At 43.0% G+C, this 286234-nt stretch overlaps 15 protein-coding genes and 1 long non-coding RNA gene across 37 annotated transcripts; 10 read left to right on the top strand and 6 right to left on the bottom strand.

Annotated features, from left to right (window-relative positions):
• The first annotated feature begins 48019 nt into the window (after positions 1–48019).
• On the top strand, positions 48020–102239 carry LOC117749354 (RNA-binding Raly-like protein). 2 transcript variants are annotated; one of them, XM_034559765.1, is made up of 8 exons: positions 48020–48275; positions 90528–90603; positions 91360–91407; positions 92486–92664; positions 96338–96454; positions 97896–98065; positions 99412–99450; positions 100595–102239. In XM_034559765.1, the coding sequence occupies exons 1-7, from the start codon at positions 48020–48022 to the stop codon at positions 99442–99444; spliced, it is 879 nt and encodes a 292-aa protein (XP_034415656.1). In that variant the 3' UTR covers positions 99445–99450; positions 100595–102239. The 2 variants fall into 2 exon arrangements, with proteins under 2 accessions (XP_034415656.1, XP_034415657.1); XM_034559766.1 differs by lacking the exon at positions 48020–48275 and adding an exon at positions 78852–79053 and having other exon boundaries at positions 100595–102236.
• Positions 102240–124009: 21770 nt separating this feature from the next.
• rbis (ribosomal biogenesis factor) lies at positions 124010–126407 on the bottom strand. Its single transcript, XM_034560612.1, has 4 exons — positions 125996–126407; positions 124979–125085; positions 124746–124862; positions 124010–124649 (listed from the first exon to the last, which is right to left on the bottom strand). Exons 2-4 carry the CDS (start codon positions 125078–125080, stop codon positions 124581–124583), a joined length of 288 nt encoding a protein of 95 aa, XP_034416503.1. The 5' UTR covers positions 125081–125085; positions 125996–126407; the 3' UTR covers positions 124010–124580.
• rad51b (RAD51 paralog B) lies at positions 126075–127321 on the top strand. The gene has a single exon (XM_034560611.1). It carries the CDS (start codon positions 126197–126199, stop codon positions 127238–127240), a length of 1044 nt encoding a protein of 347 aa, XP_034416502.1. The 5' UTR covers positions 126075–126196; the 3' UTR covers positions 127241–127321.
• Positions 127322–129918: 2597 nt separating this feature from the next.
• On the top strand, positions 129919–136919 carry LOC117749383 (carbonic anhydrase 1). Of its 2 annotated transcripts, none has more exons than XM_034559856.1 (7): positions 129919–130195; positions 131187–131384; positions 132947–133065; positions 133567–133659; positions 133788–133850; positions 133956–134111; positions 135391–136919. In XM_034559856.1, exons 1-7 carry the CDS (start codon positions 130162–130164, stop codon positions 135508–135510), a joined length of 783 nt encoding a protein of 260 aa, XP_034415747.1. In that variant the 5' UTR covers positions 129919–130161; the 3' UTR covers positions 135511–136919. The 2 variants fall into 2 exon arrangements, with proteins under 2 accessions (XP_034415747.1, XP_034415746.1); XM_034559855.1 differs by lacking the exon at positions 129919–130195 and adding an exon at positions 130733–130929.
• An 8782-nt stretch (positions 136920–145701) lies between these two features.
• Positions 145702–146514, top strand: LOC117749694. Its single transcript, XR_004611730.1, has 2 exons — positions 145702–145960; positions 146117–146514. It is a non-coding gene; the product is annotated as an uncharacterized LOC117749694 (long non-coding RNA).
• Positions 146515–160758: 14244 nt separating this feature from the next.
• Positions 160759–166679, top strand: rdh12l (retinol dehydrogenase 12, like). Of its 7 annotated transcripts, none has more exons than XM_034559690.1 (9): positions 160759–160952; positions 161199–161314; positions 161973–162128; positions 162222–162326; positions 164101–164310; positions 164427–164619; positions 165293–165396; positions 165441–165484; positions 165563–166679. In XM_034559690.1, the coding sequence occupies exons 1-7, from the start codon at positions 160939–160941 to the stop codon at positions 165393–165395; spliced, it is 897 nt and encodes a 298-aa protein (XP_034415581.1). In that variant the 5' UTR covers positions 160759–160938; the 3' UTR covers position 165396; positions 165441–165484; positions 165563–166679. The 7 variants fall into 7 exon arrangements, with proteins under 7 accessions (XP_034415581.1, XP_034415579.1, XP_034415580.1 ...); XM_034559688.1 differs by having other exon boundaries at positions 165533–166679; XM_034559689.1 differs by lacking the exon at positions 165441–165484 and having other exon boundaries at positions 165549–166679.
• Positions 166680–168103: 1424 nt separating this feature from the next.
• On the top strand, positions 168104–175630 carry LOC117749894 (phthiocerol synthesis polyketide synthase type I PpsD-like). The gene is made up of 6 exons (XM_034560713.1): positions 168104–168161; positions 168482–168635; positions 169057–169217; positions 169342–169548; positions 169674–169855; positions 170087–175630. The coding sequence occupies exons 1-6, from the start codon at positions 168104–168106 to the stop codon at positions 175628–175630; spliced, it is 6306 nt and encodes a 2101-aa protein (XP_034416604.1).
• A 1303-nt stretch (positions 175631–176933) lies between these two features.
• On the bottom strand, positions 176934–184817 carry pks1 (polyketide synthase 1). 2 transcript variants are annotated; one of them, XM_034560780.1, is made up of 6 exons: positions 184028–184817; positions 183775–183928; positions 183523–183683; positions 182910–183113; positions 182629–182810; positions 176934–182539 (listed from the first exon to the last, which is right to left on the bottom strand). In XM_034560780.1, the coding sequence occupies exons 1-6, from the start codon at positions 184083–184085 to the stop codon at positions 177050–177052; spliced, it is 6249 nt and encodes a 2082-aa protein (XP_034416671.1). In that variant the 5' UTR covers positions 184086–184817; the 3' UTR covers positions 176934–177049. The 2 variants fall into 2 exon arrangements, with proteins under 2 accessions (XP_034416671.1, XP_034416672.1); XM_034560781.1 differs by lacking the exons at positions 183775–183928; positions 184028–184817 and having other exon boundaries at positions 183407–183611.
• A 1191-nt stretch (positions 184818–186008) lies between these two features.
• Positions 186009–192615, bottom strand: LOC117749391 (ATP-dependent zinc metalloprotease YME1L1-like). Of its 2 annotated transcripts, none has more exons than XM_034559885.1 (18): positions 192374–192615; positions 191604–191723; positions 190889–191057; positions 190639–190740; positions 190429–190538; positions 190160–190310; positions 189854–189961; positions 189316–189489; positions 189023–189175; positions 188793–188925; positions 188640–188702; positions 188035–188147; positions 187697–187852; positions 187408–187559; positions 187166–187292; positions 186943–187016; positions 186526–186612; positions 186009–186426 (listed from the first exon to the last, which is right to left on the bottom strand). In XM_034559885.1, the coding sequence occupies exons 1-18, from the start codon at positions 192407–192409 to the stop codon at positions 186274–186276; spliced, it is 2181 nt and encodes a 726-aa protein (XP_034415776.1). In that variant the 5' UTR covers positions 192410–192615; the 3' UTR covers positions 186009–186273. The 2 variants fall into 2 exon arrangements, with proteins under 2 accessions (XP_034415776.1, XP_034415777.1); XM_034559886.1 differs by having other exon boundaries at positions 189878–189961.
• Positions 192616–193165: 550 nt separating this feature from the next.
• mastl (microtubule associated serine/threonine kinase-like) lies at positions 193166–199278 on the top strand. Of its 2 annotated transcripts, XM_034559883.1 has the most exons (13): positions 193166–193480; positions 193555–193692; positions 193795–193934; positions 194019–194107; positions 194208–194314; positions 194420–194573; positions 194771–194919; positions 195145–196086; positions 196608–196749; positions 196880–196894; positions 197733–197846; positions 198005–198106; positions 198783–199278. In XM_034559883.1, the coding sequence occupies exons 1-13, from the start codon at positions 193313–193315 to the stop codon at positions 198938–198940; spliced, it is 2418 nt and encodes an 805-aa protein (XP_034415774.1). In that variant the 5' UTR covers positions 193166–193312; the 3' UTR covers positions 198941–199278. The 2 variants fall into 2 exon arrangements, with proteins under 2 accessions (XP_034415774.1, XP_034415775.1); XM_034559884.1 differs by lacking the exon at positions 196880–196894.
• Positions 199279–200896: 1618 nt separating this feature from the next.
• Positions 200897–206162, bottom strand: acbd5a (acyl-CoA binding domain containing 5a). The gene is made up of 13 exons (XM_034559790.1): positions 205782–206162; positions 205368–205495; positions 205065–205185; positions 204319–204391; positions 204108–204225; positions 203356–203583; positions 203065–203256; positions 202685–202779; positions 202393–202600; positions 202102–202298; positions 201581–201640; positions 201346–201455; positions 200897–201259 (listed from the first exon to the last, which is right to left on the bottom strand). Exons 2-13 carry the CDS (start codon positions 205462–205464, stop codon positions 201247–201249), a joined length of 1512 nt encoding a protein of 503 aa, XP_034415681.1. The 5' UTR covers positions 205465–205495; positions 205782–206162; the 3' UTR covers positions 200897–201246.
• Positions 206163–207241: 1079 nt separating this feature from the next.
• Positions 207242–243062, top strand: abi1a (abl-interactor 1a). 10 transcript variants are annotated; one of them, XM_034559785.1, is made up of 12 exons: positions 207242–207533; positions 216653–216820; positions 228525–228701; positions 232081–232095; positions 232590–232693; positions 233264–233416; positions 236472–236572; positions 237377–237484; positions 239740–240024; positions 241664–241747; positions 242440–242625; positions 242726–243062. In XM_034559785.1, the coding sequence occupies exons 1-12, from the start codon at positions 207417–207419 to the stop codon at positions 242899–242901; spliced, it is 1674 nt and encodes a 557-aa protein (XP_034415676.1). In that variant the 5' UTR covers positions 207242–207416; the 3' UTR covers positions 242902–243062. The 10 variants fall into 10 exon arrangements, with proteins under 10 accessions (XP_034415676.1, XP_034415680.1, XP_034415679.1 ...); XM_034559789.1 differs by lacking the exons at positions 232081–232095; positions 237377–237484 and having other exon boundaries at positions 207243–207533; positions 232593–232693; positions 239740–239896; positions 239975–240024; XM_034559788.1 differs by lacking the exons at positions 232081–232095; positions 237377–237484 and having other exon boundaries at positions 207243–207533; positions 239740–239896; positions 239972–240012.
• A 1374-nt stretch (positions 243063–244436) lies between these two features.
• On the bottom strand, positions 244437–249420 carry pdss1 (prenyl (decaprenyl) diphosphate synthase, subunit 1). Its single transcript, XM_034560308.1, has 11 exons — positions 249215–249420; positions 248385–248449; positions 248105–248240; positions 247802–247932; positions 247551–247692; positions 247331–247442; positions 246740–246849; positions 246548–246628; positions 246305–246418; positions 245490–245570; positions 244437–245175 (listed from the first exon to the last, which is right to left on the bottom strand). Exons 1-11 carry the CDS (start codon positions 249374–249376, stop codon positions 245035–245037), a joined length of 1275 nt encoding a protein of 424 aa, XP_034416199.1. The 5' UTR covers positions 249377–249420; the 3' UTR covers positions 244437–245034.
• On the top strand, positions 249344–254838 carry LOC117749635 (protein adenylyltransferase SelO-like). The gene is made up of 20 exons (XM_034560307.1): positions 249344–249475; positions 249812–250071; positions 250147–250265; positions 250348–250476; positions 250626–250690; positions 250782–250838; positions 251077–251175; positions 251440–251507; positions 251576–251663; positions 251741–251810; positions 251949–252021; positions 252633–252716; positions 252800–252929; positions 253158–253202; positions 253291–253372; positions 253476–253568; positions 253687–253763; positions 253883–253923; positions 254033–254112; positions 254288–254838. Exons 2-20 carry the CDS (start codon positions 249870–249872, stop codon positions 254408–254410), a joined length of 1725 nt encoding a protein of 574 aa, XP_034416198.1. The 5' UTR covers positions 249344–249475; positions 249812–249869; the 3' UTR covers positions 254411–254838.
• A 16-nt stretch (positions 254839–254854) lies between these two features.
• Positions 254855–277536, bottom strand: apbb1ip (amyloid beta (A4) precursor protein-binding, family B, member 1 interacting protein). Of its 2 annotated transcripts, XM_034560304.1 has the most exons (14): positions 276963–277536; positions 271841–271900; positions 270799–270886; positions 268572–268855; positions 267078–267155; positions 263896–264055; positions 260096–260217; positions 258913–258987; positions 258653–258796; positions 258188–258298; positions 256796–256894; positions 256586–256709; positions 256443–256504; positions 254855–255817 (listed from the first exon to the last, which is right to left on the bottom strand). In XM_034560304.1, exons 2-14 carry the CDS (start codon positions 271898–271900, stop codon positions 255200–255202), a joined length of 2025 nt encoding a protein of 674 aa, XP_034416195.1. In that variant the 5' UTR covers positions 276963–277536; the 3' UTR covers positions 254855–255199. The 2 variants fall into 2 exon arrangements, with proteins under 2 accessions (XP_034416195.1, XP_034416196.1); XM_034560305.1 differs by lacking the exons at positions 267078–267155; positions 268572–268855; positions 270799–270886; positions 271841–271900; positions 276963–277536 and adding an exon at positions 264248–266157.
• A 3212-nt stretch (positions 277537–280748) lies between these two features.
• On the top strand, positions 280749–285086 carry si:ch211-37e10.2. The gene is made up of 5 exons (XM_034560712.1): positions 280749–280755; positions 281455–282039; positions 282557–283116; positions 283365–283431; positions 283555–285086. Exons 1-5 carry the CDS (start codon positions 280749–280751, stop codon positions 285084–285086), a joined length of 2751 nt encoding a protein of 916 aa, XP_034416603.1.
• Positions 285087–286234: the final 1148 nt, after the last annotated feature.

Below are 286234 nucleotides of genomic sequence, written 5' to 3'. Positions count from 1 at the left end.
TTATTATTCCAGTTCATCAACAGCACATGCTACCGTGACATAATAATCATATTTTAGCGTGTAATTCAGTCTGTACTGATACGCACAGTGATGTAGTATAACAAGACAACATGGAGGGAAGGAGTGGAAGTTGATGGGTCAAACAAACACAGGACTTTCAACCAGGTGGCCAGAGTTCATGTCCCAAAGTGTTATTTGGAAGATTTCCCCATCATCAACAATAGTAAATGCATTTAGAAAGAGTCTGTGTAAATCATACACCACCTTTATGTTGAACACAAATTGAAGCTTTCAAAACAGACTCAGCCATATTAGATGTGTTGTCAGTCAATAAAATATACAATAACGTGTACAGTATACTTAGTGAGCCATGGGCCCTGTGGCTAAAGCAGCCGGTGTAGTTTCACATTGAAATGGGGGACAGGCATTTATATTTACTTTTAACTCTCACTACCCGGGAACAATTCATAACTCCCTGTTTTTGTTAGCCGAGTTCATTTTTCATTTCCAGCAACACAGAGGCAGCAAATCAGAGGTGACGAAGACTTATGCAGCGGTCTTTAATATATAAAAATCAAAAGACACAACGGGTTTTTTCTTCTTTTTTTTCCCCCACTTGCAGACAGACATAGAAATGAGAAAGACGCAGGTCTTGAATACCAAATCATTCTGCGTACATTTCATAAATGGCCTTGGAAAATCCCGAGGACAAATTGACAATTTCAGGTGATTTTTTCTTTTTCTCCCACATCCACTGCTGACAAATAATGACACTCGGAGTTACATAATCTCCCTCTGTGTGTTCAGTCGAAGCTCGCAGCTTCTTTGCTGTTATGGGCACTCAGCAAAAAAGAAGAGGAGGCATCATGGCCATCCATATAGATGGATTTATAGATGGACATGATATACATATACATATACATACATATACATATATATATATGTATATATATACATATATACACATATATATATACATATATACATATATAGACATATATACATATATATATATACATATATACATATATATATGTATATACATATATATATATATATATATATATATACATATATATATGTATATATATATATATATATATGTATATATATACAAATTTAAATGAGTATATATAAATAAACGTGTATGTATAAACACATTATACATGTTAACATTTATTTATTTGTTATATATGTATACTTTTATTTCTATATATATATTTATTTCTATATATGTATATTTATATGTACACATTATTTCTATATATATTTATTTCTATATATGTATATTTATATGTACAATATCAACATATTATCTATATCAATTATTTACATTTTTCATCTAAATACTGTGGTTGTCATATTTATTTAGGTGCAGATATCTTGTGAAATATTTATGTCTCTATATCGTAAAATATTCATGACATAACTTAGTTCTCTTGTGAAATAAAAACTGATGTAACATTGTCAAAAAAAAAATCTTCTATATTCATGCAGGACCTCGTTTCTCATAATGTCGCGCCGGCCTTTAAGAACGTCAGCGAGTATCGGTTCTGTGGAACCGTGAGAAGCCGCGCACAAAGACACACGCTACACCTAAAGAGTTACACATTAAAAAACAGTTAACCGATCTCGTCTTTGGCCGCACGCAATTTAGTTGCAGTTGGACCAATTTCATGCTCCCGTGATCGAACAAAGTACTTAAATGGTTCAGCGTCTGTGGAAAAAGGTCCAACAGATGCGTCCGACACCCGGAATCCAAAGCGATGCCGCGACTCCTTCCACACACGCGTGCTCCCGATGTGCGTTTGCAGAGGAGAATGGCGCACAAGAACAGGAACGCTGCACGCCAACAAATGAACTGTCGTGTTCTCATGTTAGTTCATTAATCCAGAGGGCTCAGTGCAGCGCGCAGCGGCACCATCATCAGCCTCCGTCCCACAATGCACCTCGGTGGCGCGGTGGTCCAGGAGAGTCCCGCTGCTCGGTGGCGCAAAAGGTCATCGTGGGCCTCAGCTTGCAGGCGAGAAATGGAAATGTCCCCCCATGTGACGTGACAATTAATCTGACTGCCGTTAACAAGGTAAGTACATCAGGTGTGTGTGTGTGTGTGTGTGTGTGTGTGTGTGTGTGTGGAGAAGGCGCCTTTCTTCTCCTGCTTCCTCCCATCTATGTTTCAGGTTGAAATGGATCTATTACACTGTTTACCTCCTTTTTTCAAAGCCAATTATTTAGTTCATCAGAACGCGACGATGTGAGCGGTTTCTTTTTTTCTTTTCTTCCTTTCTTTTCTTTTTGTCCAGCTCCTTGTCAACGACTGAAAACAATTAATTCAAAGCAGAGGCGAACGCGCTGCTCGGGACTCTTCTCGCTCTCTCTCACTCTCTCTGAACTTAATTGGAAGCGTAAACGCTTTGCGAGATGAGACTGCGGCGAGCAGGAAGTGTGTGCGTCTGCTGGCCGTCTGTCTGACTTGCCTCGGGGTGTCTCGGCCTTTGACCCCGTCGATTCACACTTTTTGTTTACCTCTTGACATCAGAATGAGCGTTACTGGGATGGTAAGGGAAACAGTGAGATTGAATACAGAACGCCTTGTAATTGGATCTTATTCGCCTCGGCCTGCATGAGAAACGACTGTCGACTGTTGTTGTTTTGATGAGGAGGACTTTGACTATTCAACTCCGGTACATAAATAGCCAGCGAGCAAATGAGCAAACAAACAACCGCATGAAGTCCACAGGGGCATAGGTACAAAAGCAATCTGGGCCTCTGGAAATGAATATTAATTTGGGATGTCTGTGGCATCTCGCCAGCCACTGGTGGTAAAACTGTGACAATTCATTAAATGCTAAGATAAATAAATGGAGGCGTCCTTATAATTGTCATAATTGTGCGTGATCTGACTAATAGGGAATGGTAATGTTGCACTTTCCAACCCCCCTGATCGTACAGATTAGAGAGACGGGTGAGAAGACGTGAGCGGGCGATGGAGAAACCACCTTACCCTTCTCATTGAAACAGAATCAGAATCACAATACACAGTTTTTAAAAAAAAGAGGCGCAAAATCAATGCCGTCTTTATTACCACACATCCTTCTCCCTCGTCAACACCTGGCGCCTACGTTTCCCACGATGCATCTCGTCCAGAAGGAGATGCGAGGGTGTTTTTTTTTCGCTAGCAGCGGTTAATGTCGCCTCAAAACTGAGATGAGAAAAGTCTGGTGAACTCACGTCTTTTAACTCAACACCTCACAGATTTCTAACTCATTTCAGAACTCGTCCCCTTGAGCCTCCGAATGACATCACCTGAGGCAAGTTATCCGAGCTCCCTCTGGAGCCCCCCAAGAGGCTCCTCACAACCTCTGTCAGATATGCAGTCGTACTTACAAACGCAGTAAACAGGCTTTTGCTGTGTAAACACTTGAAAACGGTGCCGTTTGAAGGTTTCTTTGTCATTACAAATATGTCCACGTTTGAACTCAGAATTCCCTCTCAAAAAGATATCAGGCCGAAGATTTCTCAACTGAGCAAAGTCGGCATAATCAACCTCAAACGATATCCGACCGAGACAAAAGTGTGACTTTCTGAATGTCAGGTTTGTACTCTCGTATAATACAAATCTTGAATATATCCCCCCCTGAGATTTTACTAATCGGCACGATATCACATTACCGCCGCCGAGTCGCACATAAAAGGCTTCACTCTATTTACCTGACTTGTGGAAAAGATTTTTGCATTAGCGGAGTTAAGAGCTCACGTTTCCTATCTGATACACCCGTCTCAGTTCGTGACTTTGGTGACACCGTCTCTCCGACTTTCATTCGTACATAATTTATCTCATTTTACTCTCACGTCTACTTCTGATCCCGTTTTTCGACGTATAGATAAAAACGTACAGTAACACCCTGCAGCACAACCACAAGGTTAGACGGAGATATTGGATAAGTTGGCTCTCAAATTGCACTTTGCTTCTCTCTTTCTGTCCCAGACAACAATCCAATTGTGCGTTCGCTCTGAAAGTGATGGGATCGACACACCGCTTCACAAATAAAAAAGCTTCACCGGCCGAACGCTTCGATTGTGAAGCGCTGGGAAATGTTGGGTTTGCTTTGGCGGCAATTAAAAACGTCTCTGAAAGAGAGAAAAGAGAGTGAACAGTAACGAGCGAGGCTGACGACAATGAGATGAATTAAAGACTGATGGATGGATGGATGAACGGATGGATGGATGGATGGATGGATGGACGGATGGACGCCGCAAGGTAATATATTGACTGGCAGAAAATATGGACACCAAAAATAATATTGAAAACTTGTACTTTTGTTAGATTTCTTTGTACTGAGTTTAGCTTGACTTACCAACACAAGCTCCCGTGGTTTAGCGTGTAGCAGAACTACGGCTAACGAAGAAACACAAATGACTCCAGAACAAGTGTTTGGTTTGTCCGTTCTGGGCTACCGTAGAAGGTGGCAGACTACGTGAAGAGGAACCGCTCTGCATCTAAATATATCTAGGCTTATTCTAAGGTAAGAAAAACACAACAATTCTTATTTTTAGATTACACACTAAATAAATTATACTTATTGATATTTGTATTAAATTGCCACCAATAGATCCCTCTAAAAGCTCCACACTTAAGATGCATTCAAAGAAACTAACCAGTTATCTCCAAATGAACCAAAGTAAATATTCTAGCCGCACGGCTTCAAACCTCAAAGTGATGGATGCTACCAGAGGCTGGTGTTTCTTTTGTTTTTGTTTTTTGGACCTCTCGGGGTCAACCATGAGGGGTTTTCTGCAGGATGAGTGGTGTCCGTGTCAGTCCGCCTGCCTTCCGTCCCAACGGGCGGCTGTGAGGACAAAGAGAAGAATGAAAATGAGGATGCCACAGAAAAACACGTGTGAGATCCATTCATTTGAGCCTGGTAGCTGAAATGCATCGCTCGACATGTTCCTGTAAAATATGCACGGTGGTGGAAAAGAAGACGTCCGCGCAATGATTTTACTAAACCTGTATTTTCACTGCAGATATTAGCAAACACGGGCATTGCAAAAAAAAAAAAAAAAGTATATTTTCTGTTTAACTTATTTGATATAATCCTTCCACCTCAAGCTTTAGATTTGTAAATGTAACCCATTTATTGTAATGAGCATTAAATCCCCTCACAGTTATGTGTGCAGTGCACACTCCATTTAATTTTGATTAAAATATCCCACACGATTTCTGCAGGCTCCTTGACAAAATGGTAATTAAAGAATACAAATCCGCTCATTGCGTTAATAAAGGAAATTAATTCACTCCATAGTTTTTTTTTTTTTTTTATTGTCGCCGGATCGTGTGCACTACCGCCACACACTGAAGTGGGCTTTCAATCCGAGGACTATACATTATAGAACGTTCATACAATTCAACCAAAAAAACTACACAAAAAGCATAAAAAGGTGGATATGCTGCTATGTATTCTTTTTTAAATGATGATATCCCCTTCACGGTGGGATATTTGCTCCTTCGTATAACAACCTGAGCTGAATTGCCATGAAAATCCTTGATTTCTAAAGTTTCTTTTCTGCATTGCTGCATGTTGCATTTGATGTCAGTGGATTAATAATGTAAGAACGCATATTGATTAATGCACCTCGAGAGGAACCATTTGATGAGTGGAAAGTCTCGACGGCCCACATGTCGTGAGCTCTGCCTCGGATTGGCTCTTTATGGCCAACGGCAATGAGTGGTCCATGCTCAGTGCAAGACTCTCGCACTAGGCAATGAATTATGATTCTGCGAAGCTACCATATTTAATTTTTGTAACTACCAATATCAAGATTTGGGTTAGTACAGAAATTTATAAAGTGTGTCTTTGTTGTTTGTTTGTCTGTGCCGGGGCTGCTGATGTATACAAGCAGCCCCACCATATCAGGAGGTTGATATGATTGATATTTCTTATTTCAGATATTCATAAAGGGCATTCCTTTAACCTTGCCACTCTCTTTCTGATGCACCAGCGTTGGCTGATAAAACCTGAAACCCGAGTGTGAGCTGCTTTATTCACCTTTTGTATCCCCCACGGCAACCGTTAAAATTCATGCAGCGTTGAACTGGGAGGAAGGTTGATTTTTAAGTCAAGTGACTGTTTGTCAATAATGATGTCATGCATTAGTCATAGTTTATTATAGAGTGTGGAATTGGATTACAGGGAATTAAGATGGCTGTGGTCTAATTGCCTTTGTGTTGTCACCTCTGCTCTGACGATGAGTCGGCGCCCGTCTCCATCTATCCACGTCCTACGTTAGACCTCCTTTCAATCATTTTATTTAAAGTTTTTACAATATACACATTACCTCACAATACTAGACAACAAAAAACAACAAACAAATAAATAAAAGTGACATAACAACCAACTATATGAACGATCAAACAAGGACAAAGAAACACAAACATAAATCATCATGAACCATCATCCTCCATATTGAACCTACTATAACAATTGTTATCATTCTTACCACCATTTTATTTTTAATTCATCCAGGCTACTTGTCCCCCCCCCCCCCCCCCCCAAGGAAGATTATGTACAACATGTTCGCTACACAGGAAGCCAGACACATCGACAACCAATGCTACAAAAAAAAGGGTACAACAAAAACCAATCATTATGTCCCTATTATGTCCGTCAAAACCATTAAATCATAATAAATAAACTATTGTGGACCCGTTCCTTCACAGAGTCACTTGGGTCTCAAGGCCTCTTCGTATGGTTTCATCATCGTCCTCGCCAATAAAATTCATGACAGGGTTCCTCTGCAGCTTTCTGAATCACCTCACCGGCCGTCTGTTAGGTCGTGAACACCCACAGGCTTCAATAATCACGGCCTGACACGTCGTGCCCGGCAACACGCTGACCGTCAAGTACAGTTTATGGGCGCGGAGACCGATGTGCCGTGACACGGCCGACTTATAACCCTGGGTTGAACAAACAGCGGTGTACATGTTGCCAAGGCGACTGAATGAAAAGAAGAGGTTGCACACACTCGACTTTGCTTCGAGTGAAGTTTGATCACCGTTCTCGGACACCCGACGCATTCCTCCGAGAGTCTGGGGAAACATTTTTGCGATGTGCCTCCCGAAAGGCTTGGATGTGATCTGAAAAGTAAATTAAATTAGACAGTGCTTAAGGTGGAAACGGGAAACGGCGCACCGACGCGCGGTTATGATGAATGCATGGTGACAGTTGTCTCCGGCACCGTGCGTTATGTGAACTTATACCAAATTCTGTGTGACAACCGCAGTCAGACGTTAATGCATCAATAACACATTATTACTTTACTGTCGGGCACAATCAGCGATAACCTACATTTCCAAGGTATATTTATCCATAAATGAGAGAGAGAGAGAGAGAGTTGTTTTCTGGGTTTATTTTTTCGTAGGAAATGATGTTGGTGCTAAGAATCAAATGCCATGAAAACCCATGAGAGTCACCTCTTTGGGTTCTGGGCCATAACTACACACATAAATGCTCCTTCTCTATGTTTAATGCTTCAGTTTCAGCCCCATGGACAGCGCTGAGGGGATTATACTGTCGTCCTTTAGTTATATATCATGCTACGCATTCTTTACGATTCAGCACCACGGAGAGGTCTAATGCTGTTGCTTGTCCTAAATGTGTTTAAATTATTTTAATCTCAGCGACATGGACATCGCAGGGTGATTTTAAGCCATTGTGATACTGGTGGGCGTTTGCCCTAAATGTAATACACACCCTTAGTTTCAGAGCCGGTTGATGTTAAGAAGACGATGCTATTGTTTGTTTGTTTGTTTGTTTGTTTCTAGACAACCTCTATGTTTGAACCACGGACAAGGGCTGCGGGAAATTAGCAGTACATCAAGTCCACAAAGTGTTCCCCGTTTGATGTATAGTCCACTCTACACTGTGTTCTAATTTTATGTTTTCCGAATGGCTAATAAAATGTATGGCGTATGGCACACAGTATATATCATAATGCAGCGTATAAAAGTAATGCACAACCGGTGTTCACAGACCATGAAACAGCGATAGCATTGTGCGTTGTGCAGAAACAAAAGCCACATTTAATCAACTGCCAGATGATACAAATGACCTGAGAAGCTTCCAAACTCATTTTGTTTTACTTTGCCATTCAACACATTATGAAGTCCTCTGCATAAAATTCCCCATGCAGTCAATAGTGAATACATTTCACACACTGCCAAGTTTATTTGTGTTCATTTCAGCAGCGTGGAGACGACCAGGTGGCGTTGAGAATACGTCTGTGTCTGAAATCAGTCACTATTCAACAATACGTGTATATTTATAGGCTCACCGCTTTGCAGAAGTGAGGACGAGCATATACGCGATGTCACGGACATCGTGGCGAACGCACGGTTTGACTTCCACGTTCTTCACCTCCTCATTTTCAGCACCGTGAACCGGACCGCGTGATATTACAGTGCAGCTGGTATATTCAGCTTCACGAAGAGAGCGCAAAGGGATTTTCCAAATATTTCATATGGTAATTTGGGTGATTTCAGGATTAAGGAGCCAGTCCTCCATTCTCTTTATGCATCAAGGGAAGATAGTGTCCACCAACAGGCCTTTTAAAAAAAAAATCAAACATTTTTATAATGCATTTAGACTTGTTCAGTATAATTGATTTTACATTTACGACAATCTAAGAACCTGATTGTAATATGTTATAAGTATGTAATTGAGACTTCTAAATTGAAGTACATTCCCAACGCTTCAGCACCATGGACAGAACTCATTGATATTACTGTGTTGATACTTCTGTTGTGCGTGTACTCAAAGTGTCGCATCCTGTTTCAGAACCATGGACAGAGCTCATTTATTTTACTATGTGGATACTACTGTTTGCGTGTACTCAAAGTATCACCTTTTCAGCAAAATGGACAGAGCTCATATTACTACGTTGATACTTCTGTTTTACGTGTACTCAAAGTATCCCCTATTCAGCACCATGGACAGAGCTCATATTACTACGTTGATACTTCTGTTTTGCGTGTACTCAAAGTATAGCATCACCGTTTCAGCACCATGGACAGAACTCATTGATATTACTGTGTGGATACTTCTGTTACATTACATTACATTACATGTCAATTAGCTGACGCTTTTATCCAAAGCGACTTACAATAAGTGCATTAAATCATGAGTCCAAACTCAGAACAACAAGAATCAAGCAAGTACAATTTCTTCAATAACGTTGTTTTGCGTGTACTCAAAGTATCGCATTCTGTTTCAGCTCCATGGACAGAGCTCATTTATATTACTATGTGGATACTTCTGTTTTGCGTGTACTCAAAGTATCGCATCCTGTTTTTAGCACCATGGACAGAGCTCATATCACTATGTTGATACTTCTGTTTTGCGTGTACTCAAAGTATAGCATCACCGTTTCAGCACCATGGACAGAACTTATTGATATTACTATGTGGATACTTCTGTTTTGCGTGTACTCAAAGTATCGCATCCTGTTTTTAGCACCATGGACAGAACTCATTGATATTACTATGTGGATGCTACTGTTTGCGTGTACTCAAATTATCGCCGTTTCAGCACCATGGACAGAGCTCATATTACTATGTTGATACTTCTGTTTTGCGTGTACTCAAAATATCGCAGTTTCAGCACCATGGACAGAGCTCATTGATATTACTATGTGGATACTTCTGTTTTGTGTGTACTCAAAATATCGCCGTTTCAGCACCATGGACAGCGCTCATTGATATTACTATGTGGATACTTCTGTTTCTGTTTGGACAGCGCTCATTGATATTACTATGTGGTCAAAGTATCGCCGTTTCAGCACCATGGACAGTGCTTATTGATATTACTATGTGGATACTTCTGTTTTGTGTGTACTCAAAGTATCGCCGTTTCAGCACCATGGACAGCGCTCATTGATATTACTATGTGGATACTACTGTTTTGTGTGTACTCAAAGTATCGCCGTTTCAGCACCATGGACAGAGCTCATTGATATTACTATGTGGATACTTCTGTTTTGTGTGTACTCAAAGTATCGCCGTTTCAGCACCATGGACAGAGCTCATTGATATTACTATGTGGATACTTCTGTTTTGCGTGTACTCAAAGTATCGCCGTTTCAGCACCATGGACAGCGCTCATTGATATTACTATGTGGATACTACTGTTTTGTGTGTACTCAAAGTATCGCCGTTTCAGCACCATGGACAGAGCTCATTGATATTACTATGTGGATACTTCTGTTTTGTGTGTACTCAAAGTATCGCCGTTTCAGCACCATGGACAGAGCTCATTGATATTACTATGTGGATACTTCTGTTTTGCGTGTACTCAAAGTATCGCCGTTTCAGCACCATGGACAGCGCTGTGCGGATCACAACGCTGTTGCTCACTCGTCATATTCTCCCTGTAATCACTGGCATCGGAAGTATTGATGCGATGCCGGTGTGCGTGCGTGTGTGTGTGTGTGTGCGAGTGTGTGTGTTTGTCCTGAACGCGATGCACGCGGTGACCTCGCACCCACTGTAATACCCCGCGACGCCCGTCCCTCCATTCCTCCCACGAAGGACAGAAAACACGCGGCGCATTCCAGCTCGTGCTTCCATTCCGACCGGAGTGTGAACGCATCGTCGGGATCTCACCGCGGGTGAGGAGCTCTGCATCTTTAAAACGGGAGGAAAAAAACAAAAAAAAGCCAAAGAGAGAAACACACAACCAGCTCAGTCATAACTGAGGGATGATAAGGACTACCTCTTTTTTTACTTTTGGAGAGAGCCAAGCCGCTAGGAGAGCATTCAGCATCAGCTGTTCAACACTGGTCCTCTCATTGCTGGAAGTCGGGGCTGAATGAGTCACGTGACCGAACTGGAGGCAGAGATCTAGAGAAAAAGGCACAGCATTACGGCTTGCACCGCCATACTGTATTTTTGAGCCATATCACATTTTTATTGCAACATTTTACTCCCGCTCGGTGAGTACATTTTCAATGGCTTTTTTGTAAGCATTTTTTTTGTCTTTTTAATTGCCCTCCATTTTTTTTAATTTTTTTCTTCCTTTTGCTGGTGTTTGAATTGAGCATTTGACATGGTGGTTTTGAGCGTTTTTCACATGCAGGCTTCAAGTTTTTAGCATGCAGTTATTCCAACAGGGTCCTCGGTGTCGGTGTCGGTCTCGAGGAAGCCTTTACTGGCTTTGCAGTTTTGTTTTCGAGGGGTCGAAACCAAGCAGCTTTTGTCGGTATTGAGATTTTTCAAACAATCTATTTGGTGGTCTTGAAACATTTTTTTCCCATTTTTTTTTGTTTCTGTCGACTTTTGCTGTTGCTGTGCTTTGGTTTGCATTTTGCAGTGTTGTTTGTTGCCTTCGAGTTTTGTGATTTTCATGTGTCGGTGAATCTCACCGATCAAAACCGCTTTGCTTTTACTTTTCTTTATACAAAAAAACCAAAACGGAGTCATTTTTAAAGCCCGATGACGTTTTAACGTGATACTTTTCTTGCAGCTGAGCTCTCAGGTTTGTTTGTTTTTGTGTTTCTCTCTTTTTCTTTTCTTTTTTTACACCCGATTTCATTATACTTTCGCTGGTGGGCAGTGTCAAGTATTTTTGGATGTTATCGCTTTTTGACTATAGATGATGCTGGGTGGACGAGGGCAGTTTTGATTCTTGGGGGGGGAGTTCAATGCGTTTTTGTTTTCTGTACCAACGAGGATGAACAGACATTTCCCCCTCTGCAGGTATATATATAACACGAGTGGATAAGTGACACGTTTCTGTATTTACAATAAAGAATAAGGTGACAGACATATGCACCTGTGGCTGACGTGTTATTTCGTAAGGTTGGCCAAATAGCTCATTAGAGAAGGCATTCCTTATCAATGTTATCTGAAGGTTACCTGATTTTGTCCGTTATGCCTCTTAAAAAAAAAAAAAAAAAAAGGAAAACATGTGATGAGATCAACAATTCAAGAACAGGGATTGGAAATCACACACAATCAGGTCGATTGATCACAATGTGTCCTTTTGTTTTGAGTTCAACAATCTTCAAGGCGTCGCAGCTGAGGAGTAAATGTAAGTAGCTACATGCAGGTCCCTTGGGAAGGATGCACTGTAACCACTGTAATGACCTCCCGCAGATAAAGTATCTCAACTACATCCACGTGTCGACTCGGAGGAGCAGAAATAACTATTTCCTTCGCTGGAGGGGGCATTAGACTGCTATTGGCGACCACGACGAGGAAGAAAAACATTATCAAAACCACAGTGTGCATTACACTGTGTCAAGTATCAACGCCACACTTAAGTGCCCTCCTTATTGCTGCACAAACTCAAATCGGCTTTGGTAGGCCTAGATTCATAAATACTCCATGGATTTGTCAAAATCTGATTTTGTCAGGAAATGAATAGAGCCACTGACGGGACTAAAAGAGGATTTAGGGTGAATTAATCCTCCGAGAGGCAGGGTTAACTTCAGATTAATGGCGTGCTGCGGGAAACACAAACATGAGTAAACAGTTGTCGTATGCAGTCTTAGGAGAAGGCCATGGGTTGCGTTGTGTTTCTGTGTATTGAGGGCTGCTGGGTATTTATTGTTATGAGAGCAATCTGAACCTTCTCTTGAGTTTAGTCTTTGCAGGAGATCATAATCATAAAATAGTGCTCCACAAACCTTATCTTCTTCTGGACTATTCCAGGACTAATCTAACGCTGTTATTTTAAGTGCTGGCTTCAGTGCTCTCTGTTGTAAGAAATAAGTTAAGCTTTTGCATAACATCTCGTGGATTCGCTTCATTTTGATCCATACGTGTTCACTTTGGCAGAACACAGCTTTCATCAGAGCAATATCGTAGGTCTATAACATATATGAGCGTGGGCCATTAAGTCTGAGTAAAGACCGTTAAGTCATTAAACAAGCTGACATCTTAGATCAGAATCAGTTCAGTTTAATGTGGTGAAATGATGAATATTGAAGGAAGAACCAGGTGGGTAAACCTTTAAAAAAAAGAATACATTTCATCGTGCATTGAAAAGCTGTCATCACGTATTGATTTTCTTTTTCCCCGTCACGTGACAAGGAGGTAAGATAAAGAGCCCGTGGGAGGTTGTGATGGTTTTGAAAGTTGCGAGACAATTTAGAAAACAGTATGCATTGTCCTGGTCGCTGGTTGCATCATCAGAGCTGTCATTAAACAGGCTCAAAGTGTGAGTGGGTCAGCGTTAGTGAGTGAGGGGGTAAAACTAAACAATCCAACAGTTGGATTCTGCTGGAGTGACTCAATGCAGTCATTAATTTGCCTCCTAAAAAAAGCTCTGCGCATTTTTAAAAAGAGTCAGTCGTCAATAATTAAGCACGTTCAAGTCTACAGTAAGTCACTAAGTGAAATAATGACAATCATTTTCAAGGCCTTTATTCTTATCCTCAAATCTCATTGTGTCTCCATCGTACTTTCAACACGCGCGTCCCCTTGTTAATCTCTGCAGAAGGAAGCGCGAACATCTGCTTTCGTAGCACATTTATCCGTCTCAATAGTAGAGCGTTTTCTTCCCAATCGATGAGAACATTTTCAGGCGTCGCCTTTTTTTTTTTTTTCGAGGCTCGAAATCGTTTGCATCACGACGCATTGACATTTCTTCCCCGCCCCCTCGCTGAGAGGTCGTTTCTGCCACACGTCTCCTGCAAAGCATTACGGTGGCTTCTGTTGCGTCCTGCGGTGTTGTGTCTCCCCTCCAGGCAGGTTTTCCTGTTATCTAGGCCAAGCCAGACCTGCACAGGAGACTTACAGAGAAATATGATAGCTTTCGAATTGGATATATTTCTCTGGCCCCCGATGGATAAAACTTCACGCGAGAGCAAAGTGCGAACGCCAAGCGTGTCCTTAAACCATCGGATCGTACGAGCGGCTGCATGTCGGTCTGAAACAACACTTTAAGTTGACAGAAATGGACGAATGGAGACATCATTTATATGCTGTGCGATGCATCATGCGGGGTAACTATTATGGGATGTTGGATTCAGAACACGAGAATCCACGTGTAGACGAACGTCGTGAGCCTCGACGCATCTTCTGTTACATTTGTAACTCGGCCAGTGCGGCGCACACAGAGCGATCAACACGTCGACGATGAAGGAAATGAGGAAAAGTAATGAACTTCAAAAAGGGTCCATTCCCCCCCCCAACGCCCAATCAGCGCTGATGGTTAATGTACTCCACTTGAGGAATGAAATCCCCCAGTGGGCGCTTGAATGCTGGCGTGTGCCAGTATGCATCCGGCTACGTCTTACAGTTAAAGTTTCTCTCTTTCACCGAACTAGAAGAAGCTCGACTGCCTTGTTGACTTCTTTCAAACTGGACAGAAACTAAATGAAACTCAACATCTCCATTCGTCTTTTCGCTGTTCCAACAATCAGCAGCTTTAGTTTGAGGAGAACAAAAAAGAGCTTAATTCCCAGATAAAGATGTGACGATATGATCTACACGCCGGTCCTTCCCTCCGCTTCATTTCTCCGCCGCGTCAGCTTCCCCGCTGAGCCGAGAACGAGCGACTGAGAACGAGCGACTGAGAACAAGGACGCTTTTTTTTAAAGGGGTGTGGCGCCCCGCGGCTACCGATGCTGAAGCTCTGTAGTTCTTCCTGTCCGCCATCGGCGTCACAGGAGGACATTGGGAACATTGGCAGGATGTTCAGGCATTCCCACCGTCTCCCTGACTCAGATACACAGAGATGAGGTTCAAATTCAGCACATTTTCTTTATTTTTTAAGATTTTTTTTTTTTTACAGATAATCTCTGAGATATTGGAGTCTGAAAAGAAGTTACGTAAGAAGCAGCAGTGGTGCTTCAGTGGGTTTATTGGCCTTCTTGTATTATATTTACACAAAGGCATAGTTCAAATGTTCATTATAAATGCTCTTTTATGACCAACATCAATCGAATGTCTGGTAGCTGCAAAGTCAATCATACTTCTTTTTTTTCCCTCCAGACTTAACAGCGAAGGTCTCATTCAGTTTCAGTGAACCTGCTGATTTCTCAATCCATTTCTCATTCATAACTCATAACTAGGAGAGTAGTTTTGGTTTCTGAAGAGAGGAGGAAAAGGTTCTTCAATCAAAACCCCCCCAAAAAATGACAACAAACAAAAGAAGAAAACAATGATATTTTTGGGGGCATACATTTAAGTCAATCTAGAATATCATTTTCTTCCACTAATAATGGTACAAGAAAAGTGAACAAATAATTAAATAGTTGCATTATTAATGCACTTTATCTACATAACTCACGTTAAGCCTCCTTGGTGCCGAGGCCTGCTGGTAAATGTTTTTTCAATTTTTACGAGAAAGTCATATTAAATCACATATATTCATGGAGCACATTTTAAAAACAACAAACGTCGACCAAAGTGCTCTTCAAGAAGCAACAAAATGAATAAAACAGGGATGATCTAATAAAAACAAAGACATAAATAAGAGAAGTTAGGTAAATTAATAAAAGCAAAAGCATTACTAAAAGCTTCTTGAAGAAGAGAGAGATGGTTTAAAAGTATCAAAGGAGGGGTAAGATGTAATCTTTATAGAAGACTATTAATTACAAAGATTCAACGTCATAATTCTCTGTTTTTGTTTTTCTAAAAACATTCAGAAGAGAAAAAGACAAATAAAAGGTCAAAATCTGTGGCAAAAAAACAAACAACTGAGTCTTTCCTTCAATTCCTCAAATTAGCATATACAACATTTGTATCAACTTTGGACTTCTTTCATCTTACAAATATACAACATGGCCGAGAGTTTCAAACCACAGCTGGCATGTACTTCCTGTTTCACTCTCTCTTCCTGCCGCGTACCTCTGGCACGACTCATTCATACGGAAACAAGTGCAAAGTACTTTACTGTCCTTTTCTGAGCTGTTAATTTGATAAGTGGGGGCATCTACACTCATATTGTGGGTAATTAAACCCACATCTGAAGAAAAAAGGGTCAGGCTGAATGACTTTCCAGTGTCTATTATGGGAACCATTTGAGTTACGGCGCCTCTCCTAAATGAACCTTCTGCACCGACGCGACGAGACCTGATTGTAAAGTTTCGTTTCAGTTTCATTTCGAGTGCGTCGAAGACGTGAAAGAAGACATTTGGGGGAAGTGAGAAGACAGACTAACTACTCCGACTGTTGATTAGAATTTAGAAAACAAGAGTGAGAGTTGATGTGGGTGCATTCGTTCGTGTAAAATTAGTAATTTGCACTTTAACTGCGGTTTAAAAATGGCCGATTAAAGCTGCGATCACATCCCTCTTTTCCTCATCAAGAGCTCACAGAGGAATTACTGTTTTTTAATAATTTCAGAGGGACTTTCAGAGGGTTTATGACCTAAACTTACAAAGATAAATGAATTACTTTAAAGTGAAATTCTTCAGTAAAAGGAAGAGTTAATTGTGTTTTACTATTCGCCGAGCAGATATCGATCCGACCAACCCGTTTCAGGTTTCCTTATCATATTCAATACGGTTTCCTAATCACACTGTTCATCATTCAGCAGCGGCATCAAATGGGATCAAAACATCCAGAATTAGTTCCCAGATTACATATAGATTCAGCGTTGCTGCCCCCCGATAGATATTTAGTTTTCTTCTCAGACAGGAAGAAATAAAAATTCACATCATGACTTTTTTCCCGCAGCAGCATCTTCTCTCTCTTATTAAACCACATCCTTTTTTTTTTTCCTGAAAAAATTGCGAATCTCCCTGTTTGTACACAAGTTTGTTTCATCGCGCTTTACTTTTTCCGGCATATTAATGCGTGTTTTTCACATCCATCAGTGGAGCGGCGTCATTAAAGTTTAACCCTCAGGCAGGAAGACACTAAAGATGACTCGCCAATTTTCTGCTCGTGTCTGTCTTTTCTGAAAATAATAGAAAGTCTCAGCTCGGGTAAATATAGAATTATGGAGATGTGGCTGAAATGTTCTGGCAGATTGCAACAATGTTGCTCCATGAAACATTATGAATATAAAACGTACACAAACTCACACATATATGCATACAAATTGTCAGATGGAAACAAACGGAGGCGACTCAACCTTCAAAAGCACATTGAATATCGTACTCTTTCTTCTCTTTTTGAGTCAGCGCGTGTTTTATTTAAATCGCTGCGAAAAGAAAACATCACCGTAGTTGCCCGATGCCTGTTAGAATCAGATTGGTTTGTGAAAATGCGTTTAATGTCTCCAGGACATAACGAGAACGAGAACAATATCTTCTTCAAAACTTCTAATAACGCGTTCGCTCCTTTATAATTTCTCCCCACGGGGTAAAAAAAATAAACTCACTGAAACGAAAGAAAGCACCAAACATAGAAGATAGCAGAGCAAATAATAGTAAAAGAGCGCCATCAGACAAAAGGAAACTATAGCATGATAAAAGCAGCATTCACAAGACAATTCAAACAAAAGATAAAAAGGTCTTTCAGGTCAATTTAGAGAATTATAAACTTTTAATGCCCTTGGAATAAGGCACACTTAATTAATTTAACATTGAGATGCAGAGGCGAGTAGCACTGGCAATTTAGAAAGGACCCGGGCATGAATATAATAAGTGTAAGAACATTATGCATGGAGAACATTTAATTAGGGGCATCCTTTTTGTTTGCTACAAGATAAGTAGTAGAGCGTAGCATATTCGTGTGAATCATTAAATGGTAACATATTCTCTGAGGACACAGTGGCTTCAGTGAGGAGCAGGCGGTAAACCTCCAGGTCTGAAATGTGAAAAACAACGAGGAAATGTCTCAAACAGAATTAAACATGCATTCTTTCTAATGTCCAGCGGGGGGCGACTCCTTCGGTTTGAAAGAAGAAAACTCAATTGATTTATTACCTCAGTGAACGTTGTAAACATGAGTTTATGATCTAAATCGCAAGTTTCAAGTCTTCTTCAATACAGCATGATGTTCATTTTGTAAATTACGGTCCAATTTAGAGTCAAACAGACCATAAAGCGGAATATGCTTTTGCGCGGGGCTACCTTGTGATTGACAGGTAGCTGGCAGGTCTGAGAGCCGTCCGTGTTTTTTTTTTATTTTTTAGAACTTCTAGAAGTTCATGAAAATAATTGAAATATTTTGGTCGCCTAAAAATGTTGTATTCGGCGTTTTGTTGTATTTAGCGCCGCCCTCTCGTGTCACTTTCGGGTTGCAAAAAAAAACAAGATGGCGACGGCCAGAATGCAGAGCTCGAGGCCTCAAAACATCAGTCCACAAACCAAGGGGTGACATCACTGTGTTTATATCCACTCCTTATATGCAGTCGATGCTGAGGAGACACAGACGCCAATGAGATGGAGGCTCCTCAGGAGCATATCTGACATGTCTAAGTGGCTGTGAGGTGTTTGCTGAGTCATGGAGAGAAGAGTAAACAGAAAAACCTGGATTAACAAGAGGCAGAGGAGAGGCGTGAGGCCTTCCAGAGCAGGTGGCAGATCCCTCCAGATGCTGCAGAGAAGCAGCGAAGCAGATAATGTCCTTCCTAGATTACCTCCGGGACCCCGATTACAGTGGAGCGTCCTCATCTGGGTCAGCTCCAGGCTGGTTCTGCAGGGATCAGCTGTTCTCGCTGTCTTCCTGCTGGTCTCAGCTGTCTCTCACCTGCTTGTGACCGGTTGTGTCACAACAACAACAACAACAACCACAGTCTCAACAGGCGTGATGTCTACTGTGCTGTGTGCCTCGCGCGTATTGACGGCCACGGTTGCAAGCCTTTTGACAGTGTGGATGTCATTTTGTATTAAGACACTTTTCATAAGAGAGGATGGATTACTGTACAGAACCACAGCCCCTCCCCCCCCCCCCCCGACCCCTGGACCAGAGCCCTGTTTGAAGTTACTGTTAAATTATCACAAAGACTCACAGACTAACTCCAAAAAGGAGTAAAACAACCACAAATAAACACAAATTAATAGCACAAGAACACTGTACAAAAACAAAATACAAACCGACTACAAAGAGATGCAAAACAACCACAGAGAGACACTAAATGATCACAAAGTGACACCTGGCGACTGTTCAAAAACACAAACTGACTTAAAAGAGACGCAGAAACAACCACAAGGAGCAACAAAACAACTACAAAGTGATGGTTTTAAGACACAAACTGAAAACAGCAAAATTAACATAAAGAGATGCAAAACGACGACAAAACGTGTACAACGACAAACAGAATTGCCATAAAGAGAGACAAAATAACCGAAAGGACGCACAGATCGACACAAAATAACCACATTAACACGCAAATCCAAACATAATGCATTTTCCTCTTAATCAGTTGCGGCTGCATTGTTTGAAGATTCGCTCCTCTGAACGAGTGGCGGAGGTCTTCTTCACGTCCGTGCCCGGAGGCTCACTCCTCATTATCTGTCCGTGTTAAGGAGTTCAAAACAGTCAGAGGTTTAGAAAACTTTGAGGTTTATATATGTAAATAGAGTCTCATCACGTCCGCACACAAATTAATGTCCAGCAGCCCGGACAGGCTGTGGTCACTTTACAAAAGGGTTGAAAAAATGTAATTATGTAATGTTGATTTTCTGTGTCTGCACACAGAGAGTGCTCGCTTGTTACCAGCGATGTTAAAGAGACAGCGGGGGATTTCAATGCTAAGTTTCAATTAGTCTTTTTCCGTATAGGAATGGCCCTTAATCCAAACATTGACATATTTACAGAAGCTAGAGTCTCTTCTCTTGCAGTAGAGTGTTTTTAAGGTGATTTAAACTGATAGTGTTCTTACATTAAAATAAAAGGAAATCACAGAGCCTTTGGAAAGGATTCAGACCCTCTCACCCTTCACACAATGTATTGTGTTATATATTTAATTTAAAATGCATTAAATATATATGTTCTGGCAAACAATTCCACACAGAATAATCAATAATGACAAAAACGGTGTTATACTTTCTAATAAATGCAATATTATGACTTTTTTGTTATAACATCATCATTGTACAATTATCTAAATATATAATACAGATATATATTTTTCTGATAGCTGCAGTATTGAATATACATCATACAGAAGATGCTGACAAAGAATCAGACGCATACAACAACTGAATTGTCCGCAAATTCACAAAAATACAAATAAATGTCTTGTATGTTGTGTATTCAGTAACGTGGAGAAAGTCTATGTATTTAGGAATATCCACAGTAGATATTTCAAGCAGACGTTCCCAGAAATAGAGAGAAAAAAAAATGAAAGAAGAAAGATATTTCAACACAGAGGCATCTTGACTCACATACTCACGAGGATCATGACCTCAATTTTCCGTGCCTGCCACTGGGAAAGCACAGGTGCACTCGAGGGGAGCCGGTTCGCTAGCTCGCTAGCTATTGAGTTTGTGTATCCCTGAGGGCACAAAGAAAAAAAAAAATCATGTCCACCTAGCAAACCTTTTATGTTTCTCTCTCGACAAGCGGATCACTCAGGGGCGGCGAGGGACTGTTGATGATGGCGAGAAATGTATTCGACCCCACATTCGAACTCTGATTGGGCCCGACGGGGAATCCTCGACCGACCACAGCGTCCGGACGGACCCGGGGCTTAAACGTCATGCCTCTGCAGTTCTGCCGTCTCCTAGTTCTACCGACTAGGAGACAGTACGGCTTTGTCCTGCAAAGTTTCTACCAACTAGGAGACAGTACGGCTTTGTCCTGCAGAGGTTCTACTGACTAGGAGACGGTACGGCTTTGTCCTGCAGAAGTTCTACCGACTAGGAGACAGTACGGCTTCGTCCTGTAGAAGTTCTACCGACTAGGAGGCGGTATGGCTTTGTCCTCTAGAAGTTCTACCGACTAGGAGACGGTACGGCTTAGTCCTGCAGAGGTGTTACCAACTAGGAGACAGTACGGCTTAGTCCTCTAGAAGTGTTACCGACTAGGAGACGGTACGGCTTCGTCCTGCAGAGGTGTTACCGACTAGGAGACGGTACGGCTTTGTCCTGCAGAGGTTCTACCGACTAGGAGGCGGTATGGCTTTGTCCTGCAGAGGTGTTACCGACTAGGAGGCGGTACGGCTTTGTCCTGCAGAGTGTTACCGACTAGGAGGCGGTACGGCTTTGTCCTGCAGAGGTGTTACCGACTAGGAGGCGGTACGGCTTTGTCCTGCAGAGGTGTTACCGACTAGGAGACGGTACGGCTTAGTCCTACAGAGGTGTTACCGACTAGGAGACGGTACGGCTTCATCCTGCAGAGGTTCTACCGACTAGGAGACGGTACGGCTTAGTCCTGCAGAGGTGTTACCGACTAGGAGACGGTACGGCTTCGTCCTGCAGAGGTTCTACCGACTAGGAGACGGTACGGCTTCGTCCTGCAGAGGTGTTACCGACTAGGAGACAGTACGGCTTAGTCCTTTAGAAGTGTTACCGACTAGGAGACGGTACAGCTTAGTCCTGCAGAGGTGTTACTGAGTAGGAGACAGTACGGCTTAGTCCTTTAGAAGTGTTACCGACTAGGAGACGGTACGGCTTTGTCCTGCAGAAGTTTTACGGACTAGGAGACGGTACGGCTTCATGACAGTCTTATCCGCTCCCGGTGGACACAAGAGTGAACCCAACCCTTGTGCGATAATCCCGATTGTGTGTTTTTGTGTGCCGGCAAATTAGGCGTCCCAAACAGGATTGCACGCTCGCCAGATTGAGACAAAAAAAGATGGCAAATGTCGGTCTGATTACACTCTACGGGGCCACAGAAGGCCCTCTGAGCTAAATCCGAGCTTAATAATTTAAAAAAAACACAAAACATCGCCCGACTCACTGCATTTGTGTGTAAAAATAGAACTCCCATCATTTAATTCCCCACTTAGCCTCAAAAGGCAATCTTCTCCTGAAACATTAATAGCCTGTTGACATCTTGCAGTGAGCCACAGTCAATCAGGTGAAGTGTGTAAATAAGGCTTCATTCTTCATATTGATTTTCACCTCAAGGTTTTGACATCAGAGGAAATCACGGAGCTCGTTGCCGTGTGTTCCCTCCCACGCCGCCGGCTATTACAGCCGTTATGTCCGTTTCCATCTACTTTCTCTGATAAACATCGTGAGAGCCTGAACTCAACACTGTTGCAGAGACATGGTTTGAATTCGTGCCTCATACTCCGGCGAAAAAATGAATAAATTCTTCCGTTCATTACTCAGCAGCCAAATCATTCAAGTAGCCTTATCTGGGTACATTAGAGGGTATCGATTTGACTCGTGAATTACCCTGCCTCCTAATCGTAGTGCGTTTCTCCAAATTATGTTTTGCACCCAGTTATTGTTCACGCTACATTGCAGCTTCCAGACATGTGAATATTCAGAGCAGGACTCGAGAGATTTCGGCTTGTGTCACATATCCCATGATGCAGTGGTTGTCAACCTTGGTGACACCTGTCCTATCAATCATCTCACGACAGCTGATGTGATTATTGTGACCGATATCCAGAGGTTTGGAACCACTGCATTAATAAACACAGACATGAAATTGTCCTCTTTAAGTATTCACACCCCTTATCCACTCATTTCAGTTTGGTATCAACAATTTTTGCAACTTGTCAAATGCTTTAATTCACATTTTCTCACAATGTGATTGTTTTACGTGTTTTTTGTAAACTGCATCATGTTGCATATATTTAGTTGTCAATAAATGTAATTTATAGGAGACATGGATACTGAAATATGGGTAACACTTTATAATTATTGCACGCTATGAAGCATTATATAATACTTAATTTACAAATGCTGAATCCATCATTTATAAAGTGTAGAACAATGCTTTATAATTGATTAATTAAATGTTTACTCATACTTAACTGCACGCTTCATAGTGTGCAGTTATTATGAAGTGTTACCGAAATATGTCGCTATAGTCAGCAACTGGTTAGCTTAGCTTAGCACAAAGACTGGAAACAGCTCGCCTGGCTCTTTCCAAAAGGTCAAAAAAGGAAGAAAAAAAAATCCAATTATCACGACCCGTTCTTCCTCTAAACTCATCAAATCCCGACGGTCGGTCCGTGCCCCTCGGCGTCCGCTACCGCCGCACCGGAGTTTCAACTAACTCCAATGTAAACCTCCCCGTGTCATTATTAAACAGGACTTTTTCATCCAGGAGACTCATATCCCTCAAATTTATAAGCAAACGTTGAGCTTCTGTCAGGTGAGTCGTAAGACACTGTGCATGTAACGGGTGGAAACTGACTCGTCCCAGTTTGAGCCACTGACCAAGTGGCGTTTGTTGACCAGTTGGGAGTGAAAATGGGAGAATTTGAAGCCTAAACAAAACTTGAAATATTAAAACAACAATGTGGGGTTTTATGGCGCTTATGTGCAGGACTATCTGGGCAGGTGCGGGGACTTTATGCTAAGCTAACTAGCTTCTGGATATAGCCTTTATCTCTAACGGACTTGATATGAGAGCTTTATGTAATATGTCCGTTAAAAGACAGAAGACATCGACTTGCAAAACCAAAACATATATATTCATACTTCGTCCCCAGTCTTTGACATGACAAACAGATTTGTGACCACGTAAACAAAACAGACGAGAGATTCGTTGTTTATATTATTTCCGTTTTTTCTCTTCTTTTTTCTAAGCCGTGGGGAACCAACTGCGAGGAAAATCCATTCCTGTCAGTGTCTGACATGTCAGTGGGTAACAGTGAATATATTTGTCAGGGGAAAGAGGTAAAGTTGTTGCGAGCCACAGGAGCTCCACACCTCCGTAATGCAGGTTGTTTGCCTGCAACCATCGTACGAGATGAATGAGCGAAGACATCTGCTGAAGTTTCACTATATACTCTAAAAGACACCTGTCAGGGGCATCAGCAGGGAGTACAAACATAATTAAGTAATCAAGCCGACACATTACATATGTAAATGGCATTAATTGCAGACATGGGTTTGAAATATTCATTCAAATTAGTCGCATCATTTAGGCAGGGATCTCTACCCAGCGAGCGTAATCATTGAACTAATTAGGTCAGTCAATGCCAGATGAAACAATTTGAGAAGCAATTTCAGTTTCCAATTAATTCTTGATTATAAGAATGAAAGCGACGCGGGACGTAAATGTGTGAAGTCGGACGTAAATGTATGCCGGATGCCGCGTTCACGCCAGAAACGTACAAAGTCGGTTGCGAAGACGCGAATGGACTCGAGTCACGCGAAATCCCGAAATGTGCCAAGAAAGTTAGCCACGATATCGCGGCTTTGTACGTGCTGTACAAAAGCAGAAATGGTGGTTATTTCTTCCACGGCGGACAACGGGAATGATGAACTGTTTCCATGGATATAAGCCACGCCTCCTCTCCGGCGTGTCTAGGAGGAGTGGCCTCATTACTGACGCAAATAGCCACAAATGGTTCGGGGCGAGTGAACTCATTAAAGGATGAAAGGAAATTTAATTTTCAAGACGTCCGGGTCACAACGCGTGGCCGTCGGTATGGATTCTGGAAGCATCTCAGTGTATTGTGGTGTGAGATGGAGAGCCGAGCGCTCTGTCACATCTCTGATACAAAACAAACCACTCGAGAGGATTCATAACCACCAGAGTCACCGTGTTTAGAAACACGCAAAGCAAATAAGAGCCGAGGCACTCCGCTAACACTTGATACCGAGGCGCAGTTTATTATAGGATGATAACGGTGTCGGCTGAATCTGAAGTCAGACATTAGAGGTGACAAATTGTTTTCACATCTTACACTGTCAAACAGCTTTTTAAAAAAAAGCTAAATTCATATTTTTCTTTTGACTTATAATTATAATTCATATCACAAACCTGGAGTTTCAAAATAACAGCAGGATTATCCTCTTGATTTTCACTGCACACATACAGGCTCTGAGGATGTAAACAAACATGAACACGTGAAACTAACACAAACTACCAGTTTTACAGGGAAAGCAAATCATATGTAATTATTTGATTAACGCAGATAAATGCGTACATATAAGGAGCGCGAATGGCAGTTTAAAACAATGTAACACAGAACACGAGAGTGACGCAGACCACACACTGCATCTTAATACAGATATTTCTCCGTGACATGTTGCCCTCGTGAGACTGCGTCATGAAGCGTTCCCTCAGTGCTCGTTTGCTCTTGCCTCCTTTCACCTTTTCCCCCCCCCACACACACACATTACCTTTACCATTCTCACTTTCCGCCTTCACACAGCGCCGCCCACCCCTCCATCCCCAGAGAACCCACCAGAGGCCTCCACGAAGACAGGTGCTTCGTCCATTCATTCAGTAATTACATTCCACCGACGGATCTTTTCAGGCTGATTATGTATCCGTCTCCCCTCCCCTCTCTTTATCTATTGGCAAACCACTTCCTCTGTGTTAGCTCTGATTCGGACACATTCACAGATAAGACTCACATCCAGTTACACCATCCTGATTGCGTTAAACAATGAAAACACTTTAAAAAAGAGGATTGACCTGCCAGGTTTAAGTTGATTGTATAGCTTCAAATTATGCAGTGAAGAAGAAGAGAAAAAAAGAAGCATAATTGCTTTATCACAAGTGAAATCCAAAGTGTTTGAACTGCATTCGACACAATGAATTTATTAGAGCCGGTAACATATGGAGGATGCTTGTTGGTGAGCTGGAGCAATTAATCACGTCACGTAGCTTATTAAATCACAATGCAGCATGTTTACTACTGTGAAATCCCCCAAAAAGTTAGTTCTTGGAAATGGGAACAAAATGCCTTTCGGGCTTTATTTCTCGCCTTTTGTTTTGTGTTTAAATCACAGCATCAACAGCTGTTATTACAGATGGGCAAAGCGGCAATTCAACCCAATTCAAATGCTAACGCACGAGAAGCCGTGGTGTGTGTCGGAAGTCGCTCACTCTCTTGGCTTCAGCCGTCTCGTCTATTTCCCCCCTTCTTCTCTGCGGAGAAGCCGAACCCTCTTTGATTTTCGACACACACAGATTTTGCCGACATCGGCCTTCGAGTGAGATTGTTAGCCTCCGGTGGCAAAGAGGAGAGCGGTGCGGTGTCGGAGAATTTCAACAAAAAAAAATGGCATGAGATGCTATTAAAGCAAAGTGTAGCGGAGGGAGTTGAAGGCAGGTAGGGAGGGATTGTTGAGGTGATGCTGCTCAGAATTAATATTCGGAGAACACGTGGGGTGATAAGCGAGAGTCTTTCTCTTTTAATATCTTTCTTGACTCTTTTATCCTTATTCAAGCGTATTTCACACACACACATATATATATATATATATATATATATATATATATATACATACATACATACATACATACATACATACATATTTATATTATTACAGTGAGGCCTGATGTGTTACCATAGTTTTATTGCTGTCCTGCTGCTATTGGTGGCATTTAATGATTTCTGGCTCACACGTGTCCCCGTCCAGCCACTTGGAATAAAGTGCATGAGTGGGAGGAAGCGGAGGTCACTTTAATAATACTTTAATAGTACTGACTAAAGCATGTTAGTGCAGCAGCAGCGACAAAAAAAAAGCTTCAAACCCAACGACACTGACTGACTTGTTTTAATATCAATGCAGAGGCCCGACAGGATTCCTCCACGCTGGCAGCCGGAGGAAAGCTGTTGCTTGTGCTTTGAAAGAGGAGCAGAAAGCGTGACCCTGAGGACCGCGTTAGGGCCGGCTGCAGTACAGTACAGGACCTCTTAAAGCGTCTTCTCCCGACGGGAAGCTTAATACGTGATATATGTGTGCCTGGCCTTGTACAAGCTGTTGAGGTACGTCAAACGTCCAGATGAATGTAATACTTTAAGTAACTGAAAAGGAGTTTTAGATGCTATCGTCACTGCACTGCAGCTTGGCCCACTCTTATAGCGTTACACTAAAGGATATTTTTAGGAAATACATTATTCTTGCTGAGGTATGAGAATGTGCCCCTCTTAATTTGTTTGTTTGTACACTAAATGTGATGCTAATGTAGTGCTGCGGGGTTGATGTGTTCCTGTAAGCCAACAGTTAGCATCGCTCTGGTTCCCATGACAAAAAAGGAGAGAATCGGAAAATTGGGAATACTGCAGAAAATAAATAAAAATGTTTATGACACTAACACCTTTTATTCAGCAAGATAATCTTTAAAAAAAAGAAGCTAACATTAGACTATAAATGAGCCACACCACGGTTGCACAAGCTCCGTAAAACACAGTATAAACACAAGGAGGCCGTGAAGGCGGATTACATTGTGTAGCCCCTTGTTGGCCTTTTCTAGGACATTTAAAAGCTTCAAACTTCCAAAGGAGGGGTATTTACTAATGGATTTTATGTAGGAGAACAAAAACATTAAAATATCTTAAGCTTGTATTAACCAGACTTAATTTCAGGCATCCATTAAACCATTTCCAGGTTTAAGTACTCAGTCCTGCAGCACTCAATGCTAGCAGACAGTTAGCTTAGCTTAGCTAGCCTGGCTGTGTCCAAAAGTCATAAAAAGGCAGGAGGCCAAAAGCAGTTAGATGTTTATACTTTTGGAGCCAAGCGAGCTGCATCCTCTTGTTTCTAGTGTCTGTGCTAAGCTAAGCTAAGCTAACTGCCTCTGATATAAGTGAAGCAGTTTGTTTCCCAAAAGTGTCCCAAAACTGTTCATTTAATTATGCAGAGGATGATGATGATGAGCAAGATTTAACAAACAACTTACGATACATCAGTTCCAAAAATATATCACAATGTCCTGACCCGTATAGGACGAGTTTCTTTTGACTGTGGAAAAGCAGTGAAGTGAAACCGCAGTAATGCAAATGAGACAGTTGGGAGAAAAGTTGAAAGAGTGATTTTTCTCTGATTTTTCTTTTGGGACCAATTCCACTAAGAAGTAGTCACAAAAAGAATTAGCTGAAAAGCCTTCAAACATCTCTGAAGTCTGAAGGAATAATTCAGATCAACTGGAGGGTCATAACTTTTTTTTTTGAGTGGTGTGTGAAAACTAAATAGATATTTTAGTCACTGGTGAACCGCCAGCAGCAGGTCAGAACATGTGCCACCTTTAAAAAAAGGTAAAAGGGGTATTGTGTATTTATTTTATTATTGTGTGTTCATGTCCTGGCCACCAACACTGCAAAAGTGTGTAAATAAAATGGAGGTTAACGTGAAACCTCAACACCTGCTTTAGTGATGGAACAAAAGGCCATTGACAAAAATATGTATTCAGCATTTTTGTGAATGAAATGATCTTTGACTTTTATCTTAGTCCCTCCATAAAGCTATTAGGACAAAGTGTGGGACAATGTGTACACAACACAGGACGGAGGACCACTTCTCCTCCATTGATTCATCACAGCCGGTCCACAAACTGGTCTAGACTGCAGCAGCTTGCAACTCGACCCTGAACGTCAGTATAAACATTATTATATAGACGTTGCATTGAGAGAGGATTACCGTGAATAAAGTCTTAAAGTCATTGCTCAAAGCAAAGCTATAGCACAAATGACACTTTCCTCAAATAAAAGCATTAGAAAGGATTTTATAAACAGGGCGTTCTTGCCAATGGAGTTTAAAACACCCCCGCATTGCAGGTGAGGACATTATTGGGATATAGAGACGTAAGAGGGAATTATGTCCTCCCCTATATATTTCCAGTAAATGGAAAAAGTTGCCCCCTCAACATCTGCGACTACTCCCCACAATCTGTACCCAGACCTGCAAACACAAAAGAAGCTTTTACTCTGTTGTATAACTTTCCTCTAACAAGAAGCTCGCATTCAGTGTCAAATCAACGCTTTAAAAAGCAACATAAATACTGCATGCAAACTCTCAAGATGCTTTTTTTTCTTTTCCCACGGCCTTGTTTGTGCTTTCGAGTCTCTCTGGATCTCTGCCAGTGTCATAGTGAATGTGTCAGGGTGCGTCATCGTCACATGTTGAAGAGCCGCCGCCGTGTGTCGTGCGTGATTGGCGGCGTGCCGCACGTGCAGCATCACCAGAGTATTTATTTTTAGACGGCCCCGGCGCCGACTGTATTATTATTTTTTGAGTGATTTAATAAGCGTCAAAAACATGTGGAGAAACGTCGCCGGGGTTTGGTGACATTGGCCCAGGAAAGGTCAGCGGAAATTAGCGCAGTAGGAGTGAAACTTAACCTTCCCTCCGTGGTTGATTGACAGAAAGTGACAGAAAGACAGGAAGTGGCTTGATTGCAGCCATTGTGTACTCTTGTGTTTGATGATAATTACACATCATGTTGTTTGCCCGGCTTCATAAATAATTCATGAGCTCCGATCACAGATTCAGAAACACACTTTTTTTTTACTATTGCAGAAGATAATATTTCGGAGGCTGAGTGTTGCTGTGTCTCTTTTACGGTGACTTCTTCTCGGCTATTTCCTGCCTCACTCTTCCTCCTTAGCTGCATGTTCATGGAGCCTCTTCACTCAAGCACTCTCTATAAGAACTTTTTCAAAACATTACGAATTAATGAACGTTAGTTGGTCGAGGAATAATTTGGCATATTGGGAAAAAAACACAATCTCAAACTGACTTTTTTTGAAATTCAAATCCAATCGAGAAAGTCTGACATTTTCTGAATTGACAGTCAAATAAAAGATTTGTGTCTGAACCCCCTCCCCCCCCCCCCCCCAAAAAAAAAGCAGAAAGTGCAACAGTTTTTTCTTTTTTTAAACAAGTCTGGGCCACAACGTCTCAGAGACAAATATGTTTTTATAATCAAGTTGTGGAAAACGACAACAACACTTAAATCCATATTGCATCCACAGGAAAACCGTAGAAAAATGATTGCAGCGCAATTTCACTTTCTGCGTCGTCAACATAACCGTTTTACTAAATTCCATATAGCATCATGATGCGTGTGTCGCTATTACCTTAGAAAAACATCCCAGTTCTTCCTCAGAATATTGAACTGCAGAATGGCGGCAGCATCCCCTCCGTATTGTTCACAGAGCGCTCTCTACACCAGCGACTGGCGGTTTGTCTCTCCTGTAGACGCCGCATAGTAAACATGACCCAGCGGCACAAACCAGCAGACTTCAGCACTCGTATTGATTACCGGCGGAGAGATAAAGAATGAAGCATCTGGAGACGCAGTTGGGTTTTGATGAGCCCCCTTTGGACACTTGCTTGTAAATTCAGCTGAATATTAAGATTCACTTTCTTTCTTTTCTCTCATGCACTGTACGGCACAACAGTGGCGTCTTTACGCAACGTCCCCCAGGGAGGTGCTCATCCATTTTCAATTAAAACCATTAACGCCGCTTTTGAAATAGCCAAAATGTTCAGTTTCAGAAAGCTTGTTTCTCACTGTGGGGGGGGGGGGGGGTGGGGGGCTGGATTAGTGCCGATTTGACAGAAGTTTGAGTTCAAATGTTTGCAATGACCACTTTTTTTCTATCCATGTCATGTCTTCGTAAGCGGAGTAAAGTAGTTTAATTAGCGGATCACAGAAACACACCCCTCAAACTCAAAATCACATACAAGTGCTAGATGTCTGAGTCCCATAATAAGCCATGACCACGTCATGTATTGTTACTGTGAATACTCAAACAAACAATATTTTTATAGACTGGTTTTCACACACTGTAAACTTGGCATTTTTCACATTTACTGGCTACACCTAAGCTACGTATTCATCATCATCATCATCAGTGTTGGTATATGAAACTACATTTAGTCGTAAGATTTGCTCGTTGTACTTCTATGATACACAGCTTTTTAAATGTGTATTCCTGGTTTTAACATACACAGGTTTTAAAGTGTGACCCCAACACACACACACACACGTGTACCATGTATGCCCCATACATAGTATGTCAGATACCAGACTGTCCCACTTCATCCATTCAAATGATGCAGTATGCAAAGCCAGCATGGTTTTCCTCCGTATTCTGACCCACAATCCTCTGAGCAAGAGGGTCAAAGTTAAAGCTGCGACGTCATGACAAAGCAACACGTCTCAACTGAACGCACACTGCATGCAACGTCACGTGCCGTGTAAGCTGCAATATGGACTAAAAGTAAAAAAGATACCTCGGAGCCTCTCGTCATCCCGTTCGAGAGCAAACTGTTTGTGATCCAAACCTTCCACGGTGAGACGGCACGAACGGAAAAACAAAAAAACTCCAAACCGAGAAACAGAAGAGCGCGCGAAGAGTTGAAAGCAGTTAAACGCCTGGGTCACAAACAAAAAAAACACACATCTGGATGTCACAATAAAAAGAGAAAAATCACACTGACGACAGCAGAGCGACGGTCTCCGTCATGCACTTTTATACACACACTTCACTTGAGTGACATCTACCAGATTCAGTGGCCCCATTAAATGACTACAAACACACACTTTTTCGGGGCTTAAAAAATAAAAATATTTTTGAGAAAAAGAAGTGCAAAAAGGGAGCCAGACACTGTACCGCGTGTCAGGCTGAAGGCTAATTGGGTGCTGCAACAATACTCTGCTACTTACAACTTCTAACAACTGCCATAAAATCAATACCGTGGCATTTTTCCAACTCGCCCGCTCTCCTGGTTCGAGGAATTGGGACACGTACTGGAAACTGTGACATCCCATGCTGAAGGTGTCCTCCGCCACGTCCTCATCCGGGCCGCAGTCGTGGCTTATTAATACACAGGATTAATACACAGGATTCCCCCAGCTGACGTTTTTTTCTCACTCCACAAACGCAGCGTGTTGCTTCAGTTCGACCCGGATGACCGAGACGCCGCCACGCAAGCTCACTGGATGAACAACGGACCTGGTTATCTTTTTGTATGTACTTTATTGCACCTATTGGGAATAAAACCTACTGTAAATGTGTTACCTTAAACCCAATGTATGTGTGAGCCTTGACGATGTAGAGAAATGTGCATGTTTGACTATTTGCACGTCCTTCACCAGCAATCCCGAGGTGCAGTTCCCATCGTCTTTGTATACAACTGGACATTTATTATGGTTTTAGAATTGGACCCATACAGACAGAAGTTAATATAGAGTTTTTCACACGTGTTAAAAAAAATGTATTTATATTTTTAGCCACTCTAGCAGCTAACTGATGGCAGTGGCACTCAAGTCAGTTGGAAATTCATTGACTTTTTCATCACTAAAAAAAACACATCTTTTCCGACTGTACCTTGTATAAATAAAAACAGATTAACACTTCAGTGGTACTTGAATGGCACTTGCAGTACTTATGGTATGTTGTAGTTTGGCTTTCTTCAAGAAATTATTGTTCTGAGTTTGTACTCGTGGTTGAATGCACTTATTGTAAGCCGCTTTAGATAAAAGCGTCAGCTAAATGACATGTAACGTAACGTAATGTTATAATGAGCTAATGTTAGCATGCTAACACAATAATCTAAGAGTGTGAACACGAGAGGGTGCTTAATAATGTCCTTGTGAGCACATTAGACTTTTTTTTAAAGGCCTGGCATCACTTACAAACATAACCGTGTACAATTCACAACGTTTACCTCGCGTTTCACAGCGGCAACCGTGATCTGAGAAGTTCGATGGCGTTGTCATTTTTAAGGGGACACGGTTGTTTTTGTTTGCGTTCGGTTGAAACACGTTTTACTTGCACGGACATGTCTTTGGCGTTGAATCTCTCCGTTGACTCCAAATATTGACCCGCCCACTTTATTTTACAACTCCAGTGGAGATTCCCAAAAGTTTCCAAAAAGAGTGTAAAGTTTAAAAAATACGATGCACTAAACCATCTGATGGAGCACCGGAACCATAAAAAATGGCTCTTGGGTTTAAAGTCTTCACTCTGTAACTATAATATAGCTTCAACGGAGAGCTGGAGCAAGCAGATAAAATATATATATATATATATATATATATTTATTTATATGCGATACTGTCGGACGGTGTGGAATAAGAAACCATTTCTGGACATTCAACTGCTTTATCTTCGTCCCATTGACGTGATTTGAGTACAGAATGATTGTCATTGGTGAATTTTCAAGCTATTAATTGTGACCAGAGTATCATTGCTGGGCAACGGTGGTTTGGCGTTCCCCCCGTGTGGGCGCCATCTCACACTTTCGAGAAATGACACATGTCCAAACCCAAAATGGGCAAACTAAAGTATTAATTTGACAATGAAATACTTTTCTGTTAGGTTATTCACGTTGTTCAAAAAGTGACATTCAATTTCAGTTTCCATCACGTTCTCTTTCATCTCCCGCTTATTACACACAAATACACTTTCATCAAGAAGCTCCCGGGTGAGTCATTAGAAGGAGGAGAAGGACATTACATGTCTTCTGCATACTGAATAATGGAGCTGCTGCTGGTTGCGTTAGTCATTAAATTGTTCATAACCAAGCTGCACCGCTACCAAAATGGATTCAGCAGGATCCTCAGTCAAAAACGCTTCACGCGTTGTTTCATAACCAAAAAACTGAGATATTTGAATTGATAGAAATTGTAATAGCTCAGAGTTTTGCAGATATTCATAATTGTTTTATCTCTCTCTCTCTCCCTCTCTAACCTTCTACCTCTCTCTCTACCCCTCTCTCTCTACCCCACTCTCTCTACCTCACTCCCTACCTCTCAGTCTACCCATCTACCTCTCTCTACCCCTCTCTCTACCTCTATACCTCTCTCTACCTCTCTAACCCACTACCTCTCACTCTACCCATCTACCTCTCTCTACCCCTCTCTACCTCTCTAACCCTATACCTCTCTACCTCTATACCTCTTTCTACATCTCTAACCCTATACCTCTCTCTACCTCTCTACCCCTCTCTCTACCTTTCTAACCCACTACCTCTCACTCTACACATCTACCCCTCTCTACCTCTCTCTCTACCTCTATACCTCTCACCCACTACCTCTCACTCTACCCATCTACCTCTCTCTCTACCTCTCTACCTCTATACCTCTCACCCACTACCTCTCACTCTACCCATCTACCTCTCTCTCTACCTCTCTACATCTCTAACCCTATACCTCTCTACCTCTCTAACCCTATACCCCTCTCTCTACCTCTATACATCTCTAACCCTATACGTCTCTACCCCTCTTTCTACCTCTCTAACCCTATACCTCTCTACCTCTCTAACCCTATACCCCTCTCTCTAACTCTATACCTCTCTAACCCGCTACCCCTCTTTCTACCTCTCTCTCTCTACATCAGACTTTGACAAAGTGCGGTCCACACTTCTCCCCTCTTTTTCTTCTCAGCACTTCATAAACATCATATATTTTCTCACAAGAGAGGGGAAATCTCTGCCTCTGTTTGTGTGTGCTGTCACCGTGTTTAGAAATAACCACCGTGCGCGCTGTCGCGAGTGATAGACTTGAAAATGTATGTCATGTAGCCAAGGACTTCTGATGACTAACGTGGAAGACAGACAACAACAATCCACCAAAACCAGGGAGCAAGAGGGAAATGTGTTGCAGTTCTAGAGCATTATTTATGTTCCTGTATTTCATGCTCATATGGGTGGGGACGCGGGTTTGATGGCGTATAACACCGCTTCAGTGGAACCTATAAGGAATGAACAAATAACCCAAACATCATTTTTAGATTACTGAAAATATGAAAAACATACTAGCTAAAATATTTAAGTGGCATCTCAAGATATTCCCTGTAAACCGAGAAATGATTTGTCTTTGTTGTTAAATGATAAATGTGTGATTTAATAATGCAGTATGATCCCAGCAAGTGTCATTGAGTGACCATCGATTATCAAGTATTATGATACTTGACCAACATGTCCTTATAAAATGCTTAATAATGTGTTGTGATTGTTATAAAACATTATAATTATACAGTGTTATACTTAGATTATAATGGATTGTACATGAATGAGACAGATGGAAATAGCTCTGGTGGTGTAGCTGCAGAGGCTGAAGGAGGGCGCAGTGCAGTAAAGGTATCCGTAGCGATTGAGAGTGAGAAGAAGGTGATGGAGGGAGGAACATCCACGTGTCTATGCAGTGCGTCCGAGCTCCTCAGAGATGCGAGGCAGTAAACACTAAGCCGCCTGCAGCTCCGTCATACATATTATTGGGTTAGCTATGAAGGGAACCCGGGATTAATCCTCTTCAACTCTGCGAGGCAAAGCAGGGAGTCAGTGCGCAGTGATTATCACATGACAGCGTTTATAGTTTTTTATTTTTTTTATTAAAGTAAATCCAGAACTTTTTGCAACCAGGCAAATAAACCGCACGTGATGAGGGGAAATTTTACGCCGATTCCCTTTGTGGCGATTACAGGATTGTTAAACGCTGTTATTATTGTGTAATACTCGCTATTACTTCACCAGCACAACAAATTAACAGGATTCACTCTTCCATGAAAAAGCTGTTTATCTATGTATTTAAAACTCCCTGTGGTTGGTGTGTCGAGGCTAAACCCCCCCAAAAACAAACACCCGTCTGTCATCTTTTTTCCTCACACTGCTTTGATCATTGTGTGACCTCTCGGCACCCCTCCTCCTCCTCCTCCTCCTCCTCCTCCTCCTCCTCGGCTTATGCACGTGACGATTCACGGACGACTCTATCGGCATTATTAATGCAATCTGACAGATATTGTGTAAAGGCTGAGAATGAGGTGTCACTCACAGCAGCACACAAGTGAGGAGGTGGATGATGTGATGAGGCTCGATACGGAGCCCCTAATCCACGTGGATAAGATTTCACGTGTCACCGTTTTTTCTTCCACCAGATTTGTTTAACTATTTACTGGAGAGAGTCATTGTAAGTCGTCTTCATTCAGAGTGAGGCGACATGCGGATGGATATATCATTTTGGGAATGAAGACACAGATAGCTCCGATGGTGTTCACCATTTTAAAAAAGGTGGCCGCCCCTCAGGGCAACATCCCCCCCCCCGGAAAGAACTTTTTCCCATTTGAATGTTTTTTTGAGTCTTCCTCTCAAGAGGATGTGAGCGTTCATCTACAGCTTGTACATCCCCCATTGGTTCTGGCTTCAAGACTTACATGTCATACAGGATATGAACGGTTTCAGTCATTTTAAACTTGAAATCCTTTTTTTTAAATATCTATATATATTGAGTTATTCCCTCTAAAACGCTCAGATGAAAATAAATTCTCAGATATGACGTTTAAAGGCTCTTTTCTTTCTATGAGTCTTATTTTCATGACAAAAATAATTCAGGTGTCTTGTTTTTTCTCTTCCCCAAACGTCTCATTATAAACGTCTTATTTTGTAAAGGAACCCTTCAAATGCATATTCCCGACCTCGTACTTTTCCAACGTCTATTTTTATATTGTTTCTCAAGCTTGTTATGCATAAAACCATACGGAGCGTGCATTGTATTACTCCAAGAGGGAGAGTCAGACTCCCTGACCCTCTTCTGCCACACAAAACACGGCGTGTGTTGTCAAACTGTCAGAACTTGCACTCCGAGGACTGTCGCGTGAGGTTCCACGCTGCTTCTCTTTTGGTCTGCAGTGTTTCTGTACAAGCGCCTGTGTTCTGTGTGAGCGCCTATGGGTCGGCTTATGTTTGGTGTTTGGACCTCTTTGTGTGTGTGTGTGTGTGTGTGTGTGTTGTTTGTGTGCATTCAAGACGTCTGCTTCTTTCTGACAAACATTAACACTCCGATCCGTTTAACAGAAGTCTGCAGCGCTCGCTTCACACGTCAGTGGACTTGATGAATGGAAATATGCCAGGGCGAGCAGAAGAAGAGGAAAAAATATATAGCTACACACACACACATATATATATATATACACACACACATACTGCTAGGCCTCATGAAGCACGGTGACGGCTTCATTGCCCAGGGGGGCCCTTAAGGGTTCCCTTGGGCTCCAACTAAAAGACGGTTAAAGAAATCTGCAACTGTGCCTCGCAATTACTGCCGGGGGTAAGTGAGCTGTGGTTTGTCTTGTTCAGAAAAGGTAGCCATTAGCAGCCGCTACCTGCTGCAGTTGTGTCTGCACATTTGTAAGAGGCGCGGAAAGAAAGTGAGGTATCGACCCCTCCGCCGTGCTCTTCTTATCGTCTCTGCATTGTTTCTGAATTATTTAGACAGGTAAACTCTTTAAACAGTGTGTGGCTGTGAGCAAATATTGAGATTGTTTTAATTGCGCTTTAATGTTAAAAAAAAAACGCTGTGCAATTAATGGGAAATGAAATGAGGGGGCGTGATGAAGTGTCTATAGACAGACAGGGGAGGGCGGGAGCCTTTTTTTTATGGAAACCGCACATGCAGCCAACCAATTAAATAAAGCTGCATGTTGAACATTCAATTTCCCTCTGTATTTATTTCTTCCCCCGGTCTATATGTTCTGCCGCGTGGCAATTCCAATACTCGCTTTGGATTTAAATTAGTTGGTGAGACGTGTCATATTCTCGAGTGACAAATGTTGCGGCTCCGCCCGGGATTCAGAACCTTAAACGCAGGGGGCCTCTTTTGAATTTTTTTGGAAACCGTGCCCTTCACTACGCGAGGCTGCTTTGATATGCACATTTTAGATGGAGAGAAATCAATTCACTTGAACAGCGAGCAAGCTCTGCTTTTGTCTTAAATTCCTTCATGCTTGCAAGAAAGTAATTGATTTTATGACTCCCCCTGTACGTCTCTCAGATCTATAGAAGTAAAGAGGGGGTGAAACGAGTGCACACGATGCTCTGTGTTTGACCTTCTGGACTTATTATCAACATGCAGTGTACATGTCATATTTATTATCTCTGTCGGCCTGGAAGGAAAAGTTGCACGTCTCAGTTTCTGAGAGCACATTAATCTGACGATAGAGACATTTCACCAGAGTTTTCTGCCCAGTAAACTGCACATTGTTCAACGTAACCGATTCCACGCATGCTGTTCTTACACTGTTCGTACCTACGGAAAAAGTGCACTGTAATTTATATGCGTGCCACATAATCAGTTGGGATGTAAAACATTTAGTTGTGTAAAGAGAGCCGAGGTCCACGTAACGAGGAGGTCGCGGTGGACGGTAACTACGGAAGTAAACGTTGATTCATTCGTCACTTAACTTCAATACTCAAGTAGCGAAACTTCAGTGGTCATTTTAAATAAAACTACTATATTTTTCTCAAACTCAACGAAGTCGTTTCCCGTAAAGCCGAAAGTTTTGTTTTGAAATGCCTGTGTTGCTGGACATTTGTAGGAGAATGCACAAATTATGACTTTCTGAGATACAAACCATTGTATGATTATATGATGTTGTATAATTTAGAACCCACAACTAATATATATATATAAAACCAATTTCCTTTTAGCAATCACCATTAAATGTCTATACAGAGGTTAACATTGTGACTAGTGGAGTCTGTCGCTAATGAATGGGATTCAGTAAAACTACATGCCGGCACTGGAAGACAAAAGTTGCATCGTGCGCACAATTCACACAACGTGGAGAAGACAACAGCAATTGTTATTTAGTCGTTCAAAGAGAATTTGTCGCATTCACCATTTTTCTTGTTTTTTGTAATTTCCTATTGAACAAAATTGAGGAGTGGTCCAGGACTTTCATAGAAGTCGTGCACAGAAAGTTTTGAAAAAAAAAAAACTTTTGTATGTGAATTAAAGTGTCAGTTTGTCACATTAACGGGGGTATGTATTAATAAGTAGGTTCTGTTTATAATCAAGTACATCTTCGATACCTCAAAATGAGTTTTCATAGGGAGCAGGAGCTATTCACAGACTATGCTATATTTCTACGGGAGCCCTGAGTGGACAAACCAAAACTCTAAAGAGGGCCATTGAGGGTGGAAGTTTTGGAGTTGGTTGCACTCACTCTGCAAACTCAACGCTAGATTCCACCAGATTCTACAAGATAGATTTGGAAAAACTGTTTATCAAATGAAAAAAAAAAAACATTAAATAATCCAATCAAACATACAGTAAAAACAATATTTTGTTGTAAGGTTTTGACAACTTTCTTTACTTATTTCTGGGGGGAAATTGACTGAAATTTAAAAAGGAGCCTATCTTCCCATTATTTGCATCAACCAGTAACTCACCATTGATTTACCACTCAGTATAAACACAGACACAGAGATTCTTTTTGCTGTTCCACTCAAGCAGTAATTGAGTGTTTCTTTTCATCGTCTCGCGGTGGAAGAACACATCCATTGACTGAACGGTTGCCGAAAGAGAAGTTATTGAGTTTGTATCAAGTATTCCTCTCAAAAAACATAACAAGTTTCTCCGGATCATTTCTTGAGATTATTGTGACGCAGAAGACATGCAGTAAAGAGGAAAGATAGATCTACAGAAAACTGACTGGAATAAACCTCCCAGATCGCCATTGATTCGCCAATTTGCTTTAATGCGAGGCTGCAACCTGTAATGCCGTCCTCATTGGACCGATTGGGTCTCTGGCCTTGGTAATTACAAAATGTCTTCAGCCAGGGGCTTTGTATTTCACACGGGTGAGGCATAGACTTTGTCTCAATTAGCTTTGGGTTTTTATCTCCTCTCCCTTTCTCTACACCTCACACCTCAGTGGCGCCGACAAGGATGTTTGTACCTGCTACACACAGCGGCACAATCGTCTCAATCCTTGGCACGACTTTGAAGATTAGTCACCGAACCATGAAGAAGCTTTTGAAGTGTTGGGAGGGTTCTTTGAAGTTTCATGCGATGCGTGTTGTATTTCTTCTCGTCAATGCATTACACAAAGTTTCTGCTACCTTTTGAACATTTAGTCTGGCAATAAGAGGTAGGGCGCAGTCACAGGCACCGACGTAACACGATGGAGATTTGTATCATCAAAGTCCGTCTGAGGGGGCGTTTCAAACCGATGTCTCCGGCATACGTAGGCCCCTTCACGCTCCGCTGTCAATGCCGTTTTCTGAGATAAGCATCAACCCTCTTTGGGAGTTCACAGGGAAGAAAACTGTGGATACTTTTCCCGTGTTATATTTTCATATTTTAAGTCGCTCTGTTTGACCAACAAGTGGATTGAGAAAGTCTTAAATTGTGTGAAATTACTTACCCACGGCCCTGAACACCAATCCTTCTAAGATGTTTATCCTTGGTGATGAATGACCAGAATAAACGCTGCATCCATTTTGCACTTGGCAGGCAACGCGATTATGAAATGAAACTGTCATTGGAAACGGCAAAGCAGGAAAAACCTGCTCATTGAAGCCTGATGGAGCCACGTAAAGGACGGCCGTAGAGGAATTGTTTCTTGGCCGACTCTGCATGTGTAGGCTGACTCTCCCATGGCTGCTTCCCTCAATACAACATGAATGAATTTCCGGTCGCTTGATTGATGGGAGTTGCTTGATGTGTGAGCGTGTGGTCGGGGCAGCCGCACGTCGCCGCCGCCAGCAGAAATACTATGTGAGGAGGGAGAAGGGCAAGTGTCTTCTCATGGAGCCGTTTCAAAACGACAGGCTACGGGGCAAAGGGCGGCTGCTGCTGGGCGAAGCCTCTGCCGACACACAGGTCACGGCAAGGCTACAGATGGCCGACCGACCCCTCCGTGCAACACCACCAGAGAAGAAGCGATGCCAAATATATCGTCCCTCTGACCCCTGGAACACACGCCATTCAAACGCGCATGTGCTTATTTTGATAACGCCGTATAGATAATATTCCCACTCTGCATAATAAGTCCATAAATGAAGGTCATTCAAATTCCACTGAGCTGTTGCCAAGCCTTTGAAGCCCCCCAAAAAAAAATCGCCTGTCATCCTCTTACAATACAGACTATTGAGCACAGCGCGGCTCACGGGGGCGCCCGTAAATAAGAGATATCCTTCTGCAAACTGTTAATTGTGTGAGCGGAGAACGAGATTAAATGCAAAATGTCCCCTAAAACATGACAGTTTTAGATACTCAAGCCAGGGCTGCAATTTGGGTTTTCAGCACACTTTTGCAAAAGTGTGGATTGATGCTCGTAATGAAGAGTTGGAGAGCTTTGTTGTACTTCTTCCTGCAGAGTAGATGTTAATAAATGCTAATTTGCCCCCATTAAAAATTTGTCCCAGCTGCAACTTGGAGCGCTAATGATGACACATCCAGATTTAATGAGGAGAGCAGAACGGTCAAATACATTAGACCTCCACTACGTTTCAGCACATTTTAACTCATTGGTGTCGGTTATGCCATTTCACATGTTTCATTCGTTTCTGATTAGTTTGGAATTTTAATGCAGTTTGCAGGTCAGTATAAGTTATAATGCCATTGCACCAGATGCGATATTCATTTGCAGAACAGTCGTAGTAAGCGAGAGGCAGAAATCAGGACCGCAGTGTCCCAACATGTCCAATTGTTTTGTCCTGTTAACATTTAATGAAACGTCTACTGTATACAAGATGGTATGATCTGTTGTATTTGCTATCATTTCAATATTCTTTGAAAAACAATTCCGATTACAGGTTTAGAATGGACCAGTCTAGCTGGTACAGTCGGTTTGCAGTTTAATACACACTGAATATTAACATTTTTCTATGATCATTTTGTCAGAACAACATGCAAAGTTTCCAAGTGTCTTACAGTTACTGCAGTTATAGTTACTCTTATAATGAAACTGCTGTTATCAATGTGTATATAATAGTGATACCGTAGATGAACATGATCATACATCAGCCTGCAGCCCTTCAGGAAAGAATTAACTGCCTTTAAAGCGACGTATTAGTTTTTAAAATGAAGCGTTAAAGTGAATGCAATAGGCATGAAAGTTGAAGAAAATTGAGTTTGAGAGTGAATGCACGGAACTGGAAAGTTTGAAGGTTTATTTTCAGTATATTCCCAGGAGAGCGGGCTTCACTTTGCGCCGGTACTTTCCCCCATTTCTATTTAGTGATCCTTCATTCGGACTCCACCGCATCTCGGAGATAATCAGTTGCATTCAGAGCATCTGATGAGTGCATTAAACATGAGGCATCGCTCGAGGACCCAACAGTAGAATAGTTAGACCCAGTGCCACCTGACCTTGAGTATTTTTCATTTGTTGTGAAGGATTGCAACAGTCCTCCACCACTGCTTCACTGTAAGACGGGTGTGCTCATAAACACCCTGAACAAAACTGATGAGGATATTTCACTGCACAGAGTAGAGAAAGCCTTTAAATATCCCGCAGAGTTATGTTCTATAGTGGAGGATAAACTTTAAAAACATAAAACAATACTGCCATACTAACCCATCAAATTGGGTTAAGGGAGATTGATCTGCTCAACAGCTCACTGTGTTTGACCGGATTAGTTTCAATTCTGTGCAGCTGTAGACTGCCATTGGAAGAAATGAAATCTCGTCATTGCACTAGAAGTGTTCGCCTGTCCATCACAAACAGCCGACTCCCCCTGGAGACAAATACATTCCACTCTTATATATCATCCCGTGTCTGTCGGCCCGGCACACACACACACACACACACGAGTTTCCTCGCACCTCATTTCCCCCCCCCCCCCCACCCATTTCCCCACTGCAGGTGAACGAGGACCAACCGGCTTCATTTGCATCGAAGCTAATTGAATCTTTGCTCCGGGCTTTCTGATGGTTAATTTATTTTTTCTGAAACAGAGTTTGGAAAGAAAAAAAAAGGTTGGGTCTGCAAAGCGTGTAGACACGATTTGGAGTGAAATGAGGTTTGCTGCAGGTGTAAGAGGAGGCTGGGAAAGACTGTGATAAAATGTATAAGGTGCATACGGTAAAGTCTTTCTCCCCAGACCATAAGTACACATTAAACCACTCAAGTAAATTCTCAAAAATATTTTTAAAACACTGCATATTTCATATCTTTTTTAAAATGTTTAAATGGAGTATATTATTTAAGTTATTAAAAGTTAAAGCGTGACTAGCAGTTTAAAAACATGTGATTCTTCAGAACATGAAGACATCAATATTTTAACCCTTTTTGGAATATGCTCCCACCGGTATATAAAGATAGTACAGGTTACTAATTATAAATAAGTCCATGATACATACAGAGGCCTACTGGACAAGCTCTGAGCCTTAAATATTATAATATGACATGCTGTTAAAACAACTCTGACAGATTATCACGCTACAAAGTTGATACGCGTTAGCAAACAAATACCTTCTTTCCTGGTTCGCGGAAGCGGAGAGAAACGCTCGGACCTGGTGAATGTCTGTCCAATGTTCACTCTCCTTTTAGCTCTGATTTGGTCTCCACCACCTTATGAGAGAAACCGCTCCTTTTTCTGTAGTTTCTCGAGCTGTCAAATGCTCCAAAATGGCGGTTAGCCGGTTGCTAACTGTGTCAGTCTGCCATCTGGTGCGGGGCAGGTAGCAGGTAGCACACAGTGTGTTTATTTAAACTTGTACACTAAACAAACTGACTGCTGCAGCTGGAAATGAGTCACGCTAAGCTCCCCCATTTACATTACCAATGTAACTTTATTATCCAAAAGAGAAAATTGCATAAACGGATAAAAAGGTACAAAAACTAGCGAAAGAATACATACGATCAATGCGAGGAATGATAAAAGCTCTCCGCCGTCCTCCCACTGTGTTGAACCCACTGTATATTCTTCTAAAACAAGCATGGGAGAGGATTTATTCAGGCCGTTTCAGCTTGGGTTCTAAGGATGATGGTAGTATACAAAAGCACAACACATGATGTCACCTCACAGTATTATTGGAAAAAATAAAAACACTTAACCCAAGAGATTTTTGCCGTTTTCTTTTCTGTTGCTCTGAAAAATAGAATCCCTCAGCTTGTGATAGTTGTAAATGTATTGAAGCTGTGTAAATGTCCCAACCACTGTAAGTCATTCATGCTTTTACAGCGCTTCAAGCACCCTTGGCAGGCAGAATTAGAGTTGTTTCGCTTCTTTTTATAGACCCTCTTTGCTGTAGCCGTCTACTTACCGAGTCGAATTCCAGCCCAACACATTATACCTCGACTCGTAAAGCCAAAGGGCAGCTGATTGAAAATGTGGAGGGAAAATTAGGTTTATCTCTCTCTATCTTGAAGATCAAACTAATTTTTCAAGGTGCAGGTAGAATCGTGGATATATGGCATTTAATTGTCCACTTTCCGGCTCATATTAAATCAAATTTCTTTTCCCTTCAAAATCGGACGAAATGCTGCACTTTGTCTTTGGGGGCAGAGTCGCGTCGTCCTCTTTCACAAAAGTGCACAAATTGATGGCTGGTTGCAACACGGAAAATGCTCTTCAGCCTACAACACAAATGGCAGCATTGATTTACAAATTGAGGGGAATTTATTTTCTCGCTCGTTGCCGTTGCTTTCACCGGCACAGCGACACATTTTAAAGACGAGATATAAATGGAAGGAGTCCACGAAGCAATTATTCCACCTCTGCAGTACATGGCAGCAGCACTGCTGAAAAAGGTGTATCGGGGTACCTTTTTTCTGTTCTGTCTCACTGAGCAGCTTCTCCAGCCTTTCCTCAGTCCGTCGAGCTGCCTTGGCAACAATCAGAGCGGAGTGGCTGAGGCATGGCGAAGAGAAATGTACAGAGGTGGGGTGGTAGGAAATTACAAAAGGAATCAATTCAATGAGTTCCCACCCTCTCGTGAAAAAAAAAAAAGGTCTATAAATCAGGCAGATGGCCAGAGCCAAACAACAACCTTTTTAAGAGCCTGTCTACTAAGGCGCTGAGCAAAATACAGCTCCGTAATATGGCTTCTTCTCGACTAAATCCAGTCTTTTTTCACTCAACCACTTTCCCCAACACTCCAGTGCTGTCAATGCCCTGATCGTGGTGCTTTTTCCCGGTGACCTTGTCCATATTTCTTTATCTATGGCATGAGAACGCTATGCTTTATATTTTATATTATACCGTATTAAAGCCAAGGCAAACCAGGATTTTTCTGTAATGCAACAAGAGCAAAGTGTTTCATTCCAAAAGGAGACATCCACCTTTTGAAAAATGTGACACCTATTCTGACAGGACCACATTGGCATGAAAGAGAAAATGAAGACTTAACTGTCTCCTGCTCTTTACTGACAAAAAGGCAGCGCCTGTAGAAGCTGTAATCATTTTTAAAGAGCGGTGCTTTGAACACCAGGTCATCATTTTCCCTCAAAAGCCATTTGTAGACTGCATTTCTGGGCTGAAGCTCTTCTTTGTGCTTTTTTTTATAACAAACTTCGGAACAATTATTTATTTCCAATTACACCCCCAATGCCTCTCACTTCCGGTGTAGTTTCCCCATGTTTTCCTCATAGGATGAGAAGCTTAATGGAGGTTGTAAATAAACTAAAAACGACAAGGTCAGCAGGAAAACCCCTGATGGAATAAATTACTGTCCAGCTCTAAAGAAAACAACAGAAGACAACATGAAATATAACGGTAAGGAGCGGTAAAAGGGCTCCGTGACCGCTGCCCACTCCTGATTTATCAGATGAGAGAGGCAATCGAACTCTTCTCCACTGATTTGTCATGTACCGCGGACATCAATATGGGATGGCTGTCAGACTGTGGACTCAAACCACCGTTAGGTGCCCGTCATGGCGCTCATTTGAGTTAGCACACATATGTGTGTGCCGGCGCCAGATTAATTTTCCAGTGTGCGGCGCTGATAAATGTGAAGGCCACTTGAGAGATGGCGAGCAGCAGTTTTATTCCCACACACAGACACACCCACGTGCAAAAACAACACACGCCAATAAAAACAGCGAAGTCGTCACACACACCCGTGGTGGATGTGGGATAGTCAAGCGTAGAGGCATAAACTGTATGTGATGTAATGCTAAAACATGTGCTGCCAGGTGGAATAATGTGTGTTTATCCATGAATGAGCAGCCGGATGTCTTGCATGATCGCAGTCTCAGGTGTAATAGATGCCTGACAGAAAAATATCTCTCTGCGAATCACTTGACTGCTCTCGCATTTCCTGGATGACTGGTCGGTCTCCTCATCATATACTGTCGGTACAAAGAGAGCGACTTAACGGTGGAATGTAACCATCACTCCAGTTTGTGAATCGCATATTTCTCAACATAATCTCATGCCCCTGCTATAATTAGCTGAATAAACCCATTATAGTGTAGCACATCACAATACAACTACATTGTGTAATCGTGAAGATAAGAGGCCACACAGTGTCAGGCAGAGAGGTTCTGCAGCCTCTTGCAATGGAAAATTTAGTTGGATAAAAAGGTACAAAAAAAAAAGACAGCTTGTGACACAATGTGTGTGTGTGTGTGTGTATGTGTGTGTCCACGCAATATTCCAACAACATCAGTGTTACCTTGGTAACTAATCCCATTTACTGAGGATTGGTTCCATTATTCAAGTTCTTCCTCTCAAAGCTGAATAGTTGTTATCACGATGTGTCAGGGACAGAGGCTCAGAGGAGGCAATTTAATTGAATATTCAGTGTTTTCTTCACAATATTGCACAATATTCAATGTGTAACAAAGTGTAATCCATTTTGGAATATAAACTGTTATAAAACCCTCAGTTTCTACGGCTATAAAAACGAAATTATGTGTGTGTGTCAACATATCAATCGGAAATATGTATCTTCTTTATGCTCGCATTAGATATAACACATGAATTGTTCAACAGTGCATCCTTTTCCTGGGGGTTATAATTTCCCTGTTTCTGCAGCCAATCATCTTCCATAAACATTCAGGTGAAGAAAAAGGTCACTTAGAAATAATTGCAAGGGAGGCCTACAAAAGCCGGGAGTAATGTGCACCGATAACTTGACAGCACAAAAAAAAAGTCTGAATAAAACTGTAACATGAATTACAGCCTCCGCATTCTGTGATCAGTGAAACGGCACACAACGCATTAGGGATGCAACAATATGGGTATTGAGATAGCAAAGCTTTCCCACTGACAGCTACTGTATTTGGTTACTCACAAAGCAAAGAACATTCATATATTGTTGCTCATTCTAATTCTCAATTCTCAGCCATCCAGTGGTAACGTTTCAACCAAGACAAATTGTCGCTTAGGTAAGCAGTTAATTGGCCAATGGCCTTGCATAATAATGCAATAAAAAAAGGTAAACCTTCATCAACAAAAGCCTACAACAAAAAAAGTGTCTGTTTAAAATTAATTAATTTAGATTCCAACACATTTAAGTATTGATGTTGTGTTTTATGAAGTCCCAAAGTGTTTACTATTAAATTATATAAATAAGACATTGTGAAGAAAATAATTACCTGAATAGATATTGTAAAATGAAACCTATGACTAAGCCAGTACATTCTGAATTAATCTAATTAAAACTTTGCTCATCATCACTTATTTACATAATAACTTATTTATTTGATTATAATTACATTATATCATTTCAGTTGTGTATTCACTAATGGAATTACATTTATTTATAATTGTTTATTTATTTCATAATGCCACTTTTCAGCCAATCAAATACCCTCAGCCCTTCAGCAGGCTCAGCAACCGCCAGATAGCTAACTAATTAGCTCCTTTCAGCAAACCTAGAAACACTTATTTGATTTTCACAGTTGTGTGATTTCTCTGTAAAACTCTGAATTAACCCGTTTACCCAGGCTCACAAACCAGCTTAGCTAACGCAGTAGCCTTGGTAGCTTGTAAAGCCTTTTAAAGTCAATAAAAAAAAAAGAGAAGTTTGTAGTATGTGTATTGTTTTGGGTTTTGACATAGCTGGCGCTCTAGCTAACAGAAGCTAACATGCTAAAGCTGTCTACAGTACCTCCCTAGCTAACTAGCTTAAGGTGAGTTCAAAATGAAGAGCCGATGTAAATGGCAGCAGTTAAGAAGTTAATTATTGTCAATGTTGTGGTTTGAAAAACGTTTATCAAAAGCACACAACTATAAAGAGCAGTAACATTCACTGTTCCTCTGTAGTTTCCCAAACTAGCAGGAGTTAGCTAGTAAGCTAGCGGGTGGTTGATGGGCCTATAGGGAGTCTGGGGGCAGGAAATTAATAAAATTACACAATTTAGGGCTCCTTTAAATAATTGAAAAGTTTAGCAGGTCATTCAGATATTTTTATATATATATTTCCTAATGTCTTATTTAATGATAACACACTTTGGGGTTTTATAGTGTTTTAGCTGGAGTTAGCCTGCCCCAAACCTCTAAAGCTATGTCCTCCCCTCCCCCCCCCCCCACTCTGTCTGTGTCCCAGGAGGGCAACTGGAGGAGAATGACTGGTAAACTCCAGACCAGCAACGTGACCAACAAGAATGACCCACGCTCGCTAAACTCCAGAGTCTTTATCGGCAACCTCAACACAACCATCGTCAAGAAGACCGACATAGAGGTCCTCTTCGGCAAGTACGGCAAGATAGTGGGTTGCTCTGTGCACAAAGGTTACGCCTTCGTACAGTATTTGAACGAGAGGAACGCCCGAGGAGCTGTGTCCGGAGAAAATGCCCGCATCATCGCTGGACAGCCTCTTGGTGAGTCTTTTCTCTTTTCCGCTCCAATTTTCTGCATTGCTTGTATTGCAGATGCAATGAGAAACTGATTCAAAAAAAGGCCAGCGAGATACAGTGTACACGTCACTTCACGAAAAAAACTTTCTCCTTGGATTACAGAATGTTTCGTTAAAGCTTGTTCTTTGCTGGAGGAATGGGAACACAAAATGCCTCGGGCGTCTTACAGACGTTTAGTTTAGAATATCCCTGGGCTCACTGTGGTCAAGCCTGCCTCCACTTCAAGACTATAACTGTACAGATACATTAACGAATTACACTAAATTAATGAAATCATTTCCATTGTGTGAATACTTATACCTAATATTGACAGCATGCCACATTGGAAGGTACCTGTTCCAATATTAGGACATTCTGATTTTGAATTTCAAAATTAAAGCTCTAGAAAATCACATTCATGAGCCAATGCACGTCTAATTTCAGAACTAATTTCACTTCAAGATTTATAGTAGACCACCTCAAGGTGTCCCTCACAGACTGGTGGACTGGCAGAACCATAGGTGAACACGGGAAGGAAGGTGTGGTGGCTGGGCTGGAGTGCAGGCACAGGGAACAGGGGTTAGTAATAAAGTAAATCACAAAAGGTACTCTTAGTCATTAAAAGGACTCAGAGCGGCCGAGAGTCACACTACCACCGAGCTGACGAAATAATCTGTCGACGGGTCGAAGGAAGCCGGGGTATTTCACAGGATGGTTTGATGACCAGGATTGCAGACAGGTGTTGGAGATTAGCCTGGGTGCCGGTTGATGGAAACCACACACACACACACACACACACACAAAATCCTTTCCATTTAGAGAATTCGAACAGCTCTTATCATGGCGGCCACTTACAATGCCTATAAAAAGAATTCACCCCCCCCCCCCCCCCTCCCCTTGGATGTTTCACCCTTTGTTTCACTCCCACATGTATTTAAATCACACACATTTAGTTATATTTAGCTGTGTCTTTGATCTAGGTTATTGATACAGACGTATTTAAGTCTGTTTATTTTCTCTGATATTTAGTGTTCATGGTTCATGATCCACTGGTGAATGTAAGCACAGTTTGATTGTAACATTTACCAGGCAGCAGCAAGCAAAAATTATGTCAAAGTTCTTGAGACACGGATCTTAGGGCAGCAGTTGTTGTGTGGCAAGGAATGCAGCAACAATATGCTGTGCAAGCATTGTTTTTTTCTATTGTGCATGCACTTTGTAATGGGTTTTGTGGATGTTGGCTGTAAAATGTCTTTCATTCACATTAGTTTTGCTCAATCAGAATTAGGGTTGTCTGTGAGAAGCATACTCTTGAGCATTATCTTGTTAAACCATCTCTGTGAAGCCTGGGGATAAATTGCAAAGATGCAGCAGCGCTAATTCCTAGACACAAGTGCTTTAAAACTTGATTTTTAAAATAATCACGACTGGAAAAGACTGCAGGCAGGCAACAGACCTTTTGAATTAAGTATTTGAAATGTGTTTGGCATTTCAACTAGGAAGGTTCGGAGTGCAAAGAGTGCATCACTCTCTGTCAGTGTGTAACGCAGTTAAAAATATCAGCAGGAAGCGATCAAAGGGAGCAGTGCATGATAGAAGTAAAGAGTGGAACGGGAATGAATTACTATGTGAGTGTGGAATATAAACAGAGTGGGTAGTTTAGGCTGTGACTTTGCTCTCACAGTGATGCACCAAGCTCACCCAGCAGAGTGATGATGATAACTTCCCTCCGAAGGGAATTTAGATTCCGAACCCACAATAGGACCTTTGGGTGGAGGTGTGGCTCATGTTGACATGGGTGCCAAAAAAAAAACCTTGTTTCCACATAGCTCTGTGTACATATGCAAATCAATTGAAGTTCACTCATTCCTCTGGGAACTTGATCAACGATCTCAAATTTAGTAGCGAAACTCCTCCTTTCATGTTTTTTGGGGGGTTTTAGAGCTAACTTCCTGTGGAATTAGTGAGTTAATAATAGTTATTGATGAATGTAAAACTGACTACACACCTATCAGTCCAACCTTCTATTTATTTGTCTCCATGCATTAATAAGACTGAATGGCAAAAATCCAAAACAAAATGAACTTCTCTCCCATTTCTGTGTTGGCTTTTCTTTCCATACGTAACTATATACAATAAAGAAATGAGACCTAAAGAATGCAAGGGTGCGATTAATTACGGAACCTGTTTTCGATAAAAAAAAGAGCAATGCATGATGGAAGATTAATTAGCTGCTTTCACCCCCGTGGTTTGGTCCATTTCGTCCGACCGCATGTTATGAATGATAACAGGTAGAGAAAGGACTGTTCAAAAGTCCCTTTGAGCGCTCCCAGATAACCGGTGCGAACGTCGGGGGATATGTGCACAAGGCGTCTCGTACAGTAATGATTTGCGGCAGTTTGATTTTATTAAACATACTTCACCAAACTTCACATTACCATGTTTGGTCGCCACACCACATCCACGTCGTTTGATGAAACCTCTTTTATAACTACGGTGTTTTGATTGTTCTGACCAACATTCTAAAATCTGATTAAGATCATAGTAACACGTACGATAATAATAATAAACATTTTGGACAGAACCAATACGGGATTGAGGTTTCATACCTAGCCCCACCTTTCAGTAAACAACAAACATGTTAAGAACAATAGGTCCTCCGCTCCGACTACGTCAGTGCTCTGGCCTCAATAATAATAATAACAAATATACATTTTCATTATTTACAATATGCTTAAAGTCATTCATGACCCAACTTCCTTTTTTTGGCCTGAACAACTCCTTCAAGGACTCGTTTGCAATGCTTAGCCATGTGCCTTTTCCTTGCAGTCTTTTCTGCCTCTACCTCCTGTAGGGTTGTCACAATACCAGCATTACCTCCTGCTTCCTTTTCTCTGCAGCAGTAGATGTTGCGGGCTGAATTTCAAGCTAACCCTAACCCCCCACTCCCCCAATGAAGACGCTGTAGACATCTTAACGCTGATTGGCCAAGACTCGACACGTCACATCAAAGATGTTTTATTGCGAATATCACAATTGTGTCACTCCAATCTCAGAAACGCTGGCTGGCCAGTAGACACCCTCAAACAAAAACTCTTTGGATCTACACGATTCACGTAGATCTCGCCGAAAAGCGACTAGTTTCTGACCTGTTAATCAGGGAAAATACCCGTGCTGATGTGTAACGGATCTAGTAGTGATGATACCAACTTCCCCTCTCCAGGTGGAGACTTTGCAAGTCCGATCTTGGGGAGGCTTGAGTGTTGCATCAGCCGTGGGTTGGGTATGAAGATGGTGTTTTTGTGTCCACTGGCTTGAAGAGGATCAGCCTAGCCGCTCATACGCTCTGCCTCTCCATTAAACCGTATCCTCAGGGTGGATTTTGGGCGCTAGGATTGCGAGTTTAAGAAGAAAACTTTTTTTGCAAGATAATAAACACAACTGAGGTAACTGGTTCAAGGGCATTACCCGCTGAACACAATATTCCCCAGACTGTTAACTCCTGTGTTAATGAATGCTGGCTAATGTGCAGGGAAAAAAAAGAATATTCAAAGAGATGAAATAGAGAGCTCATTTAAAAGGTTGTTGTGTCTCCTCCGCATCAACAAGACAGATTATCGGTCTACCTTTTTCTTTCCAGACTGCATTTATCAAACTAAACATCAAAACAATAATCTTGACTCGACTGTCCCAGCCTCGTCTACAATCCATCTGGCTGCTGAGAGACCTATTCTCCATTTGCTGTCCTATTGTAAAGATGACGGCTGTTCTATGAAGGCCTGTCCGTTTGGACAGGTATGAAATGTAACCTTTCCACTCCTAACAAATACGATGCCGGGACTTTCTGATCTGATATCGCTGCAACAATGGATGGAAAAGACAACAATCAACCATAAGAAACGGAGAGCTCTGTTTGCCTGATTAATGGTGGTTAAAGTGTCTTTGCTTCTTTCATTAGTTTCATATTTGGCATTATGAATGTTGTGATTAGCAGAAAAACACATCAGTTATTAAAACTCAACCAGGACCGTCGCCACGAGCACTCCACTCTTTCCATAATGACGGTGTGAGTCCCTTCACGTGCGATCGCTTTCGGTTGAGAAAGCACCGGCGTTCTGAACTGACCTCGCCGCAACGCCACTCAATCTGCAAGTCGTGTGGCGGGAGTATGACTGCGAGATGCATCCTTAATTGACAATTAAGGACGGGTTGAGACTCTCTGGCTTTTTATATTAGCATGGCGGAGGGATGGATTGGCCACATAATGATTTGTAGTCGAGGAATGACGAAGGATATGTCTTCCTGTTGGAAAAAGCTTCATTAAAAGGCATGTCGTCAGTTGATTGCGCCTCAAACTCAGAGATCACATCTGCAGGTGAGCATATATTGTAGGTGGAGCAGATGCACGTTCATGTGGAGGCAGAGGTGCTTTTTGAAAAGCTTGGTTTTCTGCTGGCAGTGGTCAGTGCACAAGAGGTCAGTGGAATAATCACATCATACTACGACTGCACAGATCCACCTCAGCTGCCCCGACGCACTGCTGTTGACTAATCTCTGCACTCAATGACACAAGCGTCAAGGGTCACAGCCACAGAAGATAGGACTGTCAATCTGTGTGTGTGTGTGTGTGCGTCTTACAGTATGGATGAAAAACAGCTGATGAACAAATGCAAAAATTCTATTATAGCACAGCTGGCAGCGTCTTTCCCCCCCCCCCCCGCCGCTCAGTGGAAAGAAAGTGGATGCTCCATTACCCTATCTATGGATAGCGATTCGCAAGATCACATCAAGGATTGTGAGCACAGCAATCATTACTAAATAGCAGTGCGTGCAGTGCTATTCTGGATGGCAGTGTCAGAGTTACGAGCATGAAGAAATTCCTCTAAAAGCCCTCCGGATGAACACCTCCATCTCCATGCATGGCACTCAAAGCCAGACGGTGTCGCAATTAATAAGATTAAGCATTCAACTCTTTTCGAAAACGGGGAGCTGACATCAAGCAATCTGATTGGTTCCACGGCTTTGACGTCTAATTCCTTCTCGCTCTCAGCATCACTCCCCATCTGAAGAAAAGGACTGATATGTTGTCACGGTTGCTTAGTAACAGGGTCAGCGGGGGATCACTTCCGCCGGCATTTAACCGCTAACAAACCGCGGAAACATTTAAGGTTAACTTCTATGGAGGAGTGGATTCAGCGGGGGGCACCAGTTTAACCACATGCAGCGCAACGTAAGGAGGAGGTTCAACAACGTTGTAATGCAAGCAGGCAGAAATACACCGACCAGATCTGAGGGTATCTCGCCATCCTCCGGTGTTAGTTCATACATGTTTGTCAGTTAGACCTCTGCTCATGTTGGCGAAGCTCACAATGAGGAAGTAGAGCGGCCGTCTGAGGTCAGCTGCTCTGTTGGTGCTACACGAAGCACTTCACACTACATGTTAACATTCACACACACACACACATTCATACACTGAAGGCAGAGGCTGCCCTACGAGTTGCCAACCTGCCCATCGGCGTCTTATGTGAATGCTAGTTCTCACACACACACACACACAGATGGCAGAGCCTTGCCCAACGACACTTCGGCAATCTGACCCGAGGGATTGAACCGCCGATCTTTCCGATTAGAGGAGGACCTCCCGAGACGCGGCCTCCTCCCCCGCTACGAACATCTGTCACACGTTTGTTGTCGTTGTTGTTGTTGTTGCTGTGTGTTCCCTCCCCTTTGGCTAAAAGCCTGACTGGAGGAACCCGGTGACATGATGTTTGCTGGCATCCACGAAGCTCAAAAGCATTCGAGCCGTTTTCCTTCTTCACCCGCTGAGATGTGTCTGCTGTACCTCCATGGCCTCGGTCCTCGGTGGGCCCGGTGGGCTACAACAGAGTCAAAAAGTGACGGATTAGTTTTTTGCCCTGAGCTCTCCCAGCACGCACTAAATCTGACCGCCGCACAGGCCGAGTCTCCAGGTCGACATGTAAACAACGCAGCATATAACATGCTGCGCTGCGAGCTAAAAACTCCGAACTCTTCATAGAATCTCAGAAAACTTTCAAACACCTATTTGCATCAAAATATGAGACGCATTTTGAGATGCGTGTCACTCTTTTCGCTATATCACTCTCGCCCTTTTATGTGGCGCGACGAAGATCTCTCTCTCTCTTCTTGTTATTTCTCTCATCTACAGAGGCGGTCGTTTCCACGGTGTCCCGACGTGGCAGCGTGTGCCTGTAGGCAGCAGACGCGTGTGATTGGCAGGAGGCGATTGAAGCCCTGATGGGAAAAAAGGGCAATGAAAGAGTGATATTTCTTTCTAAGAGAGGCCGTGTATGAAGATACAAGCCGCTGTGGAGAAGGAGGAGAGGTTAATCGCAGAGCGAGGGCCAACTAACAACATCTCTGGAGAGTCCGTCTGGAAGCCAGGCACTCCAGATAATCTCCCCTCTGTTTTGAGCAGCCTGACCCCAAGAGACCACCTGAAAGCTTCATGCTGAAGGTCCATCCCATTACAATATTAATGTCCACAGTGAAGGATAATGTGTGATGGATCACCAATCATACCGCCTCCAAATGGCATTGGCAAGAGTTAGGCGCATAAATAATAAAGTGATTTAGATGCAAAATCCATCCTAAGCGGATTACAAAGGCAGTGGCACTGCCATCAATCGTCATTTTGGGCCAACATGATGCATCGCAAGGAGCACAGGACACAAACACATTGGGAGGACCGAGCATAAGCAGGTAGAGGGAGTGCTGCTTTACTTATAGTATGTGCAAGGAAGCATTTGTGCTCTTAAAAATACACCCGCCGAAGGCATGTGTTGTGTTCGTGGAGCCATTTCGTTTCCCAATTTTATTTTTTGATCTTTTATTCCCGTTGAGAACTGGCCAAATACAGTTGGTGCGACGCCATTTGGGAATATTTCCAGGCACTCCTACAATAGACTTTGATGGTATAAATGTCTCTTATTCTCTCAAAGGCCTTTTGGAATGTGTGATTTCCCATTTGTCCCATTTGGAAGATGACAATTGTACGACATACAGTATGTGGAAAAACACGTTGGAGGTAGATCAGTGGATTATCGCTGCGTGGTTGTCCCTCACTGAAAACCAATTTCCCCTCTTTGAATAATTAAGATAATCAATCAAATCAACACCTCAGAGTATGGTGCGAAACATTGCAGAATACATTTGCAAGCGAGCGTGATGCTGACGCAAAACAAAATAATCAACTTTTCCATTTTGCTTTACTTTTGCTGACCACGATCAGCTTCTCAATAACTTATTTTCTTTCTTCAGTTTTTGTTTACTCATTCTTTTCCGTTTATATTGTATTTCTATGATTCGCCGTGGCGATCTTCACGGGATCCGAAGTGACTCATGATTGATCAAACGCAGTCAAACAGATTGTTACCGACCCGTCTCACACAATGTGACAATATCAATCTTCTCTTCTCGCCAAGAAATTGTTCAACCACGTTTCCCAAGATGTCCGGACTATTGCATCCGAAGATTTGTTTTCTCCGTCTCTTAAACACAAAAACACGGGAAAAATACCAAAGGTACCCTTTAAGTAAATTGCAACACTTTCTTACAAAATACATGCAACTCCTTCAATGCTGCTATGAATATCAGAGGCTTAACGTTATAAGTGAATACCCAAGGGGGATTTTTCTTTTCTTTAATGTCTATCCAAAACCAATCCTCTTGCATTTTCTCCACCTGGCTGCTGTAATTCTCTCTCTCTCATTCGCCATTAGTATTCACGGGCTCGCGTTCCCTTTTTGAAATTTGCATAGATAATTCCAACTATATCTACAATAACCGCACAGCTCAGTAACTTTATTTAGAGAGCCAGGTTTAGAGGCATGAACAGCCATGAGTGAGAGGCCTTATGGGTATTGCAGTCTGCAACGAGATGGGCCAATTCCCCCTGATCCATCGGACTGAGGCTTGCCAAAGCTAACCCCATAAGGCCCCCTCTGTGTCTTTCATGTCCCTGTGTTTGCTGCCGAGGCTGTGAGAGTATTCAGTGTGTCTCAGCGTGTGTGTGTGTGTGTGGGGGGGGTGGGGTGGGGGGTGGGGGTCTATGTGTGCCTGCAGATGGGAAATGCTCAAGAATTCAGGTTTGTACCCCTCTCAGAGAAGGATTTCAACCCGACGCCTCACACAAACCGTATCAATACATAATCTCTTTCTCTCTCCCCTCTCTGTCTCTTTGCTCTCTTATTCCCTTTCTTCCCCCCTTTCCATATCTCTCCATGCCCTTGTGGCTGATTAGAATGCACCCCGGTTGTGCGTCTCCTCCCTCGTTAATCACGCTCCGAGAGAGAGAGAGAGAGAGAGAGAGACCGGGCCGGAACGTCGTTGGCCCGACGCGGCACTCGACAAAAAGCATATCCATATGCAGGCTCACAGTCGTACAATAACATCAACGGTAGAGCGCAGCAGGGGATTTATCCGAGGCGTAATGTATTGGATATAAGAACGTCTTTCTGTCTGTGGAAACAATACTGGAGAAATGTAAAGATTGTCATTGTGCAACTAATAGGCTTTAATAAAGCCACCCAGGAAACCAGGCCAGGATATCTTATTCTCTCTCTCTCTCTCTCTTTCGTTCTCCATCCCCCGCTCTCTTTCAAGCATACTGACAAATGCTTTAGTGGGTCATGAGCCACAGTGTGGACAAAGTGAGATGGATTACTGTGTGGATTTTGGCAGGGGAGACTGAAGCTAATTCTCTGATTAGAAACCTGGGTTCAGAAGGCAGAGAAACACCGAGCTGTGAATCAGAGTCGGAGCAGAAACCTGAGCATGTGGAGTAGCAACGGGACGACAGGAAAATGTCATGTCACGATTATCTTGGCCAAAACTATTGCCATTCACAATATCATTCTGAAAAAACATTACAAAGCTTCAAATTGGAGCTAAAACGTACCGGAATCGCTTTACCGTATACATTTTGTTTAGAGACAATTATTGTTATTGCGTCACGGCTTTTAGTAAGTCACATTGTTTATTTTTCACTGAAATATGGTAATCATAGATCATACGGTCATGAAAATATAAAAATGGTTGAGCATGTTCGGTCTTGCATGTTAATTCCTGTATCATTCACTATTTTTCACATCTCTACCAAGCCAGTCCTCTTTTTCATGTCCCTCATGTAATGATGTTTAGTTATTACAATTATTGAACTTCACCAACATCAACTTATTGTCAGTTTTTTGGGTTATTGCTATCCGCGATAAAATCCTAGACCGTCCCATCCACAGTGTGGAGAGAACAAGATTGTTTTGACAGCAGGTTTTGGGTTATTTTTGTACTTTAGTTGTGTTCATGCAGCAATATAGTGTCGGTATTAATATGAGTTGTTAACTCAAAGTGTCTTCAGCTCTGCCACAGAGCAACAGGCCAGTTGATATTGCATAATGTATAGAAATCACAACAATGATGCCGTGTGTGCTGGTCGGCTTGAACCACCAAAGTAAACAAGACCACAAAGAAAAAGATTCAAACCATATCCCGTCATAATTGATTGACAAGTGTGACTTACTCAGCAACTGACTTTGCTGCGGCTGTAAAATATGTGCATACATCAACAATGCGTTAGTCCGAAAAACAGACTTGTTTTCTTTCAACTAATTAATGATGACGGATGCTCTCTGTGATACATGTGCGCAGATAACATGGTAGCTCATGTACCTACGTTTATTTAAATTTGATTTGTGCATTTCAATTAAAATGCTGCTTTCTTTTTCGAATAAATTAAACAAACGCAGGCAGCAGAATCGTATGTGATCTGGCACAGATGAAAGGCTGCTCATGAGGAAGATAATCAAAGTCTACTTGAAACAAACAAGACTGTTCGGGTTCTTGAAAGCGGAGCGGCAGAGTCTTGCATCATGTGAAAAACTGCAGGCGAGCCATCTTTGAAAAGAGTAACTCTACTTAAACCCTAATGTTGTGTTTTTAAAGATCCCCGGGCCGTATTATAATGATTTATGGTCAATTCTAGATATTTTGTCACCTTCAGCAAAGGCGCAAGCTCAGTTTGTTGGCAAAAAGAGTGTTTATTACTGCATTCCTTTTCTACACAGAGTTTTAATAAGGTCGGAAGGAACTGAAAAGAAGAAAAAAAGAGTGAATCCAATATACAAAACACATTCATTTCTACACTACAAGTCAATGTATTAGTTTTTAAAAGGTATTAAACTAAAGGGAATGCTTTCCCTACCTCTGTACCAGGGACAAGATCTGAAATATATCACTCGTGCCCCCATGAGTCAGTAAGTAAAGGGCACATCCATCTCCACTCCCGTCTTCATATCGTCCATCTGACCCGCCAGCCACCTCGGACTCCAAGGCCACACGTCCTTCCTTTGTCGGGCCGAGGAGGATCCCCGAAGCTCCTGTCCCTCCTCAGCAGTTAGTACATAATCTCATGGAGGCCCAGTCTGAGGTGAACAGTGGGGCGCGGCGAGAAATAAGATCATCTTGAAGCCTAACAAGCATCCTGGCTGAGATCTGTTCATTGGATAACGGTTCCCCGTGCATCATCTGGGAGGCCTGCTTACCACAGAGAGCTCCGGTTCACATTTAGGTCGGTTTTGAACGAACAGATCGTTGTTTGACATTCAACATCCAGGCTATTTTGTACGAGTACGACTTTGCTAAATATGCATGTTTATGATACCGTTTATGATGTTTGGAAAAAGCTCAAAGAGGCTTCCCCCGCGCCCCGGTAGCGCCGTAGCAGCCTGTAGCAGTTGATCCGAACCGCTCTTATTCCCAGGGAGTCAAATATTCAAGAAAACGGAGAACCCATCCACCTCTTTATTCAGACGCTCAGAGAAAAAAATAAAGGCTCCGGGAGCGTGATGGCGTCGCGTGAAGACCGGAGCGTCAGTAGGCCCACGGGGGGAAATGACTATGATTTAGAATTGTTGTCGGTCTACAATGACTTTTGGCTGATTGAAGTGATTTTTTATAGTGATTTTAAAGTCTGGAGCCTTGAATGCCAGCAGCTATAACAAAACAATCTGTGTATATATAACTATATATATATATATATATGTCTCATCGACGATCAGCAATCAGCATTGGCGGCAAAAAAAAGATGATTGTGGCATCTCCCAAAGGTTGTAGTTGCTCCCTTTTTCTATCTCTGGATCCGATCCATAACTCAAAACGATGATACGATCCGAACCGTTATTATGTACCACAGCCCCCACTTACCCCCCCTCCCCCGATGTGTATCAAGAGTAATGAGCCTTTTGTGTCGGATTAGTGTTCCTACAGATGCTTTACCTGTGCATGCTGGGAGATAATACTTCAGTAAGAAAGCCGTGCGTGTCTGTGTGTGTGTGTGAGTGTGTGTGTGTGTGTGTGTGTGTGACAGAGGCCGCTGCAGTGCGACCTTTCCTCTGTGCGCCAGCTAAACAGGCAGACGTCCGTAACACGGACCCCAAGAATGGAAAACCTGCCCTTTAACTCTCTCCACCAGAATTGATCCAGGCCGTCGTACCCGTTTCTTAATTCGTCCCGTTAATTGTCGATAAAAAATGTGAGGGATGCTTTGTGACTTGTGATTACACATACAGCGACAATTACTGCAACTGCAGGGTTTCCGAGGACGCCTTGCTCACAGGGCTCTGCAGCGTAGACCCTCTGACTCTAGCCCACCCCCCACCTTAGTGTGCGAATTAGGAATCACTGTGACAGACTCACAGGGAAGTCCCCCCCCCCCCCCCCCCGAATGAAGACGGACAGTATAAACAAAATAACATTAAAAACAGCCTATAACCTCGCCCGGAGCCATCTCATGCTCTCTCAAGTGTTTACTCGCCCCTCCCCCGCACCCTCTCACATTTTCCTTACTCGACTCTGCATTCATCCTCGCGCCGTCTCCTCGCTCTTCCTCACGCCCCTTTGCCTCCGCCCTTCTTCGCTCCGTCGTCCTTATACTCACGAGGCCTGTTCGCCAATTACACCACAAAGCGGAGGCCTCGTGAATCATCGCGTCCCGTTTGTCAGAGAGGAACACTGACTCACAGCTGCGGGACGGGAACCGGCACCCCCCCCCCCCGGGCTCCGCTGTCCGGTAACAACAACAAAAAAGGTCACGCTGAGCATTATTACGCCGGTTAACCACCTCAAGTGTATTGCAGTCAACACTTTTGCATCAGCTGCAGCCTCCGTGGCACCTTGCAGACACAGTTTACAGTCAGGCCATGGCCCTCCCAAGGTACTCGGAGCCCTGTTTGGATCACCAGCGCATGACAAAACTGTCCACTTGGCCTTCTCAGACCTCCAGCTACTGTGCTATTTTGGGGAGCTACAAGGATCATTCAGAAACAGCCTATTTCCTGACAAAAGACGGACACGCAAACATGTCTAATTGAATGTACAGCGATTAGACAAAACGTCAGTTACATCGTCCCGATATTTTTTTTTTTCCCAGCCCTTTTCCTCACTTATCTCAAAACTCCTTTTCTCAAACTCAGCGTCTTCTCCTTTTATCCGTCTCCTCTTTTGTGACCGGTATGGATTTAATTAAGGAAATCAGTAAGGCATAATGACTTCTACCTGAATTGACCTCTTTATGGAGAGAGAGAGAAAGAAAAAAATTCTCTTAAAGATTATGCATACTCTGTGAGGGGTTTGATTAAAAACACTGCCCGCTCTCGCCCCGGTGAAATTCCCTCCGGATGAGAGTTACCCGAAGAGATAGCGGGTAGAAAGGTGCACGCCGCACCGAGCCGACAGGACCACCAAAAACGTCTACTGCAGCTGTTGAGGGAGAGGAAGCATAACGCGCAGCTGTCTGCTCCGTGTCTCCAAGGAATAATTGACAAGCGCAAGCTTTATGCACACAGGGAGGGGTTGTCTTCAATAGATAGCAGCTGGCTTCAAGTGCACGCCTGACCTTGACAACTCCTTGTGGCGTGTTCACACGTCCCCATTAGCCTGTAGATCGGGTGGAGACGTAAGAACAGCTAATCGCTTTATAAAAGGAGGAACGTTTGTCGCTAATTACAAAGTGGTTTCAGGCAGAATATGACCACTTTTTAAATGTGATATGCTGGATAGCGGGATTCTTGTGGACTAGCGAGGTCTCGAGCATCTTGGTCTTCAGGGTACACCATGTGAACGTACCTCAGGGGGCTTTCTGGGACTCTGAGTGCTTGTTTCTTTCCCCCCGTATGCCTACCTGTGTGACAGGATTCATAATGAGCCGTGTCTGTATTTATGCACCTCGTCTAACGGGGGAAGATGGGCTGCCTTCATTACTTTGAGATGTGGGAGCCATCCTGTCAAATGAAATTTGAGCCTCGGCAAAGATGAGCGCTTGTTATAACAAAAAGGGGGAAATTCATCAATCGTTCATTTGGTTTGAGATGATGGGTCACGACAGTGTCACTCTCGTCTCCTCATACATAGAGGGAATGAACATCATGGAGTCAACAGTGTGTGTGTGTGTGTGTGTGTGTGTGTGTGAAACAGACCTTTTTCACTGTATGGTCACTGAGCACCACACTGTGGTTCACAGTGGTTATTACCACTCATCACAACAGATACACAGTAAGTTGCAGTCATGCCTCCCAGATGTATGCACACTGATACAGCTCCTTTTTTTTAATGAATTCCCCCTTTTAATTATTTAAAGTTTGTTACTGCCTGTAGCTGACCCCAGCCGGACAATGGTGAAGCGTACTGATGTTTCAGAAATCTTTTATTTTTTGAACACAAATGTTCCTTTTCCATAAAGATCCAGAAATCACCGTAAGAGCTATGGAACAAATACAACAGAAATGAGCTCTTACCAATGCACAAATTAATTAAAATAAAGTCACTAAACATGTAATTAAAGCCTAAATAAACACAAAGTACCTTGTTCCCGTTCCAGCTAGGAGCTTAGCAGTCCGTAAAGTGGATTGAAGAATAACCAAACATGAACTCCTTCTCCTTCAGTAAACGTAAAACTAACGGACCTTTTGCAATGTCAAGTTGCGACAGGTACATCTATTTCCGGTCTCACCGGAGGAACTTCAAAATAAAAGGACAAAAAAAAACAAAAATATGCACAGGCACTTACAAATAAATTCGTGCAGGAACTAGTCATATTAATGGAACATTTTCAGAGTCATTTACACTCCCACCAATCATGAGTAAATAATGTAACTGTATAGAATTTACATTAAGCACAAATGATTTTTAACTGAATATGACCTTTCATAAGTAAGAAAGTGACGAGCCTTTATAAACCGAGTTCACAAGCCGTTTTGAAAAAGTATTGTGAACCATAGGGGAGTGAGTAAGTTTAATCAGACTCCAGCAGCAAGACCAACTTTTGGACTGGTCGTTCGACCTCAGACATCTTGTGGAGACGCTCTCCCTTTTTTCCAAGCTTCTTGTCGCCGAGGCGAACCTTAACTCTCCTCACTAGTCCGTCTTTGTCAGTTGTGGTTACTGAAACCCTGCCCAATCTCCATTCATGCCTGTGCACGTCTTCTTCTTTCATCATTACAATATCTCCAACTTGCAGATTTCTCCTTGGTGTATGCCAACGCTGTCTGAGAGCAATGTTAGCGAGGTATTCCTTTCGCCATCGACTCCAGAACTGTTCCGCCAGGTACTGAACATGACGCCACCTCTTCTTGCCATACACGTCTTCTCTGACAAACTCACCTGGAGGAGGCAAGGCCTTGACAGATTTCAGAGTGAGAAGATGATTAGGGGTGAGCGGCTCGAGGCTATGAGGATCACTGAGGTTATTAACGGTCAGTGGTCGACTGTTGACAATTGCCATAGCTTCATAGAGAAAAGACAGCAGGGAAGCATCATTTAGCCTACCAGAGGAAAGCGCAAGTGTGGACCTTAGAATGCCTCTCACTGTCCTAATCTGCCTCTCCCAAACCCCTCCAACATGGCTTGAATAGGGTGCATTCATACAGAAGTCACATTGTTTCTCTGCAAGATATGCAGCCAGCCGGTCTGCATTTACTTCCTTTAAGGCTTCTTTGAGTTCATTTTTGGCTCCGACAAAGTTACTTCCTTGGTCAGATTTGATCTGACGAACAGCACCACGAATAGCAATAAAGCATCGAAGGCCATTGATAAAGGCATCGGTGGACAAGTCATCAAGCATCTCCATATGAATGGCACGGGAGCTAAGACAAGTGAAAAGGAGACCATATCTCTTGTTCTCTTTTCTTCCTTGTCTCGTGAGGAATGGGCCGAAGCAATCCATTCCACAGAAAGTAAAGGGGGGTGATGGTTCTACACGTTCAGGGGGTAGATCTGCCATCCTTTGCTCTTCCGTTGGTTTCCGGAGCCGTCTACAGATGATGCATTGACGAATGTAGGAAGCTACTGCTCGGTTGATGCCTGGAATCCAGTAGCCGTGGGACCTGATATCGTTAATAGTGAGACCTCTGCCTTGATGTTTCATCCTTTCGTGGTGATGAGCAATAACCATCTTTGTGATGTGATGATCCTTGGGGATGATTGCAGGGTGCTTGATGAAGTTGGGAAGAGAAGAGTTGCAAAGCCTTCCTCCCACCCTGAGGACGCCATCTTTGTCGAGAAACGTATCAAGTGAGTGTAATGGATTGTGAGATGGTATGGGAATCCCTTTGCGCAGCAGTTTAAACTCCTCTTGATACACATCCTTCTGCAGTTCCTTGATTATGCAATGTCCTGCATCTTCTCGTTCTGCTACATTGGTAAGACTGTTTGAGTGGTTTCGCCTAATGCACCTTAGTATGCGTGCCACAGCTCGAGTAGCAAGTGACCAAGATGAGAGCTTAGACAGGCGATCAACAAGGCTTACTTGGTCTGTGGTTCTTGTGCTTAGTGCTAGAGCATTTCTGACCTCTGGATCTCCGATCGTTAACTCTGGAATTTCGTCTGCTGGCAACTTTATTTCCTTGTTCCATAGGAACTTGGGTCCAGTGAGCCATGTGGACGACAGAAGCTCACTGGGAGTCAAGCACCTGGAAGCGTGGTCCGCAGGGTTCTCATTGGTTGGAACGTATCTCCATTGCTGAGGGGACGAGCTAAGGTGAATCTTCTGAATACGATTAGCTACAAAGGTGTGGAATCGTCTTGCTTCATTTTTTATGTATCCTAGAACCACCTTTGAGTCGGTCCAGAAGAATTCCTCAGTGTCAGCATATCCCAGTTCTTCCTTGAGCATTTTGCTTATCTTCACAGAAATAACTGCAGCTGTTAATTCCAGTCTTGGGACAGTTGTGACCTTTGATGGTGAGACACGAGATTTTCCTACAACTAAGGCACAATGAACATCTCTATTTTCGTTCTGAAATCTCAGGTATGAGCACTGACCATAACCCTTTAAGCTAGCGTCCGAGAAATGATGTAACTCTGTCTTCGTGGCCTTTCCAAATCCAGCTGGTGAGTAAGAGCGGGATATGGTGACATTATCTAGTTGAGCTAGATCTCTTCTCCACTGTTCCCATTTCGGGCGGAGCTCATCTGGGAGAAGATCGTCCCAACCTGTGCCTCTCCTACACATCTCCTGAAGAATGCTTTTTGCTTTGAGCAGGACTGGTGCCACAAAGCCAAGAGGATCATACAGGGAGGCCACTGTTGACAGAATGCCGCGGCGCGTTGCAGGCTGATCCTTGACGCTGACATTAAGTTGAAAGTGGTCGGCTTTCACATCCCATTTAATCCCGAGGGCTCTGTCAACTGGTAGTTCATCGAACGCAAGATCCATATTTTCTACATTGGTTGCTCGTTCAGAGGGTGGTATGCTCTCCAGGACATCTCTGTCGTTTGACACAAACTTGTGTAGTCGTAGACCACCCATAGCACAGAGTTCACGAGCTTCTTTAGCAAGCAGAATAGCATCTTCAGTGCTTTCGACACTTGCGAGCCCATCGTCAACATAGAAATCCCTCATGACAAACCGTGAGCCTTGAGGGTAGAGGTCTGCATTCTCCTTAGCTAGATGCTTCAATCCATAGTTTGCGCATCCGGGGGAGGAGGCAGCACCAAACAGATGCACCTTCATCCGGAACTCGCTGGGTGGTGAGTTCAAGACTCCTTGCTTCCACCAGAGAAAGCGCAGATATTTGCGATCGACCTCCTTCACATGAAATTGATGGAACATTTTTTCAATGTCACACATAAGTGCAACAGGGTGCCGTCGAAAGCGGAGGAGAACTCCACTCAAGTTGTTCAACATGTCTGGCCCAGGGAGGAGGTGGTAGTTCAAGCTGGTTCCTTTGTATCTAGCAGAGCAATCGAACACTACGCGAAGTTTATCGGGCTTTCTGGCATGATAAACACCGTGATGGGGAATGTACCATCTCTCACCTTCACTCCCACCATCTACGATCTGCTCTGCATCTCCTTTTTTGATGACATCTTCCATGAACTTGACATAATGCTCCTTATACCTTTCATCCCGTTGCAATTTTCTTTTCAAGTGGTTGAGGCGTATCATGACTGAAGCTTTGTTGTCAGGTAAGATGGGTCTACTTTTGAAGGGCAGAGGCATTTCATAGTGGCCATGTATATTTTTCCGTATGCTCTCATCTAACCTTTTGAGGAAGGTGATGTCGTCTTGTGATACTCTTTTGCTGTCTTCACTGCCATCATTGAAGTCAGATTCTAGAATGCGAATAGCATCTGCAGGCGTTACTAAAGGTAGCTCTTTAGTGATGATTCTGTGACACAGGTGACTTGTGGTCAGCGAGTCATAGCTTTGTGAGAAGCGTCCCACAATAGACCATCCAAAATCTGTCCGTACAGCATAAGGTTCCTCATCTCCTCCTAGGATGACTTGTCTTGGTGCCATTGCTCTGGAACAATTGTAGCCTATCAGAAGTCCTACTTCACAGTCTTTCAGTGGTTGAATTTCGTCAGCTATTTCTCTGAGGTGACTCCATTGTTTAGCCTTCTCACAAGTGGGAATGTGAGCACGGTTTACAGGTATGCAGTCCTTCGTGTAGGTAACTGGAAGATCAACATGAATGGATGAGCTGTATCCTCTTACACGAAGGCCGGAAACACCCTCACTTGGGACAACCGTGTTTTTTCCAGTCATAGTGGTCAACTTTAACTTCACTGGATACTTTTCAGCAACTAGACCGTCACTCACTTCCTGGTCGATGAATGTAGTATCGCTTTGAGTGTCGAGTAGAGCGTAGACAAGCTTCTCAATGGTTGGGTTGTGTTTAGATGACACCCACACAGGCATTACCATTGATGTGTAGGATGAATCTTCGCCTGCTACACTGAGTGACATTCCAGTGGCACCTTGGTATGTCCCTGTTTCTAATGTGGTTATTTCCTTCCCGTAGTTGTAGTCATGGAGAACTGTAGGATGTTTTCCTTTGCAATTGTCACAAAAGTGACGGTGACGACAGTCTTTTGCACTGTGGCCATATTTCAAGCATCCGTAGCAAAGTTTCTTCTCCTTTACGTAGTTACGTCGCTCTACCAACAACATCTCCGTGAACTTTGGACATGCATGAAGTTGATGTCTATTATCTTGACAGAGAATACAGGACATCTTAATAGTTCTCTGATCCAAGCCTTGGCTTGTGTTGTCTGTAACTGCGTGAGTAGTGAAAACACTGGCTTTATCTCTTTTAGTATCTCTGAGATTTCTTTTTTCAGTGTCAGAGTCTAATGAATGAAGAGCATAGAAGGATGTAATTGGATTGCAGGCAATCTCGGCTTCAGTTGACACAAAGATTGCAAAATCCTTGAAACTTGGGAATTCTTGTTTCTGGTTTAGACTATGCGTGACTTGTCGGTTCCAGCTTGAAGCCGCCCAGTCTGGTAGTTTATGGATGAGCTTCTGGTTTTCCTCACAGTCGTTTAATATGTCGAGACCCTTGACATGAGGCATGGCATCTTGACAGGCACTCAGAAAATCTGAGAAGCTTCTGAGTCCTTGAGCATCCTTACTTTGAATCTTTGGCCAATTGGTGAGCTTCTCTCTGAATGCTCTCTGAATAGTGAATGGCTGGCCAAAACGACGATTTAGCTTGTTCCAGGCATCCTGATAGGCTTCATCATCGCTTCGGAAGAAAGTGCCATCTAGCACCTGACGAGCTGGACCACCGACGTATTTCTTCAGATAGTAGAGTTTTTCAGCTGGAGTGATTGCCCTTCGGTCGATGAGTGAAGTGAATGCTGCTTTCCATTCAATGAACTGTATTGCATCACCGCTGAAGATGGATGGCTCTGGAAGCGGGAGCCTATTCAAGGCTATGCTGTCTTGAAAGACCTGAGCGAGAGAGGAAATGTCTGATTGAAAGGGTGTTGCAGCATGTGATAAAGGGATTGTGGTCACAGGCTCATTCCTTGCGTCCTTATTCCTTTCGTTGTTAATGCAGCCAGTGACTTCACGTTCCGTCTCCTTATCGTACACCTTAAGTTTAGCTTGTGCTGCCCGCACTTCCTTCTCTGCCTGCAGTCGCTCCAACTCACGCCTTTGTGCCTCTAGAGCTTTCCGTTGCTGTTCCTCTAATTCTCGGATCACTTCCCTTTGTCTTTCTTCTGCTAACATCATCTCATAATTTGCTTCCTTCACTGCAAGCTCAGCAGCTGCATCTGCACGCTTAACTGCTATGGAGGAAGTCACGGATTGGTGTTCAGATGGGGTGTTACTTATAAAGGAAGCAGCGGATCCGTAGACAGACTTTGCACATTCACGGTGGAGCAGTTCATGAAGGCGTCTTCTTTCCTGGTCCTCTATAAACTCACCGTCTTCGTCTATTGTTCTACTATAGGCAATATTGACAATTTCCGTGGTAACAGATTCACAAGTATCAACTCGTCTTCTCACATCAGTAGGAGGTGTGGCAAGATCTCGAATCTCATAATACATGTTCATGATGTCATCCTTACATTTCTTCAGCTCTTCAATGAGAGGCCAAAGCTCACTCTCTGGCATGTACGTTTTCATCTGATCTCTTGCTTTGCGTACATTGAGCTTCCATCTCTCATACATGAAGAGCAGCCTTTTTTCCTTTTTCTTGGCTTCTTCACCTTGTAAAGAACGCATCTTCTCTGTAGGGTTCCGTGCGCGTTCAGAGCGCCGGAGAACTTCAGGTTGGTCGTAATTTTCTCGCAGATTATCTTGAAAGTCGATCAAACTTCTCTGTTCTCTTGCTTCAATTAAGTCCTTAAGACAGGGTCTCTCAGATACATCTGTCAGTGAGTGAAGCTCACTCTGCAAATCTTGAACTGTGTTTTGGGAACTAACCATCTGCTCCTCAGCCTCCGTGAAGCTACCGGACTCTGACATCATAAACTATATTTCTTAAATTATTTTGTCAATGGAAACCTTTTAGCAGTTATCAAACCTTTGCAAGAAGCAGCATACACATATATCAACAATAGAAAGCAACACAGTTGTGTTTATATACAGACACAAGTCAGTGACTTGAAATTCTAAATAGAAAATGTCCGTAAATGTCCTTTGAATGCCAAAAGCAGTTTCTTCCCTTTGCTGTAGATGAGCAGGTCAGTATGAAAGAGTCTAAAGGGAGTTAATTAATGTGAAGCTCACCTTATTTCCACCACTGTATGGTGATAAATAAAGGGGGGGGGGGGGGGGAGCAGTTGATGTGACCGTACTTGACCATCGCACCGAGTCCATGAGACCACTACCAGAATTGCTGAGTTGGATTACGTGCCGACACGCTGGGACATGTAGCGTAGCATAGCAGCAGCAGCCGTGGTGAGGACCCTCCGTCACAGCCCGTAATGGCGGCAGCAAGTCGTCAGGTCGGTGAGGGTAAAGCTCTTACTGTAGCTGACCCCAGCCGGACAATGGTGAAGCGTACTGATGTTTCAGAAATCTTTTATTTTTTGAACACAAATGTTCCTTTTCCATAAAGATCCAGAAATCACCGTAAGAGCTATGGAACAAATACAACAGAAATGAGCTCTTACCAATGCACAAATTAATTAAAATAAAGTCACTAAACATGTAATTAAAGCCTAAATAAACACAAAGTACCTTGTTCCCGTTCCAGCTAGGAGCTTAGCAGTCCGTAAAGTGGATTGAAGAATAACCAAACATGAACTCCTTCTCCTTCAGTAAACGTAAAACTAACGGACCTTTTGCAATGTCAAGTTGCGACAGGTACATCTATTTCCGGTCTCACCGGAGGAACTTCAAAATAAAAGGACAAAAAAAAAAAAAAACATGCACAGGCACTTACAAATAAATTCGTGCAGGAACTAGTCATATTAATGGAACATTTTCAGAGTCATTTACACTGCCTTTTTTTGCTGTTGAGAGAAAATGTGTGTGAGCTTGTAAATTTTGATTTTGATGCAACCCATTTGAATCGGGTCATGTTGAAGTCCTGGTAGCAGAGGCGCATAACATAACATTAGGTTGATGAAGTTGATCAGATTTAGTGCACGTAAAGTTTGATTGTTCTAAATTAATATGCAAGAATAGATACAGAGAGGTTTTTTAAGCATCTGTCTGAGGTATTATTTATAGTTTAACTTGTTTGCAAAGTGCTGCAGTCATCGTTTTGTGTGTGTGTGTGTGTGTGGACTGTATAAGAGTGTGTGTGTGTGTGTGTGTGGATGAGTGCGTGTGCGCGCGTGTGTGTGTGCTCTTCTACAGGCCTTCATTTAATTATTAGTGAGGTCCATGTTTAAGTGTGGACTTCTGAGAAATGACAATAATTATGCAGCACTTTAAAAGGCTGTTTGATGCTTTTTATGTTGAAGGTTAGGATTAGGCATTAGTTAAAGTGAGACTGTGTCAGAATAAAACAAAAATTAAATGCATGAGCAATACAATTCACCATAATTCAAAACTCTCCGGTTTTATTTAACACAGCCTTCCTATTGAACATGTATTAATATCCAGTAAAAAAACAGTTACTAGGTTCACAGTGCAGGCAGAAATAGCCCCAAATCCTCATCTACGTTATCATCTGCACACGCATGTTCTGGCATACACTGCACATCGACTTATTAATTCAAACCAACCTCTTGTCTTTGTTATTGTCTTTTGTGAAATGTGGGTCAGATCCGTGTGTTTAACAGATTAATTTCTACTTTACAAATGTTTGAGTACTATATCTGAAAACTGATATAAAAATCTGCTGGAGACCTACATGTTGTCTCATTATAATCTATGAAAAGGGGACATCCTTGGATTGCACTTGTACAACAGTGACCCCTTCAGGAGACAAGAGGAGATGCTTGTACATGTCAGCTGTAGATTGCTGACATGCAAAAAGATAATTTCCTCAGTCATAACATACAGTAGGTGTGACGCTGATGTGGCCAAATGAGTTAATAATGTAGACTATGACGAGAAAACACCTTTAAATTTAATTTTGTTATATTACTTTATATAAGTTATTGCTGTAAATCTGCCTGTTGTAAGTGTTTCTATTTCTAGATGTGTTAATAGAAAATAAACTCCTGGTGTTTAGTAGACTGGTGCGCTTTTGACATGTAATATGGATATGAAAACAAACTGTACTTCGAACTGTGTTTTGTGTTATGCAGACACACACACACATCCCTTTATTTCTATCTTTGTGAGGACCCATAAATAAAGCAGTCCCTATCCACTACCCTAACTTCAACTATAATAACAACGTAATGCCTAACTAACCCTAGCCTGGAGCTAATATTAAACTGAAACGTAAAGCCACTTCTTGACCCTCAAGTGGGTCTTTGAAGAAGTGAGGAACAATGTCCTCACTCTGTGGTATTTGGTTTGGACCCCACTATGTAGCAAGTACAATCATCCTCACACACAGATGATGCCTATTCCTAACTATGTAAAATGTAGTTTGTGGTGGGAAAAAGTGAGAAAAAAGCATTTCTGATTTGAACTCGTTCCACATGCCTGTGATGTATGCATAAAGACAGAGGGATAAGTGATAACACAGGTTATTGAGGTCAGTAGTGAGAGCAGATGCCTCAACAACACCTCCAACATTCAGTCCTTTGAACAGCTACACATGTCTGATGTGCACTTTGTGTCGTGAAGGTTTTCAACCTTGGAGCATAATTGTGTGTCCTGTGTGATTTATTTGGAAAGGGACATTCTTGTTGGTCTCAGACGCAGAATAAAAATGAAGTGAAAATCCACCTCTTTTGTTCTTGAGCATGGGCAACGGCTCAGTCATTTGTGACTCCATTACTTCCAGGAGACATTATTGTCTATGAAGCAGGTTTCTCCAAACCACCAAGGCACGGATAGCGCCTGAGCTGAATTAGATTTGGCAGCCTTTAATGCCTGTATGAATATCAATTGTGACTAGTTCAACATTTGAATACTTCTAAAGTTGATTGTTTGCACTATGCTGACCCTGACAGATGGATAGAGAAAGAGAGGAGGAGGGGAAAGGATGGAAAGGGAGTAAGGAGGAGGGAGGGATAATGGCGAATAAGGCCTAAATAAGCCGACAGATGTCGGCTGGATAGGCTGGAACAATAGGGATGGGATCTGCAGAGCTAAAATGAGTGAAACAAAAGAAATCAGATAAAGTCTTAACATGTATTTACTTATTTGTATAAACTCATCTGTCAAATAAAATGTGATTTCCATATATTTCATAATGTCACTGAAAATGTCATCATCCAAACAGACATGTAGTAACCAATTGGATGTATTTGAAGTATACTCTGCTGTATTTTGGAGATACCCAATTAATAGTATTGTTGGTCTATCGAGTTACTTTACTTATTTCTCACCTCAAATGTTGTCAGAAACTTATGTTAGTGTACTGTTTAGCTGTGAAATTATGTGTGTTACCCCAGCTGCAATAACAGTTGGGGAAACTTTCTCATTTTCCAGTTTAACGGTACACTAAATTAGGTTTCTGAACCTTTTTTTTTTTATACAGATTATCTGTCTGACAGGATCTTGAAGTTATTTTTAAAGTTCTCAACTGCAGCTTTAAAAAGAGATTAAGAAATGTGACAATTTGTTTTATTCAAATACTACAATGAACTGAGCATCTGCTAACTAATTACTAAAGAAAAATAACATTGTTACCTATATTGACTTATTCTTGACATTAACACCCTTAACTTGCCTTTCATCAATGATAAACAATGGTGAACTGCTCTGTTCTTAAGATCTCTTTTGACTATGGTGTGTAACAAACAACAGATAAACAAACTCAATAGTCAACTGGACTACATGACCAAAAAAACCATACATTTTCCATATTAGTAAAGAGTAAAGTTCTTGAGTCTGACCCGGCATGTCAACTTACCATGCACATCGTGAAGACAGTCCCTCCTGACTGCATCAGCAGATTTTGGATTCGCAGTTGGATTCTCAAAAGGGCTGGTATTTACATATAGAGACAATATTTGAATGGAACAATAATAGCAAAAATGTAAATACAACAGAATGTAGAAGGGCCTGAGAACAACGGGTTGATGCAGTGGCATCACAACACTAAGTGAAATAGGTAGTTGGCCCTAATCAGGACCCTTTGGTGGCATCTGCTGTCTTTCCATGGGGTTAAGTCACGGCTTCACGCCAATCAAAACTCAAATACCTTCAATAATGATAAAACAACAACCTAACGGGTGTCTGTACCCCCCTCATCTGTCTGATGGTAGAGGGTTTCTATTAGTATCTCCTCTGATCAATCAAAGTTTAATATGTGGTTAAACACAACCATATTCTGAGGCTTGTCTCGGTGGTACTAAATGTTTAAGGTGTGTGTTACTTCCCTACTTAATACTGCTCCCACCCGTATCACAGAGTTGTGTCCCAAGAGGGCTTCACAGGTTTAACATACAGTCTCCCAGTCTCCCATGGAATGAGCCTGCTCTGACAGCTTTTTTTTTGGCTAACCTGACCTGTGTCAATGTCTAACCTTAACCAATCGTTTCTGCCTCAACCAGCTACATAAGGAGGGTCTTACCAAAAAATTTAGTAGGACAAATAATGACGTGCTCTGCCAGAATAGCTATAGCCTATCCACAATATAGTCACACTCAAATAAGTAGCTCTGAATATCTGACTCCAAAATGTATGTAATAGTTATTTTAATCCACGTCATGGACAACATCCACATTTCTTTGTCACTGGTGCTTCTGGGCAATGTTCTCGCTACTACCACAGGAGGCTAACACAAAGTATAGCAGCACTGAATGGAAGAGAAGTAGCTAATACCAAAAGATTAACAGAGGGATCACATTAGGTAGGTTGGGCGTCCTGTGGTGAGGAATTAATTAATTTTGACTAAAGTCTACTTCTTCTAGAAGTCTGTGTTCTCATCTGTGTTCTCAGGATGACAGGAAGGCCACGGAGGACCGCTGTTCGCTTCCCCGTAACATCTTTACTCTAAAGATTATTTCAAACAGGACAATCAATTGAAAGCTCTGCATGCAATGCGCTGGAACTACTTTGGTAACCACATTTTAAAAAAATTACAAAATACTACATCACACTGGGCAGAAAACTAGTGTTGCAATGGCTTCCAGATTCAACATAAGTTACAACAATTGCTGTATCAAAAATAGCTAATGAGTTCCAGGTGACTTACGGTGAATACATAAACGTGTATTCAGTGAACAATTTTGATTTACCTGACCCTCTGTGAAGAGTGCTAGCAACCTTTCAACTGTGTCTTTCACTGGAGGCTCCAAGTTCACCAACTTCTTTCTTGCGAATGCGTATTCGAGTCGAGCGCTGCCGAGTTTCACCGAGCCTTGCGTGTGGTTCCTCCTCACTCGTTCTTTTAAATAAAGGCTACTTGAGATGATAAGTTTCATAACTTTACTCACCAGAAAGTGACAGCTGCATAGATTACAACGAGTGCTTATGCGTATGAGCCATGAGAGTGAAATGTGTGTCTCATACGCCGGCGGTTAAAACTTGGTGCAAACCTAGTTCATATTCGTTCAATCAAACATTAGACAATGGTTGTCTTGAGATCTGCACTCCACTGAGAGCACGTGTTCTAGTTTTCTATCTGTATTTCATGCTCTGTAACAGAGCAGCTGCCAGGTGGTTCTCCATCTTTTGCCCACGGCATGCTGGGATAGATGTCTGCTCCCATGTGATCCTCAATAGGAATCAAACGGATGAATGATCTGCATTTTACAGTCCAATAACGAAAGCAAGGCAATTTTGGAATAAAGCAAAATCCACCCTAGGACAATTTGTTTTGTGATTTCAGAGCATGCATTCTAAATTTGCAAACACAGAAAATGATCCTTTTATACTACAAATTAGAGCAAAACATTAGGTGATAGACCACTAGTGTCTGAGGGAGTATTATGTAATGTAATGTAATGTATTAACATATAAGGGAGTTTTATGTAATGTAATGTAATGGATTTACATATAAGGGGTTTAGTCAGCTGAAAAAATGTATATGAAATCACCAGGGCTGCTATCACTCACCATCTCTACATCTGTCTCTCTAGTAGTTGGTATTTCTTTAAAAGCTGAACACCAAACGGCATAGAAATAACATTAATTATATTTTTAGTGTAGACGCTGTCATGCTGTCTGTTCTCCACTAGATGGCGGAGTCTTCCTTCCCAAGTTTGGAATTCAATCAACACTTGAACTTGAAGCTCTGGTTGAAAGCCTGTTAAAAGGTGTCATGCAGTTGTTGCTTTCAGAGGGGATAAACTTGTTCTCGTTTATAGTGTTATATTCTAACTCTTGTTCTTTTAGCCTCCCAGTCTAATGTTCCCTTTTGAACACAATGCCCCTTTGAGGTTAAACTGCGTGCATGAAGTTGGAAAAGGAAATGGATTAAGTCGTGAAACAATTACGGACAATGCGGCGCCGGTTTATAGGGCCTTATCAGAGATTATGTGGGCGCGTGGGTGTGAGCTCTCATTGTAAATGCAGTTAATTCAAATGAACAGAATGCGCAGTGATATAAATAACAAGCCTCAGAGCCTAATAGATTGTTTGAGTTTGTGTGTGTATTTCTTTTGACACTTTCACACCGGTGCGTCAAATTGGACCGAATCCAAAACAAATGGGTCGTTCAGGCTTTGCGAGCTTAGTATCTGCAAAGAGAGGCACTTTGCTGTCACAGACTGCAAAGCACTTGCAGCAGTTGATTCGTTTGCAATTGCTCAGCGCCAAAAGGAGTGCCTGTCCAATTAGCTAAGTGAGGCTGTAAGTCATAGGCCAATGAGATGTGATGGCTTGAGCAGATTTACATCCGTCATGTCAGAAATCCTTCCCCTAGACATCCGCGGCGTCTCTCCTTCTCGGCTGTAAATGAGGGCCATTTGTTAACAGGGAGTGTGTTTCAAATGCCAGCAGTCTCAGCACGTTGGATCCGGTTCATGCATGTACTTCTTGTTGGAAGCTCTTGGAATCTTTTCGAGGTAATGATGTGCTCAGTGCTGTGAAGACTCTTTAAGGTCTGCACCTGCAGTTGTTCATTAAAATCCGTCTAACTGGATTTAACTAGAAGTAATGGTGGTGCAGAATAGCGAGGCAAACTACAAAGGCTGCTTAGGAGAGGTGTTATTATATTATGAGCAGTGATGGATAGTTACTGTGGGAAAATGACCTCACTGTGGTCCTGAGGGAAGATGTGCATTTTACAGTGTTTCCCCTCTCACCCACATGGCGATTTACATAATTCAATACGTGCAACCAAAGTGAGAATATAAAGGCGGCGACCTCCAGGTGAGCAAAGTGAAACGCATGATGAAGTGCCTTAAACATGCATACAATCCTCTGGTTGCAAAATAAGTCTGATTGTACAGAAGTCTTTGAGAAAATGCTAATAAAGAACCAATTTACATATATACGATTTCGAAGGTAATGGTCCATAGCTAAAAACTCATTTGACTTCCGATTTATAGTAGACCATCTCAAGGTGTCCCTCAGAGACAATCAAGAAATTCTGATGTAGAATTTCAAAATTAGAGCCCGTCAAAATCTCCTTCATGACCTAACTTCAAATCAGTCATGAATAAATGTCCCCCCTAACATTAGATTAGATTTTAAAGGTAATGGTACATAAAGTAACAAACTAATGTCACTTCCAATTTATAGTAGACCATCTCAAGGTGTCCCTCAGAGACAATCAAGACGTTCTGATGTAGAATTTCAAAATAAAAGCCTGTTCAAATCTCTTTCATGAGCTAACTTAAAATCAGTCATGTGATGAATTTACCTCCAATCATGATGACGGGATTTTGTCAGAGGGGTGAAGACACTGGCAGCAGGTTAGATGTTCAATGAGTATGACAGTAACAGTGATGATATAATAATGAAGGTGGCACAGAATAAACCAACTATCTCTTTATTTTTTAACTGTGATTATTTATTGCCTCGTAATCAACACATGCTCACTCTTCCACGTCGGACTGTTTGTATCAATAACCTAGATCAAAGACACAGGTAAATATGACTAAATGTATGGTTTAAATAGACGTATACGGCCATCAAAGGGTATCAAACCTGTATTCTGCGTCTCCTCATAAAGACTGCTCTGCGTTAACTTCAGGGTATATGTCTTTGTTTCTCTTTTCTGAATACATACTTTCTGAATGTGGTCATATGGTGTGCGTGCCACAATAAAAAACATTACAATTGTCTTGTTGTGTTCTTTGAATTTAATTTAGGCAATCTGCAGCCTTTTGCTAAATATGATATTTATCTTTTTTTTATTTTAATTTGTTTCGTATTGTTGCGTATATTTGTTGCTTGAGTAAGTTCTAATAGAACACAGAATAAACACAAAAGACAAACTGTAATATGGCCGCCCTGGAGCTTTAAAACGTTAAAAAACTGAAAATAAAAAATCAGATAGTGTTAGTCATTCCTTCTGTCCTTGTGTCCTCTGTCCTCCTGTCCCACTCCCTTTGTAGATAGAAAAGGCTTTTTCTTAGCTAAATAAAACATAAGGATTTTTAGTTTGAGGTCATTACAAACTAATGAAAACATTTTTGCACATTATATTCAATTTCTGCCAATTAATCCCCCACGATTATACACACTGTTCCTTTTAAGTCAGATGGGAGGGTTACACACAGCTGGCCTTGATTAAAGTAATTCATAAATTTCTCATTTGTGAGAGAAATAACTCAAAATGAATCACACACAGAGTTTTAATATTAAACGATTCAAATGTGGTCATTTTCTGCCTGGTTGACTTCCTGCTTCCTGCTTTCTTGAGGCTCTGTTGTATTAATCCATCACGGACAGCAGATGTCCCTGTATTCCTTTTTTTCTCTCTCTCATTTCTGGTTTTTGATTATTGTAACATATTCACACCTCCTTTCTTTATTTCCTCATCCAAAGAAATATATTTTTAAGACAAACTTTGCAGGATTTCATTTATTTTTTTAATTCTTTAAGTGTGTAAGTGAAAGCTTAAAGAAGACTGTTTGTCATTCTGGAGCGTGTGACACCATCAGCAGTTTCGGAGGAGAGCAACATTGATTGAACTTCCATGCGGTTGGCTTTCAGAGTTGTTTGTTTCCACTGCACAATTCATCTCTGGCTAAACAAGTGTTGGTATTCAACCCACACGGCAATAATGTAATATCGAGGAATGGTTGGCATGCTGTCAACATCCAGGCCGCTTCCTTATCCCCGTCTCCGTAGCAACACAATCCCCTTTGCAAGTAAGATGAGGTGCACCTTCTTCTCAAGTGTGACCAGGTTGTGGAGGTCGTGGAATATTATTGCCATGCAACGTCAGTGTGCGTGTGTGTGTGTGTGAATATGGGGTAAGATAATAATCAGACAGTATTATAGTGGAGTGGCTACCTCTTCCGTGGCTTATTTACAGAAAGGATCCATCTCTGCTTCATAGAATGAACCAGAGAAAAAACCTTCAAGGTCACAGATATTGTTTGATTTCACACTTTGATCCTTTAAGTAAAGTGTGCGGTTGTGTGTGTGTGTGTGTGTGTGTGTGTGTGTGTGTGTGTGTGTGTGTGTGTGTGTGTGTGCAATGAGTGATTCTGTATAACCAGCCAAGCTTAAAGTCAGAATGCATTTTAAGCACTTTGAAGGATAATAATAATAAGTACCATAAATGCACTTTGATGACAAAGTGCCAACTCATTTAGCATCTAGCAATATGGATGGCAACGTATATATATATATATATATATAGTGTAGTAAGTATCCTGCTTAATTTCATGAGTCATGACTATTATATTTATGATATATAAGTGTATATGTGTGTATGAGAGAAATGGATATAAATATATTAGATAAATAGATACAAATAAAAGCCATATAAAGCTAATTAGTAAAGTCTATATACAATTTGATTTACGACTAAATTTAAAATAACAAATAAATGAACCTTTAGAGGAATAACTCCTGACATATTTAGTGACCTCAAACAGATTGTTCTAAATAAATGTGAATGGAGGGGACATGTGATCAAAATCCATCGCGACTCAGTTTCTTTGAAAAGTCGTGGCCTGTTCCCCTAATTTCTGATGTTTGGTTCTTATTTCTGTTGACATGTGTGTGCGTGTTAGCGTGCGCGTGTGTACGTGTGTTTTGAGACTCACCGTAGTCCTTCCACCCCTCTGCCGTCGGTGAATAATGGTACGGTCCTCGCTCAAGCAGCGCCTCCAATACCCCCTTTTTCCGAGGGGATAATTTATTTCTGGTCAGAAAGTATCGCAACACGCACGAGTCCACGACGCCGTTGTGTCCCTGAACGTAGCACCTGCACGAAGACCCGCACGAGCGCAAAGCTGGACCCGTATTACAAGATGACCATGTACAAGGGGAAGCGTCGCAACCACCGATGTAAGTTCCCCACACGCGCGCGCGCGCGCGCCGTCGTTTTCGGCGACGCGATACGCGCGAGGGTTCATTTTTTGTGTTGTGTTGATGTCGCGCGATGCAAGTTGCAAATATTGAACCATGAGTCATGTCATTTTAAGATGTACCCGTTTCCCTTTTAAACTGGCTGCAGGCCTTTGAAGTTGCGTTGAGAATTCAGTGAAAGTTGTGTATATATATATATATAGCAAATATATATATATATATATATAAACAAATATATATATATATATATAAACAAATATATATATATATATATATACACATATATACATATATATATATATATATATATATATAAACAAATATATATATATATATATATATATATATATATATATATATATATATATATATTAAAAATGTTACCAATAGGAAGTGAAGCGACCTGCTGGCTGTGTGTCCATCAAGCTTTCCGTTTGGAAAGCCCTCCTCACAGCTGCTCTGTTGTCTGTTGTAATATATTCATTTAAGATCATCATGAGATGTGTCGACTCATCAAGGGTATACGGACCCTATTAATATATATATATATATATATTAAACAGTCATTTGAGGTATACTTCATTCACCTCATACTTTAAAAAACACACATACACAAATATTCTTCTGTGGTGGATTCATAGTTTGGTCTCCATTGATGGCTTCACTCATAAGGTTTGTGCTGATGTACAGTATGAAGTCCAAACCCATGGAGCAATGGTGGAGCAATGGTGGAGCAATGATGGAGCAATGATGGAGCAATGGTGGAGCAATGATGGAGCAGTGGTGGCCCTGAAAGCACCACGCTAGGGGGGAAAGGATTAGTCATTAAATGAACAGTTGATAAAAGATGTATTGTTGGCAAATTGTTTTGTTTTAGTTATTTTTCAGACAGCATGTCGTCATCTGTTTGTGTCGTGTGATTTGTAAACTAACCGATCTCCAGGTTATGGATCGTGAGTCAAACAAAACAATTTTTGGTCACCTCGGTCTTAAGGCAATTATGACTGTGACTTTTTTTTCAATATCTTCTTATGTTTGACGGACCAAAATGTTGAAATCACCAAACTGAGGAAATAATCAGGAGATTAATTGACAATGAAAGCCATTGTTGGATGCAGCCCTATAACTGTGTAATAGAGACGGTGTCACACAGCCTGTGGTGCATGCTCCGGTAGTCAAAGCCTCTGGGTATTGTAGTCCACTAATCACCAGTTAGTTAAATTGCTGTTGGCACAATATTCCACAAGTGTACACGCACGCACACACACACACACACACACACACACACACACACACACACACACAACATGGTCAGGCAAACAGAGTGTGATTCAGGACAAAAAAGTGATCGCGCCTCGTACTTACGACAAGTTGTTATAAATGTGCTTTGGTTTTTAAGGTCAACGCCTCTGAGCATCTTCATGATGTCGCCCGTTGTGATTTATTTAATTAGGAAAAGCCCAAAACCTCTCGGCCTCCTCTCTTGTTAGCGAGACACTCCAGCGTTTTGATTTGAGCCCCATGAATATTTAAGACTTTGCAGTTCAGGAGCCTTTGGAGACCAGATGCGGTTTCCAGCCGCCTGCACGAGTGTGTGTGTGTGTGTGTGTGTGTATTTTTTCATCCGCCTGTCTACAGTTTCGCGATTTCATCTCCAAGCGCAGGAGGACCGTGGCGACTGATCGATCGCACGAGGAGAACTTCCTCTTCGGACACGCGGCTCGTTGTTTTCTGCGTCTCGGCCTTCTCGCTTCAGTTTGCAATTGGAGTCGTGATGGATGCTGCGCCGCATGACAAATGAATGTGTCTCTCTGTGCTGCAGATGTTCGTTCGCAGGCTGTGTTTGTGTGCTGCTGATGGTGGAAGGAGGGAAGGAAAGGGGGGGGGGGGGTAACAAGGGGCAGGCTGTTACGTCTCCTGTCAGATGTCCTCCATGTATCTTAAGCCGTGTGTCAAGGGCGGTCGTGGTCGTGTGTGTGTGTGTGTGTGTGTGTGTGTGTGTGTGTGTGTGTGTGTGTGTGTCTCTCTGCCTCGCAGACTCCACTTCCTTTCAGCTTAACTCCATCTCTGCCCTAAATTCCCGTTTGCATGTCCATGGGAAGGAATACAAATCATGCACAACACAATCCTCGGTGGAAGCTGTTGGATTCTGCTGCTCTGCTTCTTCTTTCTTTTTTTTTGCATAAATCACAAGCAACTACAGAATATAATCCGTTCCGGATGCATTAGTTGCCTCCGAAACACGCAGTTGCTACACTTTCAACAACAACAAAAAATACACACCAGCTGTGCTTTTTATTTTTTATTTTTTGACCCCGGTCACAAGCAACCAAATCACACTCCGCTCTGTCCTGGAAAATGTGATTTTTGTATTATTTTTCATTTTTCATCTGTCAGAAAGGAACCTAATGAGACTCCTCAGTCGATGCTCGATGATGAAATAATGTGACAGAGTTGTCACAAGATGTCGCTCCCCAGAGCCCTCGCCTCTCCCACCAGCAGCTCCACTGTGTGGACTGTTGCCAAGAGAAGCACCGATCAGTGTGACATAAAGACAAGCATTCAGTGAAACTCACACACACACACACACACACACACACACACACACACACGCACACACACGCACACACACACACACAGACACGCACACAAGCGCTGATGCACAGCGAGAACACCAGCACTCAGAAGCTAATTATTATTATCCCAATTCCTCTGTGCAATAAGCTTTTGGGAGGGAAACAATGTTGCAAAATGGCTATTTTTTGTTGTTGTTGTCTTATAGTGAATAAGCAGAATATTTAGAGCAACAGGCTCGGGTGAATACCGCGTATTAATATTGAATCTAGCCCTCGATCGACAGATACGACTGAAGCAGAGTAGCAGTTTTTGAGGATGCCGAAATTGGGGTGTGCACAGAAATAATTGGAGGACTCTCACTCTGTCTCACGTTCCCGCATCTATGCAGGGATGTGTGTGGCATCCGAGTGCATCACGTATTCGTGCATATGGGCCAGAAACGTGGCCGTCAAATGTCTCTCAATCTTTTATATGAAATATATAAATGTCTTTAGCAGCATCATTGTCTGAAAACCGAAAGATTTTGTTTTTTTAAGGACAGAAGGACCTGTTCATTTGGGGTGTACATCACAAGTTTCATCACGATAGCATATATATATATATATATATATATATATATATATATATATATATATATATATATATATTTATATCGTATATTGTTGTCCAAAAGAATTGATTTAATATCCCGATATCACAAAATCTTCCACGATACAATTTGGATTCAATTCGGATACGAGACGATATCATACGCCCATCTAACACGACCGGGAACATGTATATCAATGAGTAGGGCTGGAATATATTTAAATATGGCAATTCACTGTAATGGAATCGTGGCGTGATGAAATCGTATATTAGTATATATAGTATATATTAGTTATCTATATTGATAACGAGCACATACTAATAACTCAATGGTCTCGGATTATTTTGCATCCGAGTTCCTAATCAATTGAGACATCACAAGTATTTAATTCACACGTGGAGTATTCAAAAACCTCCAAAAAAACCCATGTGGTTATTTTCCGGACTATTTATTCATTTAATTCCTACAAGAAGACAAAAAGATATGATTCGACCATTTTTCGTGCCGGGCTCTGGAGGAAGGAGGTGCCCTCGGATAGAAATGGTGAAAGTCGTGCTGTGGAATCCGATATGAGGACGTATTTTAAAACATGCAGATGGTGATATGCTCGATATTTTGACTTTGCATTGATTGGTTAGATCGTTGACCCTTGAGTCAGTGTATTGATCCACGTCGACGTATCCTAATGCTACTGATTGTCAATGATCCGGGGACTTCTTACAGTCTCGAAGTAGAAATGATTTGATGATCGATTTATGTATTTATCTTCAGCAAAAGAGTGCCCTCCAAAAATTGCCTCTAAAATGATACGATTTGCTTTAACCAAATATTGGACCTGGAACTATTAGTTTGACAAAAACAAGCGATTTAAAACGTCAACATTGGTGTTAATTATCTACTTTCTTTATCAGCCAAATGGATTAAAGAACAGACTGATAATCATAATCATAAGTTGAAGCCCGACACAGACATTAAAGCCACAAAGAAAGACCATTTCTAAGGTTTCTTACTTTTTTTTGTTTTATAACCATTAGTAAATGAATCAATGAGTCAAATTATTGATAATTTTCTAACCACAGTTTTGATAATTGACAAATCATTTGGTGTTTTACCAAGCCAAACATACCAAACTCCAAAATTTGAACCATTCCCGGGTCGTGGACTGATTTTGAAGACTTCGCTTTGGGCCTTGGGACCCTGCGATTGGCATTTGTGACACTTTGCGCCTATTTCTCGCAGTCTTTTATAGATTGAACATTTATTTATGTTTATGAGATTTATTTTGGGGGGTGAAATCAGTGGATTTGGTTGGCAGGCTGTAGCTGCGATGTGGCCTCTCTCAGTCCTTGGAGATCTATCAGAGAAGCACAGATAAAAGACGTATCTGGAGGTTATTTTTTTGCGAGGGTTTGTTGGTGATGCTCAGCGCTGAGTTCACGCTGTGGCAACTTCATCGCTCTCGCTTCACAATACACCGAGGAGCTGGTGTCAAAGGCATCCCTGCCTCCTGCCTCCTGCACATCCATTCTGCTCCTTCACTCCCTTCACGTCTCCTTTTTTCTTTTTTGTCTCTCCTGCCGAGGAGCAATTTGCATGATTTGTTGCTTTTGTTCAATTAATTAAGACGTCGGGGAGATCGCTGCCGGAGTTCCCGGTTCCACGAGGAGATGATCGGCGTCACACTTTCTTTTCTCTCTCTCTCTGTTTTTTTTTGTATTCAGCCTTTATTTCACCAGAGCCGTCCCGTTGAGATGCAACATCTCTTCTTCCAGGGGAGTCGTGGTCAAGACGAGCTTTCCTTTTTAATGTTCATCTCAAGTGGACAGTTGGCGCTAAGCAAGAAGAGGAAGAATGAAACGGAAAAGAATTCTCACATTTTGACGATTCGGTCGGGCAAAAAAAAAACGTATTTTGAAGACTTCACCCTTAACTTTTAAGTGAGTCGTATATTTTTCTTTTTGCAGATTCAAATAAAGACAATAATACGTGCGGTGGGGAGTCGGCGGCTGGTGTCAGAAGTACACCAGTGTGTTGCAGCTCGTGTCACCTTGAAAGTTGTTGTATATGGCGGCAGGAACGACAGGCTAGGAATCTTAATTGTGAACTTATTCTTGCAATATATTAGAAAGTGTAACTCACGATGCACAAAATTAACTGACGCAATGTCACTGTGCCTTTTAATAACACGTTAGAGCAGCGGTGGGTGATATTGGTTCGGTGTGGTCTCAATCAATTAAGATTTACTTTAATTGGTTAGTGATTATTGATGCTTTTTTTCCCCAAACGACTTATTAACAACTAACTTTACATCTGGTAAACACAATATTTAAAATAGTGCTTTTGTGTGATTCTTTGTGTCGAAACTAATCAAACTAATCAACTACTCATATCACATTATACAGTATGTAATATAGACCTGCAAATAACAATCATGGTAATTATCAATTGATCAAAGTGTGCTATTTTAAGATATATCGTAATTTTATGTTAAAAATACGGATACAATTATGAATGGCTGAAATAACCAGACAAGAATTTCAGTTTTAGGTAAATCCAAAGCACTTTCTCACGTTGACCCCAAAATCGCATTAATAGCCAATATTGCCATAAATCAGTTAAGAGTTGCTCGTTGATTTGCAACATTGCTCATTGCCTTAACGACCAGATATTAAAGCAATATATTGTGTCTCGCGGTACAAATCAGCATGATTTACAGTATTGAATTAAATGAAACGGCTCATGTAATGAACTCCCAAATGGTTCACTGACATTATCTACAGAGCCACGTAACTTCACCTGGAACGCCCCGGTTCTCCTGAAGAGCCACGTTTTTTTTTTTAATGTTTTGGGCTTCCGAGTTCTCAAGGAGAACCCCTTTTGATATGCAGGTAGCCTCTCCGTCTCCATGTAACTAGACGACCTCTGTCGTTGGCCTCCTTTTGCCGAGAGATGTCAGTAAACAAGCTGCCTTGTTGCAGCCGCCGGCGTTGAGAGAGAATAAAGAAAAAAGGTAATTGGCTACTTCGGTTTGGAGGAACCGCAGCGCCTCGTGAGCCTGATTGAGGGCTCGACAGGCGCAGGAACGTAAGAACCAGCTCATGAGTGAAGGGCTGGTTCAGCGTGGAGCAGGAATATCCACTATATGAAAGGGAGATTTGATTGTAAATTTGAAGAAACCTTTCAATTAAGTTGTCGGCTTTTACCTTTTTTAATAATGGGTTTTATCAGAAACAAAAAGGTGCATGTGGGTTATGATGTGGAGACGGATCTGCACGTCTGCTTCTTTCAGCTCCGGGAGCAGTTTGCACAATTAGTTACTTTGTTCAATTCATTTTTCTATTTATTTTCAGGACGCCCGAGTTTCTGATGGGCAGCTTCCTCTGCGTCCTGTTTTGTTTTAGAAATCTTTCTCTACCCTTTGAATGTTTAACCTCATCAAGTAGTTTGTATTTTTCATTTCCGTTCTTCTCTCCTCGGAGAAGAAAAGTGACAAATCGGCTGTTCTTGGAAAAGAAAGAGACCCGTTTCTCATGCGCCGATTCGTCTGAAAGGGACTTCATGGCAGTCGATCAGCTGGTCGCTGCGCTGCGCGGTTTAAAGGGTCGAAGGCGTGGCTTTTTAGGTAATCAGCACTTTTGTTCCTGGATGGCAACAGGGGGATTTAGGGAGCACGCCTCGCCTCTGAATTCAATATTAATATTAAATATATTTCCATCCCTTTTGACTTTTGAGCAAAGAAACGTTGGGCTTCTGGGTAATCTAGTGATACTATTTGGTTTACGCCATGGCCATCAGTATTGTCATTTTGGTTCTGTGAATGCATGCTTTTTGGGTGATATGGACAATACTTCCATTGCCAAAATGTCTTCCAACTCCATTTCATATTGATACAGCAGTATAAATGTTTTTGTGGGTAAAAGCACAGATTTTCACTCCCAAAATATAGCTTTTTTGGTATCAAAGTATTCACTCAGACATGTATGATATCTTGTCAAAGAATCGAGCAAACTAACTGTACAACAGCTAGTTAAAAAGCATGTTTGCGAGGAAAAGCCTGAATCCCAATACTGTTTATTTTTAGTGTCCATGAGGGCCCAGACATATTTAAGGTGATAATGGACTCCCATGAATTGTTGTTTTTGTCAATTATAGCTTCTGTGCTGCACCGCAGCAGGTGTGCCGACAGGTCATTTGCAGCAGCAGAAACCAATAAAAATCATCTGGGCTTTGGCTGCTGGGTTTTTCTGTAACCGCTGAGAACATCTGACATTAAACAAAGGCGCAAATGACGGCTTTTTGGTGTGTTTTTCAGCCCTGTGGTTTGTGTAATTTGCTGGAAGCCAATTTATTTTCTCTCGTTGTAAATGGCGTCCGTATTTACTAACGAGTAGTTTTAATGTAGTATCGTGATTACGACTGATTACTTTGGTGGATGTGGCTTTGCCGTATGTTTAGACAATAGTCACAATTTAAAGAAAAGCCTGTGCAAATGAGCTAAAGCGGAGTGGTTGAATTGTCTTTATTCCAGTAGCACGTACTTCTAGCGGATGAGAACAGCGTCTTGCAGAAGAAATGGATTTCAGTGAGTCTCTCCATCCTCCCGACACTCTGCCCACGCTAATACAAAGAGGTTCTTTGGCTGACGCGATCCAATCCATCCGTCTCTCCTTCTCTGCGACCTTGTGGTGACCCCTGCTAACCGTGCTTGTTAGCTTACCTCTGGAGCCTTGGGCTATTTAGCTGATTGTTCCCCCTTCTTTCTGTGAGAGCGAGAGAGACGGCAGCGGGGTTTTTTCGTGGCCGCTCCAGAGTTTCGTTCATATTCCTTTTCAGGTCCTCCTGTTCTCACAAGTCTCGCCCTCTCCTTATGTTTTTTTTGGGGTACTTTCTCATCCCAGTGATTCCCCCGGCCATATGTCGCCATATGGCTGAGTTTCCAGCCTGGATTTATTCAAAGCCTCTGCTTCGGCTGTTATTCACCCCGTGCTAATGAAAGGAGGGGAGGGAGGAAGACGGCTTGCGAAGCAGTCGTTGTCGACACATGTGTCGGAGTAGAAAAGTCCCCCGCAGGTGACGCTCAGCCTGGAAATGTCTCGTAATGAGCTTCCCCGGTGCACACGTACCCAGGAAGAAGAGATAAGAGAGCGATGGCGAGGCGGCCTTGTGCGACGCAATAAGTGGAATGAAGACGGAAAGAAAGAGACGTTGAGGGATCGGATGAGGCCCGAGGTCGGAGCAGGAAGCGTGAGCGAGAGTCGTCTGAGGCCGACGGAGATGTAAGGCAACAAATGAGAGCAATAAAACACACGGGCAGGTTCCTCCTCCGAGTCTCGGATCTTTGTTTTCTCGACGGAGGAACACGAGTCGGTCCTCGGTGAACTCGCGCTCGGTGCGATCTACCTCCACAGCCTTTTCCTTCCCTGGCACCAGGTAACGGTGTTGCCTTTAAATATTTATTCTGGGTTGTGTTTCTCTCTCTCTCTCTCTCTGAGAGATAGAAAAATCAAGATAGGAGTCGAGCTCAAACATATCTATAAATAATTTCTGCGAAATCCAAATGTGGGCTCACGCATGCGGCAGGTCAAGCCCTCTTGTTTCATTCGCTGCCCAGACAGCAGGCCAACAGACCTTAACAACCCCCCTTCGTTCAGCACCACAGACGGCTCCGAGCTGCACATTGACCGAGCTAATGGTACAAACCAATGGCTGAATAAATAAAGTCCCCGACCCCGTGAAGGATCTCATTTAGACCAAACTTAGTCCGCTTGTGCTGCACGGAAACAACGCGTGTTTTTTTGAAGGATGGGTTTGTACCAAAGCTGCTGGAAGACATTATTATGGGCAACAATGACAAAGTATTCAGTATTTCTCTATTCTTTTTGTATTGTTCTCCTTAAGAGTAGTGTTGAAACAATGAATACCAGCAGCTTGGATAGATTAATTTTCATTTATCTTTTTAATTGATATCTTTGTCATATCAATACATACTGCACGGTGTTCCACTTCCGTCGAATCGCCGTCACAATTTTCCAAAGGCGACACACCCTCAAACGTCTTTCCTTGTCCAAAACCCAAAATATAATGAATTTACATTGTTGGAGAAAAAAAAATCAGATTTAAGAAATGTTTGACTTTAAACGATTTAATGAGAACCGTTTGTGAACCACGTCGTCACACTTTCTGTCGCCAGGCGAGAAGATCTGGGATCAGGGATTTTTAGATTGCTTGAGCTTTTGGATGCCAATTATATTTAGCTGGATTGATGTGGGCTAATTAAAGGGTTGGTCTTCCACTCTAAGTAAACCTTCAGGTTAATAAGCAAAATCATAATTATCTCCTAAATCGGCATCACAGTCAATCCCATCATAAGCACACACACACACACACACACACACACACACACACACACAGTATACACTCATTCGATCATCGGCTCTGTGTAAAACGTTTTAGCATGTTTAAGTAGGCAGTATACAAACAGACCGGGGTTTAATCCTATTTCTCGTGAGAGCGGCCACTGGGAGAAGGAGGAGGCAAGAGTTTGCCTGAAGCTTATTTTCACCCCAGTGCGGTTCTACTCCTTGTTTGGTATTTTGAGGGAAGGGGGGGGGGCGTACGCATACATTATTTAAGCAAATGTGCATTGCTGAAAGGGACAAAATGATAGTGAGAACTTGGCTGCATGGAAGAAATAACAATTTGCCAGAAAGTGCCTTTTAAAGTGATCTATTTGCCAATGCCACTTAGCCGAGGGGCACTTTGTTCACTGGTGTACGGTTCTCAGACTGTGAAATGACCCGTTTGAGAACCTCGCTGCATGCAGATACTTGTGTGATATCAAAGACACCATAAAAATATAAACGGTTCTGAACAGCGAAGCCAATGCACATGCGCTTTAAACGTGCATTCTCTCTACTGGCCAGCAGGGGGGCAACTCCTCTTGTTGCAAAGAAAAGTCAGACTGTCGGGAAGTCAATGAGAAAATGACTCTTCTTCTCTCTTGATTTATTCCCTCAGTAAACATGAGTTTGTGGTCTCAATCTCTAGTTTCAAGTCTTCAATCCAGCATGACGTCCATTTAGAATCAAACAGACCATAAAGCATGCTTTAGGGCGTGGCTACCTTGTGATTGACAGGTCGCTAACAGGACCGGATACCTATACGGCATCCCTGCGTCACTCATATCTATTTTTTGCCTTTTCATTGCCCTTTTTGAGGGTTTTACTTTTGGAGCAGGTGCTTGTTTTGACCCACTGGCGGCGCTCCCGGAAGCCACTCGGACTGTTCACCAAACACGAGGACCTTGCAGCACCCTTGGCAATGCACAGATAGCGATTTGAAAAATGCTGCGTCACTGACTGGCCTCGTCATAAAACTCTACCCCATATCGTGTGTGTGTATATATATATATATATATATATATATATATATATATATATATATATATATATATATTTTTTTTTTACACAAAGAGTGAACATCCCCAAACATCCAGCTATTGTGGGACTTCTTGTCGGTACGCTTATTCTTTTCCATCGTTTTTATGCGTTCAAGGATCCTCGCAACAGGAATTTCATTTAGTAATCTTTCCAGTGCACGCGGAGCAAGGTCTCCAGCCTTGACTCACAAAATTGGCTCTCGCGGTGCACCTTGACATCAGTGCATGTGTCCTGCAGTACTGCAGCTTTTCCATTTTAAATGTCTCGGGAAAAGTTTACTTTTACAATAGAAACTGGGAGAGAGCTTCCGGAGAGCTCAAATAGGTATTTTATTCTCTTTTGTTGTGACTGTACTGTACTGTAATGTTCAGTACGAGAATATTTAAGTTATAGTTTATAACATAATCTCATGGTATGCAGACGTAAGAGCGTGTTTTAAATGTTTACATTTTTAAGTATATGTCAACACCTTTTCTAATCTATAAACCAGAGCTGTAATTGTATGTAAATAAATCCTTAACAGTGTGGAGCTGCACTTTTTATGGGGGGGTTTCATGAGAATTAAATTTGAAGTGTCAAAATGTCAAGTAAATGAAGTCAAGTGAATGAAATCTAGTAATTCAGACCAGAAGTCAAATTATTACGGCTTTTCGTATTATCAATACGGATGCTTCACACGAGCAGTTCATGTTTACCAGATAGATGAATAAATCACACAAATACAATATCTATGTTCGTACAATATGTTGTGCTCTAAACCCATTAATAGTATTCACGTGTTCTTTATTCATGTGAAGTCCGCTGTCGTGCAGGAATGTCTGACAAGTGATGTGTCCGTTTCTCTGCAGACATAAACATGGCTGGCGAGCCAAAGCCGTACAGGCCCAAAGCCGGCTCCAAGCGGCCGCTCTCAGCTGTTTACAGGTAAGATTGAATTCATTAAGCATGACCCTGGCTTTCAGAACGGATCAAAGCAGCGCTTGTTTACTGATGTCTAATGTGACAGTCGGGCAGACGGGATTCTTTCTTCTTCTTCTATTCACTGGGCCGCTTTTGTGCGTACTCGTCAATTAGCAAAGTGTATATTCCCACCAATTAACTTCCTTCTGAGTTATCTGTTTTGTCTTATTCTCACTAATGTATTAGTTTGGGCTTTGTGTTTAGCAATAACCTTCATTTGCATTGTACAGCTGCGGCTGTAATTGTGGAGCAGGAACGGGAGAGCACTCAGTAGAAATAGAAATGCATTAACCCTAATTATAATTTCCTGTGAAAATAGCAGCGGTTTTAAAACGGCTCCTTCTCCTCTTGTCTTTTTATTTTCTCTCTCTGCCTGAATTATAAAGGAGTACTCACCCTGAGCGTGCGGCCCACTTCACATTGATTTTCTGTTTCTTAAGAAACTATTTGACTTTTATTCTCCCGACTGCATTTCCCCCTCTGAAACGTCTTTGTTGATGCGTGGTCTGTGCACGCCAGCGTGGCTCAGGCTTGCTCGTCACCTGCGCTGAGCTTTAAGCGACGACTAGAGCGTGTCCCTCCGAGTCGAAACAGCTCGGGTTTGATCTGCGTACTTTTGACAGATCCAAAATGGCTGCTCTTAACACAGCCCTTCTCTTTCTCCTCCCTGTCTCTCTGGGCCCTCCTCCCCCTCCGTGTCTCCGCTTGTCTCTCTCCTAGCGGTTATGAATTGGATTACGAGTACTACAGGGATGATTTCTACAGCAGGTATGTATCCTTCACGTTACGTCGTCACACATTAAACCAGGAAGCAACTGGTCGTTAGCCCCTGTAATCCCTCCTGTCGAGCTTTCTCTTCTGTGGAAAGTCCAAGTCCTTTTTATCAACGGCGGGTTCTTGATGCTTCACAGATAAAGGAAAGCAGACGTTGCATATCTGACTAGTACTTTTGCTAGCAGGTTTAATAAGCTTTTTCTAAGTTTAATTAAGCTAGCGTTAGCTTTCTAGCTAGTTGGTTGCGAACATTGTCTCTGGCTGTCTTTTATATATTTACAACATAATTTCTAGTGTTAAAGGCCAAAAGGTTCAGCGTCCTCGCCAGCTGTACAAAACACAGAAATAAAGAAACGGCATCGCTGTTATTTTCCATGTTCCTATGTATCGTGAGGAGAAATACCAACGCTTGACAGACCTTGTGCCTAGTTACGGTAGCTAAGTTATGATTGGACGATACCCATGTAGGGGCGGGGTTTAACCAACAGTCAGTAGGTCCTACGTCTAGATTCTCCCTCGTCAGCGGTAACTCACTAACCTTCCCACACAGAGGCGGCTTCAACTAGTGAACTTTCAAAATGGCCGAATAGATCCAGCATGCGCGTTGAAAAGAAGGAACACTTGTTTTCTGTGTCATTTATCCCGCCGGGGGTTCGGACCGCTTATCTGCGGAGACATTTTCTTAATGTCAAACTTGTTGAGAGGCAGACGACAGAAAGCTGACACCTTCATTTGACATTTAGTGCCCTTCGCTTTTCATCCTCTTCACTTCCAGACGATAGGCGACGGGATTATTCGCAATGCACGAAAGACGTACAGTTGTAGGTTTCGACTGGTATTATCTGCCTTTTTTGTTCAGTGTGCGCCTTTTGAGAGAAATCCATAACAAAAAATGGAATACAATACTGGGTGCAGATAATAAGCTTAAGAAAGAGGTGCCGGTGAAATAAACCGAATAAAACCCGTTAAGCTCCAGATGGACTTTCTGAACGCTTGAGGGCCTCTTATAAAAGACAGTCAAACAAAAGGACGAAGTGAAGTGTAATATTATATATTCTTTTCTTTTCTTGAGGCTTTTTGACTACCACGGCAGAGTGGCCCCCCCACCGAGAGCCGTGATTCCCGTCAAACGCTCCAGGGTGCTCGCGCCCTCCACTCGCCGCGGGAAGACTTCCTTCCCCATCAAAACAACCTCCTCTTCCTCCTCTTCCTCCTCCAGACCTCCCACATCATCCTCCTCCGGGCTCAAACGTACGTACAAATAAGGTGTTTTTTTTTTTCTTTTTCTTTTTCTTTTTTTTTTACTCATCTTGTGTTTATTCATCCCCAGATTTTTACATTAATTAATTTTTCAAAAGCTCCTAATTACACTAATGGCATTCTGTCCTTTACACACACACACACACACACAAATACAAAAACCTGAAGGCTTAATGCAGATCTCAAATGATTCTGCTGTGCTACTTATTTAATTCACTCCAGCGGCTCACAACAAGCCACACCGCAATGTAGAGCAAAACCAATAAATCGCAAACACAAATATAATCCGAGCTTTGCGAGCGGCACCCATTCAGCACACGGATCTATTCCTGTCACACAGAATCCATCTGGATCTCGGCCGCTCCTTTGATTGACCGTTGATGCATTTTAACGTCCTAAATGTAATTAATGTGAGATTGGGGCCATCTCTCTGGAGCTGTGGTCAGCTGTGTTTACCTAAATGTTAGGCTCTACCCAGTAGCTTGTGTGATTGGCTACAGTGTTTGTTCCATTGTTGCCCCGTCTCGGCCGGCGTTATCAGCGCGAGCAGCTTGGTGCGGTCTGTGAGGAGGACCCATTTGCAGTTGGTATTATAGAAAAGAAAAAAGCCCATCTCTTTTTGGACGGAGTCAATGGATTCTCTCCTCTGTCTTAGCGGTGCTGCTGTATGTTTGGGAGACTAATTTGCTCCTGCCAGAGCTGTGAAAAATATCGTTTTGTATTGACTCTGGCCGAGATAGATTGGACGGCGAAATAAGGTCCGCTCTTTTCGTGGGCGGGCGGTCCCACTTGGGCTGCACAAGTAATAATTCATTTTAGGGGGGGTGGGGATCGAGGGGACGGTCCTCACATGCATGGATCACGAGGATTTAAACCCTCTTTGATGCCAAGTGCAATTTTTGTGAAGTCGCTGGCTTTTTTGTGATTGTTACCCCGTAACAATTGTTTTATTGTCGTCCTGTCGTTTCTTTTAAATGTCGAATAAATGAAAAGTAAAAATAATGAAGCCTTTAAAGTCTTGAAACGGAAGTCAGAGGATATTTGAATACAGTTACATTTGATTGGTCGGTTCAAAAGTGGGCGGGTCTAAAATGAGGACTGTGGTTCCCCTCACGCCTCCTGCCGAATATTTGATACATGGATAAATTACATTATATTTTTGGTTGGAACGAGCTTACGTGAGCACATAACGGGAAGAAATTGTATTTTTGATGTTAAAAGAAATCTTTTTACTTTTGCACTATATAATTGTTATATAGGTGCACAATGTGATCAGGATATGATTCTTTTAATCTCAAATAACAGACTCAAAATAAAGCAGTTTCCGTTCTTGGATCTTTTAAATTAGGTCATGAATACGTTCCCCTCTGAAAGACAGAGATGATAAAAAAAATAATAATAATGATACCTAATTAACTATTGTTTGGGTTTTGTACAATCGATCGAAAAATTCGAGACATTTGAAAGCATCAGTGAGGGAACTTCTTTTTGTTATGGACCAAATTAGACAAAACCTATTCACAGAATGTTAAAATGATAACAAGTTTCAAAATAAGCACGTTTTGCTGCAGTGATGAAGCTCCTAAAATAGTTTACACTGATAGAGACATGAGGCGTCATCGTCCTTTGAGATGCTTTGAAGTCTAAGTACCACCCTAAATCATGTAACGGCCCCCCTACTCTTATTCAGATAATGATATAAAACACAAAACATTTGAATGTTATGCACGTCATATTGAGGGTTTAAAAATCACGTTTCGCTGCATTACGTCTCTAAAATCTGCCTCACGGGATCCTCCTCATCGGTCCAAACCGGACGGACTCTTAAGAGTCTGCGTCACATCGGACTCCCCAGCCCCAAAAACTCTTTGTCCGCTTTAATTATCCCACAGCAGTGATTCAAGAGATCATCGCTACCCTTAAGATAAAAATGTTGCAAGGTCCAACAATTTGAGCCATTACTCATTCCCCTACATCTTATCTAATAATGCCTATTGGATAACAATGACATCCCCCACCCCCCTTTAACGGCAGCTATTTAAAGACGACGTGTGGATGAGATGACGTTGGATTAGTGTGTGTTGTCTCTCTGCAGCTTGTGTGACTCTTAAAAAACGTCTGGAGGCGGCGATAAATTAAAAACTGTTCCACACTTTCTTATCATCAAAGTAAAGCTGCTCTGAGCCAACGCAGATAATGTTGGAGTAAGGAAGTGAGCGTGCGTGTGCGTGCATTCATGGACGTTGGCTTGTACTGAGAAGGCGATAGAGACACTTCGGGGTCACCGGCCACACCGGAAAACACCTGTTTTCTCCTTTTTTTGGGGGGCAGATGCGTGCAGGATGCGTGCATTGGGTCTCACATGGGTCGGGTTGGGTTTTTTTCAGCAGGAGTTCTTGTGAAAGATTAATGTGTTTGCGAGCTGTTGTCAGATTTGATGTATTTGTTTGTGTCGTGTTTTGTTTCATGCATTGGTTCGGCTCACGCACTCGGACACGGGAGGGAACCTGCATCGGGATGCGGTGTGTGTGTGTGTGTGTGTGTGTGTGTAAATATACATCAAAGAAAGCCAATTTAAAAAGCCGCGTGTCGACATGACACCAGACACGCGGTGTTTTGATTCTGTGCGCGTCTCCTGCCTCCTGGTTCTTTTCCGGCTGCAGCTTTACAGGAACTGGTGTGTTTGTTTACCGAGCGCTCGTCTCTGCTCTTCTTCTCCGGCCCCCGACACAACCCGATAGGTGTCAAAGAGAATTTTATGTTTTCTCCTCAACTTCTGGGCTTTTTTTTAAAATGTATTATTATTTTGTTACCCCTTCCGCCCAAAAGATGAAACGTTTCAAGCTGCCGAGGGCTTTTACGAATGAGATTATCTTCCTACTTTAATGGTCTAAGTTCTTTAATCTGCTCCGGAGCACACGCCTCGTTTCAGAAACCGTGTCGCGGGCAGAGATTGAATTAATGGCGACGTCCTACAGACGCAGATTTATATTCATTATTCGATATTTGCATATGACACGTAAAAAGAAAAAGGTTAAAACTCAAACTCTTATTTACCCAAAGCCCCCCCCCCCCCCCCCCCGATATGTATTGTAGCGTAAACACAGAGCAGGAAGAGGAGAGGAATAATTCATGAGGCAGTAAACAGAAGCAGTGGGAGGGCAAGTGGTGCCCCCTGTTTGTCATGCCGTACGGTTGGCGAGTGTAAGCTATTAAAATACATTGATATATGATTGTTTTTTCAAGGCCAAAAAACATTTATTAATGATGTGGGTATTTAAAATAGTCGATGAGCGGCTATTGCTCTGCAACTGAGACGTTTAGGACTCCTACGGGAAATATTCAGAGTTTCAGTCCATGTTACTTTATTCGTTTGGTAATGTTGTATTTTACGGGTCCTGTAATGGTTTCATAACGTCTCTGAAAGAAGTATGCCGTGTGGCACTGCGGAGATCATATTCTAAAGATGGTTGTAGTGAGTTAATAAGTGTGTTGAGTTGATTAGCAGCTGTCACTTTTCAAATACTTTAGCATTAGCAGATGACGGCATGCGGCCCGTGATGATAACGCCGCGTGACGCGGCGTCACCGGCGTGAGTGACAGATGAAATTAGGACAAACTCAAAGTGGCTATGAAGCCGCCTCTGTGCTTTCTGTCCCCTCAGCGGTGAAGACGGGCCAGCTGCAGACGATTAAACGGGAGCTCACTCAGATCAAGCTGAAGATCGACTCTTTGCTGGGACGCCTGGAGAAGATCGAGAAGCAGCAGAGGGCCGAGTCCGGTAAGATATCCGACGGACGAATGGGAGCCGGGGGGGGGAGAGAGGGGGAGGGAAAAGGAAATGAAGAGCACACGGCGGCCATACGTCTCTGTGACATTGTGGGAGATGAGGAGCAACGGAGCTCTCCATCACTCTCCATGTCAACTTCACGCTGACTCTGTTTATATGGGAGGGCTTCGTGGACGACCTGCGCTGCGGGACGGTCCGAGAGCCGCTCGCCCGTGAAGGTCGTTGAGACTTCGTGTCACGTGGCGCACGCTCCCAATTATTCAGCCGGGTTGCGATAGGTTTATTCAAAATCTGTCGCTTTTTTTCTGTTTTAACTCCCTGACAATAAATCACATGTCTCGGTCGTCCTCCAGGAAAAACTGCTGTGTGATTGGTCCGAAGAGAGAAAGAAAACTTAACTAGATCGATCAAAGCAAAAGTTTTTCTGGTTGGAAGCAGAGAGGCAACGGATCATTTTATTGTCACGGTCGTTTACCATATAAATGGTGTAAAGTGCACTTAAATCTGTTTTGTTTGATATGTTTTGTCTCTCCCGTTTGAGTTTTGAATATAACCTTGGGCTGTGATTTTATTATCAATTATAAAAACAACAGGTAGCCAGTGGAGGAGAGCCAGGGTTGGTGAAAACTGGTCTTTATTCTTCGGTTCGACGGAGTTTTCAATTTGCTGTTAAAAAAAAAAAAAAAAAGATTGAATGTGTTCATCCAGGCGAGCGCAGCCGAAACGACACCGTAGCTGACTTTATTAGCTCCAAACCAGTTGATGGGCTCGCGCCTAATTTGCATTGATTTTTGCAGCATTTACAAAAGTTAGCTTGAAGTTCATTTCGCAAACAAATTAAAACACAACTAGTGAAGCCAACGTTTTGAGGCCACTGCATATAAAGTCAGTGGAAAGACGGGATTGGGGCCCCGCGGGAGCTCAAATTGTCCCGAACTGACTCAAAGACGCAGCTGTGGCAAACAAATCTGTGTAATAAACGTTGAGTTAAAAAAAAAGGTAGAGCGTGAGTTTCTGCTGAGCTCTGAACACACAGACACGCGCCCAAAGACACAAATACGTATGCAGCTGCGCCCCACGTCATATTTAATTGACGTTACTTTAAAAATTAACAGCTCCAAGGTCGAAGAACGTCTTTTTTTCGGTAAAGAAAAAAACCTCTTCCCTCGACGCCTCTCCTTGTGTCTCGTCCTCGCCTCCTTCGCCCGTGGGCGGGACAAGGATGCGAGGAAAGACATCAAAGATGTACAAACTGGGATAATGGGGGGGGGGGGGGGGAAGGCCCTCTGTCGACACGTTATTCAATCATGTACTTATTCGGCTGCTTTTGGCTGGCGGTCACGCTCGACTGTTCCGTTTTGCACGAACGAGGGGGGAGCGAAGGAAACCGATTCTCTGTGCCCTTTCCCCCCCCCCCCCCCCTCTTGCTCAGAAGCTCAGAGGAAGTACGAGGACAACTGCGACTCCCTGCACGAGGAGTCCGTGTCGGAGACGGCGGAAAACTCCGGGGAGGAGGCGGGCGATGGGGCGCTGGACGTGGAGGCGGGAGAGATGACTGACGGGGGCGAGGACGACTACGACGAGGAGGGAAACCACCATCTGGTGAGAGAAACCTGCTGACAGCTCTGACAGGGAGGGAGGGAAGGAGCAATGCACTTTGGGAGATCTCCAGCTGAAAAGTACTTCTTTTTTTTTTTGTGAGAATTATTCATGGAACCACAGATCTGAGAGAGCCTGGGAGCTTCACATGAGTGAATGGTGAGAGCGCCCGGAGTGACAGCTTCTCCCTGTCGGCTCAAAGAGTGGAAGAAAGGCTCTTCACAGGCCCACACACACACACACACACACACACACACACAGACACACACACACACACACAGACACGCACACACACTCACGCAAAGACGAGTGTTTCAGACCAGGCCTGCTGTGAATCTGAACGTGACAGTCTGTAAAGGATTCTCTTCACAAGGACTCTCTTATGGTCCTTAATACTCCACAACATTTAAAAAGGGAAATACTGTACTTATTACTTTATAACATTTATCTGACAGCTTTAATTATGCGTTTGGGACAATGTACTCTTACTTAATAAGCTTATTAGACAAGAAAAGTACCAGCTAATCTGTGGAAGATTCAGTTATAATACATTACGAATAGAGATAAATCTAACCTGCAAAATATCGTTAAATTAAAAAAGAAAAAGTCGCCAAATTGTTCGACTGTCAAATATATTATTATTATAATTAATCTGGTCTCTGGACTAATTCTTACCACCGTGCAACGCACTAAAATAATTAATAGTGTTCACGATTGCCTTTTTTTTGCCCAATGTTTGTAACCGTTTGAAAAAAATCTGTTGAATTCATCCATATTTTGCTAAAAAAGGCGTTCTTTGTCTTTCATCCAAGGCTGCAAATTAACATTGATGCATCCAAAAACATGGAATGTCCCAAACAAGAGATCTGATTACGTTTTAATAACGGTTACCTGCCCTCCGAGGGATCCGTATTATATTGCATTTTAAACATTATCTCTCGTGTTTTTTCTGTTCAAAAGCAAACCGCTCTGTTTCATTTCCTTATTCGTCAGCACCGAGATCAAAGTAACCGTCCTCGGTTCAGTGCAGTGTGGCCGTGCTTTTGGCCCTGCTTCCTCTATTATATATATATATATACATATATTTATATATATTAGCCATTAAGCAGGTGAGCGTGGCCGTGCTTTTCCTCAACGAGAGCCAATAGAAGACATTATTCTCCCGGAGACACGGCGGGGCAGATTTATTTGTTCCCTGAAGGTCACATTGATCACACACCGTGATAATGTACCGCAGAGACTGTCGGCATGGCTGCCGCTGTTGAGCGTTTAAATAGCGGTGACCTTTTTGGAGAAGATTAAAATACAACCTAAATCCTATAATACTCTCTCTCTCTCTCCTTTTTCAGATAGAGAACCACGTATCGGATATTGACAACTGAGATCAGGTGAGGATCCTTCCAGCATGCGTTAAGTTATTGTAAAAGGCTGCAGAAGCTCTTTTTTTAAGGCCGTACGTCTGGACCTCATTAAACGCCCACCGTGTCCTGAGCACCTCTAAACATGCGTTAGTCGCCTCCTCAATCATAAGCGCCGTAACATTTAGAGCGACCGGCTCCGCCGAAGGACAGTGTCGGCCAGAACTGCCCCGTCAACAACATTCGGCTAATTGAATTGTGTGCGAGGGGGTTTGAATGCGGAGGGGAGGCCCGAGGTGAAGAGCTCGCCGCCTCTTCTCCTCCTCGGAGAGCGAGGAGGTAACGATGCGGTCGCAAACCCCTTCGGGCCGGGCTCCTCGATGTCGACGTCGAGTTGAGAGACGTCTTCTTTCGCTGGAAAACACAGAAAGTGGCCCGCCATTTTTTTCCTTTGTTTTATTCTTTGACCCGTTTCAACTGGCATTAGTATTTGCGTAATTTTCTATTTTATTGTCATTTTCCATTGACTTTGAATGTAAATGAAGGCCGAGTGTACGGTAGGAACGCTCCATTAAAGCTTTTGATTTCATTTGGAACCACGAGCTGAAACTACGTCTCGTCTCCAGACAGAACGCCAATAATGTCGAGCTATTCCCTTTTAAAATGAAACCCCATAATCCAGCAGTGAACTAGAAGATGATGTAAATGGTTGAGGGCACGTATCAATAACCTGTAAACACAAGAGATAAGCCAGCTGAAGTTTGCACGCTGCCTTTTGGTGTCCGGTTTCCCTTCCAGTGGGATTATGGATGGATTTATTCCACCAATCTCTTTCTTCTTAACGTCAAAGAACCGTCAGTGGCTCTAAAGTAGTTTTTTAATGCCCATACTAGCAAAGAGGTCCACAGTTTATTGCTGGCGGGCCTAGCGAGGGTAGAGAATCGCAGTGAACCTCCATAAATCATGTCCGGAAGGATTAGAGTCGCAGCTCCTCGGCTCCCAGAAAATATATATTTTTTTCACATTTCCCCCCCCCCCGAGAAATGTTCTGAGGCCATTCAAAAACGGACGAGCATTTAAAACCGAATCTTCACCATATTCACAGCGTTATAAATGTTTGAGGAGACGGTCCCGTCATGTGTTTTTCAATCGCTTTTCTCCTTCGTCCCTTCAGGAGGAGGCAAGCGGACCCCTAACCCCCCCCCACCCCCCACCCAGTGGTTTTAGAATTCTTCATCGTCACCTTCAAGAGACAGAGAAGCATCTCTGGAGGATCAAGACTCTCATACCGGACTGTAAGTCGTGTTCACGAGATGCCGAATCACATTTTTAAAAAAAAGCCCGACTGTGCGGCGCCAATGGAACGCGACGTGCCCCCATCTAAAGAAAATGTATCCGTGACCCATTTCAATGCATCGGCCTCGCTGGATTAGCCCGCGCAACTTATATTTCATTCCACGAGGCCGACGGGTATCGTGTGCTATAAATCCTGTTTGTGGAGAGAGAGAGAGAAAAAAAATAATAATAATAAAAACAGAAAGGGAATTAAATGAAGGCTTTTATTCTGATTTATATAAACGAGATGACGTGGCGATGGAGGGAACGTGACGTCGGTGATTGATATGTGTTTGCGGTGTAAATTTCACAAACCGTGTTCTTTTTATTTGATCTTTTTGTTACATATTTTTTTTAACGTCGGAAAATCAAAACGATATTCACAAAACGAAAGAGACATCGTCGACTCATGCATAAGCCAATATCTACGAGCATAACTTCAGCCGGCTTTATTCCATTTGTCACACGAACAACGTGTATTCAGACTCCTGCCAAGTTCTGAAGCAGAAAGGGCTTCTTCCTGTGGTAGAGCTCAACATCCCAGCATGCACTGCTGCCGTCCGGGAGCCTACGTCCTTCCTCCTCCTGCTGCCGTCGACCCCCTGCGCTCTGCAGCAAGGTCGAGGTTTTATTGAGTCGCTTATGCGTTAATATGGAACGATCAGACGTGACGCGGCAGCCTTAAAACCACCTAAATAAGTGGTGAGACGTTAATAAAAACACTAAACTCTTTTAATAGAATGCCCATAAATGTCAATATTAAAGTAAAGTGCACACTGTGGAAAGTTGTAATTATAAGTAAATAGCTGCAAAGGGAATCGATGATATGTAAAATGTAATTAATTCATTAATTTTCTCCAAATAACGAAGAAAAAAAAAAATTCTTTATAGCAATTCTCAGAAGCAGGAAGTGGGTTGAATCTACAGCAAGAAATACCAGGTGTGCCAGCTGATGGTCAGTAGCAGCAATGAAGTTGATGATGCATATCAGCTGGCACACCTATATCTATATAGACATAGATATAAATAGATATAGATATATATACATATAAATATAGATATATATATACATATTATCTGTAGATGAGGTCAGCATGAACTGCAGGATCTGGAGATGCTGGTGCGACGTTCATCTTATCTGTAAATGAAGCAGCTTCTTATCGAACACTCGGCTGTCATTGACTTTGCTGCTGCTTGTAAATCCTAAATGTTTTCTTCCTCTTTCGCTTCCTCTTCGTGGTCGGAAGCATAAAAGCGCACCTCAACTCGAGAGTATGAAAGCAGACGGGCCTCTTTGCACTGGAAACGTGTTCTACATACGGATTATCGGCCCTGAATTGATGTTGAAGGTTTCTTTTTGGACACAATCCAGTGGAATTGGACATTACTGTGAAACGCTGAATGTGGACTTATTTCTTTTCGGGGTTTTTTTTTTACGTGGCCTTTTTTTTCTCCATTCTATGGAGCTAAATCCAGGCCAATAGTTTTGTTCGTTTGAAAAAAAGATTTGAACCTAAATATATTTTCAATCTTTCAAATCTTTTTTTTTCAGGTTCAGACTTTGGGCCCGGGATGTGGCGTGGGGGGGCGTGGTTTCAACTACAGGGGCGTGGCATCATGAGTGACAGTTTAACAAAGAAGGCTGACGACCTACGTTGCCTTCAAGAAACGTGGGTACTGCGAATATGATGACTCACGTGATTGGCAGTAGACACAATTGACGCCAGTGACACTGGTAATACATTTAACGTTTTTTTGTATAGATACTAGAAACATTCAAATTAACTAGATTTATTGAATGCTACCTAGCACTATACTTAATTTTACGCTTTGGCAAAAAACACGTCAATAAATCTAGTTAATGCTTTGTAACGTGTCCCTATTTTACAGTCGTCATTTTAATGTTTCTAGTATCTATACAAAAAACATTAAATGTCTTACCTGCCCGTTGGAGCCAGCAGGCGGACCGGGTGGAGCAGACGCCATCGCAGAATCACGCTGTGTTCAAGGTGGTGTGTGGAAGTGCGAAACGTCAGATATTATAGCGGGATCTTTGAACGCCACTGGCAAAGTGTATTGCTCTTTTACTGCGATTAAAGCCAAGTATGGTCTAGAACAGCTGGCTAAACATAACTGTGTCTACTGCCAATCACGTGAAGATGCTGTATATAAAGGAGTGAGTCATCATTTTCGCAGTACCCACGTTTCTTGAAGGCAACGTAGGTCGTCAGGCTTCTTTGTTAAGCTGTCACTCATGATGCCACGCCCCTGTAGTTGAAACCACGCCCCCCACGCCACATCCCGGGCCAAAAGTCTGAACCTGAAAAAAGTGATTGAAAGTTGAAAATATAAAATATGCTACTGAAAAATGAAAAAAATATATTTTATTCGGAAAAAAAACACAACTGAATCTAAATTATATTCAAACCAACAAAACTTTTGTTACACTTATTTTTATTTTTCAAATACATTGTTGAATTTTTCAATGTTCAAGACCAAAACTTGAATTTTCAGGTTTAAATCTTTTTTTTCAAACAAACAAAACTATTGGCCTGGATTTAGCTCCATAGAATGGAGGAGAAAATAAAGGTATAATAACGAGTGTTAAAGAACCCGAGAACGTCCGCGAGTGGTGGATGGGGAAGACAAAAATGGGTCGTTGTTGATTTACACTGTTGTGTTATTATAAACGTGTCATTGTGCATTCATGCACGCGCCGTAAAGGCCGATTATGAAACGTATAGTTTTGGTTCAGAAATGTCGACGTTCATCGTATCCGTGTTTTGCTGAAACGTACAATGCCAACATGTTTTTTTTTTTTTCTGGGGATGGGTTTCATAATTACTCACATGCACCTTTTATCTGACCTTGGATAGAGAAATGGTTCCCATCCAACCAGTGGATTAATAACCTGAATAATGGTGTCTTGTTTATATATATATATATATATATATATATATATATATATATATATATATATATATATATATATATATATATATATATATAACTCTATTCCCCCTTATTAGCACAACACCTGGGCACATTAACCCAACCACCAAAGTTAAATAAGGAAATATTGTTTTGTGATTTGGTTGAACTGGCCAGGAAAGGTCGCCGCACACAATTTCATGAACACAACATTCACACCCGGCAGTTCTGCCTGGAAAAAAAAAAAAAGAAGAAAATACGATAAAATTAAAAATATTTCCAGCAGCTCATTTAAAATAAGTGTCCGGTGAATGATGATAATGTGTAATATTTAGCACTATTTTTGTATACAAAAAAAAAAAAATGTTTAAAGGAAAATGGCTCCGCTACATGTTTATCTTTTTCTTTTCTTTTTTTTTTGCTGGCAACCTGTTATTTAATAAGCAGTATTAATAAGCAGTATGGTGAATATTTTTGCTCCTTGCTTTTAACTGTTGTAATTTATCTGAGTCACTTTAAAACATTTCCCTTTTTTATTTACATCCTTCTCATGTTCATTTCCAACACTAATCGACTGAAAGAGACGTTTAAAACAAATATACTGACAGTTCGTTGGCGTCGTTGCAGCTTTTAACCAGAATTGTAGTGTAACTGACAACTGTTGTATAGAAATGTACATTTTTTTGTAAAGATATTTTTATCAAAAGGCATGTTTACTGTAACTTTGTATTTTCAGTTCATGTATAAAAAAAAAAAAATACCCCCGGTATACTCCAACTGTTGTAAACCCATCATCATTGTAGATACATATTTGTGTTCTTATCAGTCAATAAAATGTTTGCGTCTTATGTTTCAATGATCAACACTTTATTTTACAAATAAATATGAACTCAAGGACAAAGACACCTTTTGGCTTCATTGTAAAAAAAAAAAGAAGTGCTCTACGTAATTAAAAATGAATTAAAACAAACGTGATAATTGCTCACAGATTGTTGACAGATGGCGTGTAAATGTTTGCTGCCTCTCCAAAAAAATAAATAAATACATCCTCTCCTTTTTCATTACCGCGCAACTTCTGTCAACACTGATTTAATTACGATTCGTACAGTTCAGTATGCAGCGCGTGTGCAGCGCGCTCGCCTTCCAGACGACACCTTCACGAGATGTTTTGAAAGCCCGTCAAATTAACGTCCGTCAGCAGGAACCAGCGGACGCCGTCGGCTGCTTTTATTTGGCAGTGGATTATATTTTTAAAAAAATACACCGAGCCAAATCGAATCAATCAGTGTCTATCAACTGGTCCTTCTTGGCCACATGTATGTTAAACATAATTTCACAATGCCCTGAACTACATACAGTGTAGAAGGATTTCTAAAAAATAAATTCAAAAGAGAACCGTCTTCATGTTGTTGCTAAACCACAATCAGTTAATGTATTTTTTTAAATGCCCTGAAATGGAGCTTCTTACTGGTAGTGATGGTATCAGACTCGATGCGCCTGCAATTTGTAAATCACTCACAAAATCATTTTGTATTTCACGCACATAATTGGTAAGCAGGAAGAATAAAGAGCGACAAGCCTCCATGAAGGGAGGAGGTCGGGGTGGATGCACCGGACTTTCACCCGGGGGACCGTTGTTTGTGTCCTGATTTAATTTGTCACGTATCGTACACACTGAATGTAAAATCACCTTCCGTTGTTATTTCAAACACCCAAAGATGTGATCTTTCCCTAAACCTCACCCAGTACTGCGTTGCCTTACCTCAAAGCTATACGTCGAATAACTTTAATTCTGTTGTTGATTCTGGCGGCCCCTGTGGACATAAGCGGTAGTGTTTCCCGAGCGCCAGAGTCCCTTCAGATCTCGTTTTCCTTGACACACTAGGCCTCGCGAAAGAAATATTGACAGTTAAACCCAAAATGCAGAAAGACTTGACAGAAGGTAACGACAATAAGATGATATAGTTATTGATCCATGTGCAGAAATACTGGGTTTTTTGGTTGCCATCTTTAAAATAAATAAAATAAAAGATGGCTAGAGTCCAGGATCGCCTCCATTGCAGAATTTCTGCAGAATCACTTCCAAGCTTTTGGACCCTTATGCAGGACATATGCAACTATCCAAACTCATCACACTCAGATTAACCAACAGTCCAGTTCCCGCGCTTCACGCGCCACGTGACCCAGAAGCTGACAAGGACCCCGATCCCGATGTCCTTAAAGCCTTGACTGTCTGCAGGGCGGCGTGGACGACATTATGCAGAGCTTGTGAGCGTCGCCGACATGTTTGTGGCCAACAGCAACGTCCAATGAAATCTCTGTTGTGCGAGTCGGGTTTTTGATGAGTGACGCACGCGCAGCCTTCACGGTCGGGTGGATTCTACATCGGTCCACGCGGACTCTTCTCTTTTTGATTGTGTCTTCCTTCTTCCTTCTCCTTCGCCATTTTATGAACCGCCAAAAGATAACACCTTCATTTCATAAAAGGGAAAAGATTTGTGCTGGAATTTATTTTTCAAAAAACACAAGGTGCTTTGCAGAAGGATGAAAAAACATCATCAAAATCATGAAAATCAACATCTGCTGCCATAAAAGAGGGAACATTACGAGAGAGGAAGCCAAAAGCAACAATAAAGCTCCGGACATTGAAGCAAATCCTTTCATAAATGAGGGTTTATGACTTTAAAGAACCTGTCAGGGTGTGTGTTATTATAGAGACTACAGCAATAATGTGCAGTGTGTCACTTCCACTCTGTTAGCAGTCTGTAAAGGTAGCCGGGCAGCAACAGGCGGCGGCTTTTAAAGCCAGTAAAAGGTTAATGAGGGCCAACTACAACGCCACACTCAATTAGCCCCCGGTATCAAGTCCGCGGCACCGGGGGCCGGCATGATTGCTCACAGCTGTTCCCGTTTGACCCGCATATGCTTAATGCCCCGGAGTTTATTCATGTATACCGAAAAGACTGAACCTCTGGAAGTGGAGATATTCAGCCGTGATCGTGAGCCTGAGGATGAAAGTGACTACACGACTTTACTTCACACTGGAGCTGTTAAGCCACTGCAATATATATATATATATATATATATATATATATATACGTACATTTATATTTATATATATATATTATTTTTTATTTATTTCATATTTCATATTTATATATATATATATATATTTTGTTATACATTATATTTATATATATAAATATACATTTATATATATATACGTACATTTATATTTATATATATATTATTTTTTATTACATATTTTATATTTATATATATTTTGTTATATATTATATTTATATATATACATTTATTTATATATATATATACATACATTTATATATATTTATATATATTTTTTAAATATATATATATATATTTATATATATATATATGTTTGTTTTTTACTTTCACAGCTGTGGAAATAAAGAAATTGATGCTGGCCATTTGGTCATCTCAAATGTGAACATATAAATGCATAACCTATTTAATTTAAACAAATTCAGACTCCATCTGGCCCACAACCATCCGCTCGCGTGTGTTTTATAACAGCTGACAGATGCAATTCACTCATTCGTGCTTGTTTCTCTCCGTTTGGGAAATAAATCAGTGAGTCGGTTCGCGCTCGCATGTGGATTTGCATCTTCGAGTTATCGTGTGTATTACCGGGAGGGAAAATAAACATCACTTGGAGGCACATTTACAGCAGAAGCAGCATGTATATATCTCTGTGTGTATCCTCAGTTAAAGTTGAAAATAAAAAAGTATTTACAGCATTAAACCCTAATACCGTATTCCATTTCACAAGTTGAAGAGCATTCGCTCCATTGGAAATATTCAAATCCCCAGCTCGCTGCACAAATATTAATTAACATTTATATTATATTAGCTCAGGGGGTGTGTGTGCAAGATGAGCATATTTTTTCCACGTCTGATTTTAAAAAAAATATATATATTTAAATGAATCTACAATTTTCCAATAACCTGAGTGTCGAGTTGCAAAAATAAGAATGAAGCGTCTCAATGTTTGTCTCGGCGGAGGCTTTAATGGAATGAAGGACGAGCTGTTGCAAAGTCATCGAGTCGGCTTCGAGGCCAGAAGGCTAATGTTAGCCTTTAGCTCTTCATATCAGCCTTTCTGTGAAATATGCCGTCGGATTATTAATTTTAAGTGGTCATATTCCGCTAACCTAAACAGATATTTACGTGCAGCTCCTCGGTGAGAGCATTTCAATGCTACAGTGCAGCTGGTAGCAATATTGCAATATTTCCTATTGCACGCCTATTGCATCATGACAATACACTGATTCAAGAGCGGGGGAGAACAACCAGTCCTCCCGCCGCCGAGCTGAGAAAGTCATCGTTTAGTTGTTTTTTTTAGATCACATCCATCACGAGGTGATTTAAGATTGAACACTTGTCCCGGTGATGTACAGGAAGGCTGGAGCAGGACGATCGTAAAGGGTTAATCCGGTTAAATCCAAAACCAGAACCAGGTTCGGAATCCTCCGCTTCAGCAGAAAGTAAACGGCAACAAAGCTGGAAGTTTGGAGGAAGTAGAAGGAGAAAAATAGATTATAATCGCTCCTAAAGAATATAAACTTCAATCAGTTTGTTTTTTTTCAAATTCAAAATAAAGCCTGAAAAAACAAACGCAGATGGACGTTAAAACATTCAGAAATGTTTGCTGCAGGGCTGTAATCTCTAGATGCTTCTGTACGTCTGCATGTATTTTCTGCATATTTTCTGTATAGCAGACATAACCGATGATAAAGGTCACGATGAAAGCCACAACAATAGCAATATAGAATATGTCACATGTGTCCGTGGTACTAGTAGTGGGGTTGTGGCCCAGTTCTCCCGTCGGCTCTGCTCCGAATCTGTGAAACGGTGTTCGGTCCAGTAGTGAAAGTCACCGTACACATTTATCTCTGTTTGCCAGAGAGAGAGAGAGAGAGAGAGATAAAGGGGAGAGGATACATGATCTCTTTTGAATGCGTGGTTTTTGCGACATGCCTTCAAGGTGTCACTTCATAATTGAATCCCCTCTCCTTTGTGCTGCTGCGGCCCGAGGACGGCGACGCCATCACCTCCGGGGGCCCCCCCCCCTCCGATAACACTATCGCCCCCACTGATAACTCTCCATGGAGACAGGAAAAATAGTTATTATGCATCTCAATGTGGGAAATGATAAGGCAGTACAGGGGATTGTCACATTGTAATTACGAAGGCTGTAGAAAAGGAGCCCTTCAGGCTTCGTGACCGAATCCGCTCCGGCTCCAATTACGCTTTTTGGAGAGGCCGCTGTCCATCGGCGCCGCAAATTATCGTCATTTTGGTCCCAACTGTCATAATTATCACTCGCATTGTGTCGAAGCGTTAACCCTTCGCTGCCCAGATTATGGTTTTTCATTAAATACAACCATGTATGGGGGGGGGGGGGGGGGGGGGGGGGAGGTTTATGATAGCGAGGGTAGTTTTCTGAACATTTTTAAAGTGAAATACTTGATTCATTCATTGGCTGTGAGGTTAAAGTGGCCGTATTGCTCTGCAGCTCACACTTGATTCTGATATTAATCTTTCCTCCAAGATTGCTTCCCTCAAGCTCCCGGTCTTTCTTTCGCTCATTGAAGGCCAATGCCTTTTGAATTTCATTGGATATTTTTCCAATTAAAAAAGATCGTGCAACATTTTGACACGGGATCCCACAAATGTTGCACGATCTTGTGATATTACAACAATTCCTTCATTTAGCACAATACTCTTCTGACAAGTCACCTAAATGCACGAAGACGATAAAGAGAAACCTTCATTATTAATAATTATTACGTATTTATTTTTCTCGGACCCATCAAGTGTGCTTCTTGAGAGGCACACATATTCTTTATTGTCAAGTTATAGTAAAACTGCAGAAGGTAACCGTACAGTCGTATCTGCTGTGCCAGCATCAGCCATAAACAGTTGATGAATGATTCACTTCTTTATCGTGCCCGCTCGGGAGACTTCATCATACTTTTCCGGACTTCTCCAGGCAACGATGAATTTTCCTCGGCCTCGTTCCAGCCTCGTCCCGAGGCCCAGATTGGCTATTGATCTCCGTTTCTTTGTCTATTAAGGGAGAGTCTTGCATGCCCAAATCGGTCAGCGGCGTGACGGCTGCCCGTACCTCAACGCTGATTGATTCCTACGCGGGCCGCGGTGGGCCGGGTCCCGAGCCAAGGTCGACGGGAGGAGGGGTCGGGGGATGATTGTCGGGGGATGATTGTCTGAGGTTGCGGTCGACGCACACGATCAGCAGAGCGGGAATCCACCCGGGGCCGATTCCTTTTGCCTCGTTCCTCCGGCTCGAGGAGACGCCGCACTCCCCCCCCCCCCCCTCTGTGTTTCTGCCATCGGCTGGAAGAAAAAAAAAAGGAAAAGAGAGAGGAAGGTTGTTCCATTCATCCGTTTGGAGAGCCTCGAAGCAATCGATACTGGCAGAGGGGGATGATGGAGCCGCGGCTCAAGCAGCGCAACGACTTAGACCGTGATGTTGTATAAGGAAGCCGAAGCATGGGAAGTCCTCCAGTGAGAGAACGATCGCTTTTCTTCCAGAGAGTTGTTTCCACTGCGCCTTTCACTGGTTTCAATGAGCGTTGATTGATTTTCAAATAAAAACCCTCCGAACTTTGAGCTATTTCTTTTTTTTCCCTGTTCAAATCCAACGATCTGACAAAAGTTTGAAGACTTTTCGAAAAGTATTTCTACCTTATTTGACACAACGCAACAGGTTTTGGAAGAGGCTTCAGGTGAAGGTATGCAGTCTCAGCAGAGCATTCACGCTCAACCACAAAACCCGATTAATAATAATAATGATGAGAAGAAATCTCATCTCATTCACATTCTGTGTTTCATTAAACTTTCTTCATACTGAGCCATGAAAAGGAATCGGCTTCAGTGTTTATTCGATACACCAGATGATATTGGATAATGACACCAACTTTCAATTTCACTTCACCATTAAAATGTGATGGGTTTTTATCTGGTTGGTTAATGCCATATTAAATATATAAAGAGCCCTGGTTATGTGCACCTTACTTCTACCATTTTAAGATACGTAATACTTCTACACAACATTTCACAAGGAAATATGGCACTTTTTACTCCACTAAATGTATATGCTACTAGCACATTCATCTTTCAAAACGAATACTCCTTATAAATATTTAAAAAATCTGCATTAACAGATAAGAAGCTGTAAATACAACATTGACGTATTCGCAGAAGCCTATTTTCACATCCAGCAGACACTTAGCATTAGCATTAGCATTCATCTGGAGTTATATTTCAATTTAAGTCCAATATTCCTTCTTCTCTGGCTCTGTTTTGGTCTCCACCGACTCCTCAGGGGAATGTGATGCTGTAGCTGGTTGGTGACCTCTGTCTGCTGTTGCGTGTGGAGCAGCTAGTGGACAAAAGGTCCATCATGCATCAGGAAACAACGCTCACGATAGCCATGAGGTCACGTCAAAAGGCCTTAAAAACCAAAACAATGAGCTCAAAGGCGCTAAAACACTTCGTACAGTTGAGGGGAACTGCAGATTGTGGTGATTATTACGATGTGGTCATTTTATCTATTGGTAATAGAAAAATAGAGTGCAGTTTTAAGCCGTAGCTATCGTGTCAAGCTCAAGTGTGTTGTCTTTGTTTCAAAGAGTTTCTCTTTTGGTTTAAAAGATTAGTTTCCTGACTTGGTTTTTACACAAGCTGCTCTAAAAAATGCTCAAGGAAAAAAAATGCAAATAAAAAGCATATCATTTTAACGTAGCCTCGCTCAACTGAACACTCGGCCGAGATGAAGGGGAGTTACAAAGTGAGGATTGTGGGGATGAAAAAAGACGTTTTGCTCCTTTTGAGATTCAGATTTTTTTTTCAATTACCTCCCACATCCAGTAAATTCTTGAACTAAAGTATTTCACCATCACAGCACATGAATCACCAATAAAATACCTTCAGCGAGCACGCTTGCTTTGAAAAGCAAAATGTTTCCCCTGTCTTTCAGCTTTTTTTTTTCGGCGGCGCGTCGAATTAAAGAGTTTATTCCGCCCGGCGACGGCTTGTCGAAAGCAAACGGGACGTTTTTCTTGTTTTAAATGTCAAATGAAACGGTTCAACCTTTCAAAAGGTTAAGCATAACAAGGGAAGTCCCACGATACAAACCCCACAGTGCCCCCCCCCCCCCCCCCCCCCCAACACAAGATTAACCTCCACCCTCAACTGACCGAAAGATAATAAAGACATCAGAAAAGGGAGCCGATCGTAAATTGAGTCGGACGAGCTTTAATCGCAACGGCGATATTAATGTCCGCTCCGAAGTGTCAATAAATCACGAGTTACACCGAGGGGTGGCTGCTGAATTTAAATTGTGTCTTTATGCATAATTAGATTCCCCCCCCCCCCCCCCCCCCCCCCCCAAACAGCTGCTCTGGGTAATGTGGAGGACTTTATGGGATGGTGAATCCAACCAGGGAGGAGGGGGATCCCGAGATACCGGTCTGATTTAATGACTTTTTTTTTTTTTTTTTTTTTAAATTAAAGGATGGATTTTTGGAGGCCCCGCTAGGTGCGAAACGAGTCGGGATTAAAAAACGTTGGAATTACTGAACGCCGAAGGTCAAACACTCACATTAACCCCTTCGGTTTCATGACGAGATCATTAGTTTTGTTTCACTACCTCAACATCTTAAAAAGTGAGAGGAGGCGAATATTTTATCAACTGGGGGATTCTGCAGACACCAGAATCCTTTAAGTTAACTTAATAACCATAAACATTATATGTGTATGGGAGTTTTTTCATCTAATGTTCAATGTTTAATTAGTTCAATGTATTTTTAAAATAATACATATAATAACATAACATACAGTTTTTTCATTAAATCTCATAGACATTTGCATTCAACATCATGTATCAAATAGAACATAGAAAATGGTTACAATATATTTTTTTAATTGCTCATTATTATTATAACAATATCAAATAAATATCACTCAAAAAGAACCAAGCAAGATATTCATAGAAAGGGAATTTTACACCAAAAAAACATTCTTTTTTTTGGTGGCGTATTCAACTCCTTAACAAGAGTGTAGATTTCTAAAATATAACTCCTTTTAGATTTTGACGTGCAGTATTTCCTCGACGTCCGTAGCAACAATGGCCAAAGGAGTTGGAGGAGGAACTAAAACGGGCCTAGAAACAATGCAACGTATACAAGAGGAGACCAGGGAGACCATGCAGCCTCAAGAGGAGAAGGTATATAAACAAAATATATCTGCAACGATGCATGAAAGATTGATTTTGTGTCGTCGTTAAAGATAAAGTATTTTGATGCAGCCGGACGTAAACAAATCAATGTCCAGGGGTCGACTCGGGGTCATTTTCAGCAATATTCAACAGCCGTTGACTAAGAAACAGACCCACGGCGACCTGTCAATCACAGTAAGCCCCGCCCTAAAGCACACCCTGCTTAATGGTCTGTTTGACTGTAAATGGACCATAATTCAGTAAATGAACATCACGCTGTATTGAAGAAGACTCTTAACTAGAGATTGAGAACATGAACTCATGTTTACAATGTTTACTGAGGGAATAAATCAAGAGACAAGTGGAGTCATCTTCTCATACACGTCTATACAATGTTTAATAACGTTATATTGTGATTTAACCGCGGTTTCAAAACTGCATTCTCAATTACGTTAAGTCCCCAACCTCCTCTCGATGCAGGCTTTAATTAAATGTATTTGTGATACAAATAAGTGTAATATGGGAGAAATTGACAATGCAGTTTTGTTGTTGTAGAATATAATTTTATATAATTTTCCGCAGAGTCCTGTTGATCCTCACATTTTAATTGGACCGCTGATCGATACCTGCAGGCGGCTGGAAAACATCACGCAGGGGGTAAATAAAAAAAAAAAGTGTTATTTGACATCGGAAAAATATTAATGAAAATCAATGCAAGACTTCATTTGACGCCGTTCAAGGTCGTACGGAGACTTTATCCTTCTAGACTACGGAACATTCTCCCATTTTTGTCAAACATATTCTTTTTTTAATTTAAATCTTGCTATGTCTTAACTTACAATTCATTTGGGATTCATTGTTAGATTTTCTGGAATTTAATGTAATTTCTTGAATTTAATCCAGCCCAAGTAAAGCATTGCTCATGCACGTGAGCAGTGTGTGAAATACAGTCAATAGCAAAATGTCTCTAAAATCACAAGACAATTATTATGTAATTATATATAAAATGCTTACTAATGTACAGTTTTGACTCTTCAAACTTCCAAACATTTATAAATATGAAGGGATACTGTTTGTGCACCTAGTTGGACCCCATTTGGACGCATTTGATCCAGTGCCTGGATTAAAGATGGACTTCCTCTCTCCTCTTCTTGGATACAAAAGGCAATTACAAGAAGTGGAGCCAAGTGGCCTAATTATTAACGATATGAACATTAATGATGCAATTAGCAATTCCTCATGCCGAGGAGGAATTTGTAATTAGCTGCAAACGTACATCTCGTATTCACGGACATACAAACCCTGTAAAGAAAGGAGCATTACATTACAATACAAAAGTTGAAGGGATTTAAATCTTGTGAAAAAATGTTCTCACGAGCAAAGTTTTATTAGTTGTATAACTAAATGCTATTGAACAGGTTCGTTGTGCATTATTGTCAGCAATCACTTGAAATATGTAATTCACAGAGGTGTTTTAAAAGGTCTTGCCGTGTATTTCACAAGGTCACTTTTATTCTTGAGAGGTACTCAGAAAGTATTCAGACAACTATTCCTCATTTCAGCGTAGCCTTATGCTTGTAATGTTTAAAACAATTGACCCCACCCTCGTAACCTTTACTCAATACCACATAAATGAGAAATAATTAATTATTTTTACAATTTATTCAAAGGAAAATAAAATGCTGTGAAACTTGAAGTGCCTCTTGTTTCTTCTCAACACATTTGGTGAATTCTATTGAGCAAGATGTGCTTTGGAAAGACTCTTACACTATATACACTTGTGTTTATATAAGTGGGACATCACTGTATCTTGATGATGAAGAAAAAACAACATGTATTTAAAGAAGTTGAGCACAAGGCTGCAGCATAAAGTGTGACGAAGAGCATAAAATGGATGTCAGCTTCCATTTAGAGAACAATTTCACCATAAAAACAGTCTGCTGCATGTTGAAGATGAACCCGGAGAGTTTAAATTCATTGAGCGTCGCGTTGAAAGGGAATAATGAATAAGGCAGAAGGTCATTCTGAGTATGCGCAGTGACGTAAATATGTATAAGAATGTAATAAAACAGTTATAAAGTCATAAAGCACACCTCTTATTATTACGTAATTGTTTTTTTAAATGCAATTTTGAGAAAACCGCCCAGCTTTCACACAGTCGAAATGCAATTCTGGTCCAATGCAAGTCTAAGGGAAGTGGATGATGTCAATAATAAGACGTTAAACCAAAATCTGCTTTAAGTTTTCACTTAGATGGCACTTTATTGTCATTTTCACCAACATGTGGAAGACATCTAACCCTTTCAGCTTTGGAGCTGATGGAAAAGTGAAATTAAAGCTAAATCCTTCTTAACTTTTCTGTGTGTCGCTCAAAAAGCTTCTCCCTTAATCTAAACATGTATTATAGAGCATAACGTGGAGCTGCTGTCAGTCAGGGTGGAAATCGAAGGGGGATAAGAGCAACATTTTTCTTTCCATCAAAACCTTCTCGTCTTCAAGGCGAAACTTTCCAGCTCCGCCCACTTGACCTCACAGTTGGAGCTGATTGATTTGGGACTTTTCATTTCATGTTTCTAGTTTCAATGCAGTGCTCGTAGGGAAGGAGTGAAACGGGAAGCTTCATCGACGCTGTCCAATACCTCCAAAATGTACTCATGGTGATTACATAAATCTGCAAAAATCAATATCTTTATTTCAACGATGGATCCAAAGACGACAGATTTTGTCAAAAAGGGGTCTCGCCGGTGTTTGAACGAACATACATCATCGTCAACTTTACAGTCTTTAAGCTCGTTGTTTTGGTTTTTACGGAGCTCATGCTCAATCTTTTGGTTGAGTCTCGTGGCTCTCATCGGGGTCGTTAACTCACTAAAAGCCCACAATGCACTTCAAAAAGCCCACAATGCACTTCAATCTGAGCATGTAACAGCAGAGCTGGTGAAGCAACAGTGAATGTAGAGGATGGAGTATTAAAAAGAGCCAGGAGAAAGTAAATATTGGCCTAACATTAATCAAGAGGACTCCAAATTAATGTTGCTCCATTTAATAACCCATTACCGTGTTTATAGTAATATGCCTAAAAAACTGTAGATTTGTGAGAGAAAAAACGGGATTAAAGTGTTACATTTACGAGAGAAAAAGAAAATCACATATTTACGAGGAATAAAATGAGCGAGTTGTTTTCTGTCAAAACAGACTCTTCAAAATCGGGAATTTCATATTGTCAACAAAACCGACTGCAACGTATAATTTGATTAGGTCGTCCACTGCAGACATAACACACATCCAGGGAGAGTGCGTCTCTTCATTGGGGTTTCTGAATCGTCCTCTCGTCATTATCCGCTCCATTTTGTCTTTGTCATCAACCTGGGTGCACTTTCCAGCCTCCATTTTCCATTTTAGTCGTCTCGGTGCGCAGCGTGGGCTCCTGGGTGGGCGGAGGGGGGGGGGGGGGGGGGGGGGGCGAGGGGGGCTGTCATCGTCCTCTCTCTCCGCATGTCTGAAGGTTGAATATTTCCCTCTCTTATCTGCAGGGTCTGGAGAGGCCTGAACACCAAGTCGGAGCCCGCATGGCGCTTTCTGATAGCAACACAAGCTCGACGCATCAGCCAATGAATCCTTTAAAGAGAGGAAGTTCAGTTTTTTTTTTTTTTTTTTCGTTTTAAAAAGCAGCAATCACTCATCAAGTGTCGCCCCCGTGTGACGACGCGTGCAATATTCTTTGCAATCTCCCCCTCGGTTTCTGTAGACGGATGACTGCTGCTGCTTATGGTAACGGGAAAAATAAATAAATGCTTCCTGTGGACTTTTCCCAGGAAAAGATCGACCCAACAGCTTCCGCGCGCTACACAAACATACATATACATTTATTAACAGGAAGTGGTTTGATGGGCGATCGTGATGAAGGTTTTTATGGGACAGTGTGAAGGTTTCTTTAATTAAAGGCATCGATTACATCCCAAAAACTCCACCGACGACCTGAATTATCGGGAGACTCGTGAAAGGCAAACAAGGTTTATTACAAAATAGTTTTTTTATTTCCACAGCCAATGTCGTCGGTTATTTCAGTTATAGTAATGCTGTTGTTGACATCTTCCAAACAATAAGCCCAGTGACTCATTACTGGGACCAGCTTACGAATGTTATGGTTCAAGCAACTTTCATGTAGAAGGTCATTAGAAAGGTTTTGGCTCCCACTTTGACTGAGAGCACCCGAAATGTTGCATATAATTCCTCACTGTGGAGGTTGTGTGGTTATGATGGTGAATACTGAGATCTCTCTCTCTCTCTCTTTTTTTTTTACCTTCATTTTCACGTTTGAAGATAGGTACAATGCCAACGTTTTATTATCACGATGGATAAAATAAGTTACGAAAAAATCTTTTTTTCTCGTGCTGGTAACAAATAAACACATTAAATCCTTCCAAATACGGCCAGAAAAAGAAAAAAAAGTGTTATTGTTTCATATTCATGTTACTTTCAGGATATTGGAACCAAAAACACACCTTAGTCCAAAATACAACCTTCACAATCCTGGCACCGGGACTCCGGGCTACAGAGGGAGCTGCACCACCTCCCCTCCAGTCTACAGCCTCCACATTGTCTTCCTCACTCCTCACTCCTCACTCCCCCCCCTCCCCCATCAGTTCCTCCACCTCCTGGATTCCCGACGGTCGGCTGGCCTGCTCATCGCCCGCTCGTCAAAGCAGAGTCTCCTTCTCTTCCACGGGGGAGACTTCCTCTCATCGACAGGCGAGTCACGCGCAACCTTTCCTCTCCCGAATCACGGACCTCGCCACCTCCTCGTCCTCGCTCTCCTACGCGCAGCACTGCAAATGCTCCCCGCCTTGAAAAGAAAAAGAAAAAAACGTATGAATAACATTTTCTTTTGTCCAAATCTCTCGCAGGCTGCAACTTAAATCATCTCCGAACTGCTGGTTGCTTGTCATTTTGACGTCGATTACTACTTAAAATGTAAATGTAAAGAGGTCAGTAAGGCTTGAAAAGCCCTGCTCGGCGACTCTCAAAGAACAACACGTGTTTTTATGACTGAAGTATCAATGCAAAAACAAGCTGCAGACCTGGAACACAGTCTGGAACAGATTGGTGGTGAGAGATGATTTTCTTGTACATTCGGGGAGGTTTTGCTGAGCGTGCATACGCCTATTTACATGTACAGTCCTTATATGGGCTACTATAGTCCTCCACCGGCCGCCATTGACAACATCCAACCACCGGGACTCGCTGTGCTCGAGGGACTCTTTTCAAAAGCAACATCCCAACTAAAGGTGTGTCGGCTGGAGGCGATTCGGTGACCGCAAGCCCGTCGTCGGTCATCAGTGGAGAGAAAGTCATCCAGCCTGAGCCCAACACCTGGGTTACGCTGAGATGATGAGATTTAAAATACAACACAACGTCAAAATGCAAAACGATGAAGCAACTTTTCACATAAAAGAAACAATCCTGCCAGCGAGGGAAAAAGCTTCAATGTTTACACACAAGTGTCGAAAATCTAAATGCTTTAAAGCCCTTAAAAAACGTGTTTGTTTTAAATCTTTCTCCGTAACATCTAACATTCATGACTAAAGCTCGACAATTAAAGTTACATTTGAGGGGAAAACACCCCCGGTTATTATTTACGAAGGCTTCAACTTTCTCCACGGCTTTTTCCGTCTCTTTTTCCAACCACATTTCCATCGCGTCATCCAAATCTTTATTATATTCATCCTCCAGCTGTCCACACAAAGCCACGGGACTTTCCTCATCCGGGTCACCTGACTCACGTCCTCCTGCTCATCCCAATCACCCCATCAGTAGGTACGCCTGCCACCAGTTTCCCCAGTCAGTTTGCCAGTGTGGCGCTGTGCCTTGCTCTCCAGCCATCTGAGCCCCCGCCCCCTCTTTAATAACTCACGTTAGCGCCCTGCCACTCGGCTAACAAGCTTCATCGGGGCCGCGCGGCTGCTGTTTGATCACATTTGATTGACGGCGGTGGCGACGCAAGAAAACAACCCCACAACTATCAGCAGGTTTTGGTTCAAATTGAAATGATTAATGCCGAAAACATCTCAGCTTCCACGTGGAAGCAGGTCAAAAACATCTCTCCTTTGAAATGAAAGTAAGAAAAACTGTTTGTGTTTATCACTGATTGAAAGAAAGACCTTTTTTTTTTAAAGAGAAATATATTTTGGAAGATTGTGTTTATTAATACCACCAAATGCGAGATCAACACACACTGAGCGAAAAAGGTGTTTCATACAGAACACTACTGGACATGTTATGCACAGGCCGTTAAACCTCTCAGTACCTTTACTCTACACATCAGCTAATTTGTTCTCACAAAACCCAAATATCTGTTTAATATTTCCAAGCCATATTATGAGGTGGTGATTAAAATTGAATAATCTCTGGATGACCTTGGGCATGAGACATTCTGCACGCTTTCACTTTTGCTGCAGACGTGCATTTTGTGCAAATATAAAACCGCCGGGGTTTCATTTTCCATTCCTCGTCCGTGTATGTCTGTCACGCGCATATCAGCACAAACGCATGCACTCGTGTACGAAGAAGAGGCGGTGGCACGGAGGCCGGCAGGAAATAAGTGTGCTGTGTTTTTAGACGGTGACATCCGATCGGGGTGGGGGGGGGGGGGGGGGGACAGATGTACTTTGTTCATGTCTCTGACAGGTGTACCAGGAATCCTTCTTTCTTCTCCACTTTGTGACGAGCAAGCCAAGCACTCTGCTGCCAGACCTCCTCTGAGCCGCACACCCCTCTCCCCCTGTCCTCCCTCTCCCCCTCTCCTCCCTCTCCCCCCTCTCCTCCCTCTCCTGTCCCTCAGCCACAAAGCCGGCCCGCGGTACCCGCAGGTGGGAGCTCGCCTCCGACTCCAGCAACGTGCCCGGGATCCCATTAAAAAAGCATCGTGGCATGCTGTGTCCTCTCGAGTGTAAAGCCTATTTCACTCCCTACAAGCCAAACAGCTTGCAGGGGCTTGACGCTCGGGTGGTTTGTTGCAGATGAGGAAGAAGAAGAAAAAAGAGCTGCAGAGGCTTTGGATTTGTTTGTTTGTTTGTTCTGGCATCTGGATGTGATCCAGATTCAGTTTGTGGCGTGGACCTGACGGGGTTCTTGACTACGGAGCTTTGTCCTAAATCCTAAAGATTGAGATTCTTGTGTGTTAAGAACAAATTGTGGGTAAGACTTTAACATTATTAATTTATTTTTTTAAATGGAAAGGCCTTTAATAAATCAGAGTTTCTCTGAGAATTTTCCTACATTAAAAAAGGAAAGTGTGGTAGATTATAGGATCTGATAAATGTTGTAATAGCTTTGAAAGGCTTTAAAACAATGATAGCGGTAAAGCTAGATGTTGGATTCACGTGATTAACTCGCGTTACTAACGCCTCATGGGACAAAACGTCAATTTAGATTTTAGTTGCGCCCCACCAGCGGTTCCCCTCAGGCAACCCTGTCAGCTCTGTCACCACTGTTAGCTACATGTGCACTGTTACCTACATGTGCACTGTTAGTTACATGTGCACTGCTAGCTACATGTGCACTGTTACCTACATGTGCACTGTTACCTACATGTGCACTGTTAGTTACATGTGCACTGTTACCTACATGTGCACTGTTAGTTACATGTGCACTGCTAGCTACATGTGCACTGTTACCTACATGTGCACTGTTACCTACATGTGCACTGTTAGTTACATGTGCACTGTTAGCTACATGTGCACTGTTACATACATGTGCACTGTTAGCTACATGTGCACTGTTAGTTACATGTGCACTGTTACATACATGTGCACTGTTACATACATGTGCACTGTTAGCTACATGTGCACTGTTACATACATGTGCACTGTTAGTTACATGTGCACTGTTACCTACATGTGCACTGTTACATACATGTGCAATGTTAGCTACATGTGCACTGTTACATACATGTGCACTGTTAGCTACATGTGCACTGTTAGTTACATGTGCACTGTTACATACATGTGCACTGTTAGCTACATGTGCACTGTTACATACATGTGCACTGTGCACTGTTAGTTACATGTGCACTGTTACATACATGTGCACTGTTAGCTATGAGCCGTCACCACTTTGAGAGCTGTGAAGAGGCAAAAGTAAAGCCCCCAATGTTGTATTTAGCACCTTTTTAAAAGGTCAATAAATGAGCTGTTGGGAGTCTCAAAGTGATGAAAAGACGGCAGCATGCCACATGTTCTGTGGTTCTGAGACTGGGAAAGGAACAGCAAATCACACTATACTAATTGTGGCTGGCACTTCAATACTTTAACTCAGTGAGGAGCCCCCTTAATCAAGACTTTTCACCTTCACCCCAGGTGTTAAGAACCGCACTACAATATACGCTCAATGAAAAATGAGAATAAAAGCTTGATCTATTCAATACATTTCCTCTGACGATGGTAAAGGGATCGACCGGGAGCCATGTATGAAACCTTTTCAGATTCAACATGAATAAGATAAGTCAGGGATGCTACAAGTGTGTCTGTGGACAAATACCACATGGGTTTGATCTGACCATCGGGGGGGGGGGGGGGGACAGACTGTCCATCAAAGGGGAAATCACACGGAGGGCTCAGGAGCAGCCACGAAACATCCCCGACTTCAATACTGAAGATCGAAGCAAGATATACAGATTCACATGAGATAAGTCTGCAGGCGTGAGAGCGTGAGGGGAATGTTTGAACGTCGCTCAACTGGACTCTGGTCTGAGGAGCAAACTGTAATCATCATTTGAATCTTGGCTGTCGACCTTGTTGGCAAAAGGCCTTCGAAGAAATTAGAGGGAGAATACTGGAGGAAAAGGCTCCCATTTATTTAATTATAATAATGTATTTTAAGAGGCTATAACATACGTCGTATTCAGGCAGATTTAGCATATCCTGCAGAGTGACACATTAAAGTTGTTTAATAGTCAAGAAGACTTTTCACATTTCCTCCTGATTAAAAATTTCATTTTGACCTTAAAAGCCATAATTGCACATTGCTCATTTCTTTCAAAGTCAAGGCAGCGTTGCTTTGAGTGGCTCACCGTGGTCTCTTTTGTCAAGACCAAGCCATCAGAAAGGCATTAATCATTCAAAAAGCACATTTCATTAAGGTGTTAAAGATGACCATGCGTGCCCTTGACACCTACGTCATTCATAAAAATAAAAAAGAGTGAAATATAAAGAAGTTCAGAGACCCAGCTGATTGTCTGGGTCGTCGCAGCTGCCGCGATCCGAAATGACTGTGAAAAGCAAATCTGCGTGGGCAAACACACACACACACACACACACACACACACACACAGTGTATGTCTCTCTTGCACAGACAAACACAGCAATTGGTATTTCTGTCACAGGGAGGAGTGCAGGTGGTGAAACCTTTTACTGCTGGTCCTGTCAGAGAAAACCAGCTGTGTGGTGGGAATGACATACTGCAAATAGGCATTCAGCTTCTTAATGGCATTCAGGTAACCTCACACACACACACACACACACACACACACACACACACACACACACACACACATTGATAAGCCCATCCAGAGCGCCATCTGGTGGACATTTCCAACTCTGGTGGTTGTCTAAAAAAATGTCCTTTTTGATTACAGCAAATTAAGCAACCGCCTAATAAAGTCCAATCAAAGAGCCTGGGAGGAATGTTGTCCCAGTAAGGCACAATTTTTTATTACGAATCTAATTTCTGAAAATCAATTGTGTGTAAATAAATAAATAAAAATACTGCATCATTGGCTTTCTCCGTCTCTCATTGGCATTTATTATATAATCGAAGCTTCTTAAGTTTGAAGTTGGATCAAATGAATATGTTTTAAAGCAACAAGCAGAACTTCGTAGCATTTTTATTAAAAATGTTTGCATGACGAACACACAAACACAGCCCCACCCCCTTTCCAGCTCAAGTAGATCACATTCAGAATTCAACATGTGCACGTTATCCGGGGGCGGGGGGGGGGGAAGATAAGCCATCTGCATCACAGTGGGGAGCACCGGACACCTCAATACAGCACCTGTTACACTTTCCTCGACGATCGTTTCCAATTGAAAAGCTTCCCCCGTCAGCTTCACGTGCCGTTTTAGCATCTTTCAGCTCATAGTTTCTGTTTTATGCGTGACAGTTTTAATGCATTGGTTTCCTCTCGTCATTTCATGCACAAGCAGCTGTTTTCAGCATCAAATGGCAGACAGTCAGCGACTAGCTGGTGAACATAGTGGAGCATTTAGCAGCTAAAGAGTCCGATATTTAAAATGCAACACAGTTTGTCTTAAAATCCACACCGATCTTTATTTTAGTCCATCTCCACCTTATTTAGGTGATGGTTTGGTTTGTTTACAAGCCTCATTCCCAAATGTATTGACCATGTCGCTCAAAAGGTTGCATGAAGATAAGCAATCAGCTCTAGTACAGTAATGACCTCTGAAAGGCAGGTATCATGCCGATACCTGAAAAAGAAAAAATCTATACTTCATCTTTTGATGCAGTCCTAATAGAAATGACAGTGTGAAAACCCTGAAATCGATGGCTTGTACACGGAGGACATGGACGGAATAACAGAAACGCCGAGGCTATATGAACTCCACAAACTAAAACCTAAAGTTCAATAAACAACTCTCTGAAACAAACACAGCATTGAACATTTGACTATTTAATTCCGTCTGGGTTTTGTAAACTTCCACATGACGTTTTAATGATTTCCACGAGGACAAAAACTCTTTGAAGCGAACGCTTTCATCAACTACGAACAGCCGGCACAATGGTCTCCTTTGTGACTTCATTTGCAGAAAATCCAGAGCATGAAAATAAAATAAAAAGGTGTGAAGCCTTGAAGTGCTTTTAAAAAAAGAAAAAGAATGTTTTAAAACTCAGAGGATATGGCAAAGTGCACGTTGTTATTTAATCCTTTTGAAAATGTTTGTCGTTAATTGCATCCATATTCAAGCGGCTGAAACACATCCGCCCCCATATCAACTCTTAAGAAAAGAAAGCAGAGACAAACAATTCATTAATCCACAGGAAATTTATTAGCAACTATTGTGTTAATGGATTTCAGCCCTTTTCCAAGCAAAAGATGCCAAATATGATCCGATTCTAGTTGCTCAAATGTGAAGTTTTTACAGATCTGTGTCTATTACATTTGATAGTTGGACTGTTTCTATTTATAATTGGCATTTTCTAAACAAAAAGCAGTCATCAATTAATCAAGGACATATAGGAAAATAAGAATTAGTTACATGTCTACACAAAATAATATGTATTAATAACAATACAAATATCTCTTTTTGTTACTGAAACATCACAATTGACACCGAGTCTTTCAACTGACTACAAGTCTTTGCATTGAATATACAGAATGCTTAAAAACACACACGGCGTTCCCATTATTACGGCCGTAACCTCAATTCAGTTTCTGCTCATTTTGACCTGAACATAAGTTGACTTCATCATTTCATGTCTCCAACACGGAGAGACGTACAGAACCAGGAGAGACGTACAGAACCAGGAGAGACGTACAGAACCAGGAGAGACGTACAGAACCAACAGCGCTCGCTGACGACAGGTTCATGGTCCATTATAGCTGTGAGAGGAGTTGAGCCGCGTTGTCAACATTTACAGGTTCCTTTGGCGGCTCTCGGACGACCTAAAGACAAAAACAATATATTCACATTACTTGCATCAAGAGGATTACGATGCCGGCTGATGAATAGTTGGAATTCTTGACATGTCACACTCTTACCTTTGGTAGTTTCTTTGGTTCGGGAGCGACGGACTTGGAAATACTCGTAACATCCCTCTGGACTTGTGTGAAGATTTTATTGAGGTTCTCCACTGTCTCCTTCTTCACCGCGTTGATCTGTGAAGCCACACATTACAGTTTGCTAGGAGGCGCTGCCACAAACACTACACACAAAAAAAAAGGAGAATATAAAGTATGTATGCAAGAAATAAAAACACGGAAAGAGATCTTACGTGTTTGAGCGTCGTCTTGACAGGTTTCGCTTTGCTCTTGTTCTTGTGCTTCAAGTGCTTGTTTGAGACTTGAAAGACGTTCTTCTGTTTAGTCTTCCCCATGTTACCTGAGGAGAGAACACCAATTAGCTTGTGATAATAAACCTCTTAGACTTGTAAATTACAATATGCGCTTTAAAAAAAAGGAAAATCGGCCTACCAACATTTTTAAAAAAGGAAACAAAATGGAGAGAAATAGCATTATTTACTTTCCAAAGTACAGTCAAGTAAATTGTAGGAGAAGAATGTAACAAAGTACTCAAGTACAATATTAAACTACTTGAATAGTTCCATTTAAATACAACTTTTATACTTCAGTTACTTTTTCTAATCAGGTTATTAATACAAAATATAAACCAACAAAACAATTATGATACATTACTATACATCATGGATTAAGCTCATACAATAATGAAAATCAGCTCTACATTTATCAGCTTCCACATTCAAGCAATGAACACAATTAAATAATATAATAATACTTTTCTGAAAAGGGTCGCAGTAATGCAGTGCCCTTACGTTTGGTACTTGAGCATATTTTGATGCTTATACTTTCAGATATTACAATGCACTGTGTATTACTGTCTTCTGTTTATCTTTATCCTACATTAAGGTTATTTTAGTGCATGGCAGTCACCCAGTCTTGACTTCCTCGAGGGGAAACACGAGTCCTGCTACTATCTAGGAGGTAAATAAACAAAGCACGTCGACTGTGTGAAAATTACTATTATTAAATTACTCTTAAAGTGCATTAATATCCCTCTGGATAAACGGTTAGTCAAATATAACTGTTAGGTTAACACCGATGTTGCCAGTTAACGTTCGTTGCAAACACTGTACATGTGTCGCGTGAGATATTTTGGTCATTTCCTCATGACGTTGATTCACTTTACTAAAGGACGCCATGTTTAATTAAACGGAATATAAAACGGTGTTTTAAAGCTTAAAGATTGAGCCGTAAATACTTTAAATACAGACCGTATTTCAGGAGCCGCTCGCTGGTGTTGATATCCTCACGTGCTAGCTAGTGCTGCTGCGAACGTCCCTTCCTGTCTACGTCATCAGCGTGCGACGACTGTTGTTGTTGTCAAAAGATGGAGGAGGAGAAGAAGACGACGACGACGGGCGGCGGGTTTCACGGCCGCTGTCGTCGTGAAAACGGTTAAAAAGACGCCAACAATGGCGACGAGGAAACTGAAGCGAGCCGGCGTTTCAAACGAGACGTGCGAGCAACTGAAGCGACACCGAGTGGAAAGTTGCAAGGACCTGCTGTCGCTGAGCCCCGTGGAGGTGATGACCGCCGCGGGGCTCAGCTACCGGAGGGCCTCCGAGCTGCTGCGGACGGTGAGCGGGGCCGTGGCACCGCCTGTCGTCACGGCCCTGGAGCTGTGGAGGCGACACTCCTGTTTCTCCACGTCGTTGCCCGCTCTGGATCGACTGCTGAGGGGCGGCCTGCCCCGCGGGGCCCTCACGGAGCTCACGGGGCCCTCCGGCTGCGGGAAGACGCAGGTGTGTTTGATGCTGAGCGTCTTAGCCACTCTGCCGAAGAGCCGGGGCGGCCTGGACAGCGCCGTGATCTACATCGACACCGAGTCCGCCTTCTCCGCCGAGAGGCTGGTGGAGATCGCGCAGAGCCGGTTCCCAGACCACTTCGGCTGCAAGGAGAGGGTCCTGCAGATGGCCGGGCGGGTGCACCTGTTCAGGGAGCTCACCTGTCAGAACGTCCTCAACAGACTGGACAGACTGGAAGAGGACATCATCTCGACCGGAGCGGGTCTCGTCATCCTGGACTCCGTGGCCTCCGTGGTGAGGAAGGAGTTCGACACGACGTTGCCCGGAAACCTGCTGCACCGCAGCGACATGCTGGGCCACGAGGCCTCCACCCTCAAGTACCTGGCCCACCAGTTCGACATACCTGTGGTCCTCACCAACCAGGTCACGACGCACGTGCGCGGTCAAGGGTCGGCGGGGGATTCTGCGTTGGTGACGGCGGCGCTGGGGAACACGTGGAGTCACAGTGTCAACACGCGTCTCATTGTCCAGTATGTGGACGCGCGCCAGAGACAGATGCTGATCGCCAAGTCGCCCGTGGCTCCGTTTGCGGTGCTGAACTACACCGTCGAGAAGCAGGGGATCTGTATGGATGGAGAGGACAGTGAGGAGGTCCTGTATGAGGGCACGGATCCAGGCCTCCAACCAATCAGGGTGCAGACAGAGTTCTGACTAAACCTGTGGACCGGGCTGAACAAACGCAGCCGTGTGCGTGTGGCATGGTTATTTTATTAAAGTCAATACATCATTTCACCTGACTTGTTGCATCCTCACTCATCACACACTGCTGCAAGTTACACCACATAAAAAGCCATTATGTTTAAGGAAGACTTCATTGAGGGAACTGCTTCCGGTATAAATATATAAATAAAATGTACTCTGAATGTCAGATTTCCAGTAAAGAAAGCTGCTATAAGGTAACCGCATTCAATGAAAGCACAACAAACAAATACTTTTTAACAGATCTACACACTGTTTGGCACCATATTGTCTAGAATTCAGAGCTGTAAGAAGTACTTATATATTTAACTTAAGCAAAAGTTGTAGAAATACTCTGCAAGGAAAAGTCCTGCGTTCAAAATGTTACTATACAGCTACCAGATGTTTTCATTTAGTTGATTCTGGCGCCCCCTGTGGACAAACGGGTCAAAGCAACAGGTTCCCATTAAAAAAAACATCTCATTTACTGCAGTGGTGTCTGACAGTCGGCCCCATGAAGTCCTGGTTCTGGGCCTCCCTTCCAGCAGGCCCATGTTGGCGGAGCAGCGAGGAGATGCTCAGCTCCTGACCGGAGGAAGAGACACTGCTGCCGGCCGCAGAGCTCTCCAGCTCTCCACCTCCTACCGGAGCTCTCCACCTCCCACCGGAGCTACCGGCTTCATGTCGAGGGCAGCAGTGAAGCCGGATCTGGGTCTGTGTAGTCTGGAATCTGAGCTGCAGGAGCTTCTGATGAACCTGCATAATTCCATCTGATTTTGCCCTGGATCCGACCCGGTGGAGCCGATGCCAAGCAATAAGAATAACTAAATAGAATCAGTCAATCTTCTTGTTTATTAATGGAGGCTAGAGGCACCAGGGTTACATTGAGAAAGTTTAAAAGTTGTTCACAACTTTAAGTAAAAGTTTAAAATGAATAGACTTAAAATGTACTAAAAGTAAAAGTTATCATTATGCAGAATGACCCATTTCTTATTTTATATTAATATTATAATAATTGGATTATAATTAGTGTGTCTTCACTTAAATGTTGTAGATTAAGTTGGAGCTCATTTTAATTTATATGCCGCTGGTTAGTTTAGTGTAATATATCCAAATTATGTTGTTGTATATGTTTGTATAATATTTCCCTCCCACTAGACATAGTGGAGTAACAATAAAATGTGAGTTAACATTTCAGAAGTTAACTCTAAAGCATCCATCCATCCATCCATTTTCAATACCGCTTATCCTCATTAGGGTCGCGGGGGCGCTGGAGCCTATCCCAGCTGACATAGGGCGAAGGCAGGGGACACCCTGGACAGGCCGCCAGTCCATCGAGGGCACATGTAGGGACATACAACCATTCACTCTCACATTCACACCTATGGGACATTTAGAGATCAATTAACCTGCAGCATGTCTTTGGACTGTGGGAGGAAGCCGGAGAGCCCGGAGAGAACCCACGCTGCCACGGGGAGAACATGCAAACTCCACACAGAAGGACCGCTCCGACCGGGAATTGAACCCGCGGCCCTCTTGCTGTGAGGCGACAGTGCTAGCCACTACACCACCGTGCAGCCCAAAAGCAAACTCTTAAAATATCCTGATTGAAATATTACAATACAGAATGTGTCAAAGCTGCATGATGGGTGAGACAAAAAGAAAACAAAGGGAAACCAGGCTCCATGAAGCCTGCCGTCTCATTGGCCAACAGCGGGTGGCGCCATTGCGCCATCACAGCTGTGTCCATTGCGATGTTCTAATAAACGGAGCTGTGGATGCACGCTGAGCTACTTTGGCCACTAGGATGCAATCCAACTGTTAATAGAACTGAGGGAAGAGACATCATCCATAGAAGGATGAAAATATTCCTCACCAAGACAATTCAATACCTCTTACCTCTTTTCTTCATACTTGTTGCATGTTATGACATGTTAGTAATATGTGATTGTAATGCAGTTCATTCTTTATCAGCCAACATGGAGTTGGCCTTATGGTCTGTCTGTAGCACCATCACTGATAGACCAATAATGTGTCTCCAGTGTTTATTATCTGTCTTTCTGAGCTTTGCATTAACATGCAGCCAGGTCACTGTCCTCCTGTCCTCAACGAAACGTATAGTTCCAAACACACACGATGTACTGTATATTAACATGTGTCTAGGATTTGCATATAAGACATAATTCGTTTGATTGTTTGTGTTAGTTTGGAGATCCAACTGAAACTCATGCACATGAGCAAAACCAACTCCAAATCCATAAGCAACAATGCGTTTCGCCTCAGTGATCCAACTAACACCTGTGCGCATTGATATGCTATAATAACTGTGACTTGTTGAGATGCATATATGCACTTGTACGTCGTACATTACACTATATTTCCACAGCACTCCTGTACAGCTGCAGCCGACGTTCGGGTTTGAAGGTGACACTTATGGCTGCACGCTGTCGCGTAATTCCGTTACTTCCTGCCGTGACATGTACATGAACCCCGTTAGAGGAGAGGCGACAACGCGCGCGGAATGCTACGCGAGGAACACTATCCGGCTTGCTAGTGAGGACTTCATAACCACGGAGAGAGAGAGAGAAATGGAGGAGAGGGAGAGAGAGAAATGGAGGAGAGAGAGAGAGAGAGAGAAATGGAGGCGAGAGAGAGAGAGAGAGAGAGAGAGAGAGAGACTCATAGATCCACAGTGTTGCAACGCAGCGGCGCATCTAAACTCCTCCTGCCGGTCATTGCGCGGACATCATGTGGATAACACCAGCCCGACACACACACCGCTCACAGGGGACCCTATATAAGGGCTGCAGCTGTCAGGTGGAGGACACTGGCTGCTCTGCGTTGAGGGACGACTCGCTTTAGCTCTGTACACGTAGATCCAAACTACTCTAACCATGTCTCACGCTTGGGGATACGCAGCGGACAACGGTGAGGCGCTCATTGCACGTATACGGGATTTAAAGCTGTAATGGTGGGGGTGTTAAAACCAGTCATACCAATGGGAAGACAATGAATGGAAAGACGGGGAATGCACCGGCACACTGATTTATTTCTTCTTTTATTCTGCACATTTTAGGGGATCTTTACGCGCGTTTCTTTAGCGCATCGCCATCCCCAATATGTGTCATTAAAAACTCACATCTCAAGAAAAATCCTCTAATAATAACATTTGTGCAATTGTATCATTTTTTATATTTATTTTATTATTTAAAACAATGATATTAAAAAGCAATGTATCTTAAACAGGGGCTAAATAAAATATTTTAATATTTATTTTATTATTTAAAATATATATATATTTTTATATATTATTATTTAAATATATATATTAGTGCGTGTGTGTTTACTGACATACGTGCACAGTGGCCTTAGTTACCTCAGTTACCTTAGTTACCTCAGCAGATGCCCTTAGTTACCTCAGCAGATGCCCAAACCACTATATTTTTTGACATTTTGAGTTAGTTCAACTTTTTTCAAAGGTATTTGTTGACTCAACTTAAAAAAATGTGTTAGGACAACAAATTTGAAGTTGGGCTTTTTAGAGTGTATATAAGGGCTGCAGCTGTCAGGTGGAGGACACTGACTACTCGCTTTAGCTCTGCACACGTAGATCCAAACTACTCTAACCATGTCTCACGCTTGGGGATACGCAGCGGACAACGGTGAGGCGCTCATTGCACGTATACGGGCTTTAAAGCTGTAATGGTGGGGGTGTTAAAACCAGTCATACCAATGGGAAGACAATGAATGGAAAGACGGGGAATGCACCGGCACACTGATTTATTTCTTCTTTTATTCTGCACATTTTAGGGGATCTTTACGCGCGTTTCTTTAGCGCATCGCCATCCCCAATATGTGTCATTAAAAACTCACATCTCAAGAAAAATCCTCTAATAATAACATTGTATCATTTTTTTAGGACCAGACAAGTGGGCTGATAACTTCCCTATTGCCAATGGACCCCGCCAGTCTCCCATTGACATCTTACCTGGTGCGTCAGCGTACGACGCGGGGCTGAAGCCGCTCCAGCTGAAGTACGACCCCTCCAACTGCCAGGAAATCCTCAACAACGGCCATTCCTTCCAAGTGACCTTCGTCGATGACACCGACAGCTCAAGTTAGTGTGGCATTAATATTTTATGAATAACCACTCTTGATATCAACGCTCTGCAATCTAAATTAAGGAGCGCGTGTATTGTGTAATGTCTCGTCTCAACGTGGGAGAAAACGCAATATGTTACTGCATTTCCGGTTATTATTGCGATGTTTTTAGATGCACTAGAGGAGCTTTACGGGGATTGCTTTGCAAACAAAGACAATCAATGTCCTCGTGAGGATTTATAGGATGCAGTAATCTGCAAGATGCGGCGTTCAGGCTTAATGCGATACTGTGTGTTAACAGCAGCTCTCCTGCTGTATAGTCTCCACCTGAAAGACTGTAGAGGTCAAGCATGTACATTTGTTGTTAATATTCATATGCATGGTTAATGCACCCCAGTTTTTTGTTTTTTTAAATTATTATTTAGAGGTTTTAAAAAAATAAAATGTCATTTTGGTTGATTCGGCTGCAGGTGCTCCATTCATTCAAAGGCCGAGCACAAAGCACGCGCATACTAATTGAATTGGTAACGTAACCCTGAGCAATCCTTTCCCACGGCGACTCTTTTCTGCTGCTATGAAGTCAAAAAGCGCAACAAAGAAAACAAACCATGGCTGACTGCGCTAGATATGCGTGGGGGTGAATTATCATATACAGACGGGTGTGTGTCTTCCCTTATGATGTCAAATGGAAATGTATCATTTCTCCACTTTGTCTTTTGCATTTCGACTGTATTTCAGAAAGAGACAAGAAAAGGGGATTTTAAATTTTGGATCGGTTGTCCTTTAGCTGATCTGATAAAGGAAAATGAAAAATATTGTTACGTAACCAACACAATTACGGATTATTTCTAGTGGAAATGCACTTTTGCTAAAAAAAAAAAAAAAAAACAAGAGCAGATAGAGCCTCTTAATTCTCCCTTGGGTTTATTCTCCACCCTGCCCTTCTAAAAGAAGAACCTGAAGTCTGCATGTCATCGTCAGACATAAGGTCATACATCATGTCGTGCATCACGTGTGTGCATCATGTGTGTGCACAGTGGAAACGATGAATAGCGCACACTCTTTATTTATATTAACCAGGCATCATTTAGGCTCCGGCACAACCTCAAACGTCTCGATGATCACTTCTGCACCTTCTTATCATTTGAGGCCGACCGCTGAGAAACAAATATCCTGTTTGGAGAGGACAGTGCGTGTGTGGGCGTGCGTCAGTATTTTGGAACAAAGCACCAGACATACAACAATATACAGGATTGTCTGCTACTTTAAATGGATACATTATGTAACATTGGGAGGGGGTTGATGTTAACAATACCTGGACATCATTTAAGGCTGAATGTATTCGACCAGAGCTTAACAACAGGAACTGAGTCAGCTTTCATGAAATAGCAAGTCTGCCAAGATGACACCAGTGTTTATGTAAAATAAATAAATATATATATATATCCTGTTTGCCTTTGTAACCGGTTCCTCAGGTTTTAATGTTTTCTATAGTACAAACAAGGCTCACGGCTTAATGCAACACTATTCAGGTTCAGTGTGGGTTAACTGACGGGTGATGTGTGCTTTATCCTGCAGCTCTGAAAGAAGGGCCCATCTCAGGGACCTACAGGCTCAAGCAGTTTCATTTCCACTGGGGAGCCTCTGACGACAAAGGCTCCGAACATACCGTGGCCGGGACCAAGTATCCTGCTGAGGTACGGATATTTTTATTGTGTATTTGTATGATTATTTTAATTTTAATTTTAAAAAAAATATTTTTTTAATTTTAATTTTAATTTGTTCATTTTGTTACCTTTTTTTTCTAATGCTTTGATGTTTTTAATGTTAATTTCAATTAAATTATTTTTTATTTTTTTATTTTTGGGGTATTTGAGAAGGTTTGTATAAGTAAACTATTACAAATTGAGAGTGGTTCTTCATCTTAAATAAATATATTTATATTACAATTGTTTTATGAAATAGTTTCCAGAATGTTGCACCATTACACTTCATTCATCCGCCCTACGTTGATCAAAAAGGCTTTTTGAAGCTAAATAAACCTCATACAATCTGCTTCAGTTCAACATCTAATATTATAGCATTTTTTTACTTGCACTTAAGGTCAGAAATTACAGGATTTCCACTTTTCTAGATCCTCCAAATAAAGTGACTTTTGAGGGGATAGTTTTTCATTTATCTGTTTCATTCATTCCCAGCTCCATCTGGTGCACTGGAACACCAAATACGCAAGTTTTGGTGAGGCTGCTAGCAAGCCTGATGGGCTCGCTGTTGTTGGAGTTTTCCTGCAGGTCAGTAGCAGCGATCGGAGCACGTTGTTCAGTATTACCGTACTCAGCTGCATACTTGTTGCAATGTGTGGTACTGTTTCTGATGATCATATAGTTAACTTTATGTGAATTCTTGGGTTTTCTTTCAGATTGGTGGTGCAAACGCCAGTCTCCAGAAGGTTCTTGACACCTTTAGTGCCATCAAGGCCAAAGTATGTGTCTATTAAAAAAAAATAACACACACACACATACTCCAGCAATTTATGATTCATGACAATTTCACTGACGTGTTCTTCACTTTCTTTATTGTTTTCCAGGGCAAGCAGACCACCTTCGCCGACTTCGACCCTTCCACCTTGCTCCCCGCTTGCCTAGACTACTGGACCTATGACGGCTCCCTGACCACACCCCCTCTGCTGGAGAGCGTTACCTGGATTGTCTGCAAAGAGCCAATCAGCGTCAGCGCCGAGCAGGTATATATGGCTATCGCTCAAAGAGCCCATTAAGATAGCAGAAGCCTTGGCTGCGTGCCCCGCGGTCTAGAATAGCCCCCCGTCTGCACATCTTCTCTTACACTTGGATCTAAATCAAGGGCCTAATTGTTCGAGGAGAAGAAACCTCCGTAATGGAAGGAAAGGCAATATGGCACTTTCCGAGCACTGAAATGGATATTTGACTTCTAACCACCCACTAATCTTAAGAAACGGCCTCTTCGGGGGCCGGTGTGTCCTCGTGGTTCGGAGTCTTTCGAGCACCGCCTGGCTCAAATGTTTATTTCATGGCGGCGAGTAGGTGTTTCAAGGGTAAACATGTCAGACGTGTTGACACAACCTTTAGACTCAGCGCCATATAAGGCAGGTCAAGCCGATAATGACAAAGAAGCCATTCACACACGCAGTAATACTTATCATTAGTTAATGGTTTCTCATCAAGTAATACTACATCATTGAATTATTTTGTCCCGGGAGTGAACAGTTACGCAACGTGTACATTATACTCATGTGGCTGATGTCCAGCGTAACTACAATGCACAAATTCATTAACCAGAGTTAATGATAAATCCCTTAAAATAGGTCACCTGACACTCTGCAGCAGCAGTTGACTGGCTCCTCTTGCCTCGGCTGACTTTTGACTCTTTACGCTTATTTGTTTTCGGTAAAATTATCGATAACTCTTTCATGTCTGTGCAATAAATATGGAGCGTACTGGCAGCAGCCAGTTATCTTATCTTAGAATACATATTAGAAACAGCTATTCCTTTGCTAAAAATATATATTTTGTATGAAACACTTATGTTTAGCATAAAGACTACAACCAGTAGATAACCACAAATTGTAGTTTTTACACATCTGTTTTTGTACAGATTAAACAAAAGAGATAAAGCATTTTAATTGGTGAGTTCTGGAGGACCTGAGGCTGATTTTCTTAACTTTGGACAGAGCTACACTAGCTGTTTTTCCTGTTTACAGTCTTTATGCTAAGCTAAGCTAAGCTAATCGGCTGCTAGCTTTAGCTTCATATTCAGTGCCCTGACATGAGTGGTATCGATCTTCTCATCTGACTCTCGGCTACAAGGTTTTGACTGTTTGGGCGACCGGTTTATTATTAAGCATAACATTTTTTTTTTAAAAAGCAAACGTCGTCATACAAGGTCAACGACTCGATGGTGGGACAGGTGATGTGTTTGCCGAGTGACAGTCACAGGGGGCCAGCGGGGATGACTAACGGGGACTGTCTTCTCCATTTCCACAGATGGCCAAATTCCGCAGCCTGCTCTTCTCCGCTGAGGGCGAGGCCGAGTGCTGCATGATGGACAACTACCGACCTCCCCAGCCGCTCAAGGGTCGCTCTGTCCGTGCTTCCTTCAAGTAATACCCCTGCCCCCCCCCCCCCCCCTTTTTGGCCCTAGTGCCCTGTTGCCCTCTCCCTTCCCCCTCCTTTTTAGTCAGTTACCTCTCGCAGTGAGCCACAAAGCACACATATCTCTCTCCGTCCAATTTTTTTTTTTATAGAAATCATATTCCTACTGTGAGATGAAGCACTTATTTTGGGTTTTGCAAGTGTCTGTGTAAATTATGATACAGCCATGATTCCCTGTCGGCATTTATTCTGGAAGACAAACGCTTCACGATGGCTCCGACACGTGTTTCAGAGATATACCACCAGTGTGTGTAGTTCTTCTCTCGTGTCAACAACGACCACGAGGATGAACGAATGAAGATGGGCTATAGTCAAAATGGTGCCAGCAGGAAGCAGAATGCACAAGCTAGTCGCAGTAGGCAAGGGGGGAGGATGAGACTACATCACCATCTGTGAGGAGGGTAAGGTGCAGATAAAAAAGACACACACACACACACACTGGACACATACACTGCCAGTCTGTCTGTAATCTCTGTCTGACTGCCAGCCTCAGCATCACGGCAGCTTAATGAAATGCTGCAGCCGCCTCCATCACAAACGATTGACTCAGAAAATCCCCCTCTGGCACACACACACACACACACACACACACTCGCATACAACATGGCACGCTCAGCCTCGTGCAGACATGATGCCTATAGGCACTGACCTGCTTATTGATTTGAATGCAGCAAAGGGCATGAGGAGAGGCTGCTGCTGCTTCTGTTAGACACCGAACATCATGACAACGGCTCATTGCTCTTAGTTTGCAGCCTTTTTACATCGTTCATGTGTTTGTCATCCTGTGTGTTTTTATTAGTATTGTGTCTCTTCTGCTCATGCAAAATAAGTCTTAATCGATTCCTAAATCATGTTTCTGGAACCAAAAGCTTGTCTGCATTTTGACGCCCTGGTGAAAATAGCAATAGAGAGGAACAATCCTTCTTTTTTAATATGAAATGTGATGTGTGTAAAAGATAAAATCCCTCCGTGTGTTGTTCTGAAACCCTAAAGCTTAAAGCGCACAGTCGCCGTGTGGGCGAAGCCACAGTGGCTATTGCACAAAGCCAAGGAATAAATTACCCTGCCAAGGAAGACGAGGAAGAAAAGAAGCTGCCAATGGATCAGATTATAGTGTCAGCCTGCTGTCGGGCCCTGTATGGGAGAAGAGCTAACAAAAGACCATGAGAGGTCCTGAAGACCTCTGGGGTTCTCCCTGTATGCATTTTTTTAAACAATAAAGAAAGATTGCAATTAACATAAAAAAGGACAAAAATGCCTTGTGCCAATCTTTGTTAGGGGCGTCCCATGAGTATGTGTTGTTGTCATTCTATTTCTGAAGTGGACGTTTTATTAGTGAAATAAATATATTTTATGACTAACAAGTATCAAGTGTTTCGCTTCTTTCTATTCTCGTCCATATGACCTTTGAGTCCATCAGAACGAGTCATGTTTGCCATGCAGACTGTCGGCATCAGTGACTCAACACCTGAAACCCAACAGGACTAGGATTACGCAATCTCAAATGACGTGTTGGTGAAAAACTAATCTGTAAAATGACTATTTTATGAATGCTATATCTAAATGTTATTAATTCTTGGCTGTTTTATCAACCAAATAACTGTATAATTAAGGAATGCCTCAAAGAGAAGCCTTATTGAACAACCGGTGTGCAGTAGTTTGTCTCTACAGGTGCTTAAAGGGTTTAGGTTGTGCTGACTCGTGACATTATCGTATCTCAAAGAGTAGAGAAATTCACCATCACAGCAATCTTAATTTCTGTCAGGTACATATGAGAGGGTTATCTTAGCTTAGCATAACGACTTGTAACAGAGGGAACAGTTAGCCAGATAGCTAGGCTCTGTCCAAAGCTAATCCTATCCTCCTACCAGCACCTCTACACTCACACTTGTTTTGTCGTTGTACTGCTTTCTGTCTTCATGCTAAGCTAATGCTAACGTTTGGCGACTTTAGGACAAATCTCAAGTAAAATAAAAATGTAAATGTACATTTCGCATTTTTTTAAATCTCCACTAGTCTGAAAGAAAACCTTTTATGAAAGCAAAATAGCCCAAAGTCTTGCATAAACAATCTACATTGTTGGCAGTTGTGTAGCTGTTTCAGAAACAGTAGCTCCAGTTCATGGATTGTGTTACTTGTGGAAATGACTTGCCAAGAATAAAACTGCCTACAGTCCAAAGTGCTGCACTTTTAGCTAATCAATAATCTGCAACGGCAAACTGAGTCAGAGTTAAGTCGGGGAAAAAAAATCCTCGAAACAAATCTATTAAGAGGGCTTCTGACACATCGATGCAGGGCGATGGGTTATGATCTCCTGTCGAGGCCCAGACAGCTGCTGACACACTCGGCGCTCACGATCCTAATCAGCTGTGGCATTTCGCCCTCGGTGAAATGTGACCGACGCATGACTTCTCACCTCTATTGCAAACCCTCGACTGGGAAGATGAGACCGGATTTTAAACAACAGAGTCTCTCTGCCGCCACTGCTTGAAGGGTCGGTGTTACCTCGTTTTGTCAGCTGGTCTTGAGGCTCTGTGGAGGAATGTGTGTGTGTGTGTGTGTGTGTGTGTGTGTGTGTGTGTCGCTTACGTGCAGGAAAACGTTGTCTGGGCAACGCAGAGCTTTAAATAGAGTCGGAGCGCCCGGTGGACCCTCGGTCACCCAATGTGTAACCAATAATATCAATAGAAATAAGAGCTGACATGTCTGTCTGACTCCGAATCAATAAAAAATTATGTAATTGAAAAAAACAACTCTGGCTGACATCCACAGTGGATGCAAGTCGTGTAAGTCAATGCGCAAGGTCAGCTGGCAGCAGGAGACAACGGGAGATGAGACGGTCAAACCAGTTACGCTCCGAACTCCTGCTCAACAATGAGCTGCAGCTGTAAAGTATGAGGAACCGCCTTTCAAAATTATCTTTTTTAACCGTCAAACATCGTACGTGTAATTCTTGGCACAACTCAAACAGCTAAAAAATTAGTCTTTCACCATTTACGACTGTACTATATTTTCTGAAAGGTCATGGGGGACACCAGAAGGGGGGCGGGGGGGGGGGGGGGGGGGGTACTCCGCCTCTCTGTATCTGTACCTGTCGGTGAGCGACAGCCAATGAGAGAGCAAGACACGATGTTGAGGTAAAACCTAGAGGAGGGGTCGCCTCCCCCGTACCGACTTTTCAAAACTCGGATCAATTTAATAAACAATTGGACTTTGATTTCAGACAGCGGAAGATCGAAAGGCAAAAAGCGTCGTTTTTTACCACCTAAAACGACGACTGTCCGACACAGATTGCATCACCGGCTAGCCAGCTAGCTAATTATGCTACGTTAAGAGTTGGTTCGAAGCGCTGTCTTCGACTCACTTAACCAGAATCCTTCAAAAGGAGTCTTAAAGGCGATGACAGGCTTTGTTCTGGTGTTCATAGTCGGGGTTTAACAGTCACTTGTTTTGAATGGCATTCTCTGCATCAACGAAACCAAGCTAAAGGTTTAAATAAAGCCAAAGGTTTCCTTCTAACATCCTCCATGCTGGATTGTTTGAAAGACACTGGCTTTGATCACTTTAACACCCCAACACACACACACACACACACACACACACACACCTCCATCTCAGTGCAGCTTCCTTTTTCCACAGTCCTATTATATCACCAGAGCTGCCTTTGTGTTGCATCTTTTCATCTCACTTGCTTGTTGTGACAGCTGGTTGTGAGGAAATATCCTGCTGGGTGTTTACCATCACGCAACAGACATGTGTGGGTCCACGCTTACTTTCATGTCACACTGAGTTTCGCTCGAGGCCTGGTCGTTGTCCGCAGCGAGGTCAGAAACCTCAAGGTCGTAACAGATTTACACGAGCGACACTTTGCCGAGCCCGGCGTGGAATGGTGATGGTGATGGTGATGGCGTATTGTCGTTTATATGGATTTTTATTGATTACATAAGTGGAGGGCAGACAAATCGGGGCTGATTCTCAATGATCAACTCATGACGAGTCACGGTCAGCATGTCACACATCCCCACCCCTGGGCTTCTGACCGGCTCGTTGCGTAATCAAGTGTGCAAGCGGGTGACATGCATTAAAGAGACATGTACTCTACACACACACACACACAGAGCAGAGAGAGCAAGGGAGTCGTCTCAACGCACACCTCTGCAGTATGCAATAGTTGCACTTCTGTGTGATTGGCAAGCTGAACTCTAACCTCGAGTCGAGGACAGTGGCGTTTATCAAGAGGAGGAGACGCCTCAACCTGACGCGCTGTCATTCAGTCATGGTGGTAACCACTCACTCAGTTATTCAGATGTGCATTTTCAGAACGTCTAACAAACATTCAGGTGGGGAAAAAAATGAAAAAATACTATTTAGCAGCAGATTCGGGAGTTTTCAATTGTAATCCACGAGCTTCGTCAGCGATCGTCACGAATTTGTAGATGTTCAAACTTCCATTTTTCTGTGGGCTTAGAGGACTTCTCGTCCATGGAGGACAGCAACAGATACTAGATGGCCCCTTTGCCGGGGTAATCGATACAAATGATTAAAACTACTCATCGATCGGTGACGTACTAAAGGGCACCGTGAGGTAAGTCGTCTGTGTGGAGTCATGAGTCCTCTCGTACAGGAGGTTGTATTACATTTGGCTCCGGCAGCTGCTGCTGAGACACAAATCACGGTCTGGATAATCCTGGCCCGGTCGCTTTAGTAGGTCAACGCTTGTTATGTTTTTTTTTTTACCAGTGTAAGCAGGATTATGGTATTTTAATGCCGACAGTTCTGTCATTTATGGAAGGGATGCGTGTTTTTGAAGCCATTTCGTGCACCGACTGGGTCACACGGTGTCCATCAATCGTGTGACGCAACACGTGTGGCTGCTAAAGGAGGCCCGATGAAGAACGATACGTTTGAAGTGTCGCTCAAGTCGAATGTGCTGACGATGCAGGCAAGTGTGGGTGCGTGGGCGTGTGTTGCATCCCATGAATCCGTCAATGAGGGCAAGATGGACAATGCAGTGCTGCAGGAATGAGTAAAAAAAAAAAGGAATTTTTGCACTTCAAGTTCCCTCATCTTGAAGAATTGTATATTTATATATATATATATATATATATATATATATATATATATATATATATGCACAAAATAAGATTTGGGCATTTTAACGCTTTGTCATACGACGTAAAACATTCAGTTTTTACAGGTCTTAGAAAGAGACGGTTGCTAACAAATGTCTAAATGAGACTATAAACGTCATCCCGGAGACTACTTCGTACTGTGTCATTCTTTTAAAGCTCATACGTGTAACGTTATCTTTTAACTTCTGCCGATTGTATCAAGCGTGTATCAAAAGTGTCATAAAAGCGGCGTTCATTTGTGAAGATTGTCTTGCTGAACAAAATGTCTAAGAGTCATAAACGTGTGTAGCCACAGGAGCTTATTTTCCTCAATATCCCAGAAGTGAAAAGATAAATCCCTCCGTCTTTTTGGTCGAAGCGAACCAGTGCGATGCTACTGCCCGTCAGAAATACTTGCAGCACTCGGATGCAGAGGAGAGGGAAGTTGGTGTAAAAAGGATGGGAAGAAGATTGCGGATGAATTGGAGTTCCAAGAGCGTTTTTTAAATTTATTATTCCCGAACCTGAACGCGTCGTTTCCGAAACTGCCCCCAGCTATCAATCCGTGTTGTTTCCTGCTATTCGCCGCTGTTACCGTTGAAAACATGCTTCAAAACGACAAAGTAAAGAAGCAACATCAATGGCGTATTCAATTCATATCGGCTGGTGGCTCAGAACCCGTAGTCCAGAAGTCACCTGTTCAAAGACAGTGTTCAGGAAGCCCTCCACTTACCTCTAAGCATTTTTCAAACTGTGGGCAAGAATAGGCTCGCGTAAACATTTCCACAGCAAATTTCCTCTGTAATTTCCTGCTCTTGGACTTCATTGCCATTTCATGTAAACAGCCGCCTCTCGAGGAGAGTGTCTCACTGACATATGTGACAAAAGTGTGATTCATTATACTCTCCCTTTTTGTTTGAGGAAATTAAACGTTTTAACACACGGCGACCTTTAACCTGGAATGGAGATGGATTGACCGTGTGTGTGTGTGTGTGTGTGTGTGTGTGACTCTCAAACCTCTACGAGTCACTGTGTAATCCAAACAGTGAGTTGAATTTTTTTGTTTATTGTGTATGTTCTTAAAAAATGTCATAAATTCATCAAAAACGCCATCCCATAAATACAAAGTCTCATTGCTGTGTCTGCGGTCAGGATAACAGGATACTTGCCTCAAACACCACCGGCAGTGTTTTTACATGTTAATCCATGGGGACGACCAAATATGTCAATACACAGAGTAAAAATGCAAATATTCATTCAAGTGGAAGCACTCTGTTTAGTTTCCCACGAATAAACACAAACATTTATTAAATCCTGTCCATTAAACTGAAAGCCTCGATATTAATCATCTCCCATCGTGGCCTCTTTTCTGTGTCAAGTAGGTCTACTGCTTTGTTAAAAATAGTATCTTAAATTTCTTCAAAACAAGCGTGCGGTGTGACACATTTGTCATTCTTAATCACAAAAAGCGTTTTAGTGAGTATAAATAGACGCAATAGACCTGTCAGGTCTGTTCTCCTGCAGCTGAGCGTGAGACCGTCGGTATGATTCTGCATTACGTACACGACAACTCCGCACACTCGTCTCCAGCTCTAACTCTAATGAGATCACGGGATAATCCCCGTTAACTGAACCCAACTGTCCCCGACACTTGCACCGTGGGTCTTTACAGACACGCTCAATGAATCATTTGGACGATGACGACTGTGCATTTTTGCGTGTCTTTGTTTTGAACCCCGTGATCCACAAGGTGCTTATTCGTGTGACGCCCGCATTGGCGTCATTGGGCGAAGCAGCGAGGAGGTCCAGTCGTGTGGCAGTCGGGCGCCACTTTTACATCCAGTGGTGTTTCGGGTTATTATTAAGTCCCACGCATGCACAATACTCCCTCTTAGCTCCAGTTCTTCTTTCTTCTCAGCTGCACGGTGGTCACTGCTGCTCCAGCTTCCGAACACGGAGTCCACTATCCAACGGGTGCACTAGCCTCCAGGTCGACTCGGTGAGCCGTCCTACTTCTTTTTGTTGCCGTTGCTAAACAAGTTAGGTAAAGAGGAGCCGTGTTATGTGCACAAGTCACAGAAAAGATCTGAAGCATCAACACGGTTATAAACGTAAACACGCTACGTGTCTGAAGAGTTACCGCCCTGCCAATAGGGAAATCATGCTAAACGTATACAGTGTGTGTCACTCTGCACCTGTAACAATATGCCTTTTAATGGTCAAACGGACACTTGGTTGTAGTAGACTGGGAAGCAAGTGAGGGATCGCATCTTTTTGTCTCTGCACCAGTAACTCGTACTGGTGTGTTGAGGGTTAGCTGTGGGGGGATTAGAGTGAACCTTCGTGCACTTTAAACTCTCTCGGGGGGGGAGGAGGGGGGGGGGGAAAGAGAGCAGCTGTGACTCTTTCGACACACAAGGTCGTATACCCATAGCGTGGAGCCTCGGATGCTGTTGGAATTCCCCGAAGACCTCGCGAACGAGTTGAACCTGTGCCGCTTGACATTGAAACCAACACAGCTTCACGCCCAACTCGTCAAAATACGAGTCTGTGCATCGATATCAGAAGACAGGAAGAAAAGTCCGGCATTCGGCGTAAATAACTCAGTTGGAGCCGCGAATTTTCTGTAGTGTCGCCAAATTTCCGTAAAAAAAAATGTACGCAGGAACTCGATGATCTCGAGGCTTCGGCATTGGCAAGCAACGGGAGTATCTTCAAGCTGTCGTTGTGGGCATCAAAACACGACCCCTTGATCGGCCCAGTGGCTGAGTCTGAGCCGCCGTGACGTAACTAACATCACTAAGGTCCCTCGTAACGATATCTCCTGACCAACATGGCGGAATTTTTCTGCTGATAACGGAGACCCGTGGGGTGGGTTTGATAGCAGAGGGGTGCGTCGCCTTTTTGCAGACCACCCCACTTTCCTCGTACAGCTCAGGGACAACCTTATCTAGGTCACCTACACAGAACCTCACCACCACCTCCTCCTCCTCCTCCCCCTCCTCCTCCTCCTCCTCCTCCTGCTGCTGCTGCTCTGCTGGCCACGCTGATAAGAAGAATGAGTCTATTCAACGAGGCTATCAGGCCAGTGAGAGTGAGCCAAACCTCCAGCTATTTCTTTGTCCGTGTGATTGTCGGTTTCTTGACTCTCTCCCTCTCTCTCTCTCTCTCTCTTTCCCTTTTTTGTCGCTCACTTTTTCTCACACACACACACACACACAAGGAGACACACACACCTATGTGGAGGTGGAGGGACGTGTCGCCTGACTAGATAACAACAACAGCCAAGTTATTCACCTTCTCATTCCTTCCTTTCCTTTTGTTGCCTTTTTTTTTGCCCCACTGGTCGCTCAGCGGAAATAATCTTCTCCTTCTTCTCCTTCTTCTCCTTCTTCTCCTTCTTCTCCTTCTTCTCCTTCCTCTTCCTCTTCTTCACGCCATCCACTGATTTCTCCCTCATCGTTGCTCCCGACCACAGTCAAATGAAACCAGCCCGCGGGACCGGATTTCTGTTCACGCTCCCGTGCTCTCTCAGCGTTAGCCGAGGGGAGTAGGGTTTCCTGTAGAGCCACGGGAGGCCATGTCTCTCATGTTACCACCTGTTTGCTATAGCGCTTGGCGAGGAAGATGAAGATGAACGTTTCACAGCTTAAATAACCCTTTTTTATTTGGTCCAAAAGCCCTTGATGATGTCTCAGTTTGTATAGTTAGTTTAAGAGGGGAGAGGTCAGTGACTATACTTTGCATCGTGGTAATTAAACGAATGCGTCCGGACAATGACCGTCACCCGTATTTAAAGGTGTGTCCGTGTTGGTTTTGGATTATGCATTAAAGATCTCATGTTTAGTTTTACCTCTGGGTTGAATTGCACCTGCTATCAGGAGAATACTGTAATCTTTTCATAGTCATCAATCCTCTTTGTGAATTATTTGGCAGCGCCCGATTTAAAGATAATGTGACTGTTAAAGTGAAATACTGACGTCAAAATGAGAGGGGTTTATTTATGAACGTTTTTTTTCTGATTAAAATCTCCAATGTTCTCTTGCAGTTTTCTTAAAGCAAGAAGAAACCTTGAATTTATCCCACGTTAAGATAAAAACACATGAAAACTGGATCTGAGTTTTAAATATGTTTGATATTTCATTCAGTTTATTACTATATATATGTTTTTATGAACATAATGTATGTAAATACATTAAAAAGTCAGATTTAAGCTCCACAAAAAGACAGCTAAGAGCAAAATGGCGTCCTAAAATGCAGTGAAACAAAGTTAAATACCACAGAGGTACAAAGCAGTAAAATGCTGAGTCGCCGATTACGCGTTGAAAATACTCTACAAACACATAATTCTGTGCTGAAACACATTGTTCTCTTCCAAGATAAAAAAAAGGAAGAAAATATGCACATATCACACGACGCACAAAACATCCGTCATCTCTTCGCCCCCCAAAAAAACGCCACAGCAAGCGCTCCATTTCGTTTCAAAATGGAGCGCTCGTCTGGCGCCGTGAAGGAAATTCCTTCAACGTAAACAACGGCGTGGAGAAGAGATCCCGCCTCTGATAGACCGACGTAGCCTAAATAGCTTCAATCGGGAGCATCTGACGATGGTGGAAGTGTGTGTGTGTGTGTGTGCTGCGACGCGGGGCCGATGAGGGCCCACGGCTGCTCCGCTTTATCACCTCATCGGCTTTCAAACGGACCCTCCAGATGCCAGAGAGATTGTGGCGTTCCCACGACAGGCGATACAGCTCACACACACACGTGAAGCACATGTATCATTATGGGAGCTGTTCCAAAGCCGCGATGCAAAAATGCGAACCCACATGCAGCCATGATTGATGACATGCCAGGTGAGCTCCTGGCTGTTTGTCTTGCAGAAGGGAGGCTTGATTCTTCTGTTCATGTGCCATTTAAACACAGTGTTGTAAAGATTATACCAAGTACTGTAATTGCTGCATGGATTAAGTTTACTACTAAAAACTTTTTTTTTTTTTTTTTTTTACAATCAAATGAGCGTGGCGTCCTGAAAATACACAGAAGTCGTGGAGATAAGGCTGCGGGTGAATGATTGATTGTAGTGAAGACTTTGGCATCAAAAACCAGGAGTTGTGACCGGCAGCTCATGTGCAGGAGGTTTGAATGCAAAGCTTTATTAACAACTATAGAGGATCTTGGGTTTTACTTCCAGCCGCTGGCATAGAATCCTCCCTCTACGCATCGGTGGGGGTGGGGGGGGCGTGGCTTCTGTCATAGTTGAACCGTGGAGGAGGAGCCAACTTGTGTTCAAGGTTAGGAAAAGTTCATGGTTTTGAATGTTGAATAAGTCAATGCGTCATGCTTCTAGTCCGTGTTAAATTTATTTGATATTGCATTTCACGACTACATATACAAAAAAATACTCACACTGTGGTTATTTCTATAATCGATACATTGAATGTTCTTAGATGCCGTCAGCGTAAATGTATCCATTTACCAGGAACCGACACCTTCTTCATCATCTGCCCATCGCTTCTCTTAGTCTTCAGCATCGTCAACTCTCTCGGCGGAGGTGTTCGTGTGTTCACGGAGGCTTTCACCAGCAACATGGCCTCGGCAGAGATGATGAGCTCCTTGTTAAAGTCACGGAAAACTCTCGTTCCCACAGACGGAGGAACCGAAGGGGACATTTGAGGCGTGAAGCACAACGACCGAATGTTCATTGAAAGCATCCAGATGAACTGACGTGACGAGCACTGTTTTTTAAGGTTATGAAAGAGAATGGGAACCGTTATGTGAATGTAATGTTACTAAAAGAAATATGGAGATGGATTCGAATAAAAAATCTGAATGGGTGGAAACAGAATATTTGGTGACTAAAGCTAATTATAAATGAGCATTTACAGATAAAATACACTCTTAAACAATCACTTGTGTACATTTTTATGGATTCCTCTAAAAAAAAGTAATATAATATAATATATGGTCACGTCGTAACTGTTATGTACATGTATCACTGCTTCTGTGTATTTCTGTCGTGGTTACCTGTTTACCAGGTTGTCCACGCTGCTCCTAAGTTTAATTTTATATTCCTTAAATGAGACCACTGTTGATTTGTTTTGAAAATTGTCTTCACGCTGCAAAGAAAATGCATCGTATCTGATGCATTCAGGGTGCGGCGGTCATTCGTCTGCTCCAGACTTCTGGCACCATATGTTGGTTCTCTGATAACGTACAGTTACTCGTGATAACGTACAGTTGCTCGTGATAACGTACAGTACGTTCTTTTTTTAAGGAGACCGCTGTACTGTAAGAGAGGGAAAGAGAACACCCAACCTTACTGTAACCCATAAATAAACAGTTTGAGACGGTGGAAGAAGTGCCACATTAGATTAGATTAGATTAAATTCAACTTTATTGTCATTACACATGTACTAGTACAGAGCAACGAAATGCAGTTTGGCATCTAACCAGAAGTGCAGCAGAGATTATAACCCAAATTACCCCAAAATGGGTTTAATTACTTATTGGACATCAAAATGATCACTTTGCTTTGCTATGTCACGTAAATACTTTTTAGGAAATGGGTGAAAATGACCATCTTTGCTTTGCTTGTCCCGTGTAAATGCAGTGCACGGAAAACGACGTGGGGGGGGGGGTTGACTTCTAAATCACGTGAGGTCCCCGGGTAATGCTAGTCCTGTGCAAATATATGGCTTAAATCGGTCTGAGTCACTCAGTCACACTGTAAACGACCTTTTGAACACAAATGTACTCCATTGTCACTATTTACATTATGAATAATTGCATGTATTTAAATCCCCCCCCAAAAAATTGCCTTGCAGTGGTTATATAACCGTGGCTGAACCAAATGAGATTTTGCAGCATGTCTGTGCAGCGTAGCAAAAGATGAATGCAACCGAAGTGCCCCCCAACACACACACACACACACACACGCACACACGCACGCCTGCAGGCCCAGTGGCTGTGCAAGAGAATACGAAATGACAGGTTTGTTGTAAATCCGACAAACCGTTGGACACGAAGAAGACCTCGGGGGTCAAAGCGGTACATCTGTGGGATGTTGATGCAAGCGTGTGTGTGTGTGTGTGTGTGTGTGTGTGTGTGAGTGGATGGGAGGCAGAAAAAGAGACAGGAGACAGAGATACACAAAGATTGCTCACAAAGTGCGTATGAACTGAGCCGTCCAAGTGTATTGTTAAACTGATGACACCGAAGGAAGCATATTTCTTATCCATATGCTCTATCTTTTGTTGTACAATTTGTTTTTTCAAACTCTAACGCGCCACAAAGGTTTCTCAAAATGAGTATCAACAGGATCTTAGCGGTGTTGAGGATCTTCTCGCCGAGCTGGTTCTTCATATCAGATTGTGGATTCAGAGATCGGCCGCGTCAAATGAACAGAACATGCCACGAAACTGGAGCCACGAAACTGTATTTTAATTGGGTTTAAAAATAGTCAATAAAATGTTTTTTTATAAATTGTAGTTTGCAGAAAAATAATCTTCCTCCGACTTTTCGGCATCACTCTTTGATCTCCTGCTTTGCCTTCGCATATTATTTCAATATGTGTGATATGACATTCATTTTCACTATGTAACCGCAAAGAAAACAACTAGTTTGGATTAAAAAAAAGAAGAAGAAAAAAACTAGAAAGGGATGCTCGAAAATGGGTTCATGAAAAATGACGTAACGGCATCACAGAGTGTTTTCCCCTCTGCTGCTTTAATGAGTCGATCTAATGTCCTTTGCAGATAATGATGGTTTCTGTTAGTGATCGTGCTGTAACACACATCAGGAAGCTGGCGAGGCCGGCTGGTGTTTTTTCTACCGCTGCAGCTTCATGTGAGATGCTCTTCCCCAAATCTGCTGCATAAGCCTGCTGACCTGAATTCAGTTTTCGGATGCCTGCTTTGTCGAATGCTTCGACTCGCTGTGCTCCGGGGCAACGAAAGCTCACAATCCAGCTCAAAATGTTGCTGTGTATGTGTGTGTGTGTGTGTGTGTGTGTGTGTGTGTGTGTGTGTGTGTGTGTGTGTGTGTGTGTGTGTGTGATGTATTTAACGTTCATTCCTGAGAAGTGGACTTATTCTGCTTGACATTTCTCTGACCTACACATCTGACGTCGGCACCTTATCTGTCCGGCTTCCCAAAAAAAAAAAAAAAAAAAAAACCAGATACTCGCCTCCGTCTCCGTGTTTGCAAAGCAAACAACACAAAACGCCTCCGTCATTTGAAGTGAAAACAGAAATAAGCTTCCTGATTACCATCGAGCTTCCTCCCCAGTGAGCTGTGGCAGGGGAGCGACCGGCCAGACTCGTGTCTGTTTGGCACCCGCATGTCAAACCGATGTACAAGTAAATACCGAGAGCGGTGAGGGAACAGGTTAGTCCACAACAGAAGAGTCAGAGGAGGTTCTCCTGAGATAATGATGGCATGTTTATCTGTTTGTACATCACACAGAGTGCACGGAGTGGCCGTCGGAGTTTACGGGATGCAGAGACGCGTGTTTGACTCAAAATATGTCAGTCTGCAACACCAGGGCCCTATTTCTCGTGCGTGGCTCAACTAAGTCAAATGTCCTGTTGGCCAGCTTAAATTAACCCGATGATTGACATCAGGATATCCCGGTTTCTCAAAGGCCGACCCGCCCTCAAACCATCTCGTTAATTCGAGCCAGACCTCAGTTCACAGGATAGTTGCGTTTGGGTTCATAACATTAATATCATATATACAGTACGTATATATATATATATATATATATATATATATATATATATATATATATATATATATATATATATTCATACATAACATCACCCGTAGGCTCACACAGCTCGGTGACTTTCACCATTCGTCTGTGCGTTGACTTTCATGAATCTACTCGTAACGCAGCATCAGTGTTGGGAAAATGTATCGGCTCATTTTATCCAGCTACACTGAATGAGCCTGCGCTGGAGCAGGTTCACATTTCTTGATGTGTTGCTATGGTGATTTTGACAAACTTGCTTCGAGGAACCGAAAACCCCGACTTGTGTAATCTCATCCGGGAAAATTATCCCGCTAACCACGTTAGCCACGTACGAGAAATAGGTGTCAGGGGTTAAGTCTGCTCGTCATCATTGTTCTTTTATCTTTTTGTCATTTTTTTTGGAAATCTCTAAAACAGTTTACATCCCCCGGTTCAGCAGTCGAGCGTTGTTTCTCACAGCATCCCAAAAACAAAGGTGCGTAAACAAAATAAACATCCCATAAATAGAGGAGGGATGTACTCACCCCAATAAGCTAAACGGCTGTTTTAGAGGCTAATATTTTGAGTCACAACAAAACTCTGTTTGCAGGTTTACACGGATCAGCCGATGTCCTGCTTCTGCACAAGCGTTTCCCTTAAGATGATTATGAATGAACAAAGGTCCGCATTTACTAATAATTAGGCCAGCTTTAATCGTGTTAATTCAGGGGGTGGTTTGCACCTGAGGCTTAGTTCTGGTTCTGGTTCAACGCAGCACTCCCTCATGGCTGAGTATTTCTTTAAGAAACAATGGAAACCGTTGTCATCACGCGTCTCGTTCTCAGTTACGTGTCAAGGTCGTTCTTTAGAGCCGTCCTCAGAAAGTAGATCTCGTTATCTTAATATAAACAACAACAGCTTTAATCTAAAGCCTTAAAACGCTCAGTCACTGGCTGTAACGCGGGGAGATGGCATGCTCACTGAGCGTTAAACATACGAGGCAGACAGGTTTAATAAGGTCACCTCAGACTTTACATCTCATTCTGACTTTTTAAATCTTAATCTTGTTGTCTTTAATGTCTTTTTTATATTTCTCCTGTTTATTTGTATGCTATATGTACATATGTGCGAGGACAGCAACGTGCAACCGGGGTCAATAAAGCCGATTCGGATTCTGATCTTCAAACAGAACGGCCTGCAGTCGAGTGGCATTGTGGGTAATGTAGGCAGCAGAATTTTGACAAGGAAGAAGACGATATCTCCGGTTCTGCTGTGTTCATTTTGCCCTCCTTTTTTTATTGTAAAGGCCGACGAGTGCAATGGTGAAATGGTGTCGTAATCCTATAGTTTATGAGGGAGGTATAGCTGCTTTTCACTTCGAAATGTATTATTATTTATTTAGGTTGCTAAATAAATACTGTGAAAGTATCAAAAAGCATCCTCAACAGTTGGGGTTGGACTCCTAACAATCTCCACTGCCTTTAAACAACATGGTTATGCCATTGCACCACAATCTTCTGCGACATATTGTTAATATTAACACACGGCGGCTCCCGCATGAGTAACTGGTGCTGGTTCGCAGGTGCAGTACAAAGCACCCTGCGAAGATAAGATGTGATGAAACATTATCAATCTGTCTAGAAATGAGGTCACGGCAGCCGTAAAAGTGAGGAAGCTTGAGGACAAAGAGCATGAAACAGGCCGAAATATCATCTGCGAGGGTTATGGAAACCACAGAGCACGGATTCCTTTTACACAATCGCTGTTAAATGATATTTACTTGATTACTTACTCAAAGAATATTTAAAATCTTTACGTATTTTTGCATCCTCTACTTATTTTCAAATAAATCCTTCTGGATACAATTCATGAACGGTCATGAATACGCAGGATATTCATAAGATCATTGGACCAGTATCATCACATGGGCTGATTGTGTGTGCATTTTAATTACAGTGATTGAATCCAACCACAAAGGGATAATCCATCGTTTTGTAGGCCTGATGCCCTGCAGTCGTCGGTCTTCTCTCCTTTTGTTCATTTCTTAAAGCCATAATTCATCACCAGTCCTTTAAAAAACATCCAGAAACTCTCAACACTCTACACGTCCCAAAGGTCATACTATATATAGAACAACACAGTGCAGTAATACAATAAATAAAAGTATTTTTAAGGAATTGCAGATTTAATATTATTCCTTTTCAACAGAAGGTCTCCCACCTCATCTATAGGAAGACCATCTGTCTGTAACATTGTAATTCATGTCCACATGGAATACATTTAAGGCTCGGGGATGAACTATTTCTCCCCGGAGACCTCCAGCACAAGCACACAGGCGCGCTTATGCTTGGCTCTCGGCTGTTTTAGGAATAAGAAGGCTTTTCGTGCCATGTAGACCAGGGATAGATGGGTAGCTGGGAGGTTTTTGGTTGGATTCAGTTCAGACACCCTGTGAGCCAAGTCTCCCCTCAAATAACATTGTTGCACGTCCTAGAAGGGAGGCACAGAAACGAGGCCCGGCTTCCTATTGTGTGCTTCCCTTCTGAAGCCGGAGTGATTAAAAGCCGGTTGCCTGCAGCGACGCACTATCCACTCAATTTACCCCCAATTTGCAGCGTTTCGATACGTGGCGAGTAGCGACCGAGAGCCTTTGTCCTCGCGTAATGATTTTAGCACCTTTATAGCCTTTCTTCACCACCTGCCACCCGTTCGCCTCCCGAGGGGGCGAGTGTGAGCACGGTGAACAACAAAGGAACAGACCCAAAAACCATCAGACAGGAAGTGGTGGTAGTCATTAACCTGATCTAAATATATATATATATGTTATACACGTCAACTTAACGTGTCTCGTTGTTTCCTTTCTTCTAACTTGAAATGTTGAAATGAATGAACCTTTAGCGTGAACATGCTTCCCAGCATGCATTGTGTTCGTTTTGTAGCTCAAACGAAACACCCATGAACGTCCTATCGCAGGAAAACTATTGATGTTGCACCGTTTGCTCGTCGCCAATGAGAAATGTAGAAATTGTATTTGTATTTGGGAAATCTGGGAATTTGTGAAATGAGAGTTAAGGACCCCCGATGGTTTGTTTCTGTTGGTTCATGCAACAGCATCCTCGGAGCGTGTTAAACATTATGCTGAGACCTGAAAGACCCGCTCGGGGGACAGGCACCCCGGGACATGAATGGAAGTCAATTTTATTGAGGCCAGACTGAAAAAAAAGAAGCGTCGGGGATCGCGGCTTAAAACCCGGCGAGTCACTCGCTCATTCAGATGCATGTGAACCCTGCGAGGTCCTCTCTCCGCCATATGCTCTGGCTCAGTTTTCTTTTGAAAGTCCAGTTTCCACCCCCCCCCCCCCCCCCCCCCCCCCTCCTCCCCTCCCCCTCCTATCCCCTCATTTTTTTTTTTGCCTGAATGTGCCCGGTGAATAGCAAAGAGCTCCTCGCGCTGCTTTTGTAACGCACCACTTGTCCCTTCTGACAATGACAAAGCGGTGCAGAGTCGACGTGCTTTGCATGATAACAGCGAGGAGCAGATTGAATTCGAGGCCATTCACGGAGAAGCCATTCTTCATCTTCATGCGCGAAGCAAGATGTCCACCATTTTCCTCCCAGAGTTGTCGATGCAGCCGCGGAGCAACTGGGAGGACGGACATTCTGTGTGTGTACAGTGTGTGTACAGTGTGTGTACAGTGTGTGTACAGTGTGTGTACAGTGTGTGCGTGTGCGGCGTGCGTACGTATGCACACAGCACGCTGCCATGTTTATCATAACGCCTCCTAGCGAATTCACCGCAGCGAATTTCTAGATTTATTTGTTGCAGAAAAAGCAAGAACAGTGCTGCATTCAGGTCCTAGCATATCTCCCGTAAAAAACCTTATTGTAAAAATAAATCAATCAATCAAAAGTAAAGTAAATAGACGGATGGGGCTGCAACCCGTCGGCCCACTGCAGTGTGGTTTCATGCTGAGCCCGTGAGCACTTTTTAATCCACTCGATCGGTGCGGAAATCTAGTTTAAACACCAATTGGGGTCACGTGAAGTCTTACGTAATGTAATCCCCGTCAGGAAAACAGACCAAATGAAGTCTGAGTCCTGGCGGGGTTCAGATTGAACTCCCTACGAAAGGTTTTAAAGAAACACGCGCATCATTATTTATGTAATTTAAGCGGCTGTCGGTGAGCCCAGCCTGACCAGATGTGTACATACTTTTAACCGTATACTTCCACGCTGACAAGAGAACCCAAAAAGAAAAAAGAAAGCTCTCAACGTTTACCCGATGGTTCTGATCGTTCTCCCCGTGGGCCTCTGGAGACCCTCCGCAGTGCAAAGTCTCACCGACGCGCTCAGATGTGTGTACTTTGTCGTCATTTGTGTCTGTAACGTAACTGTAACGCTCCGATTACATAAAACCGGACCCCCCACCCCAATCCGGTTGCATCTGGACTCATTTTGGACCCCCCCCCCCCCCCCCGTCTGTTAGAGGAGCCTGTTGGACGTAAGAGGTCAGAGCGGTTTTCTGTAGGAAGAGGGAGCCGCACCGTTATAATTCCCCATGTCAAATTCTTTTTTTCTTGCCACTCATCCATCACAATCCCGGCCGTGAGACCAAATGTGCTCGCTGTGTTTTGTGGCCTGAATGCCGATATGTTTGACTCCAAAATGACCCCCCCCGAAAGGCCCAGGATGTACTTTGTTTCTGTAATGGCATGATTAACACAAACTTAAACATACATGATGAAGCAATGCAAGATGTTCGCTTGTCAAACTGTTTTTTTTCGGTCAGATTTATTACCGGCCCGGTCTTTTCCCACAGGGCGTCAAATACCGACTTTTTTTTTTTCTCGCGCGGCCTACAAGATCTCAAACTTGAGCTAATAACACAATAGCCTCGATTCTGGATTTAAAACTACCCTGACTCTGCACATCTCTTCAGCTGTTGGGGGCATTTCAGCGTCTTTCAGCTCATTGTTTGGTCGACAGCCGCTGCCCTCGTCAACCCCGCAGACAGCTGGACGCTGCCTTGCCAAACGGAGGACAGGCCGAGTCAGCAGCTGGCTCGCGAGGAACCCAACAGCAGCCGGTGGAGACCAAAAACAGAGCTTAAAGGAGAGTGAACATGTCGACGAGACTCCAAATGAATGATAATGTAGATTATACATTTAAAAAAACATCACATGCAGGTTGTTTCCTGACTTAGTAACATGTCAACACCAGTGGATGATGTCAAAGAGACGAACCAAAGACACAGACATGGACAGACTGATGGTTGAGATAAAAAAAATTTAAAAAATGGATCGAGGATGAACAGTGGTTACATTCATCAGCACGCCAACTAAAGCCACGGCACTTCCAGGCCAATGCAAAATCAACAGACACTCATTTGCGTAGTTAAATATTCTGGTTTGAATGCCTTTTGATAATCCGTGAAAAGAGTGATGCAGTTTGCCACCACGGTCATTCATCAGAAAGCGTGCAGCTGTGACTTCCCCCCCGGCGGCGCGGTGGAGACCCGGACTACCGGAGCTCCGGGATCAGACCCGCTCATGGAAACACACGTTGTCGCGACAGAATTGACGAATGTTTATTTTAGGGTGAATAATAGTTGCTGAAGATAAATTTGCAATGACACGATGGTTTAGTTCTCATTAATTATGAGATGTTCTGTAAATCACGGGCAGGTGGTGTTGGAACACTTCATTCATGCACTTGTTTGTTTATGGCCACGAGGATCAGGTGATGCAGTCTGATGGTTTCAATGTGTCTAATGTGGCTCAGACCAGTTGCTCAGCTGCTGAAGGGGGATGATGTTCACACCTCACTCAGTACTGGATAAAGATCATATTTAATACTGTATGTCTGGGGAAGAGGAAGCTGTCACTGGCTCCAGCTCCGAGAGTTACACTTAATAAACAGCATCGAAACAGCAATAAAAGTAAAGAATATCGATAACGCGTTTACTGGTCCGTACTGGTTGATATATTGTATTTGCCCCGTGTAATAAATTAGCCTCTGAAGGCTGTGTGTGCCGCTCCCACGTAGAGTATTTTGAGTGACGTCTGGAACGACGACGGGAATAAAAGTGTCGCGGAGAGGGCATGTAAAGATAGTACGGGCTCAGTTACCACACATGCTGGTGGAAGGGTAGGAACAAGGATTCTCCCACAGTGGGACCACCAGGAAACAATTAAAGACCCGGCAAGAAGTCATTTTAAAGAAGGAAAAAAAGCAAGATGTTAGGAAACAATAATATTTGAAACGCTCCCTTTACCGACTCGCAGCTCGAAGATGGACGACAGTAAACATGAGCAAGTCTGTTCAGACATAAACAAGAAAAAGAAAACCAGAGGAACCTATAAAACAGAGGAACCAGTCCCACTTTAAACCATCATATCTGGGTTGTGTCACCTTTGACTGAAAACTGCTGCGACCAAATAAAAAAAATAAAAAAACACATTATGGGATATAATGTAATTATTATTATAACTGGTCGGACTCAAAGATATGGCCTGTCAGAGTTTGGTGAATACAGGACTCGACCGTATGCCACAAATGATTCATCCCGGTCACTGAGCCGATATCATTAGCTCGCTTACACACACGATGAAGAGAGAGAGGCTGATCAATTTGAAAATCAATAATCAATACTGCAGCTTCCTGTCTGGTTCTTTTGCATCTTTCGTTTCTCACCAACGTTTAACTCCGATTTGACTTCAGAGATCTTTCTGGGCAACGTTAACCAAACAAAGTGCAAATTATTATTTAGTTCAGGTCCAGATTAATAGAGGCATAACGTTATGAAATGTGGTCATTGGCGCTACCTCCGGACAATAACTAATAACTAATATTATTGAATCGCATTAACAGTTGGATGCTTTCAAAGATGCTCCATCACAATCAAATGCACGACGACAACCGGCTTGGCACCGATGCCCTAAACGTGCTTTTATACATTCCTTAGGGGGGGTATTCATGCACATGGCATCATAAGCGCCACTGGAGTCACCAGTAGACGTCTTGAATGCCTAAATCCACTTGAACTGAATATCATTTCAACAGTGCACTGGATGAATAAAATGGCGCCCTTTCATTCCAAAACCCACGAGGTTTAGATCTTTTACACTGAAATATACGCCGCTGTAAATGTCGTGGAGCAGCCATTAAAACGGGGTCGCCCCCCCCACCCCCCCCCACCCCCCCCCCCCATACACGATGGAGTTCACTTGCACAGCTCTGAACTCCAGTATTGACTCTTTCAGACAGCTCTATAAATAGCACGGAGCGCCTGTTTCCTGGGGGGCTCGTGGGGGGGGGGGGGGGGGGTGATGACTGTCTGCTCACCCTTCAAAGGGCAACACAACCCAAATCCAACACAGTGCCATCGCGCGTCATTCTTGAATCATCTCTTTGATGGGCCGGAGCACGTTAAGGGCATCCAGGTTGCTCTGGACAGCGCCGCTGCTCTCCGTCAGAGCTTCGGCTTCAAGGGGAAACCGAGAAGATCAAAAAGGTGGATGTGAAGTGAGGGAACTGAAAGGTGGGCATCTGCAGACAGACGATCGATGCTTCTGGTGCATCTTTGTTACATTATTGAAGGACACGTAAACGTATGTGAGCACACAATATTCTGCAAATGTTTTCGTGCTTTCGCGATTGGGCGACTTTCCGTGTTGTCTTTTTATTCTTCTCTTCTACTTCCTGGTTTGATGTGACGGATTCCTTCTGGGGTTTGTCTGCTAACATCTGATCAAATCAAACCCTGAGCTTTTGATTTGTTTAACTGTGAATAAATATGATGTGTTCATTAATGAAGGAGCTTTTAATGAAGTGAGGTTTATATGTGTTTGGAAATTCGTGACCAGACAAGATCTTCCCCCGTACTGCACCTTAATAGGCCAGCTAGCCCCTGTTTAAAGGTCAGTGAACCTATTTACCCAAAGAACACTTAATTAGTAAAGAAAAAAATGTATTTGTAAAATAAAAAGTGTTGCAGTTTATATTTACAAACCATAAACGCACGCAGTGGTCTGACAATGAAGTGGTGTTTGACCTCCTCTGATTTTATGTTTTGTCCAGAATAAAGAATACAGATTAATTTAAGGTTCAAACTAATTATACAATCTGTAATATCTCGTTAGCGTGTGACTAGCGTGTGAGATTCAGAGTAAAACACAATATATATATATATATATATATATACAGAAAAAGCAGATTGAGCCCCGAAGGGGGAGCTGTTATGTAACATGAACCTTGTTGTGTTTTTTTCTCTTCTCTTTTTAAACATGTTGTATGTTTGGATCCACGAAGGGAGGAAACAAATCAAACAGGACGACCTTTAAATGACCTTCTGCTTGTGCTGATTTGTCCAGAGAAAACAAACACTGGTGAGAAGGGAACAGCAAAAGGTCTCCAGCGCAATTAGGAAGGAAACTAAACGCTGCAGTGTGTTGAAGTCAAGTTGGGGAGATGAAGGACTCGGTCATCCGGTGTGCAGCAGAACCTCTTTTTTAAATTATTTTTTTTTGTAAAAGAGGACCGTAATTATGAAAGCAGAAGATCGGTATCGCAGGGAAACGGAGCAGCAGTTGCAAAAGCCATTAGGGCTGGGAGATTTGGATCGGTTAAGAGGAGCGGGCTGAGCCAATGAATGGAGGCGTTTATGTGTTATGTAACCGCTCCAGAGAGGTGAGGGAGGCGAAAAGAGGGCGAGAGACTAAATACAGTAGCATGATGGCGTGTGTGGGGGGGGGGGGGGCGGGTTTAAAGCCAGACTAAACAGAATGTGAGTGATGGACCAACTGGTGACGGACAGGTGACCCTTGGAGATGTCCATGACTGTGAGGTTTTGTGGATGAGACCTTCCAGTGAGGGTCGTGACCTTGGAGATAGATGTTATAATGTAAACTGACCTGTTTTTTTAAACACAGGGATTCTCTAAATCACTATGTTTTGAATTGTTTATTGTGGAAACTTTCAGCCGCAGTTTGTCCCTGTTGCAAAGCCAGTCATTTAGAAACACTCCTCTTTGAAACAGCTTCACGAAAAGGACTTCCTTGTTAGAATATTTAAAGTCCACTTCAACCAAACTAGCTGAGCGACCTTTAACCCTTTAACTGTGCAGAAGGTTTTTAAAGTAGCAGCATAAGTAAGTCAAATGGAGAAGAGGGGTTGGATCAGACTGTGTGGGCAGATTATTCTTTCTTTTCTGTTTTTTATGGTTCTAATTTTGTGACATTAATGCACTTGATTGACTGAAAAATGTCCATTGTTGCATTAGTCAGTTGTATTAAATGGTGAAAACAATGTAAACTTACTATAAAACAATATAACATATAATTATGAAATAGTGTGTATTTATACATGTCATAAAACGTGTCTGGAGGGGAGTTAAGTTTATATTGTTTATCTACAGTATGCAACTTTAAACTTTAAAAAAAGTTTATAGCACTATGTACCTTTTTGTTTAATTAACAATGTTGATACAGTATGCTAATATGTTAGATGTATTCATTATTATCCGTATCACTGTTGCTCTGGAACTAATATAATATGATGAAAGCGATTCAAAGTTGATGTGAAATATCAACGACAAGATGTCATTAACCCCTTTTTAAAAAAATCAATGACTAAAATCAACTTGGTTATTTGTGTTTTCTCCACTCTGTATTTTTATTTATTGTTTTTAAACACATCCTCTTTCTCGCCATCTGCCAAAGTAAAGTTAATAGTCCCATTATAGCTGATGGATTGTTCTCATAGTTTATTCAGAGCGTCCTCCTGCCTCTCCATTGTCTCTGGCTCCTGGGAAGCTGCTAATGCGGCGCCAGTAAGAGCTGTAAACTGTTATGTCTGACGCTTATGTTTTGCCTCTAATGACAAAACAGTAGCCCATCAAAATAATAGCAAACATAAGAGGGAGGGGTGGAGGAGGCATAATCAGATAGATTGTTCTTGTGTCATATAACAAAATCAAACTTTAAAAAAAATAGTGTTTTAAAAGTCGCGGGCCGTCCTGGAGAGTCAAATAGTCACCTGTGTATCTTTTGTTTGGTTACCATTTGAACCCGTGACATAAAAATATGATTTACTGAGCGGCAATCACAATAAGTCATGTTGTCGTATACAGTATATGAGACATGAATCCACTCACAACCACTTCCTGTACGACTGAACGCCACTTGTTGCTTAAATAAACATGGAAGAGGAAGTAAAAAGAAGGGAGGAGGTGGGTCAGGATGACACAATCAGAATAAGTGCACACACACACACACACTTGATTTGGACACATTGGATGTTTTACAATCAGTGTGACTCCATTTATGTCTTACATTTATGAACACACACACGCCTATATCTGTTACTCTCACACACACACACACATACACTCCTTTGCTGACTCATAGAAAAGGGAAGGAAATGTTTGCTTGTGCACAATCAGCTGATGACTGGCACGGTGTTTCCTGTTCTAATGACCTTCTGTGTGTGCTGGGTTATTGTCTGTGACGTGTGAATGAACCATTCATGAGGTTTTGGTGAACTTTGATTGCTGGTAAATAATTTATAGTAAGAGTTACACGATTTAACCAAATACCAACCTGTTAATCTGTCCGTGGGTATAACCCAGTATACCACGGGGTACACTAAGGGGCTGGTGTCACAGTTAAACAGGCTCCCTCGGGTGGTTTGTAGACGGTCGTTTGCTGCCACCTGCTGGAGAGAGAAGTACTGAGGCCAGGAGTTATTTTATATTTACATGTTTTGTGGGTTTTCTTGCTTTTGTTCGTTATTTTTGCTTTTTTTAATTTTTTTTTTATAGACTTAAATTGAATAATACACTGAGTGTTTTAAAAGAGGTTATTCGCTAATACACACAGGTACACACAGTTGTGTTACATCTTTTTACAGACGTCACCATTAAGGACTTGCCTTTTAGTTATTATTGGTTATTTCTTTAGAATCATTAAAACATTTTTTAAAAATAAAACAGTCACCTACCAAATTTAGTAATTTTGTTTGTATTATTAATTTATTTAATTCTTACTTAAATTATACTTAACTTATTTATTGAAGGTGTCAGAGTTAATACGTATGTGATATATTATAATTATTTGTATTATTATATTATTAATAATAGTAATAACAATGTTTGTTTTTTTAAGTTTCGCAATTCAAATTAACAATAAAAAGGGAAAAATAGTGTCTTGACTTGTTGCGCTGCCTCACACATCCGGCGCAGCCCGTACTCATAATCGAGCACTCCCCAGAAAGACCGGAAAGACGGGCTTGAAGCTCAACCAATCAGCGTTGGCCGAAAGCAAACGAGCTGCAGCCGATTGGCTGTGATCGCAGTCGCTCAAACGTCACAACACTGACAGTTCCGCATTGCCAAATTTCAACCTGTGGCTTTTCTTATTTCGTTAAAGAGATTCGTGTGATTCCAGGACGGCTAGAACTGAGGTTTCACACTCGTGTCCAGGTGTTTCCCCTAGTTGGGTGTCACGTGAGCTAATCAGCTGACTGCTGAGGTAAAGAGAGATGCAGGCAATAAGGTGAGGACTCCTTATATTCACGTGAACACGCCCGCTGTCTGTATAAAGTATGTCGTTTTAGTGGGAAACAATGTAACGTTAACTGCTACTTTATAGTCCATACAAAGTAGTTGTTTGCCTTAAAGAAAATGTATATATATATATACATTATTTTATCTTTTTTTGTTTGCTTTGTCATTGTTCATATCACACCCAGTTTGTAATGTGTTGAGTCACGAGCTGTTGAGTAACACCGGGTTTCTCCAGAAATGTCTTCCGAGGGGCCTGGTCCTCCGCGGAGAGACTCGAGGACCGGACGGTCCTCATCACCGGGGCCAACACCGGGATCGGCAAGGAGACCGCCATCGACCTGGCAAAGAGAGGTGGGGTTATGGGAATTATTTATGCTTTTGTTCTGCAATATTATACAAATAAGTTCTCAAATGCATCAGTGTTTAATTTTGATACAATAGAATATTAAAAAAAAAAATATATATATATATATATATATATATATATATATATATATATATATATAAATAAATAAATTATGAAGCTCCACAGAAAGTAAAGTCTCGCATAAATATTACAATGTTTTTTTTTGTTCTTGTTTTAGATTTAAATTCCCTAATTTAACAAAAATCAAACGAGGTGAAATACAGTACACGTTGCTATTTGTATTCCCTTTTTATGTACTGTGTCATGACTAGATGAAAAACAAATGTTCAAAATATATATATTTTCTCTTTTTTTCTTTATTTGCTTTTCTTTGTGACTAATTAAAGTCACACTGGAAACAAAGTGAAGTAAATCCAGTCACGTCTTTCATATTTTCGAACTAACGTTTTTGTGAAGCTCAAGATGTGACTTTTGTACAAGTAGGAAAAGTTTTAATGAATCCAATTATGTATGCACATCACAAATTGGAGTACATTTAAAGTTAAACCTTTGTCACGAGGGGGTGCTCTTCACCCACACGGCATCCAACTACAGTTCATGCAGACATGTCTCTTGTTGTACTTGACCGCTGTTTGTGTTCAGGGGCAAAGGTCATCATGGCGTGCAGGGACATGGAGCGAGCTCAGGCCGCCGTGAAGGAAGTCATTGAAATCTCGGGCAGCGAAAATGTCGTGTGCATGAAACTCGACCTGGCCGACAGCAAGTCGATTAGAGAATTCGCCGAAGCCGTCAACAAAGGTGACATCAAGATAAATGTACACAAAAAAAGAGATTTTAAAGAGACCAACAACAAAAAAATAACATTTACCTTCTCGATGTCCTCTCCCACAGGTGAGCCGAAGCTCAACATCCTCATCAACAACGCCGGCGTGATGGTTTGTCCTTACGGGAAAACTGCCGACGGCTTTGAGATGCAGATCGGTGTCAATCACTTCGGTAAATGACAACTATGCCGCCTCTTACCTGTGTGACAGGGAAAAAAAACTTTCTGGACTTAATACACCCCCCTAGTGTCTGATTTGATACCCACATGTTTGCTGGTATATGTAGAATCCATTTTAAATTAGCTTCTGCAAATACTTTTTTAAGTAGAACTAATTTGCAACTGGGAGGTGCATTCAAACCCATTCCCATAAATATAATATTGGCTCTTTGTGTTCTCACTAAATCTAATATATCGTAACTGTACTTCATCACTAATGTAACTTTATTTTATTCTGACATAACTTATAAGGATATTCAGAAGAAAAAATCACTTTAAAAACCTCTCACACTCACCTGTATATAGCCCTCTAATATACGCTATTATTTAGCACAGTCGTTCTCAAAATATATAAATTAGCAGAATAAAGAAACATCCCGTCATTCCTCAGTTAAGATCTATATATGCAGTACACGTTTGAGCCACAAGATGGAGCCACTAAAGGCTTCTGTTTGCTTTACCATGAGAGGCCCGTTAAATCCACCTAAATGCATTTATTTAGTCTCATTTGTAGAGATTTAACATGTGTATATTTTTTTTCAATAACTCAAAGCTGTGTTTTATCAAATTTTCACCGTTTCTAAATGACTGGTTTACCCTTACAAGATAATATAAGATTAATCAGAAAAAGCAGTAAAAAAAACACACTATTAATAAATGATAGTTTGTCATTTTCATAAAAGTGGGTTCCCGGAAAGCCACATTTGGGAAACTCTGATGTCGAGACAATGTTCAGTATTCATTGGTGTTGATATTAGAGTTTGTGAACTGGTGTCAGATAAGACAAATAGTCCCTCGGTAAGATAAAGAGTCCGGTTTATGAACCCGCCATCGGAGCGTTTGACCCTGTGAAGGTTTATAGACCGCCGCTTTAATAACTGCCTTGTCTTTAAACTCGCTCACTAAAAATCCATGAAGTTTGTCTCCAATGGTTTTTACTTGCAGAGACGGTCTGGAAAGAAGTCTCTCGCAGTCAAAAGGTTTATTTTACTACACTATTTTCACATTGTCTCCGAGGGCGTCCATAAATAGGTTGAAATTATAAGGAAGGAGTAATTATAACTGAGGAATTTGTGACTTTAGCATAAATATGCTGACATGTACTTTGCCTTTATTCACCGCTGAGTGACAGTTGAAATTAAGACCAAACAAAACAACCTAGAAATTGACACGTCACATTTTTGCTGCGTTTCAACTATCTTCTGTATATTTTGTCCCGTCTACTGATTAGGAATGTGGGTAAACTAAACAGTATAAACACATTTCAGGATAACGCAACACAAACTACAGCCTGTAAAATGACCTCGAAGTTGAATCAACCGCTCTCTGCAACTGTTTCAACAGGATACTCTTTGTACTGTTAGAATTACATTATTATATAGGCAGTGGAAGTCTTTTCATATTCTTCTTATTTGATGATCTCACTGCTGTATAATCATAGCAAGAACGGTTAAGGTACAAAAGCTCTTTCTGGTGTAGGTGGAAAAGAAAAAAGTCACATAAAACATGTTAAATTAATAATTTCTACTGACATTTACATTGAAATTGACGGAAATATGTTTGTCTGAGGCGTCAGAAGATCAGTTTGATGTGTAGATTCTGGATATCAAAGCAGTTTATCAATTTTAAAGTTCGTCAATTTCTTCTCAAATATTCCCTATTCCACAACAGCTGTAAGATCTCCTCTTCCCGCTTTCTCAACATAAAAGTAATGTCCTCGTTCCCCAGGTCACTTCCTGTTGACGAATCTGTTGATCGGCCTGATTAAGAGATCCGCACCGGCCAGGATCGTCACGGTGTCCTCCATGGCTCACTCCTGGGGCTCCATCAACCTGGAGGACATCAACAGCGAGAAGAGCTACGACAAGAAGGGCGCCTACTCTCAGAGCAAGCTCGCCAACGTCCTCTTCACCCGCTCGCTGGCCCACAAACTGGAAGGTGTGCATCGCGCCCCCCCCCCCCCCCCCCCCCCGTTTCACTTCATTGTCCACACGCTGTTCCTCTCATGTCGTACGGTAACGATCATCGGGCGGCGGCGGCGGCGTGTCTTTCAGGTACGGGCGTGACGACGTATTCTCTCCACCCCGGAGTCGTGCAGACGGATCTGTGGCGCCACCTGAGCGGCCCGCAACAGTTTGTGATGAAGATGGTCAGCCCCTTCACCAAAAGCTCCTCCCAGGGAGCTCAGACGAGCATTTACTGCGCGGTGGAACCGTCGCTGGGGAAGGAGAGCGGCGGATACTACAGGTACGCTTTTGTCTTCCAGGTGCAGCTCGTCATACGGTTCTCATCGGCGACACCTGGATCCCTCTTGATGGAGGCCAAGAAGATACCTGGTGGTGAACACGTGGTTTGAGCGAGCCAGACCCACAACAATGTGTGGCGTGGAGATCAAACCTTTTCCCTTTGGTTTATATGTATATACAAAAGAAAGCAATGCATTGAACATCATGGTTTTCTTTTTTTTGGGGTGGGGGGGTAAAATAGTCTGTAGCAAGTTATAAGAAAATTATCTGCTGCTTAATCCCCACAATGTTGTCTATTTACAGGCCTTATCACAGTCTACATATCAATTTCTAATGGATTAATTATTCTAATTATAAAATTGTGTTTAGAAGCCTGAAAATTGTCATGCAAAGTTTTGGGAACCAGAGACCTAATTTACAATATAGTGACAAAAATGTGAAAGGAAAAAGTATTTTTCTTCTATAAACATGAGCTCTTTAGTTAGAGTTCCATGGCGTTGGTAATGGTAACCTCTCAAATAAAAGTACTCTCAAAGGATTCAAATAGTTGGCTTGTAGATTAGAATTTTTGCTGGATAGAAATTCTTTAAAATAAATGTAAATATTAATCTCCCAGTCAAAACAGCGAGGAACTGAACTCGCACGGTCATCACAATTTGCGTCTTTTCTTCCAGCGACTGCGCTCCGGCCAACTGCTCAGCGGCCGGCAAAGACGACGTCCTGGCGCAGAAGTTCTGGGACCTGAGCTGCGAGATGCTGTCGGTGACGTGGGAATGAGGCTGAGGGAATGAGGCTGAGGGAATGAGGCGCGGTGGGAATGAGGCTGAGGGAATGAGGCGCGGTGGGAATGAGGCTGAGGGAATGAGGCACGGTGGGAATGAGGCGCGGTGGTAATGAGGCGCAGTGGGAATGAGGCGCGGTGGGAATGAGGCTGAGGGAATGAGGCGCGGTGGGAATGAGGCGCGGTGGGAATGAGGCTGAGGGAATGAGGCACGGTGGGAATGAGGCACGGTGGGAATGAGGCACGGTGGGAATGAGGCACGGTGGGAATGAGGCGCAGTGGGAATGAGGCTGAGGGAATGAGGCGCGGTGGGAATGAGGCGCGGTGGGAATGAGGCACGGTGGGAATGAGGCTGAGGGAATGAGGCGCGGTGGGAATGAGGCGCGGTGGGAATGAGGCACGGTGGGAATGAGGCGCGGTGGGAATGAGGCTGAGGGAATGAGGCGCAGTGGGAATGAGGCTGAGGGAATGAGGCGCGGTGGGAATGAGGCGCGGTGGGAATGAGGCATGGTGGGAATGAGGCACGATGGGAATGAGGCGCGGTGGGAATGAGGCACGGTGGGAATGAGGCGCGGTGGGAATGAGGCACGGTGGGAATGAGGCGCGGTGGGAATGAGGCGCAGTGGGAATGAGGCTGAGGGAATGAGGCACGGTGGGAATGAGGCTGAGGGAATGAGGCGCAGTGGGAATGAGGCGCAGTGGGAATGAGGCGCAGGGAATGAGGCACGGTGGGAATGAGGCACGGTGGGAATGAGGCACAGGGAATGAGGCACGGTGGGAATGAGGCTGAGGGAATGAGGCGCAGTGGGAATGAGGCGCAGTGGGAATGAGGCGCAGTGGGAATACGGCTGAGGGAATGAGGCACAGTGGGAATGAGGCACAGTGGGAATGATGATGGATCCCTCGGCTTCCTGCGTTTTCCTCTGCAGCACGTGTCACCGATGCTGCATCGGCGAAACATCTCGATACGAGTTACATATTCTAGCAGCACTTTTGATGTTTATACTAACATGCAGTTTTCACATAACGCTCACGGCACCTATTATCCATTAAAGAAAATACTAGTAAATTATATAACGTATGTAAAGATTGTGATTTCTATTTTGATAATGTGATTGCACTCTCGAATACTTTTCTATCACGTGTTTTTATAATCGCTTTTGGAGGAGATGTCTGGATAACATCGTGGAATGATTCATAAAGGTGTCAGACTACAGGAGTTTCTTCATGTCGCTAATGTTTTGTCTGTGTTTTCTGGCATTAAACACGGTGTCACGATCCACGAGTTTGTTTTTGTTCATACTTGCACGCAATTGATATTTCAATTAATTGGACACAAAGAAACACATTTTGGTTTACATTGAAAGAAGTGAACAGCGAGCAGCACAATGTAACTAAGCAGAATTGTAACTTCATTAATTGTCGATGGGATATATATATATATATATATATATATATATAAACAAGATATATTTACATAATTAGTTTTTTTTGCATAAGCCCTGCAAAAAAAAAAGATCTTATCAACGAACACGTGATGTTATTGTTCATATTAGTCGATAGGGTGTTACATAAATGCCCTCAATAACTAATTTCTCCGTAAAGTAATAAAGACAATCTGAGTTAATGACTTTAATACCACCTCATGGTCTCTGTGTGACTGTGGTGGATCGATGGAGGCCATAAAACGGAGATAACGGCTCAATGTGTCCCTGACTGGCCTGTGAGTTTACAAAGCTAGCTGATGACCATCAGGGAAACTGACCTGGTGTCTGTTTTGGAGCTGCTTTGAAACTTCATCAAACTATGAAACCAAAGACGTGATCTTGTTCTGATTTGACTTAGTTCAAAGAAAACACGATAGAAATGAAAGCATATCAAACATTCTAATCATTTCTCTCATGTGTAGTACATGCTCATAAGTGGTCTTTGTCAGGTCCCATGAGAATATAATTATTAGTGGCATAATGTGTCCAAAGGTTACCCTGCATACGTTGTTATTCATGTCATAAATTGTCGACATAATGTGAAAAGAAGCATAGGGTCTATTGGATGCCATAAATCATCTGAAGATGATGGCGCGTCATTAGCCTCCATATTTCCCAGAGTTCATCAGAGTGCATCTTTCAACATCAACCTTGAATTCAACGTATCTCACCCCGACATAAAGCAAACAGGAGGTAAGTTACGTGTCGGCTGCATTATGCATTGGAGTAATAATAACATTGTTTACACTTATTTAGTGCGTTCAAATGAGGCTTACACTTACAATATCCTCGACTGGTTGTTTGATTTTCTTTAGTTAAGGTATAGCTAAGATAAACTTCTGTGAAACAAAACCCAGAGTCACCCCGTCGTCGGATAACATAATGATTCTCTCATTAAACGCCATCTAATCATTTGCGAGACCATAAACGTGTGCACCGGAGTCCTTCGTCTCCATGGCCACGCACACAATCAATCATTAATGTTTAATAAAGAAAAGAAGCTGGCTATAAGAATCAGGCGGCAGTGGTGATACCATCACTGAGGGAAAAGGCGAACCAAATGGATGTAAGGATGCACCGGTGCATGACGCAGCTGGACTAATGGCACGGTTTTAATGAATGAAGCACATTTTCCTTCTGGACGCGGCGTTGCCCGGTAGAAAGAGAGACGGCGACCGCAGTAAAGATTTTTGATTTTCTTTCTCAGTGATGTCAGAATGGAGGAAGCCGAAGACGCCATCGCTGTAGTCGGCATCGGATGTAATTTTCCAGGGGGTAAGCAATTTGAATTTGGGATCTTAGTTTGTTGGTTTCTTTTCTTTTGGAGTTTTTTTTTTCTGTTATTTTTATTAGAAAAATGTTCCATTTAAATATGTATTCCTCTCCCGCGATGTATGTTAAGATATCTGTCGTAGTCATAGAAAATGTAAAGACAAAATTAGATAATTTCAACATTATTAGATCAACTCTGAATGTTTTCACTTGGCATGTTCAATCGGGGTTGGTAAAATATGTCTTTATATTATATTCTAAAATATATATTTTATTCAATTTAAGTCAATTTTTTTTTAATATATATATATATTTCTAAATAGGAGAAGGGCTTGAGAATTTCTGGAAAGTTCTGTTGGATGGAAGAAACTGTTCCGTGCCGATTCCCAAAGAGAGATTTGACATCGCCAGCTGGTATGACCCCGACGACAACAAAGCGGGTAAATCCCGCACGGCCAAGGCTGCTCTCATTGACGGGTATGCTCCTTGAACTTTATTATGTAACCTATTTAGATAATAATACAATAAGTGTGTATATTGAGTCAATTATATTTATTATTGTTTGTATCAAATCGTATGTCTATTTGTTTGATTCTTTAGAGTACATGAATACAGGTGTGTCTATTTTCTTTAAATATAATAAGATCAGAGCTCAATGTGCTTCCATCTTTAAAATATTGTCTTTAAAACTAAGGCATGATCACTAAATAGTTTTTTTTTTTTTTAAGTACAATATTACAGTACAAAAATGTATAGAAAGACACTGTAACTTGTGATAGAAGTGATTTGAGACTATCCAAAAATCCAAGCGGTGTGCAGAAATCCTGTCACATTGCCTTTGGAGTTAAACGTCAGTTTCAGGCAATAACTTTCTATCTATTTATATGAATGTTTTCAGGTTCAATGAATTTGACCACAAGTTCTTCGGCATCAGTGACAGTGAAGTGGAACAAATGGACCCTCAGCAGAAACAGCTCCTCCAGTGTGTCTACAGGGCGTTGGAGAATGCTGGCATTCCTATGGAGAAGGCCAGTGGGACCAGGACGGGAGTGTTTTTTGGTACATGTTGCAAGCAACCGGCTTTTTTTAAATCATTGTTTTGTGTAATATTTCCATCGGATTCAACTACTCTCTTAATTCATACGTGCACTTTGACCGGTATTTATGTTGTTTTTTATTACAGGGCTGATGAACAGAGATTATGAGACAAATGCTGCACACGTGCACCCAAGTGTGATCAACCACTGGACCGGCACAGGTCTTGCCATGAGTATCGCTGCAAACAGAGTCTCCTACATCTTCAACTTCACTGGGCCGTCGCTGTCCATAGACTGCGCCTGCTCGTCGTCTCTCGTGGCTCTTCATCTCGCCTGTCAGGCCATTAGACAAGGTCTGTGCAGTGCGCCGAACTAAAGTCAATGAGACCTTCCTGTTGGGTAACTCTGATGGGAAGCCACGCCACAGCACGCTGGTTTTAATTACAAAGATATTTGATAATGTGCTTTATTTTATCAGGGGATTGTGAGATGGCTGTTTGTGGTGGAGTCAACTGTATCATAGAGCCAAGAGTGTTTGTAGCTCTCAGCAAGGCCAAGATGATCTCACCAGAGGGGACCAGCAAACCGTTCTCCAACAGAGCAGATGGTTATGGAAGAGGAGAGGGCTGCGGGGTCGTCCTCCTCAAGCCGCTGAAAAAGGTCAGAATATGCAGAGAAGGGCTTTTTTACTACACAAGCAACCCTCTCAGATAATAGAGCAATGTCAATGAATAGCTTGTTTTTGCCTCTTTGACACATGGTCAACAAAAGCTGACACGAAAGAACAATTAAAACTTGCCAAATGTATTTGCTTAAACTAGTGGATGGAAACTTGCCTAATTTTCATTGTATAACATGTTAAACTCACTCAGTCTGGTTGTTGCTTTACAGGCTATACAAGACCATGACAATATCTGGGGCATCATCAGCAAAACAGCGGTCAACCAAGATGGACACTCAGTCACTCCGATCACCAAACCCTCCATGACACAACAAGAGGAACTCCTGCGCAGAATGTACTCAGAGTCCGACCTTGCAAATGTCCAGTACATAGAGGCACATGGGACCGGAACTCCAGTTGGAGATCCAACGGAGGCAGGAAGCATTTCAAACGCCATCGCTAAAGCCAGACCTCCAGGTTCAGAGGCACTCCGGATCGGTTCTGTGAAGAGCAACATTGGACACACAGAATCTGCTGCCGGAGTGGCCGGACTCATTAAGGTACTCTTAATGATGAAGCACGAGACCATCGTTCCCTCAGTTTTCTACGCTGAGGAGTCTGCCAGTGTAGATGCCAAAGCCCTGAATATTAAAGTTCCGAAGGAAGCCGAAAGGTGGGTAGCCTCCAGTGCAAGAATTGCAGGAGTTAACAACTTTGGATTTGGGGGTACGAATGCACACGCCATTGTCAAACAGCACAAACGGTCACGCATTGAGCAAAAGAATGCTGGGAAACAGGAGAACTATTTTGTCATGTCAGCAAATTCACCAAAATCTCTTACTCTGATGATGGAAGACACCATCAAACAGCTGGAAGCTGATAGCAACGTTGATCTAGATTCTCTTTTGTACACATCAGCTTGTAGGAGAAGCCATCTAAAGCATAAATACAGAAAGGCCATCGTTGTTTCATCTGTTGTCGATCTTAAAGAGAAGCTAAGTGTCGCCTTCGGCAAAAATATTCGCCCGTCCTACTCAGACCCGAGGTTAGTGTTTGTCTTTTGCGGAAATGGCGTCACTTACCATGGCATGTGCAAACAACTACTAAAGCACGAGCCTGTATTCAGAGGTAAGATCAAAGAGATTGCACAACGTTTCCAAAGACTGAGTACACTGGACATCTTGGACACACTTGAGAGTGAGTTTGAGGGTCGTGACTTCAACAACCCACATGTTGTCCAACCACTCCTCTTTGCCATCCAAGTTGGCATTACCACATTACTCAGACACTGGGGCGTCAAGCCGGATGCAATACTTGGACACTCGGTTGGCGAGGTCGCAGCCGCTCACTGTTCTGGCCTCCTGTCTCTTGATGATGCGTTAAAGGTCATCTATTTCCGCAGCGTCCTCCAGAGCAAAGTCACCGGGGGGAAGATGCTTGTGATCAGCAACATGGCTGTATCAGAGGTGACTGCTCTTCTCCCTGGTTATTCTGGTAGAGTTTGCCTTGCTGCATTCAACAGCTCACAGTCCTGCACCCTCGCAGGTGATGCAGATGCAATTGAGAGCCTTTATAAGGAGCTAAGCACCTCAGCCAACAGTGAGAATCTGTTCCTTCGTGTACTGGATGTCATTGCTGCTTACCACAGCCACATGATGGACCCTATTCTGCCAGAAATTGAGGAGACAATCGGCTCCTTACAGGTGAATGATCTCGACACAGAGTTGTTCTCAACAGTGACAGGCAAGGAAGTCCAACAGGGAGATTTCTGCACCGGGGAATACTGGGCTAGAAACATTCGTGAGCCAGTAGTTTTTGAGCAAGCAATAAGGTCAGCAACCAAAGGAAAGAAGAATACGGTGTTTGTGGAGATAGGGCCAAGAAGGGCGCTACAGAGAAACATCATGGAAACTCTGGGTAATGAAACAGCTGTTCTAGCCTCAGTGCAGCCAGAGAAAGATCACGAAACAATAAAGTCTGTTGTGCCGAAGCTGTTTGAACTGGGTGTGCACTTAAATTGGAACACCTTCTACAAAGGATATGAGACAGTGCCACTTCCTATTCCGAAATACCAGTTTGACTGCTCCGACAGAGATGTTATCATTGGAGCAGCACAGAAAAACACGGCAAGTAATCATCCAGTGCTGTGTCAGACAGGAAGTGAAAGCAACGTCTTCAGCTGTGATCTGCTGTCTGACTCTTCTTTCTACCTGAGAGAGCACAAGCACAACGGCATACCCATCATCCCTGGTGCTTTCTATGCTGAGTTGGGTTTAGCCGCATTCATGGCCAGTGCCAAACCAAAAGTACCACTCAGCTCACTGCAGGTCAGTGTCAGTTTTCACAGTCCATTTGTTTTAACCCAGAATTCACCTGAAATGAAGGTGCAACTAGAACAAACGGAGAAGGAAACTAAGTTCATGGTACTCTCGCCATCTGCAATGTATGCGTCGGGCACAGTGGTTTCAAAGAAAGAGAGGCTGATTGAGGAGCAGTGCATTTCACTAAGCTCCATCTACAAAAGATGCAAATCTGTAGTGAGCTCTAATGAGTTCTACGGGTATCTATCTCAAGGAGGCTTTCAGTATGGAGATGTCTTTAAGAATAAGGGGGATGTGCACTATGGAGAAGATCTCAAGGAGGCTTTTACAAATGTCGCAGTTCCGAAAGAACTGCAGTCTCAGTTACATGACTACTGCATTCATCCTGTTGTGCTGGATTTTCTCATGCAGCTTCTCCCAGTTACAGTAGAGCACATTTTTGCAGGTAGACCAGGATTTCCTGCCAAAATAGGAAGTTTGACAGTGTTTGAACCCTTGCAAGATGAGATGATTGTCTATCTGAGAGCAACTGACGTTGGTCTTGATCACTTTGAGATTTGTGGCTGCTTTGCAGATAAAGAAGGAAGAGTGCTGGTTGAGGTAAAGCATGTGATAATCAAGTACCTTGGCAGTCGCTCTCATGTGGTTGAGGAGTATTTCTACCATAACGCCTTTAGTGTTATCCCTGAAGGCGTCACATCTGCTCCTCCTAAGGCCTTGGTCTTCTGTGATAACATAGGGATCTCTAAAGGCCTGCAGCAATACTTGGACTCGGGGTCTAGATATGTTGCCTCCACACATGCAAAAGATATCTTGACACATGGGTTTCCATCTCTTTTGGCAAATCTCAATATAATGGATATTGAGAAAAACTTTGATGAGGTATTGTTTCTGTGGGGCAAAGAAGACCTCACCTCACTGGCAGCCGAGGTTGTCCTGCAGAATTTTGCGAGCTGCTGTGAGACATTCCGCCAAATAGTCCTTGAGCTAAAGCGAATTTGCTTCCCAAAGTCCATCAGAGCAGTCACCTACTGTTCCTCTGACATCACAGTAGACCACATAAGTCCAGGTTTTGCTCTTGCTGGCATGACGAGATCATTTGCTGCGGAGATACCAGATCTTAAATTTCAGCTGATTGATATAAGCACTATCTCTGCTAAGGACATTGCAGCACTGGCTGAGGTCCTAACATCGCATCCTTGCAACAAGTACCCAGAGTTGGTGGTAAAAGATGGGCTGATTCTGAAACCCTCCATTGTCCGTACTCCACCTGAGATAATTGACAGTTCAGAGGGCAGTTTTACCTCTCTGACGTCTGAGCCCTGCATCCTTCAGACAGCGGAAGCACATAAGATGACTCAACTGAGTGCCATTCTCTTAGAGGAGGAGGCTCAGCCAATAAGGGGTACATCAGTTGAAATTCAGCCCACTAAGATATGTGTTCATTCGTCTGATTACTTTCCTGTCAGTGCTTCACATCTGAAATTTGGACAAACGCTATACTGGAACAAACACTCATCACAGAAACACAAGCTACTGGCTCTTGATTTCAGTGGCACTATTACAGCAGTTGGGAAAGATGTCAGGAAATTGAAAGTGGGCGACCACATTGCTTCTTGTTACCCTGTGGCGGCAACCAGCAAGGTAAGAGTTCCAGAAGACGTGTGCTACAGCACAAAGCGGTTCCCATTCCTTCAAAAAACACCCTGTGTTTCCTACTTTGTGTTAGCATGGGAGATCCTGCATAGAGCGTTGCCCAGAGCCAAACATAATCTAGGACTCATATCTTCTGTGCCTGATTCTGCTCTGATGAAAGTCTTGGCACACACTTCTCACAAGTCCGGTTGGAATGTGATTGTTGGCACACAGTGCAATGGCTCTTTTGTAGATGTTAGTCAAATGGATGTGTTTGTCATCCTGCCTCCGTTTGATGAATCTCTGATTGCAAAAATGTGTCACTTCCCAGGTATCCAACATGTTCTCTTCATCTGTGAATCTCAGATGCAGTGTTTGCTTGCTCAGGATGCGTTCCAAAGTGTAAAGGAAAGTGTTCACGTGCAGACAATTCAGATGCCAGTCATTTTGCAAAAAGGGTCCCTGAGGGCACATAGGCCACACATTTATCACTGGTTGAAGTCCCTAAACTTGAGCAGGAAATTTGCTCTTCAAAGCTTTCCCTTTCAGAATATGAAATGTGAAAGCATTGAGAGTCTGAATTCGGAGACACAACCGTCATACTTCAACTCCAAGGAGCTGGCTGTTGTGGATCTGGAAGAAGACGTCAGCCATACACTATCTCACATTCCATTGTTGCCAACAAAAAAGAAGCTTTTCCGAAAGAGAGCGGTGTACATAGTGGCAGGTGGTCTTTCTGGTCTGGGCTTCGAGACTGTGAAGTTCATCTCTCAAAGAGGGGGCGAGTACGTCGTCATACTCTCCAGGAGCAAACCCACCCTAGATGTGCAGCAAGAGATAAACAATGTGGAGACGCAGTGTGGAAACTATATCACTGCCATGGAGTGTGACATCTCCGTGTCCGAGAGTGTGCACAAGACTATCGGCGGCATCGGCCAGAAATTTCCTGGTTGTCCAATCAGGGGAGTGTTTCACAGTGCAGTTGTCCTCCACGATGGCCTGATTGAGACCCTTGACAGATCCCTTTACGAGAAGGTTTTCAAACCCAAAGTAAACGGTGCACTGAATTTGCACAATGCAACACAGCGCTGTCAACTGGATTACTTTGTGTGTTACTCTTCGATCTCAGCTTTTCTAGGAAATGCATCACAGACAAACTATGCAGCAGCCAACACATTCCTCGACATGTTCTGTCAGTACCGCCGCAAACTCGGACTGACGGGACAGTCTATCAACTGGGGAGCTCTGAACCTCGGTCTCCTCTTGAACAAGGAACATTTCCAGCGCTTTCTGGAGGCAAAGGGGATGATGGTGTTGGATGTGGCTGAGATTCATAAAAGTCTGGAGCAATGTCTTCTGCTCAATCGGCCCCAACAGGCTGTTTGCCGGTTTCACTTCAGAAACATCAGGTACAACATCCTATCTCAAAATGAAGCCTTGACCATGCGCTTGTCCGCGTTGGTAGATGAGGCGTTCCAAAAATCCAAAGAGAAAGACTCTGAAACTAAACAATCTGAATCCGTCTCACCTAAAGAGTATGTCGTCTCTCTGCTTTGTGAGACCATCGGCATGGATAAAAGTGAGCTGAAAGATGACTCACCTCTTTTATCCTTAGGCATTGACTCCATGCAGGCCATGACTCTGCAGAATCTTATCTTTCAGGAACGAGGTGTGAATGTGCCTTTGGTGAAACTGTTGGATCCCAATGCTACTCTATTAACGATAGTAGCTGTACTGAGTGAAAAAGGTGACGGTGAAGGTGATAACCAAGAGTCTCTTCCTGTTGAAGGCGTGGGTGTTGTTTCTACCAGATTGTAAAAATGAAAAATAACAAGCAGATACAGAAATGTAGAAAAACGTAAAACTGGACTACATTTTATTGGAATCATTAGAAGGCTTATGATACCCAATGCAATACAACAGCATTATTGTGTTCATGCCACATGGTCATTCTGTATTTTGCCTATATTGTTTTGTAAATTTTTGGCTGTGGTTATTGTTTTTGTTCATTTTGGTAGTTTGAAATGTTATTACATTGTTATAACAATACACCATTATTTTAAATAGATGTTTTGTATCAGTTTTACTGATTCTGTTTCGTGGTATATTCATGATGTAAACATGAAACTGTCGGCATTACAATACATAATTATGGTTGATAAGTGATGATTTTAATTTAATTTATCTGAAAAAACGTCAATTGAAGTATGAATGGTCATGTAAGTACATTTTTATTGTTTTCTTTCATCAATCATTAAGCTTGTGTGTCATTTTTGTAATCTGTCACAGCACTTTTATCAACAGCACTTTTTATCAACTTACTTTCATCTTGTTTTATGTTCACTCTATATTAAACTCTCACAGGTCACGGACAGTTGTTATGACTGATATCTCATTGATTCTGATTATCAACTGTGTGAGAGTGTGAGAGTCTTTTGCTGATTGAACCACTAATTTATAACATGCAGATAAGAACATTGCCACCACAAAGACAAACATGCAAATAAAAGGAAACAAATACATTAATTTATTATGTAACTCGCACTGTTTTTCGGAAAATCACCATTAAGCAATTCCTTCCATCACTCTAGAAATTATGACTACCACTAATCTATGCAATTTTTGGACATTAAAGAAGTAAAACAAATGTGACACTAATATTTGTATTGCTTTTATTTGTTACCTTTTGATGACAATAAAACAAGCTGCCAATTTATACATGCACTTGGTGAGGTTGGATTTTGGTAATTAACAAATACTCTTTCATGCAGATTACTTCATTGCAATTTCATAAACTGGCAAAGTACATTTCCAAATTGAATCATGAAGGCCTATTTTGTTCGTTCACACTTCCAAAGATCAGCTTTGCTTCAGTGTTCACGGATGATAAATATGTTCCAAATAAACAACACCAGTCTTTTGTTTTATTCCAATCTCAAAGTTTTGATTTATTGAACAGATCTTCCACAGGAACATAAATATATAAACATTACAATATAAATTAGTACAGTGTTATTTTAAACAATTGTAACCAAGCCAAGATGCCAGTGGAAAAAAACACTATGACACATACTTACTAACTATAAAATATTGTAATAGGTTTGTATGAAGAAGCCTACTGTAAATAATTCCAACCAATCTGACTGAGAACAAAACCACAGCAGTGAGTGCAGTCTCAAGCATTTTCAATTCCCAAAACCCTAGTTCCAAAGTATTATTTGATGCAGTGCATTGAAATTATCCATTGTTCTTTACAAGAGCTGCCAAAGTGGCCAGTGTGCTGTTGGGGTCCAATATTTTAACCAAAGGTACATTTACGCCCGTCTCTTGGAAAATCTTATTCTGCAGTGTCATGGCCAACATCGAGTCAATACCCAGTGCACACAGAGATAAGTCGTCATCCAGCTCATCTACGCTAACGCTGCTGATGTCGCTGACAATTGTTCTCACACTTTCGTACGCGGAAGACGAATGCTGCACCACGGGTTCATTACTCAGTTCAACCTTTAGCTCCATTTCCACGAGCGCTGACAGACGCTCTCTGAGAGACGCGTTTTGTGAAAGAACGTGAATGTGAAGATTTTTGAAGTTGAACTTGCATATGACTTGTTGTGGTCTGTTCATGAGAAGACACTTTTCAAGTGCCTCTTGGATGTCACACACGTCCATTGTCATCATCCCTTTGGCCTCCAGGAACTTTTGGAAATGGTCTTTGTTCAACAAGAGGCCGAGGTTCAAAGGACCCCAGTTGATGGACTGTCCAGCGAGACCGAGGTTTCTCCTGTAATGGCAGAATGTGTCGAGGAAAGAATTTGCTGCCGCGTAGTTACATTGTGAGGCATTGCCAATGAAGGAAGAGATGGAGGAGTAGCACACAAAGAAATCCAGTTTGTTGGAAAGTGTTGCACAGTGAAGGTTTAGAGCCCCACTCACTTTCGGCTGCAGCACCTTTCGGAGGAGGGACTCGTCGAGGTTTTCGATCAACGCGTCGTGTAAAACTGCAGCACTGTGAAACACTCCTTTGATCGGACAAGAGGAGAACCTTTGTTCGATCTTTGAGATCGCGTCTACGACCTGCATCGACACAGAAACGTCACATTTGACATTCATGATTGTAACTCCATATCTTCTCTGGAGGAGTTCCATCTCAAACTGGAAGTCATCAGTCAGATTACTTCTAGACAGCGTTGCAATACAACCTCCCCCGTTATAGGCAATGAACTTCACTGTCTCAAATCCCAAACCAGAGAGCCCTCCAGTGACAATATAAACACAACTTTGTTTAAAGAGTTGTCCAGACCCCGTCAGCAAAGGGATATCTGACATTTGACAGTCAGGTTCTCCATGATCTAGAACAACTTGCTGCACCGTCTTTGTCGTGAAGTAGGACTCAGCATCTGCATTGTTCTCGGGCTCTTTTATGCTAGATAATTGAAAAGTCTCTCTTTTCAAAGGTAGAGATACTGTATCAAAGCCTAACGACGATAGCCAATCAGAGATATCCTTTTTCTGCATTTGCAGACTGGCTCTCTGGAGAACATTAGCCACGTCAAGTTTATGAACATGGATGTGTTCACTCTTCGGTGCAAACATGTTTGCTGAGAATGAGGGTGAGATGTGATCGCTACTCACAAATATAATGTGTCTGTTATGACTACAGCTGTCATGCATCCCTTGCCAAGAGTGATCGAACGGGGGCAGAAACACGAAAGCATGACTCTGATCAAAATGCAGAGATTCTCCTCTGAAATGTGACAATGAGGAAACGTTCCAGCCGGACCTGTTTGCCGTCAGAGCCAAAACTTTTATCAGGGTTGAGGCTGAGTTGGAGGAGATGATGATCAGCTTCCTGTGTTGGTGTTTTACACAAAACAGCATTTTCTGCAGGATCTCCCATGCGAGTACGAAGTAAGACACGCAAGGCGTCTCTTTCAGAAACGGGAGTCTCTTTGTGCTGTAGCACACCGTTTCGGGAATCACAACCTTCGCAGTGGCAACGACTGGATAGCATGAAGCAATCTGATCTCCCACTCTTAGATTGTGAACGTCCTTCCCGACAGCTGTGACAATGCCGCTAAAATCCAAAGCGAGAAGCTTGTGATTGTGTGACGTGTGCTTGTTCCAATACATCGTCTTTCCAAACTTCAAATGCGATGTGGTGACGGGAAAGAAATCGGATGATTGCACGCACACATTGGTGAGCTGAACCTCAACTGACTTCTCTTGGATAGGATTTGCATTTGTGTCGTAGGGGATGGCAGACAAGCGAGTCATTCTGTATGGATCAGCTGTCTGTAGAACAAAGTCGCTCATATAGTGCTTATCACCTTCACATAAAGTCCTGCCCCTCATGGGCGTCCGTGCTATTCTCGTTGTCAATGCTTGGCCTTCGCTGATCACAACCTCTTGTTCTTTGCATGTGTTTATCACACAAACCAGCGTTTCAATGTCTTCACTGGTCACAGAAGCAAGGTCAATCAGTTGAAAAGAGAGACCCGTCATCTCTGCTGCACAAGCCCGTGTCATACCAGACAGCACAAAGCCAGGACTGACGTGGTCGACCATCGTTTCTGTGGATCGATAAGTAATGACACGGACAGTGCAAGAGCGTTTGCTCTCCTTCAAGGCTAAAACAATCTGGCGAAACAGCTCGCAGCAATTCACCAAGCAGTCAAGCATCTTCTCGGATGACGAGCGACTGAGGTCCTCTACACCCCAGATGAAGAGAACATTTTCTATATCAACGTTGGTGGTAAGTGAGCCGAACACTACATTTCGAATTTGGTCTGCCATCCAATGCTCTCTGCTCTCCACGAGTGCTGACTCTGGGTGAATGTATGGCTTGAGCCCTTTAGCTATGCCAAGTTTGTCTTCAAAAACTATTGCTTTTATTTTGCAATTTTGCAAGTCTCGTATGTCAGGAATTGCAGTTATTTCATTGTTGAAGAACCACGACCCAAGAGCACTTGAGCAATTGCCCAAAAATGAGATCCTCACCCCCTTAAGTTCTACCAGCACATGACCCTCTGGGGTGGCAAAGCTACCACATACATCCAGGAAGTCTGGAGTCTCTTCAGTGGCTCGTAAGTACATGACCATTTCTTCTTGCAGTGGTCCTGAAATGGTTACACTACCGATAGCTGAGGGGAATCCCTGCTTTGCAGTTAGCCGACCGATAGCAACCACAGCTGTCATTTGCAGGAAATAGTCCAATAACACAGGGTGAATGAAAAACTCATGAAGGTGTTGTAGAAGTTGACCAGGAACCTGAATTGCTGTCACGGCTTCCTTAAATTCATCTCCAAAACGCACATCATTAAGCTGTTTGAAGACAGATCCGTATTCAAATCCTGCGAGAGAAAGAATTGAATAAATCTCTTTTCTCTTCATAACCAATGTGCACCGTTGGGAGATCATGTCCAGACAAACGATTGGTTCTTCTAACAGCGGTTGGCCATCTGCACACCTGTATGTGCCGGAGGCATGTGTTGCAACAGTAGACTGTATTTTGAATGAAGCTCCATTCTCTGCATGCTCAAGTTTTACTTTCAACTGATGGCAGTTTGAGCTGAGTGCAAACAGACTCTCAAATCTTACACTGAGCTGGAGCTGAGACACCGGTTTCTTGGGCCTTAAACTGGCCATCACTGCGGCATAAGCTAGCTCAACATAGAACGCGCCTGGAACAATGGAAACGCCATTGTTTTTATGCTCCCAAAGATATGGGGCAGTCTCCAATGAGAGGTTGCACATGTACTCTTTGTTATCCTGCTTCGTTTGAGACAAAAGCGTAAAGGGGGAGAATGTAGACGAGTCACCACCTTTTCTCAAAGCTTCAAAATTCAATTCTTTCTTTGTGTTGACAAACTGATAGACTGGAAGAGCTGTGGGCAATGTCTCACAACCCTTGTGGAGCTGATGCCAGTCCACACTGATGCCCAGTTCAAAAAGTTTTCCCACGGTAGACAACATTGTTTTGTAATCTTTCTCTGGCTGGACAGAGGAAAGAACTATGGCATCTTTCCCCAAAGATTCATGTATGTTTCTTTGGAGAGCCCTACGAGGTCCAATCTCCACAAAGACCATTGATCGCTTGTCTTTGGTGGCAGCACGCAGTGCACGCTCAAATAGGACTGGCTCCCGAATGTTCCTTGCCCAGTAGCTGCCTGTAACAAAGTCGCCATCTGAACAACGGTAACCAGTCACTGTTGAAAACAGTTTGCATTCTTTGTTGTTGGCATTCAAGGGCTCAATACTTTTCTCAAGGTCATCTAATATAGGATCCATCATATGGCTATGGTATGCTGCTGTCACATCCAACTCATGGAGGAAGAGATTTCTTTCCGTGGACTTCTTCAGCCTCTGATGAAGGATGTCTATAGCATCTGCATTCCCTGACAGCGTGCAGGACTGGGGGCTGTTGAATGCTGCAACACAAATGTTCCCAGAAAACTCTGGAAGGATTTGTAATACATTTTCAACGGCCACATTCCCAACAACAAGCATTTTTCCCCCTGTGACCTCACTCTGAAGAGTACTGCGGTGGTGCACCACTTTCACAGCATCCTCGAGAGACAAGAGTCCAGAACAGTGGGCGGCGGCGACCTCACCAACGGAGTGCCCGAGCACGGCGTCAGGTTTGACTCCCCAGTGTTTCAGGAGAGCGGCAATGCCAACCTGAATCGCAAAGAGAAGAGGCTGGACAACATCCGGCTTGCCGAGAACATCATTATCGTATTCACCAGCGAGCCATCGGCTAATGCTGATGCTTTTATGACTTTGAAAAAGATTTTCAACTGCTCTGACCTTGTCTCTGAAAATGGGAACATCTCTCAGGAGCTGCTTGCACATACCCCTATAAGCAACCCCGTTTCCACAAAACACAAAGACCACCTGGATGTCGGACCTTATTGACTCAACATTTGTTTTCACTGCAGATGTTAGCCGTTGCTCTAAATCTGACAGGGAAGATGTTGGGAAGGCCTTCCTATATCTGTGTCTGGAATGACTCCTTCCGCATGCTGAAGTGTATGACAATGCCTGTAAATCAACTGATTGATTTCGGCAAAGCCTCTGGCGGGTGTCAGCGATGGACAGGTGTAACGATTCCTCACAGGCCGCAGATATTACAAAGAGTTTTGGACAGCTTTTTGGAATCTGAGTGGGTGGTCTTTCTGAGTGGGTGGTCTTTCTGTACTCTCTTATAATCACATGTGCATTTGTGCCTCCAAACCCAAAGCTGTTGATCCCAGCTACCTTTCCTAAGGACCCCTCGGTCTCCCATCTTTCTGCTTTAACAGGAATACTTATACTCAACGCTTTTACATCTACACTGGCATTGTCTTCTGAATAGAAAACAGAGGGAACGATGGTCTCGTGCTTCATCATTAAGAGTACCTTAATGAGTCCGGCCACTCCAGCAGCAGATTCTGTGTGTCCAATGTTGCCCTTCACAGAGCCGATCCGGAGTGCCTCTGAACCTGGAGGTCTGGCTTTAGCGATGGCGTTTGAAATGCTTCCTGCCTCCGTTGGATCGCCAACTGGAGTTCCGGTCCCATGTGCCTCTATGTACTGGACGTTTGCAACGTCGGACTCTGAGTAGAGTCTCTGCAACAGCTCCTGTTGTTGAGTCATGGAGGGTTTGGTGATCGGAGTGACTGAGTGACCATCTTGGTTGACCGCTGTTTTGCTGACGATGCCCCATACTTTGTTGCAGTCTTTCATCGCCTTTGGAGAGAAAGTCACACTATCAGCAGGCGATCCAGTATCTCCACTGTTTGCAGTTTATTAATGGCATGTAAAAAATAGTTGCTCACATCTTTCAAGGGCTTCAGGAGAACGACCCCGCAGCCCTCTCCTCTTCCATAGCCATCTGCTCTACTGGAGAACGGTTTGCTGGTCCCTTCAGGTGAGATCATCTTGGCCTTGCTCAGAGCTACAAACACTCTTGGCTCTATGATACAACTGACACCTCCACAAAGAGCCATCTCACAATCTCCTAGTTGAAAAAAGAAAGTGAAATTAAATATGGAACATTTAAATGTTGACTGTCTTGCCTTCGGGCTAGGCATTTGTAGGGGGAAAGGGAACTAAATACCTTGCTTTATAGCCTGGCAGGCTAAATGTAGAGCCACCAAAGATGAAGAACAGGCGCTGTCAATAGCAAGAGAAGGGCCCGTGAGGTTGAAGGAGAAAGACAGCCTATTGGCAGCCACACTCATGGCCGTCCCAGTGCCATTGTAGTGGGTTATCGTTGTAGGGCTGTTGCTTCGGAGTATCTCGTAATCCCTGTTCATTAGACCTGCAACATTATTATAAAAGCAGAGTACATCATAATTTGATGTATTATGACATTGTGCTCGTTTTACCACTAGAACCGCCAACAGGTACGATTTACCCACCTATGTTTTCCGATTTAAACCTTTGGACTTTGTTTCAATAATGTGTGTGTGACCTTTCCTAAGTATGGTATTTAGCATACGAAGGAGGCATACAAGTCAGGACTGAGCGATGTGTCCGGGGTTTATTGTGACTGTTGTTCTAAGTAGCAAAAAGGGGAAGATAACCACAGCAATAAATAATTGAACCTTGTACCTTGAGAATCAATGCATTCTAACGGCGGGTCCATTTTACCGGTTGACGGTTTCAGGTAGAACCCGACCCCTGGCGGTTCTAGTGTGGAACGTATGATATAGATTGATAGTGGTCACCTATGTAAACTCCGGTTCTGCTTCCACTGATGCTTTCCATAGCCACTCCCGCATCTTCCAATGCCCTGTATGTACACTGCAGAAGGAGTTTCTGCTGAGGGTCCATGAATTCGGCCTCTGCTTCAGTAATGCCAAAAAACTTGTGATCGAACTCATTAAAACTGAAAAAAAAAAAAAAGAAGCAGATCCATCACAATTAAAACTAATGTCAATATAAGGATTAACAATTAATCTTAAAAAGACGATGCTTACCCCTCTATAAGAGCTGCTTTGGTTGTCTGTGTCTTTCCGGGCTTGCTATCATCGGCATCGTACCAAAAAGTGGTGTCAAATCTCTCTGCTGGAATATCTGCAGCACAGTTCTTTCCCTCCAACAATACCCTCCAGAAGTTGTCCAACCCCTCACCTAAAATAAAACAGACCACAACACCTATAATTCACCTTAAGACGACTGATTAAAAAAAAAACCATTGACTCAGATACATTTTAAATGCTTGCGCCATACCTCCAGGGAAGTTGCATCCAATCCCGATAACAGCGATGTCGTCCTCTTCGTCCTCCATCGTTCCTTTGAGGTAGTAGTGAAGTCGCTCCGGGGACTTGCTTTATTCTAAAAGCCAAAGTAAAAGATCCAGCCTCTCCATCGTGAAGCTTAGTGTTCAGTCCCGGTTGCTGTCTTCAGCCAGAAGAAGAGCTGCTGCACCTCTCCACCCTTTTTAAACACCATGAGAAGGCACCAGAGGACACAATGCTCGGCCTTGTTGGGTCTCCGTTGGCTTCATCTGGAACTAAACGCACTAATTGGTAACTTAAGATCATTCAAAGGCAGAAGTGGACAAAAGAAAAATAAAGACAAGTCTGCTTTTCACTGGCAGATTACAAAGTCCTCAAAGTGGACATCTGTGGTCACATTATCTCTGAAAGGAGTAAAATGTTTACTTAGTTCTTCAACATAGAAACATTACGGTGGATCAGACCTCATTAATTCAAACGCATGCCTAAACAAAGACACTCTTAATGACATATTAATAACAACAAATCAGATAAATTCATGCTTATGAATCAAAGTCTCTTGACAGTAGTCTTAATGTTACAGCTGGTACAATTTATATCATAGTGATTTAATAAAATATTCTAACCCCTCCACTTTTTCACATTTGTTGCAACCTCATGCTAAAATACATGTTTTTCTCTCATCAATCTTCACTCGATATTCCACAACAACAAAGAAGAAAAAAAACTGGATTCATTTGCTAATTAATTAACAAGAAAAAAACTGAAATATCCTGATCATCTTGAGGAGTTGCTCCACCTTGACGGGTGTCCGGTGAATTCAAATCCCCCCCCCCCCAAACAATTAAAATCTCTAAACCCAGGTGTTCAAAGCCTCATACCATGAAGATGAGGCTACTACTAAAGGTGCTTCATTTAAGTACTGGTTTAAAGGTTGTTTTTTTTGACATTTTACAAAAATATTAAATCCTGTCTGCTTGTCATTATAGATTATTTAAAAAAAACAAAGTATTTAAACTGTTTTAGCATAAAACCCCAACAGGTACATATATTATCGAGGGCTGTTACCAAAATGACAACTGAGTGAAAGACCCGCTGAGCAGTTACGGTTCTATTTTAATTCACTCTCACTGCTGCTCATCAACTATATTTCCAGCCAGATGTTTTCAGTGGAAAAAGACCCTGAATTCTGCACAGCACCCATCAGCAGAGTAACAACAGTCACAATTACAGCTGGTGAGAATAGTGGAGCATTTAGCAGATTAAGAGCCAGATATTTCACTGAGAAGGACCAAAAGAGCAAAAATAGGGTGACTCATTTGTCTCCAAATGAATGCTAATGTTTCCCAACTGGATGTATAAATAAAAACATTAGCCATATAAGCTCCATAGGCCACTGTAGTGGGATCTCAAGTCGCTAATATAAATGCATGCAAGCTTAAGTTCCACTTGAGTCATGTACTGAACACATCCGTGAGTAAAGGTAACCTTTATTTGAGCTCCAAGACCTTCGAAAGGAACAAACCGAAGCACAAAGCCAATCCTTTTACACGCATACATTGTGCATATATATATAAATATACATTTCCCCTCATAAAATAGGGCATTAAGGGCCTATCGCTAATTTCAAAAAAAGGAGAACACACCTTTGGGCACTTAAATAAATATGAACAATCAAAATAGATGCGACTGGAGAAAAGAAACTCAAATGTGAACCGCGGCATCACCTGCACCTGCTACAGCCGACTCTAGACATTCTAGATTGAGGTACTTTAAGGTCCGAGGTGTTCGCCAGTCTGTGCACATCTTAAACGAGTCACACATGAAATCATTCATCTCATCTTGATTCACCATGATCTTTGTCAAATGCATTTTGCCTGAGAACCTTGTTATGAGACCAAATATGACTGATGCATACAACTACTACAGAATCCATTTGTGTGGAGACTAAAAAAGGGACAACGAGCCCCTCGAACATCCTTCAGTAGAATATTTATGTCCATCTCATGACACCTAGTGCTTTTAAAAGCGCTGTGAAACCAAAAAGTCTTCTCTACAGGAAATGCGAGACAGATTCTAATAAAATAAAAATGTTTCTAAGGGGGTGAAACTTCATCATTTCAGTGTCATCTTCACATTAATAATAATAATAATAATGAGGGATACAAACAAATGAAATACTAGGCCTGTGCGTATTCGCACAGCGTCATATATACATGATACAGGAGGCTAAAACCTCTACTGAAGTATCTGGAGCTCCGGGGATTTGCCCTCCAGCACCAGCTTGATCTCTTTGGCGTCTAGAGTCTCATGCGTCAGCAGAGCATCCGCTAGCTTCTTGTGCTCCTTGCTGTAAGTCTTCAGGAGGTGTCGGGCACGTTCATAGGAGTCCTGGGTGGGAGAGGAAGATCGGTGAGTACGAACGGAGGTTAATACCGGCAAATTAAATTAAAAGTACATTTGGAAAAAGAAAAAAAAAAAAACACTCACATTCAGCAAAGCCCTGATTTCCTGCTCGATGACAGCTTGCGTCTCGGGGCTCTGCTTGGTCACGTCGCCGTAGGTCATCACACCAAGCTGCAACAAAACACCAATTACACCCTTTGGCTTGAACAACAGACCTTCTCAAGCATGAGTCACTTGTAGTTACTGATCATTACACGCTGTGAGGATTTCTTTTCCCCCCGGGAGTCCAGACTTTTCTTTGTCTGAGGTGTAATTATTGGTTACACTAATGTTAGAGGACTGCAGGTTTTTATTCCAACTTAACAATACATCAGTGTCCAAGTTGTACAAGTGGCTTTGTGCAAACACTTGAAAAGGCCAAGCCCCGCAGCAATAAAGCCCTGAGAACAGCTCTTCTATGTCAGAGAAACGATCAAAGCGTTCCCTAAATTTAAATGTTACCTTGTCACTCATGCCGAATCTGGTCACCATCATTTTTGCTATTTTGGTTGCTCCATCGAAGTCACTGGAGGCTCCTAAAATGCACAAGAGCAGGAGGAGATTTACAAGACGATTATCAGACATTTCTGTCATCAAAATTGTGAAAAAAGTCTTTTTGTTTTCATACCAGCAAAATAAATAAAAAACAGGGCTCACACCCAAAAAAATTATTGTATTCACGCACCAGTGGTGATGTATTCGTCTCCGAAGATGAGCTCCTCCGCGACTCGCCCGCCCATACTGACATCCATCTGAGCCAGCAGCTGGGCTCTCGTCTCACTCCAGCGGTCGTTCTCGGGGAGCATGGACACCTAGAGGACGGAGACAAGGACCAGACGGATTTCCCGTAGGTTTGAGTTTTAATAAATGAATTTTTTTTTAAAAGACTCAAACGTTACCGGTAAGGAGAAATAACAAAGAGCTCACATGGCCGAGAGTTGGGCCTCTGGGCATGATCGTGGCCTTATTGATGGGCATTGCATCTTTGGTGTAAAAGGCGACAATAGCATGGCCCGACTCGTGGTAGGCTGTGATGGTCTTATTCTTCTTGTCGATTTCGACACTTCTCCTCTCGGGGCCTGGTGTGACGAGGACAAAAATAAGAAAAGGGATTTTAAAACAATCATCTCCCGCTGACTTGACGTCTTTTGTCAAGAGAATCAGAGTCGCGGGACGTGAGGGGCGCAGAGCGGCTCTAAACCCGGCGTGTACTCACCCATGATGATCTTGTCTTTAGCGAACTCCAGGTCACTCATTGAGACCATGTCTTTCTCGTCCATGGCGGCCTTCAGGGCGGCCTGGTTGACCAGGTTCTCCAGTTCGGCCCCGGTGAAGCCCACTGTGCCCCGGGCAATAATCGACGCATCCACGGCTGTGAAAGGGAAACACAAGAGGAAAAGCCTTCTTTATAAAAGGAGACTAGTGTTCAGGAGACAATGCTGCCTCTTAACACAAACGGCAAACAACGGTTCTCTCACAGGTTTTAAGCTCCGATTGCTTTAAAACGGGTTTAATTCATTTTTAAAAAGCTAATGTTCAATGTCCGAGACGTACCAGGGTCCATTTTGATCTTGGAGAGGTACAAGTGGAGAATTTCAGTGCGTCCTTTCACATCGGGGCGAGGGACGGTCACCTGCATGTCAAACCTTCCTGGCCTCACCAGAGCGCTGGACAGGAGGAGCAAAGTAGTGTTAATTAAGATTCACAACACATAAACTTTATATCTACTAAATTACATGACGTCAATTTTATTATTTTAAATCAAATATGATGAGTTTTAAAAGGAGTATGAAGACAGATACTGACATTAAATCTAGGGTTTGAATTGAGATTGAGAAACGGTACTGCTGCCCAGCACATTTTAATTCACTTCCCATGAAAATGTGTAAACACGATTGTAAAACTTTAAAGTTGACCGAGTGTCGTTGATATAAAACCGGTCAGTGGTTAATGATTCCAGTTAGACAGTGTAACAGAAACTAGGATGAAAACAGCCCGTGTATCCGTCAGAGGGTAAAAGGTCACAGAGTGGGAAGCAAAAAAAAAAAAAACTGGAACAGTTTTGTAGACATGAACCGTATCTACATGCTGTATGGATCGACCTTATTTCAAACTAGTTCATTAAAACAGAGGTACAATTATGTGTAATGTAAACATACCTATCCAACGCCTCTGCAAAGTTTGTAGCGCCAACAACGATGACGCCTTCATTTGGTTTAAACCTGTCAAATACCAAAATATTGAGTGTAAGAAGTGAAAGTTCTTGACCACAACATATGTTATGTTTTTTAAAAAAAAGGCAGACAACTGACCCGTCCATTTCAGCCAGCAGCTGGTTGATGGTTTGTCTGGAATAGGGATGCATTGGAGACTCGACTCTTTTCCCACCGACGCTGTCCAACTCATCAATGAAGATGACACAGGGAGCGTTGGCTTTGGCCTCTTCTGCAAACCACCAGAGAAGAAGAGGAGAGAGATTGTCGTGGTTTGGATTCACCCTCAAACCGGTCGCTCGCATTTTTGTCGCACTCTGCAAACTTACTGAAGAGGTTCCTGATTCGACTCGCGCCGACGCCCACAAACATCTCGTCGAACTCTGACCCGGAGGCGTAGTAGAAAGGCACGTCGGCCTCTCCGGCCACGGCCCTCGCTAACAGAGTCTTTCCTGTGCCCGGTGGACCAACGAGGAGGATCCCTGAGAGGATAACAGAGGGAACACGTTCATATTAAATAACAGCATGTCAACACCTAGAGGTCAAGGACAATTGCCACATGTGTGTGTTCATTTCCTGGACAACAAAAAAAACTGCCGAAATGAGAGAAAACATAAAATACCTTTCGGCAGCTTTCCACCCAGAACCGTATATTTCTGGGGGTTCTTGAGAAAGTCGACAACTTCTTGCAATTCATTTTTGGCCTCCTCCACGCCTTTGACATTGTCAAATGTCACATTCTTCACCTGGACGGGGTCGACCGCCGAGTCAAGACCAGATGTGGTGCGGAACCTCACTGAAATCCCCCCAAAGACAACTGGTTTAGTACGATAACGGCAGAAAAAAACGTCCATTTCTAACTGTTACAACAGTCTTACTGTGGCACACAGAGATCCAAATGTAATGTAAAACATACACAGTTGATATAGATATTAAAGTATTAATACACAGTGATATGCAGCAGAATAATCAGTCACACTCTACATGCACACCGCAGGAGAGACACATCTGATCAGCTACTGTACGGTATTACATTAAAAAAAAACTCTCAAATATTTAAGCTGAAAATTGGCTCTGACACACTTTGATCTATTTGCGTTGTGCATGTGGGGTCGTGAGTTGATTTGTAAGCATTGGAGAGAATAGAAACTGAAACAAACCAGCATCAGAAAAGGAGCCTTTACCCGAGAGAAACGGGCTTCTTGACAAGCCATAAATACCAATAAGTAGAAGGACCACCAGGATCAACCTGGTTCTCCTGAGCGAGTCTGTAAAACAAGAGCACAGACACATATTAGTTATTTATGTCAATCATAGGACCTCCCTGTGTTTTGACTCAGCACTGCCACCCCAAGAAAACCTGGTGCAGCTGTTACACTGACCACCAGGGAATCCTTTCATTATATAAGGTTCCTTTTCTTCCTAATCAATAACTGCAGTGCCTGATAAGTGAGCGAGCCACATGCCTTGTGTTCTCTGAGTGAAGGCCTGAGACCTCATGAACCCCTCGGTGAAACCCGTCTTGAAAGATTCCTGCTGGTTAACGGGAACGTTCTTTTGTTTCGTCAGTTGGTCCAGTGATTGTGCTTCTGGTACCTTTTCCTTCTGAAGAAATCCCTGTGAGGGGGAAGCAAGAGTCGGTTGGTCAAAACGCAGCCCCTTTACAATCCCTAATTATTTTAGTATCACAGAGTGGCTTTCAGTAGACAATAGTTTTAATGATGGTATCGCTGACCTTCATGAAGAATGGCGTGTAGGCCTCGGACTCCACCGGACCGTCATAACCAGACTCTCTTCGTCTGGTCTTTGATTGCAGCGTCTTGAAACCCCGACTCTGGACCCATACTGACAGGAGACACATGTGACAGCCGATAAAACATTACACTAAAACGTCGAGCATTTAATACACATGGATAATTTAAGCACGGCAGAGTCAGTTTCTTACCAGGCAAGAACTGCAGCTCTGAGCAAGCTTCTCTTAGAGGACTGTGGTATTGTGTGTGGAAGATGCGGGAGCCGAAAACTCCTGACCTTCTCTGTGAAAACCCTGCCAGACAAACAAAAAGGTTTGTTTCAATCACATATATTCACAAATGTGTCAAATTAGTTCTCTATGGGAACACATTTTGACAGCTTTTTTCCATTATCTGAGAGAAAAAAAAATAATAAAAAGCTGGGAAACCTGAGTTGCTCACCGTGCTTGTTGTGAAAGAAGCTGTTGGCAGAAACGTGACTCGACCTCCATATCGAGGACGCGGCGGGAGGTTCTTCTGGTCCTGGTACCGGCAACAACCTACGGACCAACTCATCCAGCTGACTCACCCGGATGTCTGACAGGCCCAGATCCCTCAGACTCACACAGGGCTGAGAAGAGAGGGCCGCAAAAGTGGTAGTTATCTACACCTTTCCGAGACAATGATTGCATGTGAACGGCTTTTTAAGAGCTTTAAAAACTTTCTAAGACATCCTCCTCCCTTTTACAGAGATGTATTGTTATTGACAGATATATTTTGCACAGGTTAGACCGGCTTAAGTACACTGGGATCATGTGCAAAGTAATTTGTTTTAACATGATATAGACAATGTGGCATAACTTTCTTAGCTTGTGTGAACAATTCTTTATGGTGTTTACTGTGTGTTTGAGAGTAAAGACCGACATGAATCGTCCCCTCCTTTTTACAGGATTCTTGTATGAATAAAGATAACAATAATAATGATTCACTCATGAGGGATTTGTTAAATCAACATGTAAGCTTCCCGAAAGGTCAGACAAAATCCTGTGTTATTGTTTACTGTACGTTGTCCAATGTAACCAGCGAGAAACAGGATGCTTGTTCAGCAGGTCAGAAACATTTGAACACTTGTTGTACCCCGTGAGATCATGTCCCGTATCCGTGGTGTCCGTCTCACCTCATTGAGATACGAACTGTGCTCTGGAAGGAAGTCTTTGTGCAGGGCCTGGACCGAAGCCGTGGCAGAGTTCTTCAGAGCGTGGAGGGCGTTGATGAGCTGGCTGAGGGGCACTATCATCTGGCAGATGAACAGAAGAGGATGAGGGACGGTTTCAACACCATATTGTGATATTTCTGTTACTGTATGTACTTAACATTTGTATTTGTTACAAAGTTTATGTTTTTTTTAAAAGTGTGTCAAGTGAATCCTCCAGCCAGGGCAGTTATACCAGTGTCATCTCAACTCATAACTGCTCTTCGCAGTGTGGCGCACATACGTCAGACCTGTGACGAGTTACGTAACCTGAATTTGTTTTAAATATATTTTTTAACAGCCTCCAATTTCCTTAAAACCTCGCTCTTCCCAAACGTGTCAGATCAAGTAGAAATGACCCCCCCCCCGCACGTGCAAAAGCTTCTCGGGGGCTCGCAGCTGTAAAATGGCTCACTATGACAACGTGACGTCAGCACGGTCTGCTCGCGAAGATATCTGCCGTTGACTTGTTAATGCTAACATTAGCCGGGTTGTCATTGACCATAAGAGAAGGCATGCTACACACACACAGAGGCAGACAGAGCTCACTGTTGCTATAACAACTCCCACAACTTCATTTACCGTAAAACGCCGACTTTCTAACTAAAACACGTAACGTTACAGTTGACAACATTAAAAAAAACTCGTTAGCTAGCATAATTGAACATCTGCTATACAGTGGCGGCTTAGCTTACCTGCTGAGGCTGAAACGACGTTGACAATGAAAACATGTTTGCCGAATGATAATTCAATATTAGGAGCTGGGTTGGGGGGAGTAGGAGAGGGTTGTACCCTCTGGATAAAGCACAAGAACGAGTCCTCCCGGGAGCGGTGTCCTTTTGTTTTCCTTGTTACACAACTTTCGGCAGCTTAGCTAACAAACTGCAAATGGATTCTCCGGCATCTGAGGTCGAATGGACTACAATATGACGTCATGTTGAATTACTACCGGTTGCGTCTTGCGTCAACCGATCGTCCCAAACTGGACATTTATTTAAATCAGATTAATAAAAAAAAATGTACGACACAAATATTACAATTATCACTTATTTAATTTACATTGTTCTGTTATTTGTCCTACAGGGTGTAATACGCTTGACTGTTTCGCGTTAGTTAGCTAGGTTACTTATTTCTGCCTGATCAAAATTAAAATATACAAATATTATGAAGTTATATATAAATATAGGTTAGCTAGTATTTGATGCATCCCAGCTGAAAATGTCAACGTTACAGCAGCTTGGAGCTTAACAAAAAAAGAATACAAAGAGAAAGCAACACAAAAAAGCAATACAAAATAAATACATTAAGAATATAAAATATCGTTCTATACTATTTACCTTACTTACTGACTAACGTGAATGCTCTTAGTAATGTTACATATCAAATAAATAACCGGCACTTAATTAACTACAGCCCACATCAAGAGCATTCTATAATTTTCACTCAGGCGCGTAGTTGACCAACTAAATTGGACGAACGTCAGAGGACCCCGTGTGGCAGCGAATTTCAAAAATTTCAAAACAAACCCGAGATTGTTGTTTTAACATGCGAGTGTTTACTCTGAGCTAGCTGGCTGTTGCAGACGCAGCCCAATTCCTCATTTGAGAAAGAAAAAAGAAGCTGTTAATAAAAAAATGGACGCAGATGAAAAGCACGACTCCGGCACAAACGACATGTCGGTGAATGTTCCCAAACCGCCTTCAATCGAGGATTTCACCGTGTTGAAGCCCATCAGCCGCGGTGCTTTTGGCAAAGTCTACCTTGCGCGGAAGAAGTGCAACGCCCGACTGTATGCCATTAAGGTGAGTCTGTTTGGACATCATTCCACGAGGCTCATTATAGTTGAAAATATAAATATATATTGTTCTTCTTTTAGATGATGAAGAAAGCGGACATGGTTGACAAAAATATGACGGGCCAGATGAAGGCAGAGAGAGATGCGCTTGCTTTGAGCAAAAGCCCCTTCGTGGTTCACCTGTTTTACTCCCTTCAGACAGCCACCAAGATCTATCTGGTAACACCAAGACAACACATAATTAGACTTGCACAAAACACATCTACAGTAACTACTTAAGTTTAAAAATATATATATAAATGAATGTATATTAATTTGCAGGTTATGGAATACCTCATTGGTGGAGATGTCAAATCTCTACTTCACATCTTTGGTTATTTCGACCAGGATATGTCTGTAAAATACATTTCAGAGGTTGCATTGGCGTTGGACTACCTCCACCGCCACGGTATAATCCACAGGTACAAGTCAATGTCAGTTAATGTGTATCAGCCTTTGAGATGCAATGTGTGACCTGGACATTTACCTGAATTATGACCTTTTAGGGACTTGAAGCCGGACAACATGCTTATATCCAACAAAGGTCACATCAAGCTGACCGACTTCGGCCTCTCTAAAGTCAAGCTTGACCACGGTATGAGTCCCACCAGCGTGACACTTTGAACACGTTGTGACCAACGCCGCTTGTAATGCCAGTAATATTTCCTTAATTTCATGTCTCTGCTCTCTATCAGAGCTGAGTCTTATGGATATCCTAACCACGCCATCTTTGGCGAAACCAAGAAAGGATTACTTCCGCACCCCGGGTCAAGTCCTCTCCCTAATCAGCACCATTGGATTTGTAAGTGTATTGATATTATTCTGGAGAATTGCCCTGATTGCATGCTTTTTACACATAGCTGGTGTTGAATAATGACTCTTCCTTTTTTGTTTCAATCAAACACAGAATTCACCTGCAGGAGAAAGCAAGCGTCACTGCAGCGCGTCTACTGTGTTTAGCCCCATGTCCTGTGGCAAAATAAAACAGAAGAACAGCTCTCTTGGTTCTCCCTTGTTGAAGAAAAAAGATCAGCAGTACTCTCCGGTTCCTTGGAAAATGGGTACGTCACGGTAGTTATGCAAGAGATGCACATCTTGGCGCCTTTTTAAAATCTCCGCCCATTAATTACCGTTGTGGAATGACTGTTGAATGTCTTTTTTTTTTGTATAAAAGGTGTGTGTGCCTAGTTTCGACTCCTGGTGAGATTTTGTCCATGGGGCTGTGTTTTAACAGTTTATCTATATCGTCTCTCCACAGGACCCAACAAAATGATGTTCAGCCCTCACAACCTGGCTAAAAATCTGACCCCCTCACTGCTGAAGAGCAGGAAGAGGTTTGAGACGATGAGCGCAGGCAGCACCACCGACACCGAAGGTGGCATCAGTCCACTGTGGGAGTTTGAGCTGGTCAGTGAGCTCAAATCTATAACTGTATGTGACTTAGTCTATTAAACAATGTGATTTTCTGATTCAGGGTGTCCTGACTAACTTTGTCATAATGTAGTTTGAAATAGTTTCCCATTGCTTTACATTTTAGTGACATGTTTAGTGTCGATGTAAGCAGATAAAATTACTGATGATATGCCTTCTGTTACTTTAATTTCTTATCGTGACAATTTCTTTCTCCTTCAGAAAGAAAATGAACACGCCAATGGACAGAAGGGGAGAAGGCATTCCGAGTCCAAAGGGCCTGAGCGGGAGTGTGCGCCCGACAAGTCCAACGTCGTTCTCCCGGACCGCCCCGCAGAAAAGGGGCCTCGTGCCACGGATGAAAGCTGTTTCTCCGCCTCTGCGAAGAGGAAATTTTCTGACGTCGAGAGAAGCCCCGAGATTCGGGAGATCCAAGCCAAGAGGAGTAACGCGGCTTCTACGAGATGCTACGAGGATCCGGGAGAGAAGGCGAGGTTTCACACCGGCCTGACCGGGATATTTTCCACCATCCAAATAGATGGCTTCATGGCCTCCTCTAAGGGGACTGACCGGATCCCGAAGCGCTCCAGCCCCATCGTCGTGACCAAAAGCCTGTTTACTGAACTGGAGGACGTGTTTGAAGACGGAGCCAAAGACCTGTCTCACTTAAGTTTCACGTCGCCGCTCACCGGGAACAGTGATATTTGCCGGAGCCTGAGCCTCGACTCCGACGGGTCCGTGCACGAAACGTCCCTCCAGCCAAGCAAGTGTTCCGAAAGCAGGAACTCGGAGCACGAGGGGAGCAAAGACTGGTCCATCTGTGAATCACTCCCGCAGACTCCATCCGCCGTCGCTACGGAAACGCCCAAACTCGGTGCCTTTGGCCGGGGGGGGTCTCAGTGCTCGTTCCTCAACCGGCTCCCCGAGCAGGTCTGCGGCGGCGGCGGCGGCGCGCAGTCGCCCTCATTCCTCAAGCCGCGGAACGTCGTGGCTTTCCGTAGCTACTGCAGCTCCATTAACCGCTCCAACACGTCGGGCGTGTCGCGATTCAGCGTCGGCTCCATCGAGGCCATGGACCTCTCCGCCGCAGCTTCTCAGCACTCTGCCTCCGGCATCGCAACGCCAGTGCAGAAGAGGCCGAGCTCCAACAGCTCCCTCTGTCAGGTGAGTGGACGAGGACCGCGTTCAGAACCAGGTTCTGAGGCCGGCTGCACGGTTGTAGAAGTCATCGTTTTAAAGCGGTTAATTCTCTTGTTTTGCTTAAAAACAGCCGCTAGCATGGTTGGAGACCTCAATCAATCAATTAGGCCTTAATTTATAACACTTTATACAAATCAAATTTATTTGACACACACACACACACACAAAACGATGAATTACTTTGTAATTAATAAAACACTCCATAATAAATATTATTTTAAAAAAACGGAACTGAGTAAACTCGAGAAAATAACAAATTTACGGCGAACTAAGGAAGTGTAATATGATTTATAAGGATGAATAAATAAAGCTTAATTTTTGTGAAGCTTGAACTTTCTGTCAGTGATCAAACTTTTAGGGCATAGTTTGTATGTAAATTACAGCGTAATTGACAATATCACACTTATTGAAGGCTTTTTTTTTTTAATTCAATGTTTGTCATTTTACGTCTCTCCACGTGTCCTTTTCGTTCCTCCTCACATCAGACTCCTCAGGCCATGACGACCTCTCACACCCCTTTCAGGACCCCAAAGAGTGTCAGAAGGGGGGCTCTGCCCGTCGTGGGTGCACACATTTTAGGAACCCCGGACTATTTGGCCCCGGAGCTTCTGTTGGGAAAACCACACGGTAAGAAAGGGGAATTCAAAATTCCAAGCACCTCGACAAAACACACAAATAGCCCAACGTGGCGTTGACTGCCGGTCGGTTGGACGGTTGACGGTGTCGTCTTGTAACGGCCGTTCTTTTTGAGTTTCAGGAAGTTGTCAGTGTGGTAAGTTTATAATGATGTTGCTGTTTGTGCAAGCGAGCTTGCATGCCCCCCCCCCCCCCCACACCCTTGCTGGTACGCTCGAGGGGATGAGCTGATTCTTTCCTCACTGGTTCTGTTTCTGCTCCTTTTTGATTGGTGAACAAACTGGGGGCTTGATCCGCATTTAAAATGTGATTTACAAAGGCCCCAAAAACAATAAAAAATAAATGGCATCGTCTTCTAACATTAAGCTAACAAACAATTGTAACAGTTGTGGAATCAGGCTGCTTTTAACTGGACAGAAGGGTCTTACAATCTGCAGATGTTCGGCAAACCGTGAATGTGTTGTGGCGCCGGCTTTATTTTTCCACATTTAGCAACTGCCATGCAAAATGTCATCTAATAATAACCTATTGATTGCACACGCCGTCATTCCTTCAACACACCGAGGGCAGTACTTCCTGTCGGTTGCACCGCGCCATTTGGTAACGCGATTGCTGCCATTTGGATTCACGAGCAGATGTGGCCGTGTTTATTCATCAGCTGTCAAGGACTTCTATAAAACAATGTAATTTAAAATCCTTGCAGTCACTGAGAGGCAAAATTACTTCTTTAATCCAAAAATCAAGGTTTACGTGTGTTCATTGTGATTTGACAACGACAGATATCTCGGGCTACCTGTTGATGAATGAGTTCACACCCATAACTCCAATCCCTCCACCCTCCACCTAACTTAGTGCCTGCTTCTGCCACCGCAGTGCAATAATTACACTTTTTAACGGGGTTCTCAGGGCGTTTTGGAGCCGGCGGCTGTGTGACGTGTCTTTTTTTAATTTTTAATTTCTTTGCTACCGTCCAGACTGCATGGTGGACTGGTGGGCGCTTGGTGTGTGTCTTTTCGAGTTCCTCACAGGCGTGCCACCTTTCAACGACGAGACGCCTCAGCTGGTCTTCCAGAACATTCTCAACAGAGGTGGGTTTGGTTTTTCTTGTCCGAACCTAAAACCGCAAAATCCTCTTGAATGTGTATTTTTTTTAATTTATTTTTTTTACGTCGAGCCTGTGTTTGATGATCAACGTGCCGAAACATATTGGTGATGCTTTGGTTGCTCTCACTGTCCGCCATTTTAGATATTCCCTGGCCCGAGGAAGAGGAGGAACTGTCTGTAAACTCAAGAAATGCGATTGATATTCTCCTGACCATGGACATGACGCAACGAGCTGGTCTGAAGGGTGAGGACCTCCTTTCTTTTTTTTTAATTTAAAGGAGCAGTGTGTAAAATATACTGGCATCTAGTGGTGGGGTTGCAAATTGCAACCAACCAAATACCCCTCCTGTGCCCCCCTCCCCCCTCCCTTTCCACGCATGTCAGAGAACTACGATGGCCTTCAAGTAACGCAAAAAAAAAAACAACTACAAAAGTCTTTCTTTAAATCCATTGTTTATTTTGTCCGTTCTGGGCTACTGTAGAAACAATAATGCAGAAACATGGCAATGCAACTAGCTGCTTCTGAGGCTATGAAGGGCTCATTCAGGCGATAATACACTCGTGAAAACATAGTTATTATATTACATTTCTGCCATTTAAATCCAACGCACTGCCCCTTAAAAACATTGTTGGTCCTCAGATCTTCCTTGAAATCTGTGGATTTTTACCAGATAAAAGTACGAGAGCAGAAATGCTATTTACTTAAATCCGTAATGACAATTCTTTTAGGAATTATTATTTCTTATTATTTCACAGCATGTTTTAAATAGTCTGTACGAGAGTTTTACTAAAAAAAAGATAAATATTCGGTCTTTTAGGGAATTATCACATAATAAAATGCTAATATAGAAAACCTCTTCCAAGTAAATCTATTTGTCTGATTTGTTCTGATCATTTTTTTTTGCTTGAACATCCACCAGAACTCAGGCGTCACCCTTTGTTCGAGGGCTTGGACTGGGACGACCAGCAGAACCAGACGATGCCTTTCATCCCTCAGCCGGAGAACGAAACCGACACCTCGTACTTCGACGCGAGAAACAACGCTCAGCACATCGCCATGTCCGGCTTCAGCCTGTAGAGAGACACACACACACACACACACACACACACACGCACACACGCACACAAACAAGTTTAATAAAGCACAGGCTCGGTCCGTTACACAAATTCATACACGGTAATAGTGTAGATTCTGATTAGTTTTTTGTTCATGCTTGTAATATTTTAAACTTTTTACCTCCCGTGCAATCACCGGCCATAAGAGCCACAAACAAACTGAATCTGTTGACTGTTGTTGTTGACAAGTCTGTTATTTTAAACTTAGTATTACCATATTACACAGTTATGTCTCTTAAATTAGGTTCTTATTCTAGCAGAATAGTGTTTACTACTGCTTCGCCTTTATAATTAGTTGTGCTTTCTGCAATATATATATATATATATATATATATATATATATAACTATGTGTAAGTTAATGTGGAGCCCCCCCCCCCCCCCCCCCCCGATGTTCAGCCTCCCTGAAGATGCGCTCCATCGTTCACTGTAATGTTCCCCATGCCGATAGCAGAATGGGTGGGCGGGCTCCCGAGTGTCTCAAGGGAAAAGCCTGGTAATATATTCATAAATAATCTATTTTATATGTAAATCTTGTTAATAACGTTGTGTGTTGTTTTAAGACCGGAGTCGAGTCCATTTGTGTTGGAACCAAATAGTTTCCGCTGCTTTTATGTCTCTTGTGTTTGTAATTCTGATGTGAACTCCCGTCTGTTTTCCACTCTACTTCTTTTTTTTCTTTTTTCTTTTTTTAGATAAATTCACGAGGCTACTTGTGAATTTTTTATCTTGTTCACTGAGGAAAAAAAGTTAAATACAAATAAAATCTTGTTTGTAACATGATGTACTTTGTGCCTTTTTTCTGGTAACTTATCAACTTGTTAAACATCTAAATTGTGCATGTTTAGAGGACGTTGAGTCTTTTTTTGACAACTCTTACTTCTGTCTGTTGAATATTAAGCTACAGCTAGTAGCTCCAAAGGTCTATATTGTTTATTAAAACACATTCAAAGTACGTTTTCAGCCTTCGCTCAGAAAGACAAGCCCATAAACAACCGCCCCCCCCCAAAAAAAAAATAATCAAACAATTCCTCAGACAAATTAAAATACTTAATGAAAACTTTATTTTGCGGCTTGGATCATCACATGCAAACACCTCTCTGTCCACAGGCAGAGAGGTGAGAAGCCTTAGCACATTTCAGTAGAAAGGTAAATTACTTTTTATTTTTTTATTAAAACATAATGGCTCTGGAAATATTAGTGCTATTGCAGATGCAAACATGTGTCCATTATATAGTATTCTATATCATTTGATATATGGAAATGCAATTAAAATACTGCATTTTAAATCTGAACTGTACAGCTATTGTATACAATTTACATAGATCTCAACCATTATTGATTACTATCACTCGCACAAAATCGTTCCACAATATTCGTACGAACACATCACACATTAAAATGATACAATAGAGAAAGTCTCGACAGCGTAAACAACACGGTGACACGCGTCCTACATTAATAAATCACGCGGCTGAGATGCTCTCCACGTCGCGGCGCACTAGGTAGATTAATGTCGATTTGGTCCTGCGCGGGAACAGTTATGCTACAATGTGTGAACGTGAGAAGCCATAATGCCGCCTACAGTATGAATGTACCTTCTGGGAAACGGTCGTTAGATGGGAGAGCACTTCAGATGAAAACATGGCGTCTAACCTACATTGAGCGGCCACGTTAACCTCGTTTGTACGCCTTCGTTTTCAACTCGCTAAAAAAAAAAAAAAACACAAAAAAAACAATAAATATTAAATTAGCAGAATTTAAAAAGAATCTCACACATCAATATATTATTACATTCGATCCTCCCCTTCTAAAACAACTCGTTTTTATTATTATAGCAGCATCGTCTGGGCAACTAATGTAAGATAATCGTGGACAACTATAACCCACAGCAAGCGGTACGCTCAAAACGACAAAGTATTATGGAAGTAAATGAGAGGTTTATAAACACGCTGACCACGGCACATATGTAAGTTCCCCCTCTCGACACAAACCAGTCGTTACAGACACTAAGCGCCCAGTCTTGAAAAGCTCGTATAATCACATTCATGTTTCTTTGTTTCCGATTCCACATCCACAGCACATCTTCCTCTCGCTCTCATGCCACACTAGAGGCCTTCTTCACAGTGCAAAAGCTAAATACTGGGCTGTGAGTGTAAGCAAGGGGGGGGAGGGGGGGGGGGAGTTACAGCCGTTAGCAACCCAACCAAAGACGTGCAGAGGACTCCTCCTCGTCGTCTGGGCCCTTTGGTGTTTGTGCGAGAGCCGGTTCAGTTGATCCGCCTTTGAAAAGACAGAAGAAATGATTTTTAAAAAGTGGACATTGCTTTTTCTCTTATTCAAGCTTTTATTATTCTGTACTAGAATACCTTCTCCTCCTCTGCAGGTACAGGCGAATAAGCCACTGCACCACGAACGGCCAAATAACGGCGAAGGCCAAACTGGTCGGAGAAATGTCGAAAGGCCACCAGGACGGTTTCTAGGGGGGGGGGGGAAACAATCAGCATGATTTCATATTAAACGGGTCAAAATATTTTTTGCTCCCACTGACGATTGTAAAAATATATACATACATATAAGTGCAATGTATCTTAAAAGGTTTACCTGACTCCTCTTATTCCCCAGGGTTGATGCGTACGTTGGAGGCAGAGACATTGATCTTGCCTGCAGAGAGAGCAAGAAATACATTTTTTTTAAAAGACCATTCAAGTCTGTATGTTTGAGTTATTATCGGTGCTCAATGTTTCCAAAGTCAAAGAACAAAAGCCCCTTATCTTCTGTCCTGAAAAACCCTCAGATGATAGTTCTACACACGTGGTTGAGGGACATACTGGTATTTCGAATACACACCGATTACAAAATGTATATAATACCACAGCAAGATACGGCAATATTATGAGAATGCACCTATTTTTACGATACATTGGCAATTTCATCAACCGTTTGTGAATGTTGATATTTTTTAGAATATCGCCCCTTTCCTTTACCTTTGATATAAAAACACAAGAGTAGTTTACAAGACAGTAAAAAAAAGTTAAATATTAGAAAAGGTGGAACAGCAGAATGTGATTTTTTCGGGGGCCCATTGTTGCATATTCATGAGCGAGAGGACGGACGGGTCTGACCTGGCTCGCGGTCAGAGCCTCCAGGGTCTGCAGCCTCTCCAGAACGCTCTGCATGTCCTCCTGCAGTCTGGCCAACGCCACCACGATCTGCTCATTCAGGCTCCCTCCAGGCGTCACGGCTCCTCCCCAGGGGTCCCCGTCCCCATCTCCACCCCCGTACGTGGGCATCAGAGATCCAGAGCCGCCGCCACGAGAGCCTAAAAACACAGAAATTAGTTAATTTAAGAAATGACCAAAAAAGATACGCAGTAAAAAACAAGGTTCTTCGCCCTAAAAAAAGGACACGCTTACCCCCTCCTCTTCTGACCAAAGAGCTGTCCGGCCGGTCTTCATTCAGCCTCCGTCTCTGTGACATCTCTCCACCGTTCTCTCCATCTTCTCCTCCACACACGATGCCCCGCGGTGCACCGTGAACATCCGTCTGCGGCTCCTCCAGAGCCGGCAGGACGTGGTTCTCCTCTTCGTCCAGGTCGTCCGAAGAGCGGTTGTGCTCCGAGCTCTGGGGGAAGAGGAGCATTAAAAACACCAAATCCGTGACGAGAGCCATGTCCACTAAACGAGGAGCTTCGAGCTGTTGACTTGCCTCTTCTTGGCCGAACTGGTCCACAGAATCACAGTAGACTTCGCTGTCTGAGTCGCTGGCCAGGTGGCTCGGACCAGACACTTCGACATCGGGATCTGATATCAGCACAATGAAAGCTCAGCATTGCAATGCAGAGTCAACTTTAGACAACAAGAGTGACACGGAGGAAAAGCAGCTTTCGCTTCATTTGGGAGCTTTGCGTGTCCTTTTAACGTTAATTAAGGGCGTTAATTTAGGCCATCAAACGTGTCCCAGGCGGAGCCGAAGTGTTAAAATGGGAATGGAGCTCAGCAGATTATCTGATCACATGGTGCGCTGATACAGCAGCTCGGGCCGAGGCGAGTACCGAGTCCTCAAGTGAAGATTTAAAGGCTCCTTACCCGCGTGGTGACCATTGAGCAGGGTCTCTCCGACCGACCCCTCCGGGGAGATGCCGTTGTTCGCGGCGGCCATGGAATGGTTGCCGTTGGTGAGGTGGGTGACCCCGTTGGCCACTTTGCCGTTCGACAGGGGCGCTTTGTGCCTCCTGGCTGAACCTTTCTTCTTTGGCTGTGAAGTTGCGGATTTCTTGTCTGAAATTAAATTAAACCCCAAACGAAGAAAAAAACAAAACACGTCAACTCAACGTTTTCCTGACTACTTTCTGACACAGTGTTTTATAGATTTGCTACCTTTTCTGACCTCCCGTATCACTACTTCTCCCTCCTCCTCCTCCTCCTCTTCTTCTTCTTCTTCTTCTTCCTCCACATCCTCCCCCTCCTCCTCTTCTTCTTCATGTGATTCTTCCGCTGACTTCAGCCTGGCCGGACGAGTCTCCAGGGTGCCGTTCATTTCCATCGTTCTGACGATGCTCTTTGCGATGCTCTTCGATGGCCTTGAATTCAACACTGTGCCTAACCCTTTGCAAAGAAACTGGGCTTAATTAGAAAACCACAAATACCAAAAACACAACACTTCCTTTAAGGATAAGGTTCATAATACTTTTATCTAAATAATGATACAAATAAAATAAAAAAACTACCTCTTTGGTTTTAGAGGCACAACTTTCAAGTCATTGTCAACTCAGTAGAAGGCTGTTTGGAGCTCAAGTTTCAGGAACCCAATTAAGACTTTTATGTATCAAATGAAAAGTGTCTACATCTGACAGCAAAAGAAAACGTACATGTTCTGTGCCACTAATTGAGCAACACGACTGCTAATAAGCGGCGAAAGCATCTGAGCTACAACACCAGACAAATACCAAACTCTACCACTGGACTCAAATATTAACACAGGGATGTGTACTTGCCTTCCATTTGCCTAGCAAACTGTGTCAAACGGGCTGAACATATGAGAGGCAAATAATAATAAAAATTAATAAAAAAAGGTTAAGCTCTGCATGCATCACAAACAACAATAAAAAGGGGCGGCACTTGAAACCTACCTGTGCTCAGGTCGGATATCTGCGTGATCTTTTTCTTCTCGTCGATCAGCTCGTAGAACGGGCCGAGGACGCGCAGGAGCTCCTCCACCTCGTCCGTCATGGGCATCCCCTCCAGGATCTACGCGTCCAACACAGCAACACGCTGTCACTTTAAAATCGTGGCCATTTCTGGACAATAAGACGGTTTGAATCTCCTGGAAAAGCCACATACCAGCTTCATCTCATCAACGTAGGAGGCCATCGCTTCTTCTTTTGGCATGTCTCCAAGAGAACTCCATGCATCCCTGAAACATCAGATTAAAACAAAAACTCTATTGTTATTACGGGTTGTTATTACTATTATCAGGTTACTCATGTAAAAGCGTCTATATATAAAATCAAGATTGCGGTTTCAACTTTGTCGAAAAAAACTTTCTTTGAGGTAATCGTGTTCTCGGTCAGCTGAAGGTCAAAGGCCGACAGAAAAGTTATTCCATGATGTTTTCACAATTTCCTGATAAACTTGTAAATCCCCACCCCAAATGGAACGGGACCATACGGGGGGGAAAAAAGAAGAAAAACTGCAGCAAAAGTAGGTAAGAGGTTGCATGCCGAGAGTCCAGAGATCACCTCCCACAACATGAGGCTAAAGACAGAGGAGCTGTCGGTCACTGTGCACAACATGCCAGCGTCAAAGTGGGGCAAAAGCAACAAGTTGTGCAACGCGCGCACAAATCAATGCCAGCACTCCTCCATTGAACACCGTTGTATCAATGCAACTTAGTGCTCAGTCAGCGCGACCCTCTGAAGGACAATTATTCCTGAAAAGAAAGTCGTAATAGAAGAAAACCCACAAGGATTAGCGTCATTACATCCACTAATATGACCCAATAAATGACACAGAGAACGTAATCAAACCTGTACACGTCTGGGCAACAATGACAACATATTGACTGTATATTTCCTTTAATCATTTACCATTTCACTTTGCCAACCGCGTCCCAGAAGCCAGGTCGGGGTATATTGCACGAGCCCACAGTGGCTTGTTTATAGTAACTGTAGAACTTGAGCATCATGTCATTGGAGGGCTGAAAGGGACCTGCAGGGAGGAAATAAAGAACATTTCACCTACAGCTGTTAGTCCCTTGTGCATAGTGTGAAAAGCTCCCAGACAACACAAGAAAAAAATCTCTGCACACTGCAGGCAAAGTGGATTAACCTAAAGCGGACTTAACCGGGCCTGACGCCGTCCTGTTGCCATGAACCCGTCCCTGAACTCACCATCCGGGGCCAGGCTCTTGATCACTTTGACCGCGGCCTCGAACCTCAGCAGGTTAAGACGCCTCTCGTCGTCCACTCTGACGCTCTCCACCTCCATCGTGTCACACCGAGACGGTCAACACGAACACCTAAATAAATAAAACAGGCAGTAAATGAAACGCACCGCACACAACAACAACTCAAATAACCTGACATGCACAGTCTAATCAGGAAGTATAACCTATACATCCAGTATATCCACTAACGTGACCTAACCTAGCTAAACTTGCAAGTTGCTGTTGTTGTTGTTGTCGCCAGTAGTCGGTTGTGTATCTAGGGCACATCGTCTGCGACACGATACTGCCCCCGATATATGCGCTAAAAAAGACGAAGAACTTCACGTGCTGTCGACGAAAACGGTTCGTTTACACTTACCGTTAAAGTCAACGGCGTTATCGGTTTGTCGGAAGGCGACCCGTCTTTAGCCTTCGACCAGACGCCATGAACGGTGTAACGCAGCCAGACAGAGGTGGAGTACGGGAGTTGTAGTTTTTCTACCGCTCGTCGATGTTTTTCCTACAAGCTCCACAATCCCTCGCGTCCGCTTCAACTGCTCGGGTGGTAGAGATTGGAAATGTGCGCTGAGTAAATCAGAAAACTGCGAAGAGGTGAAACTTAAGAAGTGCTGTGTCGTTTCATTTCGATGTCATCTCGAATTCACAACGTGAACCCGTCATAGCGACAGATATAAGTGAAACTACATTTACCACAATGCTTCGAGTCGGGATCCATGTTTTTTTTTTTTTGTCAGTTGGAAGGGTGATGGGTAGACGGTGCGAATAAGGGAGAGGTCTCACTACGTCTTCATTTCTGAGGACTGCAAATCGTTGTCAGATAACTAGATATGAAATGTGTTTATTCATGTTTCCTCACTCGACATAATAACAAAGAATGTTGACAATCGCTTTGTTTAACTCTTATTTTCTAGAAAAAAAAACATTACCTAGTTCCACTTCCAGATGTGCTTATATATTTGTGTTTTTTTGGGGGGATTGTTGGTCAGACAGAACAAGACACGTGACGTTAATGTGATGACCTTGGCTTTTCTTTTGATATTGACTTGTATTTCTTCTTTTATGTACACCGGCTCCTACTATCTGCATGCAGGATGGGAGAGGTCCAATTTCACTTATGTCACACTAATGTAATACTCTACTACAACTTTTATGAACTTTAAATGTTTATATATGTGTAATAATGATGAATGCCACTTTGGATTATCATGGACTAAAATAAATACTCAATCATGCACTCAAATGTACAAATGTATTGGTATCAAACTATACTAAAAGTGCCAAAGCATAATTATGCAGATTGGCCCATTTCAGAATTAGATTAGATATTATATTATGATAATTTATGTAGTAATGTGTATATCACTAACATTGTGTAGCTGGTTAGGCTGAACGTTTAGTTACTTTATCCGCTGGCTATGTCTTTTCTAATATTACGTCATAATTTATTAGCTGATTATATTTTTGTCTTTGTTAATCAGACCACGCAAAGTAGTTAAAGTTATCAAATAAATAAAAAGTTCCATATTTACCTCCGATATGTATCACAGTATAAAGTTGCATAACACTGAAATACGTCATGCGCTTACTTATTACTCTTCACCAATTCAGTGAATTAATTGTATTAACTTTTTTTTTTTCTTTAATCTAGATTTTTTTAATTATTATTTACAACGTTTTGCCAATACATTTTATACGGGTTCTTTTCTTCATATTTTCTATATACTTCCCTCCCAGCGAAAATATTTCACAAGACCGTACAACCGGTGCGGCGCATTTAAACAACAGAGTGATGACTCCTCCGCGGCCCCACACGATCTTCGGAATAAGGGTTACGCCAAACGAGGGCAGGAATCCCACAATAGCAGGCGGAGGATTTTTTTTTTCTTCTTCTTCTTTTTTTTTTCTCTCTCTCTCTCTAAGCGGAGCTGAGTTGGTTTGCCGTTGCAATCACAGGGAAGGCAGCGGGGAAGGAGGCTCTGCGGGGAGATGTAAGATGGCAGAGCTACAAATGTTGTTAGAGGATGAAATTCCTGCCGGTAAAAGAGCGCTCGTGGAGAGTTACCAAAACCTTACCAGAGTAGCGGACTACTGCGAAAACAACTATGTTCAGGTAAGAGAGTTGGCTCGCGCGGTATCTCCAACCGCCGTTTTTTTTTTGGGGTCGCTAAACGCTCGGGATTGAACCGGTTGTTGGGACAGGAAATGTGGATAAAGAAACTGGAACGATCCCCTCCGCCCAAAGCTTCGTAGGAACAGTTGGATGCTTTCAAAACTGTGGGACGTTTCGACATCGAGCATCAGTTCGCACCATTAATCACATTTATTCAGTTTACACAGAGGGTGTGTCTACTTTTTATCACATTATTATTATTATTATTATTATTACACAGTGTCGGTTAAAAAAACAAAAAACTCACTGCTCATAGGGGAGGCCTGTTTTTTTCTGTTTTTTTTCTCCTGTTTTTTAACAGCAGCAAGTTTTAGCTGCCAAATTCACAAAAATTGTATTAGTTTTTAAAGACGCCAACAAAGAAAGTTACGCGTACGTTGCTTAAAAATGTTTAACTACATGACTGGGGAAACTAAACGTCACGCTAACACTACACACGTCTAACTTAACGTTACGTGAATATTATAGTAACACAGCAGTCCATTACCGGCCCGTAAGGTCATTAAACTCACCATTTAATACCACAAAAAGGTCCCCATTGGGATACTACAGGGATATTACAGTGCAGGCATATAGTGTCTACATTATGGGCTTGTAAGCACTCAGTGGAAATGCTATAATGTCTTTTTATTGTTGCTGCGTGATTCTTTAACCATTAAACAACTTTGAATGCCACATTACAGCATAATATATGCATGGAAGGCCCCTTGTTTTGGGCCAGACTTAATGGAGAGAGCTCATTGGAGATAATTCAGCTGGGTTTTTTGCAGGCTGATTGAGGAATGCAAAGCCATTGTTAGTTAGGTCAATAAAGGTTGGAGGTATTGATTTTTCTCAACTTATTCATAGGAACACCAGCATGGCCCTTTTAATGGGCCATAAACAAAGTAGCTAATTAATGAAGTAATATAGGGGTTATTTTAATGTACATGCGTGTCATGAAACTTCACCACAGTGGCACAATGACCACAGAGTGTCTTTTTAAAAAAACAAAAACATTTTAGCACATCATATTCGTGATAAGCCAGAGAGAACGAGCTGAGTGACAGACGAACAGTGGTTGGGTGGAAAAAAAAACATTTCTTCAGCAGGAAGTCAATCCACAGTATCAGCTACAGAGAGGGTGTGTCCACTCCAGCTGTACTCCCCAAGGACTCCCTGTAATTTTCTTTTTTTTCTTTTTCTCTGGTGATTTGTCGTTGTGAAGCTGAGCTCTGTGCCAGTTGTAACTCACGCAAACAGAACGACAAGGCTGTCATCTTTGTCCCACATCAGCCCTAAACAAAGTTACCCCCTCCCTGCTGCTGCATGTATTTATCATTTATACTTCATATACAGGAAAATAAATGTGGGGATCTTTGTTATCACTGGAATATTGTTCTTTAGAGTAAATCTTCTGCAGCACGACGGTGTTTTGGAAGTTTTTGAAGGCCAGTTGCTCATATCTTTTAGTCCCCACTACAGTTGCCAATGCAGCCCATGTTTGTTGCTGATATTTCGTGTCTTTTAAAAGCAAGTTTTCTGCTAAAATGACATCACAGCATTGGCTCTAACCTTTTAACTATAACACGTTTTCTTGTTTCACGACTCAAAAACCCATTTTGTGATTCTGTCCTGTTTTAGCAGAGCGTCTTGTTTTTAAAGCGCTGACGTACAAAATCAGGATTTTAAGCTTTACGGCACTCGTGTGCGAGCTCTGTGTGAAACGAGTGTCAGACTAACAGTGCACTTTTCCTAATCCCTCTCTGTCTGCTGTAGATATATTCTCTCTCTCTCTCTCTCTCTCTCTGCCTCTGATAGAAAAAAAACACACTCACAAAAAATACTGTGTACACTCTGCAAACCGCGCACACATCAACATGCCTCAGCTTGAATCGGCTCGTCCTTTCAGCGCTCCTCCTTCACACATCCATCCCCTCTTCTTCTTCTTCTTCTTCTTCTTCTTCTTCTTCTGATGACCGAGTGCAGATGGTGAACGCGGTGGTTAACCACAGATCACTGCCCCACTTTGTCAACTTGATAGTGACTTTTGTGTCTCCAAGGGAGTGTGTGTGTGTGTGTGTGTGTGTGTGTGTGTAGTCTCTGACACGCTGACAGGTCAGAGTTATGTTTCCTGTTTGCCATGTTGACTCTGGAGAATGCCTCCCTGGAAATGCCTTCCCTCTGCGTCAGGAAGTGGCTTCATAATAGAGCCCACAAACACCCTTTTTTTATTTTTTAGATTAGATCAGTCTGATTATTTTTTTTTGTATTTTAATATGCCTCTGTTTATATATAATATACCTTCTGTTTATAGATTTCTACTTGCGTTGTTTTGTTTAACTAATGCCAGTCAGTTTGTTTAACCGCTGTGACAAAGACGCACACACACTGTATGCAAAGTGTGCCACCTGGTGATGTTGGCTGTGCTTTGTTGAACACAGCTAAAAAATCACTTGAAAATGTATTCATCTTTTTCAAATGTGGTGTGGAAGTAAATATTATATCTTTTGGGTTTTGTACTGACCAAACAAGAAATCTGTAAAATATATATATTTAAAAAAAAAAGATATTAAGATAAAACTACCAAACACTGCCAGCAGCACCTAAAGCCAGGTCAGACTTTCTTTGAGCAGATAATTATAATGTACTGCATTTTAAAGTTTAATTTCAGGATCAATTAATCTCTCGACGATCATGTGATCTATTAAAATATATGGAATGATAATTAGTCTTTTTTTTTTTTTAAATGATTCATTGATTTTTTTTTTTTAAAAGAAAAGAAAATCGATGTCAATTAATTATCTGTTGAACAAAGAAAACGAAACTCTGTATAAGTGCAAGATGATTATTTTATGACGGCATCCAACACATTTTAGGGGCTTAAATAATTGATCGATTTAACCATCATGTTGGTGGTATATTGCTTTGAAATTGATTGGGGAGGGGCAGGTAGAATAAACAACACGGAGTAACCAGGAAAGGGGAAATGGAAGTGGCGAGCCGAGAGGTCATATGCCAGATCAGATGCAGTGTTGCAAGCTCAGGGCACGTGACTGCTGAGGCAGCACGATGCCCACTTTAGCACTCTTTTGAAATGCAGTGGTGTGTTCATGCAGGTAGCTCCCTGGCTATCTTGGAGACCTTTTGGTGCACCTGTCCTGCTTTCCATCAGGTGAATTAATGAGTCTTTTTTTTTTTTTTTTTACAACACAGTTCTGTCTCTCTGGGTTACTCTGAGTCCTCGTTTCCTGTCCTTCTTTCTCCGGCTCTCTCTCGTTCTTTCTTTTTTTGCAGAGTGGCCTTGTTTTTTTTTCTTTTTCTCCCAGCATGTCGAGTCCTTGCATCTCTCCGGCCTACCAGATTGGTACCCGTTCATCCCTTCTGACCCCCCCTGTCACTCGTGATGGCCGCTGGTTTTGTCCAGACTGTCGGGGCCGATCTGTCACAGTCCCGTTGGAGCGTCGGAGAGTTACGAAGAAAAAACATCTGTGTCGGCTTCTTGTGCGTCGTTCACGCCGTTCGTCTTTAAAAAAAACGTGTGAATAATCCACCCAAACGTACAGTGAGCTGACCCCGCAGACGGGGAAGAAACACTCCAAAAAAACCACAGATTCATGTTTGTGTTTATTTGTTCCTCAGTTCAGAGCAGTGACTTTCTGCCCGGACGAACCACTTAAGAAGACGCCCCAAAGAAAAGGTTAATTAGTCTCCTCCGTGTGCACACTTCTTCCGACACACTGAAGGGATTTTTAATTGTGCGCTGGCGGTTCTTCAAGGGCAGGTGGACCTTATGGCCTTCCAGTCCGCCTCCATCTGCCCCCCGGAGGACTTGTGTATTCACTTCGCACGCTGCTGAGAGTTCGCTCGAGGAAGGACTGAAGTCGTTAAGTCTGCAGGTTTTTACTCATTCGCGACACGTCCCGGTGTCACGCTGCCTTGTCCGCCTGCACAGGTGGCCAACTTTAATTTTTTAAAGTTTGGATGCTTACTGAATAGGTTGCTGATGAGATATCAGTTATATTATATATATATATTTTTTTTTTTTAAAGATCAATATTGTTTTGACAAAGTGTAATAGAAATTCTGGAAATTGCATGACGTGTGTAAAAACGTTTAAACGTGTTTTTAAAAAAGTCGTTTAAAGTTGTTATCTGTGCGAATGTAAAATGAGGGAACTTGATGATCTCGATGCCGAACTAACTGAGAAGTTAAAAAGCATTTATTAATTTTTTTACGATTCAACACCACAGTTTGATTGTCAAATAAAAGGTCGAGGCTGTAACTGCCGTACAGGGACGTTGCCATGGCAACGGACGTGACGTTACCCCGTCAGCTGACGAACCAGTTCTGCAACGTAGTTACGGATTCAGGCTGTGCGTTTTTGATTTAATTCAAACTAGTTAAAGGTTCGTTCTTATGCAGCTAACTGCCTGCCTAAAATATTCACCGGTAGTCATCATGGGCGAAATAAAGGGAACGAGACCCGGCATTTCTGTGTAAGGACGTGAACTTTGTCCTTCCATGTGATCACGCCTGATCACATTTAAATGTCAGTCGTAGCCATAATAGAAAGTGACAGAAGCCATCACTAGATGAGTCACCATCTATTTGTATTATTATTTTTTATCACAGAGTTCCATAGCAGAAGGAACAAAAAATGTTTTTAAAAGACCAAGAATTAGCCGATCAGACCCTGAACTTTTCTAATCTCACACTTATTGGTTCTCCACTTTATTCCCAGTCCGCGGGCTGGACGCCACTTCGATGCATCTTCCCAGAGTGCACCGGCTCTCGGGCCGCCAACCCGCCTCACTTATCTCACCCCGTCCGGTCTGCGGCGGTCGATGCAAAGAGCCACGAGAGCTCCACGGCCTTCCGGTCGGACTCGCACCCGTTCTTCCTCCGGACCACACTCGGTACCGCTCCTGCCGAGGGCGGTGTTTTTATTTTTATTTATTCGAGGGGACGTTCACTTCCCATTTCCTGTCTTCTAATTCGGCCTGTCTGTTCACAGGGAAAAACAAATCCTCGGTTGCTCCCTTTTGCACTTTTGTTTTTTATTCCCCCCCCCCCCCCCCCCCCCCCCCCCCCCCCCCCGACACTGTGGCTCTCCAGCAACGATTACATGTTGCAGGATTCCAAGCATTCCTGAAAGTGTGTGTTTTTGGTTGTTGTGCCGAGAGTTCCCCCCCCCCCTTCGGACAAGTGGGAGCACATAAACGCAAAACGTGCCTGTCAGCTGTAAAAAAAAAAAAAAAAAAGAACGCCGCGTGATGTTGTCGCGTACTGTCAAACGTTCATACATGTTTGGACTCCTTTTTTTATTTGTATTCCCTGTGTAAAGAGGGCGAAGTTGTCATTGTTCCAAACTTTGGAGGGATGAGTCACTGAGTTTTGATGTCTCACTTCCTCCGATCTTCTGTTCGTCACGGAGGAATACTAATTTACTCCTTTTGCTATTCATGCACCAACTCTGACCTCTTCTTTTTTTTTCCAAAGAGGGGAAGTCTGGGCCTTTCCTTCAGCCAAAACCCCGGAAGTTAGCATCACACCGCTTCCCCTCGACAGAAAGCCAATGAGATTGTACCATCTGGGTCTTGGATGATGGCAAACAGACATTAACGGTTATACAAATATAACCGTTGACTTTATTTTACGAGGGAACTGGAAGCGCACAAAACCGCCAACTCAACTCTGGGTTCATGCCCTGCCTTGTTTTTCTGGAACCCCCCCAAAAAACAACACATTTGCATTTCAGTTGCGGTTGTTTGCTTTTTATCTTGCCAGACTGGATGGGTGACGGAGCGAATTCTAAGTATTTATCCAGTTCAGCGCTTCAAAAGCTTCACATGAAACAAATCCATTCTTGTGACTGCCGCTCCCTTCTAGCTCCCGAAACAGCCAGCGTTCGCAGCGTGAACGTCGGCCACGTCGGCCCCCGTGTTTCTGCCCTATTCGAGAGCCTATCTCTCCTCAGTTCCCAGCTACAATCTCACTTTGTGTACACGGGCCCGTGCATTCCTCTTTACTCCATTACTTTTCCTTTTTTAAACCCAGCGGAGGTGCTGACAGGCTGTCTTAACAGTGCCTGGATAGTCCGCAGTGTCTTTTTCTGTCATTACTCAGCTCAGAAATATGAGATAAAGAGCCCCGGGAGCCCTGGAGCTCTCTGGGAGCTCTCACCTCATTCGCTGCATCGCCTGCTGTGGTGCACTACACTCGAGCTCTCCGCTGCTGCTGTTATTTATCTTTCTGTACTGAGCAAGCACTCATTTTGTTCCCTCCCCCTCTTCTTGGCGAGTGTCTCCATGCTGACAATTGAAGAAGTCCCAGGGAGTAAAGATTCTTGGGTAATTGAACATTAAATCTGGTTAGTTTTAAAGATGAACAAGTGAAGAGACGGCGGCAGCTTTAACTGGAGCAGACAGCACTAAGACGCTGCTGCCGGCGGGCGACTCAATCAAGTGTCTCATCCGTCCGTCCAACGGCCACCGCTGACCTCGCATCCCACCTCGAGCTTGAATCCGTTTTTCCAGAAGCGCAGAGAATTTCAAGGGGCTTGACATTACAGTTGTGTGATCGAGAGGCTTGAGATTCAACCTCGCGCAAACCAGGAGAGGAAGGCTTCTCCCTTCAGTGTTTCCACTTTCTTGACCAATTACTTTTGATTAAATGGGGCTGCAGTCACTGAGGAAATACACACTTTAGTAGCAGGGGCGACTGTTAATAGTCTTTGGTGGCCTAGTTAAACGGCTTCAGGTTGTAAACTGATATAGACCCGCCATCTTGTATCATCTCGTAGATGGCGAGAGACCACATGTGTGTTCGTTGTGTGCCTTCTGTTGCCCTTCAATTTATATGAAACCATGTCATTGTTGTCTCTAAATGAAAGGCGGTCGATCGGTTTCATAAATAGCAACCGATCACGCGGGATGCATGATGAGCGTGCAAAAGGATTGGACACGTTTAAAAAAATTAAAAAAACGCATCAATTGAAGACATTGAACAACTTGGACCGAGCGACGTCACATGTCGTGCTTTGTGTGGACCACCTTGAATGAACGTGTTTTGTAAGACGTTAATTAGTATTTCTTTACGCGCCACAGTTCAGTATTTTGTGCGACCCGAAAGCATCAATGGTGCCGTTTGTCTCTCGCATTTTACAGCTGCAAGATGTTGACAAAAACAAGTTAATTGTGCCGTTTCTTTGAATGTAAAACTAGCGATGCAACTCACCATATTTTTGAGTTTTTACAAATGAATGTGGGGTGCAGAGCTTCTGCAATTTGTTTTTCTAGGACTTCGATTGGATTCGGTGGCAGGAATAATATTCTATGGCCGAGAAATTGTCGTAGTTTCCAGCAACATAAAAACAATCTCATAGGCAGCTTTTATATGTAGGCCAACAGTTCTGCACAGGCAAGCATATGTTGTCCAGTAATCTGTTTGGGGGAAAAAAAACTGCATCCCTTTGCTGTATTACAAATAGCTGATGCACGTGAGGCCGTTTTTGGTTTGTTTGTTTCTGTGTCGTACATCTCCCCTGCAGCTGTTACTCCGTCCACGCTGCATATTGCAGTGTCGCTAGTAGGTGTCTGCATGTGCACATGAATGAACGTGCTTTCAGCAGATGGACCTCTTGCTCCGAGCCCTCCTGGAGGAATCTCTCCTCCCTCCCGATGTGCTGTGTTATCTGCTATTCTGATTGCATCTAAAAAATAAAAAAAAACACACATCGTGTTGGCCGGCACATGAAGCTCTGCAGGTCACGAGCTTTTAGCCGTACGGATTGCTTTCGGGATTTGTTACGAGCTGCCTCGGGGAATCAGCAATGTGACACGCAGTGACCTGGTTGTTGTTGTTTTTTTTCTTCTCGTTTTGTCCATCCGCTTGCCCCTCTTCTTCATATGACCAATTGTAATACCCTCTAACCACGACTACCAGTAATTACCCCCCCCCCCCCCCCTCCTGCTACAGCGGCCTGTTATCAAAGCCCAGCGTGGCCCCTCCGGGCAGCGCTCTTTGGACTCCACTTTATGAGCAGGCAGCGTTGGGAAGAGCCCGAAGAGATCAAACACGATGCCTCAGTTTGGCTCTTCGCCTCAGCCCGTTTGATGTGCGGTGGCTCTGCGGAGCGCCGCAGGCTTTCTGGTTCAGCCACTTTTCTGTGACTTTGTAACTGTCGGTGTTTTGTTGTTGTCGTTCCTCTTTAAAAATAATATTGAGACAGAATGGGGGAAAAATGGAAAAACCAAAGCGTACCAGAATATTTAGTTAGCGGCCTAGCAAAGCCAACAAACAACTAAGCTAGCGAGCCGGCAAGCTAATATAGTGTTAATTAATAATGCTAATGTAAGCTTCTATTAAATGCATAAAAGATTAGTCCACCAAAACTTGTGTTTTGAATATTAAATAGTTACGAAAGTATTAAAGGTGCCCCCCTAAAAGTGTTTAGCTACGTTAGCTTAAATATTTAGCTGTACTTTTCGCATTAATAACAACAGATTCCAGCAGCAATGACGGGACATTTCAAAACCACATCTGAAGGATAATTCACTTCCTCTAAACTATTAATATGCGTAATATGTCCATGTTGTATTTTTGCCACACTTTTGGCTAACTATTCAGCTTATTTTGTTAGCTGTTAGCACTTTTCATTTGTGACCAAAAAAACATAGTTAGGCGCTCCAAGAGTAAACAGTTTAGTGTACTTGCAATGAACAGAAACCTTTCAGCCAAAAAATAAAAATAAATGAACATGCTGAGTATGTTAAACTCTATCAAGCTGGCCAAGTTAGCTGTTCTCGCTCTGTTCCCAGAGCCTCCAATATGGCTGCTGCAGGATGAGTTACATCATCTCAAATTCCAGAGAGAGAGCGAGGTATCTGGGGAGTGAACGTTGGGGTGGGAAAAGGATGCCTCGGCTGCTCCGTTGGCCCGAATCCACCACAAACCTGACCTGGATAGAAGAATGTTATGCGATAATAACGTAACTGGATTCCCATTCAATCTTTTTTTGTTGTTGTTGTTCATCTCTTTATTTATTTATTCTTTCTCTAATCCCTTTTCATGTGCAGGCCCAGGACAAGAGGAAAGCTCTGGAGGAGACCAAAGCCTACACCACCCAGTCGCTGGCCAGCGTGGCCTACCAGATCAATGCCTTAGCCAACAATGTACTGCAGCTGCTGGACATCCAGGCCTCGCAGCTGCGGCGCATGGAGTCCTCCATCAACCACATCTCCCAGGTCAGAAACACACACACACACACACACACACACACACACACACACACACACACACACACACACCGCAGACCATACAGCTGTGAAGAATGGTACCCCTCACTTCCCACTTCTCTTCTCACTTTCACACAGACTCTTGTTATTTTCAAGCACAGTACGAGGCCTTCTGCCGTCTCCATGGTTCCTTTTTAACGGTCGTTATTTGCTATCGGTCTGACTGGCCGTGTGTTTGGCTAAATGACTGGTGCTCTGTTTGCCTCTCCTTTTTATGCTCCCGTCGTCTCTGGAGGGGCACAAACATTATAAAACATTTAGGCACAATCACTCTAACTTGTAGTTATCGGTTTGTAATACTACCGAACAGACACCACTTTATCTGATATTTAAAAGATTATTTATTTATTATTCTGTTAATTCACAGACCGAAATGGACACAAGTACTAGATCCACACATGCTTAGCCAAAACAAGAATAAATCAGGCTAACTGTGGGCAATGTGATGCCTTTGATGAGCCCTTTACAACCTCGTAGCTTGGACTGCTATATGGCAAAAGCTTCTTAATATAATTTTAGCATTTATTTGATGTTGTATTTTGATTCGTCAGTTATTTAGTCAACAAAAACAGATATTCCTGTCTGGTTATTGCATCAATTAAGAATGGCTCAGTCTCCATTAAGGGCTTGCTACGCGCTTTGGCGAATACATATACTCAATTAAATGTCGGGTAACACATTGTTATGATGGTTAGATTCTCCACAATTCACTCATTCAGTTCATTTTACTGTAACCATGAGCACCAAAGTGCTCAAGATAGATGAAAAGAAAGTGGCGACTCCCTTTTGTTGAATACTTCTCCATTCCTTGATTTATTTATAGTCCTTTTGTCCACCGATCAAAAGAATAAAAAAACAGGTTTTCATGAGATTCAACAAGTATTAATAAGTTCTGAATATTGTCACGTGATGGTCAGGTGTGTTTTAAGAGGATAAGTCGACGTGTTGTGGTGGTCAGTCGCGCTGTTACACAAGTAATAATCCTACTGGATTAAATAAACAATGTCATAATAAGGATGTTGTCAGTATTTCCCATCTTTGCTGAGTACGAGTTTTGTGCATTAAAGGAAATAAGGGCCCGTCCCATAAAGACACGTTTGCCAAATAACGGCCCGTTGAGTTCTGTGATTGATGCAAATAAAAGCCCGGGCTATTAATTAACGTTTTACAGAATACGATTATCCATGATTTGATCCGTGGTGCGCTCATTCCCGATTTTAATTGTGTATCGGAAACTGTGGCTTTGGTCTGCTTCTTCCTCTCCTAACCTTTTTTTCTTTCTATAGCATGAGGCTTCCTGCCGTGTGCAGGTAAATCCATGTGCTCATCCAATGAAGGCATTAAGAGCTCAGACAAATCAAACAGAGAGCTCCGGCCAGGTGGCTTCTCGTAGATTAGAAGTGGGTGGTGGCATTCGCCGAAACCTGGAGCGCATTTCTCCTTGTGGTTCATTCCAAACTCATGAAGTAGTTGGTTGAATAATGTGATGTTTGTTGTTTGAAACATTCCTCATGCGGCGACGGAGGGATCTCTGATGGAATGGAGGGAGTAGTTCCTTTTTTAGTTTTGTCTTTCTCGTGTTCGCAATCTTGTGTTTTGCGTCCTCTGACCGTGCTTTTGCTAAGAGCGACCAGAAAATTCCTTCAGGATACAGTGAAGGTCAGATTCTCTAATGGAAGGAAATAGGACTTGTGAGAGAGAGAGAGAGTGTGTGTGTGTGTGTGTGTGAGAGAGAGAGAGACAGATCCGGCAAATCAGAGGGAAGGCTGAAGGAAATGGAAGATGGATGATGACAAGCAAAGAAAGGCAAGAAGAGAGAGAGAGAGACCAAAAATAGTTTTTTATGCTCCTTCAGGTTTTGAGTCAATGTCCCTCCAATTGCGTTCAGCCGACACCAAGGTCATTATCTGTCTCGGTCTCCATGACAACCCTCAGGGCCACGTCTGAAAAGCACAAGAAGCAGAGTTAGACGCGGTACTTTAGTTAACTCCGGTTGACATAGTTTTACTGGCGTCTCCATTGCAGGTGCTCATCGCTGTCCCTCTGGTCTTGTATGGAAAACACAATCCTTCCTAAGCCCGAGTTTGTGTGTCGCCATGGTGAACATGAACTTATATGATGGTCGGCAAAGAAATGTTTCTTTTTGAATTTTTCTTTTTTTTAAAAAATAATTTGCATAAATTGAATAATTGTTTTCCTGTGGTTTCTGGCAAGGGGAGAGAGGTCCCGATGTGTTTGCCGTAACGAGTAAAAGGAAGCGTGGCGGTGAGCGCTGCAGAGCGCGGGCGGGTTTTTATTGCCCTCCGCTGTCCGCTTCACAGGTAGTTCATCATCGCGTCGCCCTCGACGCTCTTGGATACGAGGTCAGCGGCAGGTCCCCGAGGCCGGCGTTGCATCCTGCAGAATGTGTAGTGGAGCCTGCACCTTGTTTCAACACTGGAAGGGAAGTTTTCTCTGGCGAATAACCAATAAGACGCGAGAATCTACGAGGCTATACATAATCATACCGGCACCCCTTGTTTCTACTCGTTTCAGTTTCAGTCTCCGACCTTAAGCCGGCATCCGTCCACGCCTCAGGACGCCGCTCTCTGACATCACCGTGTGTGTGGTGAGACGCCGCCTGGCGTCAGGGGCCGTCTCCCTCGGTGTGGTCAGATCCACGGGGTTCGCTCTGGTCAGGGTGTGTCGGCTCAGTGGTGGCATCTCTCCCACTGGAGCTGGCACCCCTTCTGAGCTGGATGCCACTATACGGCACTGTATTACCGGATCGTACAGCATGGTACAATACAAGTGGTTTTACATGTGCTGGGAGGTACAAAGGGTATTCTTTTCTTTTTTTAATGGGGGGGGGGGAAAGGAACAATTCGGATGCAATATTTCTGGCCTCTGTGAAGATTCAGACCCAGTGCTCGATTTATTCAGCAATCCTTTTTGGATCCATGAAATGTTTTCCTAGAGCCCGCTGGTGACCCAATTGCTCGTTTTGACAAAAACGGTCCCAAAAATACTCAAATTACAAACGCACAAAGAAGAGAACATGAGTTGGAACGAGTAGAGTTTGGCTTTATAACTTGTGTGTTGACTAATCGAGATGCCCGTGGAAACGTTTTTTTTTAAAAATAACACGAGAGTCTATTAAAGTGTTGAATCTCATGTGCTCTAAATAAAATGCATTTGAAGCTGTGCATCGCGTTCATTATGTATGCTGCTTATTGATATTCAGTGGACGTCAGGGTCAGGCTACAGTTTCTTGAATCTGTGTGAGCAGTGACGGATGCACAAATGTTTGTGTGTGTGTGTGTGTTGATAGGTATTTGTTTGTGTCACCTCCCCTGCCGTCATCCACAGGCCGGGGTCTCGCTGCAGTATTGAGGCAGAAAGGGCTGATGGGAAAACAGAGTAGCCTGCGGGGCTTCCACCTTGTGCTGCGTGTGAAGTGGCTGCTAAGAGGCTGCGAACAGGGAGCGCTTTGTCCGACCGGCGGAAGAAAATGCCTCTCATTGAGGACCTCTCTGTGATACCCGAATAGGGAGGACAGAGAGGGTTTTGGGGGTGGGGGGGGAGGGGGGTGCACAAACTGTTCAAGCTGCAGCTCCTGTGTCCTGATTAGGATATTGTTGATATTCAAGTGTTTTAAAAACTGCACACGGAGGTACGCAGCTGCACGTGAGCGATTATTCGAAAGTTTAAAATCTGAAATTGTCCCCTTCTGCACACGAATAGAAGAATACACCGTTTTTGGTGCAGGGAGTGTTGGCGTTGAGGATGAGACATAACAATGGAATAAAAGCCACTTTTTGGGGGGGTTTTTGGAGAAAACTCAGACGCACACGTGACCCGAAGGGAGGTCCAACCGCTCACTTTGATACGCAGTCCAGGGGCCACGGGTTTGATCCACTCACGATACCTTTAGCACACCTGGAGTGACCGTCACAGCACTTTGTTTTTTAGCTAACAAGAAGCATTTTGAGTTCACAGTTAATGAGCATGAAGATATGCGACTCATATTCACACCAACGCCCACGCTGAGCTGTCGAAAAGAACACTCTTTTCTTTTGTGCATCCGGTCAAAGCTATTTTTATTTTTATTTTTATCTCTGCTCTCTTAGAAAATCCCCATGACTCATAGTAACATCTTTGGTCCGTTGAAACATTATTAGCCAAGATGAAGCAGCAGCGTGTTGGAAATACTGAGTCAAGCTCAACTCGGGGGAAACTGTGGTCAGCAAAACCATAAGTGGGATTCTTAAGCTGGTATTGGGTAATATCACAGTAGTCATTGCATATCTCCATAACGATACATATCACAATATAGCAGGTTTTCTGGGAGTTTAAGGAATAAATATATCGTCTGGAATTGTCTGTTAAATACTTCTTGGTGCAAAAAATTGTCTGATTTTCTGAGAATTTTTAAAAAAATGTTTTATTAATTTAGACAACTCAAGATGTATTCATCCAAATTATACATCAAACCACTTTTTTCTTTTACCATAAACTAACCACCACCACAAACTTGAGTGTCCATATCTTAAATGGCACTTGACAGTGTGGTGATTTGTATAACAACACGGTGTTGTGCCATGACGTCAAAACGGCTCTCACTTACATCGGGAGCAGCGCCGGTCGAACCCGGTGACCACGGCGATGACGCTGCAGGCAGAAAGCAGCCGGCGCGTCGACTGCACACGGTCGGATCCCCACCGCCGTGTCTCACGCAGATGCTGCTGATGCAGTCACACAATATTCTTATCTGATCACAAGTTCGTATTCATGCTCTCAGCACCGACTCGCATTTTCATTGTTTTTTTTGTTTTTTGTCTTTTCATTCCAGTCCTCATTCCCCTCAGATGTACAGTTGCATGCCGTGACTCTCTGCTGCTGTTTCGTGTGTGTGCGCGTGTGTGTGTGTGTGTGTGCAGTGCCGTGATAAGAAACCCACACTCATGTAAAGGCTTAAGGTAGCGTCTGTGTGCTGCAGTGGTGACTTTTTGACCTCCCGTCGTGGAAGAATGGCACTCATCCAAACAGGAAATGAAGCCTTGTAGGTCTCCCTTTGTCTCTCTCTGTGTGTGTGTGTGTGTGTGTGTGTGTGTGTGTGTGTGTGTGTGTGTGTGTGTGTGTGTGTGTGTGTGTGTGTGTGTGTGTGTGTGTGTGTGTGTGTGTGTGTGTGTGTGTGTGTGTGTGTGTGTGTGTGTGTGTGTGTGTGTGTGTGTGTGTGTGTGTGTGTGTGTGTGTGTGTGTGTGTGTGTGTGTGTGTGTGTGTGTGTGTGTGTGTGTGTGTGTGTGTGTGTGTGTGTGTGTGTGTGTGTGTGTGTGTGTGTGTGTGTGTGTGTGTGTGGCAAAACCTTTGTGGGGCCCATTGCCTCCAGGCTGTGTTAAATATATCAGGTTCTGATATCGGAAAGTAGCTTTGGATAGGAGAAATGTTCATTAAAAGAAATCTAGTAGCTTATTACCTTAATTCAAATAACATTCATATTCCATCATCAATTATATTTTTATTTTAAAAGTGAGAAATACCCATCGCAATTTCCCCAAACGACCTAAAATGAAGTCCAACGAACTCTCAACAGAAAAAAACAAGATTAGAGAAGCTGCAACCAGAAAATGTCAGTTATTAAAATAAATTGGTGTTGATTGGTCCGTCGATCTCTATTTGATTAACCATCGAATCAATTCAGGGCTTTTAAGCCCGCTGCCGCAGTCGCCTCCTGCAGGGCGTGTGCACACGCACGGATACCAAGACTCCGTTCTGCATGAATAGAGGTTAAATGTGAAATGACTGGTGACTGTTGTTCAGTGACTCATCAGCTCCTCTGCTCCTCTTCTACTTCCCCTCCTCTTCTTCCTCTTCCCCGCCGCAGAGCACCAGGCAGTCTTTCCCACTTAACCGCACTCAGCAATTGCATGTAATCATCGCACCTCTGTTCTGCAGTTCCTCCCCGTTTAAGGAATACCGTCTGCAATTATTCACCGGCTCTGTGTAAACAAGGCCGATCGAGGGAGGGGGGGGGGGACGCTTCTCTCCCCCTCGCAGAGGATTCGTCTCGAAGTCTGAGCGTTGCGTCGGCTCATCTCCCGGCTTGGATGTAAACTTCAGAGCTCTTGTCAGAATCCCGTTTTTGGCCGCAGCCCCAAAAAAAGTTAGATTGGCGGAGGAGTTTCCCATATGTGCCGTGTTAGCAAACAAAGCGCCCACCTTGGCGTGCTGTCTTGAATCTGCTGTCTTGAATCTTTCTCCTCCCCAAGGTTTCACACCGAGAATCCTCACGCAACCTCTTGTTCTGGCCCCCGAAGAACAATAGAACCCAACAGCAGCTCGCCTGGCTCTGTCCAAAGGTCACACAATATGCTGACGAGCGCCTCCAAAAGCTCCCAGGTTCACACCGTGTATCTCTTTCTGTTTAATCCGTAAAACATAACATGTAAAAACAACAATTCCCCCTTGTTTTACAGGCGTTTATGCACCTTTTTTAATGCATCTGTCCAAGAACACAGCCTAAAAATCATCAGGAACAGTGTGATCACAAATGTAAATACACCTGACTATAAATTTCATTGTCTTTTTTTTGACAAAAAAAAAAACATAGCAAATAACTGGAGTAGAGAAGCCGACCTGACCGGTTGAGAGAAAGTGGGCGCGGCAGATGAGAAAAAATAAATAAATAAAAAAGCATCACAAAATAACTGCCGGCACACATCGAGCATCACAAACGAGTCGAAACGCGCCTCCCCGGGGTGAACGTGGGTAATGACGCGGGGTATTTACCGAGAAAAGAACCACACGAGTGCAGAGAGGGAGCCGTTCGTGTGTCCTCCTCAGGCCGTCTTCACCCGTTCGCGGCCTCCGACCATTGAGATGAATCCTCCTGCGCAGGGAGCCTGGAAGTGAGGTCGAGATGTGTTTAACAGACGTGAGCTTCATAGTTAATATCTCCTCGTAATCCGTCGGAACAAGGATTTCCAAATCCTGGACAGCTGTAAAGACGAGCTCGTCTTCGCTCTTAAGGCTTTTAATAAGACCCCGTGGCACGTCCTTATTTTATAATTATGTGCAGTTCTGGTTTATGATATGACACGCCGAGTAAAAATGTTCTTGGACAGCGTACCCTGGGAACCGAGTCCTCCTCGGTGTTCAGTTTGCTGAAACATCTGCACTGGAGCTGTTATCATTAACCATTGGCACATGTATCTGGTCGGCCTCGCCACACAGACACATTGGTATGTAGGGTGTGTTTGTCTGGTAGCAGGCTTTCTTCTCCCCCCCCCCCCCTGAAAACGCTGAAAAGGCTCTTTTTTCTTTCTTTCTTTCCTCCAACATCTGTTGAAGTGAAACCGTCTGTCTCAAGTTCATATCAAAGTCTACAAACATGTTCTTTTGTCTTCTTCTTCTTCTTTTTTTTCTTCTTCTTCTTCTTCTTCTTCTTCTTCTTAGTCTCTTCTTGCCTCACCCTCCCCCAAAAAAACCCACTGTGCTGTTTGTCTGGTGGGAAGTTGTCGACTTAGGTTTTGCGTAAGGCTTCGACATTCCAGTTCCTGGTGATTCATGCCTCTTCTGTGACACTCCCCCAAGTCGTGCGTGACGAAGAGAGAGAGGCCGGTTCAAATGACTTTGCCGGTGGGAAGAACTTAATTATCATTCAATACCGGGAGTCTTAAAAAGGTGCCCGATGATACTAAATAAATAAATAAAATAATGCGTGTCACTGAAAAGAAATCGACTGCGCCCTCATCTCCATTACACTTAATTAATCGTCTTAAGCTGTCAGTCAGACGGGAGACGTAACAAACACAAACACGCAGAGAACAATACACAATAGAGGAAGAGTTGTTATTCAGGACGCACCTTTCTGTGATGTTTTTTTTGTTATTTTGTAAGCATGCCAAACGGTTACAAATAATCTTCAGTCGATCTAGGGAGTGACTTCAGAATAAGCAACGTTAATATGGATAATTATTAATGCATGGTTTGGATATCAAAGTCATTAGCAGGCTGTAAAGAGCCCAATTTATGATTTCTTAATTAAATGCTTTTAAAAAAATAAAATGGTCATGAATTAAGTGATGTTGATCTTCTGTCATCACGTGTCCGGCATCTTAACAGCGATCCCAGACTGCTGATTGGTCGACTGACACATCGCGGCGGCGGCGGTCTCCTCGGGTCCCGTCAAGCTTTTCCAAGTGCAAACCACGACGGCCACAATCTGGATGAAAAGGAAGAAAAAAGAAAATCGCTAATATTTAACGACACAACAGGAATCTCTTACCGTGGCAACCGCTGCGCTGACTCACTCGCATCCCTAAATGGGAAGAACCCTCTCAGCCCTAAGTGGTCTGGATATAGTTTTGTCTGTCTGGCTTTGAATTGTGAGGCTGACGATGGTGTTGGCAGCAGTTCTAAATCCCTCACTGCAGTCATGTAGGTGGGTGACTCTTTTTTTCCTTTTGGTGTGGGGAATTAAGAGGGATGGGAAGAAGAAAAAACAACTTAAAAGGGTGCAGAAGAAGAATTGAGTGAGAGGAAGAGTTGATGATACGACGGAGAAGCCAAATGTTCTGGGAAGAAACACCCACGGGCCTCCAGCACATGGGAGACGGTGGTTGAAAAACACACACACACACACACACACACACACACACACATGAATCATCCACCTTTTCAGTTGGGCAACGTGTACTTGAGTACACACCTTTTTTTTTAGTGCCGGTTGAAAAGTAGCTATTGGAGCTCGCCACTGAAAAAGGAGTCGAGCCAGAATGCCAGAATGCCCACTTTGACCTTTTTTAAAAAAAAAAAATTTGGCTCCATTTAATGTTGTTTTTTTGTTGTTTTTTTAAGCGCCGGTCAGTAGACGAGCAAAACGCTCCTCGCTGCGGTTTTAAATTCACCCCCTCTGAGATCACTTGTACCTTCAGGCTGTTACATCACAGCTATTCTCTCAGCATACAGGAAGGACATTACCTCACTCCACCCCCCACCACCACCACCACCACCACCACCACCCCTCCTGTTGGTCCACGCGCCGCTCTCCGATAAGAGGAGTGTGTGCTCAGCCGAGAGCAGATGCTTTCCCAATATCTGTACAACATTTCTGTAACATTTCAACAACGGTTCTCTTGTTGAGGAGGAAGTTCTCTTTTGGTGGTTTGGACTTTTCCCCTTCAGAGCGGCTTCTTCATCGCGATATCTCACAACAATCTCCCGTGACCTTACGAGGCCTTTACTAGCCTTTTCTAGCTAAAATGTGCCCGTACATGGTATGTCGCGTTGAACGAACGAAAGACCTAGTAAACAGCGAAACTTGTATTTTTATTTTTTTTATTAATTATTCGGGTTCTTCAAAACTCTCAAACCAGAGTTTGTGATTGTTGGAATTTTAATGACTTTTATTCGCGTTTGAATGACGTGCACTTCGATGTTTTTAGCGAAGGTAAAAATGATTCCCCGTGAGGTGAAATGAGGTTAAAGCTTTTATTTTGGAAGTCAAACCAGACCTAGACTGACTGAGCTATAATCCTCCTTTACTCCTTCTTCTTCTTCTTCTTCTTCTTCTCCCTTGTGTTCATCGCAGCCAACCACTGTACCCCTGCAAATAAAAAGGCAGAAAAAACACTGTCTGGAAATAACTGGGACAAAATTTAATCAATCGTGATTTATGGTCGTTTGAAATTGGGGCGTTATCTCTGAGCTCTAATCGTTAGCTCAAATCCAGTCGCAGCACCCTGGAGTTTGAAGCGTCAGTTCGCCTCATTGGGAAGACTTTTTAATATTAAGAGGCTCTCACGTTCTGGCAGCCCGGATTATAAAAGACGACTGTATTCGACGCTCCGCCATCCCCCTTTAATTCAAACGGACACAACAAAGCATTGCAACAGAACGGATGTTTCCCCTTTTGTATGGGATGTCTCTGCAGGAGCAATTATGTATGAGCAACTTTGCCTGTTATGAAATATAGATGTTTCTTCTCTCATTGTGAACAATCCACAATTGTGTGTGTGTGTGTGTGTGTGTCCTTGTGCGTCCTGCACGGACTGTGTATAAGAAGTGTACGCAGTCGTCGTGGCGACGTCACCTGTTGGTTTGTGGACTGCCGTTCTGAAGCCTTGAGTTTGCTATCTTGGTTTTTAAGTGACCATTGAACTGAAGCGACCGTGTGTAGACTGCTGAGGAGCAGCGTAGGTAGGTTAAATCATACCCCGCTTTATTGTCTATTTGACTCTAAAATGGGTCCATAATTTTACTAAATAAACAATGTTTACTGAGGGAATAAATCAAGAGAGAAGTAGAATCGTTTTCCCATAGACGTCTATACAATCTGACTTCTTTCAGCAACCAGAGTCGCTGCCCCCTGCTGGCCAGTAGAGAGAATTCAAGGGTTGGTTTCACTTCACAGAACGGGAGGTCGCCGCCGGGTAAGAAGGGATATCTGCTCTGCATCACTTTGCACTCGCTCGTGAGCTCTCTGGTTTAAAATTAGACTTGACATTGTCCAGAGACCGTACTGGACTGGACTGTACTGAACTGTACTGGACTACACACGAGGCCGCCAGCGTTGCAGACTCCCCTAAGTGATCCTTGAAGTCGGCCGTACAGTGGAACAGAGACAGAGCTCAGTTCGGCTCCAGATCCCTGTGGCATGAAAGGAATCCTCTGTCGACCCCTCCCCCCCACCCCGGTCAGAGACCATCGTTTTACTGCCCTGCCCTCTGCAGACATTGCAGCCTTTCATCAGAAGAGGTTGCAGCTGCGTGTGTCCACCCGGTTGTCATGTTGCCACCTTGGGCCCAAATGCACATTGTGATCAATTTATGACATTTTATAGACCATAGAATTCAAATATTATTGCAAATATCCCATCCATAATGAAAATAGTTGTCCAGATTGACAAACTGCCGCCTCATTGAAGCCGTAATGTTCTTTCCAATCAAAGCTTGGCTGCAGATGGGCACCTTGCAGGGAAGCCTTACTTCTGGCTTCAGTTCTTTGTGCTATTTGCAAGGTTTCCTAATGCATCTTAAAAGTAATTAGTTTTTATAAAGGGGACAGGCTAATTAATGGAACGTTGGTGCAATTGGGGGAGGGGGTGGGGGGGGGGTAAAAACCCTCTTGGTCCCGTGGTGCATGAATAAGGCGTCTCAATTTGGCTCAATAATGTTGCAACGGGAAGATGAAAGGGAGGTTTTCCTAATACACAATATATTTAATGTCATTCCCCTGAAATATATGAATACAGTGGTGCCACATTTCAATCACATTTCATCACTTTTAATTATTTTGTGTGTGTGTGTGTGTGTTTCATAACCTCAGTAATGTTCTGAATTAATTAGTCTTTAGAATCTCGATTCAGGGGTCAGTATTGTTTTCAGAACAATGACCAGATGCACATTATAGGATCATTATTTCACTCAGCCCCCCCCCCCCCCCTCCCGGTCTCCACCGCCATCGATCGTGTTAGTGTCGTAAAAAGGTTACAAGCACCGGTGATGAAAAGCACAGGCTCGCGATTTAATTAAACCTTCTTAAGCTGCTGTTTGACGAGCTCCTTGAATCCCGGGGGGGTCCAACGTTGTGCTGCCGTGCGTCTCTGTGGTGGCATTGATAACCCCCCCCCCCCCCCCCCCCCCCCCCCCCCCCCCCCCTCTTGTTTTACAGACGGTGGACATCCATAAAGAGAAGGTGGCCCGGCGGGAGATCGGGATCCTGACCACCAACAAGAACACCTCGAGGACCCATAAGATCATCGCGCCCGCTAACATGGAGCGGCCCGTCCGGTACATCAGGAAGCCCGTGGACTACAATGTACTGGACGACGTCGGCCACGGCGTCAAGGTGAGCAGGACTGCATGATTTTTTTTGGGGGTGTTCTCTGCGTTCAATTAGTCTCTCTGCGTTCTGTTCTTCCACTGTATCCAATGCTCTCCCCCTCCTCTCCTCATCTCCTTCTAGCCAGAGGTATTCCCATCTCTCTTCTCTCTCTCTCTCTCTCTCTCTCTCTCTCCTTCTCTTCTTTTCTTCTCTTCTCTCTCTCTCTCTCTCTCTCTCTCTCCCACTATTGACTCGTCTTTCTGGCTCGCGCTCCATCTCTTGTGCTTTTCTCTTTCATCTTCAGAAAGCACTCCTTCTGACCCTACAGGAATATGTTTTCAGTGTGGGTTGGGGGGGGGGGGGGGGATGAACGAATAAAGCGGTTACATCATGCAGCATTCGGTAAAAGCGGCTCTATTCTCAGAGCGTGTGTGTGTGTGTGTGTGTAATAAAAAAAAAAAGGACACGTTTTGTGAGACTTTTTTTTTTTTTTTAAAGGCACTTAGGCCTCTCGGACCGCCCTCGTAATCTCGTTCTCCAGTTTCTCTAAAACCTCGATGTTGTTGGAATTAGATTTGTAGTTTTATTTTCACATCGAGGCGAGAGAGGAGCTGTTTTTTTTTGTTTTTTTTTCATGCTATAAACTCTCGTGATCCAAAGTGGGACATTTTCCACTTCGCTCGCTTCAGGGGGTCACTGGGTCGTCTTGACAGCGGCGGTAATGACATCATTTTCCTGATGGCCGGGAGGAGGGGGGGGGTCTCCGCCCCATCAATCAGCCAATCAATCGCAGCTGTCAGACGGATCGGATTAGAGGTCCCGTAGCGTTACATTGATGAAGCAGGATAAAAGCCATTGTGTCGCTCTCCATTCGCTGTGCGGGGAATCACGTCGGACACTTCCGTCATGGTGGAAGAGTGCGATGGCTAATTGGGAGTGAACGCCGACGTTGTGCACTTAAAAAGTGCACGAAGATACGTTTTATTATTATTGAATCGAGCGTTTCTTTCCAAGTTTGAGATGATAAATATGAGCCCGCTCATGTGTTTTGTGCTAAACATGAAGCCAGAGGTTGTCAGCTTAGCTTAGCATAAAGACAGCGTTATTAACACATTGAATCTCATACATGTGCTGTTATTGTTTTTTTTGGTATAAATTAGTGAGCTTTAGGCTGGTTGGCAGATTTGGGAATGTCGTAGAGAGGCTAGCTGATTCCCCCTGTTTTCAGTCTTTATGCTAAGCTACGCTAATTGACGCCACAAAATGCAAGCAACAAAGTGAGTATTTCCCAAAAAGTCAAGCTGTTGCTTTAACCATTCGATAGTATTCAGGTATAATTATAAAGTAATTATATACTACACATGCTCATGCATAGATGGAGGATGTAGGACGGCTGCAGGTCACAGCCCACAGAGCCAATCAATAATGGACGTCAGTACTTCATATTTGTTCATTTATTCATATAGTATCCGGTGATCGCTCGTATAGAATATCTAGCCACGGTTTACTTATTGACCAGAATCAATACTTTAATAGGAGTTTAAATCATGTCTACTGCCGCCGGTTAACTGTGAAACGGAGTGTGCGCATCGGCCCTTCATGGGTTGTCGTGTTTGTTCAGTTAAACGCCAAAGCGTGAGCGACGTGGCGCCGACATGCACTATTAAACAGAAGCTTTAATGGAGGATCCAAACGAGCAATGAGGAAAGAAAAGAGAGAGAGAAATTCAGCTGGTAGATAATCTGATTCTTCTCTGAACATCGTATCAATAATAATTTGAGGGATCCGGATGCTCCTCCATCTCAAGGCGTCCTGAAAGATGAGATTTACTCTTCCGGTCAGCTGATGTGTTTAATCTAGTCAGCGCGGATGATGTCAGGTGTTTGACGTTATATTGCATTCTTTTAATGTGTAAATTATGAGTTTAAATGATTATCTTAAAGGGACAGTGCTTGAAAAACATGTATGTACTTGAGTGGATAAAGCCATGACTACCTTTTTTAGTTTTCAGGTCTGTTTATGCACACGGAGGTCAGCAAGTCATTCTCCTAAATGAATGTCTTCAGGGTTGATTTGTCCGCCAATGCAACAGTAAGTTTGCATCAGCGGCTGATATCTGTGAGATAAAATCAAAAAAAAAAAAGGGTAATGTATTTATTACGTGTACGCATCTTTTCGTGTGTGTGTATATATATATATATATATATATATATATATATTTATTTATTTATATATTTATTTATTTATTTAATGACTATTTGCTGAAAAGAAACCCGTAATAACGGCTCCATAAACAATAACGTAAATTTCCAAATGTTACATTCTGGATTGTGAGTTTCTCATCTCCATTTAAAAACAAAATAAAAACCGCAGTAAATTTTTTTTTGGGACGTATCCATGGCGACTACCATGAACGCAAAGGAAGTGTTTGTGCAGAGACTCAACCCGGCCCTGACGGGACTGCATTGCTCCAGTTTCTTTTCACCCCCAGCTCGACATGCTAAGCCTTTTTTCGGACTTGATGATGACCTTAATCTGACCCTTTTTTATTCGACGTGTTACCAAAAAGCATTTCCACACTGCCAGTCTGGTTTGTGCAGCAACACAGAGATACGGCATTATGAGGGAAGGCGGTCGCAGGCCTTTGCATGACCTAGATTGTAAAGCGAATCCCGTCTAGCTCAGATAACCCGGGGTGACTGAAATTTGAGTGTGAAATGTGGCATTCTGTTTTTCTTTAAAGAGGCAGAGAGAGCACCTCGTGTTCAACCAACGGCGAGAATTTTCTTTTGGGTTTCATCTTCTCTCTTTCTCTCGTGGACGTGCGAGGAGCCTTTCTGCAAAGGCCACCGGGGAAGCTGCATTATAGATGAGCCACTTGACTCTGCAGTCGACTCTACATTCCTTTTTGACATCAAGTACAAAGGTGTTCTCTTATTCTTTTTTTTTTAATCACTGCCAGTAATGCAGTCATTAAATTATTTTTAGTCCGAAAACCTGGATATGTTCCAAAAAAACAAATGCATGCTCTGTAGACAGCTTTTGATGCACAAAGGTGAAATCCTTGGCTCTCAGACCATTTGTTAAGATTTACACACACAAAAAAAAACAAAAACCCGTTTGGCTCGTTCGCGATATCGCTGTCGTCGGTTTCCTGTGATTTCCTTCCAGTCCACGCTGGGTGTGGCGCTGCAGGCCCGGAGCCACGGGGTTCTCCGCTGGTAGAACGCATTGTAACCGCCGACCCGGGTCCTGCTAAAAGTTTACTCGCTTGTACTTTGACTTCTTCTGATCCGTTCAGACGTGGACATTGTTTTTGACATGCCTTCTTTCTGTCTCTCTCTCTCTCTCTCTCTCTCTCTCTCTCTCCTGTCTCTTTTTTTTCTTCCTTCGCCTTCATAAGTGGCTAAAAGCCAAGGTAAGTCTGGTTTGTCACATGACCCATTTCACTATAATGTATTATTGATAGATCCATCCAACTCCCTTGTCAAAGCAAACCCCTATACATGTCTTTTTATTATGGTCAGTTCCCACGTGATCCCCATTAACAGACTTGTAGTCCTCTTAGTACTCCCTCCTTGTGTATGTTGTCACTTACTTTACGCGTGTAGGCTCCCCAGACAAAGCACACACTCTTTATACTAGTTATGCAGAATTTGCAATAGTGCAAATCCAGATGTTGCTAAATTCAAAGCTTTTAAGTCATTGTCTAACTGTTGTCTAACTGTTGTCTAATCAGCAGCAACCACCCCATGACGGTTCAAATATTACCAACCGACATCAAACATCCACGTTGTCATCTGGGGCGCCTATAGCGTTGTGTGAAGTCATTTGTTGTGTTTTTAAAGTGTTTTGTTTGTCCGTCCCCCACTCCCCCCCCCCCCCCCCCCCCCCCCCCCCTTCTAACCACAGCAGCATGGAAACAATCAGGCGATCAGAGGAGGAACTCTATCGAGGACCAACCCGCCGACGCAGAAGCCGCCGAGCCCTCCCATGTCGGGGCGCGGCACGCTCGGGTAAAGATTTCCATTTCGGTCGCCATGAAAAGAAAACTAATCCTCTAATTATGAAACTCTGAATGAAAAGAAGAAAAACCACACAGAGCTCTCGTAGGGGACGGCGATACAAGAACGTGCAGTTTATTAGTATTTTAGATTATTTTCTGCTATTTGCACCTTTTCTTTCTTTCTTCCTTTCTTTCTTTTTTAATGAACACATGTTTGGTGAAGAGTAACACACACAACCCACTGAGCTAAAGGGATGCCCCCCCGGGGACATTATGTAAGTGTTCACATTAAAAATGACAAAACGGAATACAAGGCAAAAAATTAAACCGTCTGGGAACTTTTATCCGTCGGCGTGAAACGCACCGATGAAGCTCGTCGCCGTGGGCGACATCGCTCAGATATTAATTCCACGGGTAAAAAAAAAAAACCCTTGATGCGGCCTGAAGCCTCCAGCTGAGTAAACGGATGGGATTTACAACGCTCGAGTGAACACTGGTTTGATACTGGGATTGGCACCGAATCGTAATCACACCCGTCCATGGTTATTTATTTATTTATTTATTTATTTTGCCTTTTCAGACGCAACACGTCCTACAAGACCCTGGAGCCGGTGAAGCCGCCCACGGTGCCCAACGACTACATGACCAGCCCCGCCCGACTGGGCGCCCAGCACGGCCAGCAGCACAGCCCCGGACGCACGGCGTCACTCAACCAGAGGCAACGCACACACAGGTAGACGAGGGAGGACACACACACACACACACACACACACACACAGGTTATTAATAGACTCTTGATGATTGAGTTGTGTTTCATATCATTGGTAATTAAATACCTTTTTAATTATGTGAGACAAACATAATTTGCCGCAAGGTGCTCTGGGAGCTTTGATGTAATCAACTTCTATTTTTAAACATTCTTTGCACTTTGGTGGACGTGCATTTATAGATAGTTTTTAATAAACTCAGCAGGAAGAGCAACGGAGGATGTTTTCCAGGTACAGTGGTAGAACTACAATGTAGAGAAATAAAAGGACAGTTTACCGCTAACTACAAAGTACTTTGAATACACAACAACAGAAGTACTTTGAATACACAACAACAGAAGTACTTTGAATACACGACAACAGAAGTACTTGACAGGATACAAACCCCAGTAGTGGCAGAAGCACAATACACCAATAAGGGCTTGATGTGTACAGAAAACGTTGCATTGCAACAACTTTTAGAAGCAACTTTAGAGTTGGCAGTGGGCAGACATTGTTGCCCCCTACTGATATGATGAAGTTATAGATCTAAACTTACACAACAGACTTTATGGGTAAAAAGTCTCTCCAATCTGCAGATGAAATGTTCATCGACTTTGCGAAGCTTTTATCGGCACGTCATTCTTTTAAAAAAAAATTTCGCCCATTTTTTGGATAGGAACCAGTGGAATTGGTGCTCCAGCTGCACCTTTTCAAACCCGAGCACTAACTGTGTGCTCGTGTTTCAGTAATGTGAGAAAAGCATCTCTTCAAAAAAAAAAAACTCCTCTCAGCTGTTCTGATCATTTCTGCAGCGCTTCCTCCTCGCCGCTTTACTAAATCCAGCATTTAGTGGTTTGTTACTGCAGCCGGAATCACTTTAATATTAATATCTGTAAAAGCCTCTGATTATAAAGTGCTGTTTAATTTTTTTTTTTTTAAACCAAGTCAATTCCAGATGGAAACCCTTGAACACGACTCGAGTATTATTACCCAGAAGTCTCTTTCATCAAATGTGAGTTACGAGCGAGAGAAGTAGCCTCATTAGCTAAAAAGCCTGTTATGCTGACTGCGATGCTCATGAATATTACATATGTATTTCGGTTTTCCCTTCTATGGAAACAGACTCCTCTCTCTTGCTCACGTATGTTTGCACAAAGCTGCTCAATTAAAAAAATTTTTTTTAAAAAGTCCAGGACGTCTTCAGAGGCTTAAAGCAGCGTCACTGATCTGGGGTCCACAGCCACTCTGACGTCCCTTTAACAAACAGATAATATCGCTGTGGCATCACTATTTGACTGACGGACTAAATCCAATACCTGCGTGTCCCCGATGTTATTATCTTCCATCTTTTTGTGCGGAAAGATGCTTCGACCATCCAAAGTAGACGGGACGCATTCACGCGGAAGAATCCTACATCAAAATACAATAAATTCGGGGTTTTTTTCTTCCACATTTTTTGTTTGTTCATTTATTAAATAGAGGGTTGTTTTTTTTTGTCGGCTGTGAGCGAGTGAACGCCATTGCTGTGCGTTACAGACGGATGGTTTACTAACACAGTGTTTGAGTGGAGGCTGACTGAATCGGGCAGGAAGGAGGAGAGATGGAGGGCTTTTTTTTTTCATTTCACAGCGAGCGCGTTGAAACAAAGCAAACGCCGGGGAGGAGATAACTGGGTTAAGGGAAGGAACTGCAAAGTTCTAGGGGGATTAGAAAGGATGAATCCAAAACACGCAGAGGGGGGTGGGGGGGTGAAGTGCGATATGACATCGTCTAGCCTTTATGCCCAAAGACACTCGGCTCCCATCGCCACCAACATCCTTCAGGGGGGTGACCCCCTGCTGTTTGTGCCCAGAGAGCCTCGGGGCTCGGCTGACATGGATCAGAGAGGAAGAGAGGGGGATGAGGGTGAAAGGAGATAAAGAGATGGAGGGAGGGAGGGAGGGAGGGGAGGCATCAGAGGAGACGGGGGGGGGGGGGGTGTGGGGAATCATTTTACAGGCGATGAGAGGAAGAGGTCGATGGATGGTTAAGGGTGAGAGAGGGAGGGAGAAGGATCGTTTTTGGGGGTAGGGGGGATGAAAGAGCTGTAAAAGGGCAAGGTGGGGGTCGATGGAGCTGAAATAAGGATCAAGGACAAGCTGGGAGAGCAAGAGGGGGGGGGAGGGGGCATTGATGTGTGAGCCCCGGGGTCAAACACACGGTGAACAGCGCTTATAGAGGCCACTGCAGAGCTGACTGACACGCGTCCCAATGTCAGTTACTACTTTGGTGGGTACAGTTTAAAGTTATTCTTCGCCACTTAACTAAAACTGTCTCAATGCAGCTTTTTAGATCAGAAAGCATTTTTTATACCAAAAATATTATGGGTACCTGAATCTCTCGTACGATAATGAAAAGAATTATGGCTTTTTGGACACTTTTAATTTAAGAAATCTTAAAGCTTAAACCTTTTTTGTTTGTTTTTGTCAAAGCAGTAACCCAAAGCTTAAAGATATTAAATCAGCAACGATGTAAAAGTAACAACACTGGCAAGCTTTGTCAAATAGTCACATTTTAAATATATTTTTACACTTAATACATTGGATTGTACTGACTGGCCACATCTGTGAGCAGCATCTGCATCTGTGGCTTCAGTCCATTACCCTTTGATGCTTTCAGTACACAGAACACAGAACACACGGCACATGTGATGTGTGTTTTGGGGGCAATCTGCGGGTATTTTAAGTGGTTTGCATGAAAAAGAACACAATATCAATCTGTACGATATTTCATTTTCTGATTCTGACCAGAAGTCCTGCAGCTCGGTCCTCAGAAGCCGACAGACGAGAAAACAATCCGTATGAGAGCTAATACGAAGTTTTACAGTCTGATCATTATAAATTAAACATGAGCACAGATGCAGCCGAGTCCATATATCTGCAGTGTTACCTGATATGAAGTCTGAGCAGGGCGCCCTGAGTAAGACAACCTCTCTCTCTCTCTCTCTCTCTCTCTCTCTCCCTCCCTCTCTCTCTCCCCCTCTCCCCCTCCCTCCCTCAGCGGAAGCAGCGGGGGTAGCAGCAGCCGGGAGAACAGCGGCAGCAGCGCTATTGGCATTCCCATCGCCGTGCCTACGCCCTCCATCCCCAACTCTGGACCAGGTGAGCTTTTTGCTAGCTGCGCATCATGCAGTCGTCACAGTAACCACCGGCGCCCTTGATTGACAGCGCCGCTAACCCACCGAAGAGTTTCGTTACGCCGTCCTGTGCTCCAAAAAAAATCTGTCTTTGAGTATATAAAAAGAACAAATGTCTATTTATATTCCACAACAAAAATCTGTTTTCTCACTTGGACGCCTGGCGCATTTGACCGCCGTGAAATGAGATGTTTTAAAGGATTTGTTCACAATATTTGCTTAAAATCCCCAAAAATGTAAGCGAGTATTGCAATAATGGACGTCACTTGACCCGGTGTGAATGTGACATGCATGTGCCGATAGTCAGACCACGCTACGCACAAAGCCCGTGTTTACCAGACAGGGATTATGCATGCCCACTGTGTAAATGGGCCACGCCGAGGTCAGGCCTTTTACATTGGGGCGGTGTGCACGTAGCACCGTGCGCACGTCTGAGACACGGCTGCGTTTTAACTTTTTACAAAAAGATTTTGGCTGAACACGAAATATACTTTCAGGTTTATGTAGCATCTGTTTGTAGCTCCGCGCCGGCTCTCCCTGCAAGCCGGTCGCCATGGAAACACTCGATTCATAGCGCAAAAGAAGTGGGTTCAAGTGTGTGTGTGTGTGTGTGTGTGTGTGTGTGTGTGCCCCCCCTCCTCCCCCTCCTCCTCCACCCAGAGGGGTTCCCGAGGGAAGTAGAAGTGATGTGATGGTATGTTCCAGCGTCTCGGTGCAGGAGAGCTTTTAATGGTTACTAATGTAAGAAAAAAAACAACCCTCCTTTCAGTCCCGTCCATGTCTACTCCCCCGGGAGCCCCTCCGCCACCCCCACCCCCACCACCTCCGATGGCCGGGCTCGGCCCCCCTCCACCACCTCCACCACCACCACCTATAGGTGAGAAACCTCGACCTCCGAGGCCGCTCCGGTCGCCGCTTCTGTCGCCGCTTCTGCCCGGACGGTGGACGGTCAGCACCTGTGACCCGCTCACGGTGGAGACGCTCAGCGGGTGTTGTGCTTGTGGACGGGCGTCTGGCTGTTTGTACACACTGCAAGCAAGCGCTGCGGAGTATTTCTGCATAGGCTGTACGATGTTATTTTGTATAGCCCAAAATTACAAATTAGCCTCAGAGGGCTTAATAGTAATGGATGCAGCTGTTCTACAAACTGTTTTATTCCCACAGTGTCTGAATTTAAAGCTTTAAAACCCATACGGTTTGCATTTTCTAGGTAAAAAACGATCGCGCCGGAGATGAAATATTAATATTTAGGAGATGAGGAAGGGTGGAAGTGCCCTTGACAGCTGGTAGTTCAGCTCTGATGGAAATGACCTGCTGATAGTCTTGCTTGCAGTGTGAACCGACTTTGTGCTTCTTTTTGGAAACGGGTTGAACACATGAAAGATATACATGTCTATATTTCTAATCCTCAGTGGTGTTGGTGCTTCCTTATTCTTCACTTATCTGCTTTAATCGGCTCATAAAGAAGTCTCATATCACCTACGGCCCGGCAAAAATGAATAACTGCCTCCAGAATCTCCACAGATTTGACCTCCAATCTGCTGTATATCTAGCGAGGTCATCGTCGTTGACAGGCGAGACGATCGTTTTAACGACATCCATTTAAAACTGAGGCCCTGAATGTGGGAAACGTTTCCAGTGAGAGATGTGACGTAGGTTTACCTGAAGGAGACTTCTTTCTGCACAGTTTAATTTGAGCTCTTTTTACTTTGTACCACAAAAGTGATCGTGGTTAAAGCCGCATCAAGCAAAATGTTTTATTCTAGCTTAAATCATTTCTGGGACAATATTTCGTCTCATTTGCACGAAGGCCGATCTGGAGCCGGCTGCACCAGCTGTTGTTAAAATGAAACTCAGCCCAGAGTTACAACCCAAGTGTTTACTGAGTGAATAACGATGCATCACTTATTTAAAACGGGTTGCACCACACTAATGAGCTCCTAAAGCTTTTTTAAATGCACAACAAACTCCATGCCAACAACATTAAACTAGCTTGCATGTTGTGGCTATTTCCCTTTTCATTCTAGATCAATAGACCTACTACTACTAAACATGTAAACATGTTTAGATATGTATGCTAACCTAAACATTTACATTTACAACCCAGTGTCTGTTAATGGTGCAACCTGATTTAGTTAATTGTCTGAAATGAGCTAAAAAGAAAAACGAAGCGTCGCCATGTTGAGAGCCATTGAGAGGCAATCGAAATGCTACCTAGCTAACGTGCACCTTTTTTAAAGAAGTAATTGACAAAAAAAGACTAACATACAAAACGGTGAGTCAGCACTCAATTCTGTGACCGGTCGACTCACAGCTGATGTCGCCTACTATGACTTCTGGGTAATTGAAACATTGAATATTGCCTAATGTAGCTTAATTTCCCTGTGCGTGAATAGCTACGCGTGTGTCTGTGCGACGGCTGCTCGTCTCTTGATCGAATGATCACTGGAAACCTGCACTTTTCACCCTCAGAACATCAACGCACGCTCTCGGCTATAATTACTTCTGCCGGGGACAATATATATATATATATATATATATATATATATATATATATATATATATATACATACGGAGAAGTTCCTCTGAACCTTCGCTTCCTCCGGTTCCACCCGTCTCCTAAAAGAAAGCGCGTTCTCCCCTGAGAGACGCCGCCGTGTTATCTAGGAATGTGAACAGGAAATCTCTTCCTCTTGTTTTTCTCACACGCACACTATTCGCACTCTGCATCTATAATCTTCAAATATCTATCGTCGTTATAGGCTATTTGTTTTTGACAGGCAATGTCATGATTCCCGCGTGTTTCGAGGTGCAGGATTTATTCGGTTGACCTCTTCTGCGTTTCCCTCCCTGGGTGAAACATCTCTGTGCGACCTGTATTATCAATCAACCATCTGCTTCCCTGGCACACCTGCTTCCTCAAATTGTTCACTGATGATCTGTTCGTGAAACGCGGGGCTCTAATCAGCGTTTAAAAGGTCACGTTATCGTTTACAATCTTGATGATTCATGTTTTGGGTGTTTTTTTCTTCTTCTTCTTCTTCTTTTCTCCTCTTCCCCTCTCTGTCTCCTCTGCTTAACCCCTCCACCCCCCTTCTCTTTTCTCCCTTCCCTGTATGTGGGTGTCTCTAGTGGTGGCCCCTGGTCCTGGTCTGGGCCCCGCTCCAATGTCCCAGTTTGGAACCATCTCGCGGCAGATTTCGCGGCACAACCCCTCCAACTCCTCCGTGTCTATGGTTTCGGCCACGGGCACCTACCGCCGGGCGCCGTCGGTCACTTCCCAGTTCTCCTTGCAGCAGCAGCAGCAGCTCCAGCAGCAGCAGCTCCAGCTCCAGCAGCAGCAGCTCCAGCAGCAGCAGCTCCAGCTCCAGCAGCCTCATATCAATGGAGGCACTCCTGGCTACGGCCAGAACTCAAGTAAGGCCCTTCTGTCTCCAGTCGCAGCTCGCTCTACAGACACTCAGCTGACCCTGAAGCACTAAAACGTCACATTCCTCCAAATCGTGCACCAATTAAAAGTGAGCTAACCCTTTGAAGTCGACCACCAATATTTATTTAATCTCTGCAAGTGAGTCACTGCTGTCTGAAGGTGAAGATTGACCAGATTTATTTACTATTAAACATCTAAAACAACCACCTTTTTCTTGTTTTGCGCGCTCTACACATGAGCAGTAAACAACTTAACAGTAAACGATCAAATTAATAAATTAACCTTACTGCTCTGTTTTCTAAAAGCAGAAAATACAACTATTGTACATGTCAAAAAAAATATCTTTTGTGCTTTTGGCTCTTACGTAACCTTCAAAATGATCATTTGTTTATCAATAAATCAGCTGGCGTTGCCTTGAATTTCTTTAGAAATGTCTACACGGCAGAATAAAAATAAATAAAATTAAGGTAAATGTGAACCGCGTTTAACAACAACAAAACTATATTAAAACATTAATTAACAAACTCGCACAACTCATGCGGTATAATCAAGAGTAAATAATAGTATTTACACTCGACAGTCTCGCTGCTCACCCGACGTGTTTTTAAATGGTCATTGTCACGGCCTCTTATCTGACTGGGAGGTCTTTAATATGCATGAAGAATGCCTCGTCCTTGGATTTCAAACGAGACAATCTCCAGTACTCGTGCTAAATAATGAACAGAAGTTAAACCTTTAAGATGTGAATTTCTCCATTTTATTATGTGGGTTTTGATTTCTCTTTAAAAAAAAAAATATATATGAAACTGAGACTTTCTAAAAACCTGACTCTTGGTACGGTGATAACGTGATCGGTATCTGATACATTGATCTTTGAACGCGTCGGGAGGAGTGTGTGTGTGTGTGTGTGTGTGTGTGTGTATGATAAATGATAAATGATAAAAAGATTATGGTGTGATTTTTGCAGAGATCTGTACAGAAGGAAATGTATATAAGTCCATAGGATATGATGTGTAGTCCAGGACTCCTCTGCTGCACAACTTAATTTAATTTAAAACTGTATTTTTGAAACTCCTTAATGCAATGTTTGTATGAAATTCCGATTAATCGTGCCGCCGTGACTCAAAGTGCTCTGAACAGATTTGCGTTGAGCCGGATGGACCTCCAGTGCAAACAGCGCCTCCCTCTGGCCACCGGCCGCTATCACAAGCCGTCTCTGACAAATCAAAACCTAATCCTCGGTTTTATCCTCTGGCCTCGGCGAGCCCCCCCCCCAGACACCACGTGACATCTCACCACAGACGTCACTGGACGTTTTATAGCGGACACTGCAGCTGCAAGCAGTTGATTTAATTAACCTGTTGATTCAATAATTAGTATTTTAAAAGTATAGATATCTAATTTGGTTTTCTAAAGTGTCTTTTGAGTCGACCGGTTAATTAATCTCACACAAGCTCTCACTCTGTTGCACATCACTGTGTCCTGTTGGACGTGTCCACGCTCACAGTTCTTGCAGTGCGCCTGTGTTGTGTTTTTCTTGGGATTCACTGTCTTCTGTACATTCTCGGTCACTGATGGGCTTTCACTCTTTCTTTCTTTCTCTCCGCCTCTCCGCTGTGCTTTCAGTGTCTGTCGCTCCTCCTCCCCCCATGCCCCAGCTGACTCCACAGATACCTCTGACTGGCTTTGTGGCCAGGATGCAGGAGAGCAGTAAGTGAAGAGGCCAAGACATACTTTCCTCCTCATCTGTGCCAAAATACTCCCCATTTCTAGAACACCCAGCATGCATTGTGCTTGTTCATCTTCCCCGTCTTGTCCTTTTATGCAGCGTTGAACCATCTGAGAATGTGTCTCATTAGAGTGCTTCTTTACATAACAGTAAAGACAGATTTATCTCCTCACCTATTAAGCTACATCGCTACTGTAGCAATAAAGCTGCATCTTGCTTTTTAATTATTATTTTTGTACATGTTGCTGCTGTTTTTAGTGATTTTTGATCTCGCGCAAAAGTGAATGATAATGTTCAGGGGAGGAAAGGAGCCTGAGGTCTCCACAAAATACAACCGGAGAAGAGTGGACTCTTTGCTGTCCCCTGCCGGACGAAGACCCGCATTACATCTAAAATATTCGGTTCGGGAAGAATCTGCAATTTGAGATTTTAATGCGGTGGATAAATAAATGAGTGTGTGATAACATTTGAATTAAAAATGTATCTATATTACTTTTTATGACTTTAATATTCAAATCCCTTTCATAAACTCTATCATTAATTATGCATGATTCAGCCGCCGCCCTCTCCAGCACCTGCATGTTGACCCCCGGTGCTCCTTGAGTTTTAAATTTTTTTTAAACCTGACAAAAAATAAAAAATAAAATAAAATGTCGCTCTTTCTGTCCAAAAGTTGCAGACACTCCCACTCCGCCTCCGCCGCCGCCTCCGGATGACATTCCCATGTTCGACGACTCCCCGCCGCCCCCGCCGCCGCCTCCGGTGGACTACGAGGAGGAGGACGCGGCCGTGGTGCAGTACAGCGACCCTTACGCCGACGGAGACCCACAGTGGGCGCCCAAGAGCTACGTGGAGAAAGGTTTGAGCGAGAGCACTTAAGAGCCCCCTTAACGTGTGTGTGTGTGTGTGTGTCGTCACTTCCGCTTATCTGAACCAACGTCTCACTTCCGGTGTTTCAGTGGTGGCCATCTACGACTACAACCAGGACAAGGACGACGAGCTGAGCTTCATGGAGGGGTCCATCATCTACGTCATCAAGAAGAACGACGACGGTTGGTACGAGGGCGTGTCCGGCGGCGTCACCGGGCTGTTCCCTGGCAACTACGTGGAGTCCATCATGCACTACGCCGACTGAGGGGGGTCGTAAACAGTCATAACCGTCACCCACTGAGAGACTGACCGCCGCCATTGTTGACTCCTGAGACGCGACTGTATGATCCCCTCTTTCTTTTTTTATATGACAGAATGTTCTTTCCCTTACCGATTGCAAATAAAATGAAAAGTAATATCTATTTAGTTTATTGTTGGTGTTATGCTGGAGGGGGAGGGGGGGGGGCATTTATGGAATATATATATATATATATATATATATATATATATATATATATATATATATATATATATATATATATATATATATATATAAAACAAAAAAAGAATTTGGACTGCACGCGCTCGCTTCCTGCCGGTTGAACTCTTAAAGACGACGGTCACATAGCTGAAGGATGAACGACGTCATCGTGGCTTGGACGGACATTCTTTTTATATATATATATATATATATATATATATATATATATATATATATATATATATATATATATATATATATATAATATTTTTCGTGAACGAGGAACATTAGGTTTGACGGAGCGGAAACAAAACGGTGACGTCATGCGAACACCTTCAGTGACGTGTGTTTACCGTCCGTAGTGTGTGTGCGTGTGTGTGATGAGAGCCGCAGCCGCTCTGGTTTCTGTAATGTGAATTCAGTGAATGTCGATTTATATGATAGTTATAATTAAGTGGCGATCTCATCGACCCCACGAAGGCTCATTCGGGAAGTTATTTACCAATTAAAATACTGAATATGGTATTTCAAAAGACAATTAATGCCTGAAAAATCAGTCTTGGAGTTAAAGAGCATGCAACATTTTTAAAGAGATATAATGTAATCTTAAGTTTATTGCCACTATGCTTCCATTACGTTGTAAATGTATCCACATTAAGTTTTTATTACACTGTTGAAATCACTGAACCTTTTGAAGACTCAAGCCCCCCCCCCCACATGCCAAATTTTTGGTATTTCAAAATCATAAAATCAAAATGGAATTTACGTTTTCATACTTTTGGATCCATTTTTATCGATTACGTCACATCACTGTTATTTTATACTTATCCACGTCGGTGACGGGTAATAATTAGAGTTGCCTACGATTCAGATGTACCGTTGACCAATAAACAACTGGAATACCTCGGCCTGCTCTGAGCATGAAACCCTCCGGGCTGCACAGGTGTACATATTATAAAATCAGCTGTCACTCAGGTCTAGAAGTCATCTCGACAACATCGTAGTTGTTTTTTTTTCCCCCTTGAACGTCCAACACGACAAATGACTCATTTTCTATTTTAAACCATTCAGGATACTGCAGCCTTGATATTTTTGCCCGCTTGCTTTAGAAATTTCCAATAAAATAAATATTCCGGCTCAATTTCATGGGTAGAAATATTTGAAATCTGTCTCTTGTCTGCCCTTCATTTGTACATATAATATGTTGATTGAAAAAGTAATGTACAGTCTTTTATAATAAACAATTCTATGTACAACATGCATGGTGTGGTCACTTGGAGTGAATAAAAAAAAAATAAGGGAGACGGTATAAACAAAAGCATAATTGTAGGTTTATTGATCAGTCCTTGAAGATGTTTAAGGCCTTATTAGTTTTCACTGGGCACTTTGCAATAAATAAGTAACCGGAGAACATTTTCAGTCAAAATAGACACGTGACTGTTTGTTTGGCTTCTGAGGTGCGGACGGATCTTAAAAAATAAAACATCGATCCGATGACGACGCCCATCGTCCGCTTGGAACGACGCCCACAATATATAATAACAATAATGCCAGCGTGTAACAAATCAAATTCAAGCATGAGACGATCACAGTACTGAATGACGTGAACAGTTTGGATTAAACGTTTTCAGCAATATCCATTAATTTAATAAAAAGTTCATAATGTTTTCCTTTTTTCCAAATTATCACTGTCGTTGCCAGTCAGGGAATCTGAACGATTTGCACTAAAAACCATGTTTGTTTATTTATATATTTATGGTGTTTGACAAACCAGCACCAGGGGTCCTTCCGAACCAAACTCGTGGTTTTTGAAGCAACGTTTTCGGCCGACTCCGGTCAGCGCAAACGTTGAGAGTTCAAGGTGAGTTGCCCGCCCCCCCCACAGGTAGCGGCCTGAAGTGCAGCCTGGCAGGAGGCTCACTTGTCTCTGGTGAGCACCATCTCCGTGACCCGGATGAGGGCGTCTCTCTCGGCCGACGGCCTCAGCATACTGATCTGCCTGATGGCTTCTTCACAGTAGCGCTGGGCCAGGTATTTGGTCTGCTCCACGCCGTCACTCTGGAACACGAGGAGGAGGAGGAGGAGTTATTATATTGTTTTAATCTTCATCTCCTCAAGTGCTCTGTACCGGCAGAGCTCTTCATCTCTTTCGCCGGTGGTGGCGTTATGAAGCTCGAAAAGATAACTGCTAATTAAAAGGTTTTGGTCACACAATGTTGACTTAATATGAATCAAACCTTACATTTTGAATATTCACACAGGAAGCAAATTGCTTTTTTTTAAAGTCTAGTTTAGGTAGAAACTTGCTTGTGGAAGCATTTAAGACCTTTCATTTAATGGACATTCTCTTTTCAGTGTGTTGTTGGTCGCACCTGAAGGACGTACTGCCAGGCTCGATCGATGTCTCCTTTAGAGCTGAAGCGTCTCATGATCATTGCATGGAGCTCAGGAAACTGAAACGGCGAAAAGAAATTGACAAACTGACAGTTAATATTAATTAAATTAATTTATATATATATATATATTTATATCAATATATTATAAAAGAAATTGACAAACTCAGTTAATATATACATACACACATATATATATATATATATATATACATACATACATATGTATATATATATATATATATATGTGTACATACATATATACACATACATATATACATATGTATATATATATGTGTACATACATATATATATATATATATATATATATGTATATATATATGTGTACATACACACACATATATATATATATATATATATATGTATATATATATGTGTACATACACACACATATATATATATATATATATGTATATATATATGTGTACATACACACACATATATATATATATATATATATACTCAGTTAATATATACATACACACATATTATATATATATATATATATATATATATATATATATATACACATATGTATACATATATATATATATGTGTACATATATATATATATATATATACACATATGTATACATATATATATATATGTGTACATATATATATATATATATATATACACACACACATACACATACATGCATATATATATTATATTAATATATTATAAAAGAAATTGACAAACTGTCAGTTGATATAAATATATATATATTATTATTTTTTCCACGACACGCGACATCAACTCCCTCTCTCACCTGTTGACACGCAAACAGGACCGGCCCGGTGGCCAAGCCCAGTTTGAGATCTGCAGCCGAGGGCTTCCCCAGGTGGCTGGCTCCGGACGTGAAGTCCAAGACATCGTCCACCAGCTACAAGTCAGAGGAAACAATGAACCCATAGAATAATTTTTCTTGCACTCAAAAGATGTCAAAAGTTAATGTCAAAACTACAACGTGACGAAAAAAAAGAAGATTAAAAGCAGAAACTACAGAACGAACCTGAAATGCAATGCCAATGTTCTCCCCATACTTGTAGGCTATTTCATGAACTTCAGGATCAGAGTTCACCTGAACGCATACCTTTAACGATACAGGAAGAGACGGTCAACAAAACAAAAAAAACCACATTAGGGTAGAAACCGAGTCTCCTCTTCAGCGCCGTGATATTTGTGAGAGACAGAACGCACATACTGCTTTGCAACTGTTTGCAATGAGACTCGCCGTCTTCTTGAAGGTCTTCTCGAGGTAGTGTTTGAATCTCTCGTTCTCGTTCTCCTTGGAGCCCAGCTGCATGAATTCACCTGGAAGCACAGAGTAGTTTGTTTTAAATGGACTAAATGACTGGCTCCTTTAAAGTGAAGCCAAATCATCTAGATCGCCCTCTGGTGGCTGGCTGCAGTATAGAGTTTAAGCCCTACCCTTTCCATGTTAGCAAATGGGACAACTGAAACATTTAAATGAAATCAATATACACGTGAAATACATCTCTCACTGATGAGTCTGGTTTTAATTAGTTATTTGATGCTATAAAAAAAAAAGGGAGTTGCAACATCATGATTGACGGCTGCTTTGCATACAGAGTAGTGACATTAAGAGGAAGTAACTTTCTATGTCCGTTTCAAACATGGACTGCATGTGAAGATCTTTATATACAGACCAACGCGGTGGTTCATACAGGAAGGTTATCCAGCACTGAAAAGAAACTGCCGAGTACAGCTTTAAGAACAGCTTTGACAAAGACTATTACTGACTGAGGTGACATGAAGAATGTGATTGCTGTACCTCGCACCAGATCCTCCATCACCTGGGACATCACTTTTACAACAGTGTTGTCTCCAATACGAGCCATGGCCATGGAGGCAGTCGACAGGATGAAATCTCCAGCCAAGATAGCCTGGGAGAGAAAAGAAAATCGTGATTTATATCCCTTTAAAAAAGAAATAAAATAACGAGTGGCAGTGAAGCTAAAAAGGAAACGTTTTCGGAGCATATTTAAAACTACCTTTTTTTCCCCCCACAACTCATTGATGGTTCTCTTTCCCCGCCGTTGATCTGATCCGTCTATCACGTCGTCGTGCACCAAGCTGGCAGTGTGGATCATCTCTGCGATCATAGCTATGGTCCTCTGCCCTGGGAGCAGATCTCTACAGAAGGACACAGACGGCCAGCAGGAAGTGAGATTGTGCTTTGCGACAGGGTGTGGTGCATAATATTAAATGTGTATTAAAATGTGTGCGAGGGATCTAACTTTACCCGGAGCGGTTGCTGTGAGCGTTCAGTGCCCGAGCCATTAGGATGACAATCATTGGTCGGATGGCTTTTCCCTTTCCATCGAAGTAGTAGTCGCATAGCGACTTCAGCTCTTCTTTGGATACAAATAGCTCCTGTGAGGTAATAAAATTAATGCATTTTATTTCAATCTTCTATTAATTTATAACCAATATATTTTGGAGATGACAACACTTGGATGTCTCACTTTTTGTCTGTTATTAAACGTGGTCTGTTGGATTAAAAACTCCCATTTTTTCACATATAGGGTAAACATAGTAAACGTACCTTTCTGATGTCATCATATAAATTTGTTAAATCTTTCTGTGCTAATGTGTAGGGGTCCTTCAGCTTCACATCAGTGTGTAAATATTGTCTGCGACGGCAAGATTGTAGTGTCGGAGTCAGCAGCCGTGAATTGTGTCTGAAGAAAAAGATAAACAGTAACTGTCAAATACAAAAATGATATATATATATATATATATATATATATATATATATATACACACATAAATGAATAGACAAAATGATATGCAAAAATGTAAATAGTTTGGTTACAACAACTCACTGTAGAGATGTGGTAGGGTTAAAGGTTTTTAGGTGTGTCCGTGTAGGTTGTGCCGATAGCTGCCCCTGAAACAACAAAAAGGACACCGAAAGGATTTTAGATTATATTTAAATACTTTTTTTTTTAAAAAGGCCAAAAGAGTCAACGGTACAAACTTAAAACGTGTTAGCTGCAAAACTAACGAGATGCAAAATATTGAAATCTGAATTCTGCTTACGTTATTTACAGGGTGGAAATGTTGTACTTTTTTTTTAATTCTTGTTTTGGCATTCGTAACAAGTAACCGTTTATTTGGAAATCAGGATAAGCTTTGCCGGCCAAGTATGTGGACACATGTCTCAATATTCTTCTTGCACATAGTTAAGAGGATAAAACAAGGACAACAAGCTGAACGAATATACTGAAACAGTAAATAGATAAACTAACAATATACAAGTCAAAATAAAATGAATGAATGAATGAAACATCTAAGTGGACGGTGACATTGGTTAGACTTCAAGTAGACCTCTATCAAAGTAGATGCATCTCTCTGCCCTATTAGAAGCAGGTCTTGACCTTTATTTGTGCTGAGGAGGTTCTGCAGATGCCAACAACAACCTCAGAAGTTAACAGGTCCGCATTCATTTACGACATTCTTTAAAAAAAAAAACACACGAGGCTCTCTTGCTAAAATAAAATAAAAAAATTAATAAAAAATAAAACGCAGAGTAACGATGACTGAAAAGCGGCCAGCCCTCCCCATTCATGTTCTAACTTGACAGCTCCGCGGTGACCTTCCTGGGCTCCGCAGCAGCGCAGCGCGCTCAGACCCCGGAACCCGGCCGACTCACCTCGCTCCCCGGCCCGGGGCTCCGCGACGTCCGCCCGACAGAGGACGTCGCGGAGGACGGCGGCGCGGCCCGGCCGTTAAAGTGCCGCACGGTTTCCAACAGACTCGTGCTGGCACAGTTCGCACTCCACCTCCGGCACTGCCTCAGCCACGGGCACGCCATGTTCCCCGAACATTCGGGCGTCAGACAGGTTACGTATATTTGAGCGGAACCGGAAACGCGTCACATCCGACGCCGTTCCCGGACACGGAATTACACGGAGTTGAGACAAAAGTTTTTTTTTTTTAATAAAAAAAATGCAGCGGTAGATGTCAACTATGTGTGTTGCTCCCGAAACTGAAGATATAAAATACGTCTTCTTAAAAATAGCACGGAAAAGTGTAGCTAGCTACTATTTGTAGCTAGCTACTATTTGGGGCTAGCTGGGGTTGCTAATAGCTAGCTAGCTAACTTTACTGGGATTTCCCAGTTGTTGTTTTTTGTTGTTGTGACTACTTTAAAACTGATAAACGCTTCGGGTCTTCTCATAGAAACTAACTAGCTAAAGTATAATTAACTTAAGGAGGAAAGTAAACAGTAATGTACCCATTGTCAAAGCTTCAACTGCATCGGTGCTGACAGTCCAGTGGCTTTGAGGCCGCTGCTGTGCCTTGACATGTGGAGCCCCTGGACAGTGTTGGTGTTGGTAGCAGCATCCAGCTTCACACCGGTACACGTTCTGGAGTTCTGCCCGGACAATGACTGCCATGGTCACGACGACACGTCCCCAAACGCGTTCAAATCCAGGTGGAACATCAGTGTTTCAAACCTCATGCAGGACCTGGGCCAGTTCAGGGTGTCCTGCAAGAAGCTCCTAGGTACAACATGTCTTTTTAGGTCGATACACAAACAGTAACAACGTCACGGTTTAATCATGTCTGCACTCCCTGCAGAAGCATTCCCAATCGATGTGGTTGATGGTAACTTTGCTCGCCCTGTAAAGAACTGCATATTCTCCAAATCCAGTCCGACACCACTGAAAGGCCCGTTGAGACTGGCAGCAGCTTCTAAGGTGACGTCACGACAACATCAGCATCAGCATCACAGTTTGAATGTGAAGAATTCCATCACATCTGAATTTGCCTCCTCCACAGGCGGTCATGGAGGGGATTTTAGACGTAGATGTGGCCGTGACCCAGTCGGATGATTTCCTGCATTATGCCAGCGGTGGCAGACTGCCAGCGGGATCGGTACCCCTTGCTCACAGATATGGAGGTCATCAGGTGAAGATTCATTTGTTTTCTGTGTGTTGTAGTCGTCAACAAGTGGGTCGAAAAGTCAAGGAAACCTAGAAGCCACTGTAAATCTTCTGGGAGATAATAACATCTGATCACAGCCGATGAAACTGACGAAGAGCCTATTTCATCATCAGTTTGGCTACTGGGCCGGGCAGCTGGGTGATGGTCGGGCACATTCTCTCGGTCAATATACCAACAGGTGAAACATTTTTTTTTTAAATAGGTTCTGTCCTGTAAATTCTAAGTGCATCACAGTTAACACTTTATTCGTTATAAAAATGGTGCCACAGGGAAGGAGACGTGTGGGAACTGCAGCTCAAAGGCTCTGGGAGAACACCTTATTCGAGGTATGTCGCACTCCCTTCACACCTAGAGGTAAATGTCTCGTATCCAGATTGTATTTATATGATTTAACGTAACCTGACTTTGGGTGCTCAATTTTTATGTGGCCGAGCACTATCCGCTTGGCCTTCATTCCCCCTCTAATTCCCCCCTCCCCTCTAATTTCAGTTTGGTGATACCAAATTGCAGCAAGATGCCAAACTATTTATTAATCCGTCGTTTCAATGTGAATTTCGGCCGCAGGTCGGGAGACGGTCGAGCTGTGATCCGTTCCTCTGTGAGGGAGTTCCTGTGCAGCGAAGCCATGCATTCCCTGGGTGTTCCAACCAGCAGGGCCGCCAGGTGAGGGGTGAAAGGTCGCAGACCGGGTTCATGTCTCAATCTGCTTGTTTTTGATCAGGGTTCATAGAACCTGTGCAGTTTAGTCAGCGATAAAAAGGGCATTTATTAAAAGTGTTTTCCATACCTTAACCCTGTTTCCTCTGCTGTCCATGACATGTTGAAGAACTCAGTATTAACATGAACGGCCTACTTTTATACATTTAATTAAGACAAGTTCCGACAAATAAAGTTCCGGAAGACATTTTATAACTTGCTTTGTTTCAGTCTGATCGTCAGCGACGAGCCGGTGACGAGGGATCGGTTCTACAACGGCAACGTGAAGACGGAGAGAGGTACAGGGGTCCCCGTCACATTTAATGGTTTATTCCGTTTCATGTTTTACTCGGGCTTCTTTTCACAGGAGCCGTAGTTCTCAGGTTGGCCAAGTCGTGGTTTCGGATCGGCTCGTTAGAGATTCTGTCTCAAAGTGGAGAGATTGATCTCCTGAGGTGATTGTTGTGTTTTATTATCACTCATTTATTATACTGCAGCGTGTGACGTAACGTTATTGTTCTGTTGATTTCAGAAAGCTGTTGACCTTCGTGATCGACGAACATTTTTCTTCAATCGATTCAGACGACCCAGATAAATATTTGGTGAGTGAGATATTAATGTGGTTTAGAAACCGTTCACGCCGCGTGACGCTGTATTAACTGTGTAGTAGTTACTTCACTGCTTCATGCTTTGTATTTGATTGTATTTAAAACATATATATATATATTTATATATTCTAGGTGTTTTATTCCACGGTCGTAAATGAAACCGCACATCTGATTGCCCAGTGGATGTCGGTGGGGTTTGCACACGGTGAGCACTTGTTGTGGCGGATCATTTTATCATACAGTTTATATTAACATCTGCAACATATATATATATATATATATATATATATATATATATATATATATATATGTACATATATATATATATATATATATATGTATATGTATGTTTATATATATGTGTGTGTGTGTATATATATATATATATATATATGTATGTTTATATATATATATATACATACATATATATATATGTACATATATATATACATATATATATATATGTATGTTTATATATATGTATGTGTGTGTATGTATGTATGTATGTATGTATAAATGTATGTATGTATGTATATATATATATGTATGTATATATATATATATATGTATGTATGTATATATATATATATATGTGTGTATATATATATATATGTGTATATGTGTATATATGTGTGTATATATATATATATATGTGTGTGTGTATATATATATATATATGTATGTGTATATATATATATATATGTGTGTATATATATATATATGTATGTGTGTGTATGTATATATGTGTGTGTATATATATATATATATATATATATATATATATATATATATATTTATTGTGTTTTACCACAATAGGAGTGTGCAACACGGATAACTTCAGCCTCCTGTCCATCACCATTGATTACGGTCCGTTCGGCTTCATGGAGGCGTATAACCCCGGTGCGTACGGCGTCTGACGTTCCGTTGAAGTAACAGAACGTCCGGTTCTCTTCAAATGTCAAACCGAAGGTTTAATTTTGCAGATTTCGTGCCCAACACTTCTGACGACGAGGGCCGATACGGCATCGGAGCTCAGGCCGACGTGGGACGGTTCAACCTGGAGAAGCTGGCGCTGGCTCTCGGCCCGGTGCTTTCTCAGCAGCAGGAGAGCGAGTAAGAACCCCACGATGTTTATTTTAAGGCCACTTTCAGTCACATGTGACCTGTTTACCATCAATATAAACACTGATGACCTTTTCCACATCACTACCTTTGAATGAGGAGCCGGTAATGCTGGTCGGCACCTCGTCAAACATCACACGTTCCTCTTTCTGCTCTCCGCACCGTGACATTTGAGAATATCATTTTCAGACTGACGTGTCGTCTTGTCTTTTTTTTCAGGGCTAAAAGTATTTTAAAAGGATATGCGGATATTTACCTGAAGACGTGAGTACCTTTTATATTGTCCATAATTCTGAAAGCAGTGAGGGAGATTATATCTTATTTTCTAGCTGTTTTCGTGCATGTTTTTCAGGATTAATCAGCTATTTCGAGCCAAACTGGGGCTTCTGGGCGAGCAGGAAGACGACGGCTACCTCGTTGCCTTCCTGCTGAAGGCAAGTCGTGGACGATGAGTCGCGCGCTTACTGCACCAGACGCATTTACATTGTTCATCTCGCTGGCTGTTTTTCTGGCTCTACGTTGCGTTTGTCTCGTCAGATGATGGAGGACACGCGCTCCGACTTCACGATGACCTTCAGGCAGCTCAGTGGAGTTTCAGCCCGGCAGCTTCACAACAGGGACTTCACACAGGTAGAGAAGCAGCGTTCAGATGAGTTAATGGAATATCAGTATGCAGGTAAAAGAAAATGCAGAAGCAGTGCATCAGAAGAAGTTCAAGTTTGATTTTTTCCTTTTTGTTTTGTGTTAGTTGTGGGCTCTTGAAGACTTGTCATCCCACAAGCTCTTTTCTGATTGGCTCAGCATGTACCAGCTTCGGCTCCTCAGGTAAGCAGCCAGATGTACAGCAATGTGCTCCACTTAGTTTCTGAAATGTTCACACGGGCCTGAAAACATTTGTTATTCTTTATATATATATATCAAAAGAGTTTGTTTTCTCTGTTCAGACAACACGATAGTGATGTGCATCGTCAGCAGAGGATGAAAAGTAAGCCATACAATGTACATATTAGTGTTGATTTGAATGTGTAATATGATTATTTGATGTTTGACGTTTTTAGGAACAAGTTTGACTGATTTTGAAAAATATCTTGCAGACATAAACCCCAGATATGTGCTGAGGAACTGGATGGCAGAATCTGCTATAAGTAAAGCTGAGAAAAATGATTTTTCTGAGGTGTGTGTGTGTGTGTATATGATATGACTTTTTAAACAGCATTATGACCTTAATGCCTTTTTTTTTTTTTTATATATACATACCATATTTAAATGTAAGTACCATCTAAAATCAAAGCCCCAGTTTCATAATGTCTGAATGGTTTTTAGCCGCCGTGTTATTTCTCCCCCACTAGGTGGCGATGCTGCACCATATTCTGTCATTTCCCTTTGTTACACAAGAGACTGCAGAGGAGGCGGGCTATGCAGCAAGACCTCCCTTGTGGGCCAAGAGGTTAAAGGTCAGCTGTTCCTCCTGAGAGGTTCTTGGACGGAGTGAAGAGAGGATCACAGCATAACGGAGCCTTTATGGTCTGTTTTAATAAACTCTTTCATGCTGGTGGAAAACAATTGGTCCAAAAAGTCAAGGTCATGGCTCTTAATGTTCTCTTCTTGTAAGATTACCCAACACATACATAAACAGTGACCGACAATAAAAGAGTGCTGCAGAGGAATTCACCTTTGGAAGTGATAAACATGTTATAATGCCATGTTGACACCTAAATAAATTCAAAGATGCTACGGAAGATGGTGTACTGTTGAACTATGTTCACATACAGTACGACTATTCACCTTATTCATGTACTTTATACACACACACACACACACACCACAGCTACTGAATGGAGGTCCAGCGCTTTCTACATTTCAATTTTGTACAAGAAAACCCAACAATTTAATCCAATAACAAAAAAACAAAAAAAGGATGTTCATGCATTTATTTGCCAGGTTTTATTTAGCTCGTTAGTCATTCTTTATAAATGCACATTTTGTTTATAGTATTTACAGCCTTCCACGCAAACATGTCAATATGTACAAATCTATGAAATATGTTGACCGCATTATACTCGTTACGTTTTCTTCTGCACAAAACAAACCGTTTGGTCTTGAGGATGATGACCCGTTCACTTGATTCATGCAGGACGAGGTTCTTGGATAAGCCGTAAAGAAAAAGGATGGATGGGCATCGGTTCTCCGGAAGAGATGAAGTCTGTGTGGATCTCCACGCTGTTCTTCAGTATTGTTAAGGATGTAATATTCTATATATTCTAGTGAGCACTACGCTTCTTGTTCATGGCCAGCGCCAGTTCTGACATAAAGTCTCCACCTCCACCTCCACGCAGAGATGGCGTCGTCCTCTTCGGCACAGCAGGAGGCCTCTTCTTCACGGAGCCAGCAGGCCGCACTGCTACTCTCGGGGGAGGAGGAGGAGGAGGAGGCGGAGGGGGCGCTCCAGCCCCTGTGAACATTGGTGGAGGCGGAGGTAAAAAGCCTGGATCTGGTGGTGGAGGAGGCAGAGACCGGTCCTCCACCCTGAAACTCACGGGGGGAGGCGGTAGCGGGAGGGCGTTCAACGGTGGCGGAGGAGGAAACAGAGGACTGAAGCCAGCGGCCGGAGGAGGGGGCGGAAGGAAGTCCGGCGGGGCCTCGGAGGCGTCGTCGGTGGGTGGGGGCTGTGGTGGACGAGGGAGGTTGATCATTGCAGGTGGAGGCGGAGGGAAGTTGGTTGGCAGGTGTCGCTGAGGGAGGGAAGGTTTCGAAGAACTCTTGGCAGCCAAAGGAGGTGGAGGAGGAGGGAGGAATGTCTGTGGAGGTGGAGGTGGAAGGATATCTGCTGGAGGTGGAAGGATATCTGCTGGAGGTGGAGGTGGGACATGTCCAAAGTCCTGAGAAGACAGAATATAACATGATAGTAGTAGTACAAACTTTATATTTTATGACAAATCATGTGGCATATTACACACATTACAACTTTTTAATGACTTTTTTTCACCACTTTTTAATGTATTTTTCTTTTACCAGCTATATTTCGACTTGATTACTTTTTTCGGCATACAATATTGTGACTTTCGTGACCTACTTTTTATTTAATTTATGACTAACTATCTAATTTTTCATTGTTACGACCTTGCTAGGGCTTATTAGTTTTTAAAATAACATTTAATTAAATCATTTTAATGACATTTGTATGGCAATCATGCTACTTTTTTATAACACACTGTACTATGCTTTTTTAAAGCTTTTTTTTTTTAATGACACTTCTATGACGTACTATACTGAAACCTTTTTAATAACAGACCTTGGAAATAACATATATATTTGGTAGTGCTTCCTACACACACCCTGGAACCGAGACAATTAGTTAATATCAAAATATATGTTATTCTACCTTTTTGTCCAATTTCTTGACAAAACCCCAAAAGCATCACCATTAAAACATGTTTTTAACCGTTCTCTACCATTTCACAGACTAAATAATAATGAACAGATACATTGATCATGAAGATGTACCTGAGCAACCGGTCCTGGTTCGGGCTTCAGGGCGTGGCCATTGGCCTGGCCGGGTGACTTCGCTGTGGGAGAGAAACAAACACCATGAGGTCTGAAACCACCGTCACCACGTCCGGCTGGTGTCCCGTTGCGTGTGGTTCTACCTTTGATGGGCGGTGAGGGCGTGGACGGGTTGGAGCTGGACGGAGTGCTTCGGTTGGTCCACACGGAGCTGACCGCGGCCTTCTTCTCGGCCGTTTTGTAGTTGTCGTACAGCGACGCACCGTACTGGAAGAGGAAACGCATCACTGGGGGGCATGAGTTCTGTGCAAATGGCCTCCGGTATCATTCAATGCACAGGTGGTTAAATGTACCTTTGCGATCCGTATTCCCGTCACCCAAAGGTTCATGGACCCAGCATCATCGCAGCAGAGGTACTTGATGTACTGAGACTCTTTCTGGATCTGAGGATGCTGGAGAAACAAATACACATGTTGAACTTGTTAGGAAAGAACATACTTTGTTTTTTTATTTTTTATATATATATATATATATTTAAAAAATAATATATAAAATATATATATATAAAAAAATATAAATATATATTAAAAAAAATATATATATATAAAAAATATATATATATTTAAATATAAAATATAAATAAATACATATATATATAAATAAATGTATAAAATATATATATATATATATATAAAAATCAGAGTACCACAAGGGGGCAGAGTGAGTCTAGAATCAGAGTGTCAACAGGCAACTCCAGTTAAATGGATGCTATATGTTTAATTATAATTAAGTCAGCATTTTTCTGAACGTGACAAAAGTTATAAAGCATGTGCCATTGAGACTCCCCACGTCGCGCTGCCACTTAACACGTAATGGGGACGATGTTAGAGGTCGCCTCAGGCCGCTCCTCCGAATATAAAACAGCGAAACGATGAAGCTAAATTGTTTCGCTCTCGCCCTTGAATGAACGCCACATCACCATTCTGTCAAAAACACAACCCCGATTCAACGCCTTCAGTTATCGTCTCATCTTCATCACCCCCCCAATCCGACCACAACCGAGGCCTTTTAACCAGCTTCACCGCATGAAACCTGACGGCCAAGGGCGAAGGAAAACCACCTGTCTGTCACCGGCAGGTAATTCAGTTCCTCTGCCTCTCGAAGGGTTTCTTTTTTTGTTGTTGCTTCGATCCTCTACAGTTACCCCTAGCAACACGGTATCTGCTGATGCTAGTATTTCCCAGAGAAGATAGGGGAAAAGAAAGAAAGAGGACTTTCACATCCCCTTAAGACGCACCACCAACTCATGTCAGTCAGCATCTTCTTTTGTCCTAAATTAGTGCGACAAGTACCTCCCGTCATTGTGAATATTCTCAGTTTCATAGCGCTCTCTCACACACGCACACGGTGTCATTTAAAGAAATATTAGGAACTGCTTAAAAAGTCTTTCTTTCCTTTCTCACCGCTTTCAGATCAAATTGGACAAAACCGTCTCCTTTCACTTCTTCAATTTTAAGTATTTATTGCATTTCACCGTTCCAGTAAAGTCGGCAGCTGTGTGGCTGACCATACGCTCAAGAACCAACGAGCGATATTCAGTTCCACGTTGAGGTCTCTTGCGAACATAGAACAGTAACGATGACAAGGCTGTAAAGTTCACCTTCCGTTAGGGGAAGTTGCAGCTTCTCGGTTTACCAGTGAAACGGACGTGTGGCTTTTGAGAAAGATCGATAAGACAAACTTACTTTCAGGAGAAAGCAGAAGTCGGTCGGCGCTTTGTATTTGCCCTTAAAGTCTTTTCCGTAGTAGATATTCAGGTTGTCGAACTGGACGAAACAGACGAGGTCCCGGGACGACTGAAAGACAAATAAGGGATATTATTACAAATTGATCCGTATCGGCATCCTTTGACATTTTCTAGTTCCTTTATTAAAATTGATAAACCAAGAGATCTAAGATATAAGTGAATAGGTATCCAGCATGCATTTAAAAACTGTTTGTTATATTCAGCAATGCATAAAAGAGGCAGAAAGACTACATGTGACACGTCGTATAAATCAACCGTGTATTTATATATGTATTTATACATGTAATATCTCTATATCTGCTGGGCTTTACTCCTTTACCACCTGAATGACACCCTGGATGAGAGCGTTAGCCGTTGCACGTGTGTGTTTATGGCCATAACGACCCACTTCTCTACCCCTGACCTTGGTTTTGCCCTTGGGCACGTAATAAATGCCCGAGGCCCTCAGCTGGAAGAGTCGCGGCTTCCAGGACTTCTTGCCGTCTTCCTTGAGGTGCATCACGCCCTCGAGGTCGGGCACGATAATCGAAGTCCCGCAGAAGTTCTCCTGCAGAGAGGGCGAAGAGGGACGAAACGGTAAAGAACATATTTCACCTCTAGTTTGTGTGTGTGTGTGTGTGTGTGTGTGTGTGTGTGTGTGTGTGTGTGTGTGTGTTTGCTCACCTGTATCAATAACTCCTTGTCTTGGTCTTTGATGTCTTTCAGAGCTCTCATGTCCTTCTTCCACAGATAAAAGTTCTGCGGGAATAAAAACACGACGCACGTCAACGTATCTCTGGACTTTTTCCTCTCGCGGTGGTTTCAAGTAAAAAGCCTCAACCTCATGAAAGTTTGAACATTTTGGATATTAATTGGTCCAATACGTGGTTCATTACCTGCAATACGACCCTCGACTGTACGTCGAGCCCCAAGTAGCAGAACGACCTTAGATAGTGAACCTTATACCTGCTTGACGTCAGGATGTGGTCATTTTGAGCACGTCGGTACATACACGTTAGCATTTAGCTCAAAGCTGCTAGCGTGGATATATCAAATGTCTGCTCCCCAAAATATGGATGAATATCCATTCTACTGAAGTAATTTGATCTAAATGCAACTTCAGAAGTGTTTTTTTTTTTTTTTTTTTTCCCTGTCCGGTCAAAACACAAAAACTTCAACTTAAATCAAATTGAAATGTATTTAAGAAATATTATCAGCCAACAAAAAGAAAACCACCCTCCACCCTGTATGCCGTGTCCCCGTGTGACTGGGCCTTTCATTTCATAGTCCGGGCGCCCTGTGTTTGCATTGTGGCGAGAAATATTTTGGTAGCTCTCGTCAGGAGTTGAAACTGTATTTTGATAGAGACGCACTGCAAGAAACAGATCGGCCGTGCGTTGGGGGGGGATGTGGAAGACATAATGGAGTGCTTAAAAATGAGAATATCTCACCAGCTTTCCAACACGACTGTTTGCCTCTGCCAACAGACCGAATCCATTAAATACGGCGGGTTTATAAAGGGTCCCATTATATCAACAAACATGCCAAGATCTCACTGTCTTCTGCCGGAGGCCGTTTTTTGTCTGATATATTACGGTGAGGACATAAATGTGAGAGGTCATCCTGCATGGAGGAAAGACATCTCATAATTCAAACAACGTTTTGACGGTGAAAATAGCCAGATGGCGTTGAGGAGATGGATTTGCACAAGCCGAGGCCAAGGATATATGTGAACTAGCCAGTGTTGGACCTTTGAGATATCACACGCACATCACCTCCGATCACTCAGCGGATGTGTGGAGAGGCATTTAAAAAAAGGGGGAATACAACGGGGGTGGGGGAGGGGGGGGGGGGGGGGGGGGCCAACCTGTGGGTTTTTGAAAACCTCGTATTTTTCCCCGCGCTCCTGAAAGAGGACTTTGTTCTCGCTGTCCCTCGTCCACGCCAAGAGAGGCTCCACCAGGTTCTCGTGGTCTTCGAACGCCCGTTCTGTCGAAAGGAAACGAAACCTGGAAGTCAGCGAGTTGGTCGTGGGAGGGTTTAGATGGTCAAATTAAGAGTCTGTGTGTGTGTGTGTGTGTGTGTTTCCTATGCGTCTGTTAAATGAGTCTGATGGCATTCGTTTTGATCTGCAGACAAATGAGACAAACCGGTAAACTTAAGTGCAATCAATAGTCCATGTGTCTTTTATTAATTAATTATTTTTTTATAAAATGGGGCCAATAGGGGGCCTCTACATTTTCAATAGTGGCTTTAAGTAAAAAAGTATCACAATGTAAAACTACTCGCTAACATCATGGATAAATTACAGAATGGGGAGCCAAAAAGGGATAATGAAAGGGATTTGTCATTTATTTTTTTCCCCTCATACCATTTCTGAATCTTTAAGTCTGGTATCTCTTATTTTAATATTTGAAATGCATAATACAGCTGGCACTGTATGTAGGGAAAGAGCCAAACATCCTTTTTGGAGTAAAAGTACAGAGTTGCACACTTTCTGCTGCATTGTAGTATTGAAACTGGAACTAGCTAATATATATATATATATATATATATATATATATATATATGCCAATAATCTGGAAACATATCTAATCTCTCACAAAAAAAACCAGAATATGCACCAGTCTTTAACATTATATTCACATTATATTCTCCCCGTCGTCTCTTTTTATCTGAGCAACCTTTCAAAACTAACGCTTTCCCTCATGAAATCTTTAAAATCAGCTCGGTTCAAAGTCAATTTCACAGCTGTACAATCGTCTATTGGGAAGAATTGAGGAAGAGCTCCATAAAACACAAGCCTCCCCATGTTTCTGGAGGGACATTAAATGGCACTAAACCTAAAAAAAAAAAACACATTATGGGCACTTTCCTCCTCCTCACTGGCCACACCCACAGACTCAGAGCTATAGAGCTCCCAGAATGCACTGGGCAGTCGACTCTAGTTTAGTCGTGGTCCCCAATTACAGGTTACCAGCCGAGGTAAGAATGAAATAAATTGCTGCCAGAGTTTGCGTCTATTACAATCATCAAATGGATGGTGTGACTATTCGGAGAAAAGGATGAACAGATTAAACCACGCGGTGCACGGCGAGCACACGGGTGGAGATGTGTTTGAGGAGGTTGCCGTTGAGCTTTGTGTGTTTATTAGGCTTTTTTTTGTCGCTGAAGATTAAAAGGTCTGCTGCCACTGCTGTTTGGAAAGCAGCACACACACACTGTGGAGGTGGAGAGGCCTTTAAAAAAATAAAAAAGGTCATGAGCGTTAGTCAGAGATGACACAAAACCCTGTGCTGACCCATGATTATTAGTCAAGTGAGCTAAGGTTTGTTGCATGGATGACATGCTTTAAATAAATCAGTGTGTCAGAGAGCCAATTTAAACACCAGCCATCGTTTGATCAAAAATAAACTGTGTTGACCAAACACTCATTTCCTCATTTGTTGTGGGCGGGCAGTTTATATCATCTTTTTTTTTTTTTTAAACATTTAAAATATCCATAAAAGTAAAAGAGTCTAGATTTGTACTTTGTAAAAAAAAAAAAAAGGCACCTGTCAGGTGTTTGAGAGCCAGCATTTTCACCTCAGGCCTTGAGGTTTGTGTTTTTGAGTTGCAAAAAGATGACTGTGAATGTTTCCTTTGATTAGGTATTTGCAGCAAACAGTCAAAGGACACATTTGCTGATATTATTATAGTGTTTCTTATCGACAACAAAATCCAGCGAAAAGACCAACAAGCCATAATTAATCCATCCGACAAACAACTGTTGACTGAATATCAAAAACATCCCATTCGTCTGAGCCAAAGACCTCTGATTAAAAACACATGAATGAGCCACAGCTTCCTTCATCACAATGAACGTGGGCTCTGTGGCTTATTGCTGAATACTGTGAAAATAGCACTATTTACTCCTGTTTGAGTAAACAACTATAGCTACAGTTAGTTTTTGTTTCTTAGAATAAAATTTTTTTTTTTTTTAAAGACATGTCTGCAGCAGGACAGGGCAGTCAGGGACGTCTTGCAAATATGGACTTGTATAGGAATTTGTGGAAAGTATGGACTAATAAATCCAGGCTTATCCTTTATTATTTCATGCTTCGCAGCTGAAACTAGCTGCATATAAAATTACTTGAATATAATTCGAAAGCAAAACAATATTGACTTTCGGTTTATTGCTCACAGAGGTTAATGACTTTACGGCCTGTACCTCATTAAAAACAGGCCAGAAAAAAAAAAAAAAAAACGACTCTCCGTTCGTTCATTTTGATTGGTTCTTTAAAAAGAAAAATATAAAATGATCTCCGTATAACAATCTGATGAAAATGTCGTAAACCCCCCCCCCAAGAAAACAGATGGCGATGAGGCGGAAAGTCCAGCAGCTGAAGTAAATATATAGTGACGACGGCTCAGACGGAGGATTGAGATCATAAGGCCTCTATGACAGAGAGGATGACCGACGGAGTCCGATACAGCAAATTAAACCCACCTGTCTACACCATGTGTGTGTGTGTGTATAAGGGATAGAGAGAGTATATATATATATATATATATATATATATATATATATATATATATATATATATATATATATATATATATATATAGGAAGGGGGTGAGAGAGAGAGATCAATGTTTCATTGTGAGCTCGCTGCCGTATGGCTGCCATCGTGCCAATAAAAATACAGTTCATCTTCTGGACCTGAAGGAAATATCCCTCCCGGCACATCGCCCGTGTTTAGTTGACGGTTCATATAAAAACACACACAAAAGGGCATTCGTTTACAACGTCTATCTGTATTATCACTGCTTTGTTTTTTCTGCCGTGGTGTTCCTGCACTAAATTTACCAGAAGTCAAAAGCAGTATGGATTTTTCTCTTTGTGTTTTTCTTCTTCTCCTACTACAATATTTGGTAGTTTCTTATTCAAGCAACCCAGTTCGTTGATTTATTTCAAAAACCGCCGCCGCAGCTAACCGTGCGCCAAAAGGATTCTTCCTTTTCCCCCGAAGACACCTAACCTGTCACGAGGCGTTTTAAAACAGCAAATCTCTCATGAAATGACCACAGGCTGAACCACCGCGGTGCCATTTATTTAAAAGCAACGGGGATTGTCGACGGAGCGAGGGGCTTCATTTCTCATCAGTCACCTCCCAGTTAGCAACGCTTCCAAAAATCCGTTTCTTTGCCGACGACGAACAGCTTTATGTGGACGTGTCTTCCGATAACGCAACAAAACCAAATCAGCTTTTTATTATCTGAAAATGCAGCTTAAAGTGTGATTAACACACGCTTTTGTGTCCAGAAGGCGAGACAATTACAAAGTTCTTCTCTCTGGTCTACCTAAAAAAAAAGAGAAGTGATAAAACGGTTACAGTTGTCGGCCTTGGTGCAACTTAAACCCATCTTAAAGTCTTTGTATTGGTTTCCTTTTTTATAGGTGTGGATTTTAAAATAATATTACTATTTTATCTTGCACCATGCCATTAGTTTCTATGCTACATTGATATCTTTAAACGTAATCTATAACCTCTTTAGCGTGGGTTTTATTTGGAAAATGTATGGCCTTTATCTAATTTATACAAAAGAATATTATATTTATATTTTATCCTTGTATGAATTCTAGTTAACTGCAGTATTCTGGGTGCTTTATCGCTAGTAACTCACCAAGTTGCAGCTCCGGGTTGGTCTCACACAGGCTCCAGTCCACGTTGCAGTCACAGTGGGTCTTCTCAAACATGTTGTCCAGAACCTCCCTGACCGTCTGCCTCTCGTCCACCATCAGCGTCTTGGCGCTGCCGTCGTTCATCAGCACTTTCACCACCAACTGTCCGGAGAAACACGACTCTCGTCACGTCAGTTTTCATGTTGGTGCGGCATGCTAACACGCTAACATGCTAACGCGGGTCACTCTGGCAAAATGTCGTCATTTAACTTTGTGAATGAAATAACAACGACATTAATTTATTAACACATCACATTGAAATTCAGTCATCAGTTAGATACAACTTCCATCTACCAAATGTTTGCTGCGTGAGCGCCCATCCATGTTACCTGTCGCTAATGGGTCTAATTGACACACAGGAAGTGAGCGCTTCCAATAGGCTTTATAGCAGGGGAGCTCAGACTGTACCATTTTGAGTTGAGTACAGGGGTGTTTCATTGTTTCAGGGAATAGCCAGCCTTGATTAAGCTCTCTAAACACCTAATAACTTCCATATTAAGAGAGTGAGAAGAATGATATGAACGTTTTGTTGTTGTTGTTTTTACATATAATTGTCTTAATTAGTTATGCACTAACTTTGGGTTGTTTAAAGCTCCTTAAGGGTACATCACGGTTGAAGTTGAAGTCGGTTTAGTTCATATATAGTGATTGGCTGAGCTTAACTTTGACGTTGAATCCTTCTTTTGATGCATTTAAAAAAAAAATGTTTAGTTCATTTAATTTCTTTAAATTGTTTTAAGGCAAAACTGCTTTTTTTAGGTGTCATGTCACCTGCAAATTAAACATATACCAGGTGAAGATTACTCTTTGTGCCTTCTCCCTAACTTTACAACTGTTTTCAGCCTTAACACAAAGCTAAGCTAACAGTCTTCTGGCTGTAGCTTCATATTTAATGAACAGATATGAAAGTAATGTGTATTTTTTTCATCTAACTCTCAGCAAGAAATGTACAGTTAAGTTAAAACATGTTGTGGACAGCGGCAGCTGTCTCGAAAGTGTGGCATCAAGTCAAAGCCTTAAAGCTCATGCAGCTTGTTTATTATCCACTTTAAGTACAGTCCATGTACACTAAATGGTTGTTTCTGGCTCTTAATGTTAGTTTTACGAGGAGAGTTGGAGCATCAGCACTTCTGTCTCTCCATTCTGTTGACCCTGTTTGGCTTTTTTTTTGTAATTTCCTCCCCATTGGATTCATATCTCTCTCTCTTTTTTTGCAGTCTTAGCACCTCCCTTTCCCCAAGTTGGCTGAGTTTAGCTCTGCTTGCCTCACCGGCTCATATAGCTTCACACTTCCTCTCATCTGAAACAAATCTAGCTTTGTGAAGCTGAGGAGTTTCACAGAACCAAGGTCGTAAAGAACGGTGGGATTCAGTTATCACAAGAGGATTCAGATTGTTCTCGGTCCCCGACCTTTGGAGAAAACGATATATGGGTTTGGCATGTGGTTGAATGAAATGTCACTGGATATCAAATGATTTTCTCTTACAGTTCTTCCTCATGCGAGGCGGGTATGTTTAAAAATACACGATCCGTGTCGAAAGCATGAAACCCGAGGGGCCTCTGCCCACAGACGGTTGGGCTGAAACCACTGAGAGTGCACCTTGCCCCCCTGCGCCAAACAACCCCGGGACAGATGTTCCTGTGAAACTGGCCAGTGGTCTGCTTTTCCTCACACACACACACACACACACACACATGCATAAACAACGGCAATTTGCAGCTGTTTTCTGCTGGTTCCCTTTAGATTTTAATGTAATAACTTAATAGACCATTACTGCAGCCACACCCATATACATTATAAGACCTCTCAGCCGAGACACTTGTAGAAGTGTAGAAATTGGCAGTCATGTCATCACTCTATCAGCTATTATAAATCATTTTGCAATTGGCACAAAACTAGGTTTTGTTCTGCTTAGAATTGCACATCCTGCTGCGAAGCTTTTTCCACATGTCTGCTTGTTGACTGCTTTGAAGATGAGAAAGTGTCCACACATCCTCCAAAGAGGGGAAGCAGTGACGTCCTGCAGGACGTTGGCTGGGTGAAAGGTAAGTCGTCCATTACTGTGATTGATGGCTCCTCCACAGGAAGAGAAAGAGCCGTGCTATCTTTGAAGGTTGCGTCTTCTACGGTGACGAGCTGTGATTCACGGGGTCTTTAAAAAACAAAAGTAGGATGGGAGCCAGAGCCTTCAGTTATCAAGATGCTCTTTTATGGAACCAGCTTCTACTCTCAGTTCGGGAGGCAGACACAGTGACCTCATTATAGACTAGACTTAAGACTTTCCTCTTTAATAGTGCTTATAGTTAAGGCTGAATCAGGTTTGCCCTGGTCCAGCTTTAGATATGCTGCTATAGGCTTATAGGCTGGTAGGGGACGTTTTAGGATACACTGAGCACCTAATTTACGTGTCTTCATTGCACATTACTAACTCTACTTCTTCCCCGGAGTCTTTGTGCCTACTCGTTTCGTAGGGTCCATTGGACCTGGCTGTGTCTGAAGTCGGTCCTGGCTCGTGGGCCCTGACTCCTTGCCCCTGCTTCCTGCATCCAGCCCCTGGCCTGGACCTGGCCTCCTTCCCATTGGCCCTGCCTGTCCTTTTTTGTGCCTCCTGCCTCAAGGGCCTGGCCTTATTGGTCCGGCCTCTTTCGCGATGCCTCCTGCCTGGTGGGCCGGCATCCGGCCATGGCCCTGCTGCCGCCCCCCCCCCCCCCCCCCCCCCCCAGTTTCATGGATTGTGGAGATCTGGATCGTGGTCCATGCCTACTACTAATTATTCATACATTGTCATAATCATTGAATGTGTTGTAACTCTGTAACGCTGTTCATTCTGTACATATGACATCTATTGTCCATCCGGGGAGAGGGATCCTGCTGTTGCTCTCCTGAAGGTTTCTTTCCCTTTTTCCCCCTGAAAGTGTTTTTTTCTGTTTTTTTGGGAGTTTTTCCTGATCCGATGTGAGGTCAAAGGTCAGGGATGTCGTATGTGTACAGATTGTACAGAAGGCAAATGTGTCATTTGTGATTTTGGGCTATACAAAATAATCTGAATTGAATTGAATTGAAAAGTGTTCTGTTTCCAGTGGATATGAGATCAGCGGACTCCTCGGTGTTTGGTCGTCTTACCTTTTTCACTTTCGCTTCCTTGAGCTTCTCAAGAGCGAGCTTGATTTTGTCGGCTTTTATCTGCGCCTCGATTTCCTCCTATATGGGACAGAGAATATGATGTTATGTTTAGGGGCAGAATATGTTAGCGTTAATCTGGTGTAAGTGGGAAGTATACCAGCATAATGTTACTGTGTTAAAGCTTGTATACTTCAATCAGCACCAAGAAATCATCTTTGATGTCAGTAAACTGCACACATGCACAATATTAACTAGTTTGAGCAGCCGGTTAGCTTAGCTTAGCATACAGACTGGTGACAACAGACTCTTTACAAAAGGAAAAGCACCTCTTAAGTTTAGTAATCTATTAGCATCTCATTTGTTTAATCCATACAAATAAAAAACCAACAGAGAAGAGAAGAAAACACACAACGTGTCATTTACGTTTTTCGTACAGATTAAAGAGTTTTAGAGGTGCTGGTTGGCAGATTGTGTTACATTTTAGTTAGCTGTTTCCAGTTGTTATGCTAAGCTAAGCTAATGTACTGCTTGCTGTAGCTTTACTGTACAAATAGGTTTATCTTCCAAAAATGTTACGCTGTTGCTTAAAAAGGGTGCTAAAGGTAAACGAGGGGAAAGGATGTGACCGCTGGGTTCATTTCTGTGGATGCGCGGCGTGTCAATGCTGCTGCAGGAGCTGCACAGTTTAATTAAAATTCCATAACTTCTCATATGTGAAGCGTGCGTTCAGGAATTTCATTTGGGACATTATATCTAATCTAAATCTCAATTAGCAGGGATAGGATACCCTCTACTCTGGCTTATAACTCGGATGTGTGCAGTCTTAATGAACACATCCACCTAACAATGACACATTCTCTGCCTCAGCACAGCTGGTGTTTTTACCTCAGAAGGATGAGGTAACGGGCCCTGCTAAAGTAATAAACCCCCGTCTGGATTCACCCCCCCTGCCACATCTTACCTCCCCTTCTCCGACCTTTCGGTATTGATTCTGTTACTCCTTCCTGCCTTGCGTCTGCATGCGTTTGATCTGTTCCAGACAGGCTCACGGGTCTCTGTAACTGGAACGGATGCATCCGTCCAGGAACAACTTCGCCATGATCTCACCGGCCAACTGTTATAAGAGCAATACCACTCTTCCCAGTTCCACAAAGACGAAAAAAGGAGTCGCTAGAAATGCACATGCTGGGAACGAGTGGTGCTTTTGTTGTAACACTGTCTTGTCACGCACGGCTCAGGAAGTGCTTTCTCATGGTAATCCAGATTGTGACATTATTATTGTCTCCTTTTGTGTTTTTGAAAGACCTACCAATGCAAAGACGTGTGTTTCTTCACAACCTGTCATCAAGCGTTGTGGCATTTTTCCATGAAACCAAAATAAACTCTCTATTATTCCGACAAGCCTTGCTGTCACTTCTTCAATGTTGGACCAGTTCCCATGCAGCAGAGATGCTGCCGTCATCTCACAAACAAACAGCACCCCGGCTGACTCACCTTCGTGGGCTTCGCAGCCTGAGGGGGCGGAGGTGGTAAAGGGGAGGTGGCGGAGGTGCTAACGTTGCTGCCGGTGCTGCTCGCTGGTGATGTCGGGGAAGCGAGGGAGGAGACCGGACGGATGCTCAGGCCCTTGGGTGGGGGCTGCAGGTCTGACGGGGGCGGCGATGGCACCTTCAGATCTTCTATCTGCGCCGCGAGTTTCTCTTCCGTCGCATTGAGATCAGCCATCAGATCAGCCATGAGCGCGTCCAAATCGGTGTCCTCGAGTTCATTGAGGGACTCTGGCGTGAGAAGAAAATCTGTTTATTTGTTAAGAACTGACCCAAGTACAGTAAGAATATTAAAGATAAGAGATATTTGGTCTAAATGACATAGGCCTTTTCTTCATTCTTTTTTTTACAAGTTCCTCTTTACAAGTTTCATAATAACAAATAAATAATCTGGTGCAATGAATCAACTGGTAACATTTATGTGGAATAGTATACGTGGCCCCTTGCAGATAAAATAAATAGATCAAATGAAGGCATTTCTTTAATTCCATTCCTCGTTCCTCTCCTAGTCTTCCTTTGGGATTAAAGGCTGGTGGTGTAGGGGGCGGTCAGGCTGAAGCATAAATGATTCATTAACTATTATTAAGCTATTATTTACAATGTTTAAACCTATGAGGGTTGTATTGGTCAAAACTGAAATGTGTCAATGACTACGGGAAGATCGTCATGACTTTTTGTACCAACATTCGCGGTCCCCAGAAGACGAACCCTTCCCTATAAGCAGGTCACAATTAAACATCTCCAATACTTTGGTTTATGGACAAAAGGGCTGCAAAACTAATGACATTTCCAACATCTTCAGCGGTATTCAGTACTAATGAGAGCTGAGAGCTGAGAGCTGAGAGCTGAGAGCTGAGAGCGGGGTTGTACATGTTTTTGTCTTGTTCGAAAAACTGTTTATTTTGTGATTGATTGTCGTTCAGTTCAGATTTATGAAGGTTTGTCCTTGTAGCTGAGAGTAATGTGTGGTGCAGAGCTGACGTGACCAGACTGAAGTGGCCTACTCGATGACTGCATGTACTACTGAATTACCAACTGGGAAAGGACGAGTTAAATTAGAGTGCTGCTGACGACAGATGCAGCAACCTTGCTTTTATATGAACCTGCTTGTTTTACAGCCCGTGCGAACCAAAGGCAAACACTGAATAATTAGCACATACAGTGACCTCGATCTTTGTCTGGAATCACCTCTTGGACAGCAGCCAGATTTACTGCAGAGACACGGCGACGCTGTCTTTTCTCCCTCTTTACTTCACTGCTAGTAATGATGGAACGTGCGATATACATCCTGCGTTCTCACGCCGGCTGTCAACACACAGCTCTTTGTTGTATTTTTTAGTATTTGTATTAATTAGTCTGGAGAAGGTGGTGGAGAGGAGGACACTGAAGAAATGCTTGTCCTTATTGGATAACCCGGACCACCCTCTCCACCTCCTGCAGGGACGGCGGAGCACTTTCTCCAACAGACTCATCCAGCTCATTTTTTAAATCTATTGTGCACGTTTCTTATTATTCTATCCTATTTTATATTGTGCATTGTTTTATATTGTATTGCTTACCTGTATGTATAAATTCTGCTGTCACGAAAAAATATCCCCTTGCTGGATTAATAAAGTATCTCTCTATCTATCTATCTATCTATCTATCTATCTATCTATCTATCTATCTATCTATCTATCTATCTATCTATCTATCTATCTATCTATCTATCTATCTATCTATCTATCTTTCTATCTATCTATCTATCTATCTATCTATCTATCTATCTATCTATCTATCCATCCATCCATCCATCCATCTATCTATCTATCTATCTATCTATCTATCTATCTATCTATCAATCTATCTATCTATCAATCAATCTATCTATCTATCTATCTATAGATCTATCTATCGATCCATCCATATATCTATCTATCTATCTATCTATCTATCTATCTATCTATCTATCTATCTATCTATCTATCTATCTATCTATCTATCTATCTATCTATCTATCCATCCATCCATCCATCCATCCATCCATCCATCCATCTATCTATCTATCTATCTATCTATCTATCTATCTATCTATCTATCTATCTATCTATCTATCTATCTATCTATCTATCTATCTATCTATCTATCTATCTATCTATCTACCTACACACACAATAGACAAAATGTTTGGTCACCATTGAGGTCAGTGAAGCCGATTGATAAGTTGACTTCTTCGTTGGTGCTGGGGAGAGACGCGGGAGGTACTGTTTCCTGTCCGAGACTCTGCAGGGAAGAACAAGGCAGTGTGTTTACAAGAGCATTGATATAATATATGTACAGCCACAAAGTGTACGCCGCCACAACACAGACTGAAACATAAACCATCCCCAAACATTATGCAAGAAAGCTTTATGTGTCCGCGTCTAACGTTACATCTGTTTTTAGGAACCTAGCAGAGCTTCTAGTCTGACAAAATGGAAGTGATTTAAAATGACTGGCGGGTTTAAAAAAAACAAAAAACATCAAAGTCACCAGCGGGGGTTTTCACCAGGACAAAAATGTGTAATCTCTAGCTGGTTCATGCCATTTGACCTCCCCTCCCCCCCCCCCCCCCCCCCTCCAAAATGAGTGTGTGATGGTTGTTAGATGACCACAGAGAGTGTTTCCCCCCGCTGTGTCTGTTGTGCTTTCCAGTCTCGAGTGCCTCGGTGATCGATGGAGGGTTTTAGTGACTTTGTCGTCTGTAGAAAGCTCCATTTGAGGAACAATGCGAGAGAGTGAACCGTGTGCCGTCTGGAGCAAATGTGTGGTGTTCAGGATGTGTTGCATGAAAGGTGTGTAGAACAGCTTTCATTACAAAAAAAAAAACTAAAGAAGATTTAATGCATTTTACTGTGACAGAAAGGCCTGTTTGCAAATAGCGAAATTACCTATTGAAAAATAAAATAATGGCACTTGCTTATGGAAAATTATTTCTTAAGCCTTTTTTCTTTCCCCCTTTTTTTCTGTAGTTTTGTTGTGTTAAATTATTTTTTGCAACTGATACGAATTTACTACTAATAAAAAAAAAAATAATCATTTTAATTAAAAACATAGCAATCTAGCTTTTATAACACATTATTAAGACCCCCCCCAAAAAAAGACTTATAACACGACATGTATAACAATTAGTGCTCAGTGAAACCCAGAAGTGAAAACTGCACGACCCCGGTTGTCATGACAGCCGTCTCAGTTCACCTGAGTGAGCAGGTCCATCTCCCCCAGCAGGTCACTGAACATGGCGTCGATGTCGTCCATCTGTTTGAAAGCAACGACGAGAGTGTCAGACACCAAAAAAACACACTCAAAGACATGTTCAACTTTTTGACACACAAGCACATATTCATGTGACGCAGCCCAGTGAAGTGTGTGTCCTGAGGCTACGGCGTCGCCTCCACCCAGACCGAAGGGAGCAAAGTATGTACGCATGACTTGCAGGCATTCATATTTTCATTTTATTGCCAGAACGTGTCGTGTCGTGTTGCACACGTTTGAACTGAAAGAGAGAGATTTTAGTTTTTTCTGTCAGACTCAGAAGTAGCTGACACTCCCCCCCCACACACACACAACACGACTCGCCACCGCAATCAGTCCGACGATGTCATCATTGAGCTCTCGCATTACTTGATTACAATATGCAAACGTTTCAATCAGCGCGTGTGACAATACCGATTATTTTCAGTGCTTAAAAAAACTAATTAATCAGAATACTGCGCGAACCACGAAAATTGATCCCTTGAAACATGCTGAGTCGTGGGAAAAATAAATAAAACCAGCGTCGGTAAAAAAAAATATGCACGCTTTTGTATGCTGGGCGTATATTAAATTGCTGCTCGAAGACTCACACGCTTCGACTGCTTCAGTAAAGGTGCAACAGCTCTCGACACGGTGGCACCGGAGCCGACGGGGCCCCCGGGTCGTAGTTTACCATTTTTACTCTACTCGACATGTGTAATTATGTACAGTAGGCTGTCTCTCACCGTGTATTATTTGAATCCCCATTTCCTCCGGGCGAATGTTATTATGGGCTAGAACGTGCAGTCCAAAACAGAGTCCCTGTGTTCTTACTGGTGGAACATGACCAGCAGCGGGTCAGTGGCAGTTCGTGCAGTCACAGTGGTGCTTTGATGGAGTTTAAGCTTCACTTAAGCTGCTGCTGCACGGCTCCAATGCGTGTTGTTATTATTATATATATTACTGGTCCTGTAAACCCGAAACAGGCGGCCCGAGCCCGTAAAGGTGCTATATTCTGATTCGGGACATTTCATGCTGAACCAGTCTGGTGAGCGGTTAAAGGCCCGTAAATGTTAACGAGCGTACGACCTGATTTGTCTTTTTTTGGGGGGTTACGACACAAACGTTAGATTGAAGGCAACAAAAACCACTTAGTTAGGTTTTTTTTTTTTTTTTTTTTTTTTTTTTGGAAGACCGCCAAGAATGCGTCGCTTCACAACAACAGCGGGCTTGTGGCTGAAAGTCCTGTGTTTATTGGACCGAGCCACTTCCCCTTCCGGCCCCTTAATTGCTCTATCTCTATATTTAATACCATGTCACCGGCTCTGATCGTGACCACGAAAAAGGTTCCTAATTGACTTTTCATTGGCATTATTTTCGTGCTGAGCGACATATATAAAAAAAGGACAATAAAAGGACCAACGTCTTTAAATGTGTGACTATTTTAAAGGCAAACACAGCTGTTGTTGTTGTATAATACAATGTATTTATGTATACTTTGTGTAAAGTTTGGAGCAAAATATGAATTAAATTGTTCATTCAATACATTACAATAAACCACCTTAGTGCGGCTTCACTAACTTTGTGGCACAACAGCATGACTGGTCTGCAAAACTCTGAGGTTGGGTTGTCACATAAACGTCAAACAGGGTTAAGACCACATTCAGTATATGTGAATAAGAAATAGCTGGGGTTAGGGGACGGGTTGGTTGAAGTTAAAGTTACGGTAATAGCATGAGGACTTTGGCAGAACTCAGCGTGGTTACACTCTCTAGATCTCTCTCTGTTCTCGACCTCATTGGTTTAACTCAACCAATGAATGACATGTCGTCTCCCTCAGAGCAACGCTTGCGTAAATCTCAGTTTTTTCACTGCCGCTGTGGTACATTAAATATGAAAATATAACTTTTTTAAATAAGCGTAACATCGCAGTTCTGAGTCTGTTTGGTAAACTTTTAGAGCCAACGAGAGAAAAGAAAAGAAAGAAAGAAAGAAAGAAAGAACGTTATTAAATCGAAAGCGAGACAACGGAGCGAACCGCTCGGAGGAGGAGACGAGAGTGATTGATTGTGTTCCAGGCAAGAGTTCAGATAGAGCGGTGCCACGGATCAATATTGTTCCAACGTCTAACAGATGTGCTCGTATGGTTTGAAGCTCGACGAGGGGGAAATTGTATCTCAAATCGTGAATGGAGATTATCAAGAGGAACTTGTAAAAAAAAACCTCTTTATTTTTTACGACGCCATTTTGACTCACAATGACGTAACTTCTTTGAGCGTCTCGACAGTAATTTCTAACACTGCGGGGGGGCACCACTCCGCCGCCCCCCCTTTTTTTACGAGAATGGTTTGCCCCCAAGGAGGAAGTGGTACAGGGCGGACTTCCTGCCGCTTGCGATGTCGAAATTGAAATGTTGACATGAGGAGCCACCTGCGACCTTAATGCTGTTTCCTGCACTCACATTGTGTCACATTGTTCACGGTCTGAAAACACAACGTGCGTGACAGTCTGCATAACGGCTATGCTTGATGCTAAACACTCGTTATTTAAAAAAATCTATTAAAACCACCAATTACTTTTTCTTCTTCAAGCGGTTTCACTGCAACAACGACCACAGTTTTGGTTTCATGTCAGCTCTTTTGCTCACAAACAACCGCGAAGAAGAAGAAGAAGAAGAAGAAGAAGAAGAAGAAGAAGAAGAAGAAGAAGAAGAAGAAGAAGCAACCGCTGTGAGCGTCTGATGCCACTTCCAATGTGCATTTGTAAAGTCGCACGAGGAAACGATTAGCGTCGGTAGAGGCCGAACGCATGAGCGCTCTCACACAGCCGAGAGGAGAAAACAAACGGCCGTCTGCTGACGGAGGAAAAACACATTTTAGGGATGTTTTAGAATCACTCATTCCACACACACATTCATGTCTGTCTTCACACATCAACATTAAACTTAAGAAAGTAGCCCAAAACACAAAGGAGAACCACAGGAATAAAGGCGTCAACCTTAAAGCGGTGTCATAGCAACAGTAGAGGCTATTTGTTTTACTGAAAGATACGTGGATTAGCTTTTCTTTGATACCACTGTTATATCTGTCAGAATATTAGCTTAGCTTAGCACAGGGACTGGGAACACATGAAATAATTAGCCTGTCTATCTCCAAATATTGATAAGCCTAAAGGATTAAACAAACAAGATATCATTGTTAGTGGGCTTTAGAGGTGTTGGTAGATTGATTTTGTATCTTTGGATGGAGCCAAGCTAGCTGTTTCCAGTCCGTATGGTACGCTAAGCTAAGCTAACTGTCTCCTGGCTATAGCTTCATATTTTGAGTGGTATCAATCGTATCTAACCTTCAGCGAGAACGTGAAGAAGCGTATTTCCTAACATGTTTTCTTCTTTTAAAGTCCATGAATAAAAGAACTGGCTCAAGACATCGAAAGATTACGAAGATCTGTTGTGAAATCCTGCAAAACGTTTATTTTTTTTCAGCGATATTGGAGAAACTTCATAGTTGGAAGAGAAACGTTGGCTTGACTAATGCTTTTTGACAGAAGCCTCACCGACGCCTGAAAAGCTCGGAGGTGGGTCGACTTTTTCCATTTTAAACTGACGCGTCGACAGAAGTGGAAAAAAAAGTGAGGCGGAGAAAAATTAACAGGGGGTCGCTTCAATTTCCCGGCAATATCTGCATTTACTGTAAAACAAAAGTTTTTTTTATTTGTGATCCTTCATATTCAGAGGACTTTGGACGCTGCCGCGCCCGAAGGAAGACAATCATAAAAGTATGCCGCTGTTCCTCTGCAACCGTTTCTAGTTTCTTTCCAGAAAACCGCTCTGAAAAATACATCAGCGTTTACGAATAGTGTTGAAAAAAAACACTCGAGCATTGGCATCTGGCGGCGTATCAACAAAAAACAAAAAAAACCTCCACAATGCATTGTTGGAAACACACACCGCTCTACTTCTGGTAGTCCAAAGAAATAAAAAGTCAATATCCACATTCCTAAATAACCTTTAAATCATTTTTTTGGTGCGTCTAACTCGAATTTCAGGCCAGAAAATGGAAACCAGACAACAACCATATAAGTGGCCGTATCAAAAAGCACGGCGTGTTTACCACGTTGTACAAAGAACTCCCTCTCTTACTCAGATATCTTTACTCAGACGCTCTACTGTACTAGAAGTCGGGGGGGGGGGGGGGGGGGGGGGGGGGAGCCGAAAAACAAAGCTGAAAAAACCACGAATCATAACTGACATTTCATAATACACAAGATCTACGCGCGGGCTGAAGGGAGTCTCTGCTCTTGGAATCAAACATGGACGCTAATTTCCACTTCCACTATATTTACATAATCCTTCAATCTTTATCTCTATTTTTCCTCCATAAAACCCCCCCCTCTGCACATGAGTCATTGGACAGTCTGTCTAAACACACTGCGCATTGCAACTCCTTCTGGCGCGACAGAAAACTGTTCTTTTTTTTTTTTTTTTTACTACTCGCAATGATGCAAAATCTCACAGGTGATTCTGTCCATTTTCATGTGATTTAATCTCATCTCAGAAAGCCAAACGTACGACGTGTTCTTATCGTCGGTGACAGCACCGTCGGCTTCTAACAGGAGGCCAAGCGTATCAGTTTCATGTGGTTATTGAGTCATACGGCAGTCAGAAATTAGAGTCCGGTCCACCCAGTTGGAAAGAGCTCATATGAACACCCTTTTCATGATAATAGAATAGCCGACTCCCTTATCGCTGTTGGGAAACCTAATTAAGCCTTATCTCATGAGCACAAACACATCTTGGGTCACAATAGACGTTTTTGTACTGTTATAATTTGACAACTTTTAAAAGTCTGTATCAAGGAGGAGGTTTTTTTTTTAAATCCCCAAATTGTGACTGTACACATATGATTTTTTTTTTTTCAATTTCTGTATAATGAACATTATCTGTATTATCCTTCCAGGTGGAGGAGAAGAAAAAAAAAGATTTTAATTTGACACAACAACGAGTGGTAAAGTCAAAGTCACGCTCGTGGGGTGTTCACCGTTAACTGAAGGCACAAAGCTCTAATGTAGCCGAGGTGTCACTCACCTTTTCAAACGTGTTAATCCTCGTTTCACCGGTTAGTTTCAAGCTTCGTGGACATCAGATCCCCCTCAGCGTATGATTTCTCTAATAAAGCTCAACACAAGCGGGCAGATCAGGGTGTGCTGATGTGGATCGCATCTGTCTTGAGTATTGACTCCTTCCTGCTCAATGCGGAAGTTCAGGTCTCGACCTGCCGCTGCATTCCTCCTCGAGAGGCTCAACACTTTCACAACAGGTCGTGTCTGGGCGACGCCGGGCCGTCCCACTCGACAGGCTCCTCGTCTCTTATCCTGCAAACGGTTTCGCGCGAGGGGAACGAATCACCCAGTCCGGGTTTTTGCTGATTGACAAGCAATTTGAGTGTTTGTAAGAAGAAGAAGAAGAAAAACAACATGAAAGCGAGGCGGGATCGGCTGATTCAGCAGGAGGAATGTGACGGCCTCGGTTAATAATTCACCTCTCTGAAGTCTTACTGCAGGTCTTTAGGCTGGAGTGGTATAATACGGCACGCCACAGCGGTGAGCTGCAGACTCCAGCTGAGCTCCTGTCATCTATATTCTGCATATGGATACTCAGCATCACCTCTGAACTCAGAAATATTTCGACATTTTTTTCGTCAGTTAGAATAAGGAAGGAGTTGAGACACTGGTGTGGTGCAACAAGGTCGGGGGGTGGTGGTGGGGGGGGGGGGGGGGTGGGGGGGGGGGGGGGGGTGGTGGGGGGTGGTCGGGGGACCGAGCAGAGCCAAGCTGTCAAGCTATGAATAGCCTCTGGCTCTTATCAGACCAGGCAGATACAGATAGCTCTGTTTATTTGCATTTCTCCTTGAGTCAACCTGGGAGGCCCAAAAAAAAAAAGTCACATCTTTTTTTCATTTTTTTTTTTATCCCTCTTCGGCATAAAGAGAAGTCAAAACATTTGGAAAAGGTCCAAAAAAAAAGTAGCGAAGGAATGAGATTCGAACAGCTTTGCTCTGTCTCGAGACTCATTTCCAACTCTTTTAATCTGTTTATAAAGTTAAACGTCGCTTACCGTCTGCATTATTTTTGCTATTATTAGCACCTCGGGGTCCCATTCTCCCCCAAAGACCGTCCTCGGGGCCACTGGTGGAGGCAGACCACCCATTCTACTGCGAAACCCTGTCATCATGCACCACGGGGGGGGGGGGGGGGGGGGGGGGGGGGGCACAAAATAACCTTCAGTGCGTCCAAGAGCCTTTATCGTGACTCGCGATGTATTAACCATTAGCTGCGAGCGTCTCCTGAAAGGACATTTCTCAAGTAGATAGCTCGGTATAGCAATGAGAGAGAAAAAGGTGACTTTTGTACTTTGTTGTATATCTTTGTGGCCTCTCTTCAGTCACCGAGTCCAACCGAGAGCATTCCCATACATCTCCTACATCTCCTACATCTCCTACATCTCCTACATCTCCTACATCTCCTACATCTCATACATCTCGCACATCTTCTACATCTCCTACATCTCCTACATTACATCTCCTACATCTCCTACATCTCCTACATCTCATACATCTCGTACATCTCCTACATCTCCTACATCTCCTACATCTCCTACATCTCCTACATCTCCTACATCTCCTACATCTCCTACATCTCGTACATCTCCTACATCTCCTACATCTCCTACATCTCCTACATCTCCTACATCTCCTACATCTCCTACATTACATCTCCTACATCTCCTACATCTCCTACATCTACTACATCTCGCACATCTCCTACATCTCCTACATCTCGTACATCTCCTACATCTCCTACATCTCCTACATCTCCTACATCTCGTACATCTCCTACATCTCCTCCATCTCCTCCATCTCCTACATCTCGTACATCTCGTACATCTACTACATCTCCTACAACTCCTACATCTCCTACATCTCCTACATCTCGTACATCTCATACATCTCGTACATCTTCTACATCTCCTACATCTCCTACATCTCGTACATCTGCTACATCTCCTACATCTCCTACATCTCGTACATCTTCTACATCTTGTACATCTCCTACATCTCCTACATCTCCTACATCTCGTACATCTCACATCTCGTACATCTCCTACATCTCCTACATCTCCTACATCTCCTACATCTCGTACATCTCCTACATCTCCTACATCTCCTACATCTCCTACATCTCCTACATCTCCTACATCTCATACATCTCCTACATCTCCTACATCTCCTACATCTCCTACATCTCCTACATCTCGTACATCTCCTACATCTCGTACATCTCGTACATCTCGTACATCTCCTACATCTCCTACATCTCCTACATCTCAACATGCGGTCAAGAAAGAGACGATCTGCATTTCTTTTACACGCAGACGTTGTGCATTTTAAATAAAGTGAGAAGCTGCAATTTAAAAGCGCAAAAGGTCTCAATGCAAATCCCCTGCACTTTTTGTGTGTGTTATGAAGTATGGCAGGACCGCAGATGGCGAGGTGTGAGGTGTAGAAGATAACCGTGCTTTGAAGCCATTAGTCTCCATCATATTTAATCAGAGCGCTCCAACACACCTCTTAAAACCTTTATTGAGCCAGTGTGCTCCGTGAGAACAGGGGGAGCTAATGAAAACCGCTGGGCATTTGTCAAATGTACTTCTGCAGAGGACAAACTGTCACAGTGATGATGTGAAAAAGTGATGCATTAGGAGAGCTGCAGTGCCCTCTGTGTGTACCCGGCTGCACTAAACACTCCAGCTGCGTGGGTGGGTGGGTGTGGTGCAGGTCATGCTACCTGCGCCACTTATTTTCTGATCCGCTCTGCATGTTTACACCAGAAAAATAACAAAGAGCTCGCTGGATTATTGTTGTTGTTGTCTGGATGTATACGGCTGATTTAAAGTTTACAACCAGCCCTTCTTCCTGTTCATTATTCATTCAACAATAAAACAAATGTTTCTTATTAACGTGAGTCGGGGGCTCATTTCTGCCACGTATAACAAAGATGAAGAAAAGCACCTTAAAGGGGAATGTTTTGTTTTGTTCCAGAGAGAGAGAGCAACAACCCATCAGTGGACTTCCTGAATCTTTTTTTTTTTTACTATTGGCCACAAAAAATAATAGACAATAATTAAACTTCCATTCTCTAAACCACACATTAAGGAGCCGATCCCAGCTGACAAAGGGGGGTCACCAGGTTATCACAGAGCTCATAAAGAGACAGGCAACCATTCACAGGCAGGTTTAGAGCCTCCAATTAACCTGAGCTGCACGTCTTTGAACCCACCCTGAGACGGGGAGAACATGCAAACTCCAGACAGAAGGACCAGCCCGAGAATCGGGGATCGAACCCCCGGGGGCCGACCTGTGCTGTGAGCTCACAGTGCTATAGCCACGACACCGCCGTGCAGTCAAATGTATGTATGTAAGTCAACAGGTACAAAAAACAATAGTTACGACAAATGGTTGTAGTAAGTCAACATGACAAATATATATTCAAATTGAGAGAAATCAGGTCAGAAAAATGAAGAGGTTAGAATATTAAGGTAATAGGTCGTCATTTTAAAGATAAATGAGTTATAAAAATTAAAGATAACTTTACTTATAGATCACTTATAACTTCTATTATGGTCTAAGTCCTTGACCTTGAAATAAAGAACGACAAACCTCCCACCACCTCAGCCCCAGACAGCCTCCGGCTGGAGATGTGGCTGTAATGAGAGGCTTCAGAAACCAGCTGTGGCTCTCACATTCCTTGACTTCTGCCATTCAACAAAAGCTTGACCTCCGTTGGCTCCGTCTGTAAAGAGGACGAGGCCAGTATGACCAGTGGGACACTGGGTTGAGGACCAGCTGTCTCAACATGCTGCCACTTGGATGGCCATAAGGTCACGGGGGACGTCTTTGTTTCTTTTCTTTTTTTGTTTCCTTTTTCTTTTAAAATGAAAATTTGAAGCAAATATTTCATTTTAGAAAGAAAAAGAAAGTATAATGTCATTCTGCTTTCTTTTCACTCCAATGGAGGGAGGGGAGAGGGGCGGGGGGGGGGGGGGGGGGGGGGGGGGGGGGAATTCCTGCAAGGAGAAGTGGGAAGGTGAAGGGTTAATGTGTGGCCGGGGAAACCTGATGCTAATTAAGTCTCAGGAATGCCACATACTGACATTGTAGTGCAGCCCTCAGAGTGGCTCGTGCACCGGAGAGAGAGCCAGCAATGCGCGGCGCGTGTGACGGTTTTATTCCGCGCTGACAGTCGGTGAAGTCAGTCTCACCGGAGCCCGGAGCGGTGAGAAGTGCCCATCAAGAGTCTCTCGTGTCAAGTTTGGGTTGAGTTTCCTCTGAAAGGAGAGCACCAGTGATGGACTTTCAGCCTCTTTTTTGACTTTAAAAGCTTTAACTCGCATTTTTCTTTCTTTTTTTTTTTTTTTTGCAGGCGGAGAGATTTATATCTGACGCCAAAAAGAAAAGTAAAAACAATGTTTTTATTAACACCGGTGCTGTTGCTGCTGTTGCCTCGGGTCTCACTGCAAGCTGTCGCGGAGCTCTGCCGCGGCACGCAATGCCTCGGAGCGGAAACCGGCGATCCGAGACCGTGCGCCGGAGCGCACTGCCCGGGGAGCAGATCCTCCAGACCGCCGCGGCAGTTCAACCCGGCGACGCAGGGGAGAGCGGCGCACACCGTCGCCAGCCAACACCACGCGCACCCGAGCTCTCCGAGAGCGGCGGCGTCGGACGCGGCGCACCCCGCCGCCCAGCCGCCGCGCTCGCGCCACGGCGGCGAAGCGGCAGGCGGAAGCGGCAGGCGCATGAGAGCGCCAGAAGTTGTACCTGCGGGGTGCACCGACGCGGACTGCGCCGCGCTCGTGAGACAACCCCAGCCCGCTAATGACACCCGAGACTGCCGCGGGATCGAGTGCAGACTGCCGCTGAGGATACGGCCGAGAGCGCGCGCCAGGTCCTGTGCGGGAGAGGGCTGCGGTCCTGAGGAGCTTCCTCCCGTGCATCTGTCCGACAGAGCGGCGCAGTTTCTGGGAGACTTCCCCGAGCTTGGATATCCGTCGTCGGAACTCGGCGGCGCGCCTTTGGGTGTCCAGCTCACGTGTGACATCAAGCCAGGTCTGCTATCATCACCACCACCATCTTCATCATCATCATCATCATCATCATCACTTTAACTTTAGAGAGCCTCTGTGATGCCCTCTGTGCTCAATGGTGCGCCAGTCTAACCATTGTTCTGGTTGAGTGACATGGCTTCAAAAAGAAGCTGATTAATTATGATCTTGCTCTGTATATGTAACCTTTTATTGACTTTAACCCCCTTTTCCCAACAGCGATCTGCACAATGGGATTACACACAAAATACTCAAAGGAAGGACTTTGTTGACCTTCAGCCCAAAATTATATCAGCACAGCTCCCAGAGCAGCTGAACTGGAAACATGTCTGTGAGTCAGTTGTCCAGAAAATGTCGAGTGCTTTGATGTTGGTCCACAAAGGAAACTTTAATTGCACTTGCTAACTATGCCAATAAAAGGGGCCAATGGGTCTCTTTTAATCCCTTCCTCCATGGCAGTGTTTAACAATAACAACTTGTCTCATCACATATTTCACGTTGCATTATTTCCCCCCCCCCAGGGGAGAACGAAGTTCCCTCAGAAGATGCCCTCATCTTGAACCTCCAGCTGGCGAAGGGGCAGGAGAAGCTGGTGGAGGCCCTGCGCGCCCAGCAGGTGGTCATCCGCGACCTGCAGCAGAAGCTCGCCGACCAACAGGAGGCGCTGCTGTCCCAGCAGAGGGAGATCCTGGACCAGCAGCGGCGCATGTACGACCAGATGGACGTGGTGAAGGCCCAGTACGGCCTCCTCTCAGACACCGTCAAGCAGGTCTCCTTCCAGGGCCTACAGGGGGAGCTGCAGAGCTACTTCGAGAGCCACCTGGCGGGTCTGCAGAGCCAGGCCCGCAGCCACCTGCAGAAGCCCTACGCCGTGCACAAGATGGACATCGACTCGAAGGTGATGGATGTGGTCGGAGAGGCTCATTTCCCTCAACCTCTGCTGGGTTGCCCTTCACCTTGCGGGCGGGAGGAGTTCTGTGATTTTCAGAGGGACCCACCTCAGTGTGAGAAGTGCACCATGTGTCCACCGGGCTTCTTTCTGATCTCACAGTGTTCTCCCACCGCGGACAGGATGTGCCAGGTATAGTACTTTAAAATTACTGCTGTATTCACATCCCTTTTTACCATATTTAAAACACACTGTCTGGTTGCATGACGGTAAGACTGATATCTGCACTTTTCATCTTGATTATGGTGGAATCAGTTAGTTTCCACGCATACGGCAGCCATGCCCAAACTAAATAACAGCTTATTTGGAGGGGGTTCATACTCATCCCGTATCAGAATAAAGCAATAATTAATAAAAAAAAATATTTGTTTGAATTGCAGGACAGAGATGAATGCCTTGAAGTGCCAACCATTTGTGGAGAGCGAGTGAAGTGCCTTAATACTCCCGGTAACGCATTGTTTTTTTTATTTTTGGATACTTAAAATAATTAATCTCCTAAGTGGAGAAAAACAAACATATTCCCTTCTGAATATTTTAATATTCCGTGGTTTCTCTATTCTCTCTACACAGGGGGCTTCAGGTGTCTGGGGGTCTCTCAGAGAGAAGCCGTGATGGGCTTGTGTGGTCGCGACTACTTCTACAACCCGGAGCTGCAGGAGTGCCAGGCCTGTTCCGACTGTGAAGGAGAGCCGGTTTCAGCTCCCTGCACGGCTCTCACCGACTCTGTCTGCGGCCAGCCTTCAGAGAGCCGACTCTCCCAGTCTTGGGGGGCCAGCGTGGGAGTCCCCCCCGCCAGGACCTCTGGCGCCCACATCTTCCCCGGGCTTCAACTCACCATCCGAGGCAAAGAGAGGATCGATCTGCTGTCCAACGAGGCCGGCCAGGTGACCTTCCTGCAGCACGGCCTCGTGTGGCTGGATCACAACTTTGCCATAAAGCACAGCTGCAGGAACTTCCTTCAGGTGGGGATGAGGCTCAACGGGAGCCAGGAGGAGGAGGGTCGCGACCTCAGTGGCGTCCGCATCGAACAGCCGGATGGGAAATACTTCCAGGGCGTCAGCGTCAGCAGCGGGGTCGAGGTGGAGCCCAACCACTCCTTCGCCCTGCTGCTGAAGAGCCCGAATCAACACTGCAACCAGAGCAAGGACCTCCACCTCTACGACGTCGCCACGCCCTCCGTCAGCCTGCTGTGGTTGTCGCATGACACCGGCGCCGTGGCGATGACGGCTCAGATGTCCCTGTTGACGCACTACCAGACCAGCTACCGCCCGACCTTCCGCGTGACCTCGGTGTCCGACCCGTATGTGATCAGTCTGACGCACGACAGCCGCGGCGTTCGCTTCACGGAGAGCGGCGTGGTGAAGTTCGTCCTCCAACAGGCGCTCTACTCCATGGGCCACACCTGCGTCCGGGAGGGTTTCTCCCTGATTGCCTACACCAACCGCAACGGCACCGGCCAGGAGGCGATGCGGGCCTTCAAGACGGGCGTCAACTACAGGGACACCTCCATCACCCTCTCCGGCGCCGTGAGCGTGGCCGGCGGCGACACGCTCAGCTTCGAGATCACGTCTCCGTCCCAGTGCAACATCCGCTACTTCGGGGACAGCACCGGGATCAGCGTGCTGAGCCTCATCTGGATCCCGTCGGCGGTGTCGTCGGCGCTGACCGCCACCGTGTCCAGGACGGGTCTGCCCTCCGGAGCGGTCAGGAATAAGCCGCTGTCGTTCCAGCAGACCGGCGCCGACACGCCGCAGGTTCGCTTGGCCCGCTCCGGGGAGCCGAACAGCCGGAAGAACTTTATATTCCACGAGAAAGGGACGGCGAGCATAGCCCTCAACCTGAAGCTGATACACTCTTGCAATATTGTGAAACTCACTTTGCAGCGGGCGGGGGGTCAGGGTGAGCAGGCGGGTCCTGTGGCTCAGCAGGTGTCTGGATATATGCCTGAAGGGAGCGAGTGGGCCAGTATCGGGCTGAGGGCCTCGTTTCCGGTCCAGAACGGTACAGCGCTCTATGTGACTCTGGACTGCATCCGCGGGCGAGTCAACCAGATAACACACGAGGGCGGGACTAACATTTCAATCCTCTGGGTTACAGTGTGATCCAAGAAGATTTCATTTTTATTTTTTATCATCAATGCATTTTGTGGAAAAAAAAAGACAGTTTTTGCACAGTATTGAATTGCAGAGCAGATTCAACAATTTACCAAATAAATAAATATTTTGTCCCAGTGTTTTTTGTTTTAAAATGTATGTTTCGTCACCTGTTTAGACTTTTATTGTGAAATCTCTTTTGGGTATGATTAACGTACTGTAAGTACGTAGAGTACTGGTACTTCGGCTGGTTGAGCAGTGACCAATTCTGTGTGTGTGTGTGTGTGTGTGTGTGTATGAGTGTATATGCATACATGTGCAGTGGTGCTTGTTATATATGTATGTGTGTGTGTGTGTGTGTGTGTTTATGTACACATTAGGCATGCCTACCTTTGTATGAGTCGTTTAATATGTATATCCTTCTGTCCCTGCACATATTTAACTTGTGTACTGTATGTAACAAACCTTTTTTCTGTATTATATCATTTGGCATTTCAAATAGTTTAACATTTCGGGAGATGCACTTGTAAAACTTCTGGAAGAGAGATCGATTCCACTCTAAACTGGTTAGCTTAGCTTAGCTTAGCTTAGCACAAAGACTGGACCGCTAGCTTGGCTCCGTCCAAAGGAAACAAATTGCACCTCCCAGCACCTCTAAAGCTCAGTAATGAACACTTGTTAGTTTAATCTCGACTAAAAACATTTGCTATTTTAGGGGGGGGGGGGGGGGGGGGGGGGGGGGGGGGGGGGGGGGGGGGGGGGGGGCAGGGGGGAGGGGTTATGTGCCAGACCATTCCACCATTTTTTGACGGATTAAACAAAGAGGGGCTGGTTGGTGTATTTTCTTTGGACAGATCCAGGCTGTTTCTCTCTGTTTCCAGTCTTTTTGCTATGCTATGCTAAGCTAAGCTAACTGGCTGCCTGCTTCATATTTACCGCACCAACGTCAGAGTGGTATCGGTCATCTGGCATTGAGGCCTTCACACACTGCAGCCGTGACAAGCAAACAACACAACAATGCAAAAATACTTGCGTATGTTTGTTTTTGCACATTTTCATTATGCCTTTTTACAACATGATTGGTTGAAGCCATTATTCAAAAATGTTACACAAAAACAACAGTTGTTGACGTGCCAAACAAACGCCCCCCCTCCATA

Source organism: Cyclopterus lumpus, chromosome 20 (assembly GCF_009769545.1).
Source record: "Cyclopterus lumpus isolate fCycLum1 chromosome 20, fCycLum1.pri, whole genome shotgun sequence".
Lineage (NCBI taxonomy): Eukaryota > Metazoa > Chordata > Actinopteri > Perciformes > Cyclopteridae > Cyclopterus > Cyclopterus lumpus.
This window is presented reverse-complemented; position numbering and strand designations above follow the sequence as displayed.

What these genes read in the sequence shown, in the direction of transcription:
- LOC117749354 (XM_034559765.1), top strand. Translation starts at nt 48,020, where the DNA reads ATGACTGGTAAACTCCAGACCAGCAACGTGACCAACAAGAATGACCCA. An exon ending in CATCGCTGGACAGCCTCTTG is followed by an intron (nt 48,276 to 90,527) that starts GTGAGTCTTTTC and finishes GTTTCTCTGCAG; the next exon opens with ACATAAACATGGCTGGCGAG. An exon ending in AGGGATGATTTCTACAGCAG is followed by an intron (nt 91,408 to 92,485) that starts GTATGTATCCTT and finishes TCTTTTCTTGAG; the next exon opens with GCTTTTTGACTACCACGGCA.
- rbis (XM_034560612.1), bottom strand. Translation starts at nt 125,080, where the DNA reads ATGGGGAAGACTAAACAGAAGAACGTCTTTCAAGTCTCAAACAAGCAC. An exon ending in TCAAGACGACGCTCAAACAC is followed by an intron (nt 124,863 to 124,978) that starts GTAAGATCTCTT and finishes GTGGCTTCACAG; the next exon opens with ATCAACGCGGTGAAGAAGGA. An exon ending in AACCAAAGAAACTACCAAAG is followed by an intron (nt 124,650 to 124,745) that starts GTAAGAGTGTGA and finishes TTTTGTCTTTAG; the next exon opens with GTCGTCCGAGAGCCGCCAAA.
- rad51b (XM_034560611.1), top strand. Translation starts at nt 126,197, where the DNA reads ATGGCGACGAGGAAACTGAAGCGAGCCGGCGTTTCAAACGAGACGTGC.
- LOC117749383 (XM_034559856.1), top strand. Translation starts at nt 130,162, where the DNA reads ATGTCTCACGCTTGGGGATACGCAGCGGACAACG. An exon ending in GGACCAAGTATCCTGCTGAG is followed by an intron (nt 133,066 to 133,566) that starts GTACGGATATTT and finishes ATTCATTCCCAG; the next exon opens with CTCCATCTGGTGCACTGGAA. An exon ending in TTAGTGCCATCAAGGCCAAA is followed by an intron (nt 133,851 to 133,955) that starts GTATGTGTCTAT and finishes ATTGTTTTCCAG; the next exon opens with GGCAAGCAGACCACCTTCGC.
- rdh12l (XM_034559689.1), top strand. An exon ending in CGCCGAAGCCGTCAACAAAG is followed by an intron (nt 162,129 to 162,221) that starts GTGACATCAAGA and finishes CCTCTCCCACAG; the next exon opens with GTGAGCCGAAGCTCAACATC. An exon ending in GAGAGCGGCGGATACTACAG is followed by an intron (nt 164,620 to 165,292) that starts GTACGCTTTTGT and finishes CTTTTCTTCCAG; the next exon opens with CGACTGCGCTCCGGCCAACT.
- LOC117749894 (XM_034560713.1), top strand. Translation starts at nt 168,104, where the DNA reads ATGGAGGAAGCCGAAGACGCCATCGCTGTAGTCGGCATCGGATGTAAT. An exon ending in AAGGCTGCTCTCATTGACGG is followed by an intron (nt 168,636 to 169,056) that starts GTATGCTCCTTG and finishes GAATGTTTTCAG; the next exon opens with GTTCAATGAATTTGACCACA. An exon ending in CTGTCAGGCCATTAGACAAG is followed by an intron (nt 169,549 to 169,673) that starts GTCTGTGCAGTG and finishes TTATTTTATCAG; the next exon opens with GGGATTGTGAGATGGCTGTT.
- pks1 (XM_034560780.1), bottom strand. Translation starts at nt 184,085, where the DNA reads ATGGAGGACGAAGAGGACGACATCGCTGTTATCGGGATTGGATGCAAC. An exon ending in CAGAACCGGAGTTTACATAG is followed by an intron (nt 183,114 to 183,522) that starts GTGACCACTATC and finishes ATAATGTTGCAG; the next exon opens with GTCTAATGAACAGGGATTAC. An exon ending in CTGCCAGGCTATAAAGCAAG is followed by an intron (nt 182,811 to 182,909) that starts GTATTTAGTTCC and finishes TTTTTCAACTAG; the next exon opens with GAGATTGTGAGATGGCTCTT.
- LOC117749391 (XM_034559885.1), bottom strand. Translation starts at nt 192,409, where the DNA reads ATGTTTTCATTGTCAACGTCGTTTCAGCCTCAGCAG. An exon ending in AGGCTCCTTTTCTGATGCTG is followed by an intron (nt 189,490 to 189,853) that starts GTTTGTTTCAGT and finishes GGGGGATTTCAG; the next exon opens with TGAGGTTCCGCACCACATCT. An exon ending in GAGGCCCAACTCTCGGCCAT is followed by an intron (nt 187,293 to 187,407) that starts GTGAGCTCTTTG and finishes TCCGTCCTCTAG; the next exon opens with GTGTCCATGCTCCCCGAGAA.
- mastl (XM_034559883.1), top strand. Translation starts at nt 193,313, where the DNA reads ATGGACGCAGATGAAAAGCACGACTCCGGCACAAACGACATGTCGGTG. An exon ending in CGCCACGGTATAATCCACAG is followed by an intron (nt 193,935 to 194,018) that starts GTACAAGTCAAT and finishes ATGACCTTTTAG; the next exon opens with GGACTTGAAGCCGGACAACA. An exon ending in CCAGAACATTCTCAACAGAG is followed by an intron (nt 197,847 to 198,004) that starts GTGGGTTTGGTT and finishes CCGCCATTTTAG; the next exon opens with ATATTCCCTGGCCCGAGGAA.
- acbd5a (XM_034559790.1), bottom strand. Translation starts at nt 205,464, where the DNA reads ATGGAGGTGGAGAGCGTCAGAGTGGACGACGAGAGGCGTCTTAACCTG. An exon ending in AGGCTCTGACCGCGAGCCAG is followed by an intron (nt 201,641 to 202,101) that starts GTCAGACCCGTC and finishes CTCTCTCTGCAG; the next exon opens with GCAAGATCAATGTCTCTGCC. An exon ending in TGGGGAATAAGAGGAGTCAG is followed by an intron (nt 201,456 to 201,580) that starts GTAAACCTTTTA and finishes CCCCCCCCCTAG; the next exon opens with AAACCGTCCTGGTGGCCTTT.
- abi1a (XM_034559785.1), top strand. Translation starts at nt 207,417, where the DNA reads ATGGCAGAGCTACAAATGTTGTTAGAGGATGAAATTCCTGCCGGTAAA. An exon ending in TCCACCACCACCACCTATAG is followed by an intron (nt 237,485 to 239,739) that starts GTGAGAAACCTC and finishes GGGTGTCTCTAG; the next exon opens with TGGTGGCCCCTGGTCCTGGT. An exon ending in GGCCAGGATGCAGGAGAGCA is followed by an intron (nt 241,748 to 242,439) that starts GTAAGTGAAGAG and finishes TCTGTCCAAAAG; the next exon opens with TTGCAGACACTCCCACTCCG.
- pdss1 (XM_034560308.1), bottom strand. Translation starts at nt 249,376, where the DNA reads ATGGCGTGCCCGTGGCTGAGGCAGTGCCGGAGGTGGAGTGCGAACTGT. An exon ending in AACCCTACCACATCTCTACA is followed by an intron (nt 248,241 to 248,384) that starts GTGAGTTGTTGT and finishes CTTTTTCTTCAG; the next exon opens with ACACAATTCACGGCTGCTGA. An exon ending in CCTGGCAGTACGTCCTTCAG is followed by an intron (nt 245,176 to 245,489) that starts GTGCGACCAACA and finishes CTCGTGTTCCAG; the next exon opens with AGTGACGGCGTGGAGCAGAC.
- LOC117749635 (XM_034560307.1), top strand. Translation starts at nt 249,870, where the DNA reads ATGTGGAGCCCCTGGACAGTGTTGGTGTTGGTAGCAGCATCCAGCTTC. An exon ending in CAACGTGAAGACGGAGAGAG is followed by an intron (nt 251,508 to 251,575) that starts GTACAGGGGTCC and finishes TTCTTTTCACAG; the next exon opens with GAGCCGTAGTTCTCAGGTTG. An exon ending in TCGTCAGCAGAGGATGAAAA is followed by an intron (nt 253,924 to 254,032) that starts GTAAGCCATACA and finishes AATATCTTGCAG; the next exon opens with ACATAAACCCCAGATATGTG.
- apbb1ip (XM_034560304.1), bottom strand. Translation starts at nt 271,900, where the DNA reads ATGGACGACATCGACGCCATGTTCAGTGACCTGCTGGGGGAGATGGAC. An exon ending in ACAAGGAGTTATTGATACAG is followed by an intron (nt 258,797 to 258,912) that starts GTGAGCAAACAC and finishes CCCTCTCTGCAG; the next exon opens with GAGAACTTCTGCGGGACTTC. An exon ending in ACTTCTGCTTTCTCCTGAAA is followed by an intron (nt 256,895 to 258,187) that starts GTAAGTTTGTCT and finishes TTGTTTCTCCAG; the next exon opens with CATCCTCAGATCCAGAAAGA.
- si:ch211-37e10.2 (XM_034560712.1), top strand. An exon ending in CCGCGGACAGGATGTGCCAG is followed by an intron (nt 283,117 to 283,364) that starts GTATAGTACTTT and finishes TTTGAATTGCAG; the next exon opens with GACAGAGATGAATGCCTTGA. An exon ending in GAAGTGCCTTAATACTCCCG is followed by an intron (nt 283,432 to 283,554) that starts GTAACGCATTGT and finishes CTCTCTACACAG; the next exon opens with GGGGCTTCAGGTGTCTGGGG.